The sequence below is a fragment of the Coloeus monedula genome, assembly GCF_965178545.1.
Source record: "Coloeus monedula genome assembly, chromosome: 16".
In the NCBI taxonomy this organism is placed as follows: Eukaryota; Metazoa; Chordata; class Aves; order Passeriformes; family Corvidae; genus Coloeus; species Coloeus monedula.
This window is the reverse complement of record NC_138796.1, coordinates 6,264,520-6,544,974: the sequence shown is the minus strand read 5'-3', so window position 1 is coordinate 6,544,974 and position 280,455 is coordinate 6,264,520. Positions and strand designations below refer to the sequence as shown.

At 47.4% G+C, this 280,455-nt stretch overlaps 11 protein-coding genes across 19 annotated transcripts in view; 6 read left to right on the top strand and 5 right to left on the bottom strand.

The window, feature by feature from the left end:
• Positions 1-37,183: 37,183 nt before the first annotated feature.
• Positions 37,184-38,834, top strand: ATP5MF (ATP synthase membrane subunit f). The gene is made up of 4 exons (XM_082292149.1): positions 37,184-37,227; positions 37,317-37,424; positions 38,235-38,351; positions 38,680-38,834. The coding sequence occupies exons 1-4, from the start codon at positions 37,212-37,214 to the stop codon at positions 38,706-38,708; spliced, it is 270 nt and encodes an 89-aa protein (XP_082148275.1). The 5' UTR covers positions 37,184-37,211; the 3' UTR covers positions 38,709-38,834.
• A 1,056-nt stretch (positions 38,835-39,890) lies between these two features.
• On the bottom strand, positions 39,891-46,600 carry CPSF4 (cleavage and polyadenylation specific factor 4). The gene is made up of 8 exons (XM_082291886.1): positions 46,315-46,600; positions 45,326-45,376; positions 44,667-44,819; positions 43,806-43,901; positions 43,570-43,663; positions 42,794-42,866; positions 42,147-42,239; positions 39,891-40,953 (listed from the first exon to the last, which is right to left on the bottom strand). Exons 1-8 carry the CDS (start codon positions 46,415-46,417, stop codon positions 40,885-40,887), a joined length of 732 nt encoding a protein of 243 aa, XP_082148012.1. The 5' UTR covers positions 46,418-46,600; the 3' UTR covers positions 39,891-40,884.
• Positions 46,601-46,796: 196 nt separating this feature from the next.
• PTCD1 (pentatricopeptide repeat domain 1) lies at positions 46,797-51,511 on the top strand. The gene is made up of 8 exons (XM_082291966.1): positions 46,797-47,356; positions 47,892-48,032; positions 48,227-48,445; positions 48,977-49,078; positions 49,360-50,112; positions 50,353-50,469; positions 50,776-50,958; positions 51,178-51,511. Exons 1-8 carry the CDS (start codon positions 46,901-46,903, stop codon positions 51,355-51,357), a joined length of 2,151 nt encoding a protein of 716 aa, XP_082148092.1. The 5' UTR covers positions 46,797-46,900; the 3' UTR covers positions 51,358-51,511.
• Positions 51,512-51,946: 435 nt separating this feature from the next.
• BUD31 (BUD31 homolog) lies at positions 51,947-54,205 on the bottom strand. Of its 3 annotated transcripts, none has more exons than XM_082292502.1 (5): positions 54,067-54,205; positions 53,507-53,661; positions 52,914-53,036; positions 52,521-52,687; positions 51,947-52,217 (listed from the first exon to the last, which is right to left on the bottom strand). In XM_082292502.1, exons 2-5 carry the CDS (start codon positions 53,598-53,600, stop codon positions 52,167-52,169), a joined length of 435 nt encoding a protein of 144 aa, XP_082148628.1. In that variant the 5' UTR covers positions 53,601-53,661; positions 54,067-54,205; the 3' UTR covers positions 51,947-52,166. The 3 variants fall into 3 exon arrangements, with proteins under 3 accessions (XP_082148628.1, XP_082148629.1, XP_082148630.1); XM_082292503.1 differs by lacking the exon at positions 54,067-54,205 and adding an exon at positions 53,761-54,027; XM_082292504.1 differs by lacking the exon at positions 54,067-54,205 and adding an exon at positions 53,784-54,027.
• A 109-nt stretch (positions 54,206-54,314) lies between these two features.
• PDAP1 (PDGFA associated protein 1) lies at positions 54,315-62,195 on the top strand. 2 transcript variants are annotated; one of them, XM_082292500.1, is made up of 6 exons: positions 54,315-54,382; positions 57,582-57,667; positions 59,544-59,651; positions 60,021-60,142; positions 61,045-61,196; positions 61,846-62,195. In XM_082292500.1, the coding sequence occupies exons 1-6, from the start codon at positions 54,373-54,375 to the stop codon at positions 61,902-61,904; spliced, it is 537 nt and encodes a 178-aa protein (XP_082148626.1). In that variant the 5' UTR covers positions 54,315-54,372; the 3' UTR covers positions 61,905-62,195. The 2 variants fall into 2 exon arrangements, with proteins under 2 accessions (XP_082148626.1, XP_082148627.1); XM_082292501.1 differs by having other exon boundaries at positions 57,582-57,673.
• A 1,833-nt stretch (positions 62,196-64,028) lies between these two features.
• On the bottom strand, positions 64,029-71,133 carry ARPC1B (actin related protein 2/3 complex subunit 1B). The gene is made up of 10 exons (XM_082292153.1): positions 70,994-71,133; positions 68,476-68,549; positions 67,673-67,777; positions 66,778-67,000; positions 66,364-66,471; positions 65,865-66,071; positions 65,254-65,329; positions 64,975-65,171; positions 64,477-64,567; positions 64,029-64,330 (listed from the first exon to the last, which is right to left on the bottom strand). The coding sequence occupies exons 2-10, from the start codon at positions 68,537-68,539 to the stop codon at positions 64,292-64,294; spliced, it is 1,110 nt and encodes a 369-aa protein (XP_082148279.1). The 5' UTR covers positions 68,540-68,549; positions 70,994-71,133; the 3' UTR covers positions 64,029-64,291.
• Positions 71,134-73,903: 2,770 nt separating this feature from the next.
• Positions 73,904-89,375, bottom strand: ARPC1A (actin related protein 2/3 complex subunit 1A). 2 transcript variants are annotated; one of them, XM_082292147.1, is made up of 10 exons: positions 89,238-89,375; positions 85,889-85,970; positions 85,017-85,121; positions 82,321-82,543; positions 80,540-80,647; positions 77,459-77,671; positions 76,808-76,883; positions 76,437-76,630; positions 75,397-75,487; positions 73,904-74,298 (listed from the first exon to the last, which is right to left on the bottom strand). In XM_082292147.1, the coding sequence occupies exons 2-10, from the start codon at positions 85,950-85,952 to the stop codon at positions 74,260-74,262; spliced, it is 1,113 nt and encodes a 370-aa protein (XP_082148273.1). In that variant the 5' UTR covers positions 85,953-85,970; positions 89,238-89,375; the 3' UTR covers positions 73,904-74,259. The 2 variants fall into 2 exon arrangements, with proteins under 2 accessions (XP_082148273.1, XP_082148274.1); XM_082292148.1 differs by having other exon boundaries at positions 85,889-85,993; positions 89,238-89,372.
• Positions 89,376-132,760: 43,385 nt separating this feature from the next.
• KPNA7 (karyopherin subunit alpha 7) lies at positions 132,761-139,476 on the top strand. Its single transcript, XM_082292050.1, has 10 exons — positions 132,761-132,964; positions 133,598-133,735; positions 134,244-134,329; positions 135,077-135,345; positions 135,844-135,926; positions 136,383-136,646; positions 137,004-137,237; positions 137,577-137,759; positions 138,208-138,357; positions 139,377-139,476. Exons 1-10 carry the CDS (start codon positions 132,812-132,814, stop codon positions 139,455-139,457), a joined length of 1,641 nt encoding a protein of 546 aa, XP_082148176.1. The 5' UTR covers positions 132,761-132,811; the 3' UTR covers positions 139,458-139,476.
• A 3,769-nt stretch (positions 139,477-143,245) lies between these two features.
• On the top strand, positions 143,246-184,753 carry SMURF1 (SMAD specific E3 ubiquitin protein ligase 1). Of its 4 annotated transcripts, none has more exons than XM_082291796.1 (18): positions 143,246-143,472; positions 169,536-169,574; positions 169,998-170,106; positions 170,923-171,056; positions 171,173-171,238; positions 172,060-172,135; positions 172,455-172,693; positions 173,461-173,545; positions 175,399-175,545; positions 176,651-176,855; positions 177,131-177,234; positions 178,671-178,785; positions 179,728-179,906; positions 180,719-180,856; positions 181,218-181,338; positions 182,790-182,991; positions 183,816-183,891; positions 184,537-184,753. In XM_082291796.1, the coding sequence occupies exons 1-18, from the start codon at positions 143,418-143,420 to the stop codon at positions 184,634-184,636; spliced, it is 2,190 nt and encodes a 729-aa protein (XP_082147922.1). In that variant the 5' UTR covers positions 143,246-143,417; the 3' UTR covers positions 184,637-184,753. The 4 variants fall into 4 exon arrangements, with proteins under 4 accessions (XP_082147922.1, XP_082147921.1, XP_082147920.1 ...); XM_082291795.1 differs by having other exon boundaries at positions 183,807-183,891; XM_082291794.1 differs by having other exon boundaries at positions 172,440-172,693.
• Positions 184,754-190,151: 5,398 nt separating this feature from the next.
• Positions 190,152-268,195, top strand: RNF216 (ring finger protein 216). 2 transcript variants are annotated; one of them, XM_082291798.1, is made up of 17 exons: positions 190,152-190,241; positions 205,390-205,518; positions 206,604-206,737; positions 207,726-208,589; positions 210,137-210,213; positions 213,719-213,821; positions 214,679-214,843; positions 215,831-215,945; positions 216,227-216,366; positions 217,297-217,347; positions 218,312-218,449; positions 219,630-219,778; positions 220,225-220,303; positions 253,620-253,717; positions 256,057-256,279; positions 264,124-264,193; positions 264,706-268,195. In XM_082291798.1, the coding sequence occupies exons 2-17, from the start codon at positions 205,452-205,454 to the stop codon at positions 265,023-265,025; spliced, it is 2,793 nt and encodes a 930-aa protein (XP_082147924.1). In that variant the 5' UTR covers positions 190,152-190,241; positions 205,390-205,451; the 3' UTR covers positions 265,026-268,195. The 2 variants fall into 2 exon arrangements, with proteins under 2 accessions (XP_082147924.1, XP_082147923.1); XM_082291797.1 differs by lacking the exon at positions 190,152-190,241 and adding an exon at positions 190,889-191,001.
• Positions 268,196-271,739: 3,544 nt separating this feature from the next.
• FSCN1 (fascin actin-bundling protein 1) overlaps positions 271,740-280,455 on the bottom strand; it is a gene marked incomplete at both ends in the record, with an annotated part of 8,888 nt that continues 172 nt past the window's right edge. The window contains 5 exons of the mRNA XM_082292156.1: positions 271,740-271,942; positions 272,034-272,201; positions 272,459-272,580; positions 273,062-273,218; positions 279,805-280,455. The exon at positions 279,805-280,455 is cut by the window's right edge and continues 172 nt beyond it. Coding sequence (XP_082148282.1) covers positions 271,740-271,942; positions 272,034-272,201; positions 272,459-272,580; positions 273,062-273,218; positions 279,805-280,455 — 1,301 coding nt within the window. The remainder of the gene's footprint in view (positions 271,943-272,033; positions 272,202-272,458; positions 272,581-273,061; positions 273,219-279,804) is intronic.

Here is a 280,455-nt window from a genome sequence, read left to right as displayed (position 1 = left end):
TATTCAAGAGAGCCAAGCTTGCCATGGAAGGGTTAAATTCACCCAGTTCATGCAGCAGACTGGTCCCATTCCCCTCCCCATCACCCAGCCCTGTGGTGTCCAGCTGCAGCAGCAGGAAGAAGGGGTTGTAGTCCCTGCTCTGACCACACACCAGCTGCCCTGCCTGCTCCTCCGGCCAGCTGAACAAGCACCCAGCACTGGGGGATCGTGGGCTTAGTGGTCCTGGGGGGCAGGGGGGGTGAGGAAGGTGGGAAAGGCACTGGGTGAGGGAGATAGGGGCTAGAGTGACCTTAACCCTGACACCTGGAGTGCGGCAGGTGGGTGGGATGAGATGGGTGGTCTCTGGTCCTCACCACTGGAAAGGCCAGAGAGGTCCCTTCTAAACCTCCATGTGTGGGGAGCTGGCAGAAGTACAAACATCCCAGGGCTGGAATTTGGGACTGCCAGGATTCACTTTGGCCACAGATTTTCCTGGTCTGGCTGGAGCTCAGAGAAAAGCCATCTGGCACCTGGGATCCCAAACTGCCCCAACTCACCTCACACTCAGCCCCAGGGACTCCTTGCTTGGATCCAGTCCCCAGATGAGCCACTGAGAGACACCAGTTAAGATCTTTCCAGAAGGCTCAAGGCAGCTGGAGGGTCCTTTTGGTCCCATCCCAGACAGTGGATGGTGGCAGTTCCTGGGGACAGTGGGGACAAGGAGCCTGTGTGATGTGGCTGCTGGGGCAGCAAGGCTGTGCCTCCTGTGCAGAGGGGTCAGCATGGAACTGGGCAACCCCAGGCACCCTCATGTCACTGCAACCACCCCATGGGAGCTGCTCCTTCAGCCTTTCCTCTCCCAGACCTTGCTCAGAGGGAAGGGGAATGGGGGAGTGGGAAGAACAGTCAATTTCAGACCGAAATCCCACAGACGCACCTGGAGGAAACAATTTCTGTCACAGGCTTCTCACAGACAAGGATCATCTCCCTGTAACAGCCCTGAAAGTCTAAACTGGGAACCAGCACCAAGCCTCACAAGGTGCCAGGAGACATGGGCACTGTCCTCGTGCCCCCACTCCCCCACACCTCCTGCCTCTGCTGCCTGCTGCTGCTCTCCATGGAAATTTGCCCTTTTTCCCTCTGAAAACAAACCCTGCCCAGTGCTGGGTCTGACTCCGTTCCCCTGCAGCACTCCAGCCTCCCAGCATCAATCCATCTCCCGGCTTAGTGTCACAAGTGCATCACGGAAAATGCTATCGATCCACCAAGGTGGTGACTTAATTTGAGGGCTCGAATGAGGCAGTGATTTAACCTTATTACAGAAAGGTAAGTGGAGCTGCTGCATGCCCTGTGCCGGAGGGGACCTGGTGGTGCTGTTGTCCATCTCCTCATGTGGGAAGGTGCCTCTAAGGGCATGCTGGTGTTAGGGAAGGGCTGGGCTTGTGTCCAGAACTGAGTCAACATCTTGTTGTGCTGGGGTGTCCAGGCTTCTGGTCTTGCCCAAAGTCACAGGGGAGTTCAGATCCCAGATGAGCTCTGAGCTGCATCTCTCAGTGTCGCTGTCTTTAGTGCTTCCCTTCATCTCCTGGCTCCTTCCTTCCCATCTCCTGGCTCCTTCCTTCCCATCTCCTGGCTCCCTCCTCCCCTCCCACCTCTTGGAAGCCTCTTAGTGCTGAGTTAATGTACTGTTTCAAAACAGCATGTCCTGGCTTCACAAAAGGGTAGAAAACTCAGGGGAGAACACTCATCAGGAGACTTCCAGCCTGCCACGAATTCACTTTACATCTCCGATGAAGTCCTTTATTCCAATTTCCTCATTATTGCACCACATTAACATGATTACTCCTTAACTCGGATGTATTTGCCCTCCCTTCCCTCAGGCCATGCAGTTTAGTTGCCTGGACATCTTTGGATCTCCAGGGCCTTTGGGACACAGTCAGGACAGAACTAGGTGTCCTCAGGACTAAACCACTGCTGTGGGATGGAGCAGAGAGCCTCAGCCATGCCAAAAGGCAGCCAGGAGGGTGATGGGGCAGCCAACCTGTGAGCAGCGAGGCACAGGGAGGGCAAGCAGGGAAGGTACAGTCCTCACTGACCCATGGGCTGGGGAACGTGTCCTCTGTGGCCTGGGGCAGCTCTCACTCGCACCAGCAGCTGAGTTTTACAAACCATCAGGGTGATGACTTTAATTCCGAGTCCTCTCCTGCACACAGCAATGATTTTTCCAACCACCCTGACCACAAGCTCACAGTATCAGCCTCTACTATGCTGAGCCCAACAGAGCTCTGTCCTTCCTGGATTCCTGAGATACCACCACCATCATCTGCTCCCTCCAGAAGTGTTTCCTCTCCTCAGCTGGAAGCAGGTGCAAGCTCCTGATAATTCTTCTGTCTGTCCACAAAGGAAATGGGGCGTGAGAACAGCCCTGTACACGAGCAGGATGACAACAGCCCTGCTCCCACTGATCTCAGCTCAGGCTGCAGATGACTCTTCCCTGCTCTCTGCCAGGCCTGGGAAAGTGAGATACTGTGAATAGAAAACAAAGGCTTAAATGTCCCTAAGCCAGTGATCCCAGTGATGTCTCAGCACACCCTAACAACGAGGATCTCCTCCTCACAGCTGGTGGAGGCAGGACACAAGCACATGGTGGAATGACTGTCCCTGCCTGCAGGACTGTTGTTGTGAGTTAAAAGAGGGTCTCAGCACATAGAGACAAAGGTATTGGATGGGGCTTGGAGCAACTGATCTGATGGAAGGTGTCCCTATCCATGGCAGAAAATGGTTGGAATGAGATGAACTTTAAGGTCCCTTCCAATCCAAGCCACTCTGTGATTCTGTTCCTCTGGCCAGTCATGGCAGGCACTGGTATCTCTGCAGAGCTGAATTGTCCTGTGAGTTCTTGCTGTAACCAACTGCAGCACTACGTGAAGGTACTGTCCTGATGGTCTCAGGAGCAGGTGGATGGAAGCAACATCCTGAGGTTCATACACTCTTCCCAGCTGTGTACGAGCATCTTCCTTGTTCTCCCACTCCAGAAGATCCAGGCAGTGAATGTGGATCCCCACAGAGAAGTGTGGCATAGATCTGACCCACACGTGAGAAAAAAACCTTCAAGAACAAAAAGAAGAAAGCCCAACAACAAACCAGAAAAGCTTCTGAAAACTGGGAAAGAATCACAGTGATGGGAAGGAGGGGAAAAAGCTCTCTGCCTTCTAGTTCTTCAGGCAGGCCTCAAGCCTAACAGACACAGATCTCCTATAAAGCCTGGGCAACCTCAACCCTTCCCACACACAAAAAGCGGCACCAAGAGGTCCACCCAAGGGGAGGGTCAGGGAGGGATTTCCCCCTCCACTCCTTCCTCCCACCCATCACCAGCTGGTGAGGACGAGCAGCAGGATTAGTGGGCTTTCCCTGAGAGTGGGGATGCTGTGCTCTCACCTGGTTACCCACCAACCCCACTTGTCTGTGCACATTCACCAAACAGTCACTGTTCCAGAGACACATTCTCCCAAACACCCTCCCTCCCTCACCGCCTCCTGCAGAGCCTCGTACGTCAGCTCCTGTGGGGGAGAACCGGTGGGCTGGGGACCGAACTTTGGTCTGCGTGGGCAGCTCCCGCACGCAGCAGCAAGGGCGAAGTTTAACGGGGATGTTCAACAGGATCCAACAGCTTAAGAAACCCCAAGATCTCTCCCATGGTGACTGGGTGCGTTAATGCAGCAATCACGCATTCGGAATGCCAAAAGGAAGGCTGGGGAGGTGTGGGGAGGGGGAGAGGGACTAGGAGAGGATAAAGAAGCTGGAGAACTGAGTATCCCTGTCCTTTCTCTCTCTTTGACATGCAAATCAAATTTGCCTTTCTAAGAGCAATGAAAAAACCTCTACATCTTGGCAGGGCTTGGAGAGACAAGGCTAAGGCAGATCCATGGAATAACTGCCTCTTGCAGCCAGCCTGAAATTGTAGCCTATAGTGTATCACATACTCCTGCCCATGCCCCCAGCAACCCCCATTTTAAACCCAGTCAGCACTGGGATTCCTCTGCAACCATGAGTTGCAAATAGGTTGCTGGGAGAGACAGATGCCAAGGGAGAAAGGTTAAACAGACATTGTGCTCTAAGGAGGGAAAAAGAAGGCTCCAATTCAGCTTTGCAGTTTCTAAAACAGTCTCATGAGATCCTGAGTGAAGTGTGTGCAAGCAGTTTTGGCAAAGAGAAACAAAAGACCTGAGAGGAGCGAGAGGAAGGATGAATGAACAAAAGACAGGAAAGCTGCACATGTTTTCAGTCCCTGAAGTTCACTCATGTCTCTTTTCATGCCCAAGCCCTTTTCTTCTTGAGGCACCTTTGGAAAAGGTAGGAAATGGGGGGTGGGAGATTTACTACTACTACCGGGTTTAGCACTGGATCCTATTAACTAAAAAGAATGGAGCAAGGAGAAATTCCCGAGGCGAGAAAAAAATCCATCATTAATTGACAGGTCCCTGGGGGGCCGAAGCGGAGATGTTGAGCTGAATTCAATTACAGACCTGGTCAGAATCAGGCAGGAAGATGTGGCTTCTTTCACTGTGTCAATTAAAGAAACGACTGGGAACGAGAGACTTCTCTGCACAGCCTCTGACCCATGAGTCAAAACAAGCTTCCATCCGGCACTGCCTGATGGCTCCGTGGCTCCCACTGGGAACAGATGGGCTCATGGGCAGTGCAGGGATGCCAGAAGGCCTCCTTGCAGGCTGGGCACTCACCAAGACCAAGCCTTGTGCCCGCTGCAGAAATTGCTGTTCTCTGCAGGAAGGTGGCATCGTTAACAGTAATTAATTTGCAGCCACTGTGCTACCTGAGCAGAACCGAGCGTGGCATCACTGAGCCAGCAGCTCCCTCGCCGGATTTTAGGTCTCTCTTTAGCATTTCCTTTATGGAATGAGGAAATAACTAGCCATGTGAGGAGGGACAAGGCAGAGAAGATTTCAAAAGGTATCTGGGCACTAAAAGCTCTGCATCAAATCACACACCCCTTCCTGGCTGATGGAAGCAGCTCCCCTCAGACCACCTGGTGCTGCACAGCCTGAGCCCTCCAGCTTTCAGTCCCTGGTACCACAGCAAAAAGTAGATGTCAGTAGAGTATCACATCCTTTTCCCTTCACTGTCCTCCATGTTAGGCTAGGTTTGGCTATCCCTAATTTTCAATCTTCCATTTCCCCTGCAAGAGCATCACAAAGTTTAAGAGCTCCTAGACATGCCAAGCTGTCCTGGCTAATGCACTTCCCTTCACTTTTCCTCCTGTGCCTTGATCTTCTCCCCACGGCTCACCTTTAGCACTAGAACAGGCGTTGATAGGAGATAAACCAGCAGCACTGTGCACTCCTCACATGCTGCAAAAACAAAGCACATGGATGCACCCAGGAAAGTGCTGAGAGAATTTTCTGGGTGATGTCTTAAATGTAAAGCAGGGTACATGTGTGGGGGAAATAAACCATGGAAAAGGGAGACAGCAACAAGACTCAGCTGGGCAGGGCTCTGAGAACATGGCCCAGAGAAGAGATGGGGCGGAGCATGGTCACATTCCCTGCAACCTGATCTAGTGGAAGGTGTCACCGCTCATGGCAGGGGTTGGAACAAGATGAGCTTTAAGGTCACTTCCAACCCAAGCCATTCTAGGATTCTATACTTGATTCCTGCTGGGTTGAGATGGGCAGGAGTGTGTCCTTCCTTTGTAGGATCAGAAAACTTCAAAGGAACCTCCCTCTACTCCATCACCACTTTCTTCTCCACCTGGGATAACCCACACATCCTCCTATTTTCAGCTAACTGCTCTCATCAAAGGAGTAACAATACTGTGTTCCTACTGACAGCATTTTACACCTTAAAAAGGACCTCTCTTTCTCCAGATTCCCCTTCAAGGGTTGAAAACATCCTTTCTTCTACTCGTTCCTGCTACTTTCCTTCTCCTTTGAAGATATTTATTTTACTGAACAGTCTCCTTCACAACACATGCGGCCTATTTCTTACCATCCTGGATCCATCATGCCTGGCCTGATCACAGGATACCATGGGTGGCTTCAAAGCCTTCTGGGCATCCTCACACAATCCCTCCAAAATAAAAGCAAGGAAACAGATGCCAGAAAGGTCTGATTCTGCTCTGGAAGCACAGCCCAGAATGCAGGACTCCTAGGAATAAGCTGGATAAGGGCTGATCCTGAGCTCTCTGTGGACCAGCTGAAACCAGGAGTACCACAAAGTTCTGAAGAACAAAGAAGTCCTATACAAACATCTGTCTATATTTATAGCTCTTGAGTGCTCCTTTCCTGTTGGTGCTTAAGTGGCACTGCCAGCACCTGGGGAAAGAGATCCTCAAGAGATGGGCTAATTGATGGAATTATTCCTGGTCAGTTAATGGATAACTGCTAATTGGTGGAAGAGGCTGAGCAGGGGGGCTGCGCTGTTGGAAGAACTTCTCAGAGGCCTTGGGAGGGAGAAAGAAGCCAAGAACAAAGGATCTGTGCAGTGTCAGGCAGGGCCTGGAACGGGAGGAATTTCTCTTTCTCATGTTCTTGGCTTATTTACAAAGATTCCCAAAACTCCTGTAAGGAACGGATGAGCAGGATGAGCAATGCTTCACTCCCTGCCCCAGAGCAGTCCCAGCAGCAAAGGGAGAAGTTTGTTACAGTCAACAAAACCCAGCAGTGTGCAGGAAAAGGAGCTTTTCTGCTGCAGCTCCAGCTGTACCTTTGTGGTGACCCAAGCCAGACCCTCGGCTCAGGGGACCCTGATGAGGGTGTGGGGACCACAAGTCGAGGTCTCTCAATTCCTCTGACCCCCAGCACTGGTGGTGTGGAAGGAACAGGCTGAGGCTGTAAGTCAGAGCTCCAGGAAAGAGCAGGGAGGGAAAGTGCCATGTCCTTCTACCTGGAAGCTCATGCCTGAGTCACTTCTCCATCCAACAGAGCATCTTCATGCTCCAAGACACTTCCAGCACCCCTCCCCTTCTTTCCCTGCCTTTCTCAGCTTCCTTGGAGCCCAGTAGGTATTGAGAAGTCCTGGAGGTGAAAGAGAAAGCAGCCCCCACTCAGGATGGTAAGAAATGCTCTCCTGCCCCAGTCCTGAGGCTCATTCCTGAGGAGAAGCTCCCGAGCCGAGCAGACGCCACATGAGTTCGGGAAAGCTGTCAGCAGGAAAGAAAGGAGGGGAGAGAAGGAAAAGGCACGTGCTGTATCCACTGGCGCTGACTAAACCCTGAGGCTTTGTTTGCTTGGTCTCTCCAGCCCCATAAAAGTCAGATGAGCCTTTTAGCTGGGAGCCTGGGGAGGACCAGAGAGGGTTGGGATAAATGCAGCAGCGTGGGCCATTCCCTCTTCTACCTCCCCATCTGTGGGGCCCAAGGGAGCCATTTCAGATCCTTTGGTCTTACAGGAATTTCCTGGTCTGGAGTTCCTTCTCCTGCAAATTTCTCCTTTTAGGAGCAGTTCAGTAAGGCCATAAAAAATGCTGGACTTGTGAAGGGTTCAGCCTGAAGCTGAGCAGGGACTGAAGACAGAGAGAGGTTCAGCGACTCCTTCATCTCAGCCTTCCCTCCCCACTGAGACATAAGGCAGGGATAAAGGGCTCCTGAAGATGAGGAGAGTTTCAGAGCAATGAGGCAAAGAGCACAAACACTCTCAAACCTGCTCCTCCAGCCTGGGAACTACCATGGCAGCAGCCAGAGCAGCAGTTTTCCCTGTGAGGAGGAAGGGAAGGAGTGAGGAGTGCTTAGTAGGGAGGTGTAAAGGGAAATCCTGCTTTACAAGGGCCCAGTCAGTCCTGCTTGTACCAAGTGACAGACCTGACAGGAACATGTGACGAAACACAAACAGTGTCTGGTGGGTACAAAACAGCAGCGGGGACTCACCACTCTCTGTCCCAGCAGGTATTTGGATGCTGAGAGACAGTTCCCAGGTAACACGTGGGGCTTCTTATTTGAAAACTGCTCCTTTTATTATTACCTTTCCTCCCACTGCAAAAGGCAAAGAGAAAAGAGACAGGGAGAGGGAGAGTCGTTTGACAAGCTGAAAACTTCTCAGGGGGAGAAAAAATGAATAAGTGGGGAAAAAAATGAATAAGGGGAGGAAGAATAAAAGTGCAGGTGAAGAAGGAAATACAAAGTCAAAAGGCTCAGGGCTGACTCAGTGTGGTGCAGGGTTTGTGAGGGAGACTCTGCCTTTTGGAAATCAGTAATCCAAAGGGCTCTGCGTGTGTGCATAAAGTTATTGACTGACTGCATTACATCCACTTATCCCCCATTAAGCAGCAGGCTTCAGCTTGATCCCCAACAGCAAGGAATTAGAGTAACTCTACCCTGCGTTTTTAGAAGGGTTTCCATCTCCCAGGAATCCAAAGTGTTTCAGCAGCCCTCCAGGGAATGCAGGACTGACATCCAGATCCTTCTGGGGTGGAGACTGGCAGTGGGACAGGCTGCTGTGTGCAGCGGAGATGGGAGGGAACCCTGGTGCTTCTGTACAAAGCTATAGGATCTCTATTATGCAAGCAGAGTAGGGAAGGATTGGCTTCCAAGGACACAGAATATAATTAGCCTATCTCAGAACAAGTAGCGATTCCTCCCCTGCTAAGCTGCTCTCAGTTCAGCTTCAAACAAATCATCTCTGCTCCCTGGCTATGTCTCCACACATGAGCACCAGACAGCTCTTCACGTCTGGAGGGGACAAGAGGCTGTAGGTCTCCATATAGTTACTGAACATTTTCAAAGCTGACTTAGAAAGTTTTTGTTCCTTTCTGCCCCCACTTCAGTTTTCCACCCCCTCAGCTGTACTGATGCAACTGCTTGTGGATCTATGGGGAAATGAGACCACGGAAATTATCTGGGGTGTTTTTAATTTTTTTCTTTTTTTTAAGACATATTCACTTGCATCACTTCATCAGAGCATCCCCCAGTCTCAGAGCAGCACAAAGTTTGGTGAAGAGGTGGAAAGAAGCTCCCATGGGGGAGGAGGAAAGTGAAGGAGCCTCAGGTACCTCCATCAGCTCCCGCTATCCTGAGGTGCTTTCTCTGGAGCCACCACGGCCATGAACAACCCTGGTGACCCTGCAGCTCTGCCAAGCCAGCTCCATCCAGATGTCCCTGCAGCTGGCACGGGGGGACACTTACAAGTCTCTTGTTTCAAAGATGCTTCTTTGCTTTGTGTCTCCGGCTTCACTGCCATGCCCCAGCTGACTTCCCATGTAGCAAAGCCTCTTTGTCATGGATGTCACTGGAAGTGCTGCTTCTCCTGGAGCTAAAGAAGAACTGGGAAGCTCTAAAGGAAGAGGAAACTGCAGCTCCCTCCAGGGGAAACAGACAAGTGAAAGCGCAGGGTTTCCAGGTCATCCCAGATTTCTAGGATAGAACTGGGGAAAGACTTTGAAGGAAGAGAAGAAATCAGAGTGTTTAACCCCAGCTGTGACAGCAGCCATGGAGGGCTCAGCACCTGTGAGGTTGGGAGCTGGGAGGCTTCACTTCTGCTACAACAGAGAGCAGCGGTCCTCAACTACTCTGCCTCTGCACCACTTCCACAAATCCTCCATATGGGAGCTGGGGATGATTATGTTTGTTGCCTTGAAAACAGCTGATGTCCCAGTGCAAACTGGTCAAACAGGGAGCTGTCAAACTTCCCTGTACCCCCTCTGCACCCTCCAGACAGTGCATGAGAGGCACCTTGTTTATGGGCTTGACACTGGGTATGACTTAACCAGCTTTGACAGGGGTGATCCTATTTATAGGAGGAACTCCTAATGCCTCTCATTCAATGTCATGTTTGGGAAAAAGTGAGAAATGAAACAGAAATGACCCCTGAATTTCTACTTTCAGTAATGGAAATTTCAGCTGCTGACCTGGGCAGGATGGGCAGCACAGAGCCAGTTTACTCAAGGTCACCTAGAAGTTCACATCACAGCCCAATTTCCCCTCTTTGAATGTCCTTCCTGGCTTGTCTTGGCACTCCTGAGGTGTTTTTAAGTTTGGATCCCTTGCATTTTGGAGCCTTCCAGAAATTCAACTGCAACTCAGCCTATTCCATAAGGATGGGAATGTGAAGGGCTGAAGGAGAGGTGTTATTTCATAGATTGCCACTCAGGAGTTGCACAAATGCTTTGCTAAACACCCCTGAACACAGGTCAAGCAGAGGAACATCCAAACAACCACCTTTATTGATCCTTACCCAAAGGCTTCAGCAGAGGCTAGATCTCATCAGGGGCTGCAGCTCTGGAGGGGCAGCACAAGGGCATCTCCAATCTCTGCTCTCTGCAACCAGAGACAGGACCCAGGGAATGGCTGGAGCTGTGTCAGGGAGGCTTAGGCTGGAGATCAGGAAAAGGTTCTTCCCCCAGAGGGTGGTCAGGCACTGCCCAGGCTCCCCTGGGAATGGTCACAGCTCCAAGGCTGCCAGAGCTCCAGGAGCATTTGGACAATGCTCCCAGGCACAGGGTGGGATTGTTGGGGTGTCTGTGCAGGGCCAGGAGTTGGACTGATGATCCTTGTGGGTCCCTCCCAACTCAGGATATGCTATGATTCTACAGAAAAGTATTTTTTTATCCCTGTGAGTTTTTCTAGCATCTCAAAGGATGATTTGCCATCCAGTTGGCCACCAGTCCTGGCCCGTCTCAAGTCCTCTGGTCAATCCTGCCTCAGAGGGGAGCATCCAGAGGTGCACTGCTGTGTGATGAGCCGTGCCAGGAGACAGCACGTGTGCGAGGCATCCTGAGCTCCAGGCGGCTACGATGAGTCAGAGCCAGTCGCCTTTTTCCCTGCGGTGCAATTGTACCAGGCCCTGACAGCATCAGCTGGCTTTTATCACTGCTCCACATCAGAGCTGTCAGTCCTGAAGACAATGGAAGGTGTGTGGAGGGGGAGGAATTGAGCATCTCTGCACTCTGTTGGCTTCCCAGAATGATGCCAAAGTGGCGAGCAAAGAGTTTTTGATTAGCAGCAGCAGAGTTTTTGATTAGCAGCCTGCTGCCGCAAGAGGCTCAGCGAGGACGTCAGTGAGTGTGGCAGCACTGAAAGAAAGAAGCAATACTTCTGGAGCTTCCTCCACTGCTATTTTGTGGGGAAGAGCTTGACTTGAGAGCTCTGGAGGGCACATAGCTACTGGATGGTTCATCCATGCTCACAGCTCTGTGGGTGGAGGGCACCTGTCTTCAGATCACTGGCTCCAGTGGGGTCTGCAAAGGATTTGAGCAATTTCCTCAGTGCAACTCATCTTCCCCATGTATAACTTCTCCAACTCACCTGTTGCTGTGGCAGTGACAACGACAGAGAAGGAATAGACTTGAAAAGCAAAGTCCGGGGGTATTTAGTGAACAAACAAAAGCCTCAAGTGAACAAAAACATCAGATCTTGCCAGCTGAGTCCTCTGCCAAGGAGGCGGGGGCTGTTTGTGCCTCCTTCAGGCATATCACGGAGTCTCCTGTCCCCCAGGTTTGCTGGGAAGATCACCCACATGGATTCTCAAACCGCCCTTGTCCCGTGCCACTCCCTCGCGCTCGGGGGCCGCTTCCTGTGAACGCCCACGGAGTGATTCGTTCTCTCCCTGCGTGTCCCTGATGAGATGCCGATGGAAAAGCTGACAGCAGCAATGCCCAGGGTCTATTTGCCTGTCAGCTCTGCCTTGTTTCATTCCTCCTCAGCAGAGTTGCACCTGCCTGTTGTCCTTGTCTTGCACTTAAACACTGAAGTCCCCCCAGCACAGAAATCAGCTTTTTATTCTACTTCTAAAGCACAGAACACAAGGACTTTGATGCCATCTAAATACTATGTTTATCCTAAAACTAGAGCTAAGGGAAGTGTTGTATTGATTATTTTCCAGACTCTAAGGTTAGGTTCAAAGCAGGATAAGTGATTTGATAAAGGTCTTGGGAGATCTGTGAACACTGTCAGAACAGGGTCTGCTTCTCCTGGAACTTAACCCAAAACCTGAAGCACAAGTCCATCCTTCCCTCCAGGATGGACTTAGCATAGGTCTGTTTCCCTAAAGTGCTGAGGCATTATGTAAAATAAATTAGCTTGGTCTGTGCAGGCCCAGGTACAATGGGTTTCTAAATTAAGCCCTTGTAAATGGAAATGGTAAGACAGGTGTGAGAGAAGATACCCACAGGCTGGAGAGTTTAATCAGAAATGAAAGTTGCTGAATGGGCCAGACAGTGATTTCAACAAGAACTGTGTGGTGTTGCTGCAAAACAGCAACAAAATGGCTGTTGTTTTATTGATTCCACACAACCTGCTCTGCCCATGCTACCGATGTACTCAGGCACTGTGTCACCGTGTTCCTGAGAGCTGCTGCAGTGACAGAAGTCACCAGTTGTCCCTGGGCCCTGTATGGCCTCAGGCTGTGAATTTCCATCCAGCCCCCACAGGTGAAATGCCCTGTGATGACCAACTGGCATTTCATCTCCACAGTACTCCTCTGGAAGTGACACATGGGGAAAAGAACACATTCAGCACCAGGACAAAAGCTACAAAATAAGCAGAAAGGAAGGAAGTTTAAAAATTAATTAGAGCTTGAAGTGCTGTCAAATTTTTCCTCCTCTTGCCCTTTCTGGACACACAGCCATCACCAAAGATTAAAACTGATCAGCTGACCAGGTCAGGGCAGAGCAGATGTGATAATAGGAAAAGAAGGGAATTACTTCAAACTGCCAGAGAGCAGGGTTAGATGGGATATTGGGAAGAAATTCTTCCCTGTGAGGGTGGTGAGGCCCTGGCACAGGTTGCCCAGAGAAGCTGCGGCTGCCCCATCCCTGGAAGCGTCCAAGGCCAGGTTGGACAGGGATTGGAGAAGACTGGTCTAGTGGAAGGTGTCACTGCCTATGGAAGGGAGGTTGGAACAGGATGATCTTCAAGGTTCCTTCCAACAAAAGCCATTTTAGGGTTCAGAACATTGTGTTAGACTCTCCTGGAAAACAATTTACAGATCTCTTCCTCCACCCCCCTTCCTCTGTAGCTCGTTCCTGTTCCCTTGCTATGAAAAGTTGGGTTGTCTTCTCCTTTTTCTGGCTGAGTCTTTCCACGGCAGTTAGCTGCCATGGTGATAGAAGTTAGAGAAATTAGTAAGAAGAAGAGTCATAATTAACGATTGACTGACAGTCCCATCTGACCTGAGACAGTAGCTGAAAGCTGCCTCCCACTTCAATCTGCTTGCCACAAAACAGCCAGGAACAGGCAGATCCACTAGCCACGGTGGTCTGGCTGTTGGCTCCATTCCTGCAGTGGCTGTCCTCAGTGGATTTGGTGCTCAGAGCCTCGGTGAGGATGTGTCACCATTGCCCTCTTCTGGATCTGCAGCCAAGCCTGCTCCAAAGCTTGGGAGATGTCACCGTCTAGTGATGGCAACACGTGGTGACTCCAAGGGAGCGGTTTCAGAGGTGACCACTGCTACCTCACGCAGGTGCTTTGCACTATTTCACTCCAAGAGTTTCAAGTTCTTCTGTGTTTCTCCTTCCAGAATGGTGACTACGCTGCAGGGCAGATTCACAGCAGATGGTGGATTCAAATGGATGGAGATATTAGAAAACAAATTAAAGCTAAATATATGACTAATTCCGGATCTTTGTGAATGTGTACCACTGTGAAAGGTCGGTGGTTCAAAACCTCCCAGGAATGGGGGGATCTCAGGTTCAAAAGAAAGGAGACATGGTTAAGCTGAGGAACTCCTTGCCACAGGATGCTGAAAAGGCTAAAAATATATATAAACTTAAGAACCTGGAAAAGTTTGTGGAAGAGAAATCCAGTGAGGTTTACTAATTACACAGAACTTCTAACCACTTATATAAGTTATATTTCTACATGAAATACATATTTATGGAAAAAAAGTCTCCCTAGTCCATTCCAGGCACCTTCTTTTGGTATCATAAGACACAATCCTGAATCAGCCCTTTGCTGACCCAATAAAACTCACCCCTGTTTGTATGAATATTGAAAAGCAGGGGTCAGGTCCTGAGCTGCTCCCTCAAGGTTTTATTCAGCTTGAGGCAGGTGAAGACTCAGTAATTGCTCAGTAACACACTTGGGGCCTGGCCCACCATGGAGCCCTTGAGAGCTGGTGTTTTTGTAATGCACAGAATTATGCAGAAACCTCACTGTTTTATACAGGGAGGAAAATAAGCCCAACTCAAAGAGACACATTACTTATGGACTGAGCGAGGCAATTTTTCACACTCAGCTGGAAAGAATTTCTGCACTTGTCTGTCTGCTGGAGTTCATGCAATATGGTAACATGGAGAACCAAACCTGACACTGGAAATTACGGGGCTGTTGTCAGCATCCAAGAACTGAAAATAGGCAGCAAATAGGAATCTGGTGAGGAGTTTCAACAGCTTGACCCGGCTGTGTAATGGACTTTAGAGTCAAGAGCAGGTTGATGACAGTTGTTAATCCCTTCAAGCACAACCCTCCCTCACAGCTCTGCCTGTGTTCCCTGCTGTTAAATAATGTATCTCCCAAACAGGGAAAAAATAGGAGCGGGCATCTCCTGTTTCACCCAGCATGGGGGAAAGGAAAGATAGGGGAATGATGTGTCCCTGACAGCAGGGAGAGTGATGGATGAGGGAGACAGGGGATGTATGGAGTGCCTGGCACATGGAAGGAGAATGGTGGGTCCAGGGTGAATGACAGAATATAGGAGTCATATATCCCTGAGACAAGGATTTAGGGGAAAAGATGGCACACATACCTCTTGAATCAAGGGATGGATCAGTGAGGTAGAATGGGATGCAGGCTGGGATTATCCAGGAAAGTAAGAATGGAAAGCAAAGTGCCCCCAATCCAGTGCAATTGGGGCCAGCACAGGCTCTAAGTGTGAACAGTGGGACAGAAGGGACAAACCCACTGCTGAGGTGTCTCAGCATTGTCTCCAGTGGGTCTCTGCTAAATGAAGATCCAGACACGGAACTGCAGAGGTCTGGAGAGGAACCTGTGAGGCAAAGCTGTCCGAGGGTGATAAATGAGACACAGCACAAGCAGCACACAACATGCACAAAAGATGCTCCTCAGGGCCTGGGTGATAGAGTGCCTGGAAGATAGATCAGGGACTAAAACTCAGGATTCCTGACCCATGATTAAACTTTGGCACATGTTAACTTACAGTGGACCAAAGACACACTCTGACCCAGTTCCCTGCTTTCCAGCAAGTATAAGAGTCATTGCCTGCCCTAGAAAGAGAGCATCCTCCATTCATGTTTGGGAAGCTCCTGGAGAGCAGAAGCTGTGCAAGTGCAAAGCATTAGCTCCTCAGCATCCTGCAAGAACATGCCAGCAACATTCAACCTTTCCTTTAAATCCGGTGGCAGGTCACAGCGATTGGCGGGTATCGCATGTGTGTGACTGTGAGTCACCCAGGATTACTGATCTTCATATTAATCTATTGTTGTAAATGACTTGGAGCTGCCTACAGACAATCCTTCAGAGTACGGAACAATGGAGAACCGGCACATCTGAATAAAGCCTCCTCTGCATGGCAACTTATTGCCATCGTAACCAGCATAAACAAGAGCAATTAAGACAATTTCAGAGCATCACCTCCTCCCTCTGGGGTCTTAATGAGAGCACGCTCAGAAGGGGGCTGGAGCAGAAGCAGCAAGGGCTGGGAGTTAACTTGTGCAGGAAAAGAAGGGTAGGGAGATTGTTAGATCCAGAGGATTGCTCCTGTCCACTCCATAGTGTAATGCAAAGGGCAAGCAAGGGGAGAGATTCCATCAGCTCTGATAGATAGAAAAGGCTCTGAGAAGCAGAGTTTTGCTGCTGTCTAACCTTCACACCAGCTGCCAGGACTCTGCAGATTTTGCTGACATATCGAGGTGACCAGAAGTAGCCAGAAGCGGAGAGAAAGACACGGGCACCACTCAGAAGGATAACAGGGTTCTGAACCATAGCTCTTGGTAGAATCAGAGTTGGATTGGACTGATGGCCTTCTAGAAGCAAGGTGTTCAGGAAGAAGCTCTTCAAAAGATGATGATTATCTATCCCAGAAAATAAATATGAGCCTTCACATGGTGCTGTTGGATTAGTGTATAGGTTGCACATGCTCCATAGAGCTTTGCTGTATGCTACTGATCTACAAGCATTCAGATGACTGAGAAGCTGTTTGTGGACAGCTGTGCACTGAGAAGAGATGGAAAAGTGGGAAGCTCTCCCATGAGGAATCCGTCAGGAGATGAGAGGGACTGACCTCTACAAATACTCCAGGGAAGGAAGGGAGACAGCTCCTATCAGCTTGGTGATGGCACCTCTTTCTTGGGAAATCTGACCCCTTGCAATGGAGAAGAAATGGATGGGGCTCCAGAGCAGAGCTTTTGTGAAGGTTTTCAGAGGATTGCAGGAACTACATAATTTTCAATTGACTCTTTTCAAATTTAAGGCAGAAGTCAAAAAGGAGGTTCCTGCACTGTCACAGTGTATAAATAGCCTGATTGAAGCATAACAGCAACTCAGTTTGGTATGTATTGTGCACTCAAATAATTTTATAAAGAAACTCATAGAATTCTATCCAGCCACTTCTGCAACAAGCTCACCAGCTTCTGTTTAATGTGTGTGCAATGACAGCTACCCATGCTTCAGGTGGATCACAAAACTCACCCTAGAACCAAAATGGTTCTTTCCATTCTCTGCAGAGACAATATTTTCCTTTTAACTTGAAATTTGCTATTACAGATTTGATTGTCTGCTTAAAAAAAATGAAGAAAAGTGGTACATTAACTTACAAAGAGAAGAAAGGAGCTAAATCTGAGACCTCTTATCTGAATCTTCCCAATGCCTAAGTGCTGGATAATTGGAATTGCTGTCTGAGCCATAAAGGGCTGCTTTGCTCAGATGTTCCTAACCTCTGATAGTCTTCTCCTTTCTGCTTCTCGTTCAGAAGCACCCTGGTTCTAGGACCTCAGGAGATGCATGAAATCTGACCTTCAATGGAGAAAGATCCTACATAAACTTCCTAGAAGCCAGCAGGAGATAAGTGCTTTGCAAAATGAGCAATCCATTCTCTCTGGAGTCAGGAGTTTTTTGGAATGACAGGGTCACTCAGCCAACCACATGGACCAGTTTTCTCTTAGCTAAGAATTTTGACGACCAGAGTTCAAACCCTCCCAGCCAAAGCACTTCTTATCACCAGGTAGGTTTTTAGGAGGGAAATAGCTGAGAAATAGTCACCTTTAGGAAATTGGGTCTATCTGTTGTGCTCATTGCCTTGTGCTAAATCTGTGTGCATCAGCTTGGATGAGTGTGCAAAGCTGGAGTCCACCTCAAAAACATAGATGAGTCCATAAAGAGAAATAACCATTAGTGGTTGCTGATATTCAAGACAAGACAGCTTTCCCCATGGATATCTTGTTTGTGTATTGCCTGGAGGGCAACTAGTGAGGACTCAGCAATTCTCAACACCAGCTTACATATTTAGGAACCTCATATCAAATGTGTCCTAAAATACAGCCAAAAAAAGGCCATTTGACAGAGAAAAATGGGGAGATGTGAACAGCTGAATCTGTTCTTTGCCACTGACTCACCAAGGGACATGGAGCAAGTCACTTTATTTCTCCATGATTCAAATACCCCCTTGCAAAATGAGGCCAACAGCAAAGCAGGTCCAGCATTTCCCATAGTGCTCACGTTCGTACCTGCTGGGGTATGTGTGTCGGCTGGGGAGCACCCAAGTTTTCAGTTCACAAGAAAGGTCTGTAAAGAGACATCAGTGTTTGTTAATCCACACTTTATAATACTCTGACATCTGGAAGGGCAGAGCAGAATCATTATTGTTAGGATGATGACCACTGTGTCCCTTATTAAGAGGAAATTAAAAATAGGAAGTGGTTATAATTATCATTTTGGACACCATTCCAGTGGCATCATTCTCAACACAGTGCCAGGATTATAAAGTAATAGCCAAGGGAATGTCAATTTACAATTCCTTTTTTCAGTGCAGCATGAGTGTGAGCCAGTACGATGATCCCTGCTATCTCCTTCCCCGACATCCAGCCGTGCATTTCCCAGTATGGCTCCTTCGGCTTTCTGAGGTCCATTGTAACATTAACAAAGGCAGCCCAGTGATATTGTTACATCCACATGATGGACGGGGACAGAGAAAAAAGCCCCAGTACCTCCAGAGATGAAAACAATCATCTTGTACCATTCCAGACAGGAAGAGAATTGCCCAGATAATGATTTACCACCGTCTCCTGCTTTAAGGCAAAGTGCTGTTGCCCGTTCCAAGCTCACTGGTTTTGCTCTCCACTCCGCACAGAGAAGTGAGAACCTGCCTTTGGAAACTGCTAACCTTTTGCTGCATGGAAAACCAAACGAAAGCACTTTGTTTGGGAAAGGCTTGCGCTGGGATTCATAATAAGCCATCGTTGACGTGACAAACCTTGTTGTTGACTTGGAGCCAAATCTTGAGGTCCTTGCCTGAAGGATCAGAAGGATTTGACCCCAGGACTGTTATTAGCCTTGACATCACCAGCTCCTGACATGGGATAGTTTTCCAGTGAACTTGCTTGAGAATGTTTAGAAATGTCAAGTGGCCGAGCCACGAGGACACAAGAACGAGAAGGTATCAAATTCGCCCAATTGAACGGGAGAATTTCAGTCCTCCCCCTGCTCTCGCTGGCGATGGCAGCGCTGCTGACAACGTATTGTCTGGGTTGCACTGCCTTATCAGGCCCCTCTCAGCCCAGCACCCTTTGTCAGCACAGTCCACGTGCGCGATCCCAGCTAAGCGAGTGCAACGGGATCCCGATGTAGGCTCGGAGACCCGTGAGAGAACTTTTCCAGCACTAATTGTGTTGTGGTGGACAGAGCTTGTACCAAACGTTTTACACAGAGGATGGACACTGTGTGAGCTGAACAGGAGCCTACAAGTGCTGGTGTGGTAACATTCTGCCAAAGGATTCCTGGTGTCGCGTCACACTGAGAGCTTTGAGGGTGGGGAAGAAGAGTGGCAGAAGAGACCAAAAAAGCCACAGAGCTGTAGGCACCAATGAGCTTGTGAGGTGCAGCAACCCCATAATTTACTTTTACTCCATATAGGCCAGAACTCCATGCTGAACTCCAGCAGAGGAAAGGCCATGTGTTAGGTAAAACCTCTATCCAAACTCTCCATGCTGGGAACGGCTACAGCACTCACTTCAACACTTGCAGAACACCTCGGCTCACCACAGTTTAAACCAAACCTCTCAAATTTCTTTGCCATTCCCCATTGTCTTCCCTGTGTTCAGTGCTGCCAACTTTCCTTGGATACATCCACAGCACAGTAAATCTTACTCCTGTGCTCCTCAACTCAAGCCACCGTTCTGGTTGCTGACATTAGTCAAGGTCTAACAGGATCTACCATTCCATTCACGCCTCCAGAAGATTTGTGCCATCCAGATGCCATTACTGAGTGAAACTCCCATTGTTTCATGCAGCTAAAATCAGTTCCACTAACAAAAATGATAAGGTGTCAGAATCAGTATTGATCATATATCCACCGATCTCTCTCGCCACCTCTCTGCAATTTCCGCAATCCTTGAGAGCACCACTTGTTAGTGTGCTGCAGGAACTCATCCAAAATGCTTTAAGATCCCTAAATGAATCATGGAGGATTCACCTTCCCTTCCATCAGGGAAAACAAAAGCTTGAAATTCAAGGGGAGGGCTGGAATCTCCCCGGCTGATTGGCTGGAGGATGCCTTCTCGCCCACACGTCCCGCTTGGTAACATTTCCAAATATTTTTGAGCAAGCTGAAAACAATTGTGTTGGAGGGGCAGGGGGGCTGCTAATACCCTATCAGTTTCACATTCCTAGGAGAGTTCCCAGCCCACCAGTCTGCCATCCTATATCAGGCAATGAGCCTTCAGCTGGAAACTTTACCCTGGCTCTACCTATTGTCCAATGTTTTCCTTCCTGCCAGATGATTGGAATTGCACCAGTTGTTAATTTTACACCTGCTGTTTGTGAATATCCCTGGGTGACCTTTCTGACAACAGCCACCCCAGGGGATTTCTCAGTGGAGAGATGCACACACATGCTTGTGGGAGCAGATAGAAAGGGAACAGGAAGGGGCCTCCTGATGAATGATGAGGGATTAAAATAGCTCTTGCTGGGGCCATAGTGGGATATTGGACAGCAGGAATGATGAAGCGGATGTTTGAAACATAGCGAAGTGTCGATCTAAGCACAGAGGGCAAAATAGTGTTAGCAGATCCCTTCCTCTTTCCAGCTCTCTCCTTGTGCCCAGCTGGCTGAGCAATGCAACCCCCAGAGTTTCTTACAAAAGAAGAATGGCTCCCTGAGATGCTGAAGCCAAGGTCTGGAGAGTTTGAAAACCCTTTTATTTGGGAATCTGAAAGGAATATCTGCCCTGTGGCCTCATTTATCACTTCTTACCTTGGCATAACTGACCCTAATGCCATTTCTGGAAGGCATCAATCATAAGGGATGTGTCAGTATAGCATGGACAGGAAAAGCCACTGGCTTCTCAGTCCTGAATTCTAGCTGGTCTGAGGAAGTCACAGGTGCTCAGATATCACTGTGACCAGCTTTAATACTCAGATTAGGTTAAACAGATCTAGCCCACTTTAGAAGTGCATTAAGAGCACTCTGGTTATTAAAAATGATTTATGGGGCCAGAGATGGATCAGAGGAGAAACTGTCCATGGGTTGTAGCCACATAACCTCGATATTTCCTATAGCAAGCTGGTACTTGGCTGTAGAAAGTGGAGTAGTACACAAATAGGCGAAGGAGATGGCAAATTTTCCTCTGAAAAAATACTGAATATTGGATAAATAACACAGTGGTGGATGTCTGCTGAGTCGTAGCATATGTTTGGGGACAGGCAAGCCTGACCCTTGTGGAGGAGAAATCACTGATGTGGATATCAACAGAATTCTGTGTGTACAGTGCTCAGTCACAGGCATCCATCCCCTGGTACAGCGGGGATCCATGTGCAAAGCAATCCCTCTCCCAGAGATATCAACTCTGCTTAATACACCCTTTCACTGGAGAATGGCTATGGATCAGGAACAGATTCCATTCAGAGACGATGGGGCAAATCTTGCCTCCATTCTCTAACCTGGCCAAACACAACTCAAATGGAAAAAGGCCTTCTCAGATCTGAACACCAGGTCCAAACCAAACTGCATCTCACTACAGGATGAGGGGACCCCATGGTGTTCTAGAGGCCCCTTTGCAAGTGAAGGTCTCCCCACACCTCAGCTAATGAGCATCCCACTGTATCTTGTGCAAAATGGGAGTTCCAAGGGTTGGCCACTTCCCAAATCCAAAGAAGACATTCTGACAATCTAAACTCCTGCTGTAGCTTTAACCCCTGAATACATTCCTCACATCTTCTCCTGATCAAGTGAGGAAGACAGAACCATTTCTGCAGAGAACCTGTCTGAAAAAGCCAGGGAAATAAACCCAACATGCCTCTCAGAAGAAAGGATGTCTTAAATGCCTCATTTTGCTATGGTGTTCTTGTGTGTCCTTCTTCTGAGACTTTCTGACCACCAAGCCACCACTTTCTAAATACTCTTGGCCAAAAGCTCACTCAAATGAATGGACAGCTGCAGACAGTACAAAGCACCTTTGGTGGCATTGGAAGGGGTCAGTGGGTCAGGTATCTCCAAACTCCTGGAAATCACGGGAACAATATTTGTAATCTCCAAAAAAATAATTCCTTATCTGAGTGAAACCCATGGTGGAAGATCAGGGATGGCAGATGAGCTTCTCTCTGCAGCCTCATCAACATGCTAATGGCCATCTGCATCTCTGAATTCAGCTCATCCTTGGCCAACTCAGTTTAGAAAAGGTTTGTTTTTCTTGGGCTGGTTTTGTTTACAGCCGCTTGACCGAGGCAGCTGAGTGCAACCCAGGCTCTCCCAAGTGTATGTTCTCCAGTGAAACATCTGGTTACAAGGCAAGGTCAAACGGGCCTGAAATGGGAGAGGGCCACAGATTCTGCCTGCTGAGATGCAGCCAGCTGGGAAAGGAACAGGCTTTACTGGGTATATTGGAGGATTTGGCTGGGAAAAGGATGAAGAAAAAGAAACAGATACTGCAGAAAAGCCGGGGATCAAGAGGCTGATTCTTTTATTGGTTAAAAATCAGGACCACCCTAGTTGCCACATGAATTGCTGAGTCTTATTTATCAAGAATTCTAGTTGTTCCCAAACAGACAGAAGGTCTCTTCAAATCCCTCATTTATACATATTTCCAGTGTATGTATATTAATTCCTCTATTCCCCATTTTCCTGGGATTACCTCAGGCACACATCTCAGACCTTCTCACTCTGTTCTTTCTACTATTTACCTCTCACAAGGCACTGGAGCCAGAAGGATGAAGACAGATCCAACTTGCAACACATTGCAAACCTTGATCTCCTAAATTCCTTGGGACAAGGACCACCCAGCTGCTTGGTGTTTGTCCAGCACCTGCACCACTGGTGCGCAAGCCAGTGTCTGGATGCAATAATGACACAAATAACAACATTGTTTAGGACTGGTGTGAGAGGTCCTGCAAACCAAAGAAACCATTCAGGAAGCCTAAAGAACAAATCCTTCCATGCAGCCCCAGGGAATGCTAGCAGCAAATACTTAGGGTTTCTTTGTTCTTAAAAAGAGACTTGTTCCTCTGAACAAGAATCATAAAAAAAACCCCCATGTGAATGAACCAAGCACACAGAACACCAAGAGAGGAAGCTCATCATGCAGACACAGTGGGAGCTGTTTGGTGAACCGGGATTGATTCAGGGACTACCAAAAAACAGCAGAAAAGACTAAATTCACATTATGGTGCTTATGCAGCATGAGCTGACCAGCCTTAATAACACTAATGCCTAGTACATGATTTTCAGAGAGAAACAAGTGAAGAATAATTGTCTGAGCATGGGACCAAGCACTATTTCTGAGCTGTGATACTTCCTCCTTCGGGACTTTCACTAAATATCCCGACCTGTTTGTGCTTGAGCATCCTTCTCTAAAAGGATAAGGACAACAGCGGTCACTCACCTACTTCAGCGGGTAATGAATGACTCAGATAGCTCTCACCGACCTCTTCAAGTCCTACACACAATACCCAATGTGTCATGCAGCACCTCACAGCAGCCAGAGAGCTGTCACCTCTTAATGGGCCTGCCTGGCCAGGGTGATGGGCAGGGCAGAGCCTGCGCAAGGTCCTTTGGCACCTCTATCCAAGCTGGGAATGGTTTGCAGAAGGATCCACTGTGCCGTGGAAGGAGTACAGAGGGAAGGGGAACAGCCTGAGCTGGGTGTGTGCTGCCATTTCTTTGGGTCCTGCTGGAATCCGGACATTGCAGGCAGAGGCATCTTTTGAGGCTCAGCACATCAGCTGCTGCCTTCATGCACCAGAAATAAAGGACTCCAAATCCGAACCTGGAAGCCAACCAAAATACCAGAAGATCGTTGTGCTTCTCATGTGCATAATCTGATGCCTAATTTGCATGCACCACTTGTGTATCTTAATCCCAGCTTTCCAGAGGATGCTGTCCCATCCCTGATCCCATCAACAGATGGACTCCATCTGCCCAAATGAAAGCCACAGTTTCACCCTGCTCAGATTTTTCCCACCAAACTGCTGGATACAGCTGTTACCCAAGCCTGCCTTATGCAGCCTTTGGTCTGAAGGCAGAGGTTTTCCTTCACAAGATTGTTACCATTTCAGTCACCCTTCAAGCTGCCTGGACATGAGTGAGCTCTGGTCTGCAGTCACTGTGCTCCAGTGAACTTCCAGTAAACTCCATCGGAACTTCCAAGCACACGGTACTGGCTGGAATCTGCCTGGCTGGCAGCACAGATCCAGTGTAAGACTCCACACAGAGCAGCCAGTTATTCAGAACGGTCAAGGCACATCTGGAGTGGGACTCTGCTCACACATATCTGGGAGTGCAAAAGCAGCCACTGCTCACTTGAACACAAACATCACCTTTAAAAACTTCCTTAAAATCCTTTTAAAAGCCAACCATGTGATTTTGGAAACTTCCTGCACCCCTCATGTCGTAGGTAATATTCAGTGAAGAGATGTTTGGTCTGACCCTCTGGTATCTGCAAATGGTATTGTAGGGATAAAATGGAACCTGGTCCCATGCTTTTCCCAGAAAAGGGAAAACCCAAGACATATGTGAAGCCTTGGCACAGGCTGCCCAGAGAAGCTGTGGCTGCTCCATCCCTGGAAGTGTCCAAGATCAGGTTGGACAGGGCTTGGAGCAACCTGGTCTAGTGGAAGGTGTCCCTGCCCATGGCAAGGATTGGAACAAGATGACTGCTCCAATAAGGTACCTTCCAATCCAAACCATTCTACGATTCTATCATTCTATATTTCATTCCCCGAATAACAAGCAATAACAAGAACACAGAGTCACATCCTTATTCATTTCTCCCAAAACTGAGGCAGTGGCATTAGGAAAAGGTGTATTTGCAAACCCACAGATCTAGATTTGCTAGGACAGACTGAAGAGTTAAGGCGTGAAAAAGCCAATTGGGAGCACTAAGCATGCGCATGTGGGAACACGCTGTAGAAACTGGGCTTGAGAAGCCACACAGTTAAATGTTGATTCATCCTCATCCCTTTCCTTCTCTTCTGTCTTTTCTCTCACAATGGGAACAGTCTCTCTAGAAAAACGTCACTGTATCTTTCAGTCGTGATCAAAGAACCTTCCTGCTGCCCACCCCAAACCCACGTCTGAGTGCTTTAAGAGCAGAGTTTTGTCATAAGGTAAAGGGTCAAATAGTTCCCTTCTCCCTTTACTCATTTACCCCATTGTAGGTAAATTTTGGGTCGTTCCCAACCTCTACTGGGCAAAAGGGCTTCTTTGCCTATTGAGGCTGCACCAAAGCAGCCAGTAAGGTTTGCTGAGGCTTCCCCTCTCTCTGCTGCCAGGAGGGAGGGAACCACACTGACTGAGAAACTGTCTGGGATTTGGGCACTTCCCTTCCTCTTCTTTTCAGAAGTGTTTTGATTAAATTAGTAAAACTGTTCATTCTCTCTATCACTCCTTAACTTTATTTTTGTTACTTCTAGACAGATTGGAACACCCTTTCCTAGGTAACATTCACTAAATCTGTCTCAGAAGCCAAACCGGCTCCCTCCCTGCACCCAAGTGACAGAGACATTCCTGTGCAGTTGGATCTGGCATCGCCTGGAGAGCACCAAAGAACCCACCTACCTCCACTTCTCTGCCCCTTGGTTCTGGGAGGTGCCATCCTCCAGCTGGGAATGATCCTTGCCCACTCCCCATGGCTCTCACACAGGAAACACCATCCCTGAGCCCCTGAGCTGGGAACAGGGAATGCTGTGGGGACACCTCCTTGGCCTCCCCATAGCAGTGGTTTAAGGGTGCTGACTCAAAGCAGCCACTGTGGCCAGGCAGCCGTCCAAGCACGCTGGATGCAAGCTCAGTTGCACTTCCACAGGGATCACACTCCTGGATTGCCAACCCTTGATTGCAGCGGGCAAAATCCTGAAGCAGGGAAACTGCCCTTAAAGCTTGTTCCCTCTCTAGTTGTTCACAGCAGGGATAAGTAAGGCCTCATCTATAATCACCTAAAACCATCACATGATTCCTGCTCTGGCAGTACAACAGCTGAGCACACTGCAGGATACACAGCAACACACATTGGTGATGCACCATTACACACTTCCCCAGTGCAAGCCCTGTTGAAATGCTGCCATCAAATTATTTCAACTGATCAAAGCAGGAAAAAAATAGAATATTAAAGCCCCAGATAACAAATTAATAAGAATAAAAGCATGTAGGTGAGAATTAAGAAGGCATTAACATTCTGATGGCATCTGCTGCCTAAATTAAACTACAGGGAAAAAAAAAAAAAAGAGTTCAGCTGACGCTCAGGATCAGGACAAATAGTTCTCAAATGGAAATTACAGTTTTGAAAATTATGTACCAAAAAAGGATCCAAATTAGGACATTTCTGATTTGTGAAGTTCTTTCTCCAGGTGGGGATCTCAGGCTTGACTGGAGGGCTGGCAACATGATTGGCAAGATGCTGGAGTTGCTCAGTTCCTGCATCCCACAGCAGGACCAAACTGGCCCAGAGCCCAGCTGGGACAGTGTCTTGTCACTTCTCTGATCCCTCTGGGGCTCTGTCCCCTTTTGGACTTGGACCATATGGGTATGGTGTGTAAAGTGTGTTTCATTTCTGCAGACATCATCCTGGAAAAAGAGGAGGAATTAGGCCTGGATTTCCAAAGGAGCCCAGTGCTAAATTATGTGAATAACTGCATCAGTAATTTACATGAGCAGTTACTGTGACAACTAATAGTGAACAACTTAAGTAGCCAGTTGAGCATGTAATGACCTGAGTTGTATGCACCATCATGTCTCTTTCGCACACCAAATTAGGTGTGCATACACATTTTGCATGCCCTGAAGGACTTCTACCTCAGCAACGAGCCTTAATTTCATAGCACAAGCCTGATCTCAGCAGCCTAGCACAGCAGAGCCAGTTTATGCAATGCAAGGAGCTGGCACAAACTCCACAGCCCAGGTCGGAACGGATCCTCAGACAGCTAATTAATTTTTACTGCTCCTTTGTGAACTGTAAATTACCCTTCATTTCCTAGATTTCTGTCCCATTTTTCGCCTGCCTTTCTCTAGTGAAGCAGTAAAAAGGGAAAAGTGCCAATAATGGGCTCTCATTGTGATAAAAGCAGCCACGATTCACTCGTGCTTTGAACAATGCTCTGCTTATGACCAGAATATAAAGGCAATTGGGTTTCAAGAAACAGTCCAGAGATAATGACTTTTCCTGGAGATGGGAGGATAGGAGGAATATTTTATAAAAAGAGGGGCGGGAGGAATGTCTGGTTTTGCAGGACAAACACAACTGAGTTCCTTTCCTGCAGAGGGTTAAAAACAAGATAAATAATCTTCACTTAGAGACCAAGTTCATCAGTATTGCCTGCACAAAAGACAAGGGAAACTGCTTACAAGGCTGAACTGCCAACAGCCTCCCCTTCTCATTCAGATAGGAAAGAAGAGCCTCTTCCCGAGAAAGAGTGACCTTCAGACCACACACACAGAGCCCAGAGTCTTCTGAGAGCAGCCCCTCAGCAAACGGTGCTGGAGCAAGGATGGGCGGGGTATTTTCAGTACTGCTGTGACCCTGTACAAAGACTCAAGTTGCTGATTCTGCTGAATCCAGAAAGCAACACCCTGCCAAGGAGAGATCTACCAGTGCCTACAATCCTGCAAGCCATGGTTCCAGTCTATGTTCTTTGCTGATGTCACTGTTTATAGAATCATGGAATGGTTTGGGTTGGGAGGGACCTTAAGTTTATCTCGTTCCAGCCCCTGCCATGGGCAGGGTCACCTTCCACTATCCCAGGTTTCTCCAAGCCCCATCCAACCTGGCCTTCAACACTTCCAAGGATGGGGCAGCCACAGCTTCTCTGGGCAGCAAAATTAACCTAAACCTTTACATTCAGTCACACACTGATCAGAGGCAGAAGCAGCTGTAGGGAAGAGATCACAACACACCAGAGATGAACTTTGCACAGGCACTGCTCAAATTCAGAACAGATTCAGCATGGTGAGACTCACTTCACCCTTGTGTGAAGCGTTTGCATTAAACCCACGAATAACACAAAGGTATTACTGGAATTTTCATGTGGTTGCATCTACCAAATGCCCCTTGAAAGGCCACGGCCACAAAAACATACGGAAGATCTCCGGGTCCCGGCTGTTGAGATGCTGCAGGAATGAGAACACAACACACTGCTGGGGTGCATTTATGGGGCCTTCAGCATATGAGATACTTATATTGCAAAATGCCACATTCCTCAGCTCTGACGGAGCCTCTTTTATCTTCATGGCAGATTCCTGAGTCGCAGTTGCTGCCAGATGAGGGTGCACAGTGAGTTAACGGCCACAGACCCTGAGCTCCTCTTGCCTCAGGTCATTTACCCAGAGCACCAGTGACGTTATCATGTTCAGCCCATATTTACTACAGCTACAAACTGATTCAGAGAAACCTGGAGTACAGTTAATCATTACTCTTGGGATGTTGAAAATGGATACCAGAACGGACTTCCAAATTAGGTATCTAAAAGTCCTGCATCTCCCAGGAGAGCCCCATTACATCTCCCTACTCCTTCTAATGGAATCTATAGTATGTGAGCACAGCTTTGCCTCCCACAAGCCCTCCCTGTATAATTATCCCCAGCTCAGATTGCTGCTTTCTGTAATGGCTGGAGAACCACTTTCTTCAGGCTACTGAGATGTAAAGAGGAAATGTTTATTGCAAAATGCAAGTCAACCACAGCCAGTGGGTCTGGGCCATGGTGGAGGGATACAGAAATGGCTTCTTCTTCTTTTTTTGGCCTCAGAAATAGAACTCACTAAAAATAGCAGTTCCACAGGAACAAGACTGCCTGAAAATAGCTGTTTCTCAGGAGCAGGGCTGGCTGCTTCTGAAAGAAGTAGCTATTAATGTATAATTGTCCCTGAGGCTGGTTTCTGAGAAAATGCTGTACATACAGAGCGCTGTAAAGAGATATGTTCACAGCAGGGAACACAGGCACCCCTCTCTTGTCAGAGGTCCAGTGAACTCCAGTAGCTCCTATCAATGTATTTGGTTCACTAATCATAGGCACATTTAGATCCATCACAGCACTGGGAAGTATTTCCATCTGTTCCAGCTAGAGCAGCACTTCAGGATGCTCTTATTAGCTAGACCAGTAAATAAGAAAGCCTCCATCAGCTCTAACCAAACCTACACTGGTTTCTCTCCCAGGACTGAGCAAGCCTTACAAGCTAGAGCCAGCTCTGAAATCCCAGCACTTTCTTTCCACAGAAGATCCAACAACTTTGTGGAACTGCAGGTTGCGCAATCTACTTCCAATTTCCTGCTCTACTCAGCACTTAGAGTTTTCTCGAGCAGATGCTACAGGGCAATAAATCTTCTGAAGAATGGCTGTACATTTCTCCCACTATGGTGTTGCCTTTTAATGAGGAAAGACAAATTGCTTGTGAGATTGGCCGATTGGTTGGTTATTCCCTGAAATATCTCACTCATCCCTCTCATAACACCATGGGTTCAACAGCTCATTTCTTCTGTCTTCGTTTTCCTTCCCAGCACAGCCAGACAATATCTCTATCGAGGCCATTCTCCTCCTGTTCTTCTCCCCTTAAGGAAAAATCCATCTGGCCAAAAGCAGCAGAGATTATAAAAGGTCCAGAAAAGACAAATTTTGGAAAACAGCAGCTTTAAGGAAACTGGGTATGAAGTACAGAGGACCTGGCTGCTGCCATCACTTCAGTCCCGCAACACCAGTGCCACAAGCCATAATAACCTCTGCTGGGAGCATTCTTGGATCCCAAAGGCTGTGGGACTGGGCTGTGTCATCACAGGATGGAAATCTTAGATTGCTCCTTCCAGGCTCTGCTCTAAGTGCTGTGTCAAGTCATATCTCCTCTGTTCACTGGTGATCTGATGCTTCAGCATTCCAGTAACAGCAGAAGGCACTTTCTGCAAGAAGTGTATGGCTGAAGCTCTACCCACTGAGTAGCCCAAGGCTGGTCCTTTAGCCTGAGAAATTACTCTTTCTTTTCCTGACTGAGTTCCAGAAAAAGAAATGGCACCCTGCTTGCCCTTACACCAGGCTGCAGTTTCCAGTATGGAAACTACCTCTAGCTCCCTGGATAGATTTACATTGCAGTGTGCAACGAAGACCAACATTCCCAGGCTTCATCTTATCCTCGTTTGCTTAGGAAGATGCTGCAGCCTGGATGATTTCACTTGACTAAAACTGGAAAACTTCTAAACCACAAAATATACAGTGCCAGAAGTGTGGTGCCTGATGTGGCCAGGTAAAACTGGAGCAGGTACACACACCCTGTCACACAGCCGTGACAGCCAGCCACACCATTAACTGATCTTTCCCTTCCCTGTTGCCAAGTGGTTTGTTACATAATCTAAACTGCACACATAAAGGGAAAGATCTATAAAATACATAGACACAAATACGCTCCTTGCCTTTTTATTTTGCTAAAGTTTTGAAAAATGCCTTGGGATCCTCAAAACCAATAGCCCATGAAAGGCAGAGTACTTGATTCCTGTTTGATAGCAGCAGGGTGAGGATTTTTTTTGCAGCTCAGATCAGTTTGATTAAACAAGCGTTTTGTTGCAGCCGTCATACAGTGCTCATTAAAAAATACTCTACATTTGTGTAGCATTTATCATCCACGAACCTCATAATGTTTTACAAAATGTAATTAATTAAACTTTACAACTCCCCCCGGAGAGGGATAAGGAAAATGGAGAGTTGCTTTAATCCATCACTGAACTGCAGCAGGCGCTGGGTTAGAGGAAAGCAGCTTTTCAACAGCACACAGCAGCAGTGGATCAAGAAGAGAACATCTCCAGGCAAAGTCACCCAGGGAATATATCACACACCTTGTGTTTGCCTGAACTGTGCACTTCCACTAAAGGTTAAATGCCAATTCTTGCAGAGAAAAGGGGGATTTTTTCCCCCCCCAGCCCGCTTCCCAAGTTTATATCTGAGGCACCTGCCAGTACAATGCCTTCCACTGAATCCCTAGCCATACCAAAGCCCAGGGGCAGCCACAACCTGCCCAGCACCCAGGAGGCAGAAGATATAAAGCCACACAGCCACAAATTGCATCTCACAGTCCTGGAATGTTGTGCAAGCTGGTGCTTAAAGTGGAGGGAGGGTAAAGTCCCTTTAATCCCTCGCTTACTTCCCTCTCCCCTCCCCATCAGTAAATCCACACCTGTTAAAGGTCACCCTGAAATGAAATACATTTAAATGCTTCCTGCTGCTGCTTGGCTCCCCTGTCCTGGTCCTCTGCGATCCCTCCCAGTCCACGCTGTGAAACAGAGGGAACAGGGGTGCCCATGTGCCCTGCTTGTATGTCAGAGTCTCATGGCTGAAATCCCACCTGACACTTCACTGATCTTTAGAGAGGAATCTCCCTCTCACCCTGGCTTTAGGAGCATATAGGATAACATGGCCATGAGGCAAGCCTGATTAGATCAGTTATGCCACTTTCACTGCCTAGGAAAAAGCTAGAATTTGATCTGGTGCAGGTTGGGGAGGGAGTGCAAAGGATTGTTTTTGTGAGGACGTACAACAACAAAACCATGGGGATATGTGCCAGGAGAGAATGATGCAAACAAACACATGTGCATCCATAGAGCACTAAGAAAAGGGGGGATAGATGGAGCAGCACCAACTCATTCACCAAGTGATCTACACAGCCGTGAATCCAATGGCAACTGCACATATGAATTAGAGAAAGATCCTTGATCTAACTCTCCAGATGTGCAAGTAGGAAGGCCTGGGCTACATGTGGTGAGACACAACTGGCTTGAGCTGTGACTCTCCCACTGCAGCCCCACAAACTTTCTGATTCCTTTGTGTCTTCCAAGAAGACACTCAGCTCACCCACTGGTACAAACCTGAGGTCTCACTGGCACAGCTGTGCTTCTTGGCTCCTTAGCATTTGCTTCAGCCTCACATCTCCTTGCTGTCACAGGTGAAGTGACTGCAGCTTTTGGGAAGAGAAAGCCTGGGATACAAGCCCTTCCAGTTCTCAATGGGAAGATGTGCTGAGTTGAGACTGGCTGTGGTCTGGGATCTGCAGGAAACATCAACAGGTGCCACAGGACTGTGGAGGTAGTAATGTCCCAAAGCCACCAGTGCCTTTGATCTGAGTAAGGTTCAATGTCAGCAACTAAGCTTCTTCCAAGAAACAAAGTAGGAAAGGAAGAACAGCCATCGGCTGCTTCAGCTGGGAAGGTCAGAGAGACAATTTCCACATTTATTTTCATCAGCCATAAATGTGGGAAGAGAGGAGAAATACAAGGATTGTGCTGGAGGAACTGGCAGTGGATTCGAAGATGGTAACAAGGTGATTTTTTTTAAGCCTCTGTCACATCATTTAATTAGTCTCCAAATCCTCCCCTGATAATATGAAGCCCATTTGTACATCCCTCCTGCTGGGCCACTGACACTTGGGCAAACAGACACATGGATAGATGGGATTCTTCACACCAGTCTTCCCCCACTAATGAAGGCAGATCACCCTGCCCTTCTGGACTGATACCACTGTGCCATTCCAAGTGGGTACATGTCTTTCCTCTTTTTAGCATGAAGAAACTGGGTTTTACTGGTCCATGGTTTTATTTTCATGTTTGTCTCTGGGAAGCAGCCTCAGCTACAGCTGTTGCTGCAGCAGATTTATCTCTGTGAAAATTCCTGCTTTGGTTTTGCAAGTGTTTTAATTAACGTACATTATTTTAGTACATTTTACTACTGATAGCATGTAATTATCTCCCCACAGGTATATATTTAGCTAACCACCGGGCTGATCAAAGAATAATAAAATAAGGTACTTTTGCAACTGACACCAGATACAAGCAAAGGCCAGCAAGATGGGACCAAAGGAGGAGGGAGGAATTCCCCCTCCCCAGTCCTAAACCCAGGGCTCAAATTTCACCACTTGAAAAGATAATCATGACATTAATGTACACATTTTATCAGAGACGCATGAAGATGCATCAACACTCAAGTGCTGTGAAGGAGAAAAGAACTATGTACATGCTAAACTATTAATCATTGGTAAGTGATCTCCTCTGCAAAGTGTTTTGAGGTTGATGAAGGAAAATGGCTCTGTAATAACACAGAACAAGCAATCTGCTTGCAATCACAGGTTCATTCTCTCAACTGCTTTTGCCATGTCAATCCCTAGGTATTATTATCTCTGCAAGGCAATTCACCATTTTCCTGAGGAAGTCTGGCCACGGAAGAGATTTCAGACTCCACACTCTTTTCTTATCCTCTTCAACACTGGAGTCTGGTTTCCACTGCAAGCACAATTTTAGATGAATGAGGATGAGACCTCAGCAGCTGCTCTGCTCTCACCACACCAAACTGTTCATACAATTAAAAAAATAACTGACTGGATGAAGCAGCCTGGGGCCATAACTTTTCTCCAAATTACTGGCTGATAGAACGTGCATCTCTCTGTTGAGCTTCTGCAAGTGCTGGTAGCCCCTGATTTCTCCTTCTCCTTGATGGCTGCAGCTCCTTAACCTGTGCTGGTGGGAATTAATCAGATTGAAATGAGTGCTTTGGAGCCAAGAGGCATCCTGTGCCAAACCACATGTTTCAGAACTGTATCTGGTCTACAAACCACTGAAGGTCTGGTCCTTTATTAAAAGCACTGGGTGCTTTGTCATCTCTTTCAGTGGGCATGGGATCATTTAGGTGAATCCTCGTTTCTTGACCTTCTTGAAGGCCACTCTGTGCTACCTCACAGAGCTACAGACACTGTGTCTGTATATTCCTACAGGACCACTGACCACCTAGGGGAGACCCTGAGTCTTCAAAGGGTGGCACATGGAACAGGAAAAATGATCCCAACCTCTGAGGGAGGCTGTTCTGCTTTTTACTTCTCCTTTTCAGCAACTCAAATGAAGTGTGACTTAACTTTTCGGGCCACAACTGAATCTTTGGACTGAAAGCTGCAACATTATGTGTTACCCTTGTTAGTGGAGAAAGGAAATCTCTTTTGTATCCATTGATGTCTTTTGCAAAACACTCTGTGTTTTTTGAACTTATTTCTATTTCTACTTCTATTATTTCTATGCCATTACTTACAAACTTCACAGCATTTTCTAGACAGGTCTTCACTAAGATGAAAACCTCAGGGCAACACTCCATTAGGCTTTTATTTTTAGAGGTTGGGTTAAACCTTCTTGAAATTGGTAGGTTTAACTGCATTCCTTTATTTAGGGTAGCTGAAGGAGACATTAAGTCTATTTCCACCCACAATACAAGATTGCTCAAGAACCTGAAGGCTCCGGGAGGACAGTTTGGAGTAGGACATTAAAAGGAAAGAAGGTTATGTGTGGATGCTATGGCTCAGGTGGAGGAAGAGACAGAAAGACAGAGTATGGAAACAAGCAGAGAACGGAAACTTCAAAGACCCTGAACAATCATTGATATAAGACCTGGAATGAATACAAAGATTTGGGGTCACATTGCTGCCTGGAGCAGGTCTGGAGCTCTAAGCAAGGCAACTGACTCTCAGTGTGTGAGTTCTTCTGTGGTCAGGAAAGAAGGGCTGCGAGAATTCTTGTAAGCAAACAGAAATACATCAGAAACATCTTTCTTTGTCACTCCTCCTCCCATCTGGATCAACCAACAAGACCCTGAGTTTTGGACAGCAGCACAGGTCAAAGGAAGGAAATGTGCAGCAAAACCTCCTGCACATCTGTACCATTTCACTCTTCCTGCTGGGTCAGGTTAAGGTGGCATAAAGAGAACAGCCCTGTTCCTCTCAGCCTGCCAGCATGGGCAGCTCAGGCCAAGGCTTGAGTCACTGCTCCCTCTAATTGCATTGCAGAAGGATCCTCATTAAGGATTTCCATTCTTACCCTAACAATCCAAATTTCTCCAGATCTTGCTATAAGCAGTTTGAGCAGCTTTATGTACTCTTCTGCTCTGCAGGGAACTCCTTAAAACGAGGCCCCCGCCACTGGCTTTCTTCCTGTAGGTGAATTAATCTGCCTTGCATGAGTAATCCTATTTAAAACAATAGGTTGCCTTGCAAGAACGAGGGAAGCAAGTTTGGAACATGATTTTCTGCAAGTACTGTAAAAAGGGCACATAGTAGTTCATCAGGGGACACTTCAGCCATAAAATGACAGTTACCGGTAAAGTCCAATAATAAAATAAAGGATAATTTAATAAGAGGATTTAAAACTCATTTAACAGGGTCTAAATTTGGAATCCTTTCTTCAGGTGATCAGACACACTGTATTTTCCTAATCTTACTTTTTGTTAATGAGGAAAAAAAAAACTTTAAAAATCAGGCAGCAATGTATTAATTCTGCTTTTTTTTTTTTTTCATTGTTTTGTTATGTTATAGAACTATTCAATGTAAATAAATTAATTTTGGTAAAATAGAGGGTGAAGCTAGACACGGGGATCAGCCTCTGATGTGTGACACAGTTCCATATATCTTGTGACAGCACAGGTCCCTCACCTCATTTAATACCAGGTAACACAACCCTGCAGATTTCAAGAATTCTGCAGTGGCAGGAGGGAGGAGTGTGGAATAAGACTCTGCGACCTAGGAGAAATAAAAGCTGCAGAGATTAGTGTTTATGTAGGAGCCCTATGGGCTCCTTTCAGCATCCTTAATTTAGTTTGCATCTCTGATCTCCTCTACCAGTCCTCTGTGGGATGGAGCTTTCATATCCAGGAATCCCGGGGTGCTATTTGACCTGTCAGGAGCAGCGGGGGAACGGCTGCTCCCTGTTTACCTCTGCAGCATTTTGCTTTTCAGCTTCAGCACAATAAACAACAACAAACCCTGACACTGCTATGAACCTGCACGAGAGGATTTGAAGCCTCTAGAGGTCACTACACGGGGATCATCAGCCGCAGCCGCTGCCTGCGAGTGACACCTGCTGGAGTCCCACCTGGTGCCACCACCCAGGGCTGCAGGTGTGCTCAGGGTGGGCCTGAGCGCCCCAGAAGGGCTCTGGAGAACAGGAAATAAATCTGGGTGGCCCTTTCCCGTTCTACTCTGAGTTGGTGCAGTCTCACCTCAAGTTCTGGGTGCAGTTTTGGGCACCACAATACAAGATATAAAGCAATCAAAAGGAGGGCTATGAAAATGGGGAAAGGTCTAGGGGAGAAGCCAAACAAGAAGTGGTTGAGGTCACTTGGTTTGTTCTGCGAGGAGCCTGAGGGGAGACTCATCGGGGCTGCAGCTCCTCGCGAGTGGCAGCACATGGGCAGCTCCAATCTCTGCTCGTGAGCAGGGACAGGACCCAAAGGAACAGCTGGACTTGTGTCAGGTGAGGGTTAGGTGGGATATCAGGGAAAGGTTCTTCCCCCAGAGGGTGGTCAGGCACTGCCCAGGCTCCCCTGGGAATGGTCACAGCCCCAAGGCTGCCAGAGCTCCAGGAGCGTTTGGACAACACTCTGAGGCACAGGGTGGGATTGTTGGGGTGTCGGTGCAGGGCCGGGAGCTGGACTGGATGATCCCTGTGGGTCTCTTCCAACTCTGGATATTCTGTGATTCCTGTTACAGGAAGGAAAAAATTGTCTTTATCTGCACATTAACTGCTCCACCACTCTGGTTATGTGGGTTTATTTACATACCCCAACCCAGCCTCTCCTTTTGTCTTTGACACCCTTCCAGAGGAGCTGTAGTAGAACACATCATATTCCCACAGGGAAAAGCCCTCAGTGGGCATGGAAAAGGGACCTCTTACAGTACAATAAATGACAATAATTTAAATGTATGTTGCAGTATATACTGTCTGTGAGCGCATATTTACCATGTTAGAGTTGCAACTTAAGAACACACTGGAAAAGGTTCATTTGTGGGACATCAGCAAGATTGCTGATAGAGACGTGTGAAGATGCTGATGACAACTTGTGAATTTTTCTATATTTTCTCACAATCTGAAGCACTGCGAGGAGGGCACCTGACACCCCATAACGTGGGACGGTGCGAGGCGCTGCCCTGGGGGATTGAAGGACGTGCTCAGGAGTTGTTTACCATCCCTTGAGGAGGGGCCCAGCTGCTGAAGGGACCTGCTGGACTAGAAATTAAGGACAAATCCCTCAGGTGCCCCAGTTCCCTCCCAGGCTGGCAGCACCTGTGGCATCCGGGGCAGCATGTGCAGTCCCCAGAGAGGAGATCACAGAATCATGGACTGTTAAGGGATTGGAAGGACCTTAAAGATCATCTCATTCCATGTCCTGCCATGGGCAGGGACACCTTCCACCATCCCAGGTTGCTCCAAGCCCTGTCCAGCCTGGCCTTGGACACTTCCAGGGATGGCGCAGCCACAGCTTCTCTGGGCAACCTGTGCCAGGGCCTCACCACCCTCACAGGGAGAAATTTTTTCTGTATATCTAACCGAAATTTCCCCTGCTTCCAATGTGTACCCATTACTCCTTGTCCCGTCACTACGACGGGCTGGACGGGCTCAAGGCGACACCGGGGCGCCCACGGTCCCTCCTGAGGGGGGCGTGACACACCCAACATGGCGTTGGACACACCCAACATGGCGTCGTGACACACCCAACATGGCGTTGGACACACCCAACATGGCGTTGGACACACCCAACATGGCGCCGGCCCCGCCCCACCCGCCATCCGGGTACCCGCCCTTCCCTCCTCCCATGAGCCCCTGCGGCCCGTTCCTTCCGGGCACATCAAGATGGCGCAGCCGCCGGGTGAGTGCGGGGAGATCAAGGTGACCGTGGTGCCCTCCTCCCTCCCTCAGCCCCGCGCTGACCGGCTTCTCTCCCTCTCCCTGCCGCAGTTCTCCTCAAGGACACCAAGCTGATGGACGTGAAGCTGGGCCAGCTGGGCAGCTGGCTGGCCATGAGGGACTTCACCCCCGGCGGCATCATGGGCGCTGTGCAAAGAGGTGAGGAGGCTGCGGGGGAGGCCCGGAAGGTGCGGGGCCCTGGATCCGTTCTCCTGACGGAGGCAGGGAGAGCAGCACACAAGAGCCCCTGGCTGCCGCAGTGGATGTTGCCGGGGGGTGGGGGCGTCTGGCAGCGCAGGGGCTGCTCCATGACGAGTTTTGCCTTCCCAGAGCAGTTTCTGCTGTAACATCTCGTTTTTGCATCTGTAAACTTATTTCTCGTGTGGGTTTTATCCAGCTGATGTTTGTTCTCAGTATTTTTTCTTGTACAAATGAGAAATGGGGTGCCCTTAGTCCTGAACCCATTGGCTGAAAATCTCGGGGTTTCCCAAGATCACAAGTAAATAAAAAATAGTTTAAAAGTAGTTGATCCCTACAGATGGTAAAAAAGGAAACAGGGCTCTTATGGATCACTTGGGACCACTGTCCTTTGCTATAGGTAGAGATCTCATTCAGGTACATTTAAACACAATGTCAAATGCAACTGTCTGCATTTGATAATACACATGTGCTTGTTTGTAATATATGGAAGACTTACATAGTTCCAAAGCAGCTTGAGCTCATGAAAGTCACAATAACACTTAGGGGAAAATGGGGGTTTTTTTCCTTTTTTTAAGGCTTAGAGCTGTTAACTTGAGATCACCTTGCTCAACTAACACACAGGTTGCCTCCTCTCAGATTTGCTTCTGAGACCTTCAGATGTTTCATAAGAAACAATTTCCTGAAGTTCTGTGAATCCAGGCTGCTTCTTTCTCACACAGGGTAACACACAGCTCATCTGGCTGCTCTGAAAACTTTCCTCCTCCACAGGTTACAACAGATACTACAACAAATACATCAATGTGAGGAAGGGGGGCATCGGGGGTATCTCCATGCTGCTGGCTGGGTATGTTGTCCTCAGCTACGTGTGGAGCTACAGTCACGTGAGTAAGTAAAAACCATGGCTGACTGTGTGTGCAGGACACCTTGGAAGGTTGCCTGGGGAATAGAAGCAATTACCTGCTGCTGCTTTTAGAAATAAAATGCAAGATTGTTGGCAAACAGACTTCTTGTAACCGTAGAAAACTTGATGCTTACTGAGTATTTTCTTGGTAATGAAGAAAGTTTAGACCTTGGTGCCTGTCTGACCTGACAGCACGTAGAAAATACATGCTCAGGAGTTTTTTTTAGAGTGCTTTCTTGCCTGTAATTTCAGGTGTGGTGGGGTTTTTTTCTTTTGAGTTCAGCAGAATTAACTTGCTGTGCTTTGCTGCAGAGCATGACCGCAGGAGGAAGTACCACTGAAACACCATCAGAAGGTGGAGGTGCAGCTCCTGGCACAGCTGGCCTGACAGAAGACATTAGAACTATAGATATTAAATCTGTACTCTTGTGATCAATAATAAAGTGCATACACTTTACATTTCCTGAGCTGACACTCTCCTAATTGAATTGTTAATTGTACTGTGCAAATACATTTGTCTTCTGAGAGTTTCACCCCTCAGGGGTAAGTTCACAGGGAAAGCAGCTGCTCCTTGGGTTGTATTATGAACTGGGGGAACTGTTGCAACTGATTAGTTTGATAAAAATAAAAGCATTGGATTGCTTCCTGGCCATTATAGACAGGCTGGACAAGGGGCTGAGAGGATGTGTTTTGATTTGAAAGAATTTCTGAGCTTTGGGCCTGTTGTGTTTCTGGTTCTCAGTCAGGCTGTCACCAGGGACTGAAGGTATTGGGGCAGTTTTCCATCATTGCTGAGCACTGTCTGAGATGAGACAGATCTGCACCCTCCTTCTGTCACTGCCTCAGATAACCCAAAATTTCCACCAAAACTCTACCTCCTTTCATTGCCAAAGCTAGGAGGGAATGAGCTTCAGACTTCAAATCCATCAAAATAAACCAAAGGAAAACTTTCTTCTTGACTTAAATGCAGCTTAAAGGAGCATCTGTGGGTTTGGCCCCAGCTCTGAGCTTCCTCACACCCCGATGTCACACCAGCACCTGGAGCTGGGCACTGCAGAGCTGACCTGAACCATCCTTGTCTGAACAGCACGGAGAGTGAAAAACACTTCCTGAGGGACACAAACCTCCCAAGAGCTTCAGTGTTTACAGGAAGGCTTTCAGTGTTGGAAAACTGGTACTGAAGCCCAAAAACTGAACTCAGTGGGGAAGGTAGTGAGACACTGGAGTGTTTTAGTTCCCTTCCCACATGCCAAGTTACACACAGATCACACAGCTCAATCTGAGGGGGGCACAAAGTGCCATGAAAGTGATGGTCTGTGACTTCAGACTTGAAACTTCCACAGTGAAATAACTGCAATCATTGACACCAACACAGGCTCTGGTCACTTCTCTTAATCCAGCCACATTACCTTGTTCTTAAAGAAAAGTAAATTCACAGCCAGCTTTTGCCATCAGTACATTTCAATAAAAACAAAGTATAAAGGCAGGCAGCAAATGAAGAGATGGGGTAGAATCAATAAGGCTCACATTGTGGGCAATTTTTTTCTTTTAATTCACATTTTGTCATTGGCCCTTTTGAAATAGTAATCTCATAATAAATGGGGTTTGGGTTGAAAACAAAACTGCTCTCAGAAGGAATCTCTACCAACACTTTTAAAAGCAATGTTCCATAAGAATATACAGGTCCACTTCCTGGTCTCCACAGTGTGGGAATACCTGCTCAGTGTGAGCTGGATGATGGGGGCTGAGACAAGGCTCTTCTATTCCTACTCCAAGACATGCTCATTTCCCTCCTTTCTGCAAGTGGGAACTGAGCACAGATGCAGCTTTCCTATAATTATTGTTCCTTATTGTCTGGCTAACCAGAGAGATGCCAATTTATTCTCCCCTTGATCAGTTCTCTCCCAGAAGACTGATTTCTAACCTTCAGTACAGCAAGAAGCACAGAAACAAAGCAAGTGGACATGGGTTTTACTGCCTGATGTACGTGAGGGGTTACGTCAGCCACCAGGACAAGCTCACCAGGCTGACCTGGAAACAGGACTTTGCTTTTGAAAAGCTACAGGACAGCAGAATCCCTGCTTCCTCACTGAGGAGAAGGCATTGTAAGTGTTAAGTTTTCCCAGTCAGTCTTCCTGCTTCCACAAGCAGGGCTGAAATGCTGCAGATTCTCCAAAGAGAAGTAGCAGAAGGAAAATACTTTAGAGAAACACTGGCCTAAGATGTGTTTACATGGAGTGCTGCACCAGTAAGGGCTTGGTTTATCTACAGGCTTTTAGATCTACCTTTCATCAGGGCTCAATGAAAACAGGCGGAGGCCAAAATCGATTTTAAAAAGGTTAAAACTTAAAAAAGTTGGGGACAATTACAAAAATGTTGCTTAGCAGCAGCCAGCCTCTGACCAGTTCTTTCAGTAATGGCATTAAAAAAACAACCTGATTAATAGCTCCAGACATTGTGCTAGGCAGAAACCTTTCCTCAGTGGTAGCAGCTCCCTTGCACCTTCCTGCTGCACCTTCACTGTCCACTGAGAAAGGCCAAGTGTCCTTTGGTGCATCTGTTGGCATAATGACCTTTTTCACCACACTGAAAGAGAAAGAGACAGGAATTATTGCAGAGTTCCAGCTTTTTCCTTCTAGCCACCTTCATTAAGGCACCCAGCAACTGCTGCCATTTGGAAGCTTTTCCACACATGGAAGATGCAGCATTTAGCAGGTGAAGTGGAACAGGGTGTCAGGAGGGACAGGATTTATGGGCTGCTACCACTTCTTGGAGCAAAAGCTGCTTCTATGCTGGGAGTAACCTGATGCCATGTTATTCTAAGGCATTTCAAAGGAGAGAACACTCAGCACACAAGGAGGATTTCAACATTTGAGGCTTCTAGGACTACTCCATCTGATAGGCACCATATCCATGGGGACTCTCCTGGTCAGCTATCCTGAATTAAACACAAAAAAGCACCTCTGAACTTGAGAAAGTCACAGATTCATGACTTTGCATCTTAAAGCTACTCAAATACAGAGAAATGCAGTATCCGGTGCAACAGCCTTCTCCAGATCTGTAATTTACTTGCAGATAAAATAATAGGCAGCTATTAAAGGTTTACAGTGGAATGGATTCAGCTATTTAATATCCCGAATGTCCAATCACAGCGATTTTCACCCAAACAAGCACAAGGCTCAGAGCTAACATGTAAAATGTTGTAACTGTCAGGGCTAATGGGACAGGAAGATTCTTTGTCCTCTTCTAGTGATTGGGGCTTTTGTGGAAAAATACAGAGATGGAAAGTTGATTGTGTCTGAATTTTCCTGGTGCTCCTCAATGAGCAACCAAGGTGAACAACTCATTCCTTGGTTTGACACCACAGGGTGCATTTACAACTCAAATACTGAGCAGGCTTTGCAAACCTAATTTCTGTTACTTTCAAGGACCTTCCAGGCTAACAGGGGAGAATAATCTACACCCACCAGTATAAGCAAATTTGCTTATGAGACAAAAAAATTACTCTTAATTCTTATTTTTGAAATGTGCAGCTTGACAGTCTCCTTCCAGTCTTTGGGGCAGGGTTTCCTGTTCATTAGCAGACAGCAGAGTCCTACAGAATTTGTCATTGTCACAGCAACTCCAGGACTGGCAAGGCAGTGACCTCAGAACTCACGGCCAATTCCCACAGCTGTATCCAGGCACCACACAATGTCTACTGAGCAAAGCTCAGAATTCATGAACCCCTCTACACTGTGAAAAAGCCTTTCCCTCCTTAGCCCTCCCCTCTGCATTACCTTGTAGCAGGTGACCTGCTCCAACGGCCGGGGTCCTCTGTTCCCACTGTTGTTATTTTGAGACTGCATGACTCCAATGACTTGGGGAGTCCTCTGTTGGGTAGGAGAAGAGTTCTGACTCGTTAAGTGCATCCAGAATAAAGATCTTTGTGGCTGTTGTTTTGTTAAGAAGGTAAAAGAAAACCCCATATGTCAAATGATCAATTTTCTTCCAAATCTGTGTGTGGGTGCTCTGCCAGCTGGAGCACCAGAGAGAAGAAATCAAGCACTGAGCCTTACAAAGCCCAGTGATCCTGTTTTTCTCTGGAAAGCAGATTTGAAGAGTAGGTTTAGGCTGCTAAAATATCATTGCCATCACGGAGGGATGTCAACCTGATTATAAAACCTGGCAGACTGCAGCACAACCACATATGATGTGCTTCTGTGTAGCGTGGGAGTGTTCTGTGACATGATCTCCATGTGAAGTTGGAACAATTGTGGGGCTTTCATCACTATAATGGCACTCAGGGTTGCTCACTGCTTAATTCTCTTGTCCAGACTCAAGAGCCTGAGTGCCCAGTTTTGACCACTAGACAATCGATTCTATTTTAAAGCACTGTGGGAGAGGTTTGAGGGTGGCTGTGTGGGGAGGCAGGGGATCTGGGTACCTTTTGCTGTGTTTGTGTTGGCTGAGGCAGTGGTGGTTGCTCTGTGGTTCCCATTGGCAGTTCAAACCGAGGGCTGGTTTAGAAGGAAACAAGAAAATTGATTCTCAAATCATATGCCAGCATTTTATCATCAGCTCAGTCAAGTAACTCCAAACAACAAAACATTCAGCCAGTTAAATCTGGCTCACGGGAAACAGACCTCCCCCTCCCCATTTCTCTTTGCATGTGTGTAGCATATCCCTCTGCTTTCTGGAATATAAATCCATGTGATTCCACTGCACTGATGGCATCTAATCACCATGCCAGTCTTACTGGGAGCTCCCTGGAGAGGCCCTGGCCCGTATCATAGAATGGTTTGGGTTGGAAGGGATCTCAAAGCTCATACAGTTCAACCCCCTGCCATAAGCAGGGACAGCTTCCTTTACACCAGGCTCCCCCAAGCCCCATTCAGCCTGGCCTTGGACACTTTGAGGGATGAGGCAGGCACAGCTTCTCTGGGCAACCTGTGCCAGGGCCTCCCCACCCTCACAGGGAAGAATTTTTTTCTAATGTCTAATCTAAACCTACTCACTATCAGTCTGAAATCATTCCCCCTTGTCCTGTCACTACATGCTCTTGTAAATACTTTCTCAATCCTCAAATCGGTAAAAATTTGGCCCAACTAAACACCGGCAAATCTCCAAACCATTGGGAAGCACGGGAGCACCCTCATTTGACATGTAGCAGATCACAAGGGAAACAAACAAGGCTGCAGGGCAAGCCTGGAGCATACTCACTGCATGAATTTACAGGCAGGCCCCTCTGGACAGAATCCTACCAGGTAATTCACACAAATGACTCTCCGAGTGTGCCGATGTCTGCAAAGGGGACCTGCAACACAAAGCTCAGCAGTTCACACTCCACATATCCATATCCCAGCAGCACATCCACCAGCAGGTCATGTGAAGAGACAACAGCAACACCCTGCCCTTGATCTCCAGCCACAGAAGCAGCGACTGTGGGAGGTACATACCGTGTTTACAGAAGCCTCTGTCATACCAGGGACAGTCTTTGATCTTAGATTCCGGGTCGATGTGCAAAAATGGGCATTCCTTGTTACTGCATTCCCCTGTACCAAAGGTAAACACATTTCCCAGTCAACTGTGCAGGTTTGAGATCAAAATGACTCTTAAAACATTACCTGGATCATGTAGCTCCCACAGAGCTGTTACCAACATTTGTAAGTTCAGGCACAACAGTCTAACTGCCTGCCTTAACCTCCTTAAAGAGCTCCAAGGACTCATCCCTGGTGAGCTAAGTTCAACCAGACTGGATTATTTTTGTTTTTTAAAACAGTGGGGGAACTAAATTTGAAAGAGCAGTCATGGTAACAAACTCCAAACATTTGGTGCACCAGAAGTGTGGAGAAACTACAAATTGCACACTAACCTCAATCCAAGGAAAGCTATAAGACTGTAAGTTTCTGGCAGCAAGTTGCCTCATTATGTCCAGATCTCCAGAGCTGGAAAGCAAGTGCATAAAAGTTTTGCACTCCCATGCCCTCTGCTGCTCATCAGCTCCCCAAAACCAGAGTCATGCAAAGACCAGCTGCTCTGCCTACTCATGTCATACCCAAAAAAATGAACTTAAGGCAAGAAAAGCAGTAAAAACAGCTGTTTCCCCCCTCTTCCTGCAAGGGACAAGCTCTCAAGTGAAGACATCTACAATACATCATAAATTTATGCAGATAATCAGGTGAAGCAGATCTACAAAAATGTCAATCTAACATCAGACACAGAAGAATGTAACGCTCCGAGGATGGATGAGAGGGATGCACCAGGATCTTCTTCAGTCTCCCACACCAGCAAGGATCGGTTCAGCAGGAGCTACTTACCAAATTTGGAGTAGAAGTAACACTCGGGCATCTTGGTCATGTCATATTCGTGCAGGAACTCGCACTGGTCTCCCTTTTTGCACAGTCCTCGTAGCCAGTGTTTACAAACAACTGTCTTTTCCCCACTGATGTGTCGGAACGGGCACATGCCTCCTGTGAAGGGTGGATGGGGCAAGGAGAAGGCAAAAAGAACAATTAAAATGTGTCATGTCGGGTAACAGCAACACCTTGTTCCCCTCTACAAGAGGGGTTTCAGAAAACATCACTTATGATTTCAGCCTTAAATGATAACAGCAAAATGGGGAGCTCCAAAACAGTCTTGTGATACCCTCTAATGAGCTTCACAACAAAGTCTCCAGCTCTTAATCCTGGCAACTAAAAACCACATCAACTAAGAGGCAGATCCACAGCAAAGTCTGCTTGTGGCAAGTTCAAACCTTCCTTTAACAGAAGCTTTGCTTATTCACTTCCCAATTTCCTTTAAAAATGCCATTATTTCCCAATTGCTGCAGATATTCCAACATCCTTCAGTTTTATCCTCTGTCTAGGTTAGCCTCAGCTTTACAAAACAAGAACACTATAAACAGTGCTAGAAAATCTATTTTCACCCCTCCACCCTGTGAGATTAATTGCCTTTTCCAGTATTCCATACAACTTGCCTTTTCCACATGCTGCCTTTAAAAAAAACTCACAGACAGCTGCGCCCGACTCTGTGGAGAGAACAAGGAAACATTATTTGCTTTAACAAACCTCTATGGCAACTTTTACAATATTTCTGTCCTAGAAAGAAAACTGATCTCAAACATCAAGAGAAAAGTAATATTTTGGTTTGGGGAATTTACTTTCCTGCAGGAGCTCCTTGTTAAAGCCTGGCACTCAAAAATAACTGTCTTCTTCTTGAGGGACATGAAAAGGAATTTGCAGATTTGGAGGTGCTTGTTTTGCTTTTCAGCAATTTAAGTTCTCAGCTGGGTTTTCCTCTGCTGTTAAGTCAGTCATATCACAGAATATCCTGAGTTGGACGGGACCCACAGGGATCACTGAAGTCCAACTCCTGAACCCTGTATTTATAGTCATGGCATTAACAGTCTGGTATTTTTTTACCAGAACTGCCTGAAACAACCATTAGCATGTTATCCCTTACTGATCCTGGCCAACAGGAAGTCAAACACAAGTTTAGTAGCCCAGCCAGAAAAATTCAGAAAACTATGAGTCTCCTGAGTCTGTGTCAGACAGAATGAAAATATTTAGAGCCAGCCACGGATATACCTCAAGATGATGACTCTTGTCATCGAAATGCCTCATCTGCCAAAAGTGAATGAAAAAGGAAATCTAAAATACTTTGCAGGAGAGCTACGTTTATTCACGGTAACACCTCAAGTTTAATTTTCCAGCCTGGCTGCGTAGTAGCTACTGATTTCACTAAGTAGAAAAGAAAAACATCTGGGTTAAGACACAAACCTCACGGGGAAAGCGGAAGTTGGGTGGATATATGGATAAAACCTGAGGACGACGCTCAAATCCCTAAAAACCTCCCAGCCCCCGCAGTCCTGCCCAGCCCACCCTCCTCGGCCCCATGGCCCCCGCCCCAGGACGAGGGGCCCAGCCCCGGCCCAAGCACCCCGCAGAGGAGAGAGCCCACACGCACTGTCCATGCCAGGGAAGGGGAGCGGCTGTGCCCCCAGCTGCTGCTCCACGGCCAGCTCCAGGTCGAACGTGATGTGGTCCACGCTGGCTATGAGCTCCTGCATGGTGGCAGCTGGGGGCCGCCGGCAACGGGAAGGTAGGGGCGGAATGGTGGCGGTGTTGGTGGCGGCGGGCGGGCGGGCCCGGGCGGGCCCGGCCCGACCCGCTCCGCTCCGCGCCGGCAGCGCCTGCAGTGAGGGGAGGCGGCGGCGGCAGCCCCGTGGCCGCCCCGCGCCGCCCGCCCGCGGAATGACGGGACCCACGGCGGGCACGGCCGCCCGGCGGGCAGCGCGCGCGCCCCGGCCAATCAGCGCCCGGGGCGCCACCGCCCGGCGGGCAGCGCGCGCGCACCCGCCAATCAGAGACCGCCGGCTCCGCCGAGGACGCGCCGCTTCCTTGCGCGCAGGCGCTGCGGGTAGGGGGGGGGGCGGGTGACGGGGGGTGGTGCCGGCGCGGAGTCGGATCCCGATCCCGATCCCCATCCCGGTCCCGGTCCCAGTCCCGTTCCTGCTCCGCACCCGCTCGCTTCCGGGGGCAACGGGCACATCATGGGCTCCCTGTGGCTCCTCGTCCCCCGCTGGTGCCGCTACGCCTCCCCTGCTCTGCGGGCGCGGTGCGCAGCCCCCGGGGTTGGATCCGGCCGGGCGCCGCTCCTGCCCCGGCCCCCAGGCCAGGGCTCGCTGCCGGGCTGGAGAACGTGCAGCTCCTGCCAGGCTTCCTGCAAACTGCCCGGCAGCGACCCGAGAGAGATCAGTGCTGGCAGCTCCGCTGGAGCTACCGAGGAGCAGAAGGATGATGATGATGATGATGAAGGCGTGGAGTTCGGGACGCTATCCGATAAATTTTCCTCTAGAAAATATTACCACAAAACCACAGCGCGCTTTCGGGATTTAAAGTTTCAAGAAGAAGGAGAAGAAGAACCAGAAAGAAAACCTCGACGTGGGCCTAAGAACACCCCATACTGGTACTTCCTACGGTGCAAGGCCCTCATCAAAGAGGACAAGGTTTGAGCCCAGCTTTTCTCTTGTTTTGAATAGCACTGTTGAAAGATGCAGCTCTGACCCATCTCTATCACTTGGTGTCTTTACAGAAAGAATTAAAATAATAATTTCTTGTAGAATCATAATAGATCAGTTTGGGTTGGAAGGGACCTTAAAGATCATCCAGTTCCATCCCCTGCCATGGGCAGGGACACCTTCCACTATCCCAGGTTGGTCCAAGCCCTGTCCAGCCTGGCCTTGGACACTTCCAGGGATGGGGCAGCCACAGCTTCTATGGGCACCCTGTGCTAATGCCCCACTTCCCTCACAGTGAAGTATTTCTTCCCAATATCTAACCTAAATCTCCTTCTGTCAGCTTAAAGCCATCCCGCCTTGTCCTATTACCACATGCCCTTGTCCAAGGACCCTCTCCAGCCTTCTTGTTAGGAACCCCACACTTTGTAGGACTTGCACTGCAATCTGCCCATAGCTGCATATATTAATATCCATTGTAATTGGTTTTCTTCTGCCTTGTGATGGATTTTTCTCATCCTTGTAGCTGGCAGAGGCCCTGGAGCTGTTTGAGGTGCAGATGCTGAAGGAGGAGCATGTCCAGCCAGAAGAAAGCAATTACACCGTTCTCATTGGCGGCTGTGGCAGGGTTGGCTACGTGAAAAAGGCATTCAGGCTCTACAATGATGTAGGTTTAACTTATCTTTCAAAACATTTTCTAAGCTAAAACTACTTCAAGCATTCATTATGTTACTTTGTCTCCAAAATGCCTTCAAGTTAGTGCTGGCACCTTCTTAGCCTAAAACTCTTAAAAACAAGTTAAAAAATTCAAAATGTCCTTTTGCAAAAAAGCCAGTTCAAATCCTTCTTCTCTTCCTCTAGATGAAAAAACGAGGGTTAATCCCCACAGAGGCCACTTACACAGCCCTGTTCAATGCCTGTGCTGAGTCTCCGTGGAAGGACTCGGGGCTGCAGAGCGCCCTGAAACTGCGGCAGCAGCTGCAGAGCAAAAACGAGGAGCTGAACCTCATCACCTACCATGCCCTGCTGAAGGTCTGTGCCCTCTGCTCAGACCTCAGGATGTGCTTGGATGTACTCAAGGTAAATAGGTTGCTTTTTCCCCGTAATCTGTTGGGGTTATGGCTCCTGGAAGTTGTCATGTTGCATCAGGTTTTAATTTCATTTCCAGCAGAGATAATTACAGATCATGTGTTTATATTTCATTGATGCTTATCGTCATACAGTGAAATTGTACATACCAAACTTTAAGCTTAATTACCTGAAAGGAGGCAGCTTTGGCTTTAAAATTTATAAGGTATGTCAAAAGCTTACCAGAGTTTTTGTGGAGTTCACAGATACCATTTGTGTTCTTTCCTTGTTTTGAAGACCTAGCTCTTTTTAGAGCTCTTTACAGCAGCTCTTGTCAGCAGGGCCCTTCCAAGAATATCTTAAAAGGTTGCTGTTCCTGCCCCCAGGTTCCCATCAGGGCTCTCTCCCAGAGCAATCATTCTGCTGAAACATTTGGAGCTCACCCTATGCTTTGTTACCTCTATCCCCAGAAGATGATAGTGGTATTTGAGCTTCACCACACAGGGTAACTGGGAGATTTAATACTCTCTCTGCTCTTTTCAGGAAATTGTGCAGAAGGGCCATGTCCTCACAGCTGAGACCTTCAGCTTCCTTCTCATGAGCTGCATAAAAGACAGCGAGAACGGCTTCCGATTTGCCTTGCAGGTTTGTCCTCGTGTTTTAGGAGAGGGGGGAAAGTGCTGCTGGGCTGTAACCATAACTTGAACACATGGAAGGTAGCAGGGTGGTGAAATGGGAGGAGTTCAGCTCCTCCTAGCGCAAGTTCTGAAAACTGGACATTGCTCAGGACATCTCATATGCTGGTAAATAGCCCTGGATCATCTCACAGGGCTCTCCAGCTCAAGGTCACTGTCCTTCTCACACAGATGTGCTTATAGGCTGTTAGAGATGGCCTTAGTATTTAATATCCATCTTCCCCTCTTCAGGTTTGGAAACAAATGAATAAGCTGGGAATAAAGGCTGACAGCCACACCTACAACCTGATGCTGCGTGCGGCCAGAGACTGTGGGATTGGCGATCCTGCCATGGCCTCTAAACTCCTTCTCAGTCCTCCTGAGAACCCACCTCAGCTACAGCTGCCACCTGGCAGGCGGAAGGAAAAGGTGAAAAATCAGAGGAAGAAGGCATCAGAGAGTGCTGCTGTCCAGCTGGATGTGGAAGCTATGGAAAAACAATTATTTCAGGAGAGTTCAGTGCAGCCCGAGGAACGGATCCAGCAACAAAATAAAGATGTGGCTCAGGCTGAAGCAGAACCAGCTGTTCCTGACAGCCCCAGCGTCACTCACAGCAGGGCTGGAGCCTTGATGAGGCGAGCCTGGAGTGAGATGGAGCAGGAACAGGCACACCCAAGCCAGAAGCTGCCTTTCTGCAACCTGCCCAACTTGTTGGATTCCAGGATGCCTGACACAGCTGTGGTTTCCTTGGGGACAGTGGCCACGCCATTCCATAGACTGGCTTTGATGGGGGATGTGGAGGGATTCTTGAACAAAATGAAAGAGGACAATGCAGAGCCCAACATCAAAACGTTCACATTACTGGCTGAGCTTGTGGAACCCCAGAGCCCCTCAGAGTCCTCTTTGCTGGCACTGTTGGATCGTCATAAAGTAAAAGTAGATGTGACCTTCTTTAACACTTTAATGAGGAAGAGAAGTAAACAGGGAGACCTGGAGGGAGCAAAGGTGAGAGAAAAACCTCAGAACCAGCCCTACCACCACCTCCTGGTCTCAGGCCTCCTGTGTTTTACTGAGACCCATTTCCCTGTCCACAATAGAAACTGGGATCTCACACTGTTTCCACAAGGTGGTGCTTGGGTTAATTTCTAAGTATTTACGGATTCTGTTCTAGCACATCCAGCTCCCTATTTGGAAAGCTACAGTGAGATTTTTTTGGGAAGTGATGCCAACACTTGTATCTTGCAGAGCGTGCTGCCAGCTCTGGTGAAGAGGGGACTGTCACCTAACCTCCAGACATTTTGTAACTTGGCAATTGCCTGCCACAAACAGCAGGATGGACTGCAGCTGCTCTCAGATTTGAAGGTAATCAAAGAAAAATCTGCTGCTGCTTGGGGTCTGAGCTGCAGAAAGAGGCAAAGTGAAAGGTTAATGCTTTTGAAAGACCTGCTGAGGTTTTTGTGATCAGTGGTTTTGTTCTCCCCAAAAACATGGAGCTCCAGAGTAGCTGGTCTGCCCTGCACCTGTGCTGGCACTGCACAAGCTGCTTCACAGGTCCCATGGTGAGAGTTGTGCTCCTTGTGTAAAAAGTGCCTCTCTGCCTTTTCCTTCTGCGAGTCCTGCACTAGTCAGCAGATAAACTTCTTTAACTGTAGCATTTGTTCTTTGCAGAGGTCTGGAATAACTCCCAACAAGTACATCTACAGCACCCTCATTGCTGCTGCTGTGAGGCAGCTGGATTACAGTTACCTCACGGAGATCCTGCGGGACATGAGGAATAACCAGGTGCCTCCCAATGAAGTGATCATCCGGCAGCTGGAGTTCGCAGCACGGTACCCTCCCAAATTTGACAGGGTAAGGAGCCAGGACTGACAGGGTGTGAAGGCATCACAAAGGACACCAAGAAGGGAGGGGAATCATAAATTTCTGCCTGGGTGTCCTTTGGGTTTGTCTGGTCTGGCTGATGGTTACTTGATTGCTGTTTCTTCAGTAGCATATTTTAGCTCCTGCAGTCTGGTGCCCAAGTGAGCTCTGATCTAATAGAAACTTGTTTTGTTGGATTTCTCTTTGCAGTATAAGTACAAAAACCCATACCTGGAGAAGATTGATGGTTTCCGTGGCTACTACTACCGGTGGTTAAAAGTTATGGCTGGAGAGGAGACCCCCCACCCCTGGGCCAAGTACAGGACAGCAAAGCCTGGTGGGCAGGACAGCGAGGCAGAGGCTGTGCAGGAAAAGGGAGAAGGATGCTGAAGTTTCAAGTTTTTCCAGCACAAGGAAGATGCATGACTTGCTTCTTTAAAGTGGCTTGTAGTAAAGCTGCTTCGTATTTCCCCAACCCCCAGTTGCAAACTTCTTGCAATAGCTACATAATAAAATATTTCCTTTTGTTTTAAGGAGGAGCAAATACGTTTTCAGTGAATTTCCTTCAACTGCCAAGAATTAGGTGGGCTGTAGTTTAGCAAACCCTGCGCAAAACAACGAAGAAGCAAAATCAGATTTAACAGGGGTTTAGCTCGGTGCTGGTTTTGTCTCTGTCCTGTGTTCTGTCATTTCACATGTGACCTATAAGACTCTAGACTGCTGTCATTCCTGAAGGGATCTGTGCATTAATTCCAGCAGAGAATTCCAGTGAAATTCAGCTTCCATCTGCACGTGGTCAGGGAAGAGCTCAGACAGGACATTTGGGAACTGTATTTCCTTTCCACACAGCCTTTTAAATGGACCTAGTTGAGGAAAAACCCCAGAGCAGCTCACAACATGCAGAACAACCTTCAAGCACCCAGAACAGATCTAACAGGAGAAAAGGGGAACAGGAGTGTTTCACCAGATCACACCACTCTGTCAGGAAGGCAAACTTTATTTTAAAATAAATGGCTACACAAAACCCTACTCCAAAGCACCCCCCATTTATTCACGATCCAGGTGATTATGCTGCTGCTTTAATTATTATACAGAAGTATCCCATCACAGAAAGTGTAATTGCACTCATAGTCCATTGAGATGGAGGAGGAGGAGGATGTCCCTCAGAGTTCAAAAAACAAGTCTGATGGCAAAAGGCTTCAACCAGAGCAGCCTCTGCATCCACAGTGAGTGCACTCAATGATTCTGCCCTGAAAAACAAACATGAGGAGGGTGTTTCAGCCTAGCCACAGCCAGAGCAGCAGGATCAGACCTCGAGGCAGGGAAGGGCTCTAGGTGGGAAGGTTTTCCACTGTTTGGTGCTATTTCCCATACTTAAACAACTTTAAATGAATGCCAAAGCTGACAGCAGCTTTAGAACCAGCTAGACACCAACTCTACCAGCAAAGGTAGAGGAAATCACCAGGAAGAACAGCACTACCCCCTCTGCTGTCACTGAGCTGGGAGAAGTCACAATAGCTACTGCAGAGCAGAGGAACAAGCTGGAGACTCACCACTTCCAGCTTGCTTTTGGGGACTCTGCAGATGCAGTTGGTCCCAAAGTTGGTGTCCCGGGTCTGGATGCAGCGCAGGCAGCAGAGGTTCTCATAGCCCTGCTTCTTCCACTTGGCAATCAGGTTTTTGTCAGCATAGCCCTCCTTGATGCAGTACTCATAGAGCTCTGGGGAGGAGCAGACACTGTCACCAGCAACTGTCACAAGTCTCACTATCAGGAGTTATCAGCTGTAGTAACCAGCAAGTACAGCCAGGCTGCTGCCAAGCCTTCCCTCCATCCTCCTTCCCCAGAAACCTGATCCCACCAACTCCCAGTTCAGCAGCATCCACAGGTAAACACCTCACTCACTCCAGTTTTCCCCTGCCCCAGGTAAAGCCCCTGCCCTCCTCACCTCTGCTGATTGCTTTCCTCTTATAGAAGAGATCAAAGATGTAACGTGTTTTCTGGTGGTGGATCCTGAAGATGGGCCAGAGGGACTCCACTTTCCTCTTCCCTTCGTGTGGCTCCGTCTCCGCTGGGAGGGAACACAAACACCAGGTGACCAAGTGCTTCCCTCAACCCCTTTGCAGTGAACTGTTCCAAGAACGTTCATAACTCAACACATGACAGAGATAAGACCGAGATTAATGGGAGGAGACTCAAATGAGAGGGACCTAACCTGGAACAGCTCCTTAAGGATCTCAAACCAATGGCAGTGGGATGACATGACCCACACTGGGATGGTGGGTGACTTCATGCCCACAGCAACAACACAGACAGGAACTACCAGTTCCTCCACACACTCATAAGCTTCATCCCAAAACCAGCTGTAAGCAAAGCTCTGTGCTCCATAACCTGTGTAGACCCCAAAAATAGGGACCACCATGGCCCAGGATCAACCTGCAGCACCACTGGAGGCACAGACACAGAAAAGGTCCACCTGTATTCACGAAGCAGCTCTTGTGAGCTTGCTTTGGGGTCCCATCCCAGAGAACACCCACTCACCTTCTCTCATCTTCTGATCCAGCTCGTCCAGCGTGGGCTCGATCAGCTCCCAGCCATCCGGGGGAGGCTTCCTGCTCCTCTTCACTTTGGGCATTGCCTCGGGAACGAAGGGGGCGAAAGGCAAGGGGAACCACTCTAGCACTCCCTCAGAATCACTAGAAAAAACGAAAGGAAAACAGCGGTCAGATATATTTCTCCTAAGGTTTCTGTGCCCCCTTCCCGTTTTCCACTTCAAGGATAAAAATGAGCTTTACAGAGCTCGTGAAAGAGGGGAAACCTCGGCGACTGCTGCACGATAAGTCAGTTTTTCTCCTCGGCAAAGCGCGGCAGCCGCTCCTCTCCCGAGGTGACAACTCCGCTCAGCTCCCTGGGACACTGGGGCGAGGCCGCCCGGCCCGGCCCCGGCAGCCCCACAGCGGAACCCGTGGCTGGCGGGGTGAAAGAAGGCCGCAGATCCTGGTTCCAATTCCTGTCCTGATCCCGGTCCCTGTGCTTGTCCTGGTCCCGACCCTGATCCCGGTCTCTGTCCCGCTCCCCGTCCCGGTCCCAGCCCCGCTCACCGCCCGCTCCCGTCGCGCCGCCGCCGCCGTCACCCGGGGGCCTCTCGCAGCCGCGCCGCCTCCTGGGCTGCCCCGCGCGCTGCCTGACCGGAGCCCTCCCCGCCGCCCCGAGAGAGGCGAGAAACCGCCGGGAAGGAACCGGTCCCGGCCCCGCTCCGCGCTGCGGGAGCACCGGGAGGGACGGCGCGGGCGGCGGGAGCGGCGGCGCTGCGGGCAGCCCAGCGGCGGGGCCCTGCGGGTGGGGGCGGTTCCGGTTCCGGTTCCGGGCGCCGCTCGGGCCGGGGGGGCCGCGCCGCCATCGCCGCGATGCCGAAAGGTGGTGGGGACCAGGCCGGGCCGGGGGTTCCCCCGCGGGGAACGGCGGTGGGAGGACACGGGGGACAGAGAGGAAGGGGCTGAGGGGGTGTGTGGGCCGCCCCGGTGCGGGCAGGGCTCGTGTTCGCCCCCGGCTGTAAAGATGCCGCGGGGGCTCCGTTCTCTCCCCGGCCTTCGGGGAGCCTGCGGGGGTCCCTTTCCCCCTTACCGGCGGCGGAGGGCGGTCCCCGCGCTGCCCCCGCGGCCGTGTTTGGGCTCTGGGGGGCTCTCGGGTTCTCTTTCCCCCCCGCTCTGTTCTCGGGGGCTCCGGGGCTGCCTCGCCCCCTCCCCGCCCCCCAGGAGACGGCGCCTTCCCCACGCTCCTCGCAGAGCCGGGGGCCCGTTCTGTGCCCCCCAAGTGCCGTGACAGCGCGGCAGCCACGGGGGTGTCCGGGCCGGGGGCTGCCGGTCCCTCCCGTGGGACCGGGCTTGGCTCCATGTGCTCCCGCTGGAACGGGAACCGCGGCCGGTTCTCCCGGGACAGGGCGTGGGGCTCACGGAGCCCCGGGGAGGTGGGTCCAGCCCCACGGGGGGCACCGGGGGCTGGCGGCCATCCCGCCCCGGGAGATCCGAGCGGCCGCGCAGGGGGTCCCGCCCCAGGGGTGGTCCAGGGGCTCCAAACGCGGCTCCTTTGATGTGGCTCCGGCAGCGCCGCGTTTGGGTGTTCCGGAGCGGGCACCGACTTGCTCCTCGTGTGATTCAGGAGCGGGGATGAGGCACTGCCGGGCTGTCACGGCTCAGCGGGATCCACCCAGAACCTTCTCCATATGCACCATCTGCATAATTGGCTCTTGCAAACCTCGGTCACACACGTTGAAAACCAGCCCTTTCTCATTCCTCTTCCCTGCAGTTTGCTCTGCTTTATTTCATCAGCATTTCCCAGCCTTTACCACCAAACTGATTCCTTGCTTAGATTTTATTTAACCACTTCATTTTGGGTCCATTTGCACAGTGATGGGAGATGGGGCTGAAGCTTTCACATGGTTTTTGTGAAGGCAGGGAACTGTGGGAGTTTGTAACCCCGTTTTTCATATTTAAATGCCCTCTAACTTCAGGATTTCTTGTTCTTTATTTTATTGTACAGATTTCAGTGTTTGATTCAAACCTTTGGCTTTTTGTAAGAAGAGAGGTCTTTGGTCGTTCTCTCCCTAAGTCAGTGGGAGTTGTTGGATTGTTGGCAGAAGAGTGGATTTTGGCACTCACTGTTAATATAAAAGGGAGGGGCATTAATCAGCTACTAATAAATTTTTTACAGGATTATTTCTGATTAATTTCCTTTTTTTCCCCCTGATACTTTGATTTTAAAAAGAAGAGATTCCATCAGTATCATTTCGTTCTCTTTCATCTAAATTCCTTAATTAGGCTGTTGAAAGCCAAAGACAGATGTGTTTGAACGTGGGCCTGCCTGGGCACCACTGGGCTTTGCTGCAGGTGAAATCTGCAGGTGATTCTGCTTTAAAAGTGCTTCACAGAGGTGGAAAAGAACCATTATCCCTGTTTTACAGATGGTGAGACTGAGGCACAGAGCTGGTCAGTGGCAGGTGTAGGAGCAGCTCCCCATGTCTGATGTGAGGTTTGATCTCTCTGTGGGAGCAGAGCCCCATCCCTGCCCTGTGCTGAGCCCTTGCTGGGCTTCCATGAGCTTCATTCTTCCATTTGCTTCTTTTTAGGCTTTTAATGTAAAATAGTTTCTCTTTAGTCGCTTCTGCCCCTTATCACCACTGTTTATTTGCAGTAATGAGTGGTTTGTGTTCCTTGGTCCTGAGCCCAGTGTGGAATTCTGGAGCAGCTGGATGAGGAGCCTGGCCCTGGCCGGGCTGGGAGCACAGCAGGCTTTGGTTATTTGGGGGTTGGTGTGTCACAGATGTCACTGTTGTTTCATTTGGAGTGATGTCATGTGCTGGGCAGTGAGGTAATGTCTCCCCAGGAGCATTCCAGTGGCAGATCTCCTTCCAGAGGGTGTCAGTGTTCCCACGTGGGATGGCTGGGAACAGACAAACAGAAAGCACCTGTCTGGCTGCACCAAAGCTTTGAATTGTGCTTAGGGTTTGAGAGTCCATGAGCTTCCCCAGCTGAATCCAGGAAGAAGAATTTGGTCTCTGCAGTTCCCCATTTCTCTTGGAAATATATTTCAGGAGTTTCTGTAAAGCTTCACAGTGGGGTTTTGGGACAGAACTAAAGCATATGAGAGTTTGTGCTGAACCAGGAAAATTGGTCAGAAAATGTTGGATCTCTGAGGCTCCCAGTGCCTCCCAGTCCAACAGCACACAGTGAGAGAGCAGTGGCAGATCTCCCATGGATCCCACAGTGCCAAGGAAGGAGGGACAATCCCTCAGTCCCTCCCCATCACTGTAAGGTTCCCATTGTCCTTGCAGGTGAAGGGGAGGATGAGGGAGATCCGGTGTTTCCTGCTCCTTCCATTGGACTTGCAGGACTCCTGTGGCAGCAGAGAGCTGCCTTGCCAGAATTGTTTGCTTTTTGCCAAGCTCCCTCACTCAAGGCTGTGGATTGGCTCTATTCAACTTGCTTCCTGGTTCTTTGGGCTGGAAGAACATCACCAGAGCAGTGGCTTGAAGGGAGCCTTAGTGGCTTCAGCAGTTCACTGATCAACAGAATTTGGAACTTGGGGCAGTGCCAGCCACGGTGACTCCCCTTCCTGCTTCCTAAAGCTTCCTATTTTTCCTCATAAGGCAGTAAAACATGGAGGCTCCTTTTAGTACTTCTTCAGCTCCCATTGTGATTCCCAAGGCTTTTGTCCAATTAGCTTCCTATTTTCCCTTGGCACAGTGGGAGGGGTTAAGGAGCCAAGCTTGTTGGAATGTTGGTTGTAACCACAGGAACATGCTGTGATTCCTCCTGTGCAGGAAACTGGGATCTGCTGTGGGAGTGAGCACCCCTTGCCAGCCTGGGAAGGGAATTGTAGAGGCCGTGAGCACAGGCAGGGAGGGGTGGTATCAATAATCCCAATTCTCTGTGTGTCTTACCTAAAAATCTTGGAGCATTTCACCAAGTTCACTGTGGGGTTTTGTTGTTTAGGTTCTATCAGAGGACCTGTTTTGGTTTGTCCTATCCACACCTAAAATCCAGAGAGTGCTGCAGGAGGAACAGACCTTTCTGGAAGTTACCACTAAACCATGTATTAATTTTATTATTTTGTGCAGGTAGAAAAGGAGGCCACAAAGGCCGAGCAAGGCAGTACACCAGCCCTGAGGAGATTGATGCCCAGCTCCAAGCAGAAAAGCAAAAGGCAAGGGTATGTGTTTGCTCCTTTGTGTATTCTGTCCTAACTCCTGTTTTATCCAGCCTGGTTATTCACTGTTCAGGAGCAATGGCAGCTTAGCCAAGTGTTGCAGATCATTCCAGCCATGATCACAGTATGGATCCTGAATATCTCCAGCTAGGGAGACTCCAGGATGTCACCCAGTCTGGTTCCTGAGGCCTGGGAGACCACCCATGGCAGCATTTGAAAGTTCAGGGACAGGAGCTCATGACACGGCAGCTCTGGAGATCTTTTCTCTCCATAGTTCATCATCCCAGTCTCCATGAGTGTCAGCTCATTTGTTCTGCAGCTTGGCTTTGGAGAGCAAGGGCCACATCTTGACATGCTACTGTATGTTGAAATTATTGTATTTTCCCTCATTCTACTATAGATTTAGGGACAAAACTCCTTTGACTTCTTCCTGGACACATGATTTTCTTGTTTGCCTCTGACTTGCAGGGAGAGATAACAGAGTTTTCTGGTGTGGGGCCTCTTTTGGGTGCGTTTCTGTGCCCCAGCATTGGACTGTAACAGCTCCCCCAACTTCCACCATGAGCTGACTGCTGTCATGAAAGCCTTGGCTGCTTTTTGCAGCTCTTGCTCTCTTTATTCCCAAATTACCACAGCTCTGGTGACACTCTAATATTTTTCTGTGACTTTCTAAAGTGCTGCCTCAGCCCAAATACACAATTCCAGCTGAGGCCTCAGAGCACTGACCACAGGAGGATAATTACACCCTATGTAGGAAGTCCTGATGAATACCTCTGAGATGACTCTCTCAAGCAGTTCTGAGCCATAGCATTGAGTCCTTTTTAATGTTTTGCCCAGCTGGAATTCGAGATGATTGTTTGGTTTGCTGTTTAGCCACATATTCCAGCTTTGTGTTGGATTTCTTCTTCCAAAGTGTAGCTCCCCTTGGTTAGTTTCTGATTCCACCTTCTTGGTTTCATGCCATATTTCCAAATTCTGAAACCACTTGTGAGTCTCATCCTGTTTTCCAAAATAATTCCAACTCCTACCAGTGTGATGTCATTCACAAACTGTGTGTGTGTTCTCTGTTTCCATGTTGTTAATAAAAATACTGACTGGAAATGGAACAGAAAAGCAGGACCCACTTGAAATGCCTGTCTTGTTTCACAGCAAACCAGAGAACTGCTCTTTGAGAAGGATTTATTTTTTGTGGTAATCCATATCACATAGTGATGGTTACACAGATGGTTACAGCTAATACTGGTTTATTAAGGACAGCTTAAAAAAAACCCCCACAATTAACAAAATTACTCCTCTTACTGTTCCTTGCTCATCCACTTTGCTGGTTGCTTGAGGGATGTTGGTAGTGTAAAACAAGCTATTCATACCCATATTGGTTCTTCTTATGATTTAGAAATTAATTCCCAGGCTCCTGACTGGTGGAAGCTCTGCTAAAAAGGCTGTAATTCCTTGGATAATAATGTTCTGGTTGATGGTTGTCAGTTTGCTCCTTCTCTAGTTGTTTTTATTTATTCAGACCCAGGATGGAATCCAGCTCTGAGCTGCATCCATGTAGTTTCCAGTCTCTGAAATACTGTGCACTGGAAACCCAGGCCAAAATTCTCCTGGAGAGCTTTCATTTGGGGAAAGTAAAGTGCCAGTTGTGTCCTTCACAGGGATTTTCCTGTTGGAGGGAACAGCAGAGTTCTTTGGAGGTGATGCTGTTGTAGAGGAACTCTCATTCTGTGACAGCCAGACTGCCTTGGTGGCCCAAGGGCCACATCAGGGACGCCAGTGCTCAGAGCTGTCACTCGTCCCTCCAAAATCTCATTTAAGAGCTGGATTTGGGATTTTTGGTGACATACATTGCCTCTAATTTCCTCTGATTTTGTAGGAAGAGGAGGAACAAGAAGAAGGAGGCGAAGGAGCAACAGGAGACCCCAAAAAGGAGAAGAAATCTTTAGATTCAGATGAGAGTGATGAAGATGATGAGGATTATCAGGTACTGGCATTCTCAGGGCACTTAATGCCCCTAATTCTTGGGTCAGGGAGCAGATGCACGCTCTGGATTCTGAGCAGAGCTACCTAGAGTACATTTTTTACAGAACTATTTTTAGAAGCCAAAAAGCCCTCACTTGAAAGCATTCTGCCCTCAGAATGAAAACTCGTGCATATTTACAAATGAAATACAAAGGCAAGAAGATTTTTAAAAAGGCTGAAGGTGCCTTGGTTCCTAAATGGTTTTACTGGCTGGTATTAAAATCTTGACTTGAGCTTTTGGGGTGCTTTGCAGTGTGTTTGGAGAGCTCTTGGTGCAACCCAGAGCTGAGTGTGAGAGCTCCTTAACCTCCCTCTTGTTCTTGACCCACAGCAAAAGCGCAAAGGAGTGGAGGGGTTGATAGACATAGAGAACCCCAACCGTGTCATTCAGACAACCAAAAAAGTCACTCAGCTGGACCTGGATGGACCCAAGGAGCTCTCACGACGAGAGAGGTGAGTGTTCCCTGCTGCATCCCTGGAATTTCAGCCTCGCTGCTGGCAGCAGCTTGGTGCAGGGAGGTGTTTCCCCTGCTCTGTGTCAGTGTTTCAGGGAGGCCCTTAAAGTGTGTTGCTGCCTAAAGCAGGCACTGAACAGCAGCAAACTGGGCTCACTGTGCTTCAAAATGGGGCTCCTTAGAAACTTCACAGGAGTTGTCTGTCCTCTGGGAACAGCCGTGGCCATCCTGGAGCCAGGCAGCCTGCCCTGGGGCACTGAGAGAAAGGGATTTAGGCCATTCCTTTCCTAAGGTTTTATGCCAAAAATCAGACCTAACTGAAATCCTGAAATCATACTGCTGTGAAAGGGATTTAGGCCGTTCCTTTCCTGAAGTTTTATGCCAAAAATCAGAACAGAAATCCATTAACCAGAGGTCACCTTGGACCCACTTCAGTCTTGCTGCAGAAGGTGCCCTGCTGACAGGTACCGGTTTCCCAGATTTCGTGGTGAAATTTTGTCTGGGCAGATGAATAACCTGAAAACCAAAGTTTAATCTTCTAGTTTCAATTAGCAATGGTGAGGTTTGGAAGGAAAGATTGAAGCTTTTTTATTTGGCATTGATTGCTTCAGCAGAAGGACACCTTTGAGGGTAAGGCTGGGAAAAACATGTCACAGTTGTTGTGGTGTGGGGCTAATTCATTTGACCTCCTTGTGTGTCCATGTCCTTATTTAGCTGAAGCAAGGTAGAAATAATCTCTCTCCTCATCTCTGTTCAAACCCTGCAAACAGACAGAACCTGTGCTGGAAAACTGGTGAAGGACCCCCAGTTTGGGGATTTTTCCTGGTTGGAAAGCCCCACTCTGCCTGTTCCTGTGTGCTTCCTGGATACTCTGGTGATTGTTGTGTTTCCCTTGTACAGAGAGGAAATAGAGAAGCAAAAGGCAAAAGAAAGATACATGAAAATGCACCTAGCTGGGAAAACAGAGCAAGCCAAGGCAGACCTTGCCCGACTAGCCATCATTCGGAAGCAAAGGGAAGAAGCTGCCAGAAAGAAAGAAGAAGAAAGAAAAGGTTAGAGAATAATTAATCATATTCTCCTACCTCTCCATGCCATGGCTGCAGTGCCAAGAGGCACAATGCCACATGCCACACATGCCTCATCTGAGCCTGTGCGGTGTTGCTGAGTGTCATCAACTCCCTTCAGCAGAACCAGGCTCAGCTGTTTCCCTCTCATAAAACTCTTGCTTTATAAACAAGTACTTGGGCACCGGAGCAGGGGAGGAGAGAAGGGAATTGCTCTTCATACCGTCTTGTCCCCTGCCTCCCAGGCAATTCTGGCTCCAGTTTGGGGGTTTGGCAGGCTCCTTGTGCTGGGTGATTTATCTGCGTTGCATGTGGGGACCTGAACTGCCTAGGGAATTCACACAGCACTCCTTCCCTTCCTGGCCTTTCCCTGGGAGGTGTGAACCAGAAGTCTGAACACAGCTCCTTGGTGGCGTCCACAGAGAAATTTGGGCATCAGTTCATTTTTGGACACCTGGAGAGAGGCCAGGGATAGAAGGGAACATACTAGAGGAGCTGTGCCTCTTACCTCTGAGAAATTGGTGGGAAGGGTGGGATTTTTTCCATTACCCAACTGGCAGGATTTTGATCCCCGGGGCTGCCAATCCACCCCCAGTCCCTGAGCATGAAATGATGAAACTGTTGTTTTCCTCCCCAGCAAAAGACGAAGCAGCCATGGCAGGTAAAAGACTGCAGTCACTATCCCTTAACAAGTAAGCACAGGCCATGCAAGAGGAGGAAACGCCAGGGAACTGTGCCTGGTCCTGCCAGGAGCTCTGCCGTGTCGCCTTCCATCGATGCCACGCAGAGCGTCCTGCAGCATCGACCTCACCTCCACCTCCAAGAGACACTGACGATGTGTTTGTCCTCATCCTGGCACAGATTTCCATTTGGGGTTAGGGGCAGCTGCTCTCTGCAGTGCAGAGCTGTGCTGGACAGCAATTCCCTGTAACAGTTCGGAAACATGAATGTTTTTGCTGTTTTTAGGATCAAGAACTCGTAGACGGTGGGGGGGGCAGGGTGGGAGGGAGCTGTGTGGGAGGGGAGGTGCTTCAAATACTAGATTGCAAGAAAATAGATTGTGGGGTCGTTGTGGGGTGGGGCATGGGGTGGGGAACTGACTTGGTATGAAATCCCAAAGGATAATGTATCTGAGGAATCCAGTTGGCAAAGAGCCCATCAAGTTGTGCTGCAGGGTGTTGCAGTATAAGCTGGGAGCCTGACTTCATGGACTTCTGGAGTGCCGTTCCTTCCCGGATTCATCCCTCCTTTCTTGCAGCCAGTCTCCCCTTTTCCCTCCTCTTCATTTTCTTTTTCTCCTCCTTATTAGGGATAGTGCCAGTTTTTAACCACATCATCCTTTGTTTAAAGGAGAAAAACAACATTTATTGTGTCAGATCCAGATGGAAAAAAAACAAAAGAAAAAACCAAACTTGATCAAGTTTAAAAACCACCAAGAGAACTTGTATATTTGGCTGATTAAACTGTAAGTTATCAGAACTGCTGTGGCCTCGTGTGTGTGTGAAGGGCACAGCTGGGGGGGGGGGGGTCCTGGGGGAGGCACAGCTGCAGCTTGGGGGCTGCTGGTTGTGGTGTGGAGTTTGGTTCAGGGTTCAGGAGCTCCATCAGCACATGCAGCCTGAAGGGAAAAGCTTTTCCTACTGATTCTGATAGATGTCTTGCACAATCTGTTTACCAGGGTGGAGGAAACAATTACCCTCAGGCCACTGTCTGGCCTAGTCTCTGTGTCAGAAGGGCAGTCACCGCACTGTCACCCCATCTCAGATGTCTCTGGAGGGGACATGCTCCAGCCTGCTGTGCCCCAGTGGTCTGGGAGTCCTGCTGCCAGCCTGTTCAGGGACACCAGTGCTTCCCAGACTCACTCCCCCAAAGGCTGGAGGAGATACGGCCCCAGGGCTTGGAGCAGTGGAGGTCACTGGGAGAGGGGGTTACAGCTGTGGAGATGAAGGATGAAAAAGGGGATTTGTTCTGTGTCACCCTGTCCATGCCTGGCTGCAGGGACTTTGGCACGAGGGTGTGACACAGGACTGTGCCCCATGTCACTGTGAGCTGCTGGCTCAAGCCACAGCTCAGACCAAGCCTAGATTTGGGATAGGAAATATCCTCAGGGAGCTGTGGAAGGATGAGCAAGTGCTACCAGGAGAGGTGCCTGTGCTGTCAGCTCCGAGAGGGAAGAACTGATGGGGTGGACAGCCTGACACTGGAAGTTTGGGTGATCCTTGGAGCAGAGGGAGGTGGATGGGGCAGGACAGGGGGAGTTTTTGGGCTGATGCCTGGGATGGAGCAGGGCAGGAGTCACAGGGGGGGAGAGGTTGAGGCTTGTAAACAGATGGAAATAGGTGGGAAAATCTCAGAGTAACACCTCCCACTTACTGAGGGCTGGAGCAGAACTTAAATGTCACTGTCCCTCTGCCAGCCAGTGCTCCCTTCCCAGGCCGTGGGCGGTATTGGGACTGATCTGCTCCTGTGGTAACTGGCTGGAAAGGGGCAGGATTAGTTCGGCAGCCCAAGGTCTGTGAGCTGGCTCCAGGTTTGGGAATCGCCCACCTGACAGGACTTTACCAGGGAGACTCAGACAATAGGAAACCTGTGCTCACTGGCTACCTCCATCCTCTCCACTCCCTTTTCCCTAACACCAATCCTGGTTTGACATAATGCTAAAGCAGGGAATGGGGAAGTGACATTCCCCTTATCCCCACGATCCCAATTCACCCTCAGCACTGGTGACCACCTGCGGTGAGATGTGGCGCAGCACCGTGATCTTCCCTGATCACAACTGTGTTTGCACTGAACTTGCTCTAAAAAAGTGCAAAAAACAAGTTTTGATTTATCAAGGAAAATCCTTTATTTGCTATTTCTCCAAGCAATGTATGACCAGCATCGGGAAGGATGGTAAAAAAAATAGTAAGAAAAATGGTTTTCTTTGTCTGGAAACAGCCACCAGGGCTGGCTGGCAGCAGGGACAGGCACTGGTGGCAGTGTGGCCCGGTCATGTGGCACGGGGGGGGGGGTGGCAGAGAGCAGCAGGCAGGGGGCAGAGCAGGGGCAGCTGGAAGCGTGGATGCCCTTCCTGGACGGCTCCTTCATTTGATCTTGAGATCCTTCAGCGCTGACTCCAGGCTCTGAAACAAAACAGGAAGGTGTTCATCAGTTTGTTGCGTCCTAAAGAAACCGGAGGTGGTTGGGGAGCTGAAAGGTGGGGAACTGGGAGGGAAGATGGTTCAATGCTGGGTACTCCCAGCCCAGGGCCTCCTTGAGGATTCCTTACCTTGACATCCCAGATGCTCATGCCACCGTCCATCCCCGTGGTGCAGAACTGGGAGCACTTGTCCTTCCCACCCGTCAGCACTGAGATCTGGCTGTGGGTACAAAGAGGGAGTGGGAATCAGTCCCAGGTCCCTGCTGAGCCCTCAGAACCCTTGGAGCTGCCTGGCAGCCATGGGTGGGAGTGGGGGCTGGACCCCTTCATCTTTCCCACCCATGTGCAGGAAGGCACTGGGGATACCCAGGGATGCTTGGGAGTACCCAGGGAAGCTCAGGGACACCCAGGGCTGTCGCAGCTCCTGGTGCTGGCACCTCAGTCTCTCCCTCCCACTTGCAGGGATGCTCAGGGACATTCTGGGGATATGCAAGGATGCTCCAGGGCTGTCCAAGCTCCTGGGCTGGACAGCAGCACACCCAGGGGATGCTCAGGGATCATCAGCCCCAAGCAGCCCCGGAGATGACCCCAAGCCTGTGCCTCCCTGCCCTTGTCCCCAGCCCACACCTGATGCTGTTCTTGTGCAGGGTGTCCAGGGTGGCATTGGCCGTGTCCGAGCTTGCTTTCTTGTCCAGGTTCTGGAAGCGCTCGCGGGCGGTGAGGCCGCGCTGGGAGCTCTGCTTGGGGACGTCCAGCTTCCCCCCGAAGGTCAGGGTGCCCTGGCTCTCCTCATAGGTGAACAGCATCGGGCAGCAGTCATGGCCCTGGGGAACAACCCCAACCTGCTCAGCTCCCTCTGGCCAGCTTCAGCCACAGCACCCACCCCGTGCCCCCACCCAGACTCACCGCAGCCACCAGGCTGTTCTCGGTGATGAAGGTGACAGCGAGCAGGGGGAGGGTCTCGGTGCACAGGGAGGCAACACTGTGAGGTGTGAGCAACGAGTTGAGCTTCAGCCTCGGTGCTGAGACTGGCACAGCTCATCACATGGGTGGGAGCCACCACCTCCTCCACCCATGGTGATCTGGGGATTGCTCCAGGGGTTCCCCAGCTCCTGGGGCTGAGCCCTCTATGTCCCACACCCACGTACAGGGATGCTCAGGGAGTATCCAGGGATGGTCAGAGATACCCAGGGCTGCTCCAGGGCTATCCCAGCTCCTGAGGCTGGACGCCTCTACTTCCCCCACCCAGGTAAAGAGATGCTCAGGGAATACTCAGGGATGCTCAGAGATACCCAGGGATGCTCCAGGGATGCTCTAGGGCTATCCCAGCTCCTGAAGCTGAACCCTTCCATCTCCCCCACCCACATGCAGGAGCACTCTGGGATGGCTCTCAGCCCAACCCAACCCGAACACCTCCATCCCCATGTCAGTTTGGGGGTCAACCCCTGCTGCCACCCCCAGCACAGCCTCCCCCAGTCCCCCCAAGCCCCCTCCTGTCTCCAGCCCTCCGTGCTTACGCCATCTTCTTGCCGGCGTCGGCGAGGCACAGGGTGCTGTCATGGCTCACCCAGGCCACGCGGGAGCCGCTGGCCGAGAAGCAGATGCTGTGCACCCACCCACAGCTGCTGCTCGACTCGAACATCAGCTCCCCAAAGGGCATCTTGGAGCCCCAGGGCGTGGGGCTGGGCCGCTCCTCCACCTCCTTGATGTAGGCTGAGAAGATCCTGGGAGGGGAAGAGCCTTGGCTTGTCATGTGTCCCCGGATGCAGGACTTGCACCACCTTCATCCCTGCCCCTTACCTCAGTTGTGTGACTCAGTTTCCTGGCAGAGCCCGTGGAGTGTCCCCATGCCTCCCCTGTGTGCTGTATCCCTGGGATGATCCCCAGACCTCCCTGCATCTCCCCTGTGCTCCATTCCCTGCTCCAAACAGCACCTGAGGTGAAGCTTGGCCCCCAACCCATCCTTGAGGGTCCCCCTGCCTCAGGCCCCCCAGTCATCCACCCCCTGCTCCTCACCTGCACTTGAAGTCGCAGGAGCCGGCAGCCAGGAGGACGTTGTTGGGGTGCCAGTCGAGGCTGAGCACTGTCGAGCGGATGGGCTTCTTGATGTGCTTGCAAACCCACCTGTGTGGAGAGGGTTTGGCAGCAGAGGGGCAGCATCACCACCCTCAGAGCCCCCTGCGATTTTGGGGGCTGGCTGAGGTTGGTCAGGGTTCCAAATGCCCCAGGAGCTGCCCTGGGTCACTGTCCTGCAGTAGGAGCTTGGGCATGGGGAGTCCATCCCTCCCTTTTCCCATCTGTCTCCACTTCCAGCTCTTCCAGTCTCTTATCTCCCAGTCCATCATGCATGCATGCATCCATCCATCCATCCATCCATGCCCCCTCCTGTTCCCCCAGGACAGACCCACTGAGGCCGTGCCAGAGCCTCACCAGTCATTCTCCTGCTCAAAGTAGCAGATGGAGATGAGGCGGGAGCCGCTGCCCACGGCGAACTTGTTCTCCTTGGGGGACCACTTGACGCAGCGGGCGGCGCGGTTGATGCGCAGGATGACCAGGGTGGGCTTCCAGACATTGCCCTTCAGGGTCCACACGTAGGCATTGCGGTCAGTGCCACATGTCACCAGCCGGTTGCTCTCAGGGGCCCAGTCAATGCCTGGAAGGCAGAGTGGGGTGATGGTGGCCCAGGGAGCCACGGGAAAGGGAATGGGAATGGGAATGGGGGCGTGGCACTCAGGGCTGGGGGATGTCTGAAGGTGTGGTTGTTCTGGGTGGTCTCTGCTCCACAGCTCCTCTTTGCCCCACACCATCCCTTCCCATCCCTCCCACCTCAAAGCATTCCATGTCAACCCATCCCACCCCATCTCTCTCATCCGTCCATCTCAATCCACCCCACCCATTCCCATGCCTCCTACACTGTTCCATCCCATCCCAACCCATCTCTCCTATATATCCATCATCCATCCATTCCTCTCATTCCACCCTACACCATCCCTTCCCTTCCCATCCATCCCACATTACCCCAATCCATCTCACCCCATTTCTCCCATCCATCCACCCATCCATCCATCCATCTCCCTTCCCATCCCTCGCTTCCTCTCTCTCTCCCTCCCTCCCTCCCTTCCTCCACCTAATCCCTCTCCATCTCTCCCATCCCATCCATCTCAACCCTGGCTGCCTTCAGCTGGACACAACCTGCTCCATTTTCCTCCACCCCTGCACAACTCCCATCCAGAGGGTGCCAGTGCCACAAGCGGGGCTGGGAGCAGCTCTGAGACAGGGCCATCCACCCTCTGTGTCCCTGTCCCCTCTGCCAGCTGGGACTCACCTGTCACCTGCCCGTTGTGCTCCTTCAGCTCATGGACTTTGCTCCACTTGGCCCCATCCTTGCGGTAGATGTGAACCTCGTGGTTGTTGGGGCACAGGGCGATCTCTGGGAGTGACAGCGGCCAGGTCAAAGCCCTCCCCTGGGTCACAGGCTCCGCAGGGCCAACCAGCACCCACCCACCCCTTCCTGGGCTCCAGGTCCTCCTCACTGAGCCCCAGATGCCTGGCGGGGTCCCACCAAGCCCCCCAGCCCTGGTCCTGCACTGTCCTGATGCTGCAAATTGTCCCTGTGGGAAGGGAGCACCCCACAGCCCAGTGTCTTCCCTTCCCTACAGTGCGGTCCCATGGAGCTGGTGGGATGGGACAGGATGGGATAGGATGGAATAGGACGGCTGCGGGTGCACAGCTCCCAAATCCATTCCGCCCCGCCTGCCCGGCGCTCCGGCCGCAGCAGAGAAAGCCCTTTTTGTTCTCCCTCATCCCCCGGGCCGTGGTCGGGAAATGCCATCGGCCGTGAATCACCCGGCTCTGCTCCGTGTCCGTCCCTCCCCTGCCGGTGCCTCGGGGCCGGACGCTGTGCTGGCACCCCTGTGCCAGGCTCTGTCCCGGCAGTTGGACCAGGGGACACGGGGGATATGTGCTGTCCCAGCCCCCAAATTTGCCCGTGGCAGGATCTGCTTCCCCAAACCCAGCCCCAAGCCAGCGCTGCCCTGTCCCGAGAGCATCACCCACCACAGGGATGTTTAGCCGGGATAGTGCCTCGGGATGTCCTTGGGAATTTCGGGGTGCCCCAGCCGTACTTACGGGTGCGGTCCTTGTTCCAGGCATGGCAGCTGATGGGCTCCAGCAGGAAGCTGTGGTAGGCCATGGCTCACGGGCTGGGGACAGGGAGAGACCCACAGGCGGTCATGACATCCTGCTGCAGCCACAGGGACAAGATCCCAGCTCCCAGCCTCACAGAGTGATCCTCCCCATCAGCCCTGTGTTGCAGCCCTCTGCATCCCTCCTCTGCCGGGGAGAGGGTTTCCCTGAGGATTTCCAAGCTCAGAAACTGCCCATTTCCAGGAACTTCTAAACCCTGCTGTCATCCTGCTCTAGCTGGCTGGAGCTTGCTGGGCAGGAGCTGGCTGGGAACACCAGGATCCTAGTGCCAGCAGCCCCATGTGCATCCCTGGGGTCCCACCACGGGAAGCACCTCCTCTCTCCACCCCAGCAGGGCCAGATCCACTTGCCCCTTCCCCGTCCCTCATTTAGGAAGAGCCAAAGCCCCATGGAGGCACCTCCATCCCATCAGTGCTCAGCCCTCAGGACTAATCCCTTCTCCTGGCTGAGCTCCCACCATTCCTGCTGGTCCCCAACTGCTCCGGTGTCATGGGATGGAACAGTTTGCCCCAAGCCCGGTCCAGGTGCCACGGGACCGGGAAGGGCTCCGAGCAGCGTCACAGCCCCTTGGCCATCGGGCCGAGGGACCGCAGGGATGTAGGGAAACACCTCGCCAGGGAGTGGCAGACGGGGATTACTCACAGCCCGCTCTCGGCTATTTTGGGAACTCCCTGAACACGTCCCGTTTTCTTTGGCAGTTAAAACGCTACAGGGGAAGGAAAAAAGTCCCTCCTAGCAAAGCTCCGTCCCTGGGCTGGGGAAAAGAAAATCTGAGGAGCTCCATCACCTGCCTTCTGCATGTGGAGAAATTCCAGTGCTGATGCAGGGCACGAGCCCTGCTATCACACATCCCCTGGCCAAGGGCATGGGCATGGATGAGGAGGCAGCTGCCCTATCCCAGCCCCACTGATCCTCCTGGGATACGGCACAGGGTGTCCCAAGGAGGATACAAAGCTGCTGCCACAACAAGCCTCTGCCCTGAGCCCTGTGGATGGAGCAGCACCCGAGGGACAGACAAAATCATCAGCGACAGGGACACTGCTGTTGGCATTGCAAGAGATAAGGAGAGCAAAAATGTGTGAAAAAGGGATTTGGCTGAAATGGGGACCCGGCTGAAAGGGCTCCCTGGAGGAGGGATGGGAGGCAGGACGCACCGAGGTGCTTTCCGGCTTCGACACTAAGAAAACAGCAATGCTTTTTCTTTTTCCAGGTGGTTTGGGTGCTCAGAGGCATAAATCCTCCTTCCTGGGGGTCCTGCTGCTCCCTTGCTGAGTGCCACTCTGAAGGGATGAGTTCAGCTGCCGTGCCAGGGCCGGAAGCCTTTGCCAGACACGGGAAGGATTGAGGGCTGTGAGGGCCTTGGCCGCTGCCTGCAGCGAGTGTTGTTTCATTTCCCCCCCAGCCCCTTTGCAGCCAGTTCCCTGCTGCTGCTCCGCTGGCTGAGTCCTGCTCCCGCCCTGGAGTGATCCACGGGGGCTCGGCAGCCCCTTCCCCAGCTGGGAAGATCATCAGAGGAGCTGTGGTTACCCCCCTTCCCCCCCAACCCAGGGGCTCTTGAGGGAGGAAAATGGGAATTTTCCGAGGGCCAGACAGGGCGGGATTGGGAGCTGGAGCAGCTCCGTTATCTCCCAGGCCAGTCCGAGCAGTTCGGAAACATCCTCGGAGGAGATAACCAAACCTTGGCAGAGCCGAGTGCCGGGGGCTCCTCCCAGTCCCGGGAGGAACCCACACACCAGAGGAGCTGGAGTTTGGGTTTTTACGAGCCTGGCGGGGTGACAGGAGGTGGGTTTGCATCCAGTGAGGATCCCACTGGGAGCTGGGACCCCCTGAAACTCTCCCCGGACACTGTGGTGGACCCCTGCACCACCAAGACCCCAATACCGACCCCCGGAAGCGTCTCTGCTCCCTGTGGCATCCGAAGGTGTCACCCTCCCTGCTCCTGCCAGCCAGGTTGGGGACACCCGTCCTCAGTCCCCAGTGCTGGTGGGGGGTACCCCATGAGCCAGCCTGGCCCTGGGGGGACACCCCCGTCCCAGGGCAGACGGAGGGCGCTCTGACCCTCCTCTTCCTCGCGCCGGGCAAAGCGGGAAGCAGCTGATTCCCGAGGAGGAGAGGACAGATTGCGGCAGCTCTGCCTCTGCCGGCACCAACCCCGACGGGACCCCCACAGGAGGACTCTTTCCACCCCGCCAGAGCTGTCAGAACGCCGGCAAGAGAAAAACCCCTCAAACTTGCTGCCGAGGCTGGGAGAAAACCCCAAAACATCCAAAACGCAGCGACAGTGAAACTCGCACGGGGCAAGGGGCTGCCTGCACCCCCCTGACCCCAGCCCGGGGATACCCCCCGAACCCTGGAGCAGGGTGTGAGCGCCAGGAGCGGTGACAGCCCCAGCCCCATGGGACAGCCCCAGGTCCTGGTGGGGGTAGCAGAGCTCCCTTACCTTGCTGGGCAGCGCGGGCTGGGCTCGGTTCCTGGACGGCAGGGCTCGTTCATGGACTCTGGGCAGTCGACACGAACGGAGCCCGGAGCGAGCGGCGGGAGCTGTGCCTGCCCCGCCGAGGCAGCCTGACTTCCCTTTTCCTCTCCGAGAAATGCAACCACTTCCTTACGTGGGCGTTGGGGGAGCGCAAAGCAGCTCTGCGGCCGCCCTGCCCCTGTGCCTGCGGGCCAGGCCGCTCCAGCATCGCCGCACGTGGAGGGGCCCCCGGCCCCGGGGTGCTCCCGGCCGCTCGGTGGGACGTGGGCAACTCGCCCTGGGTGCTCCAGGGAAGAGCACAGCCAGGAGAACAGAAGGGAAGGATTCCCGTCGTCTCCCTTGGCAGCGGGAGTCTTGTTCACCCCCGGCTCCCGATGCCTTTCGCAGGGATGGGGACTCCCCCGATGCCAGTGCTGGCCCCCACCAGGGAACAGCCGTGCCTGGAGCCCACGCGGGGCGAGATGCCCGTCAGCATCGCCTCCCACGGCCGGGGAGATCCGCAGGACCCCGCGGAGCCTGGATCCGGCTGCCCTCGGCAGCAGCTGCTGCTGGTTCCTGCATCCCACAGAGCCCAGTGGGCCCCAGTCCCAGGCTGGCTGCGGTCACCATGCCTGTGTCCCCACGCACCAGACAACCACCCCTCTGGCTTTATCACATCCTACTTCATAGCAACTAAATTTTATCCCATTCTCGCCGGGATGCACTCACCACTTCCCTCTCTGAGTGATGTCACAGCACTGGCACAGCAGCACGCTGGGGTCCGTACAGGGAGGGCAGGATCTCTTCTCAGCTGCAGGATTTGGATACAATAACCTGGTACTGGCTGAGCTGCAGAATCGATCCCCACGCGAGGGGTAAGCTGCAGGTGAAGGGGGGGGGGTGTGTTGCCACAGAGCAGGCAGCCCCTCGCTCCTGGTCCTCATCCATAGCTGTGCTTCATTTCATGTGTGTTGCTCTGATCCCTGCAGACACAGGGAGATCCTGAGATGGCACTCGGGCAGGGATGGGAATGAACTGTGGGCTGGTTTTAACTTCTGCAGGAGGATTTGGGGTACATTACTAAGGGAAGGGAGAGGACAGTGTGACCCCTGTCCCTCGCCTGCCATCCCCTATCCTTATCGCTCCCATCTCCAGGCTGCTCCAGCCTGAGCCTGTGCTAAGGAGTGCCACAAGCTGCCTCTACTGCTTTTGAATATTACTTGGGGCTCCCCAAGGCTTGACAGCACAGGGGGGGAAATCTGGCACCACGGAGGTCAGCGATAGAGGCTCAGCCCTGCTGAGCCTCTGCCAGACCCAGTTCATGTTTGCCCAAACCCTTTACCAGCTTTTGCTTCTGTTTCAGAAGTGGGAAGATCCTCCTGCCCCCATAGCACGTCACATCCTCAAGAAGGCTGTAGAGGAACTGTCCCACTGCACAGGCACTGGGGACATGGGGACACTTCTGGTGACGTTTTCTCTGCGGGTGGGGCAGGGTGGGTGATGAACCACAGTGATTCTCTGGGTGGAGTGTGTTTCAGGCAGGCTCCAGTGAGCATTCCCTGGCATTCCTGCTTGTGCAGAGCCCCATTGCTCAGCCCCAAGAGCCTATGAGGCAGTGTGTAACATCAGCACAAACAGCCAGCAGCTAGCCCTGGTATAGCTGAGAACATCCCTTCCAGAGGGAAAATACTAATCCCAGCTCCACAAACATGTGCCAAGAGCCCAGTGCTGTGATTCCCTCACCATGCTCAGGAATTCCCCACTCACACTGGACACAAAGGATGTGAGCACAGGTGTGCCACTCCGAGCTGATCTTCCACCCTCCCCTTCCAGCCCCCCCCGAGCTGAGAAACGAGCAGGGTATGAAGCAACTCTGGGTTCCAGAGGAAGTGGTAAATTTAGTCATCGGGTTTTTTCTAAGACACTTCTGCATTTTTGGCAGAAATAACAACGTAAGGCCTTGTAAAGCAATGCCATGAGCCAGCTAATCCCCTCAGAGCACAGCAAGGCAGCAACACAGGGAGGAGAAACTACACCCTGTGAATAAAGTAAGTTGCGTGCAAATGCCTCCATGAGCTCCTGAGGCTCAGAGCTGAACTGCAAAAGGTACCTGGAGACAAAGGATCAGCACAGAAGCCAGACTACGTTGACACCTCTGGTTGGAACTTCATTTGCCCACCAGTCATTACACATACAGGGTTTTACAGCCTGAGAGCTCAGCTCTAACAGGACGCAGAATCCCAGAATCACTGAGGGTGGAAAAGATCTCCAAGTTCACCAAATCCAACCTGTGGCCAATCCCCACCTTGTCAACCAGACCAGAGCACTGAGTGCCACATCCATGAACACCTCCAGAGATGGTGATTCCCAAGCCTTGCAGCTTCACAGACTTACAAAGTGATTTGCTTTTAATTTGTCTTCCCCAGGCTCAACAGATTTTTGTCTCACTTTCCACACAGAGCCTTACATCCTGTCCCCTGGGCACTGCCCTGGGAGCAGGCTTGGGACCAAACCCAAAGGCAACTACAAATAATTCTGGTCATTCACCTTTGGAAAACTGTGACCCACTGAGCAGACAATAAAAATCAATTTGCTGTTATTATGGATTAAATGCAAGGCAGACAGAATGAAGAGTAGTAGGATAAAATCATTCGTCCTCCAAAATCATCACTTCAAGGGAACAATTCTCCTGGAAGAAGCTCATCTAATCCTCACACCCAGACCATCAGAACTCCGGGTCTTCATCTGTCAACTTTGAGAACCTTTCAGTTAAGATGAACTTTTCCTGTTTTAAGGCCATAAAATACCAGTGCAGGGTCTTCCCCACTCTGTCTCTCTCCCAATATCCTTAACATCCCTTTTTTAATCACTGCCAACAAGCGTCAAAACAAAGAATCAGTTTTTCTCTTTTTTATTATTATTATTATTTCTAGCAGACAATTTACATAAAATTCCCCTTTTAAGTTAGTGATTCATAACTTCCTGCAATAAACTACTTAAGGAGCAGCTTTGGTAAAGAATGGAATGAAACAACCAACCAAAAAAAAAAAAAAAAAAAAAACAATCACAGCTGATTTTGAAACCAACACAATTCACCAAATTTATATTCAAAAGAAAATCTGCCAAGCTGTATTTTCTCTGTGTTTCCAAATATTTCACCTTCCTCCTCCTCCTCCCTTTTCAGGTTCGTGCAGATGTGGGAGCTGCATTCTGTCAAGCAGTTTGTCCTGCTAGATCATGGAAATCCATCTTTACATGATTCGTAGCCCTTGGATGGAGGACTCTAAAGTCTTGAAGGAGAGAAAAAAAATCTTGATCACAATCTGCTGCAGTAGCTTGGGTTAAATAATTCAGTGTAAATGCTAACAAAACCAAGTAAAAACCATGAGTACTTGAAATTAGACTCAGTCACAGAATCCCAGAACGATTAGGGTTGGAAGGGACCTTGAAAATCATGCAGTTCCAACACCCTGCCATGGGGAGAGACACCTTCCACTATCCCAGGTTGCTCCAAACCCCATCCAACCTGGCCTAGGACGCTTCCAGGGATGGGGCAGCCACAGCTTCTCTGGGCAACCTGTGCCAGGGCCTCCCCACCCTCACAGGGAAGAATTTCTTCTTAAAGGATTTCTTCCTAATTCAAGAGACAGAGACCCCAGTGGTCATTCCTTTCAAACTCAGGCATGTACAGACCAGTGATACAGACCTGAGACTGAACTAAAGCAGCTTAGAGATCACCTCAACTTCATGTTTGGCTCTTGTCTCCAGCAGAGCACTCTGGGACCACAGAACAGAGACAATCTATTCCTTCCCTAAATCAGATCCCATATCCCAGTTTGGGGAAGACCAACAGGGACCTCTGTTGGCCAGGCCTGAGCAAAGCAAGCATAGAAATTATTACATTCTTCTAGGATTTTCAATATTGTATTTTCCAGCTGTTAGAGGCAACTTCTTACTCCTTGGGTAAGTTAATTCTGAGAGGACAGGACCATGTTCTGCAGCAGGACAATGAGCAGAGTCCCAAGGGATGGGAGCAGGAAGAGGAAGAGGGTTGTGTTGTACAAATTGTTCCAGCCCAACTGTGGTTGAGGCTGGAGAAGGAAAGAATTAAGGGGATTCCTACAGGGACATTAAGTAATTCAATTTAAAAAGTAAGTCTGTATTAGCACCATCTGCTAAAAAAACTGCATCTGCATTTATGCTGATTCTTGGATCTGTTTTTCTTATGGACTTCACTAATGGTTTTGAATATTCCAGTCTGGATTTCCTGCTGCTAATAAAACCTGGCTTGGGGCTGAGCCCCAGGAGTTGATACTCAAGAGATCAAAAGAAGAACCCCACCACCCCAGCTAGTTCACATAAACATGGTAGTAAAAGCACATTTTTACCTTAAAATCCCAGATGGTCATTGCTCCATCGATGCCGGTGGTGCAGAATTTCCGACAATCCCGTTTGTCTATCTCATAAATAGACACTTGGCTGCAAACAGAGAGTGAGAGCTCCAACACCCATTCCAGAGAGCCAGAAAACTGGGAAATTTGGGTTGAATTCTACTCCTACTCTTTCAGATGGAGACATGACTATACCAGAGCCTACACTAGATTCTTGGTAGAATGCCTCAGAAAAATAAGCAAAGAAAAGGATGCTGGAAGCTCTTTAAGGGCTTGGTGAGACTAAATGCTTTCCTTAAATAAAGAGAAATTGCTTAACATCCTTTGGGATCACATAATTTTTTTAATGGAAAGGTATTTTACCCAATTAACCTGAATCAATCCTTTTGATTAACAGAATCATGGAATGGTTTGGGATGGAAAAGACCTTAAAGCTCATCCAGTCTCACCCCCCTGCCATGGGCAGGGACACCTTCCACTATCTCAGGTTGTTCCAAGCCCCATCCAACCTGGCCTTGGACACTTCCAGGGATGGGGCAGCCACAGCTTCCCTGGGCAACCTGGCCTCCTTCCCAGCCTCAGAGGGAAGGATTTTTCTGTATATCTAACCTAAATTTTTCCTCTTTCACTTTGAAAACAAACTGAAATAAATACAGTAAATAAATACACAAGGCACTAACATCTGAAATAGGAAGCTGGGATGTGAATTCCTGTTTCAGGTGGATTTTGCTGACTGGATTTTGCACAGTGCCAGCAGCCTCTTGGGAACTATGCACTTATTTGATAAGATAAGCAGTGTCCAAGGTACACAACACATTAACCACGAGCAAACAGCTGTAGCCATGTCAATGATTAACTTCACCAGCACCCACGTAAATCCCAGAAACAGAGAGCTGTTAGGGAAAGACCGCAAGGAAACCGGGATAAGAGTTACACCCTTCTGGTACAGCAAATCTGAGGGTTTTGCAGGACATCCTGAGAAACCCACTGGCCATGGAGAACATTCCCTGTCCTCATGCTGGCAGCAGGACACTCACGTTATACTGTTTTGGTGCAGGGTCTCCAGGGTGGTGTTACGATCTTCCGTGGTGGCTCTTTTATCCATGTTCCGGAAGCGTTCCATGGCGGAGATATTGCGCTGGATGCTCTGTTTGGGAATGTCGAGTTTGGAAACGAAGGTCAGCAAGCCACGGTCGTCACAGTTGAAGAGCATCGGGCAGCAGTCGTGGCCCTGCAACCAAACACCCGTTAGGAAACACCAGCTCAGCATTCCCACCCTGCCCTTCCAAATGCAAACACTGACACTGGGACAGAGCTTTATTATTACTATTAGCTGTGCAAAATACGGGGTTTCCTCCCCCTCCAAAACACGACAAAGCTCTACAAGGAGGAAACAGCAGACACTTACAGCTGCCACCACGCTGTTCTCAGAGACAAAGGACACGCTCAGGAGTGGGAGGAACTCTGTTTTCAGCTGTGAAACCCTGAGCACAAGAACATTTGTTAGAGGGATTCATTGAAACCTCTCATTTTCGGCTCTAACAAAAAATAGGCACCGTTCCCATCCAAGGATTACTGGAAAAGTCAAGGTAGCTTGGCTGTCCTGTGGTGACACCAGAAGGTTGTAATTTGTAATAAAAAGTCTTAGTCTAATGTAAGTGTGCTGGAAGAACTATGACATTTGAATTGGGAATATTGCTTGGAATATTTTGTATTGCAAATATTGTTTTGTAAAAGGAAATATTGTTTCCCCAGTTACTGAATATACCTTTTTTTCCCAAATGCCTCTTTTTTCCCCCAAAACAAACTGGCTATACCCTCACTGAAGGATTCTTACAAAGAATTTAAATGATATAATCTAAAATTCCCAGAACCAACCTTATTTAGAGAATATTTACATTTATATAAGCTTCAAAGAGACTCCTGGAATCTACAGTAAAACAGGCAAGAGAGGCACATGCTTGCGAGCACGATATTCCACACAGAATCACAGAATCATTAAGGTTGGAAAAGACCTTTAGGATCATCAGGCTAATAATAGCATCAAGGGGATACTCACATCATGTTTTTGGAGGCATCAGCCACTGACACAGTGCTGTCATGACTGACCCAGGCCAGGCGGTTGCCGCTGGCGGAGAAGCTCACGCTGTGCACCCACCCTCCGCTGCCCGCGCCCCCGAATTCCGACATCAGCTGCCCAAAAGGCATCTTGGACCCCCAGGGTGTGCTGGCTGGCTTTTCATCCACTTCCTTAATGTAAGCAGAGAACACCCTGCAAATAAAAAGATTCTGGCATGAACAAAGCTCCTGGGAGCATGGGATGCATTTCATGTTGGAAGCGGAGAGATGCGTCCTGATTCTCCCAAAATAAAGTATTTTGGTGTCTTTAAACAAGCCTGGAAGCAGCAGTGTGCAGACAGAAAGCAGCAGTACAAAGGGTGTAAAGCACACAGGTTTCTCATAAATGCTGTTCTTGTAGTCCTCTCCCTTTTTTTCCAGAAGATGGCACAAAAATACACGTTGTCAGTGCATTTTTCCCCGTGCCAAGATTTCCCTTTCATCTTTTTGTGGTGCTAACAGCTCTCCGGAGTCAATCCTTCAGTTAGAGAAAACCCAGGAATGGCACTGTATAATTAGAAGCTAATACAAACACCTACAAAATTACCCACTTTTTAAGAACATTCCCATTTTAGCAGGATTTCAAAGAAAGAAATGTAATGTTCTAATGCCAGCAAAGGGGCTCTGAGCCACCTTCTTCCGGCTCATTTTTGCAAAAATGCTGTGAAAACCTGAAATACTGCAGTGTTTTTATAGGTTTTTTTTTTCCCAGCACTACAATTTTCAAGATATGTTTAAACAGAAAGCCTCCCCCTTTCATCAAATTCCTTCTGCATGATTCAGACATGCCACAATATGGTGTTCTTGACTGTTACCATGGAATTTAATGGGACGTCACAACCATAGGATTTGAGTCCATTGAACAGGAGGAGCAAGGCAGCTACACCATGCTACTACCAGAGAAAAAAAAAATCAGTATAAATGAAAAACTGTGATCAAATATTCATGGTTGCAGTCACACACAAACAGGAATTATTTTATAGTGAGTTTAAGGAAATGTAGCCCCCCTCTCCTTGTTTTTTATCTTTTGTATGTGTGGGGTAAGCACTTCCAAAGTGCTTATTTCAATAAAGCTGCTCATTTGCAACGAGAAGGGTTTAACTGCAGCTATATTAGGTACAGATTTTCAGGGAATTAAGTATGGAAATATATTTGGCTTTATCAGTTTAAATATAATCTAATGAAAACCTTTAAAAAACGGAATTTTATAGAGCCACCTAAAAGGATGGTTCTCTTAATGTATGGAAATAGGACAAGATGTTTAAAGCAACAGCCTTTGACACAAAGCAGGAAAATCATACCTAAGTAGGGAAGACCTTGAATTTAACTGTTAGTTAAAAAAAAATACAAGAAGTCTTTTCCCTTATTAAAGTCTCCCTGTCTTTTAAAACCAAAATCACCTCAGCTTGAAGGCCCCAGCCTTCAAAGAACTTTGGGAAATTACTTTCATTCCCACAGCTAGAACATGAAATCATACTTATGTGGTGTTCATAGCTGTAGATACATATATATTTCAGATAAATGTAAGGGGAGCTCATTTATCTTGGCCAACCACCAAAAAACACCCAGCAATTTGCAGCCTCTTGCCCTCCATTCTTTCCCCAAAATGTTTCCCACTTAGCTGCTTATTACATGGCAGCGGCTCTGGCAGATCCATTTCCTAATTTCCATCAGAACAGGTGCCCACTTCAGGTATCTTTTTTTTTTTAATATGGAACAGAAGGGAGAACTGGAATTCCAGAGATCTGTACTCATCATTCACAAAAGAGAATAGTTTTTCATGGTTTTGGGGAAGAGAAAGAATCTTAGAATCCCAGAATGGTTTGGGTTGGACACACACACACATATTCCAGGTGACCTAATGTCGAAGTCCTGAGGTCCTCTATGAACCCAAATTTAAAAATTTCCGCATGTGAAAAGTGGCTACTTCTGTAAGGAGAAAAGTAGCTGCTTCTGTTTCACATCACCTTTTTTGTGAAAGGAACTGAATACATACAGTTTATGTAATTAAAACTGGAAATAAGGCAGGAAAGGGGAGACAACTCTCCCCTCCTTCCCAGGTTCCATTTAACATCTTTCCTTACATGAAAAGGTATCAAAGGATGGGGTTTAGATGCAAGGCTTTCATTCTGAAATAAGGACTGTAATAGTCAGTCCCACCTCCCCCTCCAACTCCTCCTTAGACATTTTTAGTACACACTTTGAAGCTTAAAAATTGCCCTATTACATAAAGAATTTAAGAAAAGAAGCTTTCATTATCATTCAAGGTACAAGTGATTAAGTCAATGTGGATTCAAGTCAGGCCCTGCAGACTCCCCATGCAGACTTCCCTGCAGTGACCCCAATCACTCAGCACAGAGCAGTTTGCAGGGCCCATCCCTCATGCTGTAATTTCACAATTAGTTTCAAAGTCTGCCCCATCCATCTCTCACACCAGTCTGCTTTAAACAGCTTTTTTTTTTTTAATGATCTTCAAAAATTCTCTTTTATTGTGTTGAGTTGCAGATGCATCAATTTCTTGACTCTGCTCCCCACAAAGGTGTGAGAGCTTTAGGGCCAGCACAGGCAAAGGAGAGGAAACAAGGAAGTTAGGGAACAAAAAGATGGGGTAACACCTTTGGAAATGGCCAGATACTCTGAATTTTGGGACTGCACCATTAGGATATTGCTTTTTAACCTCTAACTGGCAGTGTTAGTGTTCCACAAGATGACACCTGCTAATCCAACTTCAGCCTAATGACCAGCTCTCAGCCCCAGTACACACTGCTGTGTAATGCTGGGAAGGAACCCACCAATTCCCTAAATTCAGGTGTGAATTCAGCAGCAGATCCACGTTGGCAGTCCAAAGTCAGGACACAGCAGCATCAAAGCCAACATTCTTGAGCTAGACATCTTTCTTTGGTACCAACACAATGAGCAATCTTTTATTCTAACAGCAAGTGCAAATGGCTGACCAACATGCTCAAGCTACTGATTTGATCCAGTAACCCAAACTGTAGACAGATATTTTAGTTTCTCTCACCTGCACTTGAAGTCACAGGATCCTGCAGCCAGCAGGACATTGTTGGGGTGCCAGTCCAGGCTGAGGACAGTGGAACGAATGGGCTTTTTAATGTGTTTGCTCACCCACCTAAAATAAAAATAAACCAAAGAAAGATTTAAAAGTTTATATGGACATATTTTACCTGATTCCCAGAAATCCATGAAGCACTCCTCAAAAAGATCTCTCCTTGCCAACGACTAAACACATCAGTTTTGGAAAAACTTCATCTACAAATGTTTCATGTTCTCTTGTGCAATCTGTGAACTTTATGGTTAGCTCAATTAAACTTTGAAATACTATGAACAAACTCATTAAATATGTATCTCCTCAGCTAAGTCCTATTCCCCTTCAAATTAATTTTTATAATGCACCAGATGGAACTCCTTGATGTGAATTTTGCACAGGAATTGCCAGGTCTCTTTCCCCCAGTGAACACAAGGTCAGCTGTGACTGTGACACTGAGCTAAGCAGCCCTATTTTCATGGATCACCAAGTACAAGTCCTTCTCCAGCTCCTTCCAACAAGTTTTACAGTCACATCTCTTGCCTATTGACTTTTCTACTGTTTAATAATACACTAACTATAAAACACAACAAGAAAATGGGGGGACTGCCAGTGATCCAACCAGTGCATCCATCTCAATTATCTGCAGTGCAGTGTAAAGAGGTCGTGCTGCTGAATGCATCAATAGTGGCCTAAATATGTCTCAGCAGATTTAGTTTATCTGAACTATTTACAAAATAGTAATGAAATCTATTATTCACTTGATGGCCTTTGGGATGATGGTGATTTTTCTTTGATTTTACTTCCATCAGGCACAAGTTTTAAGGCTCACATTTTTAAAATTATCTTTCTTTAGCATATGGAGTTTCGATTCTTTTGCAGACAAGTGAGGCAGAGAAAAATATTGATAAGTAAATATGCTCGAAAGCATAAAGGTCCAAAAAAATCTTTAAAATGTATTTTGCAGATGGTGTCATTGTTTTTCATCTCCACATGGCAGACTGCACACAGGACACCTGTGGTTTTGTGCCTGTTTATGTAACCCAAAGTGAGAGATACTCCACACACTGATTTCACCTACAGATGATACAACAAATGTAGTTCCAACATGTGCAGCTACAAAGGGAGAAGATCAGAAGCGTTTAGATGCCAAAACGAGAAAAATCTTAATGGTGGAAATATTTTGTGATATTCCTGTGTGAAATCTATAAACTGTGATAAAAATACATAACAAAACACAGAACAGGTCAATGGCAAGCTTAGACATCTTCTAACAGACCACCCGGGAGATGTGACAGACTCAAGCCTCTAATGACAAGAAATGGCCCAAAATAATAGATATGGAAGAAAGACTTGAGTGAAGATTTCTTCATTCATTCTGGCACGAGGTGGGGGAAGGAAATATTTATCTTTTTTCCAACATACAGTTGTAGTAAAGAAATCTTTACTCTGCAGAAATTCTTGCACTTTTAGGAGAGCAACATATGTTTATGACAGTCAGGCAGAACACATCCACGCCAACTTGAACTGCCTGAAAATAGGCAAAATCAAAGGCCTTTAGGTGCTACACCAGAGTGAAGAAGAGAGGGAACCTTTTTCCCAAAACAATAAAGTCCGCAAAAGAACTGATGAGGCCATCCCTCTACATTCCTTTAATACTTTAGGAATTAGCAAAATAGTAACCCAGTTACCAGTTCAGCTGGTAACACCAGGCTCAGCTTTCCCGTGCAGACCATAAAGATATAAAAACAGCTCACCAGTCATTTTCAGACTCAAAGTAGCACACAGATATGAGTCGAGCTCCACTTCCCACTGCAAATTTGTTTTCCAAGGGAGACCACTTGACAAAGGTGGCGGCACGGTTGATCCTCAGGATGACGAGGGTGGGTTTCCACACGCCGTCCTTCTGGCTCCACACGTAGGCATTGCGGTCGGCGCCACACGTCACAATGCGGTCGCTTTTGGGAGCCCAGTCAATACCTGCAAGTGAAGAGTTCACAGGAATTACCTTTCCCCTCATGTTGTTTGCTTTACATTAAGGCAAAACAAGAGATCACCTCACAGCCTTCTGTCACAGAATCACAGAATGGTTTGGGGTGGAAAGGAGCTTAAAGATCATCCAGCTCCAACTCTGTGCCAACTTCTGTTCACTGTCCCAGGTTGCTCCCTGTCCAACCTGGCCTTGAACACTTCCAGGGATGGGGCAGCCACAGCTTCTCTAGGCAACCTGTGCCAGGGCCTCGATACCCTCAGAGGGAATAATTTTTCCATATATGTAACCTAAATTTCCCCTCTTTCAGTCTGAAGCCATTCTTCCTTGTCCTGCCACTGCAGTTCCTGATGAACTGATCACTGAGACAGTTATTACTGTTATGTTATTCCCCCTCATCTCTTATTCTCCAGGAGCCATTTCAAGCAGTTAGGAATACCTGTTTCTCCCTTTAGCTTTCATCAAACCTGCAGACCCCAAATTCCCAGATCCCAGGGATTGCTGCCTGAGGCAGCTCCGTGGGCTGGCCAACAGGTGGAGCTCTGCAGACTGGCCAAGGCCCGTCCACCAGCACCCTCCAAACCTCTCGACTTCAGCAAGATCCCTCTCAACAGCTGAAACCCAGCAATTCTAAAACTGCACAACATCTAGCAACGTTGTGTGCTTGCTGCCAGACTGCAGCCATGATCTAAAGTTTAGATAACAGGGTTTTTTTGGTTAGATGTTATCAATCTTTATGTACTGACACAATCCTTACATTTTTTCCATGCCTATTTAACCTGTGCCATGAGAAAGGTTTACCAAAAGAAAAAAAAACCCAAGTTCAAAGAATAAAATAAAATCTTTGATAAGGCTGCCATTGCTTTTTTCCCCTCCTAGGCAACGAAGGATGGCTTTGCCAATTGAAAAGTCTTATGGGAACATTATTTTTCATCTTTTCTCTAGCATCCTTTGAGATGCAGATTGCAATCCTCAACTCTCCTGCCACCAATTATATGTCAGTGGTTTTCCATTACTACATTCAGTAGTATTAAAAACATCTCTTAAGCTCACAAACTGAAAATGGATAAAAGGTATGGAAAGAATGTGTACTAATGTTATATTGCTCATACAGTGTTACCTCGAAACAGGTTTATGCTTAAAAAGTGCAGAGCTTAGTAGCCTGAAACCACAGTCACAGAAGTTCTAGCACTGCCTTTGAAAGAGGGACCATCCTGCCTCTCTTTCCTTCTCTTGTTCACCCATCTCCTCCCACCTGTTTTGATCTATTCCAAATTTAGATTTTTAGTTTAGCAGAAAACTAAGCCAAGAGAGAGAATAAAGCTCTTCCTGTGAGTGAGCAGAGGCAGCTCACCACAAACCTTAGTCAAGAGAAGGACCTTGTCCCCTGTGATCAGGGGCTGGAGTGGCAGCAGCTGACTCACTCCTGTCAGGGGTTACAAGCAGTTTGATCAGTGGATCTCCTGTGTGTAACCATAGCTTAACTCCACTCTTTACAACCACCACAGTGTTTTGTACTCCAAAGGTACACACCGTGCAGGAAAGCAGAGAGAGCTCTTTTCCCAAGTCATGAATATTTGGCTTCTAATGCTAACAGGTACAAGTAAAATGCAAAGAAATGTCTTGGAGGGAAACACTTCCTTTGTAAATGCAGCCTAAGCAACTCTTCACAAAGGAGCAGGGACAGTTGTGCTCTTGGACAGCAAAAATTGTTGCTACAAAATGCTGTTGGGCAGATACTTCTGCCCATTAGTGAGCTGAGAACAGAATTTGCTGCTTTGGGCAAGTGCTTGTATTAATTGTTTTCATTTCCTTAAAGAATAAAGCCCTTTTAAAAATATCACCATGATAAAACCCCCCCCCAGTAATATAAAAGACTGCCACAGGATAATCACATTTTTTAAAATAACACCTTGTGATTTTATATAACTCATCGTGGCAGCTCTTCTTTATTTTCATTGTGGATATACAGATACTCTGGGCCTGCAATAAATGTGCTCACTGGGTCTAAGTCCAGGACTAGCCACTTCAATGTTTATACAGTCCCTAAAAAAGGGTATTTATTGTTGTTGGAAACCACAAAGCAATGCTGCAGTTGTATACTTGATGAAATTTTAGTACTGGCACTTGAAAGAGAGCAGCATGCATCACTGTGACACAACCAGATTACTTCAGCAGACTGAAAATGTGTTCTCATTATGTCATTATAGATGAAAAATAAGCCACAGATAAGAAAAAATGGCTCAGTAACTCCACTGAAATGTCTGGAAATGAGATAGGGCTTTTCTTTCTAACACTCACTGCATGCAGTTCAGAAAACTGCTGCAAGGCTCTCTCTAAGTGGGAATGCCAACCTATAAAAAGATCTATTTACTCAATGCTTGCAGATTTCCTGTTCAGAATCTCAACTGGGGAAAACAGAGGAGGTTGGAAAACTTCATGTCTGGCTCAGCACAATCTCACCTGTAATGTGTCCATTGTGTTCCTTCAGCTCATGAGCCTTCACCCACTGGTTCCCACTCTTCTTGTAGATGTGCACTTCATGGTTATTAGGGCTAATGGCAATCTCTTGAAAGAAGAAATAAAACAATCCAATTGTACAGAAGGTTTTTTAATACCAAATGCTGTATTTGGAAAGACTTTCCACATCTAAAAACCTCTATTTGCAAATTTGAGAGCATGACATGGGCTTCGTTAAAAAAAGGGACAAAATCCCTGGAAAATCTCCAATAATTATGGACATAGAATCATGGAATGGTTTGGGATGGAAGGGACCTTAAAGATCATCCAGTTCCAAACCCCTGCCATGGGCAGGGACGCCTTCCACTATCCCAGGTTGCTCCAAGCCCTGTCCAGCCTGGCCTTGAACACTTCCAGGGATCCAGGGGCAGCCACAGCTTCTCTGGGCAACCTGTGCCAGGGCCTCACCACCCTCACAGGGAAGAATTCCTTCCCAATATCCCATCTAACCCTGCCCTCTGGCAGTTTGATATTGGTACACATACCACGGTCATGAGTACTCTGCACAGGAAGACAACACATTTGGAACACAAAAATCCACAACACAGAAAACTTGGCCAAGAGGCAAAGCTTTGTGGAACAGCAGAAGACTCAATTACCTCCTATGAGAGTTCCAGCAACAGGTTTAGAAAAGCTCAGATTTGGAAGACATGTGCTTTTTGGATCGTAAGTGGAACATTTAATAGGTAGAACTATGTATCTGACCATACCTTCCCTGAATGTGACCCAGAACATCACAAGATCAAAAACTGTCAGCAGAAAGAAAATAGCAATTGAAAAAAAAAATTAAAAATGAAAATGAACCTATTACTTACGAGTACGGTCTCTGTTCCAGGCATGGCAGGTGATTGGCTCCAGCAGGAACTGATGTAGAGACATTCCGAGTTAAAGAGATTCCTATGTTGTAAAAAGTGAAAAGGCTGAAAGATGTAAAATTGAAAACAAAACGCTTCAAAATGAGAGAAGTAATAAAACAAAGTTAACCTTCAACATTTACCAAGCATCCTTCAGTGCCGTTTTACAATTTATTTACAGACCACAACTTAATAAATATGTTAGGGCTGCTCAAGAGCCGCCTGTGTCACACCCCCAGATATTTTCAGTAGGATGATGGATTTTCATTGTCCTACTTACTTTAGCTAATTGCAACTGCCCTAAAAGCCAGATACACTTGCTTCTTTGTGTATCCTCACAGACAAGAGAGCAGGTCCTCAAGAAATCTAATAAATCTATTAATTTTACTATGGAAATAGAATAATTTAAAAAATAAATATCTAGGACAAAGCTCAGTGAACTGATTCTAAATCCTGACTTGTATCCAGTACAACAAAATCTTTCAGTAGGCCAAACTGATGTGTAACTGTGATCTGCTGATGTATTATTTGACATTATATGCATGAACGATTTATATGCATCCTAGGGAAAAATTATTAAGATTAGTAATTAACTAATTTGTAATTTCTTCAAATTAATTCTAGCACTGAACTGTTTGATAGTCAGGGCTTTTGCCCCATGAGACTCAAACACTACAAGAACAAGCTGCATCACTGTAGTTTGTGAGTATTTTGCTTAAAAAAAGCTAAATTCCTACTTTTTTCTTTTAACTTATGGCTGTTAAAAGAGACAGTGCTGAACATCTCCAATTAAAGGCACATCCATCCACAGACAAAGCTGTTTACAATGTTTTTATTATGTTATCTTCCATCCATTTATGCTGCCCTTGGTTAATACAGGACATCGAATAGTGTATTTTTGAAATTAAAGGAGTTTAAACATTAAACTATTTTAGGTATTAAAATATTTTAGATATTAAAATATAGTATTCTATGTCCTGTATTAACCAGGGCAGCATAAATGGATGGAAGATAATATCATAAGAACTCATGGTCACCTGCAATAATAAAAATGTGCACAGTTCAATACATCCAACTTGGATTTGTCAATTCCTTTAATATATTTCACTAATTTTCACAGCAATTTACTACTGCCTGATGGATCAAAGCATTTTTACCCCCACATATCCATCTTAAAAGAACTATCTCCGTGATGTCATTCCAAGACATCCACACCCATTATAGCCTGGAATTACAACATACCCAAGTATGGCCATGTTAGCAGAGGGTGGAGACTTCAGGACAAGGTAGGAATTTGGAAGCAAACAGGAAATGAATATCAAATCCAACAGAAACTCAGGAGTGAAAGAAGGATGAGTACGCTCTTACGGAGCCTCAGGAATTACCATCACACCAACAGTTTTACAAATATCTTGAAAGTGCTGAATCTTGGCGCATAGGTGAGACAGTATTTCACCAATGCAAGTAACTGGAGAGAGTTTTTATTTTATTTATTTTTTTTGTTTAAGGAAACCAAGCAGTGTTATTCTAAAAATAGGCGAATTTCAGTTGCATTTCAAATGTACTTCAAATACAACTTTTAACAATATGAACTTTAGGTCCAGCTCACAATTTTAACCATCATGATTTTCATGGTTCTTATAATAACCACATACCAATCAAACAAAGTATTAAATACACACAGTCCTAGGCAAAATAATTAATTATTTTTTGTTAATGAGAAAATGTTGACATAATCTGGGTTACCTCTGTCCTTGGACATCCATCACTTGAGATTCCACGTGTGAATATAAGCAAAACACAACTGCAAAGTGCTTTTTCCAGGATCTTGCTTTAGCTCATGCCAACATTCAGTAGCAGCACATTTCCATATACAGGAAAAGTTCAAGAGCTGTTCCACCAACAAGGAATGCTCAGCCTTTGCTACTCTCTCCGAAATAAAATGTAAAAATATCCAGTCTCCTCTCCCCAAGGAATGCAGCTATTTTGAAACACTTCCTAATACAACTGTGGTATTTTACTCACAGATTGGCATTATATATAACATACAGTCTCATCCTAACTCCTATTCAGGTATTTTTACTTAGCTGTTCCCAAAACCAACCCAAAGTTGTATGATCCATTCCTTCCCATTGATTGAGTTACTTGAGCTCCATAACTGGCTACAAGTGACCGTTTTCCATTTTGGTTTGGTTACAAACCTACAAAACACAATAGTGATGATAACCTCAAAAAGCAGGGCTATTTCTGTGTCCTCATAGGTACCGTGATATTTTCTTTGGGAAGATAAATCTTAAAGAAGTTTTCCAGTTATATTTTTTCCCATTATATTATTCCTTACTAATACACAGACAAAATCCAACTCATATTTCACTAGGGAAAATGCCACTGGCTTTACAATTTTTGACAAATAACCTCAAAGCCTTCCTGTCATACAACCTCAGAATCTCACATGGGAAAGATACCGGTATGACTTTGTTAACAAGTACTTAATGCAACTCTCTCTGAGTTTTATTTCAAATGGAAAGCAACCGACTTGGAGTTTCAAAAAAATATTTTAAAATGAAGAAAGAAAAGGGAAATCTTGCATCTGTGCAGAGCAGGAGTTCATTCAGTACAAGGCCTGAAAGGATCGAGGTTGGGATGTACAGGACTCGGCAGCTGTCACCTCTCAGTGGAGTGAGAAATATGTGGTGGAAGCTCATCCATGGACAAGGAATCAGCCAGGATATGAACTCAGAAGTGAAGATGGAATGTGTGTGTGTGTGTGTGACAGCAAGAAAGGGATCTTTTTAATCCTTGCCTAGTCTCGGAGCACCTACACCACTTCCAAACACCTGGAAGCGAAGCACCTGTGATTAAGGACAGCCGCCTATCACTGTCACTGCCTCCCAAGTCACTCAGCGCAGATTTCCCGGGGGGGGGTGACTCCTCTCGGGCACCTTCTGCCACAGGACACCGTTAGCGGGATAAAGCCGCCGGATGGGGATGGATTGTGGGCTGCGGCCCTGCCAACACAGGGGCACGGCGGGGGATACGCGGAGGCTGTAGGGGGTACAGCGGGGGATATGGGGGGGGGGGGGGGGGGGGGGGCACGGCGGGGGATATGGGGGGCACCTCCTCGTCCCCGCCTCTTCCCGGCCCTTCAGGGCGATGGGGTGAGCGGTGCCCATCGCCTCACCCTCAGCAGGACGTCCCCAGCCCCTCGGGACAGCGATGCTGCGGTGCCTCCCCCCCGCCCTCCCCTCACGCCGGCGGGTCCGCAGGCTGTCCCCGCCCGCCGCCCATCGCTGCCGTGGCCGGGACTCACCTGAGGCGGCGGGGGCGGAGCGGGACTCGCGGACTCTGGGCAGTCAACGCGACTCCGCTCCGGCGGCGGGAGAGGCCGAGCGGGCCCGGCTCTGACACGGGCGGCAGGAAACGCGCTCCGCGCCTGCGCCGCCAGCGCCTCCCCACACAAAGGGCGGAGCGGCGCCTGCGCGGCCCCTCAGGGCGGGGCGGGAGGCTCTGGGAATTAAGGAATTGACCCGGTAAGGAGTGACCTTTAAGGTCATGAAATCCGTCTTGTCAGTCTACCCCCGCCACTGTGACCCCCTAAACCACATCACCCAGCCGCCTCTTAAACGCCTCCAGGGGTGGCGAGTCCATCACCTACCTGGGCAAGCTGTTCCAATATCTGACCACCCAAACAGTGAAAAAAATTTCCGACATCTAACCTGACTCTCCAGTGCCTCAGCTTAAGGCCATTTCTTTCAGTCCTCTCACTGCAGGCACGGTACAAAAGACTGGATCGCACCTCAGTACACTCCCCTTTCAGGTCTACTACTGTAGTCAGCCTGGAGGACAAGGAAGGAAAAAAAGAGGGAAAAAAAGGAAGGTATCTCTCCCCCTCTGGTTGTTTCTCCTAGGAGAAAAAAGCAAAGGTGTGATTATTAATTGTTCCCAGTAGGTGACTCCCAAAATACAGAGGTGCTACAATACTGGACACATACACCAGATCGGGGTCCCAACCAGCAACACTCCAAACCCATCCCACAGAGTACATCACAGAGAACATGTACTGCAAGTGAGGTATCACCAGCATAATGGAGACAAAACACCACAAACGCAAGAGCAAATAAATCCACGTTGAGGTCCCCCATGGGTCTCCTCGAGACTAACCAAACCCAGTTCCGTCAGCCATGCCTCATAAGGTTTTCTAGACCTTTCATGAGCCTTTTGCCCTCCTCTGGACACGCTCCAGCACCTCAGTGTCCTTTTTGAAGTGAGGTACCCAAAACTGAGCGCAGAACTCAAGGCACTACGTCACCAACGCCAAGTACAGGGGAATGATCACTGCCCTGGTCCTGCTGGCCACGCTATCCCCGATACAGGCCAACAGGCTAATTGGGGGGGACAGGGCTGCGCTGGAGCCAGGCTGGGAAAGCTGGGGGTGTTCAGTCTGGAGAAAAGAAGCCTCCAACGAGACCTTAAAGCCCCTTCCAAGGCCTAAAGGGGCTCCAAGAGAGCTGGAGGGGGACTTCGGGCAAGGAGGAACAGGACAAGAGGGAATGGCTTCCCACTGCCAGAGGTCAGGATTAGATGGGATACTGGGAAGGCATTGTTCCCTGTGAGGGTGGGGAGGCCCTGGCACAGGTTGCCCAGAGAAGCTGGAAGTGTCCAAGACCAGGTTGGTTGGGGCTTAGAGCAACCTGGGATAGTGGACAATGTCCCTGCCCATGGCAGAGGGGTAGAACTGGACGATCTTTAAGGTCCCTTTCAACCCAAACCAATCTATGATTCTGTGATTGAGGGGTGGAATATCAAAATAAGTGCACTAGCAATAATTTGCCCTGCCCTTAATCCCCTGAAGGAATTGCCTTCTCTTTGAGATCCCATGGTTTGTCTCTTTCAAACTCTTGAGATCTTGTGAGCTCAAGTACAACAACAACAAACAAAAAAGTCTGGGAGAATGGGGAGAGATAAGTGGCTCCCGGATATACTGGGGAGCAATAGAGTACCGAGTTTAATTTCAAGTCTGAGGGAAAATAAACAGTTTATAAGCATCTCAAAGGAAAAAAAGAAGGTGAATGCTGGCCAGTATGGCTTTGTCAGGAATGAATTGAGCCAATCTAATTTCCTCTTCTGGCAGCATAACAAGGATTGCAGATAAGGGCGAAGCAATGTATGTCATATATCTTGATTTTTAGTAGAGCTTCTGACACTGGCTTGCAGGATATTCTAATAATAAACTGGGAAACCAGTCTAGGTGATACTGCTCTAAAGGAGTTGCAAAACTGGTTGAGAGAAGTACTTAGTATCAGTGCTTGTACACGGAATTACCTGTGCATTACTCATCTATGATGAAATAATGCAATTACTGCCTCTGGAGCTGAGATCAAGTTCAGAATAAACACAGTGGCTGAACCAGGATTCAAAATGGGAGCTCTTTGGAAAAAATGGGATGTGGTTAAACAGCAGGTGCACTGCTGTTCACTTCAACACCATCAGCTTCAGAGCTACACCACTAAGAATAGGGCAGCTGGCTGTGTTGCAGGCAGGGAAGGGTGGAGGGACTGCTGAGGGTCAAAAGCTGAACAGGAACAAAAAATATCTTTTTGCAGATGAGGTAAACACCACACAGGTCCATGTGGGTAAGAAAATCCAAGTAACACACACAGAGGAACCCTGCTCTGCGAGCTGCATTAGAGGAGCATTAGAGACCTGTGCACCAGAGAAAAATGGATGATTTGGAGAAAAAGGTGGCAATAATGATCAGGGTCTTTGAACACATGACTTCAGCCGTGCCTGTTGAGAGGACAGAAAACTGAGGGAAGATGTGTGTAGTCTTGGAATAGATAAAAGGCTGCTGCTCTCAGGAAAGGAACAATTTGTTCTCTTATGTCCACAGGGTAGGGTGAGAAGTCATAAGCTAAGATAACAACAAGGCAGATCTAGGTAAAAAAATTGCCAGTGACTCCTTTGAAGTAGTGAAGCCCTGTGTTAGGAACTGATTTGACAGGATGTAGGGCTGCTCTTAGAAGTTTTAAGAATGGATCCGAAATATTTGTCAGGATGGCAAAAGTGCAATACAAGGTCTTGTATTCAGGAAGGAGGTGAGAGTCGATGGCCTCTGTCAGTGGTCCTGTGGCTCAGTGGCTGCGAGATGTGTAATCAGTGCAGCCCTAATTGGCTTAACAATAAAACTTACTCAGATGCAGGGATTAAAGACACACAACTAGGCCGAGTAGAGTTACGCAACAGCAACGAAATTACGTTTTAAGTACGGTTTTATGTTTACAAAATGACTTTCACCAGATGGAGGGAGAGCATCTAAATGAGGAACTCTGCAGAGGTTTTAAGCATTAAAAGCTAAGACCCTGTCTCCAATAAAGCTTCCCGAAGAATTTTCCACCACTGTTCCTGCTGATACAATTGCGCTGTGCTAATCCAGGAAGGATGCCGATGCTTTTGAGATTAAAGCCTCACAAGCAAGGCTGAACTGATCTTAGTGAAAGTGGTTTAGATGCAATCTGACCTTAAGGTATATATGAAAAAGATTTAAGCTGGGACATCCTCATTCAGCTACAGGGTAGCAGCTAGTCAAAGAGAGATCTTCCAGAAGCAGGCTGTTAGATACACAAACAGGTAATTAATTGGTGATGAAAGGTCATGCTTTGAGTGCATTCTAGGTGTGCATTGCCACAGGAGCTGTTTTTGCCTCTCAACTTGCTTGAGTTTGCTCTTTCTGTGCTCTCTACCCTCCTGTTGCAGCACCCTGCTATGCCTTGCATTTGAAGTTTGAGCAGAATATGATGTATTGCTTTCTCACTGTGAAAAATACAAGTTTTTCCCCATACAATAAGCCTTAATAAGACTATGAATAAAGGCTACTGATGGGAGGAATTGCAAGAGATGACCTGGATCACATCTCCCATCCTTGACTTGAAAAATCCTAAATCTCTGTTAGCACAGATCCTTCACATAGTGTTGGATGTGTTCCATCATTCCAGATATACCAGGGAGGTATTATTTGCAAGGTTTTGAGTCTGACACACAGATAATTCTTTTGTCTGCAGATTCTTTCACACTTTTTCTGTCTTATAATTCTCTTGCAGGCCACTTTGATATCTCAAACCTGTTGGGTTTTTTTTCATGCTATAGCAATGTTTCAGTGGGCAGCTCTTTGGAACAGTACTCTGGAAGAAAAGAGGACATTGAAGTGGTGTTGCCTTAATACCTTCTTTACCTTTCGAAACCTTCTTAAGAAAGAAGGTAGAAATGCTACAGTGTTTAGGCACAGGCCCATCAAACCTCTTGCTGTGGGAAGAAATCACTTTTAGAAACACTGAGATGCTAGCCCTTGTTTTTAACCCAGAGGAAGGAGAGGGTGTAGGAATTGGGTATTTGCTTTGTGTAGATTTGCTCCTTGTCTTCCCTGCTGGAGTGTACAGAACTATCCTGGGGAATTGTGCCAGGATGAGGGGGGCTTTTCCTAAGAGTGGTCCTGGCTGTGCAGTTTTGGTGCCCTTAAGAACAGATTTAGCCCTTACTGTGCATCCATTTGAGGAGCAGAAGGATGCTTCTCCTTTTCCCTTTCTGTTTTACCATTAGTGAAAACATATCTGTACTATCCATTAGGTGTTCCAGAAATACCTCTGTGCCTAAAGAGACTTGAGGAATATCTCTGTTCCCTTTCGCAGGGAACTGCATGAGTCAGCTGGTGTTGAGAACACACCTATGTTTTCCTCATCTCCATCCCACACCCTTTTCTGCTCTAATAAATTCATGGCAGGTGGATTCAAACACGTGAGCTCCAGCTTCCCTGAGCCACTGACAGAGAGGAAGAGGATGGAGGCCTTGGATAACCTCCCCAGGAACCAAAGCCTGAGACACAGTGCCTGGTGTGCAGTTTGTTTAGAGCCAATGCAGCCATCCCATCTCCCTCTCCTCTGCATCTTCTAGTTCCTGTATGGACTTCCTTTAATTGGCCAGGCTCTGTTCCTGTACCAGAAACTGTTTGATTTAACAGGAGAAATCTTTGCACTGGAAAAATTTGACCTGGAATGTGTCTGAAATTTGTGCATGGTGACACCAAGGTGAGGAAAATGGGCATGACCCTGAAGAGTGGCAGTTAATAAGTATTTAATAAATTGTGTGTTCATGTCTGTGCACACATCAGAGACTGTGTTTGAGGACAGGAAGTGGCTGCACAGAAGCAGAGGAGAACAATCCTTTGTAGAGAGCGATGCACACATTCCAGTGACTGTCTCAAAAGGTCTGCAAAAGTCTACAAAGGTCCACATGTGTAGGGATGCTGTGAGTATGAACTGAACATGTGCTTCCTGCAGCATGTGTTTTGGAGAGGGAAAATGCCCCTGGTGTGTACCAGGTGCCATTGTGTGATCACAGAACACCTCAAGCTGGAAGGGACCTGTCAGATTCATCCAGTCAAAATCCCAAGTGATGAAACAATGAACTGGAGCAAGGAAGAGCTACAGCCTCCTCATTTACAGTTTTTCTGCATCTTTCCCATCTGGTTGGTTTTGTAGCCATTTTGTGTGGAAGACCAGCTCCTTTGGAGATCTCTTGTTCTTGTGCAGAATTTTCAGTCTCCACACAGTGTTTCTGTTTGGTGTCTGGCTCTGTTTCCAGTTCCTTCATCTGAAGAGGAGCAGAAGGACAATTGATGTGCCATTGTGAGGGTCAGAAATAGGATGATGGTATCTACCCAGGAATTTGAAGTTGTTCATGCTCTAGAGTTTTGTTGCAGTTGAAAAATAAAAAGCAGGTCGTGCTGCTGATGACAGCACACCTTCCAAATTCTCCTTTGTGGGTGTAGATCAGCTGCTGAAAGCAGTGGCTTGTTACTGCTGCATTCAAGCACCATAAAGATTCTGATAGATGAGTTCTGCACGGGGTGCAAAGTGCTGAAATTCCCTTGTGCTTCAGTGGGTTCAGAGTATTCCACATGCAGCTTTTCTGCCTAGTCTGGATTTCCTTGAATTAGTGCATTCCCTTTGGGACATCCTGGTTGTTAAATGAAAATATTCCTTTTCAGGTATTTGTGCTGAATGTGGAAGCTCAGGTGCAGAGCAGAGTTTCATAGCTGCTCTGTTGGAATAACCTTTCTAATATATTTGTACATGTTTTTCTTACCCTGGCGTTCCATAATGGGGTTTTCCCCCCCCCCCCCCCCCCCCTCAGGGCTAACTGTTTTGCCTATTCCATCTTGACTTACAGGTCTTTTATTGCAATTTAATAGTTGTTCTTAATCTTTTCCAGGTGCACATAATGATCCTGCTCCTGACACAGATCTTTTGCCGCACAGGAAGCCTGTGAGGAAGGTATGAAACAGATTGAGAGCACAGCTATTTATACAGATCATGGAAAGCCAGGATATGTAGATTTGAAATCTGTGCGTTACCTTCTGCGGAATTTTGCCATTTCTTTAATTTTATTGTGTATCACAGGCTGCCTTTCTGAAGGCTGGCTCTAGAGTTCACTGAAATCATTGGAATTAATCCCTGACGTTTTGGACAAGTCTAGATTGAACCATAAACCAGGTGGTGGGGCGCTTGTTTTGAACAACTGAACTAGTCAAAGGTGTTATCCCCACCTGTTATTAAATCAATGGTTTAGATTCTAATGACACTTCAGGCTTTTATTTCCACCCTCCAGTGGAAAGAAGGTGGCTGAACATGTGCTGTAGGTGGAGGGTGAAGACATTGAGCACACAGTAACAGAAAGCACAAAGGTGGCAGAAGGCTCAGTGTCAGTCTGGGAGGAAATGCTGTGCATTAAATCCCCAGCTAGCTGTGATATTTGGGAAGTGCCAGTTGTCAGCACAGTGCCAAAGGAGCAATCTGCTCAGTGCTGGCAGCTCTGCTCCCCTCTGCCAATTCTGAATGCCACTGACTCGCTGGAGAGGGAACCCAGCCTACTCTTTGTTGGAGGGCTCATAGGTGTGAGGAGTGGAGTTGTGTAATAAGTGAAAGAAAGGACAAATCAAGAGGAAATGGAGGAATTCCTCAGGGTGCCATCTGTGATGCAGATTACCAGGGAGGCAGAGTGAAAGTGAATTTCTTCTTTTGTGGATTAATTCTGTCAGGCTGCAATCAGAGAGCTAACATGCATTCTGCCTTTCAGGATCATAAAAAGCAATGCAAGTGCTGACATCTGTTATTAACACTGCTTTCAAATCAGCACTGGAGAGAAATAATGGAATACATACCTGAAAGTTTCCAGCTACCACCATAAAGGGCAGAAATGTGGGGAGGTGACTTACATCAGCCACAGCTTTCTTTGCTCCCTCATCACCTGCTCAGTGCTCACTGATGATTTCCTTGTGCTCATTAGTAATGTGTTGAAGGTCAGGCCCCAGCTTTCATTTAATAGTAAACAAACTGATTTTAGAGGGCAGAAAGAAATCTTAGAGACCCAAAACATCTTTCTTATCTGCTCCTCTCTTCCAATCAGCTGCCAAAGAGATGATTTGTGAATGATAAAATGTTACACCACTGAGACAGAAACAGACCCTGTTGTTTACCAAGACCTGAAGTCTGCGTCCATTTTTCTGAATTTCTGTTGGATTTGAGTTTATATTCCAGTATTATTTATTTCAAAGCTCTGCTGCAATATCAGCAGCTGGCTTTAGACCCAACTGAAGCTGTATTTAATTGCTTTCTCAACAAACATAGCTTCTGCTCCACAGTTTATGATATGGATGTGTCTTTTTATCTCATGGAAAATATGAGCCCCACAGCTTATTTAGCACTTATTGTTTACTGATCTGAATCATTGGAGGACTGTTGTTGTTGCTGCTGTAAAAATAATAATAATAATAATAATAACACTCTATGGAAGAGAGCTACAAAGCCTTTAATAGAAAAATTGCATTCTAGTAACACAGACTGCTCTTCAGCAAAACAACATCATGTAAATGTGCCATTGTGCTCCAGAATGCTGCACAAGTTCAGTGCTACGTGGGTTTTATAAAACAAATAAGTTTTAAACCCCCAATTTAGTATGGAGATAGCAGCTCACCTGCTTAAAACATATCCTTTTATTATTGGTCAATTGGAGGGGAATGTATTGGTTGTATTTTTTATCCTGCTCAAATAAAAGCCACGTTTACGACTCAGTTTTTATAACCAATGTACCGTAATTGCAGCTGAGAAGTGCTTCTTGGATTATCAGTCCTTTCCAGAAGTTACACTCTTCTCCTTGGAAATGTTATCATGGGTGGTCTTGATGGAAAAGCACTGCAGACTCTAATGGTGAATGTTAAAGTGGCTTCATAAATCTGTGCACAAACTGAAGTGGCAGGTATGTTATTTCATACTGCGGTCTGTAATTGCAAAGAGGCTTCACATTTCACTACAGTGGATCTCACTGAGGGCTACAGTCCATGGAAGAAATCTGAGCACCATGGAAACAACTGTAAAACTGTGGTTTCAATGGAGGCAGAATTTTATGCTGTCCATTTTAGGGTGGGTTTTCCCTCAGCAGTGTCTTTACTGTTCCACCAAATTTGCTAAAAATCTTTCCATAAACCTTGCTAGGACCAAAGCTGGGCCAGGATGGTGCTTTTGTGAAAATCCTGCCATTGGTGTAATATCTTTAAAGACTGAGCTCTTCATGTACCATAGAGTTATCAGGCTTGCCTTATAGACCACTGGTATTTATCCATTATTGTCCTAATCCTGCATTTCTTACCCAGAGTTAAGATTTAATATTAAACCACACACACATAAACTCTGATGCGTAAATAGTTGTATTTTCTCTGTGCATGGACACTGAGTTCATCATGCCTTCTCCATGACCTCTGCCTGCTCCTAGAGTTTTCCAGAGTGCTCACTGCCCTCCAGGTCAGCCTGCACTTCTTCCAGCTCTCTCTGAGGTGGGCAGAGGCAGCACGTACAGCTCCTGCAGCTCCTTGTGCTGGCGAGCATCCTCATCTCTTTGGATCCAAAGGTCCTGAAAGCAGATGAAAGATTAATGTAAACAATGGAGAGAGAGGATGCTGAAAGCTGTAGAAGGTCTCTCTGCAAACCTGTTCTTTAAGGTGATGCCAGATTTATTTTTTTGAAAAAGCAAACCTTAAAACCAAACCTCATGAAAACCCCAGCTCTCTCAGCATCTTGTTTGCCTGTCATTGTAGCCACACTGACTTTAAGAAAATTGTTTCTGATTGAGGCTGATGTAACTGAGGACAGGTTAGGTTTGAGTGTGTGTGTGTCTGTGTGTGTATAGATGTGTATAGGAAGATAGAATCTTTGTTGTTAGTCTTTAAGTTACTAGAATTGGGTTTTTGGCAGCAGTTGTATCACTTTATTCCAACAAAGAGACAGCTTTTTACTAATTTTCTTACTTAGTTTTATTTTAGCAATGAAGAGCTGAAGGAAGCTCTCTAGTTTTACGTCTCTGTTAGTTTCCAGTCCATTTCTTGGCTATCCTATTCAAACAGCAATCACAACTTCTCTTAAACACAGAACTTTTTTGGTTTAATTACATATAAATAGTTCTTGGGTTTTCAGTTTGACAAAAGCTGATAGTAATGCTTGTGTTGTATAAGATTTGTTGAAACTACTGCAGATTGAAATTGGTGTGAGTGGGAGAGTCAGGGCTTTTGAATATAAATTCTCAGCGTGTTCAACATTTCTGTCTAAACAAGAGTACATAATCTACTGCTTTGTTGCTTAAGTATAAAACAGAACTGGTGTTATTTTCCATCCAGGAGCTGTATCCAGCCTCTCTGGTTTACCTGGCCATACTCTTGCAGTTTATTCAGGTCCAGACAAGCTCAACTGTTGTTCCTGCTGGCACAATCCAGCTGCATTTCCATTCTGGTCAGGTCAGTGTCCATCACTTCCAGGCAGAGGTCTTCAGTACTCCACTTCAGTCTCCAGACTCGCCTGCAGAGACTCAATTGCATGCTGGTGAGTGTTTCTGTGGACTCCAGTGAAGCATATGGTACAGCAGTCTGTTATCTTGAGTCTGATCCAGCCCTTGTATCAAATTATTGCCCACCAAGTAATAAAAATATAGTAACTTTTCAAACCTGTTAAAACTGAGATACCAGGACTTTGTACCAAGCTATTCAAGAATACCTTCTTTTAAAACAGGGCTGGAGAGATTTCAAGAGGTCATCCTAAAAATGTACTGCATAAAAACTGGATCACCTCCTGCCAAATGAGTCCCACTTGATGTGAGACCAGACTGCACTCAACTTCCAGTAACAGAGCCTGTAACCTCCAGACAATCTGGTCCAAGGAGTAATTCCCCTTAATGATTATCATACTTTCCTAATGTCTAACTTAAAACCTCCGTGCTGCAGCCTTATTATGTACGTAATGTAATTATGGTCTACGTGATTATACATACAAAATCCATCCAGTTATACATACAAAATCCATCTGGTGGTATGTGGGCAGCAAGCACCAGGCTGGCAGGAATCTCTCACATCTGCAGCATTGATACTTCCAAGGAAGACTCTGCTTCCTCCAGTGCCACCTGCAGTTTGTCCTTCTCAATCTCCAGCCTCACCGTTTGCAGCTCCTGAGTGTTCTTCCCTCCCTTCCTCAGCTGATTGATTAGATGCTTAATTTCCCTTAGGGAAGAAAACAGATATTTCTTGTGATAGGTTTATTTCAGGACTATGATCTTTACCAAATGCACCAGACAGATCCTTTCACTGGAAATAGCACGAAATGGTTTCAGTCACTTTATATCAGCTGCCCTTTTCTTTCATTGCTAAATATTATCCTGGATTTCTGAGTGAGCCCTGCTAGCTGCATGTGTTCACAGAGGTGGAAGAATGAAGCCCACTAAATAAAGAGAATTTTTTCACAGTTTTTATCCAGCCTTGCCCTCTCCCCCTTTCCGATGGTTGCTCTCACAAAATGGGAACAGGACACCACATCATCTCCCTGCAGCAGAGGGGCTCTCTGCCAGCTGATGGAGGCTGAAGCAAAGAGCTGGGGGGAAAGTCCAGGAAACACTGGGTGTGTGCCAGAGTGTCCATCACTGTTTTCTTTTGGCCACAAGGACAGCAGGCTGTAGAATCTTTTAAATGTTTACAGTTTACAGTGTCACCTTCCAGCATCCTGTAAGAAATCAAATTTTGTAATTTACAGAAGTGTGAAAAAAAAGGGGAGGGAACTGCTATCACTGAACAGCCAGGATGGAGAAGGGATGCAAAGAGGGAGACAGAGAGGAATCTGACTGACTGGCTCTGAACTGATTGCTGGAGATGCTGAATCCTCTCCACGGAGGTTAAAGGGAATGTCATCTTCCCACGGTAAAGCTGGCTGTTGTTAACAGCCCCCCAAGTGAATTTTTCAGAATTAGAGGATGCTGGTAGCCAGAACTGGCACTGCAGCCTCTCTTTCATTGCACCAAATTAATGTCCTCAGAGACTGAAAGCACTGCTAGAAATAAGGAAAGTGGAATTGGTGCTGGAATAATCCCAAGAGACCATTCAGTAGGAATCAAGGGGCTTATGACGTACAGAATTGTTGTACGTCAAACCAGTACTTAACCTGAAGGGCCTTGTTCTCTTTCTTCATAGATTCCAGGTGCTCCAAGGATTCTTCATAGGAAGCCTTAAGCTCTACATTTTCAGTTGTGTACATTCTTTCTGTGACTTTACTTCCACCTGCAGCTCTTTGCCCTTTTTTTGCCATTCCTTTAGCATCTTACCAAAGGCTCTGTGCCTCTTGTCCAGAGCAGCACAAGCAGCACTGGCCTGGAAAAATAAAGTCAAGCATTCACTGGACACAAGTTTTTTCACACTTCACTTCTCTGCATGTCCTGCCAGCCAGTCACAGTTAAATTGGCAGCCATTCTAAAGGCTGGCACTGTTTCTCTTGGTCACTCTGAATGGATGATTAAAATGTTTATGAGGCTGTCTTTCCTCACCATTAGGAATTTAACTAGATCACCCAGTTCCCATCAGTGTGATAGTCTTCCTTGCTCCTGTGGTTATAATGATGCTGCTGTGGAGCTAATGTTTTCCACTTCAGATGTTCCTTGTGCAGATGTGCTGTTGGTAATTGCCTGGGTTGATCAGTGTCACTTTTTCTATTTCAAAGCAGATTCAGTTACAAACAAGATGTTATTCATGACTATTTTAGACTGTGTTTAACTGCTTGCCATGAATGGAAAGAATAAAGGTACACTTTTCTTTCCTAGGAGCTTTTAATCACAAATATTCTGCATATCCGTATGATCCACACATGTGTTCAGATACCATGGTGACAAGCACACCACAGGAACCATAGATTAAAGAACTGCTTCATTAAAGAAAGGCATGGGGAAACAGATTTTTTCAGCCCAGTAATGCAATGCTGTATGTGGGATTTTCGGCTCTTGGGATCTGTTCTAAACCCAACTGCAGGCATTGGCAGGTACCCAAGGACTTCAATGGATTTGGAGCAGCCTTTGTGCCTATTTTAAGTAACATTTTTATTCAAATATCCCACAGTTGCACTACTATTCATGCTCTTACACCAACATGAGCAAGAGTGGAAATACTAATTTAATGAAGGATCTGGTGCTTAAACTGTGTTGTTTAGGTCTGCTTTGAGTTTGGTGGTTAATAACCAGTGGCCAACCCAGCAGTACTGCAACACTGAAAAGTTCAAAGCAGGATATCATTATCCTTTAAAGGAAGATGAATACCTTGCCTTACAGTAAAGAAGGGCTTTTGCTTAAGCTGTACTCTTGTTTCTGGAAGTCAGCTAATGAGCTTATAAGAAGCATGCTGTGTGCTCCCAGGAATTAGCTGTGGCTCTCATCTGGGTTTTCTCTTGATGTGAGAAGTCTTATCCTTGCTTCTCATGGCCATACAGATTGCTTGACGTTTAATAGAGAGACCTTAAGAAATAAGGGACTGGATCAAAGCCGACCTGAGTTAACAGAAAGACTCCCAGAGCCTCTGGTACCAGGTCTTAGATCTTGGTGGTCAGGCTGAGTACAATCCTGGGTAGCTGGATTTCTTGCCTTCTCAAGTCAACAGTGAGTTCCTCCACTTCATTCTGAAGCCTCTGCTTAGTTTTCTCCATGTTGGCAGCCCAAGCTTGGACTGATCCCACTGTCTCCTCTGCTTCTGGAGCCTCACAGCCAACTTTGTCCTGAAGTAAAGATGGCAGGAAATATCCTGGTGAGTAGCTCATGGAGTTGAAGAGTGGTGGAATCAGCAGCCCTCACTTCCTGAGCACCATCACTGTTTTCACCAGGGAAAAGATGGTATCTTGACAGCAGTGTCAGACAACAGACTATAAAAGCTTTGGTGCTTGCTTTATCCTTAGGAATTTATAGTGGCTTTTGTAGGGCTAATGGAAGAGTAAAGTCCTGTTGAATTTTAAAAAGGCTACACAAATTCAAGCCTTTATCAGAAAGGTTTGTTTTCTGTTGTCAGTATACCCGTGTTAGGTCTCAATAGTCTCTGTTATTGCAAGTATTATTTTCCTTCTCTTGGCTGGAGCCCTTTGCTTTCTCTCTCTCTTACCAAATTACATCCCAACAGACCACATCCATAAGCTGTGACTCAGCAGCCAAACTAAATAACGAGACTGCCCTAAGCCCCAGACTCCCTGAAAGCTGAGTGCTCACTTGGTTTCCTCCAGCTCTTTGGTTCTCTCAGTGGCATCCATCCTCTGTTTGGTCCTCCAGACTGTGACTTCAGTGTTGAGTTTAGAAACCAGGCAATGCAGCTCAGCTTTGCTTTTCTCCTCTTCCTCCAGCTGTTTTTTCATCAGGTCCACATCCTGCTCGGTGTTGGCTGGGCTCCCACAGCAGCCATGCAGCACTCAAAGTAGCACCAGCTCCACTTGAACCACTCAGCTCTGGACCATCTAGAAACATCTCAGCCTTCAAAATATCTTCCTGTTCAGGAGCCAAGTTTTTCTTCCTTACCTGTTTTTTGCTGTATTGCAGTGAATTGAATTGAGCTCATACAACTGAAAACAGAACTTGGCTTGTCACCATCCCTGTTTTCTCTCAAACAGTGTTTCAAAGAATTATGACAGTAAACCCATTTGGTGATTGTTCTGAACACAGAATCCTTGCCAGACTGGTGATATACAGGTGCAGCACTAGAATTACTCTTTGGAGATAAGCAGAAATTTCCAAGACACAGGTGTCAGACAGGGAGATGAAATGTTGATATATTTTGAGCCAGATTTATGTGATCTCTGCAAATAAACTGCTGCACAATCCACCAAATGGACAGTGGACTGAGAATCAGGAGGTTGTGTGTATTCTGCTCTGCTGCCAACTCATGGGAGACTCCATATCTTCTTTCCAAATCCATACAGGGCTCATGTACCCCACATCCCCTCCAAGTGCAGCTGGTGACAAGCCCAGAGAATAACTTGTATGAGGAAGTTCTTCTTTGTGAGGGCTAACACAACAGATTTGTTACTCTGAAGTGGAGAACGTTCAAAGGAGCAGGCAGTGCATGACCCATGACAGCAGCAGGCGCTGCAGGCAACTGCTGTTCCCCAGCACCTTGGACTCCTCATCCAGCAGCCTCCTCAAGTCATCTGCTTGCAAAGTGAGAGAAATCTTTACTGGACAATCTGGTTAAGCCTGCTCTGAGCTTCCTGGTACTCCCAACTCAGCTGGCTCGTTTTGGCTGTGCAACAACTGCATAAAGAAGCAGGAGAGGAACTAATTCAGTATGACTGGAGTGAGAGAGATGGATTGGGCAGATCTGCGAGAGGAGACAGGGCAGGGCTGCCAGAGCTGGATGAAATGTAGGGGAAGAGAAGGATCCGAGGGAAGTAACATTGCACAAAGCTGTCAAGGAATTTACCTTGGAGCCTGATGGCTTTATTTTCAGCTTGGCTCTCCTCCACTGCAGCCAGCTGGGCACTGGCCTCAGCCAGGTTATCTTCCAGCTGGTGAACATGAGCATGGGAGTTCAGCTGGAAGAGAGAGGTCAGTCATACGATGCTGAGTAAGGCCTCAAGGGCCAAGATATCCTCCCTCCCTGGCAAACTCAGTTTATTCCAGTTGGCAATTGCACTGGGATGACTGTAGTAGCCTGGGGGAGCGCAGTGTCCTGACCTTTGTGAGGGGGATGCCTGCTCCATCAGCCAGGATGGGCAGTGTTCAGCATCAGCTGCCAACAGCTGCTTCCTGGCATCAGCAGCTCCCACTGGAGAGCTGAATTCTGCCTTGCACTCATGGCTGCACCTGTGGTTGCATTGGTTTGGTGAGGAATTCCCTGCTGGTCTCTCCCCCTGGATTTCTGCGGAGAATCCATGCTTACACTGAGATTACCCTTTTCTGCTTTCATGAGCTGTTTGTCCATCTCCAGCTTTGCTTTCACTTTGGAACATCTCTGTGAGCTCTGCCATCTCAGCCATGGCAACTGTGTTCTTCCTGTGGCCCTGCCCTGCTTGAACAGACCTTGCTGCTTTCTGTGCCACTGGACAAGCTCCTCTACATGCTTTCCCACTTGCAAGGTGTCTGACAACATGGACCTATCTCCTGATAGGGATGAGAATTAATTAGCTCACATTTCTAAAGTGAATTGAAATGGAAATGTTCTTTATTATTGATGCTATCAATTTGTAATAGTCATTAGAACACGTTCAGAGCATTCTATTCAAATATAACCTCAGCTTCCAGGTCTTCTTCCAGCTCTTCACTATCTGGAGTGACTGAAGTACATACACGAGCACAGCAGTGTCTCTGAGCAGGAGATGTGTGAGAAATTTGTGGGAATATGAACAAGAATCTTACTTTTTTCACTCCCTTCTCTATATGTTTGTCAGCTCAACTGGATTTTATTTCCTGGGAGAGATCTACAGCTGGGAATACTGAGCCAAAAAAGCAGGAATGCCTGGCCAGGTGTTTCAACAGACAGCTGATGGTTGGCTTCCTGCATGATGCTGGAATTTGGCCTTCAGGAATATAATCAAGCTGATTTGGTTACTTGAGGAAAATAGAGGCTTGTTCATAGAAATAGCTGCAATCTAGGTTTGTGTGTCATGCTTTTGTTGAAATGCTGAGTGTTTAATATTTGAACACTGAAATACTTGGATGAAATAAATATTTTAATTCAGAATGGTAATACTACATCCTGTGAACTGTGGCCTCATTTCTTGTTTGATTTATCACCTTTTCTTCCAGAGTGAGAGGGACAGTACCTTGGAGGAAAGTAGAGTCCATGGAAAGGTCTTTCAGACATCTTTGCTGACTGCCTGAGGGGGATCCTGGAGCACATCACCTTTCTCCTGGTCAGAGCAGCATGGCAGGAGATCTGCAGTGAACACAGAGTTCCCTAGACTTCACAGTAGAGTTTCCAGTGAGTGGATAATACACAAGACAAGCTGGATTCAGAGCTGGCTGAACTGTTTAGTAACTGGAAGCTAAAAGGCAAATGTTTCCAAGCCCAGGGGTTTCACAAGCTCATAGAGAAGTCAGAATCTGCTGTAGAAAAAAACATCAGCATCTGCCTAGGGAAAAAGAAGTACTAGATCTCAGCTGGTTCTGTTATTTAAGGGTTTAAGGAGTGGTAGGCTCCAGACTCCATATTAACAGGGTAGGTTTAAAGAGCTGTATTAATCTTTTATGCCAACTCAGTCTAATCAAAAAGTCAAAGCTGCACGAGCTGTCTGTTGTGGGGTGGCAAAGGTAGGATGTTACAGCAAATGAATTTAGCCAAATCAGTGTTTCTGCTCTGTAGTGAACAGCTGAGATTTAGTGTCCTGTCTTCTTAGTGGGACTGGCAGAGCATTTAAGTCCCTTTTTCCTTTGTGGAAGCTCCTCTTACCCCATCATTAACTGGTCTGCACAGAAAGGCTCAAGCAGCCTGGGAAGCTGAGGCTGTTTGCAACTCTGAAGGACTAAACCACTTAATTTTTCTTCTGTCACTTAAGTGTCCTGGTGGCCTTGCTCTGAAGTACAAGGATCTTGTACTCCCTGTGGAGAATTTGAATTAGCAAAGCTTGCAGTGTGTATTAATGACTGTACACATTGCCTTTGCTACTTAGTTCATTAACTAGGTAAATTAGTGGTTTGGATAATATAGAGCTGGATATTTGTGTTTCAGGAAGTTAATTTCTAAGGGGAGGTTTCTCAGAGCAGTGCTGGCAGACCCATCACTGAAGTAGTCAATAGTGACACTAAAATAAAGTTCTAATTTGTGGTAATATTTTGAAATTCTAAAACAGTTTTTATCTGAGGATCAGAAGGCCTTACATAAACATGAATCATTTAAGCCTCATAACTTCCTGGTTATTATACACATTTCATATGTGGGTGAGTGTGGAAGATGAATTACAAATATCAGACAATGAGTCAGAGAAAGACTTAGGAAACAAAATCTTGTATTTCTGATTCTGCCTGCCTGAATTACTGAACTGTACTTGTGCTTGTCATTGGGTTAATGCTGAAGAAATCTGGGTATAACTGTGAATTTTCCCAGTGAATTTATGGTCAAGGGACTTTTCAGCTGCATCTGATGCTGTCAGAGTTGTGACGTAGCACAACTGCACCCAGTAGGATTTTGTACCCTGGGAAATTCCATTCCAACTGACACATTAAACCATGAAAATTCCTTAGAACATCTTCTAAGTTTAGCTCATTTCATCTCATGAGGTTGGCAGTTGTCACTTTGAGGTCATGCTCTGCTTTAGGATGAGCCTTTTTCATCCTGCCATGGATTTTCTTTTCTTGTTCAGAGTTGTCCTACAGCTAGTTGAAAAAAGGGGAATAAGTGTGAAAAAAGACTTTGTAACAAACATAAAATCATAGAATTATTGAATGATTGCATTGGAAGGAACTTAAAGACCATCCCATTCCATGCCCCTGCCATGACAGGGACACCTTCCACTATCCCAGGTTGCTCCAAGCCCCATCCAAGCTGGCCTTGAACAGTCCAGGGATGGGGCAGCCACAGCAAACACATAGATGATGTTTATCAGAAGGGCCCAACATGTTGAAACCAGACCAAAGAGGGTCATCTAAAATAGAGACACTATGGCAACTGCACCTCACCTCAGGTATTCGAGTGGCAGGTTGGCTGCTGTTCTTGGGCAGGTGGTTCACCTTGTTCCCCTGTCCTTGTTCTCCTCACCTTGTTCTCCTCAGTTTTCCAAGAAGGGAGAGGCCAAGACTAGTGCGCAGAGTTGGGTGAGAAGCTAAACCCTGCCCTGGCAACAGACTGAAAACCCAAAGAATTTATCTGAGGTGCTTCTGGAGGGCAGCACAAGCTTCATGTGTGGTTTTCAATGGGCCCACAAGAGCTCAGTCCAGCAGTGACTCTTCCCAAAGCATCCTGCTCGCCCTCAGAATTCACACAGCTCTTTTGGGCAGTGGCACAAATTGGCAACACTTCTCTGTGCTGCTATGAGTTAATACCTAGAAGAACACGGCCCCTTCCTGTTTGTGCAGCATGCTGGAGTCTCACAGCATTGATCCAAGTAGACAATGGGGCTTTTTCCTTTCCTCAGACCGGGAGAATGAGAATGGGAGAGAATAAAGAAAAATGAAATGGTTATTTCTGCCTGATGAACTCCCTCCAAAGCCCTTTTCTCCTTTTGGCATTTAGTGACTGAGTCATTCCAAGCAGAGACATCTAAGTTTGAACCCTGTGGTCTAATGCCTGCAGACAGGAAAAGGTTTTTGTGGATCACACAAGCCGTTAGCAGCAGCAGGACAAAATGTCACTGGAAACTTGTGCTTCTTTAGAAGGAATCTGAGACTCGTTTAATAAATTCTGAAGCATATGAGGCATCTGTGAGTTTAACATCCTGTGGAAGTTAACACTGACTTCAGAAGAAGCAGCAGACAGCCACATGGCTGCTCTGGTGCAGATTTAAAACTTCTCCAATTACATTAAATAAAAAACAATTCAGGTGCTGGAGAGGGAGAATCATTCCCCAGGGCTGGATAGAAAAGAGTTACACGGCTGCAGAGGGAGACATGTTATAAGCAGAGGTCTACCAGCATCATTATGTAAAAGTGGGTCTAGTTAATAAAGAATGTCAAGGAAATACAATGTCTTTATGTAGAGAGATCCCTAAAAATTCCTGTGAAATGACTATTGCTATCAGGTGGGAGGGTGAAGTGAATAATTAAATCCATCCCAGGTTGTATGAGATGCTGGAAGACAGTATAAGAAACTGTGGGGGAGATGAGATGAGTAAATCTGAGCATCCCAAAAGGTGCTCTGAATGGAAGAGCTGTAATGGTTGGCTGGGTTCATTTCCCTGAAGAATAAGGCAGAAAAAACCTCCTGTTATGCTTCATACCCACTTTTCTTTCTCAGGATATTCTCCAGCTTCATACCCACTTTTCTTTCCAGGATATTCTCCAGCCCTTCCAAGTGCCATTTCAAATGGCTGAGCTAATCCTCCAGCATCCACTTGCTGGCCCTCCTGTCATCTCCTTCACATCCAGGAGCTGCCTCAGGAGGTCCCTCCTTCATTTCATCATTTGGGCCAGGCATTCCTCAGCATCCAACAAGTTCCCTTGTTCCTAATGAAGAGGTGGGAATCCAGTGTTCATCCTATGAAAGGCTGCTAATGAGATTCCCTTAACATACCTGTGTTACAGGTGGTCTCACAGAGGAAGCCACAGCTTCTTAAAGTTAAGCATCAAAAACTCTGCTTGTACTCACACAGGTTCCTAAAGAAGAGTTTGCACTTCAAAAAGGTGCCACCCCAACTTGCTGTGGCTCACACTGAATATCAGTGGTGGACCAGGGACAGAACTTGGGACTTGTGACAGCAGCTCCTTTGCTTTCACCAGCAGGCTTTTCAGTCTTCTTTGTTATCTAAGGACTTTATTTGAGTTACAGTCAAGCTGCCTGTGAAGCTCATGCATCATCCCCATGTGTTCTTTATTCATTCCATATTCTGAAAAGGAGCCTTTTATGAGTCACCTGAGGGAGCTGATGCCCTGCCTCAATGAATCCTGAGCCTTTAACCATCCCCTATGGATAACAGCCTGCAGCTGGATGGAGAGGTCATCCTTCTCCTGGCTGAAGGTGGCTTGTCAGCTCCTCTGCTCTTTTGCGTGTTCTCTGAGCTCCCAAGTCTTTGGCATGATGCTTTTCACCTTCCATTCCTTCAGTTACATTTCCTTCTTCTGCTGGGCCACATTCAGCAGCAGCTTCACCTGGAATTATGGAGTTCAAGCAATGAGGTTCCCAAAACAAGCCTTTTCTATTTTAATGGTTCCTGAAAGCCCTGAGGTGGTCATTTTATTATCAGATCCTAGTGGGTTTTGCATACCAGTGGGAGCCCTGGTGTTTCCTGAAATGCCTGTTTAGTACAGAGTTTCATATCTCTGGTGTGAGTAATACAGCTCCTAGAAAAGATTGTTGTGGAGCACAGGAGCAGATCTGTGTGCCAGCACAGAAGTCAGGACTGTATGCCAAATTCTGAACTGATATAAATGTAGAATGATTCTTATCGTGATCTAGATTCACACCAGTCCAAATGGGACTAGAACCCTTTGAAAGCTTTTACTTTCTAAGGCTGTGGAGGTTCATTTGGCTCACACTGGAGCTGGGAAGGTGTGTACCCCGATAAAAAGACAGATTTTGATTCACCTCTATGTGGAAAATTGGCTTTAAAATTTTTGTTTAACTTTTATGTCTTGGTCAGCACTTTCTTTCCTCTCTTACCATAAACCCAACTGATTCATCCATCCTGGGCCTAAGTGAAGAGACTCTGAGCTGGAACTGCCCCTTTGTGATGGCAGTGTGGTCCTGCTTAAGAGAAGTGAACCAAACATCTTTGTTTCAGCTTTTAAATATTAATGAATAGTGAAATCTTGTATTCCCATGCTTATATCCTCACCCCTCCTCTCTGTGCTGGTTTGAGAAGTGGGAAGTCCAGGCCTTGAATTTTGAAGACATTCTTTTTCCACTCCTTAGAGGCAGCAGGCTTAGACTCAGATTTCAGGATTTTCTCCATTTACTAACTTTTCTGGCATTGATTTGGAAACAAATTATTGAGGCCCCTTGCCCTATCAATAATTAACAAGAAAGTCACTGACTTTTTCAGTGTCTCTAAGTGAACATGGCTGTTATTTTTTTCTCCCAGCCCTTATCTTTCCTGCCCAGACATCCCAAGGTTCTCAGTGCCTGTAATTGCCACTGTTTAATTCTGCAGAACAGGACAACCTCAGTGTATTTTCCTCACCCTAATGTTTAATTCCTCCCAGAAAAGCAGCTGCAGAAACTTGTGGCCATTCCTGTGAATTGCCATCAGGCCAAGCCTGTGGCAAACAGAATGAGTGGTGCTTAGAAACAACTGCAGGGGTAAAGGTTTTGTCCTTGATAAAACCAAAACACACCTTGTACTGTCCTGCGACAGGAAAAGCACTAAATAGTTTTAGTAGCAATGAAAAATAATGGTAGTAATCTTGTGGTTGTTGGCTTTAAAGTAATATTGAGGCAGTGATCTCCATCCATAAGTTGAAATCTAAGGATAGAGTAGGTTGGAGGAGTGATGACTACTGTGTAATTATTATAAAAGTTGGGAAATGCAGATTTTAGGTTCTTGGAAAGAACAGAATGCTCCCTTCTGCGTGGCTGTTACAATAGCTACTTTCATTATGTTATGACAAAAACATATGTGCAAAATTAATGACGCATGCTGCTAATATTAGACGACTACAACAATCTCTCTCCATTTTACTTTCCAGTCTTAAATTGGATAAATGATCAGTTAGTAGGATTTTTGCCTGACTAAGGAATAGTAAAGAGCAAGTGAGATTTATCGCATAGCTGGAGGTGCACTTCATTTGCATTTTATTAACTGAACTGTCTGATTAAAAGTCAGTTTCAGGAGCATGTTTAAGAGAGAACATTATATGCATGAGGAAGTGGGTTGCTGTAGAAACTCAGACTCTGCAGCTCTATCTACACCGAAGGCATCCTGAGTCATAACTGCCATCAGTTTAGTCAGCCCAGTTTGGTAGGAGTAGACAGTACCCTTTTATAGCCAGTTCTGCACTCCTTTTCCCCCAGGTCAGGACAGCCAAGCAGCAACTCTGGTGCCTTCTTACTGTCCACAAACCCTGGAGAGATTAAGCTGGGATTCAGGTTTTGGTTTCTAACATGGAAAGACAGGTATAATGATATAAGAACTCAAGTCACAGCAGTGCAGAATCCTCATCACTGCCTACGACCTTCTCCGGTGTAGCTTCCCAGGCCTACAGGCACTGAAATACTGCTGTAAGGAAGCCTGTGCATATTCCTACACCTGTGAAAGTTCTTGGAGAGGGAAGCAGAAGCAATGGAAGCAGGCATTTCTACCCACTCCCTCTGTGATTTCCCATCAGGGACAGGATCCCTGCACAGGAAGCAGACCTCTGACATCTGCAAGTGGAAGATGCACATTCAGTAATGGTGTTGGAATTCAAACAACATGAGTAACTGCCTATTCACAGCACATTTGTTTGCTGTTCACTGCTTTCCATTACTTGCCCTTCCACTTTTTTATATATGTCATAGGTGAAAACTCATGTTGTTCTTCCCCTTCTGCAACTCCCTGTTTCTGTGGTTGCAGGAGGCAATACAGCCCAATAAAAAAATGGTGCCGATTTGTCTAGTTCCAGGTTGTGTCTTTCCTAATTCTTTGTGCTTCTCTCACAAAATGATAGGTCTATTAGACATCCTGTCTCTGGCCCTGGCGCTTGGAAGTGTCTCTCAGCCTAACATCCCCTTGGGCACAAGGTAACCTGTGAAGGGATCACCCAACCTCTTTCATTCCTGAATGAGGATCTGCTCAGCCAGCACCAGCTTGTGCAGAAGGCACTGTGTGCTTTGCTGAGGATTGCTGTACCAGACTGTTTGAATCCATTTGGAACAATGCAGTGGGTGAAATGCAGGGATGTGCTGTGCAAAGCAACCATCAGTTAGTCCAGCTGCTCCTGGAATGAGACAAAGAGGAGTGGAGTGAAAGAACTAACAGGAGTTACCAATGCTGGAGAGAGAAAACCTTCTGGTTTATAAAGTCATTTGCATTTCCCAGCTGGAATCATAGCCCCATATCAACTGGCATTAGCTTTGGATACAGAGAAAAGTAACACAAGCCTTCCCCTGTAATGTATTTCCCATCTTCATTTGTGTCTTTCAAGGCAAAATACTAACAGGATTCTCTGGAGCTTTCCTGTCCTGTTTCTAGCACTCCTGAGAGTTAATGGAAGTGCTGTGACAGCAGCCTCAGAAAGAAACATCACATTCTCTGGGTGCTGGACTGCATCTCAAGAGTCAGTCTCCTTTTATGCTGGTGCTGCTTTATCAGTTTAGCAAAGCCCAGGATGGAATTCCACAACCAGGGAGTAGATGCAAGATGCAACCCTGCATTCATTTGATAGCTGAATATCTGAAAAGCAGTTTCCCCATCTCTCCCATTCACCTCTCAACAGCAAAGTGCTGGGCTGAGCTGTTGACAGTCCTGGTAGGCAGCGGGTTTTTCTGGTTGATTGAAACCTGACATTTGTCTGGGCAGCAGAAGGCCACTGACTGCCAGGGGGAGATTATGTAGCCTGTCATTAATCCAGGACTGCACTCATGCTCCCATCTGTGCAGGAATGTTTCTGGAGCAGTGCTTGTGGTGCCTTCCTGGAGTGCATGAACACGGCACACACCGTCTGCCTCTCATGCTGGAGGGGCAGAAATTTCAAGGTCAGAGCAAGATTGTCTTTCAGCATGGAAGGAAGGATACAGGGGCAGACACAGGCTATTACCTGGATGAAGGGAGTGTTACAGTGACAGGCTTTATCCTTTCCACAAAAGAACGATGGGGAAGCGCTGGGCACCAGAACCAGTGACATTTGTGCACCGACACATCGAGCTGACAGAATAGATTGTACCCTGATGTTCACTCTACCTGCAGCCTCCTCTGCTTTAAGGAGGACTCAGAGCAGGACACGCTGGATTTCTGGAGCAAATCCATCACTGCTTGGTGGGATCCTTGTTCTTCTGTTACCACCCTGTGATGCTGTGTCACACTGGAAAGGAGCAGGGGAGGAAAGGCATGACCAGTTCAGATACAGCAAGAGAACAGCCTGGTAGTGCATGAGAAGGCAGATTTATGATTGTTAACCTGTGCAGAGAGAGGCACAAATCCTCCCTATGGGTACAGGGAAAGGATATGAGTTAATGCTGGCATGGGAATAGCATTAAAGCAATCCTTAGAGTCTCAGTCCTCACAGGGGGTCCTTTCTGTGGAAAACCCATTTGCCCTGAATAAATGATTCTGCAGCACTGCCAAAGGAAAGCGTGTTGTGGAGAGATTATATTTTTACCTTTTAGGCTCATACTTTGATACACTGACGGAGAGGACAATGTGGCTTATAGGCTGCTATAACCAAGCACAATCAGAATATATTTTGGCACAGTCAAATGTCACTTTCAAAAACCTGCTTGGTAGCAAAGAAAGGAAATAGTTGCTGAGTGTAAAAAAGATAGACCAAAGGGCCTGTGATTCATGCTCTGATCATGTTCTGTCAGTGTGTCTGTGCAGTGAAGTATATGAATAACTGGTGGAGTTTGCTAATATGCTTAAATACTGTTCCTGCTGCTAAGCATTAGCATGGCTGTGTGACAGCACAGCAGAGAGGCGAGGCACAGCCACCAGGAAAGGCGAGACAGGCTGCAGTGAGCTGCAGGGCTCTGGCTCTTCAGCAACATGCAAGCCATGGAAGCAAAAATTGATTTAATCTTTGGTTGATGTGCCTTTTAGGTAGCTTTCCTATAGCTCTGTGTTACTAGAAACAAGCCATTAATTTTGGGGGGTTTGTTCCTTTTTGGATTTTCTGTAAGGATTATATTGTTAATCAAAGCCAGTGGCAACATGTTGGGGAGTCATGGAACAGCCTTGCTGTTCTTTGTGCATTAAAACGCTCAACTGTGGTGTCACTGGTCAGACAATTGCGTAATCAGTGTTTTTAACTAATTGTCACTGGAAAGGATTTCTGAGGTGCGCGTTTCTGTATGGCAGAGCCACCCTCTGCCTTTATGGCAAAAGGGACACATTAATTTGGGACAAGCTTGTACTTCTCCCAGTGTCGCTGTACATGAAAAACCTGTGGAAGTTTGGGGTGATCTATTAATGCAGAGGGCTTGGGCTCATCTCTGACCTTGCTAAGTGCATGTTCCAGCTTACACAGGGTTAGAGAAGGGGCATGGCAGAAACAGAACTGCTTTGCACTGGCTGTGCCGATGTTCCCCTTCTCCTCCCTCTGGCTTGAGGAGGTTGAATGATTTGCCCAGAGGATGTTACAGTGGCAGCCTTTGATGGCCATCAGTGACCTGCTTGCCAAATCCTCCATTCTGGCACTATGATGCTGAGAGGATGCACTTCCACTCCAGCTTGTTCCCTGCTTTTCCACTGGGCCTGGTGATGACCCCTCTGGAATTCTCCAGGCTGCAGACCCATGAGCTGAGTAACCTTGTCATCCACTATTGGAGGGAAGGTGAACATGTTAATCTAAATAACATGGAGCAAATCCCTCATTGTCCCCATTCCTTTTTGCATACTCAGCAAAATGGTTGCAGACCAGCCCAGCTGGGAACAAACTGGGAAGGACAGAAGGGAAGCAGCTCTCAGCTCCATCCCTTCACACACACACACACTTCAGCAGGGCTGGCTGGCTGGAGCAGAGCAATAATACACACCTCAAACAAGGTGCTGCTGCCCCTGGGCTCCCATAAGCTCTGGAGGGTCTGTGCCTGTGCTCCACCGTGGCTCCAAATTCACCGGCAAGGCAGAGCTGTTGGACAAAGCAGGATCAAGAACTTAGCTGACAGCTCAGCCATCTGCTAGGCCCACTGCCCTGTGGCAGCTGTGGATGCCAGCTCTGACTCTCAATAGCACATCTGTTCATTAAAAAAAGATCAGTGTGTTGTCTAAGGTCATTCTATATTTCCCAGAAAAAAGAGCCAGGTTTTAGCAGCTTTTTCAATCTCAGTGAACTGGCTGAGCTCGTAGTACACTGGCTTTGTCCTGGTTTGCTGTCCCCAAGCATGAGATTTCAACCCAGGTCCATGTTGTCCACCTCTGCCTGCTCCTCCTTGGCTTCTGCTTGAATTTCTCCATGGCATTGCTAGTCAGAGGTCTCTTCTTCTGGACCAGAGCCCAGGACATCAAAGGACACTGGGCAGAAGAGACACAGACCCCCACAAGGGAATTTTTAATCCATACCATGGTGTCAAACATCTAAAATAATTTTCCAGCCCACTGAGATTTGAGCAGCCAGGTCCCATCAGACCAGCACTGTGCTTTCCTCCCCCATCCTGCCCGGAGCAGGGAGAGTGCACAGCTCCAAACACGCCAGAGAATCTTGCAGTGTGTTACTTGTGATCCATGATTTGGGACTGCTTGTCTTTGTGGCATATGAAAATCATATCTGCTTTGTACAAAAGGCTTGTTTGCAATGTATAAATCCTGGGAGCTGTAAAATACCAACAGCTGCTGGAAAGGGCACTGGAAGTTCAGCAGCTGAAGACTGTTTGATCTCTCTGTAGCTCAAGTCCTGCTTATAATGATAGTTTCAGAAGCCAGCAGATATTCCAAATAAGCTCTGCTCAGCAACAGATACTCTTCAAAATGATATTAAAAAGGAAAATATGTGTCAAAACTAGACAAAGGGTCAAGTCTTCTCCTCACAAAAGCTGCTCCTTGAGATTACACATGTATGCGAGACGAGCAGGTTTTAACCCGTGGTCTCTGCCACAGCTTTCAGATCTGTCAGTTTTCAGGCTTCAAACAAACCCCGTTACAGCTTGTCTGAAGTCCTGCAAACTCCAGGCTGCTGAATGTTAACCAGACACTCCTACCTCACGCTCATTTGCTCTGGAGCAGATATTTTATCTTCAGGCTTCAGTTCACACAAAATTGAGCAAATCTTCAGGCTGTCCTAGCTGCTCCTCAGTCGCTTATTTATCCTCAGGTTGAAGAAGCTGAATTTTATTCCTACAGGAAGTTCGGGCCAGGGGGCCAGCATCCTGTTTGCTGTATTTCCACTTTCACTGATGTTCCTCCAGGCTTCCAGTGAGAAGTGGCTCTTCCCCACCTTCTGTGTTTTTTGCTGTGATCACACCTTGAAGCACTCAGTGCTAAGAATTAGGATTGAGCACAAGCAGAATTTTCTGCAGCAAAGACAGACCAAGAGATGGTTACACAATTGTCATCAGTCCAAACAAGGCATAACAAGCAGGTTTTGGACTGGAGACTGTTTGTCTAGGTTTCAATTCCTGAGCATGTTTGGAGTGTTTCACTGAAAAAAAAAGCCCTTTGTGGGATGAGTTGCTCAGGCTGCCCAGGAGATTTTGACATAGCAGCCACAAGTAAGGATTGAGCACCCAAACCTTTTAAAGGGTATTGAAAAGCTTGTCCTGGTTGTCTTCCCTGTCCTGAGGAGATTCAAGCAATTAGCATGAAGCAGCTCAACACTCCAGTTTGAGAATTATCATTTTTACCTTCATGGCAGCCCTGCCAGATCAAGGCAGACCTCACCATGCATTGATCAAGACAAGGGGAAGACAGCTTTCCTTTCTCACTCTGGCCTGCCTAAGGAAAAGTCACTTGCAATCCTCTTCTTCCTGGATAATTAGTAACAACCCCCCACTGCAGAGAACCTATTTCAATCTCTGACCAAGCTCAGTTCTGGTGAATAGGTTTTTTTTATCCTAGAAACAGAGGATTGAGCAGGGATGTGAGCACTAAAGGCAGTGAATAACACACACAAACAAAGTGCTGTACCAGTAAGTTCAAGGAAGAAATTATAATATCTCTTGGCTCGTTCCTGGGAAATGACATGTGACTTCTGCAGACATGGGACACAGAGAGGAACATATCCAGATGTATCCGGCAGCCAGAGATTGAAAAGTCACAGCTCTATGGATGTCAGCGAGAATTGGCTTTTGATATCAGTGAAAGCAGTATTTCACCAATATCCTTTGGAAGTCCTTTGAGTGCAGCAAGAACCACAGCATCCTTCAGTGATTCTCCCAGAATATGCCTTTAACCTTCACAGTGTTCCCACTGACACAAGTTTTAGTACAGATATTTTAGCAGGAAGTGAAAGAGAGGTAGAAAATTCTTGTCCAGTTATGTAATTGTTGGGTTCAGGAACAGCTTTCCAGAATAACTCATTCTGCTTGTGAGCATCCTTTGAATTGCCAATGCATGATTTGTAAGGTTGTCCTGTGAATTGCATCCTTACACTGCTCTTTGTTTCAGGGAAGAGCTCTGGAGAAGGTGGTCTGTACCCTGTAATCACTCTGTCCATGCCTTCTGCCAGGCTCTAACGTAGTTTGGCTTTTGATCTCCACAAGACCCATCCTCCTCTAGACCTCACTGCATCAGTTCACTCCAAAATCCCCAGAGGGATACCAAGTCACCAAACCTTGCAGAAGGTCCTGCCTGGGCATTTTCATCCTCCCCTCTGAACTGGGGTCTTCTTTCCATATAACTCTGCTGTGAGCTGCATCATGTGATTTCTTCAGGCAAGTTTAGGTTGACTCAAACCACCTTTATTGTCAGTTTTAGTTAGTCCAAGTGACTTTGGAGAGGACCCACAATCCCTTCTGCCTGCAGAGCTCCAGCCAAGGTGCAGGAGGACCTTGGTCAGTGCTGCTGCCTGCCCAGCAAAGGTCTGGCCATGCCAGGCTGGAAGAGGCTGAAACCTGCCAGGAAACAACCTCAGCTTGCCTTGGCCTTGAACTGTCCACAGAGGCAAATCCAACATATGGTTCCTGGGTGTGATGCAAATCTGGGATGATTGAAAGTCAGAGGGATGCAGACAATCCCACATTAAAGAATGACTGGTCCATATGTTTCCTCTCTCCTTTTTCTGTGTGTTGAAGGGCTTTAGTCAGGAAACGTGGTGGGGTCTTTTTACCTTGAGAGCTGGGATTTGTGGCTCTCAGTTTAGTGTTGGATGCACATGTGCAAGCACAGAACAATGCACCTTCCCTGCAGAGCTATTTTTAGGGTCTTGGTTGCAAGACAATTACAGTGTTGTGCTGATGAGTGTTAGCAATGGTTGGAATATAATCGTAGAGTGAAAAGTGTACAGCTTTTGGGGGAGGCATCGTGTCCTTTTTGTGTGCACAGAGTCTCACAGGCAAGTAAAGAAAGAGGAAATAAATTTGTCATCATCTAAAACATGTAACTTCACTGTGGAAGAAGAGACAGAGTTTGGTTTAATTTACAGCAGTGCAGATCCCTCCAGTTCACAGAATTCATTTCAGATTTGCTCATGTCTGATTTAATCAAAACAGGGTCCATTCAACACAAGAAAAAATCCAAAGTGAAGTTAATATAGAGAATTATCTGCTTACTTACAACTCCCAGTGTTAGCCCCAGCCAGCCTCCCTGTGCCACCACAGTGAATTCAGATAAATTTGCCCTGGATGAGAAAATAAAAGATGAGTCTGTTAATCAAGATTGCAATATCTGTAGGAAAACAGAAAGTAGCTGAGAGGTTCTGAGTGTTCATCAGGGACAGACAGCGTTGCCTGTAGGGGCAAATTTGCAAGTCAGTGAGAGGAAATTTAATCTTTTCAAAGATCAGATCTATAAAAAACCCTCTTTCTTCTTGGATTCTGTATTAGAGCTTAAAGAAATCCTCCTTTCTCTGCAGCATATGGCAGAAGTATGTAGCACACAGAAACAGGAATGAGGCTTCAGCTGAATCCCCCAATGTTTTACATGTTCACTGAGAACTTCAACATTAAAAATAAACTGCAGAAAATCTGCAAAATAATCTGAAAAAAATCTGTAAAATTAAAAGTAATCTGCATTTTGAATCTTTGCAGCAGTGATCAGTTGAAAGGGCATTGATTTGAGGGGCTGTTCAAAAGTATTTTTTAATTGACATATAAAAATTTGACATCTAAAAATAGGAAGGCAAAACGAAAGTGACAAACTCAGTTCAAGAAAATAGGAACCAATAATGCTCGGTGGTAAGTGTTAGTAAATAGAAATTAACTTTACTGTTTGAGGAAGCATTTTAAGATAGTTTTGGTTTTATTTTTTTCTGAGGGAAGATCTTTGTATGCTCTACAGTGACCTACCAGTGAAGGGCTGGTACTTACAAATGGAAGGAATTGTTCTTCCTCCTATTTTTAGCACTATTAAGGGTCTCCAGAAGAGGATTCATCTGGATGACTTGATCTTCCAGGGATTTCTGCAAAAATCAGCAGGATGCTCAATGCTGAAGCCTTGGGCTTTGAGCACAATGACCCCTCACCATCCAAACCAAGCCGGGAAATAGATTTTCTGTCAGTCAGCTCCCATGAAAAGCTGAATTACTGCTGTGAGCAGGAATTCCATTCAGGTTCAGCCCTGCCAGAGGCTCTCCACAGGGGTCCTGCCGTGTGGATTTGGGGCAGGCGGGAGTCTGGCTAATCCCAGTTCCAAGAAGGAACACCAAATGCAGAGTGCACCGCAGGGCTTAGTACTTCAGTGTTCTAGGAAAGAGGGTTCGAGGTATTCCAGGATTGAGAGACCCACAGGGGAATGGTTGGGCAACACTGGGATCTGCAGGCAGAAAGCTGGGAAAGATGAATGAGGTTTGTTGCTTGGAGTAGGAGGAAGGTTATTCCAAGGATAGAGGGCAGCATAAGACAGGCTAGGAATGTGTGTGGGATAGAGAGAGCCTAGAGAGAGCCTGGGGGGAGAAGTTGTGGAGGAGGAAACAGGCACGCGGGGACAAGCTGGGACTTGACAATCCAGAGGTCTGGCATTGAGGAAGCTGGAAGGAGGAATAGGAAACCGCCGAAGGAATCCCACAAGGCTTGAATAACAGGATTTCTGCTGCATGGCCAAATGTAGCTGCTATTCATGTCTTTAAATTCAGAATTGTTTTACTGAGCCCCACAGTGGAGTCTGAGGGGAGATGAAAAAGAGGAAAGAGGAGAGGAGAGGAGAGGAGAGGAGAGGAGAGGAGAGGAGAGGAGAGGAGAGGAGAGGAGAGGAGAGGAGAGGAGAGGAGAGGAGAGGAGAGGAGAGGAGAGGAGAGGAGAGGAGAGGAGAGGAGAGGAGAGGAGAGGAGAGGAGAGGAGAGGAGAGGAGAGGAGAGGAGAGGAGAGGAGAGGAGAGGAGAGGAGAGGAGAGGAGAGGAGAGGAGAGCCATCAGCGTGGTGGAATTCTTTCTAGTTGATGCCAAACAACTTTCCTCATTGCTATCATGACAAAAAAGACTGGGTCTCCCTCTCTGATTATTGATGCTTATGTCTCCATTATTTGGATAACCTGCTCTTCACGGTATTTTATACAGATAAAACACTTTTTACTATGCTTTGGTTGTGCAGGTGGCAGGATATAAAGTTCTGGGAAATCCCACTTGGCTGAGGATCCCCGAGGCTGCTCTACAGCACTATTCTCTCAGGAATCTCCATGCTCTCTGCAAACACTGTGATTATTCCTCCCACTGCTATTTATTCCCGTTTCCAGACCACCTGGGAGGCCCAGAGCTCTGTGTGAGTGTGGATTCATTGCAGCCACAGATCAAGATTCCCCCCTGTTTATGAATGGGCAAAAAGAGATGCAGGGAATTAATTTGTAGAGAGGGCAAAGAAAAGCAAAGAACTCAAACATTCTGGTATTTTGCCATTTGCTTTTAACAAGGAAACCCTTTCTCTTCACCCAGAAGGAAAAATCTGTCCCAGGGCTTGTTCATGGCCTCAGATTTCTCTTTCCCAGGCAGAGCCAGGAGCTGTATGGGGTCCATGTCATCCACACTCTCTTCCTTATAACCATCGGTCATTTTGGCTTCTCTACCTTCTTCTACGTTTTGGGTAGAAGGTAAAACTAGAAGGAAAAGAGAAGGACAGCAGTGCTTCCCACAATGTTGAGAAGCAGATTGAAGAAACCTGGAATTTCCTGTGGTGGTGTTTTCTTCACACCAGTGATACCTTCCAGTTCAACAGGAACCTGCAGCAGAAGGAAGATCCCAAATATGGGTGGTAGCTCCTAAGAGAGGTCAGAAAACAAGAGATTGAGTGGAAAAAAATAGGGAGAATATTCTCACTTTCTCTTCAGCCTTCCTCACTATCCAGTGCCAGGCCACTGGGAACCTGCCCATGGCTGAGAACAGGGGGCTTTTCTCCCATCTTTTTTTTCCTGAAAACTGTTAGACCAATTCTGGTGAGGGCAGTTTTTGGATGGGGGTTCAGAGGAAACTGAAAGGGAGGACCTGGTTCATCACCTCCTGCCCTCAGCCATCGAAAACTACCAGGAGAGTCCACAGCACGTCCATTTCCCGTGGCTCATGGTGGTTTTCACTCTTGTCACAACCTGAGTTGTGGCACAGCCGTTCCAGAGGAGGGAGTAGGGGAGTTCAAGGACATGACTCATGTCCCAAGGCTTTGCATTTTTTGCGACCTGTCCTGTGCTGGGAGCAGACTGTGTCCCACACTCCAGGCAGTTTTCCTTCCCCCACCCACACATCTGCAGCAGCTTTAGAGCTGCCAAGGTAACAGCTGATGGTGAGCGCTGTGTCCGTGTCCAGCACCCAAAGATGTGCCCCCGGGGACCAGCCCTACCTGCTCAACTCGCTGCTCCCTGCAGAGGCGAAGCTGATTTCATCATTCCTGTGATTAAAGGGAACAGGGGCTGTGCTGTGGCTTTCTTTGGAAGCAGGGACACACTGCCCAGGCCGAGGGCTGCTCTCCATCCTACCTCTGCAGCCCCAAGCAATGCTGGGCGCCAGCCCAGTGACTCAGCCTGCTCAGGAGTCAGGCTGGGCACAGTGGGAGAAGCTCCTGGCTGGGGAAGGGACTTCTGGCTACCACGGTCTGGGTTTAGAGACCTCTGCTTGGGCTGCAGTTAGGACAGCTTGGCACTGGTCGGAAGCAGTGATGGCCCTGGCTGTCCTGGTGATCTCATTTCTCCACCATCCTCCTGAAAACCTCGATGGGCTAAAAATATGTGTGCAAGGACTCCAAGGCAGCAGGGCTGTGCCCTTGGAAACCAGTTTCCCGGCTCCAAAAGATCCTGGTGTGACACCCTCAGCTGCAATCTGCTGCTCTGGGGTGAATTTCACCCACAAAGCAGGAAGGAGAAATTTCCTCCGTCCATTTCCGCTTTGATCAGGTAGAGATAAGGAATGTAACAGCTCAGCAATCATTTCCCCTCTCAATCTACACAGCTAAATCTGTAGGCTGGCTGGGTTTGGATGCCTGGATTTGCAATGTATATTTGAGGCCTGGCTCAGGTCTGCGCTTAATCCGTCACCTCCCTGAAACACAGGGACTGATGGGGTCTCTGAAACAGATCAATGAAATGTTAAACCAAACACCAACAGAAAATAAGTGTATGAAACAAAATAGCTCATACTTGCATCAAACAGTGTTTCTTAGGTGCAGGTCTCAGACTCTTCTGGAACTTTAAATTCTTTATATCTCACCATCCTTTCATAGCTGGGGAAATTGAGGCAGGACATGATGACGACTTATACCTTCAGGCTTGTCCGCCCAGTGTCAGCCCATGTGTTGGCAGACAATGTACCTACAGAAAGTCTATTTTGTTCTGATCTTTCAGTCTAAAGCCAGGAGTGACCTTTTTAAAAGCTTAGGTGTAAATGTAGACCCAAAAGTCAAGGAAGGGGTAAGGCCATGCCAACAGCTGGGGATGAGTTAAAACTCTGAGATCTCATTTCCTCAAGGCCATGTGGAATTTAATAAACTTATGGTTAAAATACCTGTGAGTTCAAGTCTACCTGACATAAAACAGTGAATATAAATCCAGATGGGCTCCACACACACCTGCAGGCACCATCCTTTTCTCTCTCTGCCTCTGCCTCCCATTGCTGCCACATGGTCCTTCCTGCTCTCCATCCCACACCTCTTCCCAGCCACCACACACAGCAGGTACCTACCAGGTTAAACCCAAGGTCCTGGAAGGTGTGCGTTTGCAAGGGCTGGCCAGGCTCTTTCAGAGCTGTCCAAAGGTCCTGAACCAGCGATTACATTTTAAAAGAGACAACACATTACTTATCTGTAAGTCCAGTGGGTGATAACGCTGGGAGCCTGACTGGGAAGCTTTAATCCCTCAGGAGACATCAAATAATGCTTTGTTTCATGGCAATTTCTTCTTGTCTTTCCTCGTAGAGTGTTCTATAAACTCGGCTTCTAGGGGGGTAGGGACAAGAGGCTGAAATAGAAAGACCATCTAAAGAAACTTCTGTGCAAAGTCACAATCTTGGCCGTATTTTCTTGCCAAGGTGGAACAGCAGATTTCATCAGACCTGATCTTTGGCAGGCAAACCTCAGGCTGAACCCTTGGCAGGAGTAGCCACACTGGTGATGGAACTGAAGTTTCATTTTAAAATCATTTCTGTGCCCCGTGTTTATGATGAATAAACCCTGTGTGTTTGCTGCAAGCAGAAAGGATAAAGCTGTTGTGTTACCATCCTGCGTGTTTCAGTCACTCAGTGGGTATGAACTGCCCTGAAAGACATGAAAGACAACAGCTCCTGTATCAGCCCTAAGTATTTCTCTGCTATATTTGCCTCAGCTGGAGCGTTTGGGATGTGGTTACCCTGCCAGGATTGCCATTGTGGGTGTTGTGGGTGAACACGCTTGGGATTGAGTTTCCAAGCAGGAAGATTCAGATAAACAACTGCTTTGAGGTGAAAATTAGAGAGTTCGTGTTACACCCACCTCTTGAATTTGTAACTGACTATTCACCCTGAAAATCTGATTCTAGAAACTCAGCATGCCCCGTCAGGAGCAGAATAATACCACAGAAACCATGGCCAGCTGGAGTCCTGAATGCTGAGAACTGTGATTACCTCCTCAGGAATCTCTCCGGAGCAAGTCATATTTTCTGGGCTTTTGAAGGTAATTATTTCAAACCTTGAATCTGTGAATGGAGATTGTAAACAGTTCTCAGCCCAACATCTTAGAGAAGGACGTGAAACGCATCAAATAAATAACGGGTTCTGACCTGTTAGCTCATGTGTAACATGAAAAAATAAATGTTTTGACCACACATGAGGAGAGACCTGAAAAGGCAGCAATTGGATCTCTCCATTCAGTGATCCAAGGCAGAATGGCAAACCTGAAATAGCTGCTGGCCCACTCAGCCCATGGACACATCAGCAAGGGCCAGGACTCAGCCAATGTGCTTTCTGCTTCCAAGGGTGCCTCTTGCTGAGTTTAATGATGTGTTGTAGCAGTGTCCGTAGCCCAGGCCCTGTCCTGTATCTCGCTGGCCACACTCTGTTCCAGCACATCACCACACTCAAAACCTGCTGGGACAGCCTGGGCTGGGCTGCAGCTGCTTCACCCAGCCATGTCCCTTTGTGATTACATTATCTGGGAAGGGGGGTTGGAAGGTTCCCTCAGAGAACAGAGGAGAGATTGTGGAGTGACGTGTCCCGATAGCAGTGCACAGCAAGCCCTGCAGACCACGGATCGTAGAGGGAGTTGTCTGCTAAGCAGGATGTTTGCCTTTGGTGTGGGCTCAGTTTCTTGCCCTGACAGAGATTCCTTCATCATGTTAAAGTGAGACTGAGAGTCCAGCCCTCTTGCCTGAAGGGATGTGGAGCATAATTCTGTTTCAGGTTGGAAAATGGCCTTCAGATAAGGGCAGGTCAGCCCATGTAGAATCCCAGAATGGTTTGTCTTGGAAGGACCTTAAAGCTCATCTCGTTCTACCCCCTGCCACGGGCAGGGACACCTTCCACTATCCCAGGTTGGTCCAAGCCCCATCCAACCTGGCCTTGGACACTTCCAGGGATGGGGCAGCCACAGCTTCTCTGGGCACCCTGTGCCAGGGCCTCACCTTCGCAGGGAAGAACTTCCTGCATATACTTACCTACATTCCACCTATCCAATACAGACCACACATAAGAAAGGCTCTTTCTCTCCCTCAGTGCTGCCAGGGATCCCAGGCTAAACACCGCAGCCCAGGTGTTCGTAGTGACATTCCCAATTAAAAAGAAGGAGATTGTAAATGGAGGAGGACAAGGTAAGGAACAGGGAGTACAAAACTATTTATGGCTGCTTGCGGTAGAGCCTCAGCCTTTGTGCTGTTGTGACAAGCCTTGGAATAACAAGGAACTCAGTTTGGATGCTGCATTTTGGGGTTGCATTTCAGCAGCAGGAGCAAACTGATCTCTGGTGGTTCAGGGAGGAATGGAATCCGGATCGGAAAGCCCTGCTGAAGGATCACAGGGTTATATAAAGATCTGCCTCAGGAGACTGCAAGATGTTTTTGCATTTATTAGTCATTTAGAAAATAATGAAAGCTGCAACCTCATTCTCAGCTGTTGTCTGTGCTTGCTTGGGGAGGATCAGTGTATTCCTGTGAGGGCTGCAGGGATGTTGTCTCTACGGAGACACGACGAGGCTCTAACCAAACAAGGGCAGCTTGCTGCTCGTGGGGCACAGAGGGTCTGATGGGGACAATGCCAAGGCCTTTCAAATCCCACCAGGTGCTCAGTGAGTCACGAATCCTGCAGGAGACAATCTGTGCATTGTGATCAAAAGCTTCACAGGAGTGTAGTACACACAGGAGAGCAAAGTTCAAGTCTGTCTTCCTGGTATCCAACTTCTCAGTGCTCACATTTTCAGTTGTGGCACTCAATGCAAGGAATTATAGAATCTGAGAGTCATGAAATTGGTTGGGTTGGAAGGCACCTAAAGCTCATCTCATTCCAACCCCCTGCCATGGGCAGGGACACTTTCCACTATCCCAGGTTGCTCCAAGCCCTGTCCAACCTGGCCTGGAACACTTCCAGGGATCCAGGGACAGCCACAGCTTCTCTGGGCAACCTGTGCCAGGGCCTCACCACCCTCACAGGGAGCAATTCCTTCCCAATATCCCATCTAACCCTGCCCTCTGGCAGTTTGAAGCCATTTCCCCTTGTCCTGTCCCTCCATCCCTTCCCCAAAGTCCTCTCCAGGTCTCTTGGAGCTCTTTTAGGCACTGGAAGGGGTTCTATGGTCTCCCTGGAGTCTCCTCTCCAGGTGAATACCCCCATCTTTCCCAGCCTGGCTGCAGAGCAGCCCTTGGAGCATCTCTGTGGCATCCCCTGGACTCAGTCCAGCAGCTCCTCATCCTTGTGATGATGGATGCCCCAGAGCTGGAAGTACTGTCCCAAGTGGGGTCTCAGAAAGTGAAGCCGAGGTGCACATTCCCCCTCTCTGCTGCCCACGCTGTGGGATCAGCCCAGGCCATGGGTGGGTCACGCAGAATTTGGTTTACATTTTTACATAAAATTTATTACACTGTCACATTTCCAGGACAGCCCTCAGAGCAGATGAGTGGCAGGAAGGAGGTGGCACAAGGAGATGGAATTACCGGGGGCTCCCCAAAAGCTCATTCCTAAATCAGTGTGTGTGAGATGTGAAGAAGTTGCAACAGAGATGAACATCACCTCCAGGCTTAGCAAAAATTATCTGCAGCTCTTGGATCAGGTGGAATATGCATGTCCAATCCCCTTTTTAGCATTTCCTAAGCATGGCTTTCAAAGGCAGGCCCCGAAATACACATTTTAAACAAAGACACTAATTTCTGTTGAAATGCTGTCCTCAGCTGGGATAATCGGAGGTGCTGGAGCAAGGTGAGCTGTCTGGCAGCAGGAAAGCTCATCTCCTCCTCTAATTAAGATGCACTTGGACTCCCTGACAGCAAAGAGGCATCCAGAGGCTCAAGACCCCATGATTTATATGGTTTTCCTGGTGTTTTCACGGAGTTTCTCTTCCCTGCATGATTTACAAGGCACTCCACTCCTTTAGAGAGTACCTTAGCTTTTCTCCTGGTAGATGCTGTGGACCATGCATGATTTATACAAAATAATGTGGGGTTTTGATTAATTCCAAGCTTTTTTCATCACTCTGTTTTGCCTCAACCCTAAATGCACTATAGATTTCTCTGTTTCAGTTCCTTGAATTACAGGGTCAGGCACTAAAGGACTAATTATTACTGGGCCAGGCTAAGGAAAAAAAGGTAAGATTTTTGGCCATAGGTGATTATAGTTTCTGTAGCTGAATCAGTGTCTCATAACTGACAGAGGATAATGGATTTAATAAATAACTCTGATTAAGTCTGATGTTATTTTTAAATAATTTCAAAAACTGTTACTCTAATCCCTCCGTGGCTGGCAGAAAGGAGGATGCTCAGAAGTTAAAATTAGTTCCTTAACGTTCAGCCTGGTGTGGAGTTACAGGCACTCCAGGGCTCTCCTGGTTTTCTGGGGCATCCGCTTACAGTGGAGCCAAATGGACATTAACAGCTGCCTTTGGAAAGGGGGAATGAGCTCCCACAACTCACACAGCCCTGCTGCTGTTCTCCTTCCCAATGCTCTCTGATAGCTCAGCAGGAGCTCCCAGCCCAGCTGATGGGATAATCAGTTGGTATTACACTTCGCAAGCTGTCTTCCTGCACACAAATTCCCTTTCCCTTAATTCCCAGGGAATTCCCAGCTCTCCCAGGCCTCTTTATCAATAAATATAGATCTCTTCTGTATAATGTCAATATGACTCTTCTCCTTTTTTTTCCAGTGCCTACATTTCAGAGTGATTCTTGGCTGGAAAAAGGACCTGAAGGACAATTTTCCTTGAAAACCACCACACAGTCCCACAGCCACGGCAGGAGCTTTTTCAACTGAAATGATGGAAAACTGTACTTGTTTCCTCCTCCTCTTTTTCCTTCTTCTTTTCTCTCCCATGGAGATGGGCTAACAGAGCTGTTCAGCCTGAAGAGGACTCCAGAGAGACCTTAGAGACCCTAAGTGCCTAAAGGGGCTCCAAGAGAGCTGGAGAGGGACTTTGGGCAAGGGCATGGAGGGACAGGACAAGAGGGAATGGCTTCCCACTGCCAGAGGGCAGGGTTAGATGGGATATTGGGAAAGAATTGCTCCCTGTGAGGGTGGTGAGGCCCTGGCACAGGTTGCCCAGAGAAGCTGTGGCTGTCCCTGGATCCCTGGAAGTGTTCCAGGCCAGGTTGGACAGGGCTTGGAGCAACCTGGGATAGTGGAAAGTGTCCCTGCCCATGGCAGGGGGTTGGAATGAGATGAGCTTTAGGTGCCTTCCAACCCAACCAATTTCATGATTCTCTGAACTGACACATCCCCATGGCTCCCTGGCTGCAGAGGAACAGAGGCAGAAAAGCAGGACCACATTTTTGAGGCCGCTCCACTAAATTACAGGAAACAACAGACTGCACCTTCAGCCGCAGAAAATCCAGCTGCAGTGCTCAGCTTTGCCTCTGGCTCTGCAGTAAGGCAGAGATAACAATAAATCCCTTCTCCCACCTTCTGCATGTCCTGATTAGACAGACTGTAGCAGATGGGGGCTGTCATTATTCCATGCCTGTTCCGTGCCTGGCACAAAGCAGCTCCGATCCCAGCTCCCGCTTGTGGTGGCTGCACCAACAATAGCTCTGACAAGAAGCTGGTGGCTGCTGCTGGGGAGGTCACAAGCTGCCCAACCTCTGCCACTCCAGGAGGAACCAGTGCAGCCTGTGGAGTTAGCACCGCCTCCCTCGTGGATTGTGTGCCAGGAGGATGGATCCCAACTGAAAAAGGAGGAATTTCCAGGCTCCATCCCTGCCACGCTTGGGAATGAAGGCATGAAGCTGCGTCAGGGAGATTTAGGCTGGATATCAGGAAAAGGTCCTTCCCCCAGAGGGTGGTTGGGCACTGAGCAGGCTCCCCAGGGAGTGGTCACAGCCCCAACACTGCCAGAGCTCCAGGAGCATTTGGACAATGCTCCCAGGCACAAGGTGGGTTTGTTGGGGTTTCCTGGGCAGGGCCAGGAGTTGGACTGATGATCCTTGTGGATCCCCTCCAGCTCAGGATATTCCATGATTCTATAATCCACCAGTAGTTACATCATCAGCTGTTTCAGGAACCCACAGGGATATTTCCTTGGTTAGCATAACTAATAAGTAAAATTAATTCGTTGATGTTCATTTAATGGAACTACATTGTTGCTGACAGAGAGGACACTGTGTGAGAGTAGCCGCTCAGGGGCTGGCAGGGACCCCTGCCTCTGCTTCCCCTCTGCCAGCTGAGGCTCTCCTCTCACAGAGGGGTTGATCCAACCAGCTGCTGTGGTTGGATCCAGCACCCCAGGATGGATCCCAGGATGTTCCTGCCTCATCTCACCCCGCCACAGAGATGCCACACGCTGACACCTTTCCTGACCAGTACCTTTCTCCACATGCAGTGAGGATAAATCTATGCAAGAAACATGAAAAACACAGGAGGGGAAACCAGGGCTTTTCTCTCAGGGCTTAAAACTGGTGTTTTCAAATCTACCCCAGTCAGAGCTTCACTGAGGTGCAGTGGTGGGGTGAAGGGTGACAGAGTGGGGGACAACAGCCTCAAAAAAACCCCTACACTGAAACCATAGCTTCTCATACCTGTCACAATGTGGATTTTCAGCTTGAGCACACAAGGCTGAGCTCAGGGGACACTGTCATGTAGATTTAGGGTTTTATCTCCTTTCCTCTCCATTAGCTGTGATACCTTCTTATATGCTGAAACCCAAAACTTTTTTTCCTCCAATGGTTGTTCACTTCCCCATTTGGCAAATATTGATCTCTCCATGTCCTCAGCATGGGTTCAAATCCACTCCCCTCATCCTCAGCCTGCTCCTGGGGTCGATTGCGTGGCAGTGCCACCTCTCATGACATCAGGGACCAGAGCGAAGGACAAGGAGGGGGATGTTCATCCATTATATGTGGTTTTCTCTCCCCATCCTCTCCCTCCATGTGCTGGAGGTGACAGGGAACTGAACAGGAAGGGGCTGATTGTGCTTGGCAGGTGGAGAGGGAATGGAAGGAGCAGGGAGAAAAAGAGCAGCCCAGGATAACCATGAACTTCTCCCAGCTTTGTTTCATATTCACATCCTGCAGCACCTTGGGTGAGAGCTCTCCAGGCAGGGGACCAAAAGCTGGGGGCTGGCCTGTGCCAGAGGCTGCCCCCACTTACCTTGGGGTATGATTTTAAGCCAATTTAATTAAATTGCTTGGCAAGGTCGCAAGGACTCATCTATTTCAGCTTGAGCCAGGCCTGTTTTGATTTAGTGTTGGCTGATTAGGAATTAGTGGAAACAAACCTCTCAGAAAACAAAATTAGAGGGTGCACGCTAACTTTTGCACCAGATTAAGTTGAATTAAAAAGTAATTGAAATGTAATTTTCATGTCTCAAGCAGCCAAGAAACAAGATAATGCAACCAGTGGCACTTGAAGCTTAAAATCACAGCAGCCAGGATTAGCACAACTGGCTTTTTAATGCCTACAAACAACAGATTTATCTGAAGGTTTTTTCTCAAACCTCCCCTATCACCTTCCACATAAAGCTGTGTACTACTCATTTTATTTGCCTTGAAATGCAGAACTGGTGTGACCCCAGGACTTGAATCCAGGACTTGAATCCAGGACTTAGAGCAGCATATTGCACAGCATGTCTCCACAGGTATTTCCATGCTGGGCAATACAAGTTGTTCCCTGAATTCCTAAAATTTGGATTGGAATGGCTCTGTGTGCCCAGCTGGAAGGTGCAGAGGCCCAGGGGTCTGGAGGGTGCAGAGCCCAGTGGTGAGTGCTGTTCCCATCAGCATCCCAGCATCAGCTTCCTGAAGCTCTCAGGGTCTTTGCTCCCCATCTCCCTAGTAGAAAAAGATGTCAAGTAGTTTAAAGTCAAGTTTTAATTAAATATTTTAATTGTTGCTCTCCCTACCCATTTGGGAAACACTGCTCCTCCCTTCCCTGTTGGTCGGACCAGGCTGGCACCCCTGCACACACCAAGAAGATTTTATGGGGCTTTGCTAAAAAGGGTGGTAGTGTGGAGCGGGTGCCAAGCCAGGATGTCTTCAGCACCTCAGAGTCCCCAAAACTGCCCACAGTGCTGCAGCCAAGCCCTGCCACAGTGGTTATTTGGGCGTCAGGGAGCTGCCCTCCCTGTTGGCCAGAGCAGCAAGAGCAGGACTGGGGCAAGGGCTCCATAAATGAAGCTGGTGGAGACTGTCATGGGCACAGAACACAGGAGGACGTGAGCTGCCCAGCAGCTCCTGGCCAAAAGCTAAAGGACTCATGGAGATAATGGATTCCTGCTGGGTTTCTCTCCTCGCCGCCTCCCTCCTGTGCCAGCCAGCAGCTCAGTGCCTGATGATGCTCCAAGTTGCTTAATCCAGTCTTGGCTCACTTGCAACCTCTGTGCAGCTGATGCTGCCTGGCTGTGTGGTCCGGGGCCCTGCTGACCAAAGGAGGTGCTCTCCTGGCCTGCAGCACCACCCACAAGCTACCCAGACAAAAAAAGGGGCACCCCCAGACTGCCTGTGCCCTGCACAGTGATGGGGTGGCAGAGCCTAAACTGTCCCCCACAGGCCAGGACACTTTACAGGTACAGGCCGGCATGACCCACAAAGGGTCTTGGCCAAGAAACAAGGCCAAATCTGGCAAAGCATAAACATATGGAGGAGATCTGGAGGGTGAGTGGTAGTCCAGACAAGAAGGCAGCCACCACCATCCATCCTCCTCCAGTGCATCCAGGTGACAGAGCAGGTGCAGGTAACGGGGGGCTGTCCTGGGAAGAGCCAATCGGGGAGGGGAGCTGGGGGGTACGTGGCCCGGTGGGGGAAATAAAAGAGGCAGTGGAGGGTGGTGGGGTAAGAGGCAGAGTTGGGGGGTAAGTGTTTCCCTCCCCTTTTGGGGTACTGGGTGGTTTTTTTTAATCTATCCCACAATGAGGCTGCTGGCTAGGCCCTCCTGGCTCTTTGGGGCTATGCTGGGTCTGCTGCTTGGCTGGTGTCAGTGGGTGTGGTGGAGAAAGCTCCCCAAAAGAAGGGGCTTTTTGGGCTCTGTGGCTCTGTTGGGGGAACAGAGGAGGGGAGGCTGGAGCAGCCCTTGAGGTCTGAGTGTTGGGATTAAGGCTATGGGGGATGTTGGATTGAGCCAAGAGGTGGCTCAGCCTGGTCCTTCTGGAAGCTGGAGGAGGTCTGCAGCTGGATGGATGGGATAGGAGCTACTGCTGCCTGGCCTTGGTTACTGGGACAGGAAACAGGGAGAGATAGGATGAAAAAAACCACCCAAACCTTGAACTTAAAGCAATGGTGAGAGGGAGCCCTTGGAGGCTGCTCTGAGCTGCAGGTGTTGGCTGTAAGCCTGGAGGGGAGGAGAGGAGGCACCATCTGTGTGGGATCAGCCCCTGAGTGTGTTGATGCACAACCTGCGTTTAGGGGTCCCATGGTGGTGTCTGCTCTGAAAATATCTCCCTTAATGCTGGCTGGAAGCCTTGTTTTTCTGACAAAAGCTTTCTGAAGGCCAGCTCTTGGTTTATTTGTGTGTATATCTCTGGCTTTTACCAGGAGGTGCTTAGAAATTATTTTTACCTGTCCCTATTTAATGTTCACCTGGCAGTCTGTACTAATTCCTGGGTTTCCAGAACTCTTTTTTTATCAACTGACCTTGGTCACTTCATGTCCCTGCATATGACCATGGGTCTTTCCTAGCTGGGGATGCTGGTGGAGGAAGCCAGGCTGGGCTCTGTGGTGGAGTGAGAGAGGCTTGGATGTGGTTGCATGTCCTTAAATCAGACCTTGAGCTGCTCCTTTTGGAGGCAAGAGGCCTTGCCAGGCTTGGGTTGTGCGTCAAAGGAAATGTAAAAGCCCCAGGATCCGGGCTGGAGGAAGTGGATGTTCCTGTGACCGTGGGGAGTCTGTGTCATGTTTCCTCCTGGGACTGCAGCAGCAGCTGTAATTTCTGTAGCCTGATATTAAGTGGTAGTTTGTGCTTGTATTTAGTTCAGTGGCTCAGCTGAAGTGTGTGAGGATCCTACCAAGCCCTGCTTGGGGCAGGGGATCTCCAGTGTCTCCCTTGCTGGGAGTGTGGGGTGGAAATGAGTGGCCCAGGCTGCTGGTGGGAGTGGGGAGTCCCAGCCCCCTCAGTGGCTGGCAGGGGATGCTGCTGGGCAGCTGTGACCTGATGCCGCTCTGTCCTGACCCCCAAGAGCACATGAGGGTGTTCAGCACCCCTCTCAACTCTGCCAAGATGCCAGTCAGGAAGCACAGCCAGCACATGAAGTTGTTCAAGAACAAGGGCAAGGATGAAACTGTGAGTACCCACCTGCCTGTGCCAGTACTTTTGGATCCCAGCAGAGCCCACTGTTGGCAGAAGCTGATGGAGAGGCTTCTCAAGGTTCATGGTCCCAAATCTACCTGTGTTAGGGAGCAGGGGAATGGCTCTGGATCCTTTCAGCTGAGATGTTTGGGTGGCTTTTGGGATGTGGTGTGGGGCTGGCTGGGCTGCAAGGAGTGTGGTGGCACAGGCAAGGGGGATGTGAGTTTTGGGTGGGTGGCTTTGGGAGGGAAATGGCTCAGCCCCAGCCTGCTGAGCTCTCCACAGCAGTTACCCTGCAGAGTTGGAGCTGGTATGGTATGTCAGATGTGGGATCTGTCAGCTTGATTTAAGCCAGTAGAGGAGATGAAGGTTTGCCTTTCAGGTTCAGCAAATCAAATTTTAAAAACACCCACTGGTTGCTGGTTCATCCAGCAGCCCATGTCTTTGGGAGGCACTGAGGGAGATGTTTCCTCTGTCCCATCTCCTACATTACCCTTCAGGCCTTAGTGAGGTGATGCTGGCTCTGCACTCCTCCCGTGGGAAATGTGGGGCAGATGGTGGGGGATGAACTCCCTGGGAAATGGGGTGCTGCAGACACGGGTGGGATGGTGCCCTTCTTCCCCCCAGACCCTGCGGAGGCAGAGGGTGGAGGTGAGCATCGAGCTGAGAAAGGCCAAGAAGGATGAGCAGATCCTGAAGCGCAGGAACATTTCCATTCATGTGAAGGAGGAGAATCCCTCTCTGGGACAAGATGGAGCATATGAGGTGAGTGTCAGTGCAGCTAGAATCATCCCCACCTTGGGCCATTACCAACTCCAGCTGGGGTGGCCTGGGTTAAGTAGTTGGTGCCATTCCTGATCTCCATGCCCAGTACTGGGGAGTGTTTCAGACTACCTGGTCTTTGTCTGTGCAATTTTTCTTGGTGATGTCCTGCTGGCCTCCCTTGATGGCAGGTAGAACAGGCTGGTGCTCTGGCTCGCTGGGAGCTGCTCCTGTCTGGCTTCCTGCACAACCAGGGGTAATTACTGAGCTCGAAGGCCCATTATGGTGTCAGTGACTCTTTCAGTGCTTGATTACAAGCAGTAGTTGCCTTGAAGGCTTTTGTGGATTTTCTTCCTCTGCCTCATCTCGAAACTGTGTTGCATAAAGAATAGACACTGCTTAGATATGAAGTGGTGACTGAGTCGGGTCTAGACGGCTGATTGACTGCCGAGATTAAACCGGAGGGAGTCCCGGCTCCCCGTGTGACTCAGAATCATTCCTTGTGACACAGATTATCCAGCCGTCCTTGGAGGAGATCGTGGAAGCCGTGAATGGGGATGACACTGAGCTGCAGCTGCTCGCCACCCAGGCCACCAGGTATGCACCCAGCTGCTGGAGCTGTGCTGGGGCCTGGGGGCAAAAGGCTGCAAGTTCCTGTTTGAGGAGCTCTCTAGAGAGATGGCAAAGGGAGAAGGAGCCTGGTAACACAAACTGCCTGTGGGAATCTCAGCTGGTGCCTGTTCTGTGCCCTGTGTGCTGTGCTTGGCTCACAGTCCTGTGTGAACCCAACCAGGGGGTTGGCTGTGCCCCTCCTTGCTGTGCCTGTGCTGTGCCAGGGATCACGTTGGATCCCACAAGAAATCGAGTGCCAAATGTTTGGGCAGAAAAAGGATGGGAGAGCCTGGCTCTGTAAAGGGTCAGAGCTGAGCAAGGGCTGTCCCTACAAGGGTTGGGGGCATGAAGGACCATAGAGTGCCTTCATCACCCACCTGGCAGAGGGGATGTCTCCTGAGGGTCCAGGAGAGGCTGCATCCCTGCTTGTGCTTCCTTGGCTGGCTCCAGCTATTGTACCAGTGATCTGGGACCAGCACCATCCCCAGTGAGTATGGCTGTGAGGATGTCCAGGCTTTACTTCCAGCAGACACTCTGCTGTTGCTTCATTATGTTTAGCTGACTCTTCCCTTTTTATGGCAGCCCTTCTGCTGAGGGTTTGTTGTGGTGGGATGCTGAACCATCAGTGCTTCCCCTGCAAGCCACAACCTCGTGCTTGGCCACAGGCCTATGGGCTGTGGTGGCACCATGCAGGGTTCCTCATGGCTGGCTGTGCTGTGTCCTCTCTTACAGGAAGCTGCTGTCCAGGCACAAGGACCCCCCCATCAATCAGATCATTGAGCTGGGGATCATCCCCAGGATGGTGGAATTCCTGGGCCGTGCTGACAACGCTACCCTGCAGTTTGAGGCAGCCTGGGCACTGACCAACATCGCCTCTGGCACCTCAGAGCACACCAGGGCCGTGGTGGAGGGAGGGGCCATCCCAGCCTTCATCTCCCTGCTGTCCTCCCCACACATGCACATCAGCGAGCAGTCAGTGTGGGCCCTGGGTAACATTGCAGGTGAGGGGACCTGGAGGGGCATTTGGAGGTCCCTGACTGAGCCAGGGACTTGATGATCCTTGTGGGCCCCTTCCAACTTGGAATATTCTGTGATTCTGTTGGGGAGATAAAGCATTGGTGCTCTGGTCCCTGCAGCTTTGTCTCCAAGCTGCTGCCCCTATTGAACCCCATAACCCTTCATCCCCTTGGTGTGGCCTGGCAGCCTTTGAGATCCTATGTTGGCTCTGCAAGATGATTTTGGCCAAAGCCAAGGGCAAGACTCTGTTCTGCTGGGGTGGTTTAACCCACTAATGTCACCATAGGGAGAACAGAATGGGTCATGCCTGGTTGGCCTGCTGGCACTCCAGTCTGCCCAGTAAATCTTTCCCATCTGGAAATGCCTAGTGGTGTGTGGCTGGTGGGTCACCCAGCCCTGGCCCTGCAGGTCTGATTGCTGTTTGATGTTGACTGTCTTGTGACTCAAGCAGATGCAATGACTGACCCTTTTTATCTGCCCAGGGGATGGTCCTCTCTACAGGGATGCTCTTATTGCTCGCAATGTGATTCCTCCCTTGCTGGCTCTGGTGTCACCTGCAACTCCAGTAAATAACCTTCACTTTCTTGACTTAACAGCTCTTAATCCCTTGGGTGATGGGTGAGTCCACTGGCTGCCTTGTGCACAACAAACTCTTTGTATAATTGAATGAGACCCTGCTCTAAACTGCTTTTGTGGCCCTGCCTATATGCACAAGGCTGGGGATGCCAAGCAGGCACTCCAAGTCAATGGGATTTCTTCCATTCTTGGCTTTCTTACCCAGCTCTGACTATCTCAGGCTAGGAATAACATGAAACTGGTGCAAGGCAGACTTGCATATGCATGTGAAAGGGCTGAACTTGCCCTTTAAGCTTCCTCCTGCTGCTTTGTGGTTTCTCTGCCCTTCTGCAATGGTTCCTGCCCCACTATTCTCTGTCCCTGGTGTATAAGAACCTTCACAGGATAACATGGACTGAGAAACTCTTGGGGGCAGTGAGGATCTCACACCTGCTTTGTGTTTCAGGTTGGGTTCCTGAGGAACATCACCTGGACACTATCAAACCTGTGCAGGAACAAGAACCCCTGCCCTCCCTTGGATGCTGTGAAGAAGATTCTGCCAGTCCTTATCTTCCTCCTGCAGCATGAGGACAAGGAAATCATCTCTGACTCCTGCTGGGCTGTTTCCTACCTGACTGATGGCTGCAATGATCGCATCCAAGTTGTGGTGGACACAGGGATTCTCCCAAGGCTTGTGGAGCTCATGGACAGCCCAGATATGAATGTTGTGGTAGGGGACAATTAGCAATCTCCACCCACTGGTCCCTTAGTTAGAAATGTCTGAGAAGAGGGAAGGCACATGCCCTTGTTCTATGTGGCAGCTGTGGTGTGCTGTCCCCTCAGCCTGCAGAATTGACTGCCTGCTTGTCAAGCCACTGCTCTGTTCTGCTTGCTGTTGCTGGAGGCTGGATAGAGACTCTAAAGCTGCTTAGAGCAAATGGGGAATGATGGGGCTGTAAATAAACAGCCATCACCCACAATGCCCTCCTTGTGTGAAGGATCAAGCACTTAGTGAGGGATCTTGCTGGGCTTTGACATGTATCCCTCGAGGTAAGGACTTTCCTCATCTCCTCTAATCTCTGTCTAGACTCCAGCCCTCCGTGCCATCGGGAATGTGGTCACAGGCACGGACCAGCAGACCCAGGAAGCAATAGATGCTGGTGTCCTGACTGTCCTGCCCCGGCTGCTGAGGCACACGAAGCCAGTGATCCAGAAGGAAGCAGCGTGGACCCTCAGCAACATTGCAGCAGGGCCTTGCCAGCAGATCCAACAGATCATCACCTGTGGTTTATTGCCACCTTTGGTGGAGCTGCTCAACAAGGTAAGGGATGGCACTGTGCTCCTGCGGGAGGAATGTGGGGTTCAGGTGGCCTGGGATGGCTCATTAGTGAAGCACTCAGCCCCAGAGCCACCTGAGCAGGCTGTTTCAGAGCTGTTGAGGTCCTTGGGACAGTCTGAGCATCCTGACTTGTCAGTAACCTGCATGGAGACACATCCTGGAGCTGCTCTTGGCAGCTCTGCCATGTGTCCATGCATCACCCAAAGGGCTGGGAAAGGGGTCAGCCCAAGCTGAGTGTAAGGGAGATGGTTATCCTCACCTCACACTGATCCTAGAGGGATACTAAAGCTTGGGAATGCCTTTGCTGTGCTGCTTTTCCAGGGTGACTTCAAGGCTCAGAAGGAGGGTGTGTGGGTAGTAGCCAACTTCATGACTGGAGGAACGGTGGATCAGGTGGTGGAACTCGTCCGTTCTGGGATCCTCAAACCTCTGCTCAACCTGCTCTTGGCCAAAGACAGCAAAATGATCCTGATTATCCTGGAGACCATTTCAAAGCTCTTCCTGGTGAGATCTGTTCATCCTGGATGCCATTTTTTAATCTCATCCTGATAAGATCTCTTATTTTTTGACTTTTTTCTCCCTAAGAGCAGCAAGGATTGAGCCAAATGCTCATACTGTGTGGTTAGAACAATGACTGTTGATTTTTGGAGTAAGAGAGACTTCATACTGTCTAAATTGTCCTTGGATACCCTTAGGTTGTCTAAAGGGCTTGGCAAGATTAAGTTCCCAAAGTGTTGCTCCTCATCCTCTGCTCACTGGTTTGGTTGGTAGTCCCCAGCAGGGACTGGTATTCCACAGGCACCCCAGTCATATCCCTGGCATTGGGTAGGGACCTGATTAAATTCAGGGACTGTGATCCTTTGACTTGTAGATCAGGGTTGTAATTACAGTAAAGACCATCTCAGACCTGTTACTGATGGTTGTTTTCCTGCCTAATTTTCCAATGTTACAGGCAGCTGAGAAGCTGGGAGAGACAGAGAAGTTGTGTCTGCTGGTTGAAGAACTTGGTGGTCTGGAGAAAATTGAAGACTTGCAAAACCATGAGAATGATATGGTCTACAGAGCTGCCCTGGACATCATAGAGAAATACTTTTCTGGTGAGGTATGTGAGCCCTTGCTGCTTCTCAGCTGAAAATATGAAGCTTTATGCACTGGAATGAAGCACAGAGTTTAAGGATACTGGAAGAGGTTTTTGGAGGAGACCTCCACATGACCAGAAGTCCTTGCAGCTTCTTTCAGCTGCTTTTAAAGGTCTGTGGAAGCTCCAAGTTGTCAGCCAAGGAGCTGCACAATAGACATGGATGCCTTGATAGCATCTTGCTGCTGGAATTTAAACTGGCATCAGCTGGAGCTACTGCAGTTACTGATATGAATACCAAATGTGGAGAGGTTTCCTCCTTCAGAGCTGAGCTGGCTTGTCACTATGAATGGCAGCCTCCTACTCAGCTGATAACAGTGCTCAGGTTGCATTTGGATTACTTGACCCTTCTCATGGTAAGGAATCTATGGAAAAAGAAGATAGGACACCAGCTAGGAGCTGCAAGAGTCCAATGACTGTCACAGATGTCATGTTCAGTCCTAGCCTTAGACTTGCAGATGGGAAAACATCAGGGAAGAGGCTTAGAGGTCTGGCAGACCTTGGAGCTGTGGCTCAGTTTGGGTGTGAGCTGCAGCAGGGGGCAAAGGTCTGGTTTAGTCCTTTGCCAGAGCAAGATCTGTGGGGTGCAAGTGGGTGTGGAGGAAATTCTCCACACCAGCTCCTGCTGGAGGGGCTGGATGCCAGGAGAACATCTCCCTAAGCAGTCCTGGCTTGTTGCTGTTCCAAGCAGGCCATTTAATTTGAGTGAGTCCTACCACTGCAGCCACTTTTTTTTCCTCTTCTTCCTATGGTGTCTGAGCCCAAAGGCTTGGCTGCTTTTGTGTGTGGGCTGCAGGGACACTGCAGCTCTGGGGTGCTGCAAGGAGCAGGAATGCTTGGCCTGGTCTCCAGGGGTTCTGTGAGAGTCAAGCTGAGCTCAACAGCTGCATTTTGAAAACCAGACTAAAACAGAGCTGCTGTAAAAAGGTTAGGCATCATTCAAATGCAGACCCTGTGACTGATTGCTATCATTCTCCTCCTAGGAGAATACAGACCTGGAGCCCCAGACTGGCCAAGATGGGCTGTATGATTTCTCAGTGGAGAAGCAAGACTTCAACTTCTGAAGATGAAGCATGACACAGCTCTAAGCTGGTGGGTGGAGGTGCCTTGGAAGAGCTCAGACATCCAAACCATGAGGAGCAGAGATGCTGAGCCTTTTTACTTATGAAACTTTTCAATAAATTGCACTTTTGGCTTTGTGCCTCTTGCCTTTAATTATTTTCCCCCTCCTTTAAGCTGCTCTTGCAAATGATAGGGCTTGGTTTTTTTTCCAATAGTATCTTAAGGCTGTGAAGGTATGTTGGAGCCCCTGGGCACACTTTCTGGGTAAAAACTTCCTTCTAAGTATATTAAACTGCTGGAGAGCAGCATCCTACCACCAAATCCATGTGCTGAAACTTCTCAGCTTGACTTGGAGTGGCTGAAATAGCTCTGAAAAACTATTTGAGAAGTGTTTCACCCTTCTGCAGGCACCATCACTGCTGTGGGAAAGGAGGTGCTTCCAGCAGAGAAGGAACTGAGCCAGGGGCAGGTGGGTCAGTGTCCTTGCTGTGTGTTACTTCACTTGGAAGCATTGGGGTGTGCATGTGGGAGCTGCTGGGTAAATGCTGGTCCCTTTGGAAAGAAAGTTGTTGGAGGCAGTGCAGGAGCAATGATTCATGTCTGCTGCAGCTTCCCTCTTGCCATCCATTGATCTGACTCTGCTCTTTCATTCCAAGGACCTGTGTTTCAGGTTTCCATGGTGTGTCCCTGGCTCTTGTCCTTCTTCTCTCCAAGCCTTCCAACTGTGGTCTCCAGCAGAAGGTGAGGATGGAGTTGATTACATGGCACAACAAGCTACTGGCCACTGCTCCATCCTTGCAGTGTTGGTAATTCCCAGCAGACTCTTCTCCAACCCTTTGCTCCCCAGGGCTTGAAGCATCTCAAAAGCTTTGCTTAAGGCAGGATGAGGGAGTGGCTTTCTCTCTCTGCTTTGGGGGGTTTGACTCTTCAAAATGACCCTGGGTGGGCTCAGGGCTTTGCTTCCGCAGGTGCAGTGGGCGGTGGTGTGACAGGCACCTTAATCTGAAGGGAAAATCATCTCTTCAGGAAGCAGAGATTCTTCCTCTGCCCTGGATCTGTTCATCAGAGGATTTATGCGTTTTTTTTCCTGCAGGCCACCCAGGGAACAGGGATTTTAAGGACAGAAACTGTGCTCTGGGAGGAGCTGTGCAGCCCCAGTTGTGGGTACCAGGGCTGAGTCTCACTTATTTATTATTAAAATGCTGGGATCTGATGAAATGCAAAGTGCTCCTTGCATCCAGGGCTCTGGACTTAAAAACACGATACAGCACTGCCTGAACATGCACCTGAACCAGGGACTGGTGGAGTAACAGGGGTGGTGCTGGCTGGGCTCTGTGGGCCACATTTCCCTGGGTAAAATGAATCTGTTTCCTCAGAGTAAACAGAGCTACAGAGCTGGGCCCTGGGTCGCTGCCCTAACTTTGGGTTGTGGTTCTGTGTGGACCATCCCAGGTGCCTTTTCCCAGGGCCAGGCAGGGCTGCCTCTTACAGCTGCTCTGATGAAAAAAGCAGGACAAAAACAGAAAGGGGAAATCTTTTTGATTCTTTTTCCTGCATGTGGTGGACATAAACCTGTGGTTGGTGGTGTTACATAGAGCCAGGGGCTCAGAGCTGCTCCTTTCCATCCTTGTGTCTGTAACTTAAAATAAAATGTTGTCCTGAAGGCAGGGGCTAGGACAATGTGCCCCTCTCAAACAGAGGGTTGGGATGTGCCTGCTGTCTCCCTGGCAGCTGGAGAGCTGGGCCCAGTGCCTGAAGGATCACCAAGGCTGCTGTGTGGGTGTGTGAGCAACCTGCAGGCAGCTGCTTGCCTGGCCCAGGGGAGCTGCCCTCCCCTGCTGCCTGCCAGCCCCAGCTCTCCTGGCACAGGCACCAGCCACCATGGCACTTTTGGCTCTGGGGCACTGGAGGCATCCCCTTCTTCCAGTGGGATGGGATGGGGCATTCAGGGGCACCAGCGAGGGTGAGATGCTGCTGTGCTTCCTCAGGGCAGCTCAACCTCCCTCCAGAGCTGCACAACAAAGTCATTTTTCTAATTAAAGCCTCCCCTGTCCTGGCCCCAGAGGAGCAGGTGGAGGATCATTCAGGCTGGAAAAGACCTCCACGATCATCCACTGCTCTCTATCAGCCCATTAGCCCTTAAGTGCCACCTCTACTCCTTCTTTGAACACTCTCAGGAGTGGGGACTCCCTAGCCCTGTCAGTGCTTGACCACTCCTTCAGCAAAGAAATCGTTCCTAACATCCAACTCTGGCACAATTTGGGGCTGTTTCCTTTGTGTTGTTACTTGGGAGAGGAGACCATTCCCCACCTGGCTGCACTCTCTTATCAGGGAGTTACAGAGTGAGAAGATGCTCCTCCATTTCTGGAGATGAAAAGGCACTCCCACTGCCCGTAGTCGCCCGTTTGTCCCAAATTAAGACCCCTTTACACCCCTGTGCTCCCTCCATGTCCCCCAGCATGTCCCCCCCTCATACACGCTCCATGCCACCGTGACGGCCCCTATTCACCCCTATGCCAACCCCAGGCACCGCATCGGCCCCATGCTGCCCCGCATGTCCCCCCTGTTCCACCCCTGAGAACACCTACTCACCCCCTATTCGCCCCTTTTCCCCCCCAGACATCCCTAGCCACCCCTATTCCCCCCATTCCACCCCTATGCCCCCCTATGCCACTTTCCAGGCATCCCCATTCCCCCTTATTCCCCCTATTCGCTCCTATTCCCCCATTCCCCTATCCCACCCCTATTCCCTAATTCCCCCTATTCCCCCCATTCGCTCCTATTCCCCCATCCCACCCCCATTCCCTAATTCCCCCTATTCCCCCCTATTCGCTCCTATTCCCCCATTCCCCTATCCCACCCCTATTCCCTAATTCCCCCTATTCCCCCCATTCGTTCCTATTCCCCCATCCCACCCCTATTCCCTAATTCCCCCTATTGCCTCCTATTCGCTCCCATTCCCCCATCCCACCCCTATTCCCTAATTCCCCCTATTCCCCCCATTCGTTCCCATTCCCCCATCCCACCCCTATTCCCTAATTCCCCCTATTCCCCCCTATTCGCTCCCATTCCCCCATCCCACCCCTGTTCCCTAATTCCCCCTATTCCCCCCATTCGTTCCCATTCCCCCATCCCACCCCTATTCCCTAATTCCCCCTATTCCCCCCATTCGCTCCCATTCCCCCATCCCACCCCTATTCCCTAATTCCCCCTATTCCCCCTATTCGTTCCTATTCCCCCATCCCACCCCTATTCCCTAATTCCCCCTATTCCCCCCTATTCGCTCCCATTCCTCCATTCCCCCATCCCACCCCTATTCCCTAATTCCCCCTATTCCCTCCTATTCGCTCCCATTCCCCCATTCCCCCATCCCACCCCCATTCCCTAATTCCCCCTATTCCCCCCTATTCGCTCCCATTCCCCCATCCCACCCCTATTCCCTAATTCCCCCTATTCCCCCCATTCGTTCCCATTCCCCCATCCCACCCCTATTCCCTAATTCCCCCTATTCCCCCCTATTCGCTCCCATTCCCCCATCCCACCCCTGTTCCCTAATTCCCCCTATTCCCCCACCCTCTCCCCTCGCCAGGGGGCGCTCCCCCGAGCCCTCCTGGGCATGCGCCACCCCCGGCCCTTCCCTGCCCCGACCTTCTCCTCATGGCGTCCGGACGCGGCCACTCCGCTCTGCGCGCTGACGTCACCGCCCTCCGCCGTGCGCGGGGGCGTGGCGGGGGCGCGGCCTCGGTTCTCCGCGGCCGGGCCGGGCCGGGCGGGCGCGTCGGCGGCTGAGGCGGCGGCTGAGGGGACAGAGGGCGCCGAGCCTGCGGCGGCCGCCGGAACGCGGGCCCGGGGATCCCCGGTATCGTGAGGAGCGGGCGGGCTCGCATGGCGGGGCTGAGCGAGGCCGCCGGTTGAGCTCGGCGCCGCCGCCGCCTCCTCCTTCTCCTCCTCCTCCAGGCGCGATGTCGAATCCCGGTACCCGCCGGAACGGATCCAGCATCAAGATCCGCCTCACAGGTAACGGGGCGGCGGCGGTACTGTGTGTGTGTGGCCACGCATCCACGGCTGGGCCCGGGGTCCCTTCCCCTCCCCTCCCCTGGCGCCTTCGCCCCCTCCCCCGGCCTGGCTGTGAGGGGAGGGGCGGCCGGGCCCGAGCTCCCAGCGTTGCTTAACTTTTATCCACCGTTTTTCTGTTCCGCTTCCACCTCTGTGGCCCGACGGAGCCTCTTTGCGCTTTTGTTTATTTATATTTTTTCCCGCCCCTCCGGCGTGGGGTGCTTGAGCCCCCTTGGGATGACATAAATTTGAGAAGAGCGGGGATTTGTCACTGTCTCCGCCTCGGTTTCCAGCAGGTCAGGGCACGCTGCACCTTCCTGGGGTCTTTCCTGCACCTTCCCCCATGGAGGGTGACACTCACCACCCATTCCAGCACCCTGACCCTTCATGGGGTCCTTTCTGCACGCTTCCCGATTGGGTGTCCCTGTTGATAACTCTCCCCTGCACTCTACCCATTTGTGGGGTCTCTTCTGCACCTGCCCAGTCTGTGGGGGTCCCTGTGACACCCCTTCCCCCCTCCCAGCCCGTTCCTGGGGTCTCTTCTGCACCCTCCCTGTCTGTGGGTATCCCTGTGACACCTTTCCCCCTTCCCAGCCCTTTCCCAGGGTTTCCTCTGTTCCCTCCCCCGTGGGGGTATCCCTGTGCCGCCACCTTCCATCCCATCAGACCACCCTACCCCTTCATGGGGTCTTCTCTCCACCTTTCCCAGGCGGATTCCCAGGGCCACCTCTCCCACAGACTGGCTTTCAGCAAAGCCTTTCATAATTTGCCTTACTTCACTTTAATTAACAACCCCCCCAACCTCCTGTGTGCCGAGGAGGATAACTCAGTTGCTAATGAGAAAATACCCATTTAGTTGCTTTTAGCTGGGGGTTTTTTTAGCGTGGTTTTTTGAAATTTTCTCTCCTCCTTCACAACTTGCTCTCATCTGGCACATCGTGGCATTCAACTCTGGAAGTTCCTTCCCCGTGCAGGAGGTGACACCCAGAGCTGTGTCTGTCCTGCCTCTGTGTGAGGCCTCTGGAGGGTTCATGGATGGATAAACCAATTTATGTTGGACCCTGAAAGATCTGGATTAAGTCTTTTGGAAGCTGCTCCGGTCAATGCCGAGCCTTCTTTTTTAACGGGAAGAGACGCAGTTTCTGCTTGTTGAGACTGCTGTGTGAATTATTAAAAAATAAGGTCCAATCCAGTCTTTCAAGGCAACAGGTGGATGCTTGAAGGTCACTTGGGCTGGAGCAGCCACAGTGCTGCTCTGGGTGACCGGAATTGATCCTTGGAGAGGGATCCTCTGTGTGTGGGTGCATAAAACATTGGCAAATAATGAGAAAACGGTGCTGGTTAAGCTGCAGTTACAGGTTAACTTGCTCCTGGCACAAAGCACACTCAGAGGCAGATCATCAAAAAATAAAACTCCTGGTGTTCTTTTAATCCTTTGATTCTGCACTGCTTGTTCTTCAGAAGACCAAAGTTTGTGAGGATAATGTAAATCTGAAAATCCTTTTCTTGGATAGGAGAAGGCTGGAAATATTTTTAGGTTGTATGAATTATGTTTGATCTGAAATGAGTTTTGTGGTGATGTATACCAAATGTCAGCTCAGTCCTTAATGTGGCTTATTTTTATGCAAGTCAGTCAATAAAAATGTGAGTTAAGTAACTTAGGCCATGGTCATAGCCCTTCTGAGCTGGAGGAGATCATTTAAATAACAGAGAGAAGCTGTTGGGTTTAATTTTAAAGGCTGAATGCTGCAGCAAAATGCTTTTTTACTTTTAGCATACACTAGTCTTCTCTCCGAGCTGGGAATGTTTCCTGGAAGAGACTGAAGTTTCAGTTTATTGAGCAACTTGGTAGATTTAGTTTTTATTACTCCCCATTTTTTAACTGTATTGAAGAAATCTCCTGCTTGCTCAAACACATCTTCTGTTTTTACAAGCAGGAAACCTGGGTGGTGTGACAAAAATTGCTGTATTTAATCAACAAATAAATTGCTCTGGGAGAGGTTTAGCTCCGGAATTGTTGGGCAATGCCAAGTTCTTGGCTTGGCTGGGACTGGGGTGCTGACTTACCTGTTTCAAATAGCTGCAGCCAGCCTGGCTGTTGTTTTCTCATCTCTTTGGCTACTGGGAGATTTGAGCACATTTAAATCAAGACAGAGGACCTCATTTGTTATAATTTACTACCTGCATTGTGTTTCCTGTGATTAGGCACCATTTAAGTTTTGCAGTACTGAAAATAGCAGTCTAAATACCACTTAGGCTGAGGATGCCTGTGAGCATCACTGGGTGAATGGGAAGGGAAGAGTGGTTGAATCTCTTGTGATTTTTTAAAAGACATAATATTTTTCCTCATCTGTTGGAAAGGTATTTGTGTTAACAGAGTGTTGGGGTTACTTATGTGAATATATGTAAAAGTTCTTGATCCTCTGATGATTACCAGAAGTGATCTCCCAGCCTATACAGAATGATGTCAGTCCTAGCCTGATGCAAATTGTAATGAAGTAAAATGGCAAATAATGTATCCTGTGCAGAAATACTAAAAACCTCAATATAACAGTGAGTTGCATGACAGGTTAAAGTGACTTTGTGGCCTGTGGATCTCAAATATGCTAATTTCCTGTCATATCTCAGTTTCTCCTCTTATTTCCACTAAAACCTTCACCCCATCTGGTGATGCAAGAGCCAGAGATACTCTGGCCTCTGGCCTTGTCTCTTGCCCCTTGGAACAGTTCTAGGCAAAGTAAGAAAAAACTTCCTGTTAAATCTGTGGTCTCTTCCTATCTGTGTTGTCATCAGGGCAGCACAGCAGTGGCAGAATTGCCAACACAAGGATGGAAAAATAAAGTGATCCTGTGAGTGCATGTCCTTGCCAAATATGCTCGGGCTCTGCTGGGTCAAGGAGGAACACGGTCCACAGGCCAGGAGACCTTCACGGAGCACGTGTCCCTTTTTTACCCATGTGCTTCTCTGAAACCTTTATTTGCTGCTGCTCCCTGGGGAAGTTCCAAAGGGTTCATCATCTCCAAGGCTTACACATGCCTTGCTCACACTTATATCACCCACAAGTGCTGGTGAAAACTGCAGTCTCATTGTGCTGGGTATCGGAGACACCCTATTCCAGGTAGCTGGTTGGCAAAGGTTGCAGATGGAACTGGAAAGGCCGTGAAGAAATGGACTAAACATGGAACTTTTCTACCAAAAAAAGCTGCAAGTTGGGTTCTGGTTTCATTGGTTCTGGCTTTTTCAGCAGAGGTGTTAAAAGCTGGCTGGCTTCTGGGGCAATCATGGAACTGAGGAAATTTAAACTTTATGGATCACTTCCTAGCTGGAGCAGGAAGGGGGAGGATCTCACATCCATGGTCAGATGGCCGTGTTGAGGACTGATGACAAAACAGTTTCTTTAGCAGAGAAGCCAGAGCTGGTGTAACAGGAGGATCCAAATAATCTTCTCCAAACACCTCCCTTCGCTGTGGTTCAGAGTCCTCAAATCCTGCTTGGAAAACCTGGCCTGGGAAGGTGCTGGGCTGCTTGTGGTGGCAGTTTTGGAAGGTGGATGGAGGTGGGAATCCTCCCAGGTGTGAGGAGTAAGAAAGTGTGGTGTCAAAAGCATCGGGGAAGAGTGAGGAAGACGATGATGAAGCAGGTGGTTGCTGTGAGGTGAGGGAAGAGCCAGAGGGAATTTGTAGGTGAAGAATTTGATTCCTCTAGGGAAGGTGGCTGTGCTTAGCAGTGGCAAAGAAAGGGGAAGAGGGAAGAAGTGATAAAGACCAGTATCCTGCATAGACTTGCAGCTCAGTGTAGTCAGCCAGTTTAGGGAAGCCCCAGCCACGAAGCCTGGCCACTTGGTAGCCGGTAACTGGGTGGCTTTGGGACTTTCTGCGTTTGTAATTTAAAGAATCCATGAAAGAATACAGTGACTTCAAGTAGAAGATAAAATGTTGTGTTGTCATTAGAGCAATGTTCACTTAGGATTGTTACAAAGGCACAGGCTAAAGCATGTCCCAAATGTCAGGATGTTTTGCTTCCCTTTCATGAGTAATGTATCGATCAGTGCAGCAGAGTTAACTGACTGATCAATAGCAGCACTAATATTGGTGACCTGGACACTTTTCTGTCCCATGTTCAGGAACAATGAATCTGTGTAGGGATCTCTCAATCAGACATGGTAAATACATCATGGGCTGGCTATAGTTTTGTGGTTGGGCATCAGGACCACCAGTTCCAGGTGAAGAGTGCTGGGGCAGGAAGGCAGGAAGATCTGGCTGCTCATCCCAGCCCCCCTTGCAGTTGGTATTTAATATTTGAGCCAGCTTTGTGCCATGGGGGACATGGTGGGAAGCAGCGGTTGGGTAGCTCCAAATTTATTTAGTGTGGTAGTCTGGGAGTGTGTCGAAATCCGTGTCTCGTTATTTTCTTCTCATAAGGATTTTCTCTTCTCCACGTCTGCTGGGAGCAGAGGCCCGACTGTGATTGGAGCGCGGGGCTGGAGCTCAGCGTGGAGCTTGGCCACAGATTTCCTGTGTGATGCTGAGTGAGGCACTTAATCTCCCTCTGCCTCACATCCCCATTTGCCTTGGGAAGCAGCAGCATTTTCTTGAAGGCAAATTTGTGTCTGTTTGGAGCCCTATGGATCGGGATGGCAAAGAGGCTCAGGGCATGTAACTCTGGGGACATTAAAAAAAAAAAAAAATCTTGCTTTCCCAGGAGGAAGTGGAGAGCACAGCCTTTGCAGTTGGCCAGCTGACATTTTTGGGCTGCCAGAGTGAGAATCCAAAGAGCAGCCTTTTCCTCTGGGCAGGCTATGGGGACCAAGTCTCCTTTTTTGCTTCTCCCAGTAAGTCAGAGCTGTGCCAGCACCATTGTCCTGGTGGAAGTAAATTAAATCACCAAAACAAGTTTGTTTGAATATCCCCCTCAGGCGAGGAAAGTAGAAACAATAACTACTTTATTCCTGACTTGAAACTTTCTTTTGTCAAATTGAATGTCTTCATATAAAGAAATGCAATTTGGGATGTGGTTGTGCAGTTCATGATTTCCTTTTTATTCCATACGGCCCACCAGTCTGAGAACAGTTTTCTCATCCATTTCTTGAAACAGCTTTATAATATTTCTAAAATTTTGTAGCATCATCCTTTCTGTGTGTGTTTCACAATTAATCATCAATTTCTGGGAAATACAAGCAGTCTGGAATTTCTCAGTGAGGAAGTTACTCTTACATCGTGATTTTCTGTGTGCTGGGTAGAGGAACTTTACTGACGGCAGCCCCAAGGCTGCTAAAATTGCCACTGTAAATAAAGATCAGTGAGCCCCTTCAGCTTCTGAGCTGGCTGGAGGTTTGCTTGATGGATTCACAGAATGGAGAAGTACATCATGGAGGTACCATCCATGTGTGTGGTTTTTGGAGGTTTACCTGGATTGCTGCCCACCTTGAAGCCAGTCCAGTTGCCACGCTTGGAGCTGGATCAGTCTGGTTGGATTACTTGCTGCTATTTATGGTTCTTGAGTCAGCTACTCACTGCCATCCGTGTTGGTTTGGGCTGTCTTGGTGGAGGCAGTGGGATAGAGCCGAGTGGTTTGGACAAGTTGTGGTTAAATCAGTTGGCTGGGTGTGAAGTTTAGGTCTGTACCCAGCAGAGCAATTCATGTAAGACTTGAGTAAAGAGAAAAATTAAAAAAAAAAAAAGGCTGGAAGAGATGTTCCATCTGCCATCTTTTTCCCTAAGTTCGGAATGGAATCTTTTTTGTTGTTACGTTTTTCTGTTATTATATAGTCAAAGTATTGCTATGAGAAGAACTTAAGTCTGGAATATCACTGAAAGTTTTGATATTTTTCATGTTTTTCATGGAAGCAGATGCTGATTTATTCTTCCAGAGTGAAATAAACTGTTGCTGCAAATGGTTTTTTCTTTCCTGTACCGACAGCTGTTGGGGCAGAAAGGAGTCAATGCAATCTTGAGTCTCGAGGTTGACAACCATTGTGTTGTGGATCCACTCAGCTTTTGGGGAATGTCTTCACTGAGGTCTTACTATGGGCCTTGATGCTTTGCCATCCCAGGATACCTTTATGAGGACAGCACTATGGTTGATCCACATCCAGCTGTTTTCACCTTTAGATCATTTCACATTCTCTACCATGTCTACTGGCAAACCTGCAGTTAAGCATGCAGGTAGTTGATGTGGAACGCTTGTATTATGGCTGGTGGTGAGGAAGCTGCTGCTCTCACATCGTGATGTTCCAGGTGCTTACAAATGAGTTCCTGCAACACTGCTGCAGTAACTCAAGATGTTATCTCCTTCCTGGTCTGCTGACCCTCATTGCCAAAAATTTGTCACCTGCCATGAGAAAGCTGGCAGAAGAAAACCTGTGCTCGCACTTCAGGTGCTTCAGTGCAAATTCAGCTTCACTGTGTAAGTCTACCTCTAGGATTTAGACTAAGGTGCTAAACATTGAAAAGCTCAGGTATGTGCATGTCATTTTTTGGGAGAGAAAATCAGAAGAGACATTAGTGATTTCTTAAATGGTGCAGCAAGTGTGTATATCACAATTTAAAATTATTTATATAAGTATTAATGTAATAAAAGAAGAGAGCTGGGTGTATCTTTGCTAAGTGAGTCAGTACGTCCATTAGCGTTAAGATGCTACATGTTTTTAAACTTTGTTTCACATATGTTTAAGGGGAAATTCAGTAATTTGTGAGAGGGGATCCCTGGGGATAGTTTACAGTTTTCCATGTCTGGGAAAGTCATAAAATATAATAGGAGAACACAGCAGAAATGATGAAACTTTTTCTTTGTCATACTCTCTTGTGAACTGTCAGCTAGGGGGTGAATATTTGGGGGTATAAGATGATAAATCTGATGATGCTCTAGTTGAATTGGCAGAGTAAGCATCCATGCTGTTTCAGAAAGAATCTCTCCACAGGGCTGTAATAGCTTGATGCCTTCCTCTTCAGTAAGTCATTTTTGTCAAGTTAAAGGCCAAAATTCAAACTGGCTTGTTGTCAAGGACACTAAGCACAGCAGGCAAAAATCCCCAAGGCTACCCAATTCCCAGCATCGATAGATAAAGCTGGCAGAGCCTGCTTTACTCGTCTTCCCCTCCCCTGGAAAAATCCTCTTCCCTGGGTTTTTTTTTGGAGGATATGGGCACTATTCCGCATACTAATACAATTTAACAGAAAGTATTTAAATGGAAGGTTTGTTCGTCTGTTTGTGTGAAAAACAATCCATTATTGTTTGGGAGTAATGGAAGAATAATGCACAATCCTGCAGTGAGCTCGCAGTGCTGCAGGCAGCTGTTCCAGCTGTGCTCACCTCGCCACAGCCGGAGGGAATTGTCCTTGGCACAGCAGTGGCTCCGGCAGCGCGGCCTGGTGAGCACCGGCCCTGAGCCTTGGCTGTTGTGTGATGGAGCAGTTCAAATGGGTTAAGCTCATAATCCTAAACTGTAAGAAACGATGGAAAATCCTGTGGAACTGGATGTTTGTAACAGCTTCCCATTTTACCCTTGGGGTCCTGATTCCTGAGGCTGTACAGCAGTTTAGGAATGAAGGGCAGTGTTAAACCACACTATCAACTTCAAGGATTATTGACCACTACACTGCCTGTTGTACTCCAGGAGTGCTGAGTGTCCCTGAATGTCCTCACTAATGTTCAGTTTTACCCATGGCTGGTTTTTTTGAATGGTGGATGTTTCTTTCCCAACCCATTATGAAGAAGCTCTGCTGAAGAAAATGAAATTTATTTCTTTTTCTTTCATGGGTAACCTGGTATTATCCTTCTCTTGCAGGAGTTTTTGCTTTCATAGGTAACCAGTAGCAGAAAAACAAGTATTTTTTGATAGGATTCAGTCTTTTTTCCTCAAGCTGATGAGACCTTTCTAGAAAGTTTTCATTATTTGGAGTAAAATGGTATTTTTGGATGAGTGAATGAGGAAAAATAGCATTTTCTTTGACCTTTTAATATGTTCACAGTTTTGTTTTCCTTAAATATCTGCCCATTTCCTCTAATAATTAGGCTAAAATAATATGGTTATGTATTTATCAGTTTAAAGTTTCCATATCTTGTTTATGTCACAAAATAGCAAATTTAATTTGCATGTGTTAAATTCTAGGCTTCTAAGTTATCTCCCTGATGTTTCCAGGACAATATTAAAAGCTCTCCTTTGTATTTCTCTCCTGAAAATAGAGGTTAAAACTCTGAAGATAGTTGCCTTTCTTATTTATACTGGAAAATAATTTATTTATTTTGGCAACTCCTCACATCAGTCCAGACTTTCTTTTTTAATGGCCCTGACTTTTCTTCATCACTTGCCAGATTTGGTCTGTGTTGCACCCCCAAAGCCAACCGGACATTACAGCAGAACATTCAATCCCAGTGGTCAGTGTTTTCACATTCTTTAGTACATGGGGTGTATGACCTGCAAAGTTTATTGGAAAGGAAACATCTTTAAAAATACATGTGTTCTGTTTTCCTGAAGAGCAAAAGGGAAAAAAGCCCCAAAAACTCCAGACTGAAAATGAACTGAGTGTATGGATTGTATTTTTGCTTTAACATAATTTTTTGACTGCACAAGTGCAGAATTTAGAAAAATGAGGAATTTCAATTTGATTCAGACTTGCAGTGATTGATGCACTTTCCAGGGAATCCTTGTTCTTCATCCTTGCAGCTGATGTGTTTTGGTTCCTTTCCCATGTGCAGACATTTTTATAAGCATGTGGGAACTTCACTTTAACTCAGAGTTAAAATGTCATATTTTACAGGTGTAAGTCTAATTAGCAGATACCTCGTTGTTGAAAGGCTTCTTTAATGTTAACAGCAAGAGAATCTGTTACATTTGGTAAACTTTGGGTTTGCAGTTGAGTGGGTGAGCGTAAGCTAAAGGTCTGATGTCAGCCTTTGAAAGAGAAATTGGGTACATTTTCTGGGCTCTTGAAGTGATACTTACTTCAGTGCTTTATATTCCAGGGAATTCCGAGCAGTGTCTCTTGTAGCTCTTTCTTAAAAACATCTGCAGACAGGTAATGGCCACATTAAGTACTGCAGTGGGCATGTTCATATCTCCTGTGTCTGTAAATACCCTACTGAGCAGATCAGAAAGAGCAGAAATGGCTTGGTGAAAAATAAAATAATGCCTGAAATGTTGTGGCTTTTGGAATTGGCAGGGAATTGCTGTGTATCTAATTTTTCATCTCCCAGCTATCCCTTTCATAAAGCGTTTTTATGCTGTGATCAGCTGATGCATTTAACCCACCCCTGAAATTGTTTTTAACCAGAGTGAAAATGCTTCTGCTGAGGACCCCGTTGCACAGATGAGTGGTGAAATAAGGTGAGATGAGGTTAAAAGGCAGAAGTGAAGTTAGGGAAGCCAGTAAGTGCCAGAGAGCGGTTCAGCTGTGAAGCTCAGCATGGTCCATCGGCCTCTGAATGTTCTGGAGTCAGAGAAGGGCTTCAGTGCTGAACTCAGGCTTTAATGACTTTATACAACTTGGTACTTGTGTGATATAACCAAGTTCTGTGATGTAACCACACTTGGATTTAAATCTCTGCCTCTGCATCTTTTCCCAGAGATCTCGTCATTCATTCAATAATTCAACATTAAATTTGCATCTGGAAAAGCCCAGGCTGTAGGAATAAGTGTCTGGCTCTTTGTAAGAATGACTTCTGCATATTGGGCAATAATTAACTAAAAATAGTATGCTATGTGTACAGCTAATGTGCCATAATGGGAACACCTACATCTTTTATTCCTTCTTTCCAAGAATTTTAGGGAATTTAATGTTAATAGACTTCTTTCAAGACGTATTAATTAATGTGTCTGTGCTCATTTATCGAGCTGTATCTGAGACAGCCAGGCAGCCCGATACTGGCCTGTAACCCCTGGATCTGCTGAGAGTAATGGAATCAGCTCCAATAATTGTGCTGTCACCAGTCCTAGAAGGAGATCTAGAGGGAGACTTTGGCAAACAGAAGAAACATGTAAATAGGTGCTTTTCTGGTTTGTGTTCTCTAGTTTCAAATTAAATACCTCCGTGGAGTTCCAGGTCTGTCTGGTAACAGGATAAATAACACTTCACTATAACCCAGCAGCTTGGCTTGGACTGCCAGTCACAGTCATTTCTTTTATAATTTTTTTATTTGTGCAATTACTGAAGTAATTTGACTTGTTACAAATAATGTTTTGATAAGCTTCAATAGAAATTAGCAAACCAGCCATCAAATGGGATTTATAAAAAGTTGCTTGGGAAAATGTGTTGTAAGTAGTCTGCAATTCAAGGCATTTCCTTTGCAGGATGCTTATCAAGTCTGCATGTGCTACTTCCAAATTGAACTAGAACGTAGATGAGAGCTATTTTTGATAGAAAGGGGGGAGCAAAAAGAAAATAAAGCCCAGTTGGAAAGTAGTAACAGGTTTTTTTCTCATTGCCTTAGGATGTAAATCCTACAAGTGTGCAGAAAGAAAACAGACTTTGAAACAGCCGAAGAAAACAGATTTATCTGTGATGTTTGAGATGATGCTGGTAGTGTAAACGTGATTGAAATAGTCATTGTAGGAGTGGTGAGTAAATATACCAGAAGCTTTTGGATAAACTGACTTCTCTTTGCTGCTCCATATGCCAAGTAAAGGCAAAATGTCCTGCTTGTTTCTGGGATGTTCCTTCCCCAGGGAGGCTGTATCAGGAGGAGCAGCCACCAGTTTTAAGGATTGTCATGTTCCCAGATGCCGATTTAGAGCTCTTCTTTTATGCCCTGGATGTGGTTGCTGGCCTCCTCTGGGCTGTTGGAATTAAGATGTTGCAAGACGGAGGGGGAAATGATCCAGCAAATACTTTAGTGAGGATTTCTTCTAGATTAATTTTTTAGCCTTTCGGTGTTTCACAAATCAGCAGTGAAACCTGGAATGTGGAAGCTGTCTACACATTTCAGGACAAAGTGCTGCCTTATTTGACCATCAGGCTAATGGATAAACTTGTGGGACAAGCTTAATCTTTTTTTCCAGACTGAAAAATTACCAGGCTGAAAAGGAATCTCACCTGTCATTCTCCTCTAACTAATTTTTGGCTTTTCATCTGACTTCAGTCAAATTTGATAAAGGCAGAGACATTAAGCATACCAGGGCTCAAGACTCATGGAGATGAGGAGGTTGAGAGAGCAAATCCACCCTCCCATGCTCTGGCAGAGTGGTCCTGGTCCCAGCCATGTACGCAGGAGATGTGGAAGGAGCAACCTGGGAAAGTGAGAGAGGAGCTCTGAGGTAGGAAGGGGAGGGACATATATGAATTAAGTCCCACACACCTATAGGTAAACCAAAATTCATGAACTAGTGAGAGTGTTTGGGGGTTTTGTTGGGTTTTTTTTTTTTTCCTCCCCAGCATTTAACAACATTCTCTGAGGCAAACATCCAGATGACTTTGTCAAGCACCTGTAATAACACTCCCTATATGTCTGTTTGGATTTAAGGGTTTTGTTTTGCCTTTTCACCCAGCTGAAATTGTGCCTTAATTCCTGACACAAAGCTTCAGCTGCACCCTGCGAGCACGTCGCTTCCAGCACCAGCCACTGCATCAACCTCCTACTGGCATTTTTTAATTAAAAGAACAGCACTATCACTTCAAATTAGTGCCACATAGCTTATTGGAGTAAGGAGTGAAATGGTGTTTAAAGGTTCTTCTCTCGTGAAAATTTTTTATTAAAATTTGCTCTCTTTTGGGTTTATCAGTAGTTTGTCATTCAGCACTTGGACAGTATCTGATTCTGAGGTGTGTGAGTCCTCTCAGTGATATGAATGCAAATAAAAGGCTGGCTTTTAATATCTCGACTATTTGATAAACAAGAAACACTTTCTTCATAAAAACAAAGTAACCAACATTATGTTATTTTATGATTCCCACAAAGCAAGTGTCAGCCTGTTTTTCAAGTGCATTCCCTGTGTGGAGATGGTAGTGAAGAAACAGATATTTCTGAGAGCTTCTGTGCCATGAACTGTGAAGAGCTGTTTTTGTAATCCTGTTCAGTGAAACTGTTAGGCCTCCGTTATACTAAATTACTGTTAGAGCAAGGAATATGTCCAGGGGGAGGTAGCCCTAGTGAGGATTTTCCTCATACAGCATTTCATTTTGTCTGGAATATTAGCACTGTTAACCATCCATGCGAAATGTAATGTATTCAATCTATTTAATCAATTTAAAGTGGAAAGCAAATGTCTTAGGCTTTGAGTGAACCAGCTGTCCTCATGTATTGGGTTTTTTAGATATTAAATTCTGGGCTTTGGGTGTGCTAATATAGTAGTTTGATAAAGAACTTTTTGTTTAAGAGAACTTTCTTCATATTTCTTTTTGCAGGATCCTGCGACTGACTAGTGTCACTTGCATAAAATCCTGTGTCTGAATATGCATTAAGGTTGTATAGGAAGAGGCATTGTATTTTTTCCTTCAAGCTCCAGTTTATTTATGTAATACCTTTGATCAAGGTATCTCAGAGCAATAGTGGGATTGTAATTTATTGATGTAATGGACCCTGACATTTTGTACAAGGAAAATAGCAAACAGGTGCTGTTGACAGGCAAAGTGATGAATGTATAATATTGAGAAAATTGTGACCGAATGTCCTAGTCGGAATAATGCACTAAAACATTTTCACCCAGATCCCAGTCTTTGTGACTGCGGATTCACTTGGGATTTGAAAGGGAGGTTCCTTTAGTGAGTAGCTTGCAAGTTGTTAAAAATTGCCCATGGGAGGAAGGTCCACATATATTGTTGTTAAGCCACTGTTGAGAAACTGATTTTGCAATGGAAATGTTTATTTGTTTTGAAAGAAAAATCTGTGCTAGAATGCTACGCATGCTCTACTTATCTGTTTTCATTCTAAACTCTATTTTTATTTTGCTCTCTGCAGCCAGTCTGCAACTAAAACATTCCTAGCATCCTTTGGCTGGGGATTCAGTCAAGGACTTTTTTGTCCTGGTTTCAAGAAGATGATTTGAGTCTTTCTTGAAGCTTCTCCAAAGGAAATTTCCTTCTGTAGTGGATAAGGTGACAACGAGGGAAGTCACTGCTTATGGTCCAAAGGCTTAGTGACATCCTCTTGTTGTTGTCATGTCCTGCCATGGTTAATCTGACAACAAATGGAAATATTTTAGCATAGCTACAATGGCACACGATAAGAGTTGGAGCCGCCCTGTATCTGTGATGTTAATTCTGCTTGAGTTCACTCAGCTCACGAGCTGGCTGTTAGCAGAATAATGTGGATAAATGTTTTGTAGGCACAGAGGAGAGGGGCTGTGTCCATGTCCGTGGGTGACAGACCTCCCTCCCCACCTCCCGATCCAGTCGAAGGGTATTTGCCGTCAGGGATTGGATTTTCTTGCTCAACCAGGGATTGGCTCTGACCAGTATGTTTGTTTTGTTGTTCATCCCTGGTGACTGTCAGTAGCACTTGGCTGAATAAACAGAGACTATTGATCAAATTTGAAGTCATTAGCTTGGCAGTTTAAATAGATGCTGGCCTATATGATTAGAACAAGGGAGTAACACATAGGCTGATACAGCTTTATTCAGAATAAAAGCCTTCTTTTCATGGAGTCTTGTTTGGTGCCATTCAGCTCCCAGTTTTGTGCCTCCCTTAGGTCATGCAAGAATGAGACATTTTGCTTAAAATACCTAAAGTGAAGAGGGTGGCTTTGCTTGTGTAAGAGAGCAATAACATGAATATAAAAGGGATCCGCTGAACTTTGATACTAATTGGAGATCAGGTTTGGAAGAAGGGGGTGCTACCATGAGGTTATTGGTTAACCACATTCAGCTAGGGCATATCCATGGAGGAATCCTGCTCCATCTGCAGGCCCCCAGCTCCAAAGCAGCAGCAGTGTTTGGCTGTCCATCTCGCTGCTGCTCAGCTGAGAGACACACGGCTGTTAGATCTGGCTGTTTATACCCAAACATGATGGGTGATTAATTACTTCTGAAGGAAGACGTTTCCTTTTAGTGGCTGCCGCCGTGCCATGTGCCTGACAGCCTTCTACATCATTTGAACATTTCGGATGGAGTATTTTGCTGAGGGCGTTCTGGACCACTCCGACATCCCATTCCAGAGGATGAGCAGTGCTGTGTGAATGCCCCAGCATGGAGAAGCACTAATCTCCTTCCTGCCAGCCCGGTGCTCCTGAGTCACAGAGCTGCATGTCCCTCGAGAGCGTGCACATTCAGCACCGGGATGCACATGGATTGACCCACATTTCCTCAGGCACAGCAGCAGTCACGTGCAGCTCATTGCCAGGAAATCAGATGAGAACTGATGTAACTCAGTTCATCCAGCCTTTGCATGGCCCGGGCCAAAGTGCTTTTGGGGATTTACTTGTGTGACTAATAGGTGATTAGGTGGATTGGAGGGAGTGTATCTACGTGCTTCTTGTAGACAAGACTTACCCTGTAACAATGGCAGCACCAAAAAAAGTCTCTTACACATCATTCTCTCATTGTAGTTTTTAAATGGGGCTGGTTATTCAATCAGATTTTCTTCCTCTACGTAAAAGCTTTCATACTAATTCCTTGGAAAGTTTGTTACATAGGGATGTTTTCCCTGTGACAGCTGGACGAATGTCCTGTAGAAGAAAACAATGATTCAGTCCTGGGGTTAATAAAAGAACAAAAGTAGGTGAATGAATGGTAAAAATTTGGCTTCACAGAGCTATTAATACCTCTGTAATTGCAGTCTTTTTTTGTAACAAGCCTCGTTTCTGTCCCGTTCTCCTTCGCCTCTGCCACAGCTTCCTAATTCCTGCATATCCGCTTGCAGCCCCCTCCTTCCCCAGTGCCACCGCTGTCACCTCCCCACATTCCCCCTGGGTTCAGCAGGGCTGGCACAAGGCCCGGGCTAATAAGCCCAGACGGGCTGATTCCCTGGCAGGTGTCCAGGTGGCTGCTCACCTTTTAGCATCGGTGCCCTCCACAAACATGGGTGTTTGGGGCTTCCTTGGGTTTTTCATTTGTAAACAAGAAGGGTTTGAGCTGAGTTCTGTGAAAAAATGAAAAAATAGACATAAAGACAGTGGAGAGAGATTTGTAGCCTCTTGGGCAGATGTTGAAAGGGATTATAACGGGCTGAATAATCACAAAACAAGCTGGAGGTTGGAAAGATTTCCAGGAGTTAAAAACAATATTGTAAAACAGCTAATGTACCTTATTCAAAATGAGAAATGATGCCAAGAATTTAATTTGGGCAAACACAATTTTCCTTCTGTCTTCCTGTTTTTAAACTTTGCACCTTTATTTTAGTTTCTGTATAGAAAATTAAAGTAATTGTTCCATTCTGTAGCTCAGCACTTAATCAGCCTGAATTATTTTTTAAAATTTTACCTGGATGGTCAAGGTGTCATTTTTCCCATTTTTTTGCATATGCCTCTTGAATCATCTGGAATCTGATGGATATAATTTGAATATGGAATGGTAATGAAGATGAAAATAGATGTGTGCAAGAGCTGGTAACAAGGAAACCATCAAGAAGAGAAGTTAGTGGAATGTTTAATTCCATCTAGTGTGGGCAGTTTTCCCCCTAAGACATTAAAAGCATTCATACCTCAGCACTAAGATCCAAGTTAGGATCAAGACTTCATTTATTATGGGCCATTAGGCTCTGCCACTTCTTTCCAGCACCAACTCCATCTTGATGATCCATGTGTTTGTTATCCTCAGGTTGATAACGACAGCCCAGGGAGCTCTGGGAAGAAAGAAGTACTTCAGAATGAATTCCAGCTGGTTCCGTTTTTGGCTGGCCACTCTCTAAGTAGCCTAGAACAAAATGAACTCATGGCTCTGGGCCTTTTTACTCCCTTACCTCTTCACTGAATATGGACTTTCACTGCCTTGATTTCTAAGTTAGAGCTCGCTCTGGGTCAGTTCAGAAAGAGCTGCTCCATCTCATGTGTTTGTTACCATCCTCACCGCAAAGCAAGCAGCAGATCTGAGAGTAAGGAAGGAAAAAGCTGTAAGAGCATGAAAAAGTTTCTTTGGCAGCAAGGCCCATGCCTTTGAAAAGCTTTTCATGACAAGACTTGAGGCTTTTTATGTTTCTATCCAAACACGCCAAAAAGTACTCGGCATACCTCAGTTAAAATCCAAGCATGGAAAACAGCGAGATGTGCTGGAAATCAGGGAAAGTTTCTGAGGCATTTGTTAACCTGAGGTATGTGGTGGTAAAGCAGTGATACGGTGCTGATGCGTTACTTGAAAGAAGGAATGCTTTTCATTTATTTACAAAAAAATTTGGGGTGTTGACTGTGCCTCTTGAAAAGTCATCCAGTACCTGCTGGAATTTGTTCTGGTAGCAGTTACTGAAGTTAGAAGTGCCAGAAGAGGTGCTTGGTAAGTGTTATTCTTTGCAATAGATTTTGAGCAACTGCTTGTTACAAGATTTCCAGTTATTAAAGAAATGCAAAATGAGTCTGGGTTATTCTGAAACAAGTTAGGCCCGGTGCACTGTTCCGAGGTTTCTTCTTTTATGTACATAGTAGCCTGTAGGCTAAATTTTCCTGTGGAATTTCTGAATTGAAAATTCTTCTTTCAGTCTTTCAATATGAATGAAGAAACGTGGATTCTTGAATATTGTGACCACAGTGGTCATCAGTGTTTTTATACTTTTATTTACATCTTGTAAAAATTTCTCTGGCAAAATTTATTGGTTTGTGTTTTCGGTGTTTTTAAAACAGGGGGTTTTTCCCCCCTTCATTTTGCTGGAAGTTAATCTCAACATCAGCAGCTTCCTGGGTCACTGAAGTGATTCTCTTGCCAGCTTCCTGGTCTTGGTTCACAAGGAAGCTTCAGTTTAACACTGAGTTGAGCAGTCCAGAGCCAAAGCTGTATATTGAGCACCAAGGCAACGTTGTTTGGATTGTTTAACTACAAGTCTTTTGCTGATACATTTAAGCCCCCATGGGATGAAGTAATAGTTTACAACTTACACATAACTTAACGCCATTCATTTTTTAAATAACAATGTTCTTGCTTTTGAGCAATCTACTTAGCACTTGATGAAAACCAGACATTAATTTTGTACTGTTTATTAAAATACCCCCATTGGAAACTTTGTTCCTGTAAAGTTGATTTTATGCCTTATTTAATTGCAGTAAGATATCAAAGAAGTCAAATACTGGTTTTGTCTGGAAAAACAAATCTCAGTTTTAAATTGAGATTGAGAATGTGTTAAATTACATTTTTTTCCTTCTTTACAATAGTGCTTTACATTCAAATTGCTTTGTTGAAATACTGACACTACCTGTATGTGAAGGAATGTAAATATCAGCCACTCTTTGGAGATACAAAACATATGTTTTATGTCTTAAACTGAGAAATCTGCTTCGTTTTGGCTTGGAAGTTGTAGACCTTTTACTGTTTGACAAAAATTCAGTGTTTCTATTGAACTGTTGCTTGGCTGTATCTACTCAGACTTTGCCAAGATTTTCTGTACCAAGGTTTCTTCTTTCACAGGTTTTACATGTTCTGTAGCAGCAGGTCGGACTCCTTTCTGCTTTCTGCATAACAAGCAGATATTCTGAGGCAAGGCAATATTTATATATTGAGCGGGAGATAGTACTGGGTTAGAAAGTACAAAGTTGTGTGTTGTGTTCCTGACATTTCAAAACTCTTTTGCTCCGTGGACAGGACCCCAAGGCTGGGTCTGGTTTAATTGGTGTGAGTGCTTGTGCATTCTACAAATTGTAGTGCTCAGTTAAGCACCCGCAAATGTGTTGATTCTGGTTTTGGTCTTTTGTTCTGCACTTTCTCCTCCGTTACAAACCAGCAGAGAGCAGTTGTGCAGGTTTTCCTCACGGAATTAGGAAATGAATGGCTTGTAAAAGCTCGAAGTCCATTAATTGGACAGTGTTTTGTGGGGGAAGAAAGCTGCTGTTAGTGGAGAAACATACTTGTAACTTGAATCTCACAAACTGCTTATAAAACATATAGCTGTAGTAGTGGTCTGGGTAGCCCCGTAGAGAATACCTGGAAAGAAGGAGAATCTAAATTTCTGTGTTTTATATTCAACATAATATTTATTGGAAAAGCCTTTTATGTACTGAATTAGTAAGCAAATGATCAGCTGCACGAGAGTCCTTCTAGGCTTCTTTTTGGTAATGAAAATAAGGCGTTCAAGGCTTTATAACTTGAACTTATGAAAGTGGAGATCAGAGACACCTTAAATGAAACACGCCTCCCTGAAATGCTGACTGAGCACAGGCACTGTTCTCCGCTACAGGAGCGTCAACTATTTCATACCTAATTTATGCCTCAGCAATATCTGGAATGTTCAGGGTTTATTTTCTGTATTTGATTTTTAATTTGCTGTTGTTCACCTCACATTTTCCAGAGAAGCAAATTCATACCTCTGAACATTTGGACAGGATTTCTAGAAAGGACGTTTTGTTACTGGGACTCTGGGATTAGGACTGGGCTTGAGCTCAACCCTCAGTTCCTCCTGGGACCTGTTGTGAGCAATGTTGTGATGAGAACATGGTCCTGTTAGGTGCTGACATTTGTAGGGATTTGAAAAAGATGCTTTGAAACCTCCATGGTGTTAAAAGTACAAAATATTTTTTGTGATCTTAGTAAAATTCAGTTTGGAATCCGAGTTATGAGTGCATGTGGGTGGAGGAACGTGTTTTTCATGCTTTAGGAATTTTTTTCCAGATGCTTCTGCAGTGCTTGGGTAACTATAAAAGTGAAGTATTGAGATTTCAGCATGGATTTATTCCTTAGTTTTAATGCAATTTAGGAAAATTGAGCCACATAGTTTCCTGGTGTGTTTTAAACTTTTATTTTGGTGATGATGTCGCACAGCTCACGTTGTGTCTGATCCAAAGTGTGAACACAAGAATGTGCAAGGCATGCAGATAAGTCTGTCTGGATAGACACCACTTGCTTGGAAATATGAATTATTCAATGCAAATGCACGTGGTTAGAGATGCAAAAGATTGAATAAGGGAAGAATTCCAGAGCTGTGTTGATCCCAGCAACTACAACTTGCACAGTGAAGTGTAGAGTAAATGAAAAGTCCATTTTGTATTTCCAGCAGGAATTTTTTCATTGAAATTGTTTTCTTTAGTTCTCACCTAAGAGGTTGTATTTGCCCTGAGAACAGCATATTATTCTGTGTGTTTTTAACAGCAATTCTGAGGTTTTTACAGATATTCCTGTATCTTACTAGTGCGTACGGAAGCTGATGCTGTAGCTGAAGCCTGAGTGTATTCTTTGTTCTCAGGGAATCAGGAGACCATTTGTGAACACTTTAAAAAAGCAAAAACTTGACTGAATTTGGGAAATCTCCCCTTACAAAATTATTATCCTGCTTGGCTGTGGTCCTGGCAGATGTATTGGTGGGGTAGGAGGACTGAGTTTTAGAAACCATACAGTGGGTATAAATGACCTTATGTTCTGTTAACGTATTTCCTGGTAAAACTGTGTAATTGATGGGGTGGTTTTGGGAATGGCTGTAAAATGGTGATAGTAATAACTGACTTAGCTCTTAAATTCCAGTTCTCACACAAAATTGTTGTGCTTTGGACATGTTTGGAGACAGTCAGCAAAGAGAAATTGGAAGGGATGTGAGGGAAGACAGAACTTCAAGGGCATCTTGGTGACAGAGGAGGTGTCACCAGTGAGGGTCTCGCTCTTGCCCCAGCATGTCTGGCAGTATTTCCTACAGCTGAGCAACCACTGCAGGGCCAAGAAGAACAATTAGCTGAAGGTGGTAATGCAGCAGTCTATGAAAGGTTTGCCCTAAAAAGTAAACTTTGAAAAAAAAAGCAACCATGGAAGTACAATTTGAGTGGCACATAGGACAGATAAACCCCATGGCCAGCTTCTGCTTTCAGAGCTGAGGGTGTGTCTGTAAGACTCAAGCAATTGGGGATACTTGGGGTTTATGTCTATCTAGGAAGTAGGGAACTGTGTGGAGAGTATGACAAGGGTCTTGGCCTGGATTAGAGGGAGACATCACAAAGTCATAAGAAAACTGAGGCAATAGCTGGGATTTAATGAAAGATGTAATCTGAGAGGTAACCTTTATGTCAGGTATTTGTTAGGGGTGAGCAGAGGGGGAATAAGAGAGAGAAAAGTTTGTATGAGGAATAATTGATAAGCTTATTCCCACCTCTGATTTGTGTGCCTTTCTCATATTCTGTACGTCAGCATTAATTCAGCTTCCTACTGAACTCCCTTTTTTATCCCTGCAAAGTTCTTCAGCTGATTCCATAACTCTTCAGTGTTTCTCTAAGTTTTACATCTCAGTCAGTTAATTTTTAAACTTGCTTTACTGGTCTTGTATTGCACAGTCTCTGTTAACAGGGTATTTAATGAGTCTTGTTCTTCCAATAGCCCTGTGCTGGGTTTTTCAATGATTTATATTATTGAGGGCTAAGTCAGCTCTTGCTGGTTGTATGTGAAGACTTATTGTTGGAGAATTTTTCAGTTTGAGTAATTCTTAGGAATGGAGATGAAACTCTTGTGTTTTGTCAACTCGGTTTTGTTTGCAGTAGGAGAACTGCCTCTCATTCGTGACTGGTTTCTGCTTAGGTAGGATGGAATTTTGATTCCTGGCTAAGTAGATACTTTAATGACATGTTAATGGACTAATAAAAATGGCTTTTTCTGGGTGTGTGGTTTTTTGAAGATCTCTTCAAAGTTGTCTAGTGTTTGCAACTGGCTACACAAAGCCAAGTTCCAACCCACGAGGAGATCATGCCTTGAAAAGAGGCTTTGATTTTTACTGCAGCCTACACAAAAGGGCCACAAAAAGGCTTCGTGTATCAACTCTAGCGACTCTTTGAGAACTGAGGGTTTTATAATGAAGCCTTGCTTTAATCTGGTAGTCAAGGTCTGGTTTAGCATGAGTTCAGGCAGAGCCTTCCAGTGTCAGGGCATGAATGCAGGGCCTGAAGTCGGAGGGGTCTCGGGGGTTTTTGGTTGATTTGTGTCTCAGATTGCAAATCTCATTGGCACCACAATGCTGAGATCGTTAGTGAAGGCCACTCAGGGTGCATGTCAGGATGAAATTAGTTCCATACAGCTAATTGGCTTATTTGGCAAATGTAAGGGAAGGCTGTGGGTTTGTTTATCTCTCTGTGCTCGCAGGCGCTGCAGCAGTTCGGGTTCGGTTACAGAGAAGTTAAAGCAGTCTGGATTTATGCATTTCAGTCTCAAGCAGATGAAGAGAAAGACCAAAAGTATTCCTAAAGCAAACAAAAAAATTACTAGAATAGAAACCTTGGCCTTTGTGGTGACAATTTAAAGTGCACTTTGTGAATAAAGTGGTGTATTTCAGTTCAGTGATGTGGCTAGCTGTAGAGAAGCTGCATTTTTACACACTTCAGCCATCTTTCCTTTCCCATAAAACCCTTTTTTTTGTACCCCACCACATATAAATGATTGTCACCCTTAAAAAAGCCAGACATGTAAAACCTTAGCGGGTTGTCTGGTAGTAGAAATAAAACCAGACCTTATCTGCAGTAAAGTCTCATTTCAGGTTATGTGCAGAGAACACAACTGTAAGCAGAGTCATTCCTCAGGGCGTTTCAGAAGGGGTGGCTTGTGGTATTCAGAGTATTTTCCACAAAATCCATGGAACTGTTTGGACGAGACATGATTTCACATAACAGATTCAGTAAAGATTTTAATTGTGGGCCATGAGCTTTGGGGTGTTGGAGCAGCATGTGGTGAATAGCTGATGTTTGCTTTTTTCTCCTATTTTGGGGGAGGTTTTTTTCCACTTAATGCTATTATTTTTGCCACGTAGCCTTCCCAAAACTGTTACTCAGAATGGTGGGATTTCTGCTATGGAAACCACCCTGTGAGCTGGCACACACAAGGGACTGTCCTGCAGGGGCACCTCCAACACAGCCTACCAAGTTCACAAGTCAAAACCTGTGCAGACTTTGAAGCATTAGCAGAGATATTTCCATTACTTGGATGCCTCAAATTTGACCTGCTTTGCAGCCTTTTTCATTTTCCAATTGTGTGCAGTAACTTTACTTTCATTTTATGTCAAGATCTTTATTACTTTCTCTTCCAAAGCCTCATTGTTCTTCTCTGCTTCTATCTTAGAACAAACCAACCAGCCTGTGGTGCTTGTAATGATTGTGCTGCATCTCTCTTACAATTAAAGATGGTCTACACAGAAGGAAATATTAAGTGAAATCCTTTCTGCGCCATCAGCCTGCTGGCGTGTGTTTATCTTCTGTCACAAAGTAAAACAAATGTATCCTGGAATCTGGCTGCCTGTTTGTACAAGCATAAATAATTAACCTGGCATATCCAAGGGACAGCCAGAGATGGCTGAAAGGTGTATTTGCCAGCATGGTTCACTGTGTCCTCCTCCCCACCCGCCTTTCCTAAGGAAGATGTGGACACATTGCTGGTTTGTCTTGTCTCCAAAATTAACTTGGATACTAAATTGAAGGCCGTGGTTAGCTCAGATCATATCCACATGTAAAGGTCCTTAATTTGAGCATGGAGGCTCCTACCTTTAACTTGCAAAGTGTGAATGAATGCTGTCCCAGGTGCACATTTGCCTGCTGTTTTGCATTGGTACAGGCTGGGCCTATGGAATATTTTCATCACTTGCCTTATTTACTTTACTTTTTCCCTGCAGGAAACTGTGTCGTTTGTACACTGTGCAGCTGGAAACACTTGTAGCATCTTAGCAGTGTGCTATGGGATGGGGTATGTTGGGAGTTGGACTCTGTGATCCTTATGGGTCCCTTCCAAATGGAGACATTCTGTGGTGTATGGGAATAAATCTGGTGCTGATGCAGAGTCAGGCTCTGTTTACTTGGGAATGTTTGAAATGGTTCCTCTCCCAGACTGTTTTTCTGTGCCTCCCTGCAAGTGCTGCCCTTGCTGCAGGATGGTGTCTCGGGGTGAATTAGCAGCTTTCTGATGCAATTCTCAGCTGGGTTGTTGAGACACTGGTGCCACTCCGTGCTCTCCTCACTACACCCGTCCTGCTCCTGCGGCACCTCCTGAACCACAACAGATGATTCATTTCTGTTTGGAAGCGGGGTGGACAACCAGGGCCTGGCAGAGAAACCTCTCAGCTCACTCAAGTTACATCCCCAGGGTGAATACTGACTTTGTCTAAAGCTCATCCTTTCTTCACCTCCTGCCAAATATGCTTTCACACTAGCACTTGACCCAGCTGGCTAATTTGGCCTTTGAAATTATCTCAGTAATGTCAGGTACTTAAAAAAACATTCCCATCCCTTTATAAATATTATAATCTAGATGTAAAGACATTGTTTCAGTGTTGTTTGGGATCTCTTGTATTAAAAAAAGAAGTTCTTCAGAGCTGTGCAACAATCAGGAACGGAGCATAAACAAATCCTGTGTCAGGCTGAAACAAGTTGGTTGACTTTGAGGAGGCAGAATGTAAATACCCAAGTCAGGAGAATTAGTACCTTTTGTAATGTTGCAACAAATGCACGGAGATCACTCCTGCTGACAAGCCCAGAACCTTCCTTGTTTAAAAGAAAGAAAAACCAAAGGAAAAAGCACTTTCGAAAATGGGCAAAGAGGGGATTTGGGCAAGTCCTGGGCAAAGAGCACCTCAGTGCCAGGTTTACAGTTTAGGGTCTGTCTCGTTCTCCTAAACCCCCTCTGAACCAGGGATAAAATGAGTAACTTTTCAAAGCCTTTGTAGCTAAACCTACCCCAGGCCATTAATTTTGGGTTGATAGTAGCAGCCATCAGGTCCTCTCCTGTTGGAGACAATGTGTTTAAGAAGGAAATGTGGCACATTCTCAGCTTTGCGCAGCAGGGAGGGGCTGTCTCCTCTGCTGCTGGCATGGTTTCACATCCAAGTCTCCCGTTGCTGACCTTTGCCACCTGTTTTTTTACTGGAATTTAGAAATCTGTGGCTTTTAAGTGATACAGCTCTTGCAAATATTTTTTGCTCTAGTGGGTTTAACATGCAAATAGTGGAACAGAGCCAATGGTCCATCTCGGGCAGCCTCATTTTGGAGATTGCTCCATAAAGGTTTATTTCAGCTATTAGCTTTTGTGCCAATATTTTTCTTACAAGAAAGAGTAATAATTTTTGCAACTTAAAATTGAGGGTTTCACAGGCTGTGAGTGGAAAATTGGCAGCTGTGCTCATCTACTGTAGACACAAAGGCTGGGGCAGAGGGAAAAGAGTTAAATGAAAAATATAATTCTTCAATAATAACTTTAGAAATGTATGCTGCTATTTTGAAAGCACATCTGAAATATAGAATAAAGGTAATAATTATATGTACAGACCATATGCAGAAAGTTACAGATGTCATCCTTCTCCAGCTCAATAAATTATTCTTAAAATTGGGGATGGCAAAGTAGAGTTATTTTATTTTTGAAATCTCACAGGAACTTCAGAATTCCTTTTGGCTGGTACTAGCATGCTCAGGTTCTGATTTTATTTGTACTTAGTCTCTCTTTTTTGGGTCATTTTTCCTCTGAAACACTCACAACAGGAAGAGGAAATTTAAAGTTGCTCTTTCGTGCTTCCATAGAGCAGCGGATGGTGATTCTCTAATCCTGTGTTGTTTCAAATTGAATTGCCATAGTCCTGCACACTTCTCTTTTTGGTCACCTGCTTAAAAAAAAAAAATACAAGAGAAGCTTTCTCTGATTATACAGTTTGCCAGTGTAAGAAATAAGTAATTTTTAATCCGTTCTAAAAATACTTTCCTGGTGCGGCTGCTTTAATTATTACTAAGACGGAGGATTTGTGTATTTTTTTCCATAAGATTCTGAGTTAAATAGTGGATTTCTTTGGTTTGTTTGCTTGACATGTGAGGTGAAACAGTTTTTACTCTGCAGCTTGTGTTAGGTAGGGAATGTTTCTCTGGAACTGAGAGGTGGAATTCTAGTAGAAGTATATAAAAATAAATAAATAAAGTATTTGTTCCTTTGCACCTTTCCTTTCCCCAGTATAGAATTACAGTGAGACTGAAGTTAAGTCAGGAAGGAGGGGAGATGGAGATGAGAAGGGGAAATGGTCCATACCTGGGGAATAGGCCATTGATTATCTTCTGAGCCTGCATTCTCCTGCTGAAAGATCTCTTTTTTTCCCACTGGGGAAAGAGACTCCCTCAAAAGTAATTAGGTCTTTCATCGTTACCTTCCTCTCTTGGATCTTAGTTTGAGATAAGTTAGAGCTCTAATATTTTCCTCTTTGGCTCTGGAGTTGTTTTTCCTGGCCTGTTAGAAGAGTTTAATGGACACTAAACAACTTGGATTGCTGAGATCCTACTGAGCAGTCCTTATGGAAAAGCAAAATTAGACTTGTAGCTGGTAATAGACCTGTTAGAAATGGAGATTGATGCGAGTTTCCTGATCTAATTTTTTCTTAAACTGCTGTGCTGGTGAGTAGAATTGGAGAGAGGGAAATGATGTCTCATTTGTGGCCATTTCAAAGGAAAACATCTTGATGCAGGTTTTTTTTCAAGCATATTTTTTTTTCTTCTGAGTGAGGCCCTGTCACACTTATCCCCAAAGCTTTGTGTATTTACAGATTGCTTCTGCTGTTGCAGAATTCCTCCCATGCTTTGTTTCACCATGTATCCCCTACTTTGTGTGCAAGGAGCAGGAGGTTGCACTGCATTTGATGGGACTTAATGAAGAGGTCTCTTCCAGGAATCCCAGAACTGTTCTTTCTTCAGAAAATGTTTAGTGTTGTTCTAAAATGGATGGATTCTGAAACAACAACAAAAATCTGGTTTAGCATTTGTGTAAACATGAAGTAAAGAAAATTAGGAGGTTTTAATGCTAAGGGATGTTCATTAAATCTTCTGTGTGTTCTAACAATAGAATTAAAGCAGCAAATATAAAGCCAAATTTATATGTAAATATTCCAATCCCATATAAAGAAAACAATGCTCGCATTTAGTGTTTAGGTGGTTTTTTTATGAATCATGATCAGGTATTATTTTAGCTGATATGATTACCAGAAAGCTTTTTTTTTTTTTACTGTTTTAAGATTTCTTTATCTACTTTTTTGTTTTGCAGTATTATGTGCCAAGAATCTTGCAAAGAAAGATTTCTTCAGTAAGTATGTCCTAATTGTGTAACTTTCTGCTCTGAATTAATCAGATTTATTTGGAGATGGTGCTTTACTGTGGAGGCTCATCTGTGTGTGTCATTTGCTCTGTGGTTCCCTTCTCGGAGCAGCACTGCATTACTACAGGAATACACATTACTCTGAGCTGTAGATTGTGTGGACTTCAGGGTTGGAAACACTGAGGGCTCACAAATTTCCAGCTGAAAATCTGGCTGATGGAACCACAGGCAGGCTGCTGTTCACAGCTCTGTGCTAGGGGGTACCAAGAGCATCCACCTGAAAGACAGGATTTACTAAAATACTTTTAGGATAAAGGCAGCTGTCCTTTCTTGAGGGGGAGCTTCTATGGCATTGTCTTGGAAGTAGCAAAACAAAGGACTGTGTTCAACAGCACCTTTTTCTTTCCACAGGACTTCCTGACCCATTTGCTAAAATAGTTGTGGATGGGTCAGGTCAGTGCCATTCCACTGACACTGTGAAGAACACGTTGGACCCCAAATGGAACCAGCATTACGATCTGTGAGTTGGTTGTAAGGTCATAAGTAAACAGTATTCTAGAGATTTATCTAGTGAATAAATAGTGCAGGGTTGGCACTGCAACTTCATTTTGTGTTAGCAAGAAGAGTCACATTTCCTAGAATCTCAGGACAGTTTGGTTGAAAGGAACCTTAAAGATCATCCAGTTCCACTCCCTGCCAGGGACACCTTCCACTAGATCAGGTTGCTCCCAGCGTGGCCTTGGACGCTTCCAGGGATGGGGCAGCCACAGCTTCTCTGGGCAACCTGTGCCAGGGCTGCCCCACCCTCACAGGGAAGAATTTCTTCCCAATATCCCATTTAACCCTGCCTTCTCAGAAGACTGATTTTTTTTCAAGAAGAAATAATAAAGAGTGGTACTTTGCTTTTAGATGTTTGAATCTGTAGAGATCTGTGTGGCAGGTACACAGCACAAGGGCTTAGTGAGCTCTCCTGGAGCAGTGCCATCCAGCTTTTACAGAAAATTGTCCTTGTTGGAATGATTTATTTTCTTCAAATTATTAGAACCATAAATTCTAAAGTTTTGTACGTTAATCGACTTGTTACTTAGCTTTTAATGAGGCTGGCTGTAGTTAAATTCATGCTGCAGCAATATCAATTTCCCATGCTGTGTGAAATCACTGTGCAGTAATTCATTAATAACAGCATTTTGGGCATAAGCACTTGTGTATTTATAATAAAGAGGCATGACCGATGTACTAAAATGTGTCAGAATTTGTACCAATTACAGCATCAATTCTGTGAAGTAAAAAGAGGTTGTTATTTCTAAAATTAGTCTTTTAATATGTATTTTTCTAGATACGTTGGGAAAACAGATTCCATAACCATCAGTGTATGGAACCATAAAAAAATCCATAAGAAACAGGGAGCTGGCTTCCTGGGGTGTGTCCGACTCCTCTCCAATGCCATCAGCAGGCTAAAAGATACTGGATGTAAGAGCAATTCCTCCCTGGTGTGACCAGGAACCCTCCATACCCTGTACTTGAGTAGTGAATAGTGTTCCCACCCAGCCCTTCCCAGGGCTGATTTTTGCAATTCTCCTTTGCAGACCAGCGTTTGGATCTATGCAAACTCAACCCCACAGACACCGATGCTGTCCGAGGCCAAATAGTGGGTAAGAATGATCCCAGCTAAATTCCATCTGCTTGGTAAATATCCATAGGGAAAAACTCCTCTAGTTGCTGCTTCTGTGCCTGTTCTGTGTTGTTTCTTTTGATTTTAATGGGATTAAATTACATAACCTGAAAATTTTCATTGCACTCCTATGCAGGAGTTTGTTTCCTCTCAGTTGATGATGGGAAACAACATTAAAAACAGGGAATGCATCTGGCAAGGCTTCTACTGCATCTCTGGAAGGGTGAATGTCACTGTGAAATGATGCATTTGGCCAAGGTGACAGGCAGAGGGAACCTTAGGTGTTAGAAAAGGATCTGGAGGAGTTAAAAGGCATTTTACAAGTTGCTGGTTTGATACCTTTGACTCATGCAAACCATTTCCAAATTTCAATGAGGCCATGCTCATTTTACAGCAAATTTACCCCACGTTTTACTGCCCCCACCCAACCCCAGCTTTTCAGTGATACATAAATACATTTGGCAAACTCCAAATTCTCACCCTACGATGACATCTAGTGGTGAGCAATTTTTTTCCAACTTCCCTTTCTGGATCCTCATGAAACCCAGATGTAGAACCTGACATGTTTGATATTTACAGAAATAATTGAGGGGATGACCCTCTGTTTTCTCTTCAGCTTTTTAAAAATTATTAATGCTTTAAGAGAATAAAAGAAATTTTGGTAATTGATGTGTTCTTGTGTGTAGGATAGTGCTTTCCTTAATATTTTACCCTGTATAAATGTGGATTTTTTTGCTTGTTGCTGTTTTTAGGAATGCAGTTTTTCTTTCATTGACCTGAGTTTGTGTTTTCTTCTTTCAGTCAGTTTACAGACTCGGGACAGAATAGGCACAGGAGGTTCTGTAGTAGACTGCAGAGGGCTTTTGGAAAATGAAGGGTAAGGACTGTTTTCTTTTTACTTAATTAGAACAGTGGTTGATATGTTGCAAGACTGTAACTAATTAGAAACTTAAGTATCGATGTGACGTGTAGTAAGGTTGTAACTGGATAACTGCTTGAAGAAAATAGGCTAAACTGGGTACGACTTGATTTTTTTTTTTGTTACCTGTGCTGAGAAATGTGGGTATAAAAACATTAAGAAAATGGCACCTCTTGGGTTAAAAGTTGCACTACTTGAAGTTGTGGGGAGAGAGAAACAGTCATTTCTGCATTCACTTCTCTTGTGATGGAAACTCTTGAAGTTTCCCCATTTTCAGAACGGTTTATGAAGATTCTGGGCCGGGGAGGCCGCTGAGCTGCTTCATGGAGGAGCCGGCTCCGTACACGGACACGACGGGAGCGGCGGGAGGAGGCGGCTGCCGCTTCCTGGAGTCTCCCAGCCAGGACCAGAGGCTCCAGGCCCAGCGGCTCCGCACGCCAGAGGTCAGGGCTCACGTACAGACACCTCAGAACAGGCCCCACGGCCACCAGTCACCTGAGCTACCTGAAGGCTACGGTGAGTGACCCACAGCTGTAAAACGGAAAGGGTTTCATTCTTCCAAATTCTCCCTTTTTTTTAATACATTGAGGTGTTTTGCATGCTGGAACGGCAGCATCCACGTGCATCTCATGTTGCATTTTGGAAAAGGAACTAAGTGCAGATGGGAGTTTGAGATTGGCTAATTAGCAGCTGGCTACGCCAGGATACACTGAGGGGTTGATGGTATATTAAACATGAGGTTGTGGTATGATGCTGTTACAGAAAATTCACTGCTAATCTTGGCTGTGTATCTAGGGAGAACGAATGTAAAGAGCTCTTTAAACTAGAGCAGTAATGCTATTTTTTCCTTCCCCCTTGGCATGTTGTGTAGGTTTGAGCCCACATTTGAGAAAAGATCAGGAAAATATATAAAAGCAACAAAGAAACCAATAGTACAGAAGATTAGGAAGGATGAGATTAAGGAGAATTTAAATCTCAGAAAAGAGCACACCAAATCTAGGAGTAAAGAAATCTAGTTTGGAGATTTGGATTGTCTCAAAATCTAACAATGAAAATACAAACTAAAACATGCTGGTGCATGGATCTGTGAGTTTCAAAAGAATGTTGAAATGTGTAGTCAGAGTAAATTTGTCAAGGACAAAACAAGCCATGCTGCAAGAGATCAGTGTGATGGCTCCAGTGCTTTCTCCTAGGAGGAAAATATTCTGATGTCTTTAAACTGTTTATTTGGAATTTTTTTTTAAGATTCGTAATTTAAAATAATTTTCCTTCCTTTTTTATAGAGCAAAGAACAACGGTACAGGGTCAGGTTTATTTTTTGCACACACAGACTGGAGTGAGCACGTGGCACGACCCAAGGATACCAAGGTATGTATTTATAGTTAAAAGTCAGGGGGGTTTGATGTGTATATGTGCGGCAGGATGCTGGATTTATAAGAGCAAAAATCTATGAAATGGCCTGTCTGAATTTAAAGGGAGAGCTCCCAGCAGAGGGATAGTTTGGGGTGTTTCTAGTTACCATTTCACCAAACATTAAGAGTTACTCTTTTTGAAAGAAAGAATTATTTACTTGTGAATCATGTAAAACACAAAGCAAAAATATATGTAGCCCTTCAGGAACTCGTGTTTGACAAATTCTTCCTAAAATGTTGATGTAACTTTGTTTTTGGTGACGCTACAAATTTCTGAATCTTATCTGCATTTTCTTTGTATGAAAACAATTTGGACTGCAAATTGAAGAAAAAACTGACTACTTTATTAAAATAATTGTTTCTTGATTATTCAACTTGTAACTTTTGCTTATTTAGTGCTCAGTTATGTATAACTGAAAGAGATTACTTGTTATCTTTAAACTTGAAATGGTTTGAGGTTTTTTATGCTTTAGGCCAGTGATTTGCAGCTAGAAAATTTGAATCCTTCACATGATTAATTTAGTAAAGCCTCTTTAGACCTTAACCTGCAGTTAATCCAGGTCTTTGTGAGTAAGGTCTGGTGCTCTTCCTGAGCAGCTCTGAATCTGGGCTGTTTCATGGGCCACCTGCACACCAGATTCAAGAGTGAAGTTCGTAACTCTCAGCTGCTGCACTGCCTGGATAATAGAGGGATGTGATACAGGATATTAGAAAAATGATATAAAGTAGTGCAGCCAAAAGTGGTGATAAAAGCTCAGTGTATGGAAGGAAATGAAAAATAAAGCTGAGAGAGAGAGAAAATAGCTGATGTTAGATTAGCTGGTATTGTTGGAAGAAGAAATGACAGTGGTTGTTCATTTGTGTCAGTCGTGTCAGGCTTGCATGCCCAAAACCTTGTCTTCTTCAAGTGATGCTGGTCACCCTAATGAAAGGTGCTGCTGCTTCTCTTCCCAAATCCTTGAACCAGGGTTTCAGGAGCAGCAATGGAAGTGGACACAGCAGTGTCTTGTGAGTCACAGGTCACACCTATTTTAGTTAAAGGTGACTTTCATGCTACCAGCTTGTGGTGCAAAAGCCTAACCTTGCCATGAGGCAAAGATGTAGGTTAGAACTTGCTGTAATCAGATCTCTGCAGGACTTTCAGATGCACAGCTGATCACAGCAAATGGTCCCAACCATAATCTCCTTTAAGGAGCCTAGCAAGGGCTTGTCTGTCTGCCTGTGTGTCCCCTTGGCTTATGCTCACTGTGACACTGAGGCATCTTCGGTGTTCAAAGCACTTCTACCTTTTTAAAGCCTCTCAGTTAACTCATTTATACAAATGTTGCATGGTTAGATTTAGGTGAGGAATTGCACAGAGTGGTGCCTTCAACTCTGAATCCATGCCAAATGTCTAAAGAATGCTTTAATTAACAATGGGTTTTCTGCCTAAAAAATAATCTTCAGGTTTCCTTCCTTTCTTCCTTTTCTTGCCACTCTTAGTGTTTTCCTCTGTTAGGTGGCTGGAGCCTTAGGTATTTTCAATCTTTTTAGGTGTAAATGCATTCTATGTATTGAATTCAAACACTGCCTGGAAGTTAGTGACTGCCTTTAGCAGCACTTAGAGTGATACCTGAAATTTATCCAGGATGAAAGGGGTGAGTGAATGTGTTGCTAAAGCCTTATCTCAATGCTTTTTCAGTCAAATAGTCAGGATTCTAACCTTAACCTAAATAAAGAGGTGATTTTAATTTTTTTAAGTGTATTAGTGTTTGGCTGCTTAGCTTCAGATGTGATGTGCATTAACATCTTGTTTGTTTTTCACTTTAGAGACCTTAACAGTGTGAATTGTGATGAACTGGGACCTTTGCCTCCAGGCTGGGAAGTCAGAAGTACAGTTTCAGGAAGAATATATTTTGTAGATCATAACAACAGAACCACACAATTCACAGATCCACGACTACATCACATCATGAAGTAAGAGCTTTGCCTCATAAATAATTCCTGTCAGGTCTGGGAGTCATGAGGGGCTGAAATCCTGAATGATACTGGGGAACAGATGCAGCCAGTGCTGTAGTCAGGTTCCAAGCATTGGTTCTCAGTGCTGGTTTTATTTTAAGTTTTTTTGCTGAGACTCTTCGGAAGGGTTTTTACTCTGCTCTGCACAGTTCTGGAATTGCTGGGTGTGGGGTAGAGGGTCTGCCAGGGGTTCCCCAGCAGTCAGCTCATGTCTGTCTGGATGAGCAGTTCTAGCTCTGTGCTGGCTGTGCTGGATCTGGACTAACTTCATGCTTCCTTGAGCTCCAGACAATGGGAACATAAAGCCAGCTGGAGTCTGGTCAACTGATGCTGTGCACAGCCAGTTTGGGTTTAGCAAGATTTAGTAAGCTCAAGTTCTGCATCATGCAAAGGCAGCTGAACCGTCATGGAACTGACCCTGGAAGCAGCCTGGCAGTGCTGCTTGTGCCCAAGACCAGACTTTTTCCTGTGCTTGAAGCCAGCTGGGTAATCTCTGTATCTAAAAGATAATTGCTCCACAACCCGAATAAAGCACTGATGGATAAGGATAATTGAGTGTATGAAGCTGCAACTATTTGGGGCAAGTATATCTTTCTCTCTTAACAACCACAGATGCAGTATTTTTATTGTGTCAAGAGAACCCAGCCTCATTTTGCATGGAGCTGGAATAAAATCAGTTGCAGTTGTTAGACAGTTCCCTTTATAAAGCTGTTGTTTGTTCCATTAGAGGTCTCTTTCAGTGTTGCACTCCTGAAAGTTGTCTCCATGTGGGAGAATACCACACAAACTTTAGTTACTGCTCAGTCAGCAATCAGTGATCATGTTCCAGAGCCTTCCACAGTGCTTTCCCATATAATAACAGTTAAAAAATGCTGAAACTCTTTAAGTATCTGTGTTCCTTACATCCTTGAATTTAGTGTAATGATGGTACAGAAGTACCCAGCTGAATACACATTTCACTCCATGTTCCTCTTAGAGAAGCTTAATAATTTCTTCCATCATTGTTTTACGTATTCCTTATTGTTATGTGTCCAGAATAAATATTATTCTTTTTTCCTCTAAGCCATCAATGCCAGCTAAAAGAGCCCAGCCAGCAGCCTCTGCCAGCTCCAAATGAGGGATCATTGGAAGAGGGTGAGGAGTTGCCTGCACAGAGATATGAAAGAGACTTGGTACAAAAGTTGAAAGTTCTTAGACACGAGCTCTCTCTTCAGCAACCTCAGGCTGGTCACTGTCGCATTGAAGTATCCAGAGAGGAAATATTTGAGGTATTGGATTGATTTTTTTACTACTTACAGCAGCTTTTGTCACTGAAAAGTAAAACTGATCAGTGATTATAACAACTTTGCTTCACAAGCACCCACCACATTACACAGTAGTCATTGGAATTTGCTTCAGATTAGCACTCAGACTCATGTTTTCTATAGTTCAGTAACAATGTATGTATTACAGAAATGCAAAAATCTTACAGTATTAGAGAAATCTTATTAGACTTAATTATAGGAAGGAAATAAGATATCTAATCGTACAAATGCACATACAGGAATCCTATCGTCAGATAATGAAGATGAGGCCAAAAGACTTGAAAAAGAGGCTTATGGTGAAATTCCGAGGAGAGGAAGGCCTGGACTATGGAGGAGTAGCAAGGTGAGATTTTGGGGGTTTTCTGACACCTCTTAACTGTAAAGTTGTCCTTTAAGTGCCCCATGGTTGATACCATTCCCTTTCAAGTTACCTGTTAATGGGATACGTTAATTATTTGTGGTCTAGTTTATAGACAAGTGGCTGTAGCTTCACTCTTTTTATGGTAGGTTGGAAAGTGGAAGCTTGTTATTTAACAGTTGTGCCACTGCAAGTTATGAAAGTGTGATCAGCTCAAATTGTGAGGTCTCTCAGGGAGTGTATAGACCCTGAAGTCACATCCAGATCACAGGAATGGTTTTGTTAAACACACCTCTCTGATTTCCCACAAATGGATTGCAGGAGGGTAGGGGTTCCTTTTTGTTATGTCTCAGCCGCATTCAGGAGAGTTCTGTGATCTGTTGGAGCAGGAGTGGAGATGAACTAATCCTAAACAAAGGCTAAAATTTTAGTGAGGACTTGCCTCCCTCTTAAAAATGACAATAATTCCCTGTGGGTCACATCAGATCTGAAATTCAGGAGCTGATTGTAGCATCACTGAAAAAACGCTCACCTTTGTGGTGGCTCAGAGTTGTGTAAATTCACGGAGAAATTCCTCAAATCCACAAAAGCTCCCCACTTAGGCATCTTTCAGTGATCAATCCCTGGACAAAGGAAAGAAGCTGGAACATTCTGAGCTGCCTTATCCGAGGCAACCTTAGGTGTCTCCACTGTTGACATCCTGTTGCCCTGATGTCTTTTGTAATTGCCCATTAGTTGCAACTGACTCAGATCAGTATAGCTCCGCTTCTAAGCATTACAACTGATAGTTCACTCAGAATATTTTGGACCTGGGAATGGTGTCCAAATTTAACAACAAAGGGGTATTTATCATGGTGACTTGGGAGGTCACAAATAGCTTTAGTTCTGCTCCTGTCCTTGTGTGTTACCAAGAAAATTTACCCAACCCCTCCTTTTAATGCACTTGGTCTCTGTTCCTTCTGGCCTCTGCTGAAAGCAGTCACCGAGCTGGCAGAAAAACAGCTTTTCTAAAGATCGCCAGTGATTGAGCTGATTCTAATCAACAGATTTTTTTAATATTTCCTTATACTGTATAGGTTGCAGAGAAGCAGATCTCGTAGGCTCCAAATAGCTGAACTCTGTACAAAGGCAGGACTTTTTTGGAAGTGTGGCTTGTTCAGACTCAATTAGTTGATGGCATTGTCTGACAGCTTGCTGTAGCTTCTCTAATTGATGTTAATTCAGTGCTTCTAAACTAAACCAAGTCTGCCCTGAGTGGAGTAGGACACTGTGGGGTTTTAATCACACCTTTTTGGTCTACAAATGGAGAGCAGCACAAGATGGTCTAATTTTGAAATAAGTATTTTGTAACTGATCAAGCACAATAATTGTATTATCTAAAACTTAAGTGCAAATTGCACTCTTTTTTTTCTTTTTTGCAGAGAGTGGTTGTATTTACTATGCCATGAAATGTTAAATCCCTACTATGGACTCTTCCAGTACTCCACAGATAATATTTACATGCTGCAAATCAACCCAGACTCTTCTATCAATCCTGTAAGTACTAATTTCTCAGCAATATTCCTACTTAAGAGATGTCCTCTGCAGTTTCTTACAGCTGTTCTTCCACAAGAAGAGCCTAACTCCAGGGTACATCAGAATAAGAAGTGTTACTGTCCTATATTGACATAGTATGAAGCAGAGGGGTTTTGTTCAGAAATTAAAAGCATGATATCCTTTGATAAATATCTGATTTCTTTGAGACTCCTCAGTACTGATTGGTTTGCACAGTGATTCTGAGAAGACAAGACAGATGAAATTCATCTTCACTGTGAACACAGGTGGTTGTGCACACAGCATTTCATTCCCAGCAGTGCCACCCCATGACTTTCAGGGATGTATCCCTTGCTTGCCCTTTCTCACTACGCTCCTGTGCTTGCTTTTTTCTTACTGGAGGATTTGTATTGATGCAGACCCTAAAAGGAGCAGCAGTTCTGTATTAGTAGAGGGAATTCTTCCTGTCATGACATTTCCTGACATTTACACTGGAAGGTGAGGGAGATGGATTGGAAGAATGTCAACCATAGGACTTATACCTCAGTTTTCAAAAGTTAGTTTAAAAGGAACATGAAAGAAATGAAGGAAACAAGCACACTGCTTCCTCAAGAGTAGATACACTTGGATGGTTAAACAAAGAATAAACTAATTTGTTTGGAATCCTCGTCTTCTTGGTTCTGTAGGTTTCATGGGGATTTTCTTTCTCCAAGTTTTGCCCTTTCAGAGGTCTAGAGGATTTGAATACAATTTATTAATCAGGTAATGCACAGAGACTTCTTTGAGGTTTTTAATTATTAAATGCTTTGCTTTTGGTTATTTTGTGAGGAAAAACAGTGGCTGCTCTTGCCCAGAGGGTTGCAGGTAACTCACACTGAACAAACCAGCAAGGGTGCCACAAGATGTCAGTGTCTTCCCAAGCCTGATTCTCGTCTCTCCCTGCAGGACCATTTGTCTTATTTCCATTTTGTTGGTCGGATAATGGGTTTGGCTGTGTTCCATGGACACTATATCAACGGGGGGTTCACAGTTCCCTTTTACAAACAGCTGCTGGGGAAACCCATCCAGCTCTCCGATCTGGAATCTGTTGACCCAGAATTACACAAAAGTTTAGTCTGGATCTTGTAAGTACTGAATTTAGCAATCGTCTGGCTGTAGAGAAAATGGGGTAGTTTGTTGGCGATAGTGAGATGCTTTACAGAAGGAGTTTGCAAAAAACTTTATGGTGGCAGTCTGTACAAAGTCATTAAACTATTCTTCATGTATCAAAGGTACTTGATGAAAAGTTCTCATTGCAAACTCTCCTTGCAATAAAAATACTAAATCATTAAAGGTCGCATGGGTGTGGTAGAATATCACAGTATCAAAATCCAAACTCGGGACAGAGCTCTGAGGGGAAGTACAGCCTTCTTCAAAAGAAACCCGACTCTGATTAAAATGAAAATAAATGGGAGTGATTTGGGCTTCCGTATGCTTACAGAACAAGATCCAGCATTCAGTGTAGCTTTGGGACTCTTCAGAACTGCTTTGCATTATCTCAGTTTCTTTTCCTAAATGCTGTTTTGAATTTGTATTTAAAGTTACTGATGATGAAGTTCTCTATGTGTGGTCTCTTCTGTGCTTCACAGATACGTGACAGCAGAGCAGATTCTTGCTGGGTCTATATGTATATGTTATGTGTGTATATATTTACGTATATAGGGTTTTATCCAGTATCCTGAGTTCTACTAGAATTAGATGAATATCCCATATCAGGCTCTTCAACATGAACTAAACCATACAGAAATTGGTGGCAATATTCCTCTAGTGTGTGAAATGCAGGTAGTAACTAAGGTTTAGCCTGAAGACTACCTAGGTGTTCGAATAACTGTCAGCATCACCACTGAGAGTTAACAAAATCCCAAAAATACTGAGTTTATGCTCTGTGCATTGGCAGAGAGAACGATATCACACCAGTTCTGGACCATACGTTCTGTGTGGAACACAACGCTTTCGGGAGGATTTTACAGCATGAACTCAAACCAAATGGCAGGAATATTCCAGTGACAGAAGAGAACAAGAAGGAATATGTCAGGTATTGCAAACAGAAATATGTCCTTCAAATGTAGTGGGAAGAGGGTAGTAAATTGAATTTTTGTATATAGAGAAACTAATGAAATAATTTTTTTGGGTGGAAACACCTGAGTCATAAATGACATTAATGTTTTCACTGGAAGACCTGGGAAGATGAAGTTCTGAATGGTACTTTCTTTTTCTGTTGATGGTGCAATAGTTAATTGTTGATGGAAAAAGGAATGGATAAGCACTTCTTTCATAATACAAAATGTGTCTATTAAAACCAGGTCCTCTGTAAAACCAGCATTTTCCAAGTCTGCTGTAAAAATCCCAGTCCTGTCCAGCTCATCACCTCTGACTTCTTCCTTCCTCCTCCACAGGTTGTATGTGAACTGGCGGTTCATGAGAGGAATAGAGGCGCAGTTCCTAGCTCTGCAGAAAGGTTTTAATGAACTTATTCCTCAACATCTCCTTAAGCCTTTTGACCAGAAGGAACTTGAGGTATGTTTTATCCACATGGATTATTGTTTTGTCATTTGTTTGATCCACAGTCAACAAAACAAGCAATTCCATTTTACATACCAGAAAGCTGAGGATTTGTTTAACCAAACCTTTTTAGGTTTATTCTAGACATTCTTTGGGTTGATATTATTGAGAAGGCTACTTAAATAGGAAAGATAAATACACCATGGTGTCTATCCAAGGACTAATGCTTAAGGCAGGTGGTCTGAGAAGGAGAAAACACTGCAAGTTTGAGGAATTGTTGGCAATAGTTATTTACCCCAGAATCTGTTTTGTCCAGTGACTTTTCATGCATGGCTGTTTCTGTGTGCACACAAGGATTGGTTTACAGAAATAGAAGGGTTGCGCATATAGAAAAGAAATTAATTTGTTTTCTTGTTAAATCCTGAGGTGCAGAAGGCTACCTCTTAAAATAATTCCTGTAAGAGCAATTTTTCCTCTGGTTTTACGTTTTAGAAAAAATAAGGCAAGCTGTGGAATATTCAGCATTTGTGGTATTGAAAGCACTAGCTTTGTGCTAGTCAGTCATGCATTTTGATTAATCCCACAACGTTCTTGCGTTCCATTTGCTTAAAAAGGCAGATTAAAAATCCATTAAATATTTCAATACTGTCCACGTCAGAACAGTCACAACTACCCTAATGATGTCAGCAAGTGTAAATGGGTGCTGTCTTGGTGGCACAGCAAGGCAGCTGCTAAAGGGCAGCTCTCAGAAATGGGATCCTCAGTGTGGAATATTATGGGAAATTTAGAATATGACACACGTTGTGTTTTGAGGGGTGAAGTTTGCTCTGTGCTATTTATTTGTTTTTGCCACAGGAGGTGGTTAAATGCATGGCCAGCAGCAACTTCCTTTTACAGTATTTTGCAACTTGGTGTCATCTGAAAAAGAGATTGAAGTGATATGTCTGGTCTGTGTCAGAGACTGTCACAAATGGGGTGAAAAAAGAGATGAAAAGTTTTTGTAGTTTTTTGTGGAACAACAACACAACTCAGATGTTCCCATAAGCCGAGCAGGATTCCATTGTAGCTGGTATTGGCTGGTATAGGACAATCCTGCAGCAGGGCAATGATGCTGTGCCACAGCAGAGGACATGCCTTATTCCAAAGCAGTGCTGTGCCCTCATAAAGACAGGCTGTACCTTCCAGGGAGCACAGATTTAACAAAGCAATTCTTGCATGGGCTTCTGACTCTTAGTTGCTTGTGAAAGTTCTAATGCTGGTAAAGCACTGCTTGGGGTCAGTTTCACTGCAGTGAAACTGGAGAGATTTACTGCCAGTTCTGTACTGTTTTGGAATGTTACCTCACACCAAAAAGGTGGGTGAAGCACCTAAACAATGCCAGGCTTCGTGACGTGGTTGGATGTGTTTTTATAACTGCAAACATGAAATGACGCTGGACTTTAAAGTACTTTCTAATCTTTTAACAGCTGATCATAGGAGGCCTGGATAAGATAGACCTGAATGACTGGAAGTCCAACACCCGCCTAAAGCACTGCATGGCTGACAGCAACATCGTCAAGTGGTTCTGGCAAGCAGTGGAAACGTTTGATGAAGAAAGAAGGGCAAGGCTGCTGCAGTTTGTGACAGGCTCGACGCGTGTCCCACTTCAAGGTTTCAAGGCTTTACAAGGTGACTGATGTGGAGGCTGAGTTAATCTGTGGTTGGAGAAAGAGATAAAAGTGGTGTGGTATTTACAGGCCCCTTGTAAAATATCAGCATATTACTGGATAAGTCAATTACTTGCAAACTTTAGAGCCGGAGAGCAGTTTTACATTTGTCAGCGGCTCAGCTGCTGCTGAACACTTTGGCTGTTGCTGATAGTGATGGAAGCTGGTACATCTGTTACTGTGCAGTGCTTTGACTGCTGTCAATTTTGGCTCGTCAGTCTCCTACAACTCTCTGCTCTGATGTTCAAATCATTCCATGTGAACATGCACAGAGATAAATGGCTGACTAAAGAACTTTTTTATGTGAGAATTGTATTCCCTTCAGTGTTTGGCAACAAACCATTAGGCTTTAGAGCAAATTTCTGAAAATTGCAGGTTTTTATCAAAAAGGTGGCAGTGTCCTTGGCTGTTGTGATCTCCTGATCACATTGCATTTGTTGGCTGACAGTAAATTGATGTTCAGAATTAAAATACTAGTTCTCTTTTACAAGGAAAACCTTCTTGCACTTAAGCATTTTCATTTTTGATGGTGCAGCTTCATTAATATCAAATTTAGCAGCTTTCCAAAATACCAGTCTGTAAAATGATTGTCACAAACAGCTCTATCTCTTCTGCCATCCCTTCATCAGCTGCTAATATCTCTACAGATTTAGCCTAGGACATACTTAGGCTTGCAGCTGGAAGTGTAATTTCCTCTCTTGCCTTTTTATAAGCAGCAAAATATGTGTGTGTGAATGATGTTTTGTTGAAGTGCATTAACTAGAATGTCTGTCTAAGGTTCTACAGGCGCTGCAGGACCCAGACTGTTTACCATCCATTTAATAGATGCAAACACAGACAACCTTCCAAAAGCCCACACTTGGTAAGATGAAAACACTCTGCTTCCTCTCCCTTTGTCTTGTGTGTCCTGGGTAGGGATTAGGCATGTGATACACATGGATGACTCCAAGTGTGCTCTGTTAGCTTGGACATATCTGCAGTCTGCAGCCAGCAAAAGAATTTGCTTTTCTTAAAGCTTGATTTGTCTTCTATACTATCTGTGGTTTTCATCTATTCCAGAGGTGATTATTCTGGGTAGTGAGACATTTGTAAGTTTATTTCTTTATTTCTTTGTTACAAAGAAGTGTTGTCAAATGTTGGAAGCTCGTGCTGTTGGTGCAGTATAGGCACAGCCTGAGCCCTTGCACGGAAATCTCACTCCATCAGAGGCAGGAAATGGTGTCAGCAGCAGCACAGACTGTCTGCAGGCAGGGCAGGGAGTGGGCCTGCCTGATGTGTTGCTTTTTATTTGCAAGTCTCCTGCATCTGCCTCTTCCTCCTCCTCATGCCAAACGCTGCCCTATTAAGTTGTGCGTTCCTGCTGTAGAAATAGTTGTTTTTCTTCTTGCCTGCTTTGGCCAATGAGGCAGCTGAGAGTTTTTACAATTTCTATCTATATGTAGCTTCTTTACAATTTTCCCCCAATAAGCACTTCAGATCCATCAATGTTCTGTTACTTTCCCTGCAGCTTTAACCGGATTGACATTCCGCCTTATGAGTCATATGAGAAGCTTTATGAGAAGCTGTTGACAGCTGTGGAAGAGACGTGTGGGTTTGCTGTGGAGTGAAAAAGCAACCAAAGGAAACAGATGCTAGCTCATGGACCACCAAATCAAAAGCTAGGAGAAGCTTGCTGTGAACTTCCTGCTAAGCTGTCTGAAGCATCCGAACTCTGACAACTTAGAGATGGGGCTGTTTCCCTTCCACCGCTGGTGGATGAGGGGGGGAGGGTCGGGGCTTTTTCTTGGTGGTTCCCAGCTCAATTTTCTCCCCTTTGTTACAATAACCCTTTCCCTCTTCTTCCATCCTCCCTGAAATGAAATGCAGCCAAGTTCAGCATTTGGCTTTGGTTACACAGGATATTCTGCTAGATTTGTAACACATATTGTGATAGGGTCAGCAACCTGTGGGGCTTTTTTAATAGGAGAATCAAAGTGTATTTGAGAATGAGCTTAATTTGCTGAGGACTTGCAACTGGTAGGTGCACCTGGTTAGTCTGTCTTAAATCAAGCTTGAGCCTTTGTGGAGTCCAGCAGGTGCAGAGTGTCTGACTGGCACCAGAATTTGCATTGCACATTTTAAACATCTGTTTAAAAAGTAAACTTCTAGCAGAAAATACCTCCATATGAACACTTAACTGAAAGGTAAAGAAATCCAAGTTCTGCCTTAGCAGGAAGCTCCCAGTGGAAGCTGTGGCCCACCTTGAGAAAAGTGAAGGAATCTGGGACAGCTTAAACGGTATTGTATGATTTCTTTTTGGTTTTCCTGGCTGAAATCTACTTGTTTTGCACATGAAAACAATTCTTTCCTCTTGCAGAATTACTTTCCATAGTTTGTTCAGATGTAAGTACCTTGCAGAGAAGCCTTGTGAGGAGGAGACAGGATAAAATTCCATTCAATCCCAAAGCTGTGATTTCTGTGCCACTGTTTTACCCAAGATGTGTTTGTGTGACTTTAAATTCTAAGACTCACATGGAAATCACTAAAAGTCAAGTTAACAGAGCAAACTCCTACTTCAAATTTTTTGGCCTTGAGAAAGGTTTATTTGGAGATTGAGGTAAAAGGGGAACAATGTAAAATTTGGAGATGAGGTAAAAGGGGAATACATTCTAAATGTTACAGAAAGCTATTGGAAGAATTTATGCCTTCAGTTCCATAGGGATGAAAATTTCTCCAGAGAACCATATAAGGCTATTTTTTCCAATATCTGAAACTAATATTAAAAGGTTTGTTCTCTAACACAGGGGAAACAAAAGCAAATCCAATACCTGAATGTCTTGGTTTGAAAGACAGGTGTCTGCTAAGGAAGGCAGGAGCCTCCCTTGGAATGGAAAATGTAACCCCCTCCCCTCCAAATTATTATAATTTTGAAATTAAGGGGCTTTCAGGCAAAGATACGAGAAATAGGAATAACAGTTCTTTACTAGTATATATAAATATATATAACAAGGCAATAATACAGAAACACTGGTTTAACCTGACAGTCAGGATACAACCTGACACCCTGTTGGTCAGGGTGCTGGGAGCAGTCTGATTAAGTGGTGGCTGCAGTCCTCTTTGAAGTGGTAGCTATGGTTCTGTCAAAGCTGTGATCCTGTAGAAGGGTCTGGTCTTCCTCTGAAGGTCCAGTGATGATTATGTAGCTCTTGTCCTCTGGGAATCCAGTAGGTAAGGGCTGCCTGTGGTGTTCCAAACTTCAGATTATATCCAGGCAGGAATGCTTGGTTCCCCCCCTGGGCAGAGCATCTCACAATGGGATGATGTGATTTTATGAGTCATGCAGTGAGGTTAGGTGGCCCATTAGCAGAAGATATCTCTCCGGAGGGAGTTATCAGTGATGTGTCATAGAAGAGACAAAGAACCATAACACCTGCCCCACCTGGTTTTAACAGATGGTGATAGAATACATACTTTTGGTTACATCTCGTATTGTAAGCTAAGACACTGAATCACTAACATTTTTCCAGTTTGCACACCAAGATGAGACTATTTTAACAAATAACATGGCTTCAGAGAGACCCAGTTATCTATCAAACACGTCTTTTAAGCAGACTTGATTGTATAGGATTTTTTTTTCTTTTGGAAGCCTGATTTTTAGAGAGATTCATGACTGAAACACTTAACAGATGTTTATAGAATAGTGCATTGAAATTCAGCTGGGTAAGAGACTGTCCTTAGGAGATGTCTACTGGAATACTTCTATTTTGTCTTTTTTTTAATTGAATTTGATAATAGCTTTAAACTGTGATAGGACAGAAAGTAGACACTTGTCAAAACCCTGGCATTTTTCTCTGTTTTGTTTGTTTGTGGTTTTCTTTTTGCCATTGACCATAATTCTTGTGATTTGTTGTCAGGAGTCGCATCGGAGGTGTAAAATTGTACCATATTGTGAGATTTGCACGGGGTGGCTAAAGATGCTCATCCTGCAGGACTGTACAGGAGAGGCATGTTCAGCCCCATGTTCTGTAGGGATCTTTTGGCACTTGGAGACCAGTTTCTGCAGTTCTGGTTGTTGGGATGTGCAACAGTTGGCAGACAGCATCCCTACGGTCCCGGGCTGAGTAGCAGAGTCCCCACAACCCTGGATTTTCCAAATGGCTTCGAAGTCAAACCTGTTCATAGAGTGTATTTAATCCTTTCAGTATGTTTGAATGTGCAATAAACCAGTCAGATAGGAAAAATGCAAAATGGATTATTGCCCAAAAGCTTTGCATGCTGTCTCATGTGGATTTTTCACTAAAAATGTGTAAAAAAAAAAAACCCAAACCCAAACCCAGATACTAAAGCCCACCCCTAATAAAAATCCTGTCGCACCTGCAGCACAACTGGCTCAGTACAAACCAAGCAAGGTGAAGGGAAAGGCCCCTGATTTGGAGATCTATAGGTCAAGTAGCTTTATGTCAACAACCCAGTTGACATAAGATAGTTCCTAATGTCTTTGCTAGGTCAGTGTTTTATTAAATGCACAAAATAAGAATAGGCAAGGATTGTTGTTTTGAAAAGTCCGTCTGTTTTTTGCTGTATTTAAAAGCCCTTGTCAAGGTACCTCCTCTGTGCTGACAGTAACGAGAATAGGGCACTGTCTTTTAAATTATTTCAGTTCTCTTTTCAACAGCTTCACCACCTCTCCCGTCGTGTTGTCTTTGCAATTTTGTGCCACTTCAGTGACGACAAAGACATTTTTTGTCTTGTTCTGTACATGCATTTGAGGCAGGCCTTAAAGCTGGTCGGGTGGATGGAGGAACAGCAAGAAGCGAGGCAGGATGGCTTTGGAGCCATGGCTTGTTCCTGTGCCCAGTTCCAAGGCCAGGAAAGGACGAAATGCCAACAGTGGCTCTCTCAGAGGTCTGGGATAACCTCAGCTGTCTGAATTTGTGTGTCCATTCCCACTCGGTCTGCCAGCACTTGAGCTTGGTTGTTACTTCTCAAACTTGCCCAAAGAATACCATTGAGTCCCGTGTTCATTTTGTCATTCCACGTTCCACCTTGTGCGCGGATACTCTTGGATCTGACCTGAAGGAAATACAAGGTACAGCGTGTCTGTTGTTCCTGTCCAACGGCAAACCCCGCAGCTGATCCATCGGCACAGCCCTGCAGTGCCCTGATACTGCTCCTCAGCCTATACTCTACGCTCAGGGATGTAGGAAACCACCACTCTGCTCGTGTGTTCGACCGGGAAGAAACGAGACTGTTGGATGGGTGTGAGTGTTCACTTGGGCATTATGTTAGACAAGACCCTGCTCCAAAAAGGCTGTTTGAAGCTCCAGACGGTGCGATCGGCGCTCGCTCAGCAGTTTGTCCTCAGTTCAAGTTGAGGTGGTTGTAAAATCCAACAGATTTTGTAAATTACTGATCCAGCCACCGGGCCCTCTGGAGCCAGTGCCCAGGTTCAGGGCCGTGTGGCACAGCAAGTTCCCAGAAACACAGTATGGATCTGGTTTTAATCTGTTAATTTTTTTTGTTGTTATTGTTGTTCCTCAACCACTTTATAATGTATTTTTTTAATTTATTATTTTGTAATGTCATGTTTAAGTATTGCTGCTATCCTTGTTATTCTTCCCACTGTTTTTATTGCAGATTTATTTTGTGAAAGTTGTACACTAATGTTTCATTTTATGTCTAAATCAAAGTATTTAAAGAAATACTAGTTATATTTAATGTGGTTATGGAACCAGCTGGAATAAACAGTGATTGTATAGTAGGCTGGACCCAGGAGGTCATGTTCATTTTTGTTACATATGCAATAAACTCACAACTTTAACTCTTGGTAGCCACAGTTTTGTTTGTTAAAATATTTTTGGGCATCAGAGGAAAAGAATGGACAAAGTATCGAAATGCAACTGATTTAAGAGGTCTATATGGACTGCCCAGATGAAAGTCCTCCTCTGAAGGGAGAACACTTTGCTTCATTCATTGCTTCAGCTGATTGATTCCCTTGATCTTTTTCCCTTCTTACTTTATTATTTGTCCTGATACTTTACTAACCTTCAATTTGCAGAAAGAAATTATAATCTCCCCCTTAATGAAAACTGGAGAAAGATTCACATGTTGATGAATCCTTGCTTTCCTGATTGTTTTTTTTTTTTTCCCTAATGCTCTTTAGCAAGTGGAGAAGGACAGGAGCAACTCAGAGGATGGTGCTCAGTGTTGGTGTGTGCTGCAGCAGTGCTTTCCCTCCCTGATGCTGGAAGCTGGGGTTTCTCTGGCCATAATTCGGTTTAAAAAAAAAAAATTAAAAAAGGAAGGAGCACAAATAAATTGCTTTTTATTGTTTGAGTAATTTCACAATATGAACAAATGGCTGGGGAGCTGCTGTCACCAGCCCCTCGTGTCAGCCAGCAGCAGGGACTGAAAAATTTCATTACTTGGAGCAGGAAATCGTGTCAGTCCTTCAGTGCCCTGCTAAATACTGGCACTGCTGTTTTCTTTAATAACTACTTTTTGTGACGTTTCCCTGATTTCTGCTTTCATTTTGGTGCTGAGAGAGGAGGATCCCTGCGCCCTGCTCCGGTGGGTGGGCTGTCCTGTAGAGGGGCTGCTCCAGGACTTGTCTACGACGTGAACCTCTCGAAAACACAATTAAAATTTTCCCATTTCTCTTAGGAAATCTTGCGGAGCTCAGTGAATCGGCTGCCTCCTTTTCTGGCAGCTTGGCAAGTCACTTAAATCCCTCAAGTTCAATTTTCTGCCATGACTGCAGGACGTCCCCAGCTGCTTCCGAGAGGGAAACGCGGTGTCCTGAGGGGCTCCCTGTCACTCACTTGACCTCCACGGGTACCCAGAGCTGTGGGGGACGGGACGGGTTCCGCGCAGGGGTCCCGGCCCCCCCCATTCCTGAGCACCCCAAAAAGTCCTTCCCCCCCCCCCCCCCCAGCCCCCGCACCACACGCACGTGCAGCCCCTGCCCCCGCCCCCCCTCAGGACCCGCCCCTCCCCACGGGAACACCGCCCGCCCGGCAGGGGGCGTGGCGCGGCGCTTGGCCGACCGCCCCCTCTCTCTATGGTAGGTTCTCCGGGCCGGGCCCGCCCGTCCCCCCGCGCCGCTCTGTCTCTCCCTTGCTGGCTCTCTATGGTGCGGGGCGGCGCGGTCACGTGGCGCGGGCCGGGCGGAAGCGGCGGGAGCGGCGGTTAAATGAAGCGGGGCCGGGGGGACCCCTCCGTCCCGCGGGGCCGGTGAGTGCCGGGGGGACCCCTTCGTCCCGCGGGGCCCGTGGGTGCCAGGACAGCCCCGGCGCCAGACGGACAGAGGGGCCGCCCCGGGGAGTCCCTGGGCCTCGCTGGACCCCTCGCTGCGGGGTCGGGCTCTTCTCCCGGCTGGGGCCTGTCCTCAGGGACGGGTCGTTCTTCCCCTCTCCCCGCGTCCCCTCAGGGCTGGGTGTCCGTTCCGTCCGTTCCTCTCCCCCCGCGTCCCTTTATGGCTGGTCCTTCTCTCTCTTCCAGGCAGGGACGGGTCGTTCCCCCCCGCCCCCCAGCGCTTCCCTTCAGGGACGGGTCCCCCCTGTACCCCTCCACTTTGATTTAGGGCCGAGTCCTTCCTCCTCGCTTTCCCTCAGGATCTGGGACACCCCCTCCCCCTCCAGCTTCCCTCAGGACTGGGTTCTTTCCCTCCCCCATCCATCCCCTTAGGGCCGGTCCCTTCTCCCCCTCCCCGGGGTCAAGGGGTCCCTTCTCCTCCGTGTACCACCCCTGTGTCCCCCCGCACCCGGGGACAGGCGCTGCTCTCCGGGGGCTCCTTAATGCTGTTTGTAGGCGGGGTAACCCTGCGCCGGAGCTGGTGGGGAGAGGAGGGTAAAAGATTGTTCTCTTCTGACCCCTGTTCAGTGTGGGAGCACTCGGTGCTGTTGGGACATCTCGACATTTCAGGCATCTGCTGTGGGAGCCGCTGCAGGAAAGAAACCCCAAACACAGCTGTCCTCGGAGCTGAGGGATCAGTGTAAGAGATACTCCCCTTCCTCCTCCTCTTTCCCTTCGCTGTTGATCCGAGTGCCGGCTCCGCGTGGCAGACAGAGCACAGCCTGGAAGTGTTAATGTACACTGGGTTTATGTAATGGGTTTTTCTGCCTCTGGAGCTGACCTTGTTCCCCAGATGGCTGGAGGCAGGCCGGGATCCCACCGAAGTCTTCTGAGGCTGAAGAGCTGTGGGGAACTCCAGCGTGTGTGTGAAGAGATGAGTGTGAACTCGCCCGGGGCAGTGCCTTGGGCTGGGCAAAATGTAGATTGGCGTAAAGAGTTGCCATCACCTCCTGGGTCCCCTGTCTTTGCAGCTGTGCTGGCTGGAACCCTGGGTGGATAACGGCTGCTTGCACCTGCGAGTCCAGCCTGGGAGGTTTTTCCTTTCATCTCACCTGTGCTTTATGACCTGGAGTGTTGTCTTTGAGTGTCTTCCAATACCTTACTGTAGAGTCTTACTGCCAGATACTTAGAACAGTGGTTTTCCTACAAATAAGTTTAGTTGTTGAGGTTTCTGTTCAGTTTCTTACAGTTTGGTCATTGTCCTGAGACCTCTGATGCTTTGAAAGAGGAAAGCTGATGTTGCTGCTGTGCACTTTTATTTCCATTATCCAGGCATAATGCTGAGGGACTAAAGCTTGATGTCCATGTGCTTTTCAGAGCATTCCTTCTTGTGTTTCTTTCCCAGCTTCCTGCCTGCCCTGTGGAACAGCAGGCTCTTGCTTTGCTTCAGGCAGCAGTTCTGGAGGCAATCACTGAGTGCCTTGGTGGCTGAGAGGCACAGCCAGTCCTGGTCCTAAGACCTGTGGGCAGATCTCTGTTTCTTTATTCTGTCTCTGTGGAGGTTGGTTCCTCTTTCTTAACAATCTCTGCTCACCCACCTGATGCACTTTGGAGCTGTTGCAGGTTTCCAGTGGTAGCAGTGGAGGGAAAGGCAGGTGTCCCCTGTCAGGCATTTAGACTGGCCTTTGCTGCTTTCAGAGAGGATGGCATGAGGGTTTTTCCTCCAGCAGCATATTTGGAAGGTGAGGCAGGAAATCTGAGATCTATCATTCTGCAGACCCAAATCTTGAGCAGGTTCTGGTACATCCCTGAACAGGTACAGGGCTGTAGGAACGTGCAGCTCAAACCATGTAATAGAACCTATTTTCTTTAGGACTAGTAGGATTGCGCAGGCAGTTTTTAATTCCAGGACTGTGGGATTTACAGCTTTAATATGTGCTTTTAATTTCTAGGATGAATGCTGTGCAAAAATTCTGCTGCCTTACATCAGGCCTTCTGCAACTGTAAACACGTTAATAGATTTCATGTGCTGGGTGTCTTCATGGTGTGACTGGATGTTAATAAACAATCATCTTGACAGGAGTTTGTGCCTGGAACACCAAGACTTGGGAAGGGACTCAGACAGATTTCCTGAAGATCTGTAGACATTCAGCCTGCTTGGAGGTGCTGCATTGTGGTAACAGGCTTTCTTCCATCTCTTTTTCTTGCTTCCTAGGATGTTTTCCTTCTGGTTGGCCTGGCTGCAGGCAGTCAGGGCAGGAATAGCAGCTCCTAGAATAGCACTTGGGGCAGGTGTTACTGGTGAGAAGGTACAGTCTGGGTTCCAGCAGGGGGCTGGTGGCCTGTTCCTGGGCTGGAGTTTCAGGAGCTGCCTCGGAAGTCGAAATTCCTGGGTAGCCCAGTGCTTTGTCTGCCTGAGAATGCAGTGGGCGTTCCTGCCGCCGGCGAGTCTTGTGCTTTGAAATTGGACACAAATCACTAAAAAGTCCTGTGGCAAAAATAGGTGGGGCAAACACACAATTCCTGTGGCGCAGCTGGAGAGAGACAGGAAGCATATCCCAGGGGCCAGGAGCTGATTAGCAACCCGGAGTAGCACAAACCCAAGTGCAAGCAATGTGGAGCCCTTCGGGTGTTGTTTTGTGCCTGCTGGAAGAAGCTCCCATTCATTAATTTGGAATGGGTGTCTTATTTTTATTTATATCTTTCTGAAGCCATTGCAAGTGGTTTACTGTGTCTGAGCACTGGCGGTGCTGGGGCTTGCCACTGGCTGCATTCTTTCTGGGACAGTCAGCTGCACCACTAATTCCTCTCACTGGAAGTTTGGGATTGTTTTTTTTGGGTTTTTTTGCAGATGGATTTGATCTGGATATATTTTAAGATTCCCTTTAAATTACTGCATTTGGGCATCATTGTAACTACTTAAAAACGAGGCATTAATAGTCTCCAAAGCCTGTGTGTTTACTGAAGTGATGGTGGAGTTTCAAGCTGCTTCATGTAACTGGGATTACTCTCAGTAGGCTCTATCCCAGTGGGATAGGTGCCTTTTTAAATACAGCAGAAGGTGTGAAGCACACAGCTGCCTGGGGACAGCAGCTGTCTCCCAGTAGCAGCTCAGGAGATAAGGTTATTTGTGTACAGGCTGGGAGTTCCTGTGTTTGAAATGGAGCTGAATAAGGGGCTGGTCAACATCAGTCCAGAGTGGTTTTGTTTTTAAGCAGGTTACTGCAAGTGGGAAATCAGGGAGGGGTAGGCAGAGAAAACAGGAAAAAGAGAGGGGGGAAAAAAGCCACTTAGCAGCATCCTGGTGGCTTGAATGAGTTATCCTTGCCGAAGCACTGAGATGAGAGATAATAAGGAATGTCTCACTGAGCTGGGATAATCTCATTCTCAGCAGCCTTCGTGTCACTTTTATAGCATTTCAGGTTTATTTTGGACTGTCTCAGGAGTGATGTTTTTCCTCTGGGTCAGTGCTTAAGGGCTTGCAGTGGTTTTAAATTCATAATGATCCTTGAGAAAGCTTAATTCCTGAGGATGGGAAATTATATTCCTTCTGAATGACACCTCTCTCCTAATTACCAGCTCCACTGTGGTTCCCTCCCTGTGTTCATGAGGGGAGCTGTCAGTGCCTGATTAAATGGGAAAAGCATTGGGCTTTAGGGAAAGATTTCAATGTGGGGCAGCTGCTACCCCAAGCCACGATGTCACCTCACAGTATTTCTGACCCAGGTCAGCAGGAGTTTAAATGCGTGGCTTTCTTGCTGGCTTTAGGGAGCCCCACTCCTGTGCTGATGCTGGTGGTGCCCAGCTGCTCCCAGGGTGAGTCTTGGAGGCCGTGGTTGCCCCATGTAATGAGAAGCGAAGTTAATGAGCTGAAATAAAACTGAGAGTGTGTGTGGGTGTCAGGGTGACCTGAAATGTTTTCAGCTGGCCTTGGAGGCCAAGCGTGGTGTTGCTCACCCTCAGCCTGCTCTCCCCTGCAAGGAGGACAAGCTACTGTTTGCATTATTCAGGGAAACATTTGGATGGGATCTGTAGAGGCATCACGTGGTCCTGCTCTGCAGTACAAGGTGATCAGGATCTGCGCTAGCTGGAATCTCTTTTTGGGGGAATATGAAGATGAAAAATGGCCTCAAGTAATATGTTTTGTCCAAAGCACTCCTTGCACAAGGCTCCTGTACTGCTTTATCCAGACTGACATGCTCTTACCAAGCTGTGGGCACTGCTCCTGCTGTTCCTTGGAGGAAGGCAGGCAGGGGTTGGCTTTTTGCAGCCCTTGCAAAAAACAGAGTGAGGAACAGATTTACACTTCTGCTTCCAAATCCCATCCCAAAGACAGGATGCATTTTCGTGTGATGGAGGGGGAAAGAAAACCTCTCCCTGATGCTTCTTGCAGATCATTTTTCCTTGAAGGCCAGTCTTGGAAGGAGGACTGGCCCATGTATCCCAGGCAAATACAAGCTCTGTTGGGCAAAGACATTTCAGGGGGATGGCAGAGGGAAGGGAGAGCAGTGCAGACAGCTGCCTGCAGCACAGCCATGGTGCTGCTGAGGACTTTCCTCCTCTCCCCGTTCTGCTGTCATGTGCTGAAATGCAATTTGAGGAGATGACAGCAGCAGCATAATGGGGAGGCAGGAAAAGCAGCTCTTTTTTTTTTCCTTTCAGGAAACCAGCAGGGTAGGGTGTTTTCATACCTCCTGTGCTGCTGGGATTTCCAGCTACAGATGAGCAAGACTTGGGAGCAGTAACTTGGCTAATGTAAATAGTTCATGCCCTCTCTGTAGATTGTTAAAGCAGAATCCTTTTGTAGTGGAGCAGGCTTCATTGTGTGTCAGCTGGGAGGTGCCCTTGGATCTGCCAGGACTAGCACAGACCAGCTCACAACGGCTGGAACGCACCTCTGCCTTGGACACAGTGTCTGGAGAGTGCTCCTCAGCTCAATGTGTTTGTGTTTATTTAGCAGCTTGTGGCTGTTCTTACCGACCCTCCAGCCCAGGTGGTTAAATAATCTGTCTGATATTGCAACACCCAGGAAGAGGATTTCTGTTCCACTGTGAGGACTCACCCAGTGTTGGACACAAGTGTGTTGACTAAGGGTGGGCACAGGATTCACTGCCTGAAGCAGTCTGTCCGTAGCAACTGCTCTGGGTGCAGCCTGTGTAACCTCCTGGCTGTGGTGGTTTTTGTAGTCCTGTGTCTGTGAAATGTTTGTTTGCTGTGGGGTGAGATTAGTGGGTACCTAACAGTCTCATTAATTGCAGGACTGTGGACCTGGAGAATTAATGTGCGGCTCTTCTTTCCTTGCTTTTTAGTTCATAATTCATTCATTTGTGAACTTCAGTAGTCTCAGAAGGGACTCATGCTGGATGTGGAGCATCTCTAAATCCAGCCACAACCGAATTTCACTGTTTTCTGTTCTGATACAGTGGTACTTGCCTCAAATGCAGCCTCTTTGCTTTTCTGCTGTTTTGACATACTCATACTCCACAGTGGCCACTGCCACGTGACATGGATGAAGTCAGGCTGGACAACTGTCATGAGCCTGGAAGGCTGCCCTGGATTTTCACTGCTGAGAGTTTGCTGGGCTGGAATTGGCCACAAGGCTACACGTGGCTGTAAACAAAACTAAACCCAGTTTTACAAAGGGTGTTGCAGGCTGGCTTGGAAAACCTTTTGATAACTGGTCATCTGCGGTGCTGGAGCAGTAAGGATGTCATTGCAGTTCTTCCATGACAGTGCTTCTCCTGCAGCAATTGCTGGGTGCAAGAGGCAGCTTATTTTTCACTCTTTCCAGCAGAAATTGGTGCAGAGCATGGACTTGCTGCTCAGGTGTTATGCCTGCCTTACAAGGTTTCTGTCAGTATTTTACTCTCAGTAGGTAAAGCCATTTAAGACTTACCACTGTGAGCTTGGCCTGTTGGCCCAGTCTGGCTCTAAACTGACTCTTGTATATATTAAACTCTTAATTGATTGTGTAAAAGCATCTCTCAAAGGTAGTGCCTGATCTTGGACTAGAAGCACGTGTAGTTTGAGTATTAGTCAGGTATCAGCTGTGGCTGCATAGTGTCAGCTTAGGCTGCAATTTAAGATCTTCCTCCTTCTTGGAGTTTATTTTACCGTCTTAATTCTGTTCTCCCGATTCCACCATGGAAGTGGCTATGTGGAGGGTATCTGATGTGAATCCTATAAAAACATTTTCCAGGGCATTTCCTTTCAAAGCTGTAAGAAATGCTGGAGGAGCTCAGTGTGAGAAGAGGAAGCAAGCTGTGGTATGGGAACATGACCATCCTTACCAGGTATTGCAGTGAAACCCTTCTGAACATGAAGCCACAGCTCCTGGCCACTGACCTTTGGAATTGTGGCAAGTGCATATGCTTAATGTGGCCCTAAAAAAGGGCATGGCTGTTGTAACCAGAATATGGGACCTGTGAAGTCATTCTTTTTGGAAGTCACTCACTTTGGGATGTTTGACTCCTGGAAGGGTTGGTGGCAGGCTTTTAAGTCAATAGTTCTGAAAGTGCTCTGCAGGTTGACAGAGACCTTCTTTTTTGCCAAGGTGGGCTGCTGCACCTTGTGGGCCCCCTCAAGGTCAAGTCTCAGGTTTTGTGTTGTCAGCAGCTTTGTGAATGAGGTGAGATGTGCTGTGCTTGAAAGCAATGTTTCTTGTGATAAGTTCAAGTCACATTTAAAATAAAATAAAAGACAAAAATACCCCCTTTCCTTCCACATTTTTTCCTGGTGGTGCATTATGCTTGTAATTTTTTCTGGAACCCAGCTTCCCAAGTGCAGCTTAGGTGTTTTCCAGAGTCAGTCTGATGGGCAGCTGCTGAACATCCAGGATGCCATCAGAGCCTATCAGTTCCTTCTGATTTTCAAGTCCTCTGGCTGCTACTAACTAACTGACTTTCTGATTTGCAGCCTTTCTGGTTTTGGTCTAATTATCCCTCACTGCTCCTTTTCACAGCAGGTTGCTGGTTGTGTGCAGCCTGGTTCTCCCTGCTGTCAGTGCCCCTGCAAACAGGGCTGTGAGCTGAGCAGGCTGCAGGTTGCTCATCAGTGTGAATGTCAGTGCCACAGCCTGTCCCAGCAACCTTAATTCCCTTATTTCTGTTTCCTCTCCAGTGAAAACAGTGCTAAGATGGGAACCTGAATGCTCCTGAAAACGTGCATCCAACTTGTTAGATAACTACTTAAAAGGTTGCACTTGGATTTCTTTGTTCTGTTAAGCTTTTTAAAGTGGCATTCAGGATCCCTTAAAAAAGAAAAGAAAAAAGGTAGGAAAACTACTAAGGTTTTGGAGAGGAAATGCTCTGTCATTTCTCCAGGAGGGATCTATGAAGTACAAGTACCAGAGGAGCACTCTGCTATATATCCTGGGGCACACAGGGCATTTCTCCTGCTCTTTTCCACGTGGCTGCTGGCTTTATGGAAAAGAGAAGGCAACTGCAATTAATGCTGTGTGGAGCTGTGGCAGGTATGTGCAGCACCTGGGGGTTTGTGGAGCCTCACTCTTTAAACCCACTGGTGTCTGAATCTTGGTGCTGTTCAGAGCAGCCCCTGGCCTTACCTGGAAGGGAAAGGACATGTGAGTTCAGGGAAAAGAAACTGGAAGTCAAACTGGCTCTGGAAGCAGCAGAGCTGCAAATCACGTGGTTTCACATGCTCTTCCGTTCATCCCCACCCTTATAGCACAAAATCAGAACAAATCACTTCTTTTAAATGATGGTTGGGGAGATAGGATGTGAGCAGAGCAAGGCTGGGTTTATGTGTAGGTCTCTAGCCAAGTATTGAGCTGCTGGTGTCTGAATTGTTGCATCAACGTGAAATGCCAAGCTGGCACCTGTGTTTGTGATGTGGGAGGGAGGTTTTGGATTTAAGGGATTACACTGGATGATCTTGCACATGCCAGAAGTCTGAGGCAGGCAGAGTACTGCCCTTTACAGGAACTAAGTTCAGGGTTGGCTCTTCTTCCCTCAAAGCCTTCATTTTCACTTCACTCTTAAAATGAGCTGCTCAAGGTAATGGCATTAACTCTCCTTTCCAACTAGAAGTTGTAGATTGAGATTTTTTTTTTTCAGGACTCAGTTGGATGGGGGAGAGAGGGAATCACAGATCCAAAGCTTTCTACCTCTCACCTCTTGTGCAGAGAGTGGATTTTTGCATGCATCAAAATGAGGAGTCTCGTGCTGGTCAGAGAGGTGGGATGATACGGAGCCTTGTTATTTGGCAAAGGGACTGATGGGGGTCGTGGGAAGGCACTGAAGTGTCCAGCAGTTGACCTTGATGCCAGTCACCAGGGAATAGCTCAAAGGAATGAAAAACTGAGTTGCCCAGTTTTGGAAAATGAATGCAGCTTCAAAACAGCTTACATTTTAGAGCTTACAGTCTTACATTTTAGAGAGTAGCTCACAGAGCAGATCTTTTGCTAGGGAAATGCAAATGCTTTGTGGGTTTAGGGTAGAAAACTGGTGCCAATGTATGTGGCCAGCTGTTAGGTGAATTAGGTAAAATGGGGCACTTTTTTCCTCTTGTACTTTCTGTTTCAGATAAAAAATTGTGATTGGGTACTTCAAACAGTTATGATTAATAATTATGATACTGTGGCCTTGATGGAATGAACTGCAAATAAGGTTGATCAGAAGTCTTGTAATGTACAGACAGCCAAGATATTTCCTGTAAAGTCCTGAATGGACTTAGAAAATGGGGAAAAATCTAGCTGGGGATTTGAAGCCAAGTAATCCCTAAATATCTGCTCTCTTAATTGCTCCTGAGTAAGCAATTTTCATTAGCCTGGAGCAGTGACAGAGAGATGTAGCCTGTCCTGTGTTAATCTGCAGCCTCTCTTTTTGGAGCATCTCCTGATGTGCTCTTGGTCACACTCCTGACTCTGCAGTTACCAGTGCTGAGCCTGGGAGGAAAGGACATCATTCCCTTCGGTGCTCTTCTCCTTGGGTAAGAGAGGGTGAGGAACAGGGAACTTTTGGGAGGTAACTGGAAGCTGTGATTGCTGCCAGATTCATTTCTCTTTTCTGTCCTTATTCATGTCCTGCCCTGGAGCTGCTGGAGCCGGTTGCAGGCTGGTGTGGTTTTGGAAATAGTGGCTTCTCTGGTGGGATACTTTCTGAACTGTGTGTGTTGGGTGTCTTATCTGTCAGGGGAGGTGAACATTCAGGTTGGATTTACTTGCCACAAAACAGTTCTTGTATTATATTGTCTTATGTTTTGGTGTGGTGAAACCAGTTCTGTGGCTTTCTGCCCTAGAAATGTTACCTGGCTCTTTATTGTTCGCTTCAGCTTCTGTTCCTTGATTTTTCTCAGATCTCAGGAATCCTGTCTTCCCCTTCTCAGAGAGTGTACATGTTTAAAATAATTTGGTAAACCAAGCCAGCTGCTAATGTGGGAAACACTTCAAGAATACTTTATAACTCATCAGCCGTTTCTGTTATTAAATGATCTTCTGGTTTGTTGTTTCTCTTCAGCACATGCTACAGGTCCAAAAATTGGTGGCAGAGCTGTGTGGATGCTCTTGTCATAAGTCTACTCCAGGTCTGTGCTCCTGAGAGGAGCTTTTGGCCAAACCTGTAATGCTGTCCCTGCCCAGCTCTGTGGGGTCCTGCGTGCCCCCACAGACGCACGGGTGGGTTCAGTGTTACAGTCGGTAGCAAAGAGTCGAGAAGGGTATTTGTGTGTGTTCTGCCAGGAGCATTTATTGCTGCTACACTGCCGAAGGGTGCAGAGGCAAATACCAACATGACCCCGAAGCTCACAGTTTTATCCGGGGGCAGGGAAAAGGCAGGACCAGGGAAGGGGGACCAATGGAGAAGCTCTGGGGGAGTGACAAGGGGGTAGAGGCTGACAGCCAACCCGGGAATCCAAACTGGGATAGATTAACATAACAGAACACTGCCTCCTGGGAGAAGCGTTTTTGGTCACCCTAGCATGAAGTGGTTCTTGTGGTACAAGGGAATTGTCTTACTGAAAACTCTCTGTCCCTTGTAATGTATGTTCACCGGCCACCACAAACCTGTAGCAGGTTGTGCTGCTGGAAACCAGGTGGTCTTTTCTGAGAGCCACAGCCCACACACTCCTGCCTTCAGAGGCCAGGGTAAAGCTTTTGGGCTGGAATCAATGTTTTTTTTCCACTTTTCCCAGGCTTGGAACTGTGCAAACCTGCTGGCAGGAGCCCTGCTGCAGCCGCACGTGTTGACCTCTGGCTCTGTCCCTTTGCAGGGTGTGAGGCAGTGGCAGTAGCTGCCTTGTGCATAGCAAATAGGATTTGTTTGTGTCCAGCAGTTCTTGTTGGGCTTATGATCAGGGGATTTCTAATTTTCAGTTGGGATGATGCTGCTTAACATGATCAACCACTGCTAAACTCCTCCTGCTTTTGCTCAGTGCCTGTTACAAGGAGCAGCCCCCAGCAAATCATGAACCCTTTGAAATGTTTCAGTGAAATGCTTGACAGTAAGTCAGTCTGGTTTATTTCCTTTCTGTTATGCTTTTAAAATTTTTTTTAAGGACTGAATTTTTAGCTTTTCATTTTGCTGGTTGTCACAAGCCCTGCATTATTTAAGTAGCTTGTTTTAGGAGCTTGAAATGAGCCAGAAATTCACCTTGCTCACAGGCTACCAGCAGACACGTTTGCTGCCCGCAGGCACAAAGTAGGAGTTGATGCTCTTCTGTCAATGTAGGTGAGCAACAGTGGTGTTCTGTGTGGGGGAGAGGCTAAAACACAGTGATTTCATGTTGCTGACGTTTCTTTCAAGTTGCTCTTTTTTTTTATCCCTCCCCCCTGTTCATTTGGGATCTCAGTTCCTACCTCCCCTGCTTTCTGTCTAGTCCTGTTGCCTTGAGCTGGAGCCAGACAAGAGCACTTTGAGTCTAGTCCCATCTTGTGTATGTGGGAGTTCAAGATTTCAAATGCTGTAAGTGGGGGGGGGGGGGGGGGAAATACATTACACTGTGCTGAGAAGGGGGGGTTTTCCCTTGACTGTCAGTTTAAATTCCAGCACCATCTGAAGATGCTCATCCCAGCACAAATATGGGGTGGAGGGAGCAGATTTGAGTTCTGCGCCAGTTACTGCAGTCCAGAAACGCCTTCATGTATCAGGAAATTAAATATATGCACAGCACCGATGGTGGCTATTTTTAGGTTAGGCTAAAAATATGTCATGTGGTGTTTGAAAGGATTTTGAATGGGTTTTGGAAGTCCTTGTGTAAGCATTCTGTGTGCTCCTGAGACCTGCTTCACCTCGTAGCAGCTGATCCCTTACCTCATAGTAGTGGTTGGAAGCAATGGTTTTGTGGATGATATTTTTGCATGTTTGAGGAGCTTGTCCGGGAAGTCCCTGTCACCTCAGCTGTCAGTCTGAGGTCTTGTCAGTTCAGAGAACTGTTAAACCCAAGTCCCTGATGGACTCTGGTTTTCCTGGTAGCAGATCTGTTAATGGCTGCTTCTCCTCTCAATTTGCTGTAGGAAAAACCATGATGGGGAGGATTTTGTTGTCTGCACAATGAAACAACGTGGGTGTGCAGTATCAGAGGGTGGTTGGGCACTGCCCAGGCTCCCCTGGGAATGATCATGGCCCCAAAGCTGCCAGAGCTCCAGGAGCATTTGGACAATGCTCTCAGGCACAGGGTGGGATTGTTGGGACGTCCTGTGCAGGGCCAGGAGTTGGACTCTGATCCTTGTGGGTCCCTTCCAACTCAGGATATTCTGTGACTGAGTTATGAGTATATGGAGTAATATAGAGGTGAAATTGGGTGGGGCCACATCTTACAGCATGGTGGGTCTTCACTGCACAGTCAGCAGGTGTCTTAGAAGTCATGATGAGAATTTTGTGTCACCTGGATACTGTTATAGGGATTCAAGTCCCAAATCCAGCTTGATGTGTTGCAGTGCAGGTGGGAGCCTTTTAAGAAAAGAAGAAAAACTAAAAAGCTTGCAAAATGTTCATCTGACTGCTTTGCTATTCAAACAGCTCTAGTTTCCTATCCTTGGCTGTATTGTGGAAGAGCTGATGGGCATGTTAGAGCTTGCTTGTAGGTAGCTTTATTCTTTGCCTGTAGATAGGCACTGAAATCACTAAGGTAGTGTGGAATAACTTCTTTCCATCTGTCTTCCTTGCTTTTTTATTGTTGTTTATGTAGGGCAAGACCCCAGGGTGGCTTTGATCTTGTTACTTCACATTCTTGGCAGCCTGGTGCTATAAACATGAATAAACTTCTTATTCATGCCACTAGATGGAACTGGCCCATGCTTATGGATATTTGTTTAAACTTCAGCTCTGTATTGAGTATTGACAAAATGAATTGCTAGCTCTTGGTGGAAGCTTGGCTTTTACCCTCAAAGCAGGGCTTTATTAAGCTGCTTGGGGTTTTTATTCAGTCTGTTTTGAAGTAGGAGGAATTGCCAGTTCTTTCCAGGCTTGGGTTTTTTTGTTGTTGCCTTGACTGTGTATACAGTTAATACTATTTATTATATTCTTGCTTTTAAAACACTGAGTCTTTTGGTGATGTGTGCACACTTTCTTGTATGGAAGTGCAGACAGTTTTTCTATCCCAAATCTTAATTTCAGGTTATTCCCTGTACCTCCTTCTCACTGCTGAATGTTGAAGCATGCATACAGAAACCAGAGTAGCCCCTGGAAAATACCACCTTAGTCTTGTGGCTTATGCATCATTCTTGGATGTGAACAGCTGGGATTTAACCAGCATTGGACAAAGCACCATTTGAGCTATTTGGGAGAAGATTTTTTTTTTTTTTTTTTTTTTTTTGGTGGCTGTGCCGAGCATTTGCAGTGTCACCCCACCCTCATATAGCCAGCCCTGCTAATGCACCACGGGTCCCTGGAGGGGAGAAATATCCAACCACTCAGCTTTGCTTGGAGCAGATCTGAGCAGACACCTGTCCAGCCCCTGTCTGCACCACTTGATGCTGCAAGGGCTGATTTGTGGCTTTCACAAATGTCCTTGTTCCTCCCCCACCAGTCTCAGAGCGATCCTCTGCCATGTTTGTTCAGTGACCTTGCCCACGGTGGGCCTATCCCTGCTTCTGTTTCTCCACCTTTTAAATGGCAAGAAGTGTGAATTGATTTTATTTGCTGAAGGAGTCAGACAGCTAAGGATGGAAAAGTGCTATGCAGGACTAGGTGATTGCTATTCATGAGTACCAGGGAAAATACAACTGTAATAATGTGGATGTGACCTTTTAAAAAGGCCAGGGTTTGCACCACAAGTTTGCACTTACAGTGACCCAGCTCCTGAGCTGCAGCTCCAGCACCTGCCTGGGATGCTGGAACAGCACTTTCATGCCATTCTGGCAAATAAAGAAAGATTTATTTGTCCTTATAAGGCAGAAAATGAAGAACATAGTGGAAACACCCCCAAAATCTTACTTTTCAGGTGTTTTCAAAGTACCAGTATGCCCATGAGAATCTCGGAGCTGCTTACTGGAAATAGGATGTGCTACTGAGGTATCAGGGCTCAAATACAGGCATAGTTGCATATTTGTGGTAATGCTAGTTAGAAGAGGCCTCTTGCTGTTCCCTTACCCAATTTCCCAGTCAAATTTGGACCATCAGCAGTGCAGGGACCAGGTGAGTGTGGCTGTTTGTAGCCAAACCTTGAAATCTTTGTGCTGGAGGTTCCTTCTGAAGAAGGCTCCTTCAGGCACTGAGCCCATGCTGCTAGGCTTTTTAAAGTGCTAAATGATACATTTAAAATATTGTTATTGTATCTTGTACATCTGAACTGATTTCTTCGTTTTACTGTCCTAGCTGCAAATCCTGTTCCCTGCAGAGGAGTTTAAGTAGAATTACTGAGGGGGAATTTATACTGCTCGTGTACTAGCAAACAGGATTTTATAGCAGACCCACCATTTTCTTCCAACTACTGCATCAGTAAATATTTAATAGTACAGATTCCTCTGTGCTGTGATAAGGAGAGTGATAAGAGTACTTTCCAATGAGAAAACCTCGTTTCTCCTTCCAGTGATCAAATTCTGCTTGGAGTTCCTGTATGTGTTCAGCCTCTGTTATAGTGGGAATTGAGAGCTATAAGCTGACAGAGCATAAAATGGAAACCTCCTGTTTAGTTTGCAGTGATTCCTCTGGCCCCCTAATCCTGTTTGGGAGCCTCTGGCCGATTAATTGTGCCTCTCTGAGAACAGGTGGGGGTAGCAAAGTTTAGTTCCAAAAAGCCCAGTCCTGTGAAGGCACCTGATTCCTGTCATGCTCTCCTTTTGCTGTGAGAGCAGATGGTGTTTCCTGGAATTTGTACCAAACCCTCGCTGTAAATCAAGGAAATCTCTTCTTTAAAATAGCAGATGGTGGTAAGGAAGTGTTCTCTGGAATGTGACTCGTTCCTGTGCTGGTTCACAGAGCAGGCACAAAGCACACACTGACACTGCCCTGCCCGGGGTGCAGCTTCCTTCTGACATGCCAATAACATGGGGGTTGTGCAAGTGAGCTTGGAGCATCTCTGGTGGCTCGGAAGTTGTGCCTCAGCTTGGCAGCATGCAGGGAATTCAGGCTGGGGTGGTGGTATCCCTGTTGGCTGTTGCCCTCAGGGCTGTGTGTGACTTCCCTGGCATTAAGTGAGACAGGGGTGGTTGTAGTGACATCATCTGGGGTGTGTGAGATGCAGGTTGATGTGGGGATGCCCTGGGACAGCGCAGGCAAGGGGATTTTGCCCTTCTCACCACCTGATGGTGGCAGAGACACCACTGTGTGTGTTGGTGCATTGGATTTTGGTTGGAAACAAGAGAAGATCCACATATTGGGAGGGTTTGAGTCCTGCTTGGATAGAATTGCGTCTCTCTTCCTTTTCTGTGGTTGCATAGCTGTAAGAATTCTCATGTCTCCTCCAGAGATTTCTCAGGCCTGATTGCACTCTTCAGTCGACTGTTGTAACTTTTGGAACACAAGATAACAAACATATCTCCTTTCAGGTACTGAGACAGGCGTACAGAAAAATACTGTGGAGAGACTGCTGGGAGAGCCAGGAGAACCCCTAGCAGCTAAGTCTTGGGAAAACCCCTTTAGGGTGAATCTGAGTTTGCCTGACTCCCTCGTGGTTTTATTTTATCTTCCAGTTCCTCATGTGAGCCTGACTGCCATGCTGGGGCATTGACACTCTGGGGTGCAGCTGTTTAAAATGGCAGAGAGAGGTGGGAACGAAGAAGTGATTAACTTGAGCAGCTTCAGCAATCACAGAGGGAAGGGTGAGTACTGATTTGTGCCTGTTTCCAAAACACTCTTGTGAAACTCCTCCTGAGCAGCAGTATTCACAGAACTTCCAGGGAGCTGCTGGAGGTCTGTTCTGTCATGTCACACACTGCTCTGTTACACTAACTTAGCCACCTACAGAAACTCTTTCATGTTATGCAGGCATGCAAAATATTTGGCTCTTGTCTTTCTCATGTTGTACTGCCTCAAGGGAGATTGCTGACTTCTTGGGAACACTGTGTAGAGGTGTTTCAGCAGATCCAAGGAGGATCCATCCTTCTGAGGACCCCATAGTAGAGAGGCTGCCCCTAAGTTCGTGCCCTCATAGGGCTGCATGCATTGGCACCCATTCACTCAAGAGTGGCATTCAAAGTGATGCTTTCTCTCTATGCCTGAAAGGTGATAAATGAACACTCATGCTAAAAAATAAGCTGAAACATGTCTAATTTTAGGGAAAGCATAGTTGTATGTTCTCTGTGCAGTACAGAAACCCTCTGTTCCTGCCTTGAATATCTCTCCTGTGTTCCAGCAGCTGTGTTGACTAGCATCTATATTGCATTCTTGACAAACCTTGAGGCACAAGGTTGTCATCTAATAGCCACAGGCCTTATCTCGGCCCTGCATAAGGTAGTCTTTCAGAAGAGGATGAGTTGCACAGAGACTCTTATCTCTCTGCTAGAATGCCCTGCACATTGACAAAGAAAATGTAATGTCCCTGCGATACTGAAAGTCCAGGATTTCTCTGAAGACGTATTCCCTACATGCCTTGTTTGTAATAACTTTTGCAGCAGCTTGACTGTGCTGGAGTTCAGGGTAGAAGATTCTTTGTGAGTGTCAGTGGCTGTCCCCGCAGTGCTGTTGTGATGAGCTGAAGCTGTGCAGGTGTTTTGCTGGAGGCTTAGGGACACAGGAGTGGCGGTAACAATGCCTTGCAGAAGAATTGGTAACCTCTGAATGCTGCTTCCTGCAGTGCAAATGGGAAAATTGCTTTCTCAGATGTTTCAATGCTATATGTGCCCTGTAATTCCAGTTGTTTGCCTTGAGCCAACAGCTAACTTTAACTTTACTTACTGTTCTGCAGACTGGATAAACCACAGGGATGAAAGTCTTATCATGATATCGGATTCCTCAGATGAAGAATTGCCTTTGTTGCTGGAAATGCCAGAAAAGCAGCAGACTGAGGAAGATGATGATGATGTAGTCATCTTAGCAGAGGTAGATTTTCATTCTTGTAGCTGCAGTGCTTTATTCATGGCCTGTATAGCCAAGTCTTGTGCAAATACCTGATGCATTCCTTTGAGTCCTGCCTGGTTACAGCAATCTACTTAGGATGGCTGAAATAATGGTGAAATGATGGCATTTTTCTGGCTTAATTTAGTCATATTTTGGGCATGGGAGGGGAGAACCAGGCTGTTAAACTACGCTGCATAGTTTAAGTTCTAGTTGATGAAGGCTGTAGCTCCCATAAAGTTGTCTGTCTGAATCCAGCAAGGTGGAGTGCTTTGCAAGAGGACTTGATCTTCCATTGAAGGTGTTTTCAAACCATGCGTTGTTTGATTTATATACGTACTTTGTATGCTTTATATTCCTCTGTTATTTGTATTCACGTTGGGCTGTTGCAGGCACTTATGTTTTTGTAGCATTTCATATTTGTCTTGTATTAAGAATATATTGCACTTTACTGTTAAATTAACCAGAAGCACTGAGAAAATGGGTTGCAAAGCTGACCTTTCTGCTTCTCAGTTGAAAACAGCAGCAGAGAACACTCAGGCTCTGTTGGCATACAGCAGTCTGTCTGCCAGAGGCAAGAACAAGGCCAGAGATTAATGTTTTGAGCTTTGGTTCCTGCCTGTTTAAATAAATTGGTGAGAACACAAATATGTCATCAGTTAGTTGTTCCTTCCCAGACTGTTTTAGTGGAAGGGAAGTGGGTTAGCTTAGTTGAAGTGAGCTTAGGAAATTATTCCATTTTGAAAGTCCTGTGCATCCCCAGTTCTGCCAAAGGTTCTTGTATCACCTGGGGACAAGCTGAGGACGCAGATATGTGGGTTGCAGTTCTGTGCTTTATTATTTATCTGTGCTTGCTGAGCAGGCTGTTTATCAGTTTCCCATCAGAAGTTTTCTTAGATGCAGAAGTATCTGGAGCAAAGATTCTAACATGCAGACAAGAATTCCTACTTTATCTTGTGTGTGTCCTTTTCAGACCCCAAAGCAACAGCAGCCTCTGCGTCCCAACGTCATCAGACCTGCTGCTCCATGGCAGGGGGCAAACACTGTGGGAGAAGGAGGATCTAAAAGTGCTGTGGAGCCTTTGATGAGCACAGACCTGCAGGATAAGCAGGATTCAGCTCTGCCCTGTGAGGGAGATGGGAATAACCTCATGGAGGAGAGCAATGCTGGACCAAGCAGGGATGAGAGTGTGGACGTTGCCCTCCAGCAGCCTGGACGATCTGAGATGAATGGCCCCAGCTCTGAACTTAAAAGTAACCAGGAGCCTGGCCCAAGTTTGCTGCCACTGATCAAGATGAATCCACAGCCTGCTAATAACGCAGAAACCATTAGTCTGGAGAATGCAGACCTTCCACCTCAACAGGAGGAAAAGATGGAAGCTCGGGAATGGCAAGGAGAGAACTTGGAGCCAGAGCAGAAACTTGAAGAAATAGCTGCTAAAACTACCATGGAGCAGGAGGAGATCCGGGAGAACAGCCAGCTGGAACCCCGGCACTTCCCACCACTGCAAGATGAGCCACAGGCTGTAGCAAAGGGTTGTGCTCCCCAGCAAGGGCAGCCAGAGGCAGACCCGGGATCTTTGAGGGCATATGGAGAGAAGGCTCCTGGGCCAGCCTTCCCCCGGCCAGAGCCGCAGCAGGACGGGATTCCAGGCCGTGCCTCCCCGCAGCCGGCACATCCCCCTGAGGAATCGGGTCAGCAGGCAGGGAGAGACAACGAGCAGCCGGGGCCCGCCTTCCCTGCACAGGGCTCACACGAACTTGGCTCAGGGGATGTGCCAGAACAGGGAGCTGCTGGGCAGGAGCAGGACCTCACTGCGCTGCTCATCAGAGAGACAGTAAGTATTCCCAGGGCTCCTCTGCCTCCTGTGTGCATGGTGTTTTCAGACAGGTTTTTCAAGGTGTGTAGAGTTTCACACGCTCAGAACACACAGCTGCAAATCCTCTTTGTTTGGCTGAGACAGCCGTGCACCAGGTGAGGAGCATGTGATGAACTGTCTTGGAAAATGTTGGTTTGAGGTGAAATAATCTGGGTCTGTTCCCTGAAAGGCCCTCTTGGATCTGCTAATCTGGTTTTGTCTGGTTGATTCCTAACTCAACACTGTAGAGCTGGTTTAGGATTGGATACAAAGCTAAATGAGCAAAGCTGAGACACCAAATAGTGGCAGAATGCTACAGGGTGGAGTAGGAGTAGGGAAGTTTGAGACATGGCTGAGAGCCAGGGCTGCTTTTAAGCTCCTAAAGGAGTTTGGTCCGTGCCCATGTTAAGGCCACCATGGTGGCAAGGGGTAATGGTTGCCCTTGTGGTGTGGATTTCCAAGCAGCAGCACCAAGGAATAACTAGATATGCAGCATGAAGACTTGTGTATGTTAACTCCACGTGCTCCATATGTGAAGCTTAGCATGAGGGACATTGGCTATGACAACAGCCCCCAGGGAGGACACTCCTTATCCTTTGGTATATTCAGCAGCTTGGGCAGCATGGTGTATATATGATAAACAAAGCTAAATAAAAATGGGATGATTCATGTGTCTAATGTTTGCACACCCCTCCCCTTGATTGCCAGGGAGGAAGGCTCTCTTGCTGTCTTATTGAACATTTTTTCTTGCAAACAAGTATATTCTTATGTGCCTGTATCTTCCACCACCACCCCATCCCCTCCAAGTCTTCCTTCCACATCCCATATCTAATTCTACTTGGGAAAAGTGGAGTTGAGGAAAATATTTTCTTAAGTAGCAATCTAACATAATTCAGTTCTTTCCGAGTAAGACCTTGTTGATCAGTGCCTTTGAGATGGGTAAGAGGCTATTCTTGCATTGTCAGGGTTGCTTGACAACCCTGACCAGTCCAGTCTTGCAAAACAAAATACCACATGGTTGCAACTGGTTGCAGTGCTTGTACAAAAACCCCAGAGAGAGCAGCAAACACTGGGAGAGCCTTCACAGAAATGCCAGTAAAGGTTTGTTGTCTGTTCTGGTCTCATTTCTGGTGTGTCTGGGTTCACTGGGTGAGTGTACTTGTTGGTTTTCTTCCTTTTGCTTTGGAATGTTGTATTTCAGCACATAACTGCAACTCCTTGATGGGCATGCTGAAGGTAAACATTCACTTTCCTTGTGTTGTAGATCATTCCTACAAAGCTTGAATCTCTCGTTAGGCCACGTGCTCTTGGCTTTTCACATCACAACCCTCACTGTTCCTTTGAGATAGAGCTGCTAGCAGTCATCCTGTGGAGCAAGGCTGGATGGCTATAAATGATCTCTTGACCATTTTGCCCCAAGTCTCAGGATTGTGCTGGTTAATTACCTGTAAATCCCTGTCCTGGGTGCTATGTGTGTTACACAGCTCCTCTAATACCTACATAACCTTTAGCTTTTCCTCCTCTAGGAAGCAAGATTCCCAGATGTGAAGAAGGAATATATTGAAGAATTAATCATCATCAAGAACTGCTATGACTTAAATGTGTAAGTGTAGAGCCAAGAACTACAGTGTGTCATACAACTGCAGCACTTTCCCATGTCCCCACCTGCCAGGGATACTGCTCTGGATCACATCTGGGCTGGGGCTCAGCACTGCCTTGATAGTGCCAAAGAGCACAGATTCTTTCTTTTTGTACTTCTAATAGAGCTGTTCTTAAGTCCTTTCTAATTCTATTGTGCTCTAGCTTCTCTGCTTTTAAGATGATTTGCTTATTTAAAGAATTACATATAATTTTGTTACCTATTACTAGGGCTCTTAAAAAGAGTGAGTGTCAGGATTAAAGTGTTAAGATGACTGCTATAAAACATAGTATGGAGGTGAGTTGGTGAGTTTTGAGTTGGAAGAAATCATTCCCTCCTTCATTTCACTGGGTTTTGGATTCTTCAGGTAAAGCCAACACTGCCTTGGAGTCCATTATTTAGTGTTATGATGTTGACTTTTATCACCTTTACCTGCTCAAGTAGCAGTGGTGCTGTTTGAATTCTCTCACGTCATTTTTGGGTGATAGAATAGAGCAAAGACATTTAAGGGCTGGTAGGATTGGTTCTAGAGGTGTGTTGAGGGACTGATTTTGGTCAAACTGAGCAGAAACATGAGCAAGAAAATGAAATAAAAGGAGTGGAAAATCAATGTGAGGACTTGCTTTACAAACTGCATTAACAGCTCAGGACTACCTTAATGTTCATCATACTGGAGATTTCTGGGAGTCATGTTGGAGTCAAAAGTTTAAAAAAAAGTGATTAACCTTATTGCTGAGTTGCATCATCTCCCTGCCCTTCTGGGTAGAGCTGGGCAGCGCAGGATTGCGTGTGCTGGCACCAGCAGCACCGAGAGGAGATGGTTTGAAGTAAATCACTTGTGACTGATGTCTGATGCTTGGTGGCCTCTCTCTCTCTCTCTCTGCAACTGTCTCTGTTATCTCCAGCTTGTCCAAACTGGTTACTGTGTGATACAAGAATGAGGAATAGGTGTTGGTTGTCAGAGTATTCACTTGTCTAAGTCCAATGCCCTTTCCAGCTAACTAGAGCACTAATTAAGCAGCATTTAAGTGTGTGAGGCTTAGAATTAGTCATTGGGCCATAAATAAGTTAAATGATGAGGAACTAAGGATGATCCCATACACTGGGCATAGATTTCCTATTCTGCTGTTTGCCTGTGCTAAGAAGTCGGGTCTCCAAAGAAAGGCTTCTTGTTTAGAAAGTCAACAGACTAGTACTTCTTTCTGGGCTTTGAAAAGTGCTTTCCCTGCAGTGGTGGAGCAGCTTTGGGGTGCCCACATCACGGACTGGGTGCACCTCAAGGTGGATGGTTGTGGTGGGGATGTAGAAGATAAACAGAGCCATTCCTGGGAGCAGTTGGGCTATTGAAGTTGTGCATCTGACTGCAGGACCCTCCCAGATTGTGTGAAAAAACTCGGGTTTGTGTCCTGCGGGGATTTAGAGAAGCCTGATGGAATTAAATCCCACTATTGTCTTCTGTCGGTCTTAATGTGTTCCTTCCCTTTTTGCTCCCGAAATCTCTTCTCTCCCATTGTGTGCCACAGACCCAGTGAGATGAAAAGGTGCTTCCAGGCTTCCCTGTAGGCCAGCTACAGTGTCTGCTCAGCGGTGCGTTACCCACTTACTGGATGATAAAGATTTCTTCTCCATATTTTTATTCCTTTAACCAAACTATCTTTTGAGTTGTCACTGCAGCTTTTGTGTGAGAACAAATGGGTCAAAGCACTGGTCAGCCTCGCTGGCAGGGTCTCTTTGATCTCCATGGTGTGTCAAGCTAAATCAGGCTTGAAATATAATAAATAAGGGTGGCTGGTTTTGGGCAGGGATGAGGCTTTTAACCAACTCTGTGTCCTGTGGTGCAGATATTAATGAACAGTGCTGTGAGTGTGGGTGTGCTGTGTGCCGGGACCCATTTAACTAATTGTCACACACTGAAGGTCAGCATCCCCCAAAATCCTCAGCGTTGAAATGGCAACATGCAGGATAGTTCAAATGTACCCTGGCCGTGCCCCAGCTGAAACCCTTTTCTTAGAACCACGGTCTGAGCTCCTTGAAGTTTCTGTTTTGTTGGATTAAAACAGTTATCTTTTACCAAAGGGATGGCCAGAGGTGGGAGCTGGAAGCTATTAAATGCTCAGTGCCAAGATATTTTGTTGTTTTCCGTGAAATGATCTTCTTAAAACTTTCAACTGATGTGAAAGATGAGATGTGGGACCCCTCTTAGCAGGGTATCATCTATTCAGCTTTTGTGTGCTGGAGCATTCACACTCAGTCAAAAGCTTCTGTCTCAATATGTCAATACCTGATTAAACAAAAAGAAATGCCCCTGCTTTGAATGTGAAAGCAGGGCTAAAGTAATCGTGCCTTGATAGTGGGTTAATGCTTCAAGCCAGTTCAGATTTCTTAATTAGGGACTGATTTCTGACATCAGGAATGTAAATTAGCTGCAATTATGTCTTTGCTGCAGCCTAGCACCTTCTCATTCCAATAGTTTTACAAATGTTAATTGCTTGTCCTGGCTGCTTTCAGAAGGATCTTATTCTGCAGCTGGGGAAACTGAGGAACAGCTTGTGTTACTTGCCCCAGCCAGCACAGCTGCTTGGTGAGGTCTGAGAACAAGCTGTGGGAGCCTGATTCAGGCTGCCCTTTCAGAAGGGTTTCTGGAGTGTTTGTGGCTCTCCAGCAATGGGGCATTTGGAAACCCCTTGCTGAGTCTTTTCTAAGCTAAAATACTCCGTTAAACTACATTTACCTAACAGTTATGGCTGTTTGTGGTAGGACCTCAGGTATGCTGCATTTACAGGCTATTAGGCAATTTTTCAGCAATTTTAGTGATTCTTTTCTAAGTGCTGTTCTCACCAGACCAGTTTCTAGTGGAGTTTGGGTAATGCTGGTGTGATTGCAAGCTTTGTTACAATGAAACCTGTACTCAGAGTTTGTATTCGATGTAGACACACATCTTAAACATGCTTTTGTCTCTGCTTTAATCATGGAATCACAGAATAGTTTGGGTTGGAAAGGCCATTAAAGGTCACCTAGTTCCAGCCCGTCTGCCATGGTCAGGGATACCTTCCACTAAACCAGTTTGCTCTGGCTGCTTTAATGTGAAGGTAAACTGAAAATGGAGGCTTTCATTCAAGTCTGAATCTGTAGTAATAGTTTGTTGAGGAAGACATCACCCTTTCGTGGGTTTTGTAGGGATTTTTCTACTGTTTTTTCCATAAATGATTAGTAGCTCATCCATACAAGCTTCATGTATGTAAATTTAATTGTTGAAAGACAAGCCTATTTGCTTTTCCTTCTGCAGCCACACAGCTGATTATTTTTTACTTAATCCTCAGTCATTTACTTGCTCTAGCCTAGGACCACCTTTGGTCCTTACAGGGCAGGCTTTGACTATGACCTCATAATTACAGGATACTAAAAATTGGACAAACGAGAAATGAACCTGAGCTCTCCAACCCTGAAGTAACTATATTTATCTTTTCAGACTTTGTAACTTCCTTCTGGAAAATCCAGATTACCCAAAGAAGGAAGGCAGAGTGGTTTTAAACCCCAGCAGCAGCCTGCTTGCCAGCCAAGATGAGACAAAGGCAAGTGAGAGTATCTTCATCTCCTGCTGCCTCTGGGCAGTCTGTTCAGCCTGAGTGGACCTTGGGATGTCTGCTTTGATTAGTGTGTGTTTGCAGAGTGCTTGACTGAGCCTTGCTCTCACAAGAGGCCTCTGGGTATGTGTAAGGCTGTGTTAAATAGCAATAATTAGTTGCTTGCAAGATGACTTCCAAGCCTTTCCTGTTTGGCTGTGCCAGAGCTGCACAGTGTTTGCTCCTTTGCCTCCAGCGAACCCCTCTGCCCTGCTTGCCTGTCACTGCCCCATCTCAAGTGTTCATTTTGATAACTGAGACAAGAATCCCACAATTGTTCTGTCACATGAAGTAGCCTTGGCCCTCCGGTATCTCTTGTGAGGCCTTTAGGCATTGCCTTGCAGCCTCCTAACTGCAAATCTCCCTACAGCTGCTTGATTTTATTTGTGTTTTAAAATGTCCATTTAACAAAAAATTCTCTCTGAGCTGCTTTGAGGATGTTGAAATAGCTCTTTGTGGCCTGAGAGATGTTGAATACCTCTTTCTACTCTTGGAAGTATCTTTCTACCTCAAGCTAATAAAGTTGTTAATTCTTCATAGTATAACCTAAATATTTTCTCTCCTTTCTGTCTCAGGCAGCCACACACAATGGTTTTAAACTACATTTTACCTTGTGCAGGTCACCTGCAGAGGTGCCTGGTCCAGTAGGCTTTGCAGCCACACTGTACTAAGGTGCTCAGAGCTGGGTGACACATAACCTGAGTTTTGGGTGATCTTGCAGAATGTCCTGATCACTGAGAGAGCCATTTGTGGCGTTCCTGTGTGTATTTATAGCAGCCTTTTAATCTTTTTCATTTTCTCCTTAGGTGCCTAAAGTGGACTACTTTGACTTTTCCAAACTTGCCCCCCTTGACCAGCGGTGCTTTATTCAGGCAGCTGATCTCCTCATGGCAGATTTCAAAATGCTGAGCAGCCAGGACATCAAGTGGGCACTGCACGAGCTCAAGGGACACTATGCAATCACACGAAAGGTGCTCCAGTTCAAGTCTGTTTTCTTTCCTGGGCTTATCTCCCGTGTCTGCAGAGACCACTGTGGTGGCTTTGGCCTTACTGTACCATCTGCTGCCGTGTGGTTATGGGTTTTATAATAATCTTCCTTTCCTTTTAAGAAGTTTTAATCCATTTAGTAGAGATTTTCAAAATTTATTGGCCAGACAGAATGCTGCAGGAAGTTTTTACTTTCCCTAATAGGGGAGCTGGGGAAACACGAGCTGGCTGATGGTGGGTGATACATTAAAGTGGGATGTGTTCCTGTACGTCGCCACTGAAGTGCAGTATAATTGCCAATAAAACCTAGACATTTAGTTAAATCTTAAAACATTTAACTCCTGCTGCTGGTGAACTGGCTGCGTGGAATTGAAAAGCAGCCTGAGTATTGCTGTCCTGTTTGTTCTTATTATGGCTTGTGGCATGAGTCCTGTATTTATTACAAAAGAGTTTCACTGCCATGGAGATGCAAAGACACTTGTTTTAAGTATCAGCAAGCTGAATGTTAGTGTGGCTTCAAGTTTTTGACTTAGATCTGCTCCAATATGCCCTTGCTTGAGCTTCATTCTTTACTATTCCAGGACTTAACTAAAATAAAACTTCCTGTCTCTTCACTTGATTGACTGAGCACTGAGTATTGGAATCTCACCTTTTTAAACAAAAAGCCAAACCCAGCAACAAAAAAAGAAGGCAAACCAACTCTGCTTAATACAGCTGGCACCCACTCTGATATTAACAGCTGAGCTGTTATGAAGTACCATTCACCTATTTTGTTTTTATGGAATAATTACTTTGAGTACATAAAGTAACAAAGTGAGCAAAGGAAAGATGCATATTTCCTTTTATTTGGTGTGTTTGGCTTTCCAGTTTTGGATCAGTCCTATGCCCATGCTTGTACTGTGCTTCAGCTTGAATTGAGTGCTCCTGCTTTCTTCCAGGCACAGGATTTAAGCCTGTATGTTGTTTTCTAGGCCTTTTCAGATGCTATCAAAAAGTGGCAGGAGCTGTCTCCTGAAACCAGCGGGAAACGAAAAAGGAGGAAAGAAATGAATCAATATTCATACATAGACTTCAAATTTGAGCAAGGTAAATGCCAAGATGTGTGTATGGTGCTCTCTGCATCGTTATTGTAAGCAGAACTGGCTTGCAGCAGAAAGAAACTCCTCTTAAAAGGGATGTGGTCCCAAAAGAGCTGAGTTTCTGTCACTGGTATCTGTTTTGGAGATGCTCTTCATTAGTGCCTCTGCTTGGTAAAGTGCTGTGTGAGCTGCTGAAAGTCTGCACCTGGTGTTGTGTGTGGAGGAAGGATTTAAGCTTTGTTCTGGCTGCTCCATCCCTTTTTTATTGAGCCTTTATTTCTGCTTCAGGGGATGTGAAAATTGAGAAGCGCATGTTCTTCCTGGAGAACAAGAGACGGCACTGGAGGTCCTATGACAAGCTCTCCCTTCTCCCACCAGTGCTACTGGAGCAGGAATTCTATGAGCAGAAAGTGAAAGAGATGGCAGAGGTGAGTGATAGGAGCTGCTTTGATCATGTGCGAATCTTCAACAAATGTTGAGGTTTTGGCCCTAAACATGAAAAATCTGTCTCTTACAGAAATTCAAATGCTGAACCAAATATTGAATAACTATGTTTTCCCCTTCCCTACCTGTTAACGCATATGTCTTTTCCCAAGTAACTCAATTTTAAAGGAAAGAAGCCAAGCACAGAATTTCATATTTACTTAAATATGCAGCTGCTGCTTGTGCAAACACCATTCTGGATGGGGTGTTTTGCTATGAGGGGGTGAAAACTCCACTAATTAACTCTTTCCTCTAATTGTTAGCAGGCTTCTCTGCTGTTTTAGGGCTTGTAATTGCAGCTCAGTGTTGGTGGTGAGTAATGACCAGGCCCAAGGCAGTGTGTCCCCTCACTGCCTTCCCAGGCTGGCAGTCCTGTGGCTCCAGAACAGTTTGTCCTGTAGCGGAGACCTGTGTGTTTTGAAGCAGAACCTGCAACACCCACTGCTGTGTTGTCTTCCTCTCCTAGGCTGAGGAGAGACTGAATTCACAGCTCTGCACCCACAATTCTTTCTAAAGTAGCTCCTTAAAGATCTTTGTCTCTTAGGCAGATGGATAAGGTCTCCTTTGAAACACAAAGCTCATGTTCTCTGGAGGGGCCCATTGGGTGAGATCATCTCTGCCCATGGAAATCTGAACCAGCAGCCCTCCACAGTATAGAATTTGGTTCTTTGTTCTTGCTGCCTTTGCTTCTCCCATCTGTTTTAGCTGAATCATAAATAGCTTAATGGATTGGAGGGATGGGCTGAGTGATGTTACAAGCAGACAGCGAGCCTTTTATAGTGGTTTGTGAGTCCTGAGATAATGTAAATGAGCTGAGAGTTTGGAAAATTTCTTTATCTATTCTGTAATTACAGATGCACATGTCTCTCTTGCAGCATGCAGACTTCCTCCTGGCTCTGCAGATGAATGAGGAGCAATATCAGAAGGTCAGTATCTAATATTATAAGTTGAGTTCAGCTTATGCACAGACACTGTTTTGCACTTCCTACTTCACAGATCCTTTTAGCTCTGGAACAGAGCTTTTCTGAAGCTGCATTTCACTCTGCTGCTTTTGCTGAGCTGGCAAAACCTGTGTAATGTGTGTTGGCTGGCTTTAAGGAAAGGTAGACAGGAGCTGAGGCCAGTAAGACAGTATTGATGCATGTAATGATCTGTAGTAATTCAGCTTGTATCTTCACTGCTCAGAACAAACACTGCAATAGAATAGCATCAGGTTTACTCTTGCTCCCACCATTATGGCTGTTTAAAACACATCCACTGTTGTTGGAGCTTGGCCAGTGGGAAGGCCTTCCTTGTTTGCAGAAAGAATTCTTTGAAAACCTGAAAATCAGCGTTCACTTCAGAGAAAATGTAGAGAACAGTTCAGCAGCTGTGTATTACATTTTAGTCTCAATGCTCATTTCCTCCTCAAACTTTGGAAAAGTGGGCTATGCTTACTTTTTAGCAGTGGCAAACTTCTCCACCTCCACAGTGAAGAGTCAAAGACAGGGTCTGCCCAGACAGATGGTAAATGTTCTTTAGAGGGTAACAGATCTGAATCTTGGTTTTCCCCATGAGAGTGGTGTGTACACTCAAGCTGCTTCCCTGTGACTGCAGCTTCCCAAACCCAAGATGCTGCTCTGCCTGTGAGCTGAGAATTATTAATCACTGCATGTTCTGTAGCTTTTTGGAACCTGTCACGCAGGACGTGTAGATATGAAGTGACTTAAAACTGAGTTTCTGGTTGCACTTAATGAATTTGGACCACCAAATAGAATATCTAATGGAATGGTGTATATCTGTAGCTGTTTTTTAGGATTCATGCTGGCATTTTTTTCTGGCTTGCAGTTGTATGTGTGTGTGTTGCTATAGCTATTGATGTTTTGATGCTGGTTCCTCTGGTGGCTGTAGGATGGGCAGATGATCGAGTGCCGCTGCTGCTACGGGGAGTTTGCCTTCGAAGAATTGACTCAGTGTGCAGATGGCCACTTGTTCTGCAAGGAGTGCCTAATTAAATATGCTCAGGAGGCAGTTTTTGGCTCTGGGAAGGTAAGGATTTCACAACTGGACAAGGGGGAAATAGATAATTGCTATTGGGAGGTGACATTGCTGTTTGTGTAGGGTTGTTGCTTAAAACAGATGTAACTGCACTTCCCAGGAAATATTTGAATGGAATGGTGTCCTGAAATCCAAGTCAGTCTCGCCATCAAGTGAAGCCAACAACTTTACAATGTGATCTTTGCACAGGATTTCAGGGTTACTAACCTCTTTTTTTTGTTTGTTTGTTTGCTCTATGCTTGGCAATTTGATTCTTAGGATCATAGTAACAGAATAACTTGTTTGCTTTTATTTTCTACTAAATAAACCAGTGGCTTATTCATTAAGAACACTTATCTCTGACATGGCCAGTCTTCTACCTAAGAGTGTTTGTCCTTCATAATATCACTGTGATCCCAACTTAATTTGGGGGTTGGTTCCTCTATGGCACTACTAACCTCCTCAGTCTCTGATGTAGCTAGGAATTATCCTGGTACTTAGCTGAGCTATAAACAAGTCATTAATCTGCTCTGAAGTGTGTGTGCTCCTTTGCCTCAGGATATGATGCTCAAACTGTGGGATGCTGTTGTACTCTGGGATCCATTTTGTGTAAATGTATAAACTGGCAGCTGTATTTTATATGACTTTATTGAAAAGAATGCACCGTGTCAGTGCTGGTTCTCAGCAGAGACTGTACAATAATAAAGGGCTAATATGTCGTCACAGTGGACTTGGAGTGAATTGTGATCCCAGCTGGCAACAGCATCTTCCTGCCCAGTGTTTGTTTGAGGCCTGATTTGTTTAATTAGGCTTGTTCTTTCCATAGCAAACCCATTCTCTGGCAGTCGTCTTAGACAGATTTAGATGAGAGATTGGAAAAATCGTTTTTGTTATGAGGCACTGGCTCAGGTTACCCAGAGAAGCTGTGGGGTGTCTCATCCCTGGAAGTGTTCAAGGCCAAGCTGGACAGGGCTTGGACCAACCTGGGATAGTGGAAGGTGTCCCTGCCCATGGCAGGGGTTTAGAACTGGATGATTTTTAAATTCACAAAACCCAAATCATTGAGATCTGCTGACTTTAGCTCTTACTTTCTCTGAGCAAGGCTCTGCACTGATCTGCTTGAAAATGCTTTGGATCCTGAGCTGCTTTTTGCTAATGTCATACTGAACCTGAGCTCTCTTTCCAACCCCAGTCAGAGCTCAGCTGCATGGAAGGCAGTTGCACATGTTCCTTCCCCACCAGTGAGCTGGAGAAAGTGCTTCCAGAGAACATTCTCTGTAAATACTACGAGCGGAAAGCTGAGGAGGAGGTGGCTGCTGCCTGTGCAGATGAGCTCGTCAGGTGAGTGTCCCACAAAGAATGCTGCATTTACTGCTTTAGAACACTGTTCCCTGAAACCCTACGTTTGTGCTGACTCTGAGATAGGTAGCTTTTTACGAGCTGGATTATAAATTCAGACTTCTGCCTTCCCAGGTCTGTTTTTATTCTGCCTTTGACTAGGAGCAGATTAAAATTCAATAGACTTGTCTCCCCCAAGACTTGCTTGCCAGCTCTGTGCTGATCCTCTAAATTACATGGTCAAAAGCAGTGCTGAGCATATAATATTTTGATTGCAAACAGGGAAGTGATCGAAGAAATATGAGCAAAAAGGCAATAGTCAGCACATCCTGGCAACAGGCATTGGGTTGGCAGCCTTAGCAACTTCCACACAGCTATTTGACTAAATCAGCTTTCAGCAAAGCTATGTTTGGCACTCTGCATTAATGGTATCTTGTTTTGGGCTACAGGTGTCCTTTCTGTAACTTCCCAGCTCTACTGGACAGTGATGTGAAGCGGTTCAGCTGCCCCAATCCCCGCTGCAGAAAGGTAATTAGGGGATACTTCACGTTTGGTCTCTTCTGGAGTATTGGACAGGAGAGCTGGGATGACAGCTCATCCTTCCTAGCAGCAGTATCTGCATAGGGCAGCAGTCAAAGTGTTTGCTGGATCCTACTGATCTTCTGTAAGATTAGGTTCCTGGACAGGTGAATTTCAGGGCACTGTTGATTAAAGAGAAGCAGGAGTCCTGTCTTTTCTTGGAAGGTGTTGGCTAAAAAGCCTAAGGGTGCCAGAGGTTGCTGTCTTGCATATACAGAAATGTTCTGGTTGAACATGGAACTGGGTGTTTGTAGGTCAAAACCAAATTCTACTCTTGTATCTAATAAAACTTCTGGAGAATGAGCTGGAGCAGCCTTACATGCTATGTTTGAGGGAATTGGTATCTGCATTTTTCTTTTATGGGATAGCTTGAATACAGGTTGAGTTGGAAGTGACAAAAAAACTTGTTGGAAGAGCGGGCTGAAATGTCAGCCATTCAAAGGGCAGATCTTTGTGCTCTCCCCAGTTCCTGATGAGAATCATCAGGCCAAGTAGGGGGATGGAATGGGGAAAACTTGCTGCTTCTGCCCCATCAGTTCTGGGGAAAAACAGAAGCACAGGAATGTTTCCCAGTCTTGTGAACAGATGCAGGATCTTGCTTACTTCTGGTGCCAGCAAGGCAGGGCAGGATCAGTGCTTGGCATGAAGCTACAAGGCCTCTTGCATCACTGTAGCCGCAACAGTAAATTCTCATGAGATCTGAGATTCCTGCTAATCACTGAAATTCCTCCTGAGGGCATTAACCTTACACTTGTAGCTGCCAGAACTTTGGGTTCTCTCATTGATGTGGTATCACCTTTTGCCTGTATTGAGAAGTTAATAGAAGGTTAAATTCTGCTGTCTGGAGAAGTTGAAGTTGCCAGTGCTGAACTCTGCAGTCTGGTGTGAAAATTGAACTTACTCTTGAGGGGAGAAAGCTGCTTATGAAAGATGCACAATTCCATTTTAGATCCTGACCTCCAGATAGGTTTTGTTAACATCTACCCTTCTCAGCTGGGAAGGGAATGTAGTGCCAATGGATTGTCCCAGCGTTGGAGCAAGGAGGCTTGCTAGGCACTAGGTGGCAATGTTGATTCACATTTAAATCTCAATTTTTTTCTAACTGTTTTTGCAAAAGCCGAGTTGTTTTCAAAATGTACATATGTCAGCACTACAGAACAGGACTTGGGCTTGAAGAACATGAACCCTTCAATGGGCAAAATGAATTGAAGTTGCTTTTTCCCTAAAATGTGTAATGCAGCAGAGTAGTCATGGTAAGAGGGATTGGTGCTGAAACATTCCTTTCCTACTGCTTTGCTGTTTCATTTCCTTCCTAGCGTACTGCCTGTTCCACCCTCCCTGGGGTTACAGCATTCCAGTGGGCTGGATTTCTGGTTTCCTGGACAGCTCGTGTTGATTCATTAGCTGAAAATCTGCTGAGTAGCTTTGTGCTCTTCTTAGAAGTCCTTAATGACTTTACGATTTGAAGTTGAGGGTGAGGAATTTGGATAGCAGGATGTGGTGTCTCACAGCATCAGCTGCAGTGGTTCTTCATACTCCCTCTATCTCCTCTCTCTCCAGTATGAAGAATTTCAGTTAATTCTCTTGCTTGCAGGAAATGGTTGCCCTAAGGGAGGAAAGGGCTAATCTAGGGAACTCCACAGAGGTTAGAGAGGATGCATTGGCTTTGCTAGCAGTGCCTCTGGCAGATTCAGTGGTGGTGATGACTGATGCTGGAAGGAGTCTCTCTCTGGTTGGAAGGACTGCACTCACACAGCTGAACCTAAAGCAAGGAGAAGTCTGGAAAGAGGAAGGTCAAAATGTGCCTCTCCCAAAACCTCAGAGCTCTTTGAGGGCGGGGAGAAGAGGACCAGATGGTGGACCTGTTGTATCCCTGTGCTCCATCACCTGGATCCTTTGTCTTGCTTTGGGAGTTTGTGTTGATACCCTCAGGCTCTCCATTAAATCTTGCAGGGAGCTTCATTCGTGTTTGGGCCAGCTACAGATACGTTGTAAAGCAAATGATGTGAACCAGCTGGAAGCCTTTACTTTGGCTGTGTGCTGGGCTCAACAGTAAGAACACTACACATACCCAGGTCACTGCTTGTGCATATCGCCTGTAGTTTCAGTCATTTGCACTTGAAGGGACCAAAATGTGGCTGCTCTGTATGTCAGGCAGCTGCCCTGCCTCCTTTGAGTGCCCGGCTGCACGGGGAGCATGCAGATGAGCTGGCACCATCTGCCAGGGCCACTGTGGCTCCAGTTGTGTGGCGTCAAGTTTGGCTCCTGGTAAGGTGGCCAGGGCTTGAATCTTAGTATGACAAACAGCAGGGTGGAGGAAAAGCTTAGTTAGCCAAGGAAAAATGTTGTCCGAGCCATCCTACGGTGTGTTCTCTGTGTGTGCAGTCTGAGCTGGTGCTGGGGCAGAGGCAGCTTTCACTCAGATTTGGCTGAGTGTTGAGGTTTTGCTCTGTAATAAGCTGCTGACTGCACATGGAGCCAGGCTTGTTCAGCCTCCATCTTGGAGGGGTCCCTGCATGGAAGCAGTGCTCAAGTTTCTCATCTCTAAAGATGCACCTTTCTCCTCCCAGAGCTACAGAGGAACCCAAAACTGGCAATTGTGGTGAAACAAGGAAAGGCACACATTGCTGGTTGAGTTGTACAGTGCTGGGAGGTGAGTGTGCACTTCTGCATGGTGGGGGAAGTGCTCTTTCCCAGCAGAAAAGGAAGTCCATCCTCTCTGCTCAGCCTCCCTCCTCCCAAGACCCCACAATGCTTGAAGACAAGGCTTTTGTTCCCAGCTGCTGCTGCCGTGTCCCTGGCGCCATGTTGTGGGAGAGGGAGATGGTTTCCCTTCTTTGCAGTCTCAGCACAAAGCACTGCAGGGCTTTCAGCCAGCAAGAGATGGGGAGCTGAAAGCTGCTGTTGCCATGGAAATAATGCATGTACGGAGCAGCAGAGAGCTTGAAACCCCCAGCACTCATTTCGTAGCCAGGCCACATTGCAGGGACTTGGGTTTCCAAGACTTTTCCTTAAAACTCCTCTCCATAGCATGGAATTTTTATTACTTTATGGTACCCAGTTGGGTCAGTGCTGGCTGGGTATAAGAGGTGATGGCATGTGGCAGCATGGTGTGGGATGGCATTGCCCTCAGCCTGGGCAGCTGCCATTCCTGTGCATCCACAGTGGATTTGGGGGCTGCCTTGAGCATTGATGTGCCTGTCTCCCATGGATAAAATCTCCACCCTTTTGCCTTTCATCTTCAGCTTAAGCTCTCTGGCCACCAGCGATCCTCACGTGTTTTAATTTGGAGCGCTAAGACTTGGCATTTTAGGGCACGCCTTTTTAAGCTGCTCTGTATGTCAGGATTGATTTGGAGGTGCTGGCTAGGAACAGATGCACCCAGCTGCTTTTAGCCTTCATTTTCTGTTGGAAGTAAGACAGGTTTAAACTTGCACTGAGCTGCGCCTGAACACGGCTGCTGTTAGCAGGGCACCGCCAGCGCTGGTAACAAGCGCGAGCCGCGCTGTGCGGTTTGCATGGCTCTGACAGGAGTGGTCTTGCTGAAATAAATTATTGCTTGATCAACAAGACCTGAAGTTGCAGAAGGAGGTGAGGGGGATGCTGTGACACCCATGATCTCTGTACCTGGTGCAGCAAGGCACACACAGCTGCTTGTGTTTCAGAGGTGGGTAACAAGGCACCGATGATCCGGTTAGGAGTGTTTTATAGAGTGCAGGGGGAAGTGTTTGTGTAATCCAGCACCCAGCAGCAGGGGATGTGTTCAGGATGACACAGCTGTCCAAGGATGTCATCCAACACATACCACAGGGCCCATTACTTCTGTGCTAAAGGCTGGGCTGTGCTGCCCAGAGCTGCCCTGCCCAACTCCAGATGTGCTGTGGGTTTAGGCTTAAACTGTATCAGGATTTGTCGCTGGCAGGGTGCATGTGCAACATGGAAAAAAAGATTGTCCTGGTTGGAGAAATTGAGCTTGTCCAGAATGCTTCAGAGTAGGATATACATATGGAGAATTACTTAATTCTTGTTTTGCAACATGTTTTCCCAGCTGTTGAAGTCTGCTGTCTCATTCAGCTTCCTGACAGCAGTGCAAACATTTTGAAAGTCCCGTGGCCCCATCTCATTCTCTGTTCAGACATTCTTATTGCTGTTATCTGTATGTTTTTCCTTGAGCCTGTTTATTTGGATTTGATGGTTACTTGGAGCTTAGCCCCACAGCTTTAGTGCAGAGCTGAAGGTAGCATTTGCTGTGGCAAACCCCTCTCTAATTTCTTCTTGGTGGCAGTGACCTTCTGTCCCAAGTCCTGTGCTTCCCGTCCTTCTGTGTTTCTTAGGAAAATGTGTTGGGACAAGGAAGGAAAGGAAATGTGGTGTGGATGACCTTGCTACATGTCTTCATAGAATTACAGAATGGTTTGGGTTGAAAGGGCCCTTAAAGACCATTCATGTTCCCCCTCCATTATAGACAGGGACACTTTCCACTAGACCAGGTTGCTTAGGGCTCTTCCAGGGATAGGGCTTGGGAATGGAGCACTCGTGGCTGCGTCCACTTTGATCTGGAGACCTGTCTCCAACATGTCCATGCCAGCAGAACTCTCTAAGCCATCTTTTCCTGGCCCTGCCATCTTCCTCCTGAGCACTGCATCCCTGACACCTCCTGCTCCAGAGCTCTCGGCTGCGCCCTTTTTAAACTTGCAGCGCGCATGGGACCTTGCTGGGCGCTCTCAGTGCCAAAACCACAACAAATGGCGAGTTTCCGTCTGTCAGCTCGGCTCAGCCCGGCTCAGGCTCTCCACGGCTGGGCAGGCGATTTTCATTTTTCTTCCATAAAAGGACATTGAAGCTCGGCTGCAGCAGCGGTGCCGGTGCCGAGCCGCAGGCAGGGCGAGTGCGATGCTATCGGAGCGCGGCTCATTCCCTATCTCCGTAAAGGGATGGGCCGGAGGGAGGGGCCAAGGTCGAAGGTGGAGTTGAGGTGATTGTAGGCAGCCGATAACACCCCAGTAGGTTTTATTGCCGGGTTCTAAAGGGAGATAACAGGAGAGAGCTTGAGGTAGAGCAAACCTTAAAAGTACAGTCCTGTGGAGGAAGGGCATGTGTGCTAAACCATGTGGGCCATCCCATCGAGGTGGGGAGGGTCAGTGTTGCTTGGGGGGTGCTGAGAGTTGGGAGATCTTCTCATCCCCAGCTTTATGCTGGGCAAGCTTCTTAGCCTGGGAGGAAACTGCAAAGGGAACAAGGGAAAGCCACGAGCTGGGGGTACCGTCGTACATCTTGACTTTTGCTGTGTGCTTGGACTGAGCAGGGGCAGTTACAAGAATTGAGTGGTGCCAGCAGTAAGTTGCTCCTAAACACCCCTTTCCAGAGAAGGAGGCACAATAATCAGACCAAATCACTGTTTTCCAGCTTGTCACCCTTTGAGACATATAGGAAGGGGCTGTAGAAGCTCTGAGAATACCCCACCTGGAAAGAGGGTAGGAGTGGGCTGAGTTAATTGCTGTTGTGGGGTTGGAGAGACTCCATCAGTGGGAGCTCAGGTGCTGCTGCTGCTTTAACAAGGTCAAGTCTATTTATGCAGTGGTATGTGGAAATGCTTCACTTGATAAATGAGTCTGACAGAGGAGGAGAGGGTGAGGCCCAGCCTGGAAATGGACCTGAAGAAAGAGGTCAGATTAAATGGGGTATCTGTCTCATGCAGGGGAAAAAAAAAAAAAAAGCTGCTGAAAGCAGGAACTCAGACTAGTCCCTTTAAAAATGGGCTGTGTAAGTCAGTGCAATTTCGAGCAACAAAGCTTACTCCTATACTTGCTTTCTGCTGTGTACAGCAATATCCAGTCAGTGAAGAGGCAGTTGAAAAGGCTATTCACTGACCAGTGAGTGCCTCTGTGTCAGGTCCATATGAGGTAGCAGTGCTACCTTCCATTTGTAGCTTTATCCTTTGCTGGGGAAAGGTCCAGAAGTAATAAACTGAGTACAACTTCATGTGGAGATGGAAATTTAAGCTTCAGCATCTTGTTTAGCCTTTTGTCCCTGGACACAGGGAGCCTACAACTATTTAGGCAAAGGGAACACTGATAGCAGCAGTACGCCTGTGATGGTCAGTTCTGGGTTATGATGACTGTCTTTGGAGATGAGCGATGGATTCCACGGGGAATTGGGTAAGAGCACCCTGGGTGGGGTGTGAAAGACCCTTGGCTGCCTTGAACGTGGAAAATTGGTGGAGTAGCCTCGTAGCCAAATTCCTGGGGCTGGAAGGACCCTGAAAGCTGTAGTCGTGCTGAGGCTGAGACCTGCTGCAGGCTGAGATGAGCTGGCAGCTTTGCCTTTTCCTTCTCAATCCTTTTGAAAATGAAAGGGATGAGGTTTTCTTCCATCTCATGCAGACAAGAGTGGGAGTAATGTAACATGGTCACCCTAACATCAGGGAGAAACCCTAAATCTTTGTATGGACCAGAGTGCTCAGATTCCTTCATTAGTTTGTTTTTTAAACAGTGAAGCAACTTTGCTCAGTCACTTGTCTGTCCCCATAACAGGTAGCAGTGCCACTGAGCGTTCCTGGGACTGCTGTGAGCTGGGTACAGGTCCCTTCCACAGCAGTTTAAGGTTAAAACCCTGCCTAGTGTATTTGCAGAGTGTTGGAGCAGGGTTATCATTTTGCTGCTGCAGTGGAAATGGACATTGGAGGGGATGAGAAAAGGTTGTTCCCAAGCCAAATTAAAAACATTGTTCTGACCTTACTCAAGAAGCTGTATCTTCCCTCTCTTTCCACCCCCTCACATTCCTGTCGTAGTAATCACTGATCTCTAACCTCAGCTTCATCTGCCACAGCTAACCACTTAAAAAATGCACTCAAAAAAACCCCTACACCTCATTTTGCTGTACCTTAGTGCTTCCAGGGCAGAGGTATCTTTGGAGGGGCGTGAGTCAGCAGCGGAGATTTGGAATAGCGTTGTGTCAGGGCACTGATGACTCCTCCAGGCCAGAGCCTGAGATGGCCTAACCTGCTGCAGGGAGTGTGGGGAGGTGTTTTGCTTCTCCTTTCTGTTTGCACATAAACAGATTTCAGCAGATGACACAGTCATCAGACTTCCTGAGCTAACACAAGGCTGCTGCAGACGATGGCCATTCTGGAGGCTGTCAGTGGAGTTTATTTCCTAATTTGGTCACAGTGTGTTCAGGGCTGGCCTGCTTTCCTTTTTTATTTTTTTTTTCTTTTTAAAAACACCCATCATTTTCTCTCATTGTCATGGAGGGGAAGCTGTTTGTATCTGACAACCTCCAGCTCCTTTCACTTCCTCTCCACAGAGGAAGTGATACTTGAAAGGCCCAGAACACCATGCAGTAGTTCTGAAGTTGATCTTTCCTTTTTTTTTTTTTTTCTTCCTTTGCCATTCTTCCATGAGTTCATCTCAATGAACCTGCTGGCTTTTTATGCTTTCTGGGTAGTCATCTGAGCCCTTTGTGCTGAAGGACTTTGGAGCAGTTTTCTGAAATGTCAGAATGAGCTGTGCTACAGTTAAATTATAACATTGATAAGCTTGATTTATTGAAATATATATTTCAAGAGAGAGTGACGTGTGATTTCAGGAGAGAGCATGTGTGTTGGTTTGTACATCATCAAGTCACAGAAGGCCTGGTACCATGTAAGAAGCTGTAAATGCCAAAAACCAGAAGACCTTTCAGAGTGAGTTCAATTGTCTTAAAAATCTTCCTTCAGAATATCCCTGCTTTTCAATGTTGGACCAGAGTCCACCCAAACAAGCTGCCTTCCTGGCTTGCAGGAGACACTTCAGCCCTTCCACTCTTCATGTGAGTTTTCATTCAGCAATAAGAACAGCCAAGGAATCATCACCAAACTTAGAAGCTCCTTTATTGCTTTTGGTTCTATGCTGGACTTAGCAGGAACAGAAGGAGAAAATAAAAGGAAAGAAACAAGTTCCCAGGTGATACAGTTAAGGATGCAGTTCCAGCAGCTTATTCAGTGGGATGGGGAGGATTGTGTGCCTTAGATGGGGGTGTAGCTGTCGCTGTCAAGGGAGCTGCTGTCAGTTGGAGAAGATTCCCAGGCCTTGGAAGCCCAGGGATGTGCTGGGTTACCTATTCAAACCCAGCTCTATTTTAGGTTCATAGTACATATCATAAACAGCTTCAGCAGAGCCTGGGGTTAAGGTGTGCCCGGAGCAGATGCATTAGTGGCATTAAAGGTTTGGCTGTAGGTGGGCAGGTACAGGCTGGTCTCTGCAGAAATTCTCTGCAGAGAGGAAACTTCAGTGTGTGTCATGTGTGGGATCCCAGGATACCATTGACCTCCAAAACATGAGTAACGGAGAAAAGGGAACACCAAGTGGTGGGGCAGCAAGTTTAGAGGGGCAAAGGGAAGGTGAAACACAAGAAGGTGAAACACAAGTCTAATTCAGTAAAAATCACCTCTGTGTGTCATTCCTATTTGCATATTATCCTCTAATTAGCCATGACTGACTCACGCACCACTTCCACCTGAAAGGAATGATATGTTTTGAAGTGTATGGTTTATAATCTCAGTAGGCCAGCATTTCTCCTCCTCTTCTCCTGTCCTCTTCCAGTGCCCCCCAAAATGCATTCTCTTGTTGCTTTTAACCTTCAAGCCTCTTTTCTACTGCTCCTCTCTCTGTTACTACTCTTGCATTATTAATGGACTGTAGCAATTCAGCTAGAACACTGGCATTACTAATTATTACTTGTAGAGAGGAATGGGGAGCAAGATAGAAACTGGGTCAGGAAATGTTGTCATCATAAAATGATAGCATCAGAACCGGAGAGCAGAACTGTTTATATGAGCAGGTTTGCATTGGAAATGCCTCCTTCACCCCGGAGCACACCTGTGCACGCTCACCATGCACATCCTCTTTGCTTATTTGCTGTGTGCAGATGGGAGAAACATCTCACACACAGAGAAGGGTTAATGGACCTGTAATTTCCAGCAGCAGAGAAATGGAGTGATGGGTTGTGTTCTGCATGGCATCACTTCAAGCATCACAAAATTCATGTGCTCCTCGTTGCTGTAGTAGGAAGCCCCTTCCCCTGCTGGTGTCAAAGGCTGAGGAAGCAAAGTGGCTGCGTTTATTTTTGTATTCAGCAAGAGCCTGTCACGCTTGGTGCATTCAGATTGTCCTTGGCAGCACCAAGGGCATCCTACAGCACCAAACAGCTCACTCTGCTCCATGTGAGAGAATACAGCTGCTATGAAACCAGAACATTATTTTAGGGATGCAGCAATTAACCTGTGAATATTGGGCATGAGGAATTGCCTGCTTCTGGTTAATGGAGCTGTGCCTCTTCACTCAATTGGGCAAAGCATCCACTTGGGAATCTGGCATTCCTTGGAGGCCTCGTGTGAACGGTTGTCTGTTGTGTTCGCTTTCCCCTTGAGAGGGGGGCACGTGTGAAAATGGGAGTGTCATTGACTGTAAAATGTATCAACTCTTATGGTAAGTGGCAGTCAGAGAAGGTCATCTCTAAACGCGCACCGTCGGCATTGAATAGTCAAAACAGCTAAAATGCATAGGTCAGCAGTAAAATACAAACCCAGAATTGATCTATGTGTGCTGGCAAAAGACAAGTCCCTCTCCCAAAAACATGCTCACAGAGAAAATAGGCAAACTGAAATCTAATCCCTCCCAGAGGCATAACTTTGGTTGCTAGTGATGGGAGTGTATCTCTGGGTGAAGTATCTGGCTCAAGGTGGCAGATTCCTGAGAAGTCTCTTGGAAAGAACGAAGGGAGTGTGTGTGTCTTCCCTCTCTGTGCTGCTGGTCCCAGTATGTGTGACTGCCTGCCTGTGCATCAGCTGGGAGCCCCTGCTCTCAATGGGTATGGGGAAGCACCAAAACAGTCGGAGCTCGGTCCCTGCCAGGCGGTCGCACATCCCCATGAGCTCAAGGCTGCTTCATTGACACTCCCAGGAAGGTGGGAGGCCAGCACAGGAGCAGCATGACTCCCTCACAAGTCAGATGGTAACTCACACAAAGCCAGCTTGATATTTAGGCTGGGCAGAATTGACAATATCCCCTTTCAAAGATTATCCTTTAAACTGTCCTAGTCACACACCGCCTTTGGCGCCTGCCTGAGCCTTTCGTCAGGATGAGCAGTATTTAAAAGAGAGGCTGGCTGCTCTAATCTCTTCTCCATGGGCTCTAAAACCTATCCTGCTGTAGCTCGCCAACTTTATTTCTCTTACTGATCATAATAAGTGTAGGGCTTTTGAATCCTGGCTCATGTTTTATCTGTGGTGTTGGTGGGGCTGCCTGTTATCTTGAAGCGAGCCCAAAGCAGAGCTTTGCTAGTGCATTTGAGGGAGAGCAGACATTCCCATGAAGTGGGAGCTGGAGATACAGTAGAAATTACTGCCTATTTAATAAAGCCATTGTGAAGCTGGAGAGGTCTAGAGTTTACAATCCCAGTGTCTTTTTTTTTTTTTTTTTTAAAAAAAAGGCAAGTACTGATTTGCCACTAAAACTGAGCATTGTCAGTAAGGCAAGTACTCTGTCCAAAATTTCATGTGCACCTATTTAATTAAAAGGCAAGAGGGTTAATGAAGCTTTGAGTGCATAAGGCCCCATTCCCTGAATTTAATTTTCTTTAATTACTCCAGAGATTGAAATTCCCAGCTGTGGTTGTCCCCTAACATGTGAATTAAGGAACCGGAAAGGGACAATTTGGTTTGTCTCATTCAGTGCCAGCTTCTTCCCCTTTGACTGAATTTTCATCTTTTTGGTTGAAAGGGGTCTAGATAAAAATCCTTTCTTAAGTCAGTGTTTCAGCTTTGTGGTAGAATTGGCGAAGCTGTGACCTGCTGGTCCTGCTTGGACACTGGGAATGAGCTGAAAAACAGGGAGTGTTTGTGCAGATTGTTATTCTTCCCTAATGTATTGCAGAAGATCAAGAGCAAATACAGTTTTTATTCTTTTCCCTCCCCAATACCTGTCATTGCATTCAGGGCTGGTGGGGTTAAGTCAACTGAATTGCATGGCACAGCCCCAGTCAACTCAGGCTTCATTAGTGTGCAGTTTCAAACTTAAAAAAATTTTAAAGGGTGGTCTGGGGGTTTGTTTCCTGTTTATTGGGGTGTTGGAATAGTCTAAGCCCTCTGTGAATGTCAGGGTCTTTTTGTGTAAGTTCATAGTCCAAGCTCTGTCAAAGGGCAAAAATTTAAAGTGATGGGAAAAACCTGTTCTGACTTCATTGTAACAAAAGCTGATGGTCCTTGCTGAATGCCCTGTATGTGGTGTGTTCTGCCTCTATTGTGGCAGTTGCTGTTGGATATTCCAAGGCTGCTGTATGTTTTTGTGTCCTAATGGGCTTGTTAGCAGCTGTAGCCTTGGCTGGGTGGTTAATAGTAAAGGAAGCTTCCAGCAGCAACAGAAGGCATTGGGGGTTAATTTAATGCACACCTAACACTGGAACAACAGCAGCAGCAAGTGTTTGGGGTTTGCCTTTTGGAGGTCTTAGCTGTCAGAAATCCTTGGGAAAACATGCAGTAACATCCCCTTGATCTGGTGGAGACTTGCCCTAAGCCTCCAGCACATACACTGAAAGATAAGCATCCCCTGCCTGAGCAGGTATTTCAGAGCTGTCGGGCTCTCTCAGGTGGCTGCTGCTAAGCTGTGGTGTGTATGGTGGTTCCTGGAGTGCTTTTGGGAGGATTGTTTTGGATGAACTGTGCTTTGCTTTCAGGAAGGTATCCTGTCCCTCCCTGTTGATGTGGGACAAACCACCCTGCAGGGACCCCTGCCCTGGTTGTGGAGCTGGAGGGATGTGAAGGTAGCTTTGGCACTCAGCAGCATCTTGGAGATGCACATTTGATTAAGATGGACCATTAACCATCCATATCCATTGAATCTCTGCTTCAGTCTGTAAAGCCATTGGGATTAAAAAAATTTAATCATTTTCTGACATTCTTTCATCCATCCTTATTTCCACTCAGCCTGCTCATCTTCAGCTAGGGTTAGCACGAATTCCCCACTCAAACCTGCGCTTCTGGCCTGGAGGAATCCACCTTCTTTGCTGCTACCCAACACCTCTCCCGTGCCTCGATGGTTTAAGTGACCTCTGCCCTGTTGAATAACTAATGGCCAGGTTGGAGTGCGGGGGGTCAGGAGGTCCAGGGCCTGCCCTGTGCGTGGCTGCTCCTCCCACTGTGGTCTGGGGGAGCAAAGGTGATGCTTTAAGTGGTCTCTGTGCTGCTACCAGTGTAAACAGAGCAGATGTTTCCCCGAGCCCGGGGAGAGTTAATGGAATGCATCGGCCCCGGCTGATGTAAAACATGGCAGCGAGTTTTGGGGATGAGGTCAGCAGGACTGAAAGCTGATGGGAGTTTAATGTCGAGGCTGCTTCTCCAAGCCAAGGGGTCAACTGAGAGAGCTGTGGCTAATGGAAACGCAAGTACACTTGTCATAAATCAGTGCCACAACGCTGAACAGGCATTGCTGCTGCTGGATGCCACAGCCAGCAATGGTTCTGTAACCACCCATGAGCTCTTGTTCCTCACTGGGTGTCCTTAGTGTCAGTGTTTGATTTTAGAAGGGACAAAGAGGCTAATAATTGAAGGTTTGGGAAAGGTTTCACCTCCATGTGCTGTGAGAGCCTTGCCTGCCTCACCTCCTTCACTCTGTTGTTCATGGGATCCCATGGTTGCTGTATCTCATCCATGTGGGAAATGCCAGGAGGGCAGCCAGGATATTGTTGGGATACCATTTTAAACAAGTTGTCCTCCTGGTCAAAGGAGATGGATCGTGTTTCTGCTGTGAGGTTGCTAGGAAGTCCTGAGGCATCCAGGAAAGCGTCGAGAGGCAGGAGGCAAAGCAGGCTTGGCACTGCTTAGAAATCATGTGGGGTTTTTTTAAAAACAAACAAGTCTTGTAAAAAGTAAAGAGCAGCATTTTCCTAGACAATGAGAAATCAGTTTGCTCTCTGACCAAGCAGCACATTTCCCGTGAAGCTGGATGCTGCAATGTGCCATTTGCCAACAAGATAAGATGGCTGTATTTGCTCGGTGATTTATCCCCTGTGAAGCCAATCTGAAAGAATGCTTTATTGCTCTATTTATTTTTTCAAAAGAGGCTTCTTTGACCTCATTTTTTGTGTAGGGAGCATGCATGCCTTTAAGCTAAATCTCAAAGCCTGGTCAAAATTGGGGTCTGTCTTCAAGGTTGCAGCTTGAAACACAACATCCATGATGCCATTCAGAAGCCGAGAGGTGAGCAGCTCTCCCCGAGGCTTTTTCTGGTTGAAAGCCTCATACACACCCACAAAGCCAGTCTGCAGCTTAAAGGGTTTGGGTTTTTTTCCTTTCTGGGTCCTCCTTTAAGGGCAGAGGTTAAAACAAAACAGATGCTCTTGGATGGTGTCTCTGCTCTTAGAGGCAGTTGCTGTACGAGGCCTTGGCTCCTGGCACGTGTGGGGAGGATGCTCCCTCCTATTTGCGAGAGGACATCAGGCTTAATAAAAAACCCCAATCTGAAAGAGCCAGATGATCCCCCTGAGTGAGAAGTATCCGTGCTGTTACTGCATTACCTCCATCCCTTAGTTTGTTTGTGCAATTATCCATGTAAGTAAAACCTGAAAGTGCCTCCTTACAGCACATTCTCCCCAAACAAGGGAAAGGATCGCAGCTATCGGAGTGGGCTGCAGAGAGAGGGATGGATTTTTCAGGTAGCTGGAAGCCGTGCCAGGTTGGGTGTTTGCTGGTAGCCTGCTACTATATTTAGTTTTTCTTGGCTTCCCAGAATGAGCACATTGAACCTTTCTAGATATGGAGATAGGCACAGCACCAGGCAGCCCTGAACACGGCCTGCCAACTTCTGAGCTTTATTTGTTGTTTGGAGCCTTGGTCTTCACTGTTCTGTGTCTCGGGTAGAGGATAATGAGATGAGGTTATGTGAACAAGAGTTGGTTTTGTAGCTGTTCTCTCTACAGGTAACAACTGGGGTGTTTTTTAAGAAAAGCTTCTTTTCTGGGGGTTTTATTATCTTGTGCATTTAATCCTTTGTGGTGTTTCAGGTGTGCAGAGTGAAGAACAGGTGCTTTGCAGGAGTCATTAATTGCCTTCTTCAGTTTTGTACCACAAACCAGTATGCAGATACTTTCAGACACAAACTACTTCTACTCCGAGATCCCTTGAATAATTTTGACCTACCCATGTAGTTAAATGAAACATTTTTTTCTTCCTGGAACTTTATTCTGGTTGCAGCTGTTGTACAAGCTATAGATTTCTAGATTTGTCAGAAAACCATGACTTCAGACCACTGGGATTTTGGTGGGTGGGTGAAAGTGCTAACAGATTAACGAGTCTTACTTAGCATCTCCATCTGCCAGACTAAGCCATGTTCGGCACAGGAGGCTTAACACAGCTGGTTTGAGCTGGTCTCTGAAAGCAAAGCACCCTTTCCCTAGTCCAGGCTGACCCCTGATCTCTAAAAACAAGCACTGCAGTGCCTTGTGTATAATTATAATTGCCCTGAGAAGCTGTGGCTGCCCCATCCCTGGAAGTGTCCAAGGCCAGATTGGATGGGGCTTGGAGCAACGTGGGATAGTGGAAGGTGTCCCTGCCCATGGCAGGGGGTGCAACGAGATGAGCTTTAAGGTCCTTTCCAACCCAAACCATTCTGTGATATATTTCCTTTCCTTTTCCTCGTCCAAGCACTATGGTGAACCTAAGGTGTGCAAATGAGTAAAAGTAATGGAAAAATGCAGGGAATCCCCTAAGGACCAGGTAGAAGGCCTGGGTCCTCACCAAACATGTGGATCAGGTCCCTTGTCTGACACTTAACTCTCACGTATTGCTGTGACACTTGCAATTACTTTCCTTGTGCCTTACCTTCATAAGGAGATAAATTAGAATGTGTGGTATAAATCAGATATCTCAATCCCAATGAGGGCAGCTCATACCAGGGGGAAATGCCTGGGAGCAGCTGTGTGTGTGGCAGTGCTCTCACACTGCAGTTGGCTCTAATCTCTGTCGCTGCGAGGGGCAGCCTCAAGGTCCAGCTGTGAGCAGGAATGAGATGGCCTGATGAGGCGAGAGCTGCTGTGCATTAGCTGTAGCTGTTGGCTTTTCTGTTTCCTCCTGTGAGCTCTGAAAGTTAAATGGGAATGAAGTAGCTGCTGAATAAGAGACATGTTATCCCTTGCCTGCATCCGTTTATAGGTGGCAAGTTGCCATGGCTAAGACACCGATCAATTGTTATTCTGAAATCAGGGGTTATTCTTCAGCTTTTTTTTTTTTAAGAGAAATGGGATATCTGCCATCTCCAGCACCCAGGAAGTATCTACAAAAGTGAGTGTTGGTATTAGTGTGGGTGCTGTGTGTGCCTGCACATACACACTCTCCTGCTGTTCCTGCACAACCATTCTCTAATTTTTCCCTTGCCTGTGAGACTGGATAAACAGCCTAGAGGCACTGGGGAGCTCCAGGGTGTGGGGGAAAGGCTGGCCTGGCCGATTCGGTTGTGTAAAACTAAAACGCATTTACTCAGCGCATTGGGTGGACTGTTCTTGTGTGTAATGAATTGTGTAACTGCACAGCCGTACCAAAGCAGACTGAGATCCTCTGACAGTCCTCTGACTTGTCTCCCACATGGAATCATTACAGCTGCTAGTCAGGAATATGCAAAATTCCCGTGATCTGCTTGCATGTGTTACTCCAGATTGCTTTCTACACCGAGTGCCTTTGCAGTATCGGTGAACCTTCTTGCTGCTCTCCATGGGTTTGATGACATGCTATCCCAAAAATTTGGACTGGATCATTTTTCTGAAGTACCTCATCACTATGGAAAAGTGAAAGCAAGCAGTGCCAATTACCAGGAAAGCTCTTGTAGTCCTTGGACTTACATGTTGGGCATATGGAGTCAGATCACATTTTCTTTATATTATGACATTAGTGACACCAAGTGTTTTGTTCTGGTTCTTAGTCAAGACTGACAGGAAGGTAGAAAACCCTTAGAAGAAGTTTCAAATTATTCTCTGCAGTCTAGAAATCTGCCTGACTGTAAGATGTTAAAGCTAAGTCTTCAAGGAGAAATGTTGAGATCACTTGATGAGTCTGTCAGGGTACACCTCCAGAGATGTGTGTAACATTTTAAATGTAATAGATAATGAGAAGATAGTATTAAAAGTCTAAAAAGCAGAGCTGGCTGACAACCCGTGCTTTGAGTCATCTTGGAGCTTTTGGATCAAGTTGGATATCCTGATTGGGAAGGGGGAGACTTTAGACTTAGTTGTAAATGGAATAAAGGGAATAGATGCTATTATAGGACACCCTATTTAATGGTCACTTTTGGCTCATTCTGAGTTGAAATCTATTGCTGTAATGTCATTACAGTCTGCAGCCCCACCATTTCCAGCTGTCATCCAGCTAGATTGGCCAGGCTGAGCCAGCCTAAGTGTGAACATGTGGCTGACTGACAGCCATGGAGCTGAGGAACTGCAGGGAATGGGAGCCTGGATTCAGTAGGTACCGCTCTCCTGGGAATCCTGTGGTGTGTTAATTAGTGCTGCCAGGGGAGAGACAACCTCAGAACACATGTGATTCAAAGGCCACAGTGCAAATTCAAAGAATTTATAGAGAGCTGTTAAAGTACCAGTGATGGTGCAGACTGTCCTTGGCCCACAGAGAGCAGTGTGAGGAGCAGCATTCCTGCCCTGTCCATAAGGAGCTTCCTCCTTGCCCTCCAAACAGCACAGGTTCAGATGGACTTCTACTGACACTACACTGGTTTATGCTAATTGTGCTGGTGGAGGAACTGAGCAGCATTTTGATATTCAGGTGTAAGAGGTCTGTGTGAAAAGAGCTGTAGGTTATCACTGCTTCCAAAACTCTGCTTTTGACCTGAACTCTGCAAAGCAGTCTTTGTTTTGTATGGTGCTTTGTTAAATAGCTGTTGTTCAGGCTGAGGGTAGTTGTTTTTGTGTGTGTGTACTGAGAGAAAGGTCATGCTATAAATTAGCACTCCTGGATCTCTTGTGCTGGACCAATGCATGTGGATGTGGGTGTGTGGGGAGGTCCTGCTCTGGGATATTCTCTGCTCATTTCTGTCTGTGATTCTCCACTCAGCTCTGAATACAGATGTTTATGCATATATTTAGAAAAGGCTGGTCTGGAAATAAACTTCTCTTTGCAGCACTCCACCTCCCTCAGCTTCATATTTTAAGACTCTTTGTTCTCTCCTAGTAATTTTCCAAGTGGATTAGTGCAGGTCACCAAGGCATCCACATCAGTGAAATACAGCAAGATGTTGCTGTCAGCTCCCGAAACACTCCAGCACTCACCCCATTGCTTATCAACCCACACTCCAGTAATCCTAATAGCTATGTCAGAGCAAGATTAACAGAAAATCCAGGCAAATATTTATGGTTCCCTTCAAGGTCTGTATTAATCCTAGAATGTGGAGTAGACGCTTTATGAGGAGAGCTTGGAAACCTTGCTCATGTGGGCTGAGGAGGGATTCTGCCAGGCTGGGTAAGTTGCTGCCAGCTTGGGGAAGAGGCGTGGGGCAGACAATGCAGGAGAGGGTGCAAGATTTCCAAGTGGAATGGGGAGAGAAGCAGCTACAAATGAAAAAGGGAGGATAAGGAGCTGTGTTTGGTTTTGGTGCTGTAGCAGCATCGTATGGCAGCTCAGTAATGAAAGAAAACAGAAGAAACATAAAAGACAAAGCAGAGGAGGAGCAGCTTGAGTAGAAAGAAGCAGAAGAACCATGCAGCAGGGTGGCATCTGGGAAACGCCTGGGAAAGCAGCACTGGTTGGGAGGTGGCAGTGTTAACCATGGTAAAGACTGGATCCCTTTTGTCTGTGGGGCTGTGCAGGTTTCTGGCGTTAATGGAGTGGTATGAGAAAGCTGGTGAGATGCAGCTTCCTCCCCCAGTGTACACCTAGTCCCAGGAGGATTGGGTGCTTGAGTCCAGTGTTGTAATGGTGAGGATACTTTCCCAGTTTTAAAATGTCTCATAAAATGATCTAAACTAATACTTTAACACAGGCACATCACTGCTGACCAACAATGTAGGAAAATCTCGTAAGGAGCATGGTGGATGCTGCAGTTCAGCTAGAGTCAGCAGAGACCAGTCTCTGAAAGGGAGAGCTAGAAAAGAGAAGGAAACTTTCTGGCTGTAGCTCTAAGCTCTAGGAGATGTCTGTACTGTCCTTAGCGTGCTGTAGTCATAGACTGCTTTGTGCCTGGGAAGGGTAATCACTAATGCTTATAAATATGGCTTCCTCTTTTCCAGAGGGGGGAAAAAAGCAGGATTCCTTGTAGTTTGTGTGGGTTTGGGGAGTGTTTTGTTCTGGCTCAGCTGCGGAGCTGTGACACCAGAGGGAGTAGGTGAGCCTCGAATAGCTGCTTTCAACAAAAACCAGCAGCAAATAATCACAGCCTTTGCAAGAGGTAAATTAAAACCATCTCCAGCCTGGGAAACATGCACAGCTCAGCATCTTTTCTCCATAAATATTTCCCTGCTGTTGAATCTCTGTAACCCCTTCGGAGCCCAGCAGTTGTGCTCTTCCCAATGTTAGGTGAGCCCCCTCCTCACCATGTGCTCCCTGAGTGGCTGCTAGGTAGGGATTTTGGAACTGAGCTCTGTGGCTCTGTCAGAATTTACTGGCGTGGAGAAGTCAAGAAAGGGTTGATATGAAACCTGTCTGGCCTTGCTGCATGGCATTGCTCAGCCTGACATCCCTGTGGAGCAGCTGTTAGCACTGGAGCAGTGAATTTGGTTTTTTCCTTGTGTGCTTCTGTTGCTGAAGCAGCACTTTAGCTCTGGAGGAGGTTGGTCTCAGTGTCTTCTGTCCCACTTTAAAAATGGGGCTGGTCCAGTCTTTGCACACCGAGCAGGACCACTGGAGGAGCTGGAAGTGTGGGGTTTTAACATTTGTGCGGTCAAAGCCAGAAGGTGTTCTTTCCCACCCTGTCTCAATGGCATTGCATCCTTGTCCTCACAGACACTGTGAGGCGTACGTGGAATTCTGCTGCGAGGGAGCTGAGAGCGAGCTGCCATAAGAGGGCTCCAGAGCCCTGTTCTTGACTGTGTTCCTTTGTGGAGCGATCTTCCCCTTTTTCTTTATCAGTATGTCCAAGCTGCCTTAGCAAAACCCTCTTACACCTGCACTAAATATTCTTATTTTTTTATTGCACTGCTCAGACTGGTTATGAACCTGGGTCTCTTCATTTTAATCAGCACAATGAAAATGTGCATGCTACAAAAATGCCTTGAGTAAAGCTTATTTCTTTGAATAGAGATAATCTGACTTAGCAAGACTCCTTCCCTTCTTCTGGTGCAACCATAACCCCATAGCAGGAGCTGAGCAGGTCCAGCTGCAGCAAGAGCAGCCCACGTTGAGAGGTTCATCTGTATGCAGGGTGCTGCCTGCCTGTCTGGTAATGAGCACAATGAGCCTGGGGATGGGCTTTGGGCAGGGGAGGGAGTCCTGTTGCCATGACAATACAAATTGCAATGGATGACTCTTCAGATAAAAGCATCACATTTTTAAAGGAGAAAAAAATAGTGTGAAATAATAGCAGAAAGACTGTGGGGGAAAAAAACAGTGTTAAATAATAGCAGAACGATATGGTGTGAGTTCTAGCTTTGAGATGCAGCTTGGGAGAAGAAGATGGGGCTGTAGATACTAATTCTGGAAATGTTCTTCCCCTCAGGGTATTGAGGAGCATTAAGAAAATCAGGCAGGGGCCAGGCTTCCCATGAATAAGCGTCCAGCAAGTTTTCCATGCAAATATTTGGACGTGGAGTAATGAGTTCCAGTAACAGCTGAGTGCTGACTGCACCACGGGAGGCTCTGGGACCGTGCAGTGATAGCCTGGTTACCATGACGGTCCAGCTGCCAGCCTGTACAGTCAGGCACCATGCAGATGGACAACTGTCCATATTTCTGTTGTGCCTCGAGCAGATTCCTCTGTGTTACCACTCTCTGGAGCAAAGTCAATGTGCCCTGGAAGCCAGAGGCAGTAAGGATGTATTTACAGGAAAGACAGGGAAGTCCAATAGTCCTGCTGTAGGGGCTTTTTAGGAATTTCCCTGCTGATCCTGTTCAGGTGGAACATTTCTAATCCTGCTGTGAATCCTTGTTAGAGACAGGTTTTGTTTTCAGTCATGGCCAGTATAAGATCTGTTTCTACTTTGAACTGGCACCTTTTTAACACAGACTCCAAAGACCACAGTGAAATGGGCTTTTTTTAACTGTTGCTCTCTCAAAACTGTTCACAAGGTGAAACTAAACTTATCCAGTTGCCTGTAATTTGAGGTGTTATGATTCTGCTGGTGTCGCAGCCAGTTGTGTTGAGCACAAATAGACATTCCAAGGAAGGATGGGATAATTAGAAGCAATCCAGTGATTCTTGTGACTGTATAAAAATAACCAGACTTTTTAAAGGATGAGTTATTTTTAGGAGCCTCGTGTCAAAAAGGGCTTGTGGAGTTTTGCATTCAAGAACAGTAAAGTCAGATGTTATACCTGCTTGGGGGGGGGGGTTTTGTTGGTTTTTTTTTTTCCCTCTGAGTAAGATCTCTGCTGAGGTTTTTGCTTTATAAAACAAATGGGCACTGGAAGTTGTTGGGATAAGTAACACAGGCCACTGGCTTGCTGGCAAAGGAACATCAGGCTCAGGTTTAGCAGTGGGACCCAAGTGGCCCAACAGTAGGTAGTGAAGATCAGATTTAACAAGACTGTTTTAAACAATACACCCAAAGAAAGCTTGCAGCCTGGAGCCGGGTGATGTCTCTCTGACCTGTATTTATTTTGGTGGTTTACTGTGCCTTGAGGAGGGGGACTTTCTCCTGTCCTGGAATGAGACTCTGCTCAGGTATTTTTTAAGCTACTCCTGAAAAGCTGCTCTTCCAAGGAAGAGGTTCTACGTTGGTGGCCAAAACCTAAAAGTGAAGTTTTTGTGTTTCCTGTTATAATTATCCTCTTTGTGCTCCTGGGAAGTCAAGCAAGAATGTTTATATTTTTAAAAAAAGAGGAGAGGGTTGAGGGTCTCTCTCTGGCTACTGAGCAGCATCTAATCCACCACACCAAACCCTTTCACAAAGGTACTGAGTTGTAGAATGTGTTACCAAAGGTTCAGCTTATGTACCTGAACATGGATAAATGAAATCAAAGATAAATATTGGAATATGCTCTACTAGTAGGACTTCCCTGGAGATCAGTGGGAGACTTTGCCCAGAGTGAAGCAGTTTGTTCTAAGGTCTGCTGTGGGACAGAGCAGTATTTCCTTTGGTGTAAAAGGGAAGAGAACATCTTGAGTATTGTTTGGTTCCTTTCTGACTGGAACTCTTTTGGTTTAAGAGGCTGGTGCTGGGAAGGGGGCATGCACCATTCATGCATGTGGGAACCACTGTAAGGAAGAGACTTGGAGCCACTGCAACTACAAAGCAGTGACTCCTTGGCTTACCCTAAAATTATAAAGTTCCAACTGTGTAGTTTCCTCAGTAATAAAAACTTCCCCCACCCCCTCCCCCCAAAAAAACCCCCCAAACCCTACAATAAGTGATGGTTTGGGATTTTAAGATGCCCTATGAGCACCGCACTGACTTTTCTCCCCAAACACCATTGTGCTGTTCAGACCTAACAAACAAGCTCAGGTTAACTTTTACTTCTGGGTTCATAAGCAGTTTTGTGGTTTCCACCCAATACTGCTGCATTGTTTTATGTGATTTTGAAAGTGAAACAAAAATGAAGTTGTCCTGTCAGCTTTTCTCATTGATATATCTGAAATACAAGGTCCAGTGTGCTGCTGGTGGGCAATTGTCAGTGCAGGGGCATCTTGCCTTCATCTTTGTGTTGAGTGAATTTAAGTGTGGCTGTGGTTAGTGGTGTAAATGTAAAAGAATGCTTTTTCATTAAAAAAAAAAAAATGCTGATTTAATGTTCCTGAATGAAATAACTTCTGACTCCTCTTACTTTTGGATTAAGCCTGCCTGTAGTTGAGGTCAGGAATTCAGAATAATATCTAATGGAAGAAACACAGAGGTTTGTTAAGCAAACATAAACATGCCACAACTAAAAGGCCAAATGCATTCTTGATGTAAATGAAATTTTCAGCTTGTTAAGCACTGTTTTCCAGCAGATCCATCAGTAGCATTGCGTGCAAAGGAGCATATTGGGTCAGCAAGGGAAAGGGTGCATCTGCAGTGCCCTCACAGAGCATGGGAGCCTGGGGCTGAACTCCCCAAACTGCCTGTTCTCTGCTGCTTTTTTTCTTTCCCTTCCCTTTTGTCTTCCTTCAAAATGAGACATCTGTGCTCCTCCACTGTCTGGTGTCGGTGCCCACGTGCATCCCTGACGGAAGCGGGAGAAAAGCCCTTTAATCCTTATAAGGGGGGACGGCAGTGGCCTCTGGTGTTTCCGGAGTTTTAAGGAAGTCACTGAAGTTCCTCTTAGTTGACTCCCCTCCACAGAAATGTGACAGATGGGTCTTTTCCTTTTATGGCCAATAACTCTGGTTTCCCTTTGCAATAAAATCCTGGGTCAGAAGTGGAAGAGAGAAGTCGAGCAGGAGGAAGGGGCTGGTCTTACCAGATCCCAGCGGGTGGGGATGGCATTTGCGACACAGTAAATTCTAGGCTAAAATAAACTAAGTTACAACATCGACCCTGAGGTGATGGGTTTGTTTGTTTGAAGGGTGCCATAGATTTTTGAGTCTTGTTGCTTAAGACAGCAATTAGGAATTGTGACTCTCCGTAATTTCATGGGGAGAGGTTTATCTGGTCCAAACCCAAGATGGTTTTCGGTGTCTGATTGAGTTTAGATTACTCTGATTCTCTGAGTCTAGATAAGCACAGGAGAACAATACACACTTCTTCTCTACAGTCTCCTTTACACCAAGTGTAATGTCTTGGCTTCTTATGGATGTCTCAGAGTAGTTTTCTTCCTGAACCCTAAAGAGCCATTTTCTACCCCAGTTAAAGTCTGTGCCTGATGCTTGGCACTGGTGTCCCTCAATGTTCCTCTGGGTGGTAATTGCTGATGGCTTGGAAAGCCAAAAGCCAGCTTTGTCAGCCAATAATGTCTTTTACAAATCATCCCTGGCTACAAATGGTTTGATGAATTTGAACCTTAAAAGTATTTTTCTAGTAAAGTCAATCTCCTGTTTCTTGCTAAAAGTGCTTCATATCCTGTTTCACGAGGTTAATGCAAATGGCTCGTTTGGCACTCAGTTAAACTGCGCCTTTTTTAAGTGGTGCAGCTCGTGTTTCCTCCATGCAGAACCTATTGGCTGACACTTTATTTTTGCTTCTTTTGTGGCACTTGAGCTCTGAAATGAGGACGAAAAAAAGACAGTAGCTAGTTAGGAGAGTCTCTCGTGATGCTCCCAGGAACCGTTTCATTCCAGCCACCCCTCACTAGATCACAGTGTCCAGTTGCAGGGGTACAGTTGAGACTTCTCTCTTGGAAAAAGGTGTTTCCATTCCTTAGTGGCTGACAGTGGGGTTTGCTGCCATGGAAAGTCTCTTCCCTGGGGTCACTAACTGGTCAGCTGGAGCTAAATGTTTCCCCATGTACTGGGGAACCAGTTTGGAAGTGGTTTTCAGTAGCATCCGGATATTCTTCAACTCTTTTAATGATGGTGTGTTTGTGATCACGCTTTTTTTCTTTTTTCCTTCCTCTCCTTGTCTTTACAATAGACATCCTGGGAAAATGAGAACAGGATCTGGAAGTTGCTCTGGGGCTGGGGAAATGGCCGAAACCAGTCTGTGTCTAAATACTTCATTTGTGCTGCTAAAATGGTTGATTTAATCTTTGGGTGTCTCTGCTTTCTTGTCTGTGGCTTGTATCCCTGTGAGGGTGTTGGACTTAATCCTTTCAGAGGAACTGCATGTACAGCATAGCTGAATAATCCACCCTTTGGATAATGTAACCCCAGAACACCAGTTTTGACCCTTACCTACCTCCAGCCGTACCAAAGCTCTCCGTACCTGCAGTTCTTGTATTTTTTCCTTCTCTATGGGAATAGGAGGAAGGAGATGGTTTGTGTGAGGTAAAAGTGACCAGTGGACCCCCATCCTGCACCAGAAGCATTGTTCCTCTGTGGCCTGGGGTGTTAGGATGCCTTTCCCTCTGAACCAGACAGGATTCTCCTCTCAAAACTGAATTGACATCAGCAATACAACATGAAATATTCCAGTTTGTTTTGCCATTGTAGTTGGGTCATGGCAGAAATTACTGTTGCTGCTTGGGGATCAGCTGGGTCTCAAAGGGATCCCTGGAGATGAGGTGACTTGTGCTTTTTGGGGATTTTGAGGGTTTTTCTGCTTTTACAGATAACAGGCTTGCAACATCTCTGTTTTGTAGACAAGTCATGCCATGCAAATTGTTGAACAGCGTGCTTAATTAAACTTGTGTGCTTGTGCAGGGGAAGAGGGGAACCGGTCTTTCCGATGGGTGTTTTCAAGCTTAGCAGAAAGGGAACTTTTCACTTGGGATTTCACAACGCCAAGGTGGCAGGGTTCTCTTCCCATCTCACTCCTGTTGGGAAGGGCCATGTCCCACGCAGCTCTGGGACCCCACAAACCTGGCAGGGGTTCCAGGCCTCCTGCCCAGTCTCATGTGGCTGTGTGGAACTCAGCTTGTCTTGCTGAATTATCAGCTGTTGTTCAGAGCTGCTGCAGGTGCAGAGGCTCCCTTTGGAGTTGCTAACTCAGCTTAGCTTCAGTGTCTGCAGATCTGAGGTGGTTTTTCTCTTACTCCAAAGCGTTTCCAAGTCCCGCATTTTTTCCGCGACTAATAAAAAAGTGAATTGAAAGGGATTATATGACTTAGCTGAAAAATAAATTACAGGTTAAACAATTTCTCTGCTTAGAAGACAAAACGTGTCCTGAATTACCATCGTTTGGCAGGACATGGCTCCATTAACCTGCCCGTCCCCCCACGGGAGTTAAGGCAGCTTGATTGGCTTTGGTCAAGATTAGGCTGGTCTGGGGGTCAGCAGCCACTTGGCTCAATGGCTTTGGGTCACTGTATCCCTTCTGTCCTGCTCCTTGTGGGGCTGGTGGGTCCTTCCCAGTGTCTCATTGCTCCGTGCAGCCTTCACTTTGCATCATGCAGGGCAAAACAGCCTTAGCAGAACTTTAAAAACCACCCACAAATTGTGGGTTTGAGGGTTTTTTCACCACTTCTGCACCAACAGAAACCCAGGCCCAGCTGGTGGGTGCTTTAAGTATGGGAGGGAATGGGAACATCACCCAGGGGCTGTGGAAGAGGAATCAGTAAGTTGTTGGCACATCTATTTCCCTGATCAGTTTTCTGCTTTGTTTTGGTGTATCCTCACTTGCTTGATATATGTTATTCTTATTATTGCTCTTGTGATTCAGATACCTTTTCAAAATAATTGCTTTTATGCCACAGGAAGAAATCCAGTGCATTTCTGTAGTGGAGCTCAGGTGTGAACTCTTTCACCATGTGGCACTTCTTGGTGGCTTTGGCTTTTTTAGAAGTTCCAGCGGGCTGCTGTGGGGCCCTGGGTTCTGGTTTCTCCACTGCCTTCTTTTAGCACAGTGAATGAGCTGCAGGTGACTCAGTGTCACATTGGTGAAGGTGCAAGATGGAGGTTAGCGGTTCACAGGGCCATTTTCATACCTCTGTGGTGAACATTGTTGCTATAAATATTACAGTTACAGGGCTGGCTGCCGTGTGGTTCAGTTCAGGGGTGCAAATGTGTCCTGTCTGCACATTGCTCATGTGGGGAGCAGCAGATAAGAAGTAATTCTGAACCACACAGGCATTAAAGCAGTAAATCATCCGAATTTCTGAGTTTTCAAGGAGGCCAGGTATCCCTTTGCTTTCTATTTTCTTGATCCTTGCCTGTTCCCCAACATTTTTTAATTTATTTTTGGTTTACTGTGGCCTGTTAAAAGCTAGGAACACCTTACTTTGGGGATTTCCCCTCATTTGGGTTTAATTTCCCAGGCAACACAAGCTGTGCTTGCCCAGTTTCTGAGGGTGGATTTGTACCCAGACCAAAGCTATTTACCAGCATCAGTTCACTTTCCCCCATCCCTTGCTGGTGTTGTAATGATCTGGAGTGTGAACTTCTCTTGTAGGTAGAGATTGCAGTTTAAAAGGCTCTAAATTGAAAACAAAGTGTATTAATGCTGTTAAATCGCCATCAAAATTGTTACATTTCAGAGATTCTTTAAAAAAGGTTGTAGGTATTTTATGTAAACCTGGGTCTCCATGCAACTTTTGGTGGAGGAGAGGACATCTCTAACAGAGTTCTTCTTGCTGATCTTTTTGTGTTACAATAAGAACTGGGAAACTGCAGGGGGAGAGAAAACCCCTAAAGAAATAGGACAGGTCTGGAAGAGGCTCTCTCCAGTTTCTGCCACTCAAAGGGTAGGGGTTTGTGTCTGGGGTGGGGTGATGGGGGAATTTGTTTATCGTGTGGTGGTGTAAGAGGGAAGTTTCAAAATTAACTTCAGTAATTGTTTCTCCTCTCAGTCTCACAATGCATCGTTAGCAGGTACCTCTGCAAATAAGATACCTTGCTTTTGTTAGCCTTAACCTTCTTGGCATCCTTGGGTGCAACCCCTGGCGTGACCTTCTGGAGTTATCCTTTAAAAATCAAGCTGCTTGTCTTGAAATCTAAATCCGTTTCTCTCCCAAGGTCTCTGTTGTTTCCACCAGTTCCACAGTCAGATTTCATCACTTAGTGTCGAAGCCACTGGAAGCAGCATCCCTTTTTCTGTGAGATTGTAGAGGATTACATGGATAACCTCCTGGATCTGCTCTATGGGAATGTGCACTGGGGGAGAGCAGGAGGGGCAGCTGCTGAGGCTTTGAACTCCTCTGCTGGTAGTTAATTATTTACCTTGGCTGGGAAGGCAGTAGCTGTTACCTGCAATCAGTCCAACAGATCTCAAAGCTGTGCTTGACAGCTACAGATGTGTTTCCAGTAGCATGTGCTGAGTTTCTCTTAACTTTTTCCCTGGGAAGGAGTGATACGACCTCAGGTACAGTGATTTAGCCAACATCTTTAGTGTGAGGTCCCAGGCTGTATTTAACCTGCTTTATAAAGTGGCCAAGCAGTGTTTTCCTCTACCTGCACTGCAGGTGGACTCAGGTTGGTGGGTGACCACCTCTGGGCATGTCACAGTCCACCCTGGCTGTGTCCAAACTTCTCAGTGTGCTGAGCTGGAGAGCTGCTGTGTGTGATACCAACCTGCTCAGAGCTTTTGAAAAGAAACCCTAATTTTGGTGAGAAGGGCTTATGCTTGTGAGAAACACTTGTTGCTCAGCTCAGGGGAAGGCATCCTGGTGCGATGAATGTGTGATGCAAATACTCCAGTGCTCTTTTCTGCAGCCAACCTGCTGCCTGCACCTTTTGATGTATTTCTCACAGCCCTGGAGCTTGAGAGAAAGTAGCTTTGAAACAAACATCCTACTTTATAAACATTCCAGAGAATAAAAAAAACCCCATAGTTTTGTTCAAGTTCTAATTAAATATGTCCTTTCTCCATGAAAGAACTGTTTCTCATACTCTAGTTACCCTGAGTGTGAGATCAAGGAGCAATTTCTTGTGCTAGTGCTATTTCCACCTGTGGCCAGCCACAGGGTCATAGTGATGCTGAGCAGCACTTCTTGTGTGAAGCTGCAGATATTTTTGCTCCATAGGTCTTTAACCACTTCACCCACACCAGCAGCTGTTCTTCCCTTTTAAAGTCAAGCTTTGGGGAGAGAAAAGCTTATTTCGGTTTGGTCTTTGTGTTTCAAAAACTTCCAATTTACAGATACAAGATAGTCCTACTGACTTAGGCAAGAGGGGGGAGTTACTACACATTTCTTGTTCTGGGGTTTTGACACAGATGACCCAAACCTTCATGGGAACCAGCCTGAGAGGAAAAGGGCATTGAGTATGTCCTGTGTCTTAGAGATGGGGAGGGACTAAAATAATGCTCAATTTAAAAAGAACAGGCAAAACAGAAGATGTTGGTTTGGGTCATCATTTTTTGTTGTGGAGTTTAATATATGGCCATATCAAAGCTTTAACCACCCTTCTGAAAGACTAGACTTGATGGAAATCTTTTCCAACCTTAATGATTCTGTGATTCTGTTCTGTGGTTCTTGTTGGGTGTTGGATATAAATGCATGTTTTCTTTATCCAGCTTTTAACTCCCGGTCACTTTTAAGTCTCTCTTTTTACACCCCAGCACATTCTTACAGCCTAGTCCAAGCTTGTGCCTTTGCTTTATTTCTCCCTGTGACCTCTCCCCTCACAAAACGACTCATGGCTGTGCTCAGGAGAGGAAACCTCAGTTTTTCCCAGGTTTCCCTTCCTGCTCTCTGTCCCTGCCGTGTGAGCAGCCGCCGCTGAGCGGCAGCGCTGCCTGGGGAACAGCCGTGCTCCCGGGGGAGCTCCAAACCCACGGATGTTCTCCCAGCCCCTTGCTCCATCAGCCATCCAAGTCACAGCATTCCTTTCTCCACCCTGCCTGGATTTTGTGTTTGGGGTTGGTACCTGCTGCCCATCATGCCCACTGTGTGTGGCTCCAGGATTGGAATATTGCCACAGCAATTCACGCTGGAAGGAGCTTTCCCTGCACTGGGCAGTCAGGGATCCGTGGAGTTGGGGGCCCCCTTCCCGTGCTGGGTGTTTGTACATCTCTAAAGGAGGGTCTCATGCAAATGGATTGTCTTGGGCTGGATTATAGCCTCTTTATCCCAGCTTAACATCTAGGAAATCCCAGAAACAGCCATGAAGGAGTGTGTTCATGACAGCTTATCCATGCTTAAAGGTTGTATTCATTCATCTACTTCTGCATCCATTTTTAGTTAAGGTCAGTGCAGCTTTATGGACAGTGAGACTTTGTGGAGAGGAAGATTCTGTGGTTCTTTGTTTTCCCATTAACTCATCTGGTTGGGAATTGCAGCTCTTTAATTAAAGCAGCACAGTACGTACGGACTGGCCCTGAGGTGCTGTTCTGAGGCCCTTGCATTTACGTGTGCTTTTGGGTAAAATTCAGCCTGTTTGGGGTCAGCCTGTTGCGGTGTCAGAGAGCAGGAGGAAGCAGCGAATCAATCACTGGGGCTCTGTCCCAGGCTGCTTTACCTCCCTCTCAGCCAACATCCCCGCGTGTGCCATCAGCAGAGAGACCGCTGGCTGGAGTGTGCACCTCGCCCTTCCTGGGGGATGCAGGGAATCACATCGGCACAAGGATTTAATTACCCAGCATATGGAGAGCTGGGGGAAGCGCTGGGCCCGGCTCAGAGGCACCACTGGGAGCGGAGGGCGGTGACAACAGCCAGGGCCATCGCCTGTTGTTGTTTAAGTCGAGTTTCCCCCACCCTCTCTGCGTTTTGCTCAGTCAGTAAATGGCTCCGTGTAAACTCCTACGGCACAAGGGGGCACGTGGGAATGCCGTGGGCAGTCGGACTGGGATCTGTGTGGATCATCTGATGTTTTTGTCCATGTGGCATTTGTTTAGGTTGCAATCGGGAAAAGTGATTTCTGTTACACTGCGAGCAATGCTTACAACACTGACTGTGGCCAAGAGAATGTGGAGACTGGCAAGGAAAAGTTTGATTACTTGGGATTTTTGCCCCCCTGATGAGTGGGATGGACTTTAGGGAGTTATTTTTAGTTGATGATAGAGTGAGGAAAAAAAACTCTAGGCTGTGTTTAAAACTGTAGCATCTATTGGAAGTACCAGCAGAAGTGCTGAGGAAGGTGGTAAATTCATATAACATACTCCCTGCCATCTTCATTAGGTGCTGGGACAATTAACAAGGGTGTTGAAGGGTTGTGCTGCCCACACTAAAAGCAAAGCGTCCACCCTTGGCCAGGCTGGCCCTGAGCACAGAAAGCTGCACATCCACTGCTGACCCTGGGAACAAAGGATCCTCCTGAACCCAAACATGTTTGTGTTAATCCCGGCTGCTTCCTGGCGGGCAGCAAGAGGAAGCGGAGCCACTGCCTCTAACAGATGTACAGTGAGGAGATTACAGGGTGCGATTAAACACCCTCTCCATCACATCCTCCCTCGGCCCAGCGCGGCAGTAATGGACTGTCCCAGGCTGCCTGCCAAGCTGGGGCAGATGTAACAGGCAGCAGATACTTAATCTCCTGTCTTCATGCCTGGTTTGGAGCAGTTTCCTGATGCCAAGGCTTCTTCAGCACCTAAAGCGTAAGCTGCCTTAGCTGTACCTGCCTGTGAGGAGGAGTGGGCTGGGAGAAGGGAGGAGAACACATGGAATTCACACCTGGAATTCACACCATCCAGAAATGATGCATTCAGCTGAAGTACTGTTAAAGCTAAAACACAGGTGCCCCTACCTGAGTACAGCAGGGCTTGCTAAGGAACCAAGTGCTGAGGAAGTTGGGAAGGATCTTTGTTTTGGTGGACCAAGTTGCTTTTTGGCCACTACACTTGGAGTACATGATTTTAGTGCTGGAAAGGACTTGTTCCCTCTTTGTGTGGATTTAGGTGGTGCCTTATATTGCTGTAGCCAGTCTTGGTGCCAAGTGCTGTTCTTCCCATGGAAATAATCTTGGCTGGTTGCAAAAATCAGCTATTCCACAGCCTGTTTAGGTTAATTAATATGGTCACAGGAGGGTACCTTCCATTATCAAACGAAGGCTGGCTCTGAAGTAAAAGAACCCTTTGTGGAAATTGTAGAGTTCAGAATTGTCATTGTGTGAGATGTGCAAAACCCTCATCAGCCAAGTGGGCTGAGTTTGACTCAGTAGAAATTAAAAAAGGTCACTTTTCTTGGGCAAGGGCTGTGACCTCAGTTGTGGTACTGGAGCAGTTGCCATTGTCTGAACCACGGGCTTCCTCCCCAGTTCTGTGTGAAGGGATCCAACAATGTGCCATTGTTTGGGTAGAATAAGGGGGAAAATTACAACAGGTTCTGCTAACGACAGGTGTGTGGTGCATATTCCCAAGCCTCCCATGGAGAGGATGTGGCTCAATTAGAGGCAGCACCAGGTGACACTCGGGAGTCGGGAAGCCACGGGGCTGTCCCCTTCATGGGGTGCACTGGCACAGGCACAGCTGCCTGTGGGTTTGCAGCTCCTTGAGGACAGCACGACTTGGAAGGGATGCCAGAAATGCGCACAGCTGCAGTGGCACCCGCTGTGCTGCTGTCACACGGAGAACCGGATACCTCCTGTCATGCCATCCCGGGAATCTACATGGCCGTGCCTCTTCCCTTCCTCCTTGCTTGCACAGAAATCCCTTTTCCTGAGGGCAAGAGACAACTGTTTGGCAAATAACGGCAGCCTGGGCTCTGGGGGGGGAGCATTGTTTCCAATAGCCACCAGGCTGGAGGCAGGAGCAAAAGGGAATGACCTGGGACGAGGGTCTAAGTGGCACCATCTGCTTCAGAAGGGCATCGTTTCAGCAGCAGAGGAGGCTCCTGGAGTTAAGTAATTGGGAATAGCAGGCTCCTGGCTGGAAAGTGTGCCAACCCTCCTGGCAAAAAGCTGTTAAATCTCTGTTGCTGGCATGTGGAAGTGGTTCTGTGTAACAGGGCTCCAAAGGCTCTTTTTAACCCTTGGTGTACATAAAAAAAAAAAAAAAAACCAACCTAAGGTACTTTTGATCTCGGAATGGCATGTGGCCAGGTGTTGGGAATAGAGGGGAAGGTGGGTCCTCATGGAGGTATGTGAACAGCTCCAAGTCTGATCCTCCTGTGCCGCCAACAGCCAGATGTGGCCTGCCAAAAACACACACAAAATGGTGCCTGTTTTAACAGCTTTAGCGGGGAAAGACAGGGTGTGATGAATGATTCATGAGAATCAATAGAACCCGAGGCATTTACTGCCCCTTAAAACCAGTGCCTGCCTGCCAAGGGGTGCATTTGCAAGGTGAGCGATCACAAAATCCTTTGCTGAGCTTTTGGGATGCAGTCACACGCTTGGCTCCGTGCTTGCTCCAGCCCTTTCCCCGCTGTCTGCAAACGCATCCGGCTCACCAGCCAGGCCCAGGAGCCTTTCATTCTCCAGATGAAAGCACGAGCAGTTGGGCATCTCCCAGCGAGCACAGATACAAACAAGTCCCCATTTTGCATCCCCCTCCTAGGGTGGCTTCCTTGGAAGCTTTGGCCTTCATCCTGTTTGTCTGATTCACGATCAAAAGAGTGTTGCTGCCTACGTGTATCTTGAAGCATTTTCTTCTATCGTATCTCACATAAACATCCAATTTCTTCATTAAAATGAAATGAAGGTAATGCAATCAAATAAGATCTGTCTCTGCAGATGACATCTTTTGCTGATAGTGAGACCAGGGCTGGGCAAAGATCTTTTGGGGCCTTTTCTGCTGTTCAGGAGAAGAGGATGCTGCATAGCCAGATGGGTTTTCCTGCCAGGGGGAAAGTTGGATCTAAGAGCCTGAGCCCCAGCCATCCTGAAGATGAAACAGTTGGATCATAAAACATGTACTTTTTTCAAGTTTGATCTGGATGTTTTTTAATCTTCCTCAAATTAAAGGAAAATCCCTTGTTTGACCCAAAACAAAATTGTTTTCTTTGGCCAGCCAACCGAAAAAATCAACTCTGTCCCCAGTGTTGGTCCAAGCTCCCTTCCCAATCCTGCCCCATGCAGCTGTACCAGTCCTGGATTAGAGCCTTGTTGCTAAAAAGTTTGCAAGAACAAGAGAGTTCAGCCGCTTGCTCTAAGTTTAGTCCAGATATTCTGATTCAGTATGTAAATATTTGTTCATATTCCACCATTCCACCTCAGTTTTATGGATGTTTGTCCACATTCTGTTTTTCAGCTGTTTAATTATTTATTTTGGGAGATTTTACAAAACTGTATATATTTGCTTGTATGCTTGGTGAAGCTGAGGTTTTGATGTAACTGCAAGGTTTCCATCAACAGCAGAATTAGAAGCCCTTTATATGAAGGTGAAGGATTTTTGGTCAGGAAACCAAGATGAACTTGATGTCCTTTGGCACCACATTTTCACCTCTGCAGTCTCCTCTGGATTGTGACCAGTTAACCTGGTGGCTGTCCCATGAGTTTTAGGTGAATTAGGATTTATAGATTCATTTTGTATCCATTTTCTTTTGCTTTGGAAAGACCCTTGGCTCCATTATCTGTGGCCTTTGGCCTCCAGTGAAGGACAGACCTGTAGATACTGTACCATACTGCCAGCCCCACCCTTGCCTGAGAACCCGCAGCTTGATGGGGAAATTTTTACAGTTCTTGAAGCTGTTAGTGGTGTATTGGATCTTTTTTTTAAATTTTTTTCTTCCTTTAATGTTTGTTATTCTCGTCAGGAAACCTGTCGTAAGTGCCAGGGGCTGTGGAAGGAGCACATGAACCTCACCTGTGAGCAGCTGGCTGAGAAGGATGACATCAAATACAGGACATCCATGTAAGTGAGGCTCCACAGCCACGGGAAAACAGGGAGGTGGGTGAACTGGGAATCACAGCACATTGTCCCTCAGTTTCTGCTGGCTGGCACTACCTTCCCCAGGAGAGGTCCTGGGGATGCCAGAGCTGAGGGGTCAGACGGCTCCCAGGATGGGATTTCTGTCTGTGAAAGATACTTGGCAGCAAATCCAGCCGGTAATTTGAGAACGTGGGAAAGTTGTCACCAGCCCGGCCTGCTCCTCTGGCTGGCCCAGTGTCTGCAGGCTGGCACCTGGTCCTTCTCCGAGGTGAGAAACCCCCATTAGCATTGCTGGGGGGAGGAGGGAGGTGGTGTATGGAGGCAGAAGAGTGGATTGAGTCGAAGTAGGTCGTTACTACCCTTTGAAAATCTGGAGTGGCGACCTGCACTGTTTGCTCAGCTGGTGCTTTTTGGGAGAGGATGTGTTTTCTTCCAGAAGCTTGTGCCTGTTTCTAACCAGTTTGTAGGAATTGTTACAAAGTGGAGTCACATTTTGAAATATGCAGATGTAAATCCTGGCTGTTACCCTAAAATCTTTTGCAGTTTGATTACTCTCTTGCCTACAGTAAATGACAAAATCCTCTGCATTTAGGAAACAAGGGAATTTTCATCCATGGAGCTAAATGTCTGGTGCAGCCAAGTGGGACTTGCACATGCTGCCCAATCCTTTCCTCTCTGATTTAGAGTCTGTCTGGCTTGAGTAGAGGTTGGAAAGCTCCACCACTGGGATTTGAATGACTCTTGTTTGCTCATCCCACAGTCCCTAATTCAGAACAAAATCTTTACAGATTTGACTTTTCTTCGCTGATCCTTGCCCTGTAGGAAAGAGGGATGAGAGGGAGGAGGAACGAGTTGTCATGCCCCTAATAAGGAAAAAAATACCAGTTTCAAAACGTTCAGCAGATTGTGTCTGTGGATAGATAACTGCCTGATACAATAAAAACTTCCTTTTGAAGCCCTGCGTAAGGAAAGGGAAGCACAGCTGGAGTTCAGGCCAAACTTCCTGCCTTGCTCAAAGTTTCCAAAAAAAAAATTTGCATTGACAGCATCCTGTTGAGTGGCAGAGGGAAGAGCAGCTGCAGCTCCGAGGAAAGTCACTCTCAAGTTGGGTTTTTGTGTCTATTCTTAGCACATCTCCACATGCCTGGGTGCAGGTTGTGCTGGGTAGAACTGTGTGGGAACCTTGGGTGTCTGCAAGGCCAGGAAGTTCCCACCTCACTGTTCCCTGCTCCCTGCTCCTCTGGCTGTGCTGATGGAGCAGTTTGTGGGCCAGTGCTGTAGCCTGGTTCGCTGCTGTGGTCCTCAAAAATACCTCCCTGCCATCTCCCAAACCTATGTGAACTTTGCAGATGCACTGAAGCAGCTGGGTGGAGATGCCTGGCTAGGGATGATCCTTCCCCAGTGCCAGGAGAACTGTGCTTCCCTCCATGAAAACACACTGGCTCTGCTGTTCTGTCATCAAATTTCACTTCTAGGTTGTGAATTAAAGTGCAACGTGATCTCCAGTGGTCAGAAAATTGGCCCTCAGGATGATAATTTATATTCTTAAGTCTTTTAATTAAATGACCGAGCTTTTCTTCATTTCTGTGCCAAAATAGTCTTGCTGTGAGCTGAGCCTGCGCTGGAGTGTGTGTCACTGCCAGGGTGTCCCTTGGGAGCAGGGATTGAGCTTTGTCCTGGATTCCCACTTGTGCTCTGTTAGATGAAAACCCATCTCTTAAACCTAAAGCAATAACCTCTGGAAAACGTATGTAGGGAATCTTAGAGAAAAGAAAAAGCCTCTGTGGGGAAATGTGATTGTTTTTCAGTTACTGATTTAAATTTAACAACCACCAAGTAAATCTGGAGCATAGCAGCCAGGCTTGGAAAAGAAATATATGGTCATGGCAACTTTGTAGCCAGAGCAACAGGCAAACATAAAAGCTAGAGGTGACAGCCAAGTGTTTGCTTTTCCTGAACTTTATTTCCTTGGCTTTATTTTCCTTCAGCCAACTCAAGCTTCCATGTGCCCTTTGGCCCTTGAACTTGCATCTCAAATTCCTCCCAAGCCAGAGCCTGGTGCTTTGGCTCTCATGGAAACCAGGATCAGGGCTGCAGCATGCAGCCAGTGATTGACTTTTTTCACTTATTTTGTTCTTGAGTTGTCATGGGCTGGCTCCAAGTGGAGCTGAGCCCAGATCTCCTTGGAACAGTGGTGGACTTGGGGATGGAGTAAGAGGAAAGAGAAGGGGGTTAAAGCCTCACTGGGGTAGTGTAACAGTAATTTTACCACATGCTGGTGAGTGCAAAGACCCCTTTGCTAATTCTCCCTCTTCTTGCAGAGAGGAGAAGATGACAGCTGCCCGGATTAGGAAATGCCACAAGTGTGGGACGGGCCTGATTAAGTCGGAGGGCTGTAACCGCATGTCGTGCCGCTGCGGCGCCCAGATGTGCTACCTCTGCCGGGCTGCCATCAACGGCTACGACCACTTCTGCCAGCACCCCCGCTCTCCTGGGGCACCCTGCCAGGACTGTGCCAAGTGCTCCCTCTGGACAGACCCCACAGTAAGTAACAAAGGATTTTTGTGAATGATTCTCACCCCAGTTTCAATCACCGTCCACACCGGCGCACTGAAGTACACACGTTCCACCGGGGGAAAATGGTTTTAGCCAGCACAACTTTTTTCCTTTCCCAAGGCAGCTAAAAAACCACACTGGGATCCTGCAACAGCACAGAGTCACATCTGACCGCAGCTTGGAAGGAGCTGGTGTTGCTTTAGGGAAAAACAGCTCCTGTCAGATGAGGGCTTTGGCTGGAAGTGCTCTGAGTGCTGTTCTGGAGAGCGAGGCTTGTGGAAGGAGCTGGTGGGGAGCAAGTGCTGGCACCAAGCACAGTAGCCAGCATTGGGAGTATTGGGACTCATTCCTACTTTTGCAGCTGAGATGGTGTTGGCATGGCTTGGCATCTGGAGGCAAGGGGAATTGTGGTTTTGGTGCCCAGATGATCTGACTGCTGGCTGTGCATCCTGTCACAGAAATGCATCCATCAGAAAACTGCCTGCAAGCCCAGAGTTGTAGTTGGGTCCATTCTCAGGGCTGTTGTCAACAGCTGCAGAGGGAGAGCTGAAGCGTGGAGTGAGCTGTGAGAGAAGCTGTAGTAATTTAATACAGCTCCTATCTGTGACAGGCTTGGGAAAACTTGCTGCAGCAAGTAAATCTCTGTAAATAGAGGTCTTCAATACTGTAAATCCAGGAGTGCTGGAAGGAGCAGGAGTTGAATTTCCTGATTTTAGCAAAGCTGTAGAGCAACATGAATGTGGATCTGCCTTCCCAGGGCTTGCCTGAGCTTCCTTTTTCCTAGTGGTTCTTTGTCTTGAGTCTCTGCAGCTTTCCAGGCTGCTCCCAGCCCCCCTTTCTTCAGGGAATATGCACAATCCTGCATCTGCACAGAGCCAGGGAAAAGCTACTCTAAATCTCTCCCTTCTACCTCCAGACTCTTGGGGATCTCCCAGCAATGTCACAACCAGCATAAGCTTCCAAGTCTTCCGCTTGCCTGCTTTTATTCCCTCCATTATCCTGTCAATGTGAGCTGTTAAACTACACACAGACACCTCCATGCAGGCACCCCTGTAGCGTTTCTGACACCTGGTTCTGAGTTTCCTGGATTCCTGTCCCACTCCTCCCCATTTTCCAGCAGGATGCGATTCAGGGCTCGGCAGCGCTGGCATCCGTTGTTCCCGTCAGGCTGCTGATTGTGCTGGGGGATGGCATTTGTTCAGAGCCAGAGAAAACATGAGGCCTCTCAAAAAAGCTCGTACTGTACTTTCAAATAAATAAATAAATAAGCAGCACAAAGAGGCCACTGTCACCAGGCCCTTTCCACCTCTCTAATTAACCAATGTTGTGGCAAAGAAAAATTTCCCACTGTCAGCACAGAGCTGGCACTGCCTGCTCTTTTATTATTTGATTATTTTTTGGATGGTAGAGTGCTGGTGGGCTGGGGAGGTGAAGCTGGGTGACTGTCCTTGCTGCAGTGCGAAGAGTAACACAAAACTCAACTGTTGGCTTGAAGCTGAAATGATGGTGGGTACCTGTGTGCACAGTCCTCCCTCATAAGGAGCTTAGGCACACCAACCCAACCCCTCTATGGTGATCTTGCTCTCATATGGGACATGGAAACAGGAGTTACCCTGGTGGATGTAAAGACAGAACAGGAATTTGAGTCTTGACACGGAGATTTGAAAGAGCAAAAGACCATTGCATCAGTAGTGTTCTGTCCTTTGCCAGGGATAATGTCCATCCAAGGCATGACCTTTGAAGGATCTGGTTTGAATCTAAATCCCTATTATTTACAGCAAAATTCAGGTTTCTTTAAAATAGGGAACTTTTGTTCTTTTCCAAATGTTTAATGTTTTCTGAGTCTGAAACAATTCTTGTGAAAGTGTAAGTAAACCTATTCATTAGCTTGGGTTAAAAACAAATTAAAGGCAGTCCTCTAGGAATGGCAGCATCTGTTAGTCTCTGTCTCAAATGATCTTGAGAGAGTAAAGCAGAGGCTTCAAAATTTCCCATAATTAAAGGTTAGTTAAAATCTTGTCCCTAAGCTGTAATCAGGCTGGAGTCTGATTTAAAAGTATCAGTGCAATATTTGCTGGCTCTGAGACAAGCTGCAGTTGGGCTGTGGTGAGCAGCTTCCAGGGGGGCCAGGCAGGAATTGTTTAATCCCTGCATTTCTTCTGGAACTAACGGGTGCTCCGCACCCCTGTAGGAGGTGCCAGGAGCCCTTCCCAGGAAGCTGCTTGGCCAAAAATCCTCATGTCCCAGAGTCCACGTGGGCTCTGGCTCTGCTCTGCAGGAGGGGCTGATGCAACATTGCCAGCGACAAAGCTCAGGAAGGAGCAGTGGGAATAAAGCTCCTTTAAGGATCCTTTAATGCTTAAAGAAAGCATTCAGAGGAGAGATGGTGGAGGGCCTTGAGGGGAAGCTGTATGAGGAGTGGTTGAGGCTACTCGGTTTGTTCTGCTGGAGGAGACTGAGGGGAGACTCATCGGGGCTGCAGCTCCTCGCAAGGGGCAGCACAGGGGCAGCTCCGGTCTCTGCTCCCTGTGAGCAGGGACAGGACCCAAGGGAATGGCTGGAGCTGTGTCAGGGCGGTTTAGGTTGGATATTGGGAAAAGGTTCTTCCCCCAGAGGGTGGTCAGGCACTGACCAGGCTCCCCAGGGAATGGTCACGGCCCCAAGGCTGCCAGAGCTCCAGGAGCATTTGGACAACACTCTTGAGGCACAGGGTGGGATTGTTGGGGTGTCTGTGCAGGGCCAGGAGTTGGACTGGATGATCCTTGTGGATCCCTCCCAACTCAGGACACTTTATGATTCTATGAATTGGCTCTGGGATGCAGGGGCTGTGTTTGCCCTGATTTCTAAATATCTGTAGCAAACCTAAGGCTGCTTGTGTGCATTTCATCCAGTTCTTACAAATCCCGGGATGCAACATGGTTAATGCACTCCGGCTGTTTTGGTAAACCAGGTTCTGGTCTCAAATGTATTATTTTGAATTTAATACTCATCTTTGGGCCATCAGTAATATTGCACAGGGGCTTTTTTGGCTTTAAAGTTTTAAGATGTTTTCAGTAAACTCTTAAAACCCTCCCAAAGGCCCATCGTTAAAGTTCAAAGCAACAGACTAATCATCATGAGGTGTTTGCAATTATCCCTCCTTCCAGTGTTATAAAAAGATGATGTTGAGAGAAGACTGTATAAAACTTCAAATGCATCAAGGAAATGCATGAAGTGCACAGTGCTGCCTTTAGGATTTGGAGGGGGGGGGAAGCTCCCCCTAAATTTAGGATGTGGGGTTTGTGGTGGGTTTGGGGTTTTTTTGACTGCTATAAAATGCCTCAATCATAAGCATATGGCTAATCCGGGGAATTCACAGAAAGCCATCAATATGGAATGCCTGTTGCTAAAATAACTCTACATTTCTTGAACGCCAGCGTGTGCTTCGTCCCCATCCCGGCCCCCCTTTTCCTGCAGCACTGCAGATGCCCTGTTCCAGTTACAACACAGCCTGCTTTTATCCCTGCTTCCTGCTGCATGGAGGAGCACGCTGGAGACAGCCGATGCCTGTTCTTGCTCAGGCTCTCCACAGCTGATCTGGGAATGATTTGAAACAAAACCCCTTAGTCCTTTGGAAGCCTCTGTCGTGAAAAATCATTTCAAGTTTATTAGGAACGGCTGCGGCCACACATACGTGGAAAAAAGAAAGCAGTAAAGAGGCAGAAAGGGGGAGGCAACGGTGGTGAAGCACTTTCTAAAGTAGGGGAGGGGTTGCAGAGCCCAGAAATAGTCACCAGGATTCTTGTTTTCCCTCTTTTCAGGAGGTGGCAGCCGCTTCCCGGTGACACTTAATAATTAGAGATAACGAGAAGCGCAGGAGATAAAAACAGAGCTTTCTAAAGTTCCCTGGATGGCACTTTTGTTCTGGGCAGAGGAGGTTTTATTTGGGGGGAGGTTGTCTCTGTGTGATTTGCTGAGCTTTTATCTCCTTTGCTGCTGTGTTTTCTCGTTCCCAAGGGCAGTTTGTTTCTCCAGCAGCTCTTTCTGCTTGTGGCAGGGCCCTGTGTGGATGCTGGGTGAGGCTCCTCTGCAGCAGCATTGTTGTAACAGGCCTCCCTGGCATGAAAAGGTGCCTCTCTTAGCAACCCAGCCCTGCTCCTTGGCTAATCCGTCCACAGGCCGAGCCATCCGTTCTGCTGTGATTGGCTCCGTGCTCGCCGCATTCCCTGGATTCAATGGGAGAGGGCTGAAAGGAGAATGCCGAGATCCTTTCCCAGCTGGGGGATGGCAAGGGCAGGCTCCCACACTGGCCAGGGATGAGCATTTGTTTTCCTTGGCTACAGGACGGAATGGCTCCTGCACAGAGCATCCCGCTGCTGGGTCTGGGGCAAAGCTCGGTCCTGTTTTGTCTCTTGAAAACACAGCTGCTGTTAATGACCACGTCTGCTTTCTGCAGATAAAAAGGGTGAATGCATCTCAGAGATCCTTTGCATTTTCCTCTTGGCCACCTCCCTTCTCCCGTGATGCAGCAGAGTGTGGGGAAGGGCCACGTTGTAGCGTTGCCCTGCATTTCCTCTCTGGCAGAAAAGCCAAGTTACATCTTTGCTCAAAAAACTGCCCAGTGCTGAGACCCCCCCCCCCCCCAATCCCCCTAGGGTTGGGAGGTTGCTTTTTTCTTCTTTATTTCTTTTTTTTTTTTTTTTGTCTTGCTGAAGGCAAGGCAGCTGACAGGAAGATGACTGTTAACTTGACAAGATAAATGCCTTCAATCCACACAGCCTGTGAACAGGCCATTAAAATTATAATCTAATCCTTTATTAAGGGACTTGAACCCGCGCAGGGAAACGGACACAAGAAGCTTTTGAAATCCTTCTGCAGCCTCCACCCCATGTGATGCTAAAAGGTTTCTCACCACAAAACCAGCCATACGTGTGCTAATGAAATCTTAATTTTTGGTGTGGGTGCTTTACCCCTCGATGAATCTGTCATCTCTCTAATTACTATAGTATTAAAAAACAGCCTTTGCTTTCAAAGAATTAGAAGCGTTTTGCAAGATTCACTAAAATAGCACCAGGACTTGTTGGTTTGGGTTTTTTTTCTGACCTGCACAATACGTATTAGGCAGAACTTGCAGCATCGGCTTTCTTTCAGAACGTCCAAAAATTACCTTGCTGTTTACATATCCTCAATTGTTTTGTTCCATCTGGGATGTGGATCTTTCCTAAATACTGCAGGTATTGAACTGTGCTGTGTATTCATCACTTGCCAAATTTAATGTCAGCCTCTTAAGTAGGAAGGTGCTTGTTGTGCAGGTTGTTTTTATTCTTTTGATATTAATGGATACTAGTCTTTCAGACAATGGTGCAAAAAAAATTTCCAAGCCAAGGCTTGGTATGTGGGATTAAGTGTAAGCACTTCTTAACCTTCAAATGGGAAATTACACTTTTATCAGCAGAGAAGCAACAGGGCTGATAAGTTCTGTTCTTGGAGATGCGGTTTGTTGTGGCTCTGCTGTGATTTGTGGTTTCAGAACTAGTCAGGAATTCGTCATCCTGATCCAGGTCTGTTCCTGGCAGGTTTTTGCATCCAGGGTGTGCTGTGAGCTGTGCTCCTCTTGAAATCCCCAGGGGGCTGAAGCTGAGTGGGATCTGTGGCTGCTGCACTTTGGGGAGATGGTTTTATGTTGTCCTAGGGAGCTCTAGGGGTCAGTTTGGAGGTCTGGCAGATGGGGTTTGCTGTTCCCTGTTTCCCCCGGCGCTCTGGGAGCCGCAGTAATCGAATCCAGCATCACCTCGGGTGAGTGCAGCTGGCTTCAGCCCCGGGGCAGATGGATGTGTCCAGCCCCGTGAGAGGGAGGTCAGCTGCAGTTTAAACTGGGAGGCTGGAGCAGCCCTGGCTGCAGGAGGGTCTGGTAAAGTTGTGTTTGATGTGTCCAGTTTTGTGCACTACTGAGCAGAGCTGCAGCAGCAGGAGTGGTGACCGGAAGGGGGTGTCCCTGGGAAGCACCATTTCACAGGGTTAATCATAGATTTTGTTGGAAAGGACTTTTAAGATCGTCTTGTTCCATCCCCTGCCATGGGCAGGGACATCTTCCACTAGCCCAGGTTGCTCCAAGCCCCATCCTGGCCTTGGACACTTGGAGGGATGGAGCAGCCACAGCTTCTCTGTGCCCTGTGCCAGGGCCTCCCCACCCTCTCAGGGAGGAGTTTACTCTCTGATCACAGACTTAGACTAAAGTAACAGTATTTTGTTAACTTAAAGGCCACATTTCTAGGCTTCAAGGTGAGGTTTATGCCTTTGTGTGAGGAAAGGAGGTACTGGGTGATCTTGCTCAGCTGAGCTTGAAATATATTTCTTGTCATATAAACCTTCAGGTGCATCTTTTCCAGTAAGTGGCAATAAAATGGGCGTGGTGGCTGTGTCCATTTTCAACAGCATTGCCAAAAAAAAAAAGTCTGAGAAGTGAAAAACAAATGAAGTCTTAAAACTTCGAAACCAAGCTTTGAGAGTGCTGCTGGGGCAGCAAAAGAGCAGGGGATGTTTGGTTGCCTGTGGAGCATGCCCAGGTGGTTTTCCAGCTGGGAAGATGGATACTTGGGGCGTAGTTAGGCATTCCATATAAGCTCAGAAGAGCCATTCTTCAGCAGCTTTTATGGAGACAGATAGGCTGTAATTAACAGTCCATGCAAGCAGCCTGCTTGGGAAAGGAAAAAAAAAAGACATGTCCTGGAAAGTCTTAATTTTAACCATTGACTCACAGAATAATAAAAGGGAGGGAAGTATTGAGTTTTTGGCTTTCTGCACATTAAGATAACTTCAGTCTCCCAGGGAAACCTTATCTGGTGGTGGAGGAGGGGACTTTTCCACAAGCTTCCCAGGCTCTACATGTGCAGGACTGTCAGCTGGGGACTGGGAAGCTTAAAAAGCTTCCAGTGTAGCTGCATGCACGAAGCATATTTTGGATTTAGTTCCAGAGCACTCTTCAAAATAAGGGATATTTTTCACGTTACGAGTGTTCAGGAAGAAATTTGTGTTTTGGCAGTACTGAAATTAGGGTGACTAAAACAAGCAGAGTCTTGTGCCCTGTGGGGTTCTTTGGAGCTCAGGGTTCCAAACACTGTCCTGGAGGTTTCGCTGCTCTCCCTGAAATCTCCACATTTGGTTTCATCCCCACAGACATGCAGAAACTCACCTGAGGCTTCACTGCATCGTTGGATCTCACTGATGCTCTTTTGAGTTAAGAGAACTGAAGCTGATGAGAGGCAGAACAATTTCAATTTCTGGCTTATCCTTGATTCTCAGTGAGCAGCAGCTCTGAATATTCTTGCTATAACCTCTAGGCAAACATTAAAGAAACATATTTCGATTTATGCCCTTCTCAGAGTTACAGATAAGATCTAAATGGCACCATTTAGCTACTAGAGCCAGGATTTAAGTTGTGTTAATTCCAGCTGTTGGGCCAAAAACTCTACAAGTGCTAGTATAATGTAAATATTTAATAGACTATTGCCATTTAAAAGATTAACAGCTCTTCAGAGGGGTGGAGCTGGGTCGCAGTTCTCTGGTTTCCATCAAGTCAATGAATTTTAGTGCTGATCTTCCTGGAAAGCTGATCCAAGCATCTTGGTCATACTCCATAGAGTGCAGATTATTTGTGCTGCTGCAGTTCCCTCATCACAGCTTTGCTTTTGGGTAAATCTAGGCCAGCCCCAAACAAAGATGATTCAGCCAAATTAATCTTTTTTGGTTTTCCCCGTGAAAACGTGCTGAAAAGAAAAGCAGCATTGAGAGAACAGAAAGCTGCTGCAGCAGGAATTATCCCACTGATTCTTGGTGTATTTCTTGATTTCTAGGAAGATGATGAGAAGATAATCCATGAGATTCAGAAGGAGGCTGAAGAGGAGCAAAGGAAGAAGAATGGGGGTAAGTCACAGTCAGGATCAGACTGAGGATGGATGATGGGACAGCAGGGTTCCCAGCTACTGATGGGTCTCTGGACCTTCACTGGATTCTGTTCCTCCTGGGAACTGGTCTGTTTTTAAAGTGCTGTTGCCTACAGACTTCTGCTGGGATTGTGAGCAGGCACAAGATTTGTGTCCAGCTCTTATGTGGCACTGGTGTTGTGGATATCTCTTCTCTGCTTGGCAAAGTGGCTGAGGGGCAGCAAAACCTCTGAGCTGTGTCTTGGGGAGTACAGGGGCTGCCTGACATCCCACTGAAGGAAATATTCCCCTTTGTGGGATGGTGTTGGTGAAAGGAGCCAGCCTGGAGAGCTCACACTGCGTTCTGTGGCTCCTGGAGCAAGGGAAGGGCCAGCAGTGATGCTGTGGAATGTGCTGGGAATGGGGGATGCCGATGGCAAATGTCACACCGTGGACTGAGCTCGGGGAGTTTGGTTTGTGGGGTGACTGTTCTTTGCTCTCCTCCCTGTGCAGAGAACAGCTTCAAGCGCATTGGCCCTCCCGTGGAAAAGCCCGTGGAGAAAATCCAGAGAATTGAAGTCATCCCCAGACCGGTTCCTCAGAACTTCCACCAGCCCCGGATGCCCCCGTACCCCTTCGTGCACCCCCCGTTCCCTCTCCCTCCCGTGCGCCCCATGTACAACAACATCCCCCTCAACATCGGCCCCATCCCCGCTCCCTACGTGCCCCCCCTGCCCAACATGAGGGTGAACTTTGACTTTCCCCAGATCAACGTGCAGCTGGAGCACAACCTGCCTATGCACTTTGGCCCTCAGCCCCGGCACCGGTTCTGACCTGCCCCCAGCAACACTTGGCAGAGGCACTGCAGGGCAAAGCCACCCCGTAACGTCACCCCTTCCCCACTCCAGCCCCTCTGGGGTTTAGCCAGCAGCCAGGGGACTCCATGTCCCTGCACTGCACCCTCTCTAGGGCTTCTCCAAACCTTTGTGATCCAACATTTCAACCTGTGCTGCAACAGGGTTTGGTGCTACATTTCCCAGGGGTGGAATTCCCCCATGTGCTGGGCATCCAGATGCTTGTTTTGATAAAGCCTGTTCAGGCAGCTGTTGGGAAGAAAAGTGAGACTTTGTGGATCACAGGGATACAGCTGTTCCTTGGGGAATTTCCAAAAATCCTGCCTTCCTGCTGGCCAGAGCAGCAAAGTGAGTCTTGGGGGAAGGGAGGAGACACTTGGCATCCGAGTAAGACCTTCAGGAGTGAGGTTAACATAAGGCAGCTGCCCCAGCCCTCCTATCTGTGGAGAGGCACAGGGCTGGGGTTCCTGTGTTCTCCAGCATCCCTGTATCCTGCTGCCACCTCCCAGCAGAAATTAACTGTTCAAAAGCAAGTCAATGTAGCATTTTTAGTATTCCTCACTCTCCAAGCAGAGTGAGGGGCTGCAGCAGCTGTCCCATTGCCAAGATCTTGGTAGGAAGCCCAGAGCCCTGTTCTGGATGGGAGTGTTAGGAAGTAACAGGAGATTTGGGCATCCAAATCTTTGGCTGGACTGAACTCACCCCCTTTGAAGGGCTCAGTTTTTCCCCCCAGAGGTGTGTGCCCCTCAGCTTCTGAAATGTGGCCTTTGCTTTGCCGTTCTCATCTGGTGTTCCAAACCTCCCCCAGCTTCTGGCAGTGCTCAGACAGCTGCTGGAACCACCTGGGTTGCCAAAGCTGTGCCCTTTATTGCAAAAACTGCCTGGGAAACAGCCAGATAGACATGCAGGCAGTGATGTGTCCTGTGGTAGGAAAATCAGGAATGTTCCCCATAGCTGCAGCAAGCTGGGAGCCCCCATACCCAAACCCCCCACAACCCAATGGGCAGCTGTAGCCTCATGCTGCAGGAACCTGGCTGCTTCCACAGCACCAAATAACTCATGAAAATGTGTATGTCAGCATAATTGGCTTTGGAAAAGCATGTTAAAAGTTAAACTTGAGTATTGCTGGGCTGAGGAAGTGAGGGAAAAAGCAAAACTTCCGTGTGAGAAGTGGGGAGTGCAGTGCTGGGCTGTGAGAGAAGGGTGGCACAAAGCCCTTTCTCCACAGCCCTTGGGCTGTGCTGTCTGGTACAGGCCCTGTCTAGAAAAGAAAATGGTTGGAGTGGAAAAAACCCCTCTTCCCAGGAATGTTGGGCTAGCTTTTAGCAGCCCAGTTGTGTTGTTGTTCTCCAAATGTTTTGTTCTGGCCTTCATCCTGTTCTGTCCTGCTGGGAACTCTCTGAGTGCATTTCCCCCTCCTGTTATTCCCCCCTCTATTTCAGCATCCAGGTGTTTTGTGGGTTTATTTGTTTTCTTTTCAGGTAAAATTCCCTGTCTCCACCTCACAGCTTCTGCCAAAGCCCCACGTGCAGCATTCCAGGACCCCGGATCCCCTCGGGTGTGCAGGGAGCGCTGGACACAGGGTATCGGTGGGATGCTCCTGGACAGGGGCCTGGGACAGCATTTGGGGACTGTTCTCCCCAGGAAGGTCTCCCAGACAGGAGGACTTCCATGCCTTTTGGAGCTGAGTGTTTTTCCTGTTGCCTGTGGGTCGAATGTTCCCTGTGGAGCACTCTGGCTCCTCTGTGCTGTGGCCTCTCTAGCATTAATAACCATCTGCTATTCCCTTGCTGCTGGAATTTTCTATTTTGAATTAGTTTATTCCTGGCAGCAGTCTGGGGGCTGCAGGAGCTTTATTACTTGCTGCTCAGCTGGGCTTTGACCAGGTTTAAATCCTGCCTTGCAGCGCCCGATTCCTGCAGCCAGGAGCAGAAATCCCGTAGGGTTTGGGGAGGGAGGGCTTTGTTACAGCTGCTGAGTAAACAGACCCAGGTCAGAAGAAGCAGTGGTGGCTTCCCTTATGGAAATGGAATCCTGTTTGTTTAATAGGTGAGATTTTCTGGGCTCAAGGGCTGGTTTGGATGAGCCCTCCAGACTCTCCAAGGCATGTATTTGCCCTTCCCGGTGAGTGCAGGAAGGATCAGGCAGTGGAGTCGGGGCAGCAGCCAGGGCACAGCTCAGCTGCTGAACCAGTGGCCCAAACTATGAAGGAAATAGGATGGTCAGTCATCCAGCAAAAAATGGTGGTCCAGTCCTATCTTTTTGTGCATGTCCAGGGATGTGTGGGCGTGGAGAACTGAGCCTTGGTGGAGGGAAGTGCGGACGTGGAGCGAGGGGCTGGAGAGGTGTCAGCAGAGGGGGCAAGGGGAGGTTGGTGACCGTGATCCATCGGGGTCACTGCTGCCCTGGCACAGCTGTTGTGGCCCTGGAGGAGCCTGGAGGATATAGAGGGAAGAGAGGATTCCCTGTGTCCCCCACCAAAGCCAAGGGCTTATTTGTGTCCAAGAGGAGATAAATCAGTGCTTGGTCTGTGATGTGCAGGGGCACCCTGCCCAGCACTCCCAGCACTGCTCCTCTCCCCAAGGAAACACCCACTGCACCAAAAATTTGCAGCCCAAGCACATGGCTGCTTCTCCCCTCTAACCCAGGAGATCTCAAATTGTTTCTGAATCTGTGTTGATTTATTTTTTAAAAAAAAGCCCAAAACTTACCAAGCCACCCAATCCAGCCTTGACCTGGTCTCTTAACTCCTGCATCCCATTTTCCCTCCTGCCCAGTCTTTGGAACTGCTTGTTAAAAGGTTTTGAAGGCAACGAGGAGGTTGCTGTGCCCAGGCTGATCCCATAACAGGTACTTCTTACAGCTAATTGCAGTGTCCCATTTACTTGCCTTAAAGGTGGAGAGAGAAACTTAGTATTTGCACTTAGCAAAACATTGTATTAAAAAAAAGACCTGTAAAGATGTGCATGTTCTGCAACTTTGTATAACAATAGCTGAAAATAAATAGGTGGTTTATTAAAAAAAAAAAAAGGAGAAAAAAAACCAAAAAATATTTTTCTTTACATTCTGGTAGTAAACAGTTCTAATATTGTGTGTAAAAAGTTCCTGTATTATATTGTAATTTGAATTTTTGTAAATAAATTTGTGCACTCTGGCTTTCACCTGTGTGCTTTCCTTACAGCCGAGACCTTGTCCTCCCATCCCCTGCCTGTGCCAGCCTGGTGCTGGGAAAATGCCAGGGAGTGGGGCCAGATCCCAGCCTGTGCCGGTGAAAACTCCCCAGGTCGTAAGGCAAAAACCCATTTGACCCTCCTGGAACAGCTTAATCTGTTCCATGTGCTCCTGAGGAAAAACTTGATGGGATAGAAAATGGTTTCCAGTTGCTCCTTTAAATGGGAACTAGGATGGGGGGGAAGGCTGAGGGGATTTCCTCTCATGCTGGAGTGGTGGTGAATGATGGTAAATGCAGAATCCAGCCTTGAGGGGAGAAAAGGAAATGTGTGTTGGCAGCTGGGGGAGAGGGGGGAAGGGTGAGTCCTTCTGCAGCTCCAGAGCCCCTTCCCTGGGTGGGCACCCGCTGGCAGAGCTGCCTGCTCCCCTGGCTGGGTGTCACAGTCTGGTGTCACAGCCAGGTTTGCCCATGCACACACAGATGTCACAGCAAGGCCAAGCGTGGCCATCGGAGCTGCTCAGCATTTCCTGCACTGCCCCGACTTCTCCCTGTTTATAGTCAGGACTTGAGCATCCTTCCTTCCTTCCTTTGACCTTTGCAGGGCTTAGCCCCCCCCATCTGATGGTGAAGGTCTCTCTAGGCAGTGCTGTCCCCCTGGGATGTGTGCTTGGGGGGAGTGCCCCCCCTTTCCCAGACTTTGCTTTTTCCAAACAGCTTTACATTTTTCAAGGCAGGCAGGAGCCTGTCGGTGCCCAGCCAGGTTGTGGTGGTGACAGGCAGGGAAGCTCTGGCTGCTCTCGGTGCAGGTGCTGGAGGTGCTGTTGGTTGAGTTTCAGGGCTGCTTTCAGCTGTTGAGAGGGCTGGGGGCACATCCTGGCTCCTTTGGCAGGACGTGGGTTGGGCTGTGCTCCCCACTTTAGTCCTTTATCTTTCCCTTTTCCACATCCCCAAGTAAAGCAGGCTGATTGCTGGCCCCCACCCAACCATGCACCCAGACCTCCCATCCCAGCGCTCTTCCCTCCCACCTGGGTCATCCTATGGAGATGAAATGCCTGAATCAAGAGAAAAAGCTCTGTGGGGGCACAGCTGGTTTGCAGATGAGGTGGTCCTGCCCCATCCATGGGTCACCCATCCCCAGGTGCCCATGGGCTCGGTGGCTTCAGGCTGCTCTGAGCATCTCCAGAAGTGACCCAGCCTCCAGGTGCCTTTGCCTTTACACCTCTTTGGAGAATCTTGGTCACCATTCCCTTCCCCACCAGCTCCTCAACCCTCCAGAACCAGCTCAACTTTTGTCAGATAAAGGCTCCACGACCCCAACTCTGCACGCTCAGGCTCTTCCCTCATTAAAAGGCCATTGCAGCCCCAACAGACCACACACCAGTTTGAATCCGAATGCAGGTTTTATTTTTTTAAGTCATCTTTCTCCATTTGAAGCTATTTTTTTTTTAAGTTATACAAATGGCACTTACAAAAAAATAATAATAATAAAAAAAAACTGAACAAACCCAAAACTTAAATTTTCAGAGTGAGATGTTTTCAGAGAGTCACGACACCCGGTAAGAGGAAACAGGAGAGGTGTTGACCTAGTGTCACACGGGAGAAGCCAGAGCGGGAATTATGTGGTTCGGACCGTGACAGGGATGGGGAGGCGGTGACACGGGGAGGGGGTGAAGGCCAGTGAGAGTGTGTCAAGTCACAGGGTCACACAGGGCTTCAAGACACTCGGTCCTTCGAGGGGCAGCCTGGTCCCCAGGGGGACACATGGTGCCGGGGGGCACGGGCACCCCTGGATGTGAGCGCAGAGCCGAGGTAGAGTCCCAGCCGGGTTCCCCTGCGCCCGTGAGGGACCCCCGCCTGGAGTTGTCCCCCTGCCTGGGGACAGCCACTCGCTCTCCCAGCTGAATTTAGCACCAAGCTCCTGTGGAGGGGAGTCCCTCCTCATGGCTTTAAGGCTGATGAGCCCCTGCCTGGCCTCCGGCAGTAGGGACCGGCCCCGGTTTGGCACGGCAGTGATGCCGAGAGCACCCTTGGCGTGGGGTGGGACCAGCACTACCCCTCTCCAGAGGGGGCCCACGCAGGAAAAGGCTCCTTGGTATGTTTGTAGGGAGCAGATACCGGCCCTGGGAAGGCCCCAAAGGATAAAGTGCCTTTCAACACCCTAAGGAACACACAGCATCACCCGTTACAGACAGCGTTAAACTCTAATGCACACCTAGTACAGACAACAGCTGGTCACACAGTGCCATGGAGAGCATATATAAATAGAGACTAACAAAAATACTGTTTTGGTCTTTTTTTCTTTTTTCCTTTTCCAGTAGGGTTGCTATTCATGAGAGCCCAGCCCAGGTGCCCTGGGGATGGTGGGACTGGGAGCTGCCCCCTCAGGGTGCCCGCGGGAGTGGGCGCTTCCTAATTCAGCATTAGGTGTTCAGTGATTCACTTCACTGTTCCAGTATTTTACGAGAGAAAAACAACAACAAAGGTACTCAGCAAATATCACTGTGCAAAGTTTGCTAAGGAACTTTTCTATTCTGTAAACCAAAATCTGCAGTTTATGCTTCCAGCCACTGCCCCGGGGAGGTCACATCAGCCAGCCCGGCTCCTGCCGGGACCGAAGCCCACTGGAGGTGGGCTGGATGAAGCCCCCACCCTGGCATGGGCTGGCTCTGTGTCCCCCCACACCCTCCCCTCCAGGCACAGCAGCAGGATCAGCCTCGGGGCAGGCTGGACCCACCATCAGGGTCTGGGATGTTCCTCCAGAGCCAGAAGCACAAGGAGGGGTGGAGGGACAGGAGGAGCACGGGGCTCCATGAGATGAAAGGCTGAGGCTTTCCAGACAGGATCACCCTAAAGAATCATTTCCAGGAGTTTGGGGGAGGGGCAGCTTGCTGGCCCTTCCACAGGGATGTGCTGGCACACACCAGCCCCATCCCCAGGGATGCTGTGATATGCAAGGTCACCTCTTACAGCTCAGCTGGGGATGAACCTGCCCCACAATCCAGGAGGGGAGAGAAGCTGCTGGGGCAGGCCAGGAGGAGCCAGCTGAGCCCAGCAGCATCACTCCACCCCTGGTCGGAGCAGGGCAGGACAGGACGGATGCTCTGGGGGACACTGGCAGCACAGTCTGAGGCTGTGCCAGTGCTGATATGGCAGAAGTGAGCACAGAGGTGATCTTATTCCCTTTTTTAAATCAAGGAGAGGCAAGTAAACTACCTAAGGTGATGCTTGGGGCCAGGAGGGGAATACAGAGGTTTCCAAGCCCAGCAAACCTGGAGGGAGGCAGGGATGGGGGGGATAGAGACAGACCCCTCTACAAAGCTATAGGCAGACAGCCCCACCACTTTTCCAGTTCTTACAGGGATTTACGGACACCCACCTCCCACTTAACGCACCAACTCTATGGCAGGAGGGAAGGGCAAGCCAGTCTGAAAATCCTGTTACAGAGAGGAGAAACAGAACCCAAAGGAAAAGAGGACAGGAAGGGAAAGAGAAGTTGGCAATGGGAGGTACCCTAAAGTGCATTAATATTCCCAGAGGGTGGAGGCGTCGATGGTGTCGGCCGATGCCTTGAGCACCCCAGCGTGGTCGCCCTTCAGGTATTTGCCATTGATTTTGATGGCCACTTTGTTATAGTCGCAGAACTCAAAAAAGAAGTCCACAGGGGTGTCGCTGCTGCTGGTGACGGATGACTCATTCCCCACCATCCAGTACTTCCCAGTGGTATCTGCAGGAGAGGGGACACGGTGGCCTCGTGAGCCAGCATGGGGACCCCAAAGGCCACCACCCTCCAGCCTGCAGCCACCCCGGGCACTCACCCTTGATGTTGTAAGCCCCGTCGTTGAACTCCAGCTGGAAGACATCGTAGGAGGAGCGGTTGGAGTCCAGGGTGCCGGTGACCTTGCGGCAGCCGATGAAGCCGTGCTCGCCACGCAGGACAATGATGGGTCTGTTGATCAGCTTCATCACGAAATGCTCCGTCTCGCCTGCGCCGAGGGGACAGGGGCTGTGAGAGCAGCCGGGGGGGCACAGAGCCAGACCCCAAAGCTGGCAGGCAGCAGTGAGGAGCAGGGGCTGTGCCCCCCACCCATTTCTCATCCACCCCATCTGTCCCCTCATCTCACAGCACATCAGTCACTAAGAGAACTTATTGCCTGAACACCGCTTGGAAGAAGAGCCTGGCTTTGGGAAGGCTTTTTTCATCTCCTGCTGTCCTGGTGTGGCGTGCCCAAGGGTTCCTTACCCGCTGTCTCCATGGAGGCTGCCAGCTGCCCGTTCTTCTTCGCTGTCACGTACTTGCCGTTGGCAGCTTTCAGGGTGATGCGTTTGTCGCACCACTCGATGTCAAAGTAGCAACTCGCGTTCCTGTGGGGCAGAGAGGGCAGTCAGTGGGGTGTGACAGAGAGGGACCCTGCCAATGCCACCCTGCTGGCTTGAGAAGGTCATGGCTGGATCGGGAGAGCCTGATTCGATCTGTTTTTGCAGGATGACTCGTGTTGTGGTGGCCATCCTGCTGGGAAGCCCTCGCCCCACAGGCAGGAGACAGGCAAGGCAGCCAAAGGCACTTCTGGGGTTTCCGCCTGGCTCTCAGAGTTGCACTGCAGGGCAAAGCATTTCGACAGCCCCAGCCAGCCGGGAAGGATTATGTGGCCCCAGGGACTTCCAGAGCATCGTGGGCGGCAAGCCCCGACACATCCCTGGCTTTCCCAGGAATGCACTGCCTCTGCTGGGAAGCATTTGGTGTGAGCACCCACGCTGGAAAATCCCCCTTGAATTCCCTGGGGAGATGCAGAGGGTTCTCTGAAGCCCAGGCACTGCCCTGAGCTGCCGGGGACAGGAGACTCACTTTGTGGAGGCGGTGGACTGGATGCCCCCGTTGGAGGTGAGGGTCCAGTACTTCCCGGTGTAGGTCCGGAAGGCGCATTTCTTGGTGTCCTTGTTGATCTCCAGCTGGTAGGTCTCCTGGTCACCCTCCTCGTCCTGGTTGGCTGAAAGGTCCATCCCTACAGAGCAGAGACAGATGGAGATGGGGGGGTGGGACGACAACCCACCTCCAGCAGGTCCAGGTGCAGGGCAGCCCAGGAAACCCAAATGAGAGGGGCTCCTGCTTCCTGGGTGAGCTTTGGTGGCTCCCAAATCCCTCACACAGATCTCCCCTCTGGCATTTGGAGTTCAAATCCAAGTTTTCATTTGGATATTTGGCGTTAAGGTCCTAAACAAGGGCTGGGCAGCCATGAGCTTCCACTCCTGACTCAGCAGCTCCATTACAATGAAGCAAAGACCAATGTAGATGTTTTATAAGGAAAAGGGCTACAGTTTTTCCCAAAGGTGACAGCCAGGTTACTCAACCCATTAGCAGAGGCCACTGCAGCACCCATGAATCCCAGCTCATGGCGTGTTTAAGGACCGTGGCACCGTTTTTCATCCACAATTGTCACGTCTCGCTGGGGCAGTGAGGTGTGCAGGGACAGGAGGCTTAGGAAAGCCCTAGGGCAGCCAAGCCTATCCCTGACACCCCAAAATCATCAGCACCAGCCTGTCCCCCAGCTCTGCCAGCCAGGATGGCCCATCCCTGTGCCCAAGGGACCAGAGACAGCATTTCCCTGGCAGAGGTGGATGCAGCTGGTCCTGGGGCCACTGGCCACAGCCCTGGGCCACCGCCAGCCATGTGTGCATCCACCTCAGGCACTGAGCCCGAGCAAACCTGCTTAGTCAGGGCTAGCGGGGCCAAAACTGCTCCAGAGCTCTCCAGCCTGGTGGATTTCAGCCTAAAAACACTTTGGGGATGCGAGCCACAAGCTGTAGCCAAAGCCAATGGCAGAGCTCTGTGCTGGGTTTTGGGGAGGGAGTTGGAGAGCAGAGCTCAGCCCCACTGCTGAGCTTAGTGAAATGGGAGTTCAGAGGAACTGGATGAATTTTCCAGAGCCAAACACACCTGCATCCTTCCCTGCTGCACGGGTGCAAAGGGTTCAAGTCCACATTGTGTCTAGTTCTGGTCCCCTCACTAAAGTAAAGACATGGAGGTGCTGGAGCATGTCCAGAGAAGGGAAGCGGAGCTGGGGAAGGTTCTGGAGCACGAGTCTGATGAGGAGCAGCTGAAGGAGGTGGGGGCTGGCCATGTGTTCAGCCCCTCACACCTCCACAACGCATCCAGTTTCTCGGCTGCTGGGGTTTCAGTGCTGTACACAGTCACTGGAAGGGCTTCAGGGACTGCAGTTGTGGTGGCCCCGCTGCTCTGGGAAGCCACCAGGACATCCCACCAGCTGCACACAGCTGTCCTGCAGACACAGCTCCCTGGGGCTCCACATCACCCATCTGTGTCTCCAAACAGGCCCCATTCCAGTGCCCAGGAGCAGCCTCTGCTTTGCATATCCATCTCTCACCTTTCCCAAAAGGATCGGGTTTTGTTCCCAAAGGGATCAGGCTTTGAAGGCTTCGTTTTGTTGGCCATAATCTTATCTCCCACATCCCAACTGGTCTATGGCTGCCACTCTGCTCACAGCATCCTCCCCCCCCCCCTCCAGGCACCCTCCAGTGCCTTCTGCAGCTCCCATCCCTGGAAGGGTTCATCAGTGTCAGGTTGGATGGGGCTTGGAATAATCCATTCTAGTGGAAGGTGTCCCTGCCTGTGATCCCTCCCAACCCAACCATTCTGTGATTCCATTACTCTCCTGATGGACACTCAGCCACCCTGGTGCTTCTCTCCCCAGGGTATTTGGGCAGCACAGGGGCCAATGGGTGCCGATGGCCACCAGCCCAGCCCCACTGGCCACGTCCTCGGCTCCAGAGCCATCTCACACTCGCCGCCTCCCAGCACTGCCGGGGGCTGAGCTGGCGGTTGTGGGAACATTTGGTTTTGATTTTGCATCCTGGCGTCAGGCAGCTCCAGCCCCAATCCAGAGCTGTAAAACAGAGAGAGAGGGGCTCTGCGGGGGCTCACAGTGAGGTTGGGCTGTAGGGAGGTGACCCTGGGGGACACAGCCCATCCCTCAAGGCTGGCAGCACCGCTGGGCCCCCCAAACCTGCGAGAGCTGTGGGTCCCTGTGGTTTGTGGGGGAGGAGTGGGGGTGGTGCTTCCACTCACTGCACTTTTCTGGGAAGAACTCGCTGACCTGCAGGGCCCAGGGGGATGCTGTGTGCCACAGAGCAGGACTGGCCGGGCTGGAGACAGCCTCCAAACACTATTCCCTCTCCCCAGAGACCCCCAGCACGGAGCACAGTGCACCCACCGGCCTCCTCCACCTCTCTGCCAGCCTCACCTTTCACGGAGCTTTGGCTTCCCCAGTGCCTGGAAGGACCCGGCAGCAGGAGGGTCTCCCACCGCCCCCTCCCCAAAAGCAGCGAGGGGTTGGGTTACACCGACTCAGCACAAAGGAATGCGGCTACGGCTGGGGCAGGAGGAGGCTTCAAAGGGCTGGGACTGGGCTGGAGCAGGAAAGTTGGGGGCTCGGAGCCGGGCGGGATGGGGGACACTGCAGGAAGCACGGGGTCCCACAGAGATGTCCCCATGTCCCCGCGGTGGAGGACAGGCTGTCCCCACAGCCACCCCCCTGCTGTGGCAGCCCAGGGCTGTGGCAGGGAGCCGCGGCCGCTCCCACTGCAATCATGGATTAATTAATGCTCCTGGTAAATTTACAGTCTGGAACTGGCACTGCTCTTCCTGACCTTGACGAAGCTGCTAATTACAGCTGGAGGCAGGAGGGGGGCGAGCACACGGCGGCTCTTTGGGAGGGGGGTGCAGGTACACCTGCGCTCCCCAAAATTCCCAGCGTGGGATGTCCTCCAGCTCCGTCTGCAACGCAGGTTTGCTACAGGGATCTGGGGGAAAACGCAGAGGTTGGGAAGGCTGAGGCATGTTGTCTCCCCAGGGCTTCCTAACGCCGAGTCCCTGGGCTTGAGGTCCTCAGAGAGCAGGAAAAGGCTCCCCGAGTCCTTGGCTGCCGAGGTTTCCAAGCTCGTGGGTTTGCAGGATTGATGCTGGAGCCTTGGCTGCTCTCCAGCCACGACTGTGGATGTACCAGGAGGCCTAAGGCCATCTCAGAGCAGGCACAGACCTTCCTGTACTTCCCACAGAGCTGAGCTCTTCCCTCTAAAGAAGCAGAGTTTGTTGTAGCTGTGTTGACCTCCACACCATGGGCGGCTGCAGACACAGCGTGGGGGCATTCAGGGCATGTAGAAAACTTTCCCTCTGCACTCAAATCACACAGAACATCTCCCATGAGCCGTCCTGGGAAGCCAGTGGGATGAGCTCCATGGAGAGGAGCACCTTTCCCATCTTCCAACTCTCCTTTCAAAAACCCCACGGTTATGTCCAAAAAAACCGAGCCTGGATTTCTCCACGGGAGTGCCAGCAGCACCCTGCAGTGTCCCCAGGCCCTCAGGGCAGCGGGGCAGGATTTCAGGATGGGACTGCCAGCACAGGTCGGGTCTGGGCTCCCTGCGGGGCTCTAGCACCTCCACCCAGCACTGCACCCGCACACGTGCTCAGAGACTCCTCCTGCCCCCTCCCTGCCCTTCAGCTGGGCTTACACTGCACCCCCGCAGAAATCCAAACAGGTTTTTGTCTAAATCCAACAGCCTGGAGCACGGGGAACCAGCAGCTCCTCTGCTGGGGGTGCAGCTCTGCAAAGGGGTCACGGGGAGGGGTGAAACATGAACTTCCTGAAAAACCCACCCCTCCTTCCCTGTGGATTTCCTGTGGCTTTGTGGTATCCCCCAAGTGTCAGCAGGCCACTGCACGGAAAATCTGCATCCGAGCCTGCGTGCCCGCTGCCCTGGAGCCGCATCTCCCTGCCTTGCCGTGGCACCACGATGAACTGGGGGGGGAAATCCGGCTCAGCCCATGCCGGGAGGGCTCCTGGCCCCAGGGCAGAGCTCCCCGCTGCCAACGCGGCATGTCCAAGCGTGCTCCCTTCACCGCTGCTCTCGCTCGCCCTCCTCCCCAGATCCCGTTTCCTGGAATTCCTCTCTCCCGAGCCAGCCCATCCTCTCCCCCATGCGGGTGGGGGGCAGGGGCACACCTCGGGCGGGCGGGGGGCTGGCAGGGGCCCAGCGGGGAGGACGCCAGCGCTCTGCCCCCGGGACCCTCCCGCCCACAAAGGGCCCTTTGTTGCCGCAGCCGGGCTAGAAAGGAGCCATTAAGCGGGGAGGAGGCTGCTCGCTGCTGGCAGCACCCGGCTCCGCTCCGTTTGAGGTGCGATGGGGAGATGGGAACTCTCAGGGAGCCCGGGGATCCTGTCCTGAAGGGCTGGAGGCAGAAGAGGGGTGCATATCCCCAGTCCCTGGGGTTATCCCTTCCTGCCCCGGGGGTGTTTGTGGCGTGGTCCCCTGTGTGCAGGGGATGCTGACACTGGCCATCCCCGGGACAGGGAGGAGACTCCAAGCCAGGAGCTGACCTGGCACTGGTGGGACAATTCTGTTCCAAAGCTGGATCCCAGCCAAGGGAACCACAGAAGAGCCCCACGGACCCATCTCTGCTCCTCCCATGGGGCAGACGGGGGACAGCCACTGCCATCCCTGCTCCCTGCTTGACTCCACACAGGAACAAGCTGCCTTTTCCCACGAGGCTGTGTCGAGCTACAGTCACTCCCTGCCCGCATCCCACATCCCCCATCCCCAGTGACCATGGGAGCATCTGCCAGCAGCATGGCCCTTATCAGCTCGGCCGGGGAAAGGGCTGTCTGGAACCGCTTCCTCCGACGGCTGTTTCTGCTGCCTTCTTGGCAACCTTGGGACACGGCGCTTTCACAATGGGAGAAGGGAGGATGAGCCCCAGAAAGCGGCAGCTCCCAGCCTTTCCCTGCCATCAGGAGGGATAAACCGGGTGGAAACGGCTTCTCCAGCCAAAACGGACTCGAGTGAGGATGTGCAGCCCCAGCGCGGCCCTTCCCGCTGTATTTTGCTTGGAAAGGGGCCGGGCACAGCCCAGAGCCCTCTGTTGCTGGGGAGATTTGTTCCCCCCCCTTCCTGCTCCCCCATCCCTTCCGAATTAGACAAAGCGGAGGGTCGGCCAGCAGCATTCCCACCCGCTCCATGGGCCACCCCCCCACCACGGGGTCCCCCACCGCCACCACTCCGTCCCTCACATCTCCCCCCACATCTGGTTTCCCCATCTCTGGTGACAAAGGGCTGCAGCAGCCCTTCCCCCACGGCGCTGCGGCAGCCTCCCGCCATCCTCTCCTCCTCTTCCCCAAATCCCCATGCCTGGGAAAACAACCCCCACTGCCCATCTTGGCAGATTTTATTATTGATTTTTAAGGGGCTGCTTTGCAGCGCAGGATTTGCCCTCGGACAGGAGAAATGCAGGGAGCTCCCTGCACGGAGCTGCCCAGGCACGGATCAGGGTTAAGCAGCAACCTTGAAATACATACACACAAAAAAAATTCCCCGCTGTTCCTCCAGGCTTTGCTGCATGCTCGTACCCATCCCACACCGGCGTGCGCCGGCCTGACCTGGCGCGCCGGCGATGAGCCCCGGGGCACCCACGGCACACACCGGGCACCGCCGGCATCGCAGAGCGGGGACCCCCCATCTTCCAGCACGGACCCCTGGGTGAGGGGCTGGGATGCTCGGTGGGCACCCGCGGGCAGCGGGCGGCCACGTGCCCGGGGAGCTCTGAATGTGACCGGGTCCCCGAGGCGGGTGGCACCGTGGCCCCTCCGGCAAGCGGAGGGGACGGGGCCGGAGCAGCGAGTGCGGAGGGACGGCTCCCTTTGTGCGGGTGGATGCAGGATGCGGGCGTTTTGGCAAAGCCCTTTATGTAACGCTGCCACCCAGCCCCCGACCCATGGGAACTCCAGCCCCTCGGGGAACCAGAGCCCCCGGTGGGACCCGCAGCCTCCCTGCTCCGCTGGGTACATGGCTCAGCCGTGCTCGGGCAAGGGGGAGGTTGGTGGAGGCTTTGTTGGGCGAACAATGAGCTCCACAGGAAGGAAGGCGAGGGAAACAGCCCTGCCTCCTTCACGGCGAGGGAAGACCCCATCCACCCCCTCCCAGCCCCCCTCCCCGTCCATCCCTGCACCCCAAGGCAGGCCCCTCGCCATCCCTGCCCCCCCCGGGCGCCCTGCAGAGGCGATGGTGCGGGGATGGGGGTGCCGGAGGGATGGGGGCCCCCAGGCAGGCGATGCTGAAGGGATGCGGGAGGGGGAAGGGAAAGGGATGTGGGAGGGATGCGGGGGGATCGTGATGGGGCGTTGGGGGAGGGACCGCGGGCAGCCATGCTGAGGGGTGCAGGGGGTGCCCGGGGGAGATGGCGGCTCCAGGGGAGGGGTGTGAGAAGGGGTTTGAGCGGGGGGGGACGACACTACGGGGGCGATGGCAGAGGAATGCAGGGGGGCAGCCTGTGGGGTGGCTGCTGCAGGAAGGCAGCAGATGTTGGGGGTTGGGGGGGCCACTCCGAGGCGGCGATTCTGAGGAGATGCAGGAGAAGTGATGCCGGAGGGATGCAAGGGGTTGCTGGGGGCGGGCGATGCCCGATGGAAGCTGATACCCGAGGGAGGCAGGGGCGCACCCCGAGGCGGATACACCCCTGGACTCCGGGGCGGCCGAGGTGTCCCGTTCCCCGCACCCGCAGTCCCCGTCCCCTCGTACCTTGCCGGGTGGAGACATTCCTATCGTTGCCGGCTCTCAGCACGACCTGCGGGCAGCTCTGCTCCAGGGCGAAGAGCTCGTCCTTGCCCACCTTGGCGCTCTTGCCCGCCTTGAGGGTGCCGCTGGGCCCCGAGGGGGCCAGGTAGCGGCCCTCCCCGTCGCGAAAGGCCACCTTTCCGCAGCGGAATTCCAGCGTGAAGGCGGTGCCGGGCTCGGCGGCGGGGACCAGGCGGCCGTCGCTGCGGAGCAGGCGGTGGTCGCAGCTCTGCAGGCTGTACCGCTGGTCCACGAACAGGAGGGTGATGAGCGCGTCCACGCCCCACGGCACATCGCGGTCCACGGCCAGCTCGTCGCGGCGGGGCCCCAGGTGCGCGTAGCGCTTGCGGGCCAGGCTGTAGAGGTTGGCCTGGGGGTGCATGGCCAGGTGGACGCTCCACTTCTCGGCGGCAGAGACGGCGGGAGCGAAGCACGAGAGGCGGTCCTCGGTGCCGCCGAAGAAGCGGCGGTGGGGCTCGGACTGCAGCGACCACCGCCCGTCGCCGTGGGCCAGCACCAGGAACCGGCAGTCGGGGCCCGGCTCCTCGCTGTCGCAGCTCACCCGCCCGTCTTTGTCGGCCGCCAGGTACCGGCCCAGGTGGCTCTTGAGCAGGA

Bases quoted from the DNA above. Each gene is read 5' to 3' on its own strand.
- KPNA7 (XM_082292050.1), top strand. From the start codon at position 132,812: ATGCTGCTGGGCAGCTGTGACCTGATGCCGCTCTGTCCTGACCCCCAA. The intron at 132,965-133,597 runs GTGAGTACCCAC...TCTTCCCCCCAG, and splicing joins ACAAGGGCAAGGATGAAACT to ACCCTGCGGAGGCAGAGGGT. The intron at 136,647-137,003 runs GTAGGGGACAAT...ATCTCTGTCTAG, and splicing joins GCCCAGATATGAATGTTGTG to ACTCCAGCCCTCCGTGCCAT.
- PDAP1 (XM_082292501.1), top strand. The intron at 57,674-59,543 runs GTATGTGTTTGC...CTGATTTTGTAG, and splicing joins CAGAAAAGCAAAAGGCAAGG to GAAGAGGAGGAACAAGAAGA. The intron at 60,143-61,044 runs GTGAGTGTTCCC...TCCCTTGTACAG, and splicing joins GAGCTCTCACGACGAGAGAG to AGAGGAAATAGAGAAGCAAA.
- SMURF1 (XM_082291793.1), top strand. From the start codon at position 143,418: ATGTCGAATCCCGGTACCCGCCGGAACGGATCCAGCATCAAGATCCGC. The intron at 178,786-179,727 runs GTAAGTACTAAT...CTCTCCCTGCAG, and splicing joins CAGACTCTTCTATCAATCCT to GACCATTTGTCTTATTTCCA. The intron at 180,857-181,217 runs GTATTGCAAACA...CCTCCTCCACAG, and splicing joins AACAAGAAGGAATATGTCAG to GTTGTATGTGAACTGGCGGT.
- CPSF4 (XM_082291886.1), bottom strand. From the start codon at position 46,417: ATGCAGGAGCTCATAGCCAGCGTGGACCACATCACGTTCGACCTGGAG. The intron at 45,377-46,314 runs GTGCGTGTGGGC...TTCTCTCCACAG, and splicing joins CCCCTTCCCTGGCATGGACA to AGTCGGGCGCAGCTGTCTGT. The intron at 43,664-43,805 runs GTATGTACCTCC...TTTGTGTTGCAG, and splicing joins CAGAGGCTTCTGTAAACACG to GTCCCCTTTGCAGACATCGG.
- PTCD1 (XM_082291966.1), top strand. From the start codon at position 46,901: ATGGGCTCCCTGTGGCTCCTCGTCCCCCGCTGGTGCCGCTACGCCTCC. The intron at 49,079-49,359 runs GTTTGTCCTCGT...TCCCCTCTTCAG, and splicing joins GCTTCCGATTTGCCTTGCAG to GTTTGGAAACAAATGAATAA. The intron at 50,959-51,177 runs GTAAGGAGCCAG...TTCTCTTTGCAG, and splicing joins ACCCTCCCAAATTTGACAGG to TATAAGTACAAAAACCCATA.
- BUD31 (XM_082292502.1), bottom strand. From the start codon at position 53,600: ATGCCCAAAGTGAAGAGGAGCAGGAAGCCTCCCCCGGATGGCTGGGAG. The intron at 52,688-52,913 runs GTGAGGAGGGCA...GCTCCTCCCCAG, and splicing joins GAGGAAAGCAATCAGCAGAG to AGCTCTATGAGTACTGCATC. The intron at 52,218-52,520 runs GTGAGTCTCCAG...TTTGTTTTTCAG, and splicing joins CCAAAAGCAAGCTGGAAGTG to GGCAGAATCATTGAGTGCAC.
- ATP5MF (XM_082292149.1), top strand. The intron at 37,425-38,234 runs GTGAGGAGGCTG...CCTCCTCCACAG, and splicing joins CATGGGCGCTGTGCAAAGAG to GTTACAACAGATACTACAAC. The intron at 38,352-38,679 runs GTAAGTAAAAAC...GCTTTGCTGCAG, and splicing joins GTGGAGCTACAGTCACGTGA to AGCATGACCGCAGGAGGAAG.
- ARPC1A (XM_082292147.1), bottom strand. From the start codon at position 85,952: ATGTCTCTACATCAGTTCCTGCTGGAGCCAATCACCTGCCATGCCTGG. The intron at 82,544-85,016 runs GTGAGATTGTGC...CTTCACTTGCAG, and splicing joins ACACAATGGACACATTACAG to GTATTGACTGGGCTCCCAAA. The intron at 74,299-75,396 runs GTAAAAATGTGC...CTCTCCTTCAAG, and splicing joins TGACCATCTGGGATTTTAAG to ACTTTAGAGTCCTCCATCCA.
- RNF216 (XM_082291798.1), top strand. From the start codon at position 205,452: ATGGCAGAGAGAGGTGGGAACGAAGAAGTGATTAACTTGAGCAGCTTC. The intron at 210,214-213,718 runs GTAAGTGTAGAG...TTATCTTTTCAG, and splicing joins AACTGCTATGACTTAAATGT to ACTTTGTAACTTCCTTCTGG. The intron at 215,946-216,226 runs GTAAATGCCAAG...TTTCTGCTTCAG, and splicing joins AGACTTCAAATTTGAGCAAG to GGGATGTGAAAATTGAGAAG.
- ARPC1B (XM_082292153.1), bottom strand. From the start codon at position 68,539: ATGGCCTACCACAGCTTCCTGCTGGAGCCCATCAGCTGCCATGCCTGG. The intron at 67,778-68,475 runs GTAAGTACGGCT...TGTCACTCCCAG, and splicing joins CTGGAACAAGGACCGCACCC to AGATCGCCCTGTGCCCCAAC. The intron at 66,472-66,777 runs GTGAGGCTCTGG...CTCTCCACACAG, and splicing joins TTTGAGCAGGAGAATGACTG to GTGGGTTTGCAAGCACATCA.